This window comes from Panthera onca, chromosome B2 (assembly GCF_046562875.1).
Source record: "Panthera onca isolate mPanOnc1 chromosome B2, mPanOnc1 haplotype 2, whole genome shotgun sequence".
Taxonomy (NCBI): domain Eukaryota; kingdom Metazoa; phylum Chordata; class Mammalia; order Carnivora; family Felidae; genus Panthera; species Panthera onca.
The window spans coordinates 117,529,568-117,782,260 of NC_138343.1; the positions used below are offsets into that span (position 1 = coordinate 117,529,568).

Sequence of the window (252,693 nt, forward strand, 5' to 3'; positions counted from 1 at the left end):
TCATTCCAGCTCCTGCAGTAACAGAGGAGCTCCAAACGTACATGTTTTCAGTGATCGGCATAACCAGGTAGTTTAAAGCAAGACCCATTTCTTTTGTTGCTGTTGAGAGCAATTTCCAATGAAATCCTGAGTAGCTTCATGTTTTTTATATGTAACGAGAAAGAGAAACATGTTATAGTTTTCTCATGGAAAGACCAAGTCCCAGGGTTTCCTATAATCTGCTTGAAGGCACTGCTACTCAATTTGTGAAATCCTGCATGGAACACGGCCAGCTGCGGTCATGCCCTTGCTCTCTAGACTGAGTCCAGAGTTTAAGGTCTTATTCTGGTTTGGACTCCTGTGGTTCCTATGCATGGCTCCTGCCACCTAGACCAGGCTGCTTTCTCCTTAAATTATCCTATATTCTGTCCCCTCCTGTGCTCCAAAGCCTCTCACGAGGGGCCCCAAGTGCTTTCTCAATGGCTCCTACTCTTATTTCTAATGTTCCAGTACCTGAAAGAATTCCCAGTGATTTTCTCAACATAAGACCTTCAATAAAATAATACTCTGTTGTCATTCAATGAAAATTAACCAAAGAATTTTTTTTTTTTTAAATGAAGCTGTGAATACTACCTTTCTACCTCTCTAACAGCGCAGGGAAACTGAAACCCATGAGTATTCCTCCCCATCCCGAATTTTTACAAACTGATAAAACAGAAAATTGGGCAAGGAAGGACACATACTACATTCCCTGAAATGTTATTTGCAACCTTTGAAAAGCAAACTTATAATTTATCTGACCAGGTAACAGCCTCTACTATTTTCCAGACTAACTTAGCAGCAATTAGAAAATCTAGAACACATTCCCATACACCAAAAATAACTCTTCCTTGAAAATCTTAAGTTCTTTGGCAACACTGTGTCTCCGAAATCAGAAATCATTACTATTTTTTTTTAAGTTTATTTTGAGGGGGGTGGCAGGCAGAGAGAGAGAGAGAGAGAGAGAGACAAAATCCCAAGCAGGTTCTGTGCTGCCAGCGCAGAGCCTGACGTGGGGCTTGAACTCACAAACTGTGAGATCATAACCTGAGCCGAGATCAAGAGTTGGATCCTTAACCGAATGAGCCACCCAGGCGCTCCCAGAATTTGTAACTGTTAAAACACATTTTGGAAATTAATTATCTGACTTTAGAAACAGGATTTTTAGAGCAAATTCTTTTGAGATTTTTGCTGACTTTATAATTAGTGTGCTCACTGGAAGAGACGTCTGAGTTTATCAGAATTTACACAATGGTATTTGCCCTGGCAAATGAGTGAAAAAAGAACATAACAGAAAACATGCATTCAAAGTACTTTATTGATAATTAACACCAAACAGATTGGGAATTTAAAATATTCTTTCCACTGTTGTTTTTTTTAATGATTCAAACTCACATTCCCAAACTCAGATTATTAAGAGCAGAGGTTCCAAACTTTTATTTAGATAATAAAGCAGCCTTTTGAGAATTTGATGAAAGCCAGGAATTTATTCCCAAGAAACATGCATCTACTCACAATTTTGCATATATTTGGGGGGCAATTCAGCCCCTTGAAATCTGTCCAGGGGTCTGTGGTTAGGAAGCCTGCCGCCAGAGTGTTCAAGGATCTGTGCTGCCTCTTACCCCAGCAACCCTAGCTGCCTCCACATGGTAGACAATGAGTAGACCATAAGAGATCCTTGACATTGTGGGGCTCTCAGGAAGTAAGGTCTACATATCTTCAAAGCCAAAACCTTCTCAATAGACTTGTCAACCCTATGATAAAACAGAATTCTAGGAAAAGCCCTCAGGACACAGCTCAGATTGGCATGATCTTCCATAAATTTGCCAGTAGTGGATTACCTCATGGTACTCTTATTATTCACAATGACTGTCATGTTTTGAGGGCAGTATTGATCTAGGAGCTCTATGGGGCATTGTATACATTTTGATTTCATCTAACCATCAGAATATCCCTGCACTGAGACCTATTAGTACCTTCACTTCAGAGACACTTAAGTGCCTTCATTAAAGTCACAAGGTTGTTACTGAGTAGGGGATTCAAAGGTCTATCTGCAGGATTCTGAGGCCTTGGTGTTAGAAGCAAAGTATCATTTTATATAACCTGCTATAAATCTAATATGGCACCATAACTATATACAGGGTCGTTGTGTTTGACCCCGTGGCTAAGGGTCAGGAGTGTGGCACCTAGGATTTGCCAGCTGGCCTGTACTCTTCTGGAGCCAATGCCACACAATAGCCTAATCCCAGCAAGAACATGAACGGGTGCATGCAAGGATCCGTCCAAGTCCATTTTGACATCTGTAAAATTAACCAAGGAATATTCCCTGTTACTGTCTCAGCCGTAATGTTCACATGTCCTAGTCTCTCCTGCAAATGTGGAAGACAGGTGGAAACTTACCGGGACACCATACAATGAAGAACAATGCATTCTTCTCTAACAATACATGAAGAGAGAACTTTTTAAAAAAATTATGGGGCTTTAGGGGATTTTTTTTTTCGACTTTTAACAGAATGATATTATAAACCCTTACTTACCAACACCTGCCTTTAGCAATTATCTACTCATGGGCAATCTGGTTTCATCTAAACCACAACTCACTCTTCCTACCTATAAATGCTCAATTAGGTGTTCAGATATCAAATAATTGTGTTCAGAAATAAGTGGAAACACTTAATGAAGTCCGTGCGGGCAGTAGTTATGGCTACAGTCGGTTTCAGTGCCGGAGCCCTGGTGTTAGTTATTCCATGAACTGTGGTCTATGCAGTGAGTACAACATCTCTTAAAGGAAAATAGGAGCTACTCTTGATAGTGAAATACCAAACATCTATCGACTCTACACATCTAAAATATAACCTTATTTTCTATCCAGCTGTGGCCTCTGGAAAATGCACTGCTGTTTGCTTCATTCCACACCGGATTGCTATAAGACTTATGTAAAATGGTACCAATAAAAAAACCCCACACAACTAAAAAGAATACTTACTATTCTAAAATTATATTGCTTTGAAGATAAACAATTAGCACCTGGACGTTTCACCTCAGTGAACCTTGCTGACATGCTTTCTTATTCTATCATTCTAACATTCTTTCTATCTGGGGTTTTGAAAACTCAGTTTATGAACAAAATTATAATATCCTGAGAAGTATTTTCTAATATTAATGCAAAATATTAAGAACAACAGCCTTGCCGTTGCAACTACATGGCATTACTTATCAACACTGTTCCCAGCTACTTTTTGGGTTAAGCCCCACAGATGCTCTAGAAGTCTCTCTGGGACCCCAAACCCTGTCCTTCCAATCTCAGCTGAATAAAACTAAGCCTTGACTCAAACACTGCGTATCTTATTCACTGGAGCTGCCGTAGACACTTCCTATCTGTGCAATTATCACTGGAAGTATGGACAGATATGGTTCTCAGACTCTGGTAAATCCAACCTCTGCTTTGAATGTGAACATTATATATGCAAGCTTTCTGATGCGAAATATTTTCACAAAACCACATTTGGTTCCGTAATGTCTCGGAGGCTTGGCTTGCTGAGATCGGCTTCTCTAGAGAAGAGCTGTTTCTGTAATAATTCTGCAGAGGTGAGAAAGACCTTTCACAAGGTGAGAGGGAATTCAGTGGGAACAGATCCCAAAGAAGACGGTTATGCAAATTGTATTTAACACACTCGCTTCAAATGACTACAGAGAGAAATTCTACATAATATTTTAAAACAGAATGTACCCTGTTGGTCATTTGCTGTAGAATGTCTTCAGTGTTTAGAAGAAAACTCAGCATTTGATGTGTCTCGGCAAAAGTTTCACGATGAGCCACCCCGATTTAACACAGACACAGCCCCTTGGCAAAACCCATATCCCGCCTGAGACATTAAAGCCCACTGGACAGGAGGAAAAAACACGAGGAGTCCGATGGTACAGCTAAAATATTTTCTAAAAACAAGAAATACACAAAGAAAAGAAGCAAAATTATCCCTTGGAGAATCTGTAAAAGCTAGGGTGGATCGTGTAAGCAGGCAGGAGGGATCTGGCACTCTAAACAATGGATTTCCAAACTTTTGATGCTGCTTTATTCATTTCAAATCAGTGATGCTGGCGGCAGCAGCAGATTATAAAAGATCCGAGTGACAAAAGCGACATTTCATAACGTAGTAGACTTTTGACTGAAAACAACACTCCAGTTTATTTTTTAAACCCTTATAAAAAGAGAAGTGACTGGGGTGCCTGGGTGGCTCAGTCGGTTAAGCGTCCACCTTTGGCTCAGGTCATGATCTTGCAGTTTGTGAGTTCAAGCCCCACGTTGGGCTCTGTGCTGACAGCTCAGAGCCTGGAGCCTCTGAGCCTCTTCCCACTAATGCTCTCTCTCTCTCTCAAAAATAAATAAAAACATTTAAAAAAATTTTTTTGAAATGTTTTTTTTTTTTCCCCAAAGAGAAGTGACAAGTTCAGAGAATAAACAAACTTTATTTTATAACAGTATTACAGAAAGCAAAATACCATTTAATACAACTTGAAGCTGCTATAAATCTAATCTGGCATCATAACTATACATAGGGTCAAAAGCAAAGGAAAAAACGTTCAATACAGTTAATAGGTCCCTATCAGGTCTCTGGTGTGTGCTGGTAAATGGTCTAGCTTCCTCACAACCATCAAAAAACCACCACAGCCCCTGCTTCTCTCCCCGGTGTCCTCAACCTCGTGTGAATCATCCAACTGTCTGAAAGAGACATACCTGCTCCATAACAAAAGGTCAGTTTTACAAGTAGACAAGGAGGTTTAATACAAAGCAAGTGTTCTACACAAGTGTGTTCAAATAATGGAAAGTACTGAAATTTGGACATGTTAAGAAAGAAAGCACTAAGGTTTTAAGCTGCCTGCATATTTTAGCAGAAGGGAAGCCACCATTTTCTCTTCTTCCTCCCTCCTGTTTCTGGAATGCTGCCAAAGAGCACGTGTCTGAGAAGCATTGGCACTGTGGTGCGACAGGGTCTCTCAACACAGTGCGTGGTCAGTGAATTTGTTGGTAATTCTCCAGTCTGGACATTCTCTGACTTTTTACTTTTCCGGCCCAAAGTCAGAGGACTGGAAAGTCAACAGGGTTCAATATAAAAAATATCCCCAGTGAAATTCTCAAACATTAGAAAATTTTCAAGATGTAAGAAATGCTTCTAATCTGTATTAATATTTCTTCGTACAGTATATTGACTGCATCTGAAAATCTGTAAATATTTCCTGTGAGAATTCAATGGGAAGAATCTGGAAGATAGGAAAGCCGCTATTGAAATTAGTCACTGAGTTTCCTTTCTGCACAACAGCACCTGTTCAAGTGAACGGCACCTTACCAGCTTGGGCTGGCTTTGTTCACTATCATTTGATCAAAATGAGCGATTAAAAAGCAGGTAGTTGTACATAAAGCAAACGGGAAAACAAAAACAAAACTCCCTAATTAAGAGAAAAAAAAAAGAATATTTAGAAGTGGTTATAAAACAAAATAATGTATTAAAATGCGAGGGAACAGTATAGACCAGAGCTGTTAAGGTAAGGTTTGGTCGTTGGCATTTTAATTCTTCCGGCTCCTGGTCATGGTTACCAGTCGTAGTATAAATTCGCTGGAGTAGTGGTGTGGCATTAAGACTTGGAATGGTCAAAATTCTTCAGGTTCACAAAGTTGAATGTTGTTTAAAAAAATGCATTTCTAGGAGGAAAAAAAGGGACAAGGGTTAAATATTCCAAAGACAGAGACTTGAAAAAAAAAATTAACATTCCATCCAATTCCAAATTAAGTAACCAACAGTTACTACCTAATTCTACAATACACAGCATGTTTTCCAGAAGACCAGCACTAAGGACTTACTCCACCCTGAGGAGGCCTTACACTGTGTGGGGAACTGACTGTGCACCGAAAACAACAGGCAACTAATAACACACACAAAAAGACTTAGTTATAAAACAGGTAATTCATACATTAAAAATCCATAAAGGAGAAACCCATGTAGACTTCAAAGCTAGATTCAAGGAAGGAGGAAAAACAAAGTCCATTCTGACTTCTTTGGAATGAACAGAAACAGTGCTTCAGGTGGGAGAACAGAATGGGGAAAGAGGTCAGGAAATGAGATGGTGTTCAGGGGGGTATGCAGAGTAAGGGGGGCAGAAGGGGTCGCGAGAATGAATGAGGAACAGGAGAGTGAGAAAATGGACATTACTGGGGATAAGTAATAATAAAGTAAGTAACGGCAGGTCAGGTAAAAAATATTAGGTCTAGTTTTTAATACCCGGCTGACAAGTACAAAATTGATTTGACAAAAAAAAAAAAAAAAAAAGAATGAATTCAGGAAGCGCGTTCAGACGAACGAACAGCTCTCAGTGTGCTGTGATGATCCAGAGTAGAGAGCAAGAGGCAGAAGACAGGTCAGAGAGCCAGGTGGTGAGTGGCGGGTCCACTCAGGGCAGGACAAGCCCAGGAGAGGAGGCGGCTGGTTTTGAGGAAGGCTTGAGATGGCCTGATTTTGGTTCTGACAACCTCGCTGAAGCTTCAGTGTGAGGGACAGGCTACAGGTGGGGAGGAGAGAGACAGGAAGGCCAGGTATGCCTGCTGGCTGATGGGGATGTGAGTGCCACAGAAACCAAGTGCAGAGCGGACTGGGAGGTACCCCCGCTGGAGTACAATCAGAGGGTGGTGTCTGGGAAGAAAGTACCAGAGAGCACCATCAGGTTTGGAGTCTGGGACCTCAAAAGCAGAGGGAGAATGAAAGGCGTAAGGCGCAGGTGAGGTCTTAGGACCACGGATGTGGATTTGCAGGTTGGCACAAAGGGTAAGTAAAACTGGCAGGTGAACTAGTCTTTGCAAATATAAGGAAAAATGAGAGACGAGTCCCGGGGAAGCCCATAATCAAAGGGGCGGGGGGGGGGGGGGGGTAGAAGAGAGGACTAAAAAAGGAGTGGATAGGGAGATAGACAAAAAATAAGGATGGTGCATTAGCCCCAAGAGTGAAAAGCGTTTTGAGAAGGGAATTTTTCACTTTCTACTCCAGCTTGGTTGGAAGTTTTGGCAAAAGGTAGGTGATTACAGAGGACAGTGGAGAGTGGTAATTAAGGTCCTTTCCAAGAGATATGGCCTCAAAGTCAGTTAGAATGCACACCCCCTTGTCTTGGTAAAATTGTCTTGTTTTAATGGAAAAACTCCCCACTACTGAGATTTATCATATGTATTATTCTAGCCTCTTGATTACACAGGATAGATTAATCAAATTCACTGTCTCCCACCTGTTGTCTGCTTTTGGCTATTTCATTACTCATTAGGACTTTGCTCGATTCCAGGTTGGGCAGGGGAGGGGGGCACATCAATGGAGAAAACACAAAGTCATCCTTTTTTAGGTTAGTAATTATGAACACAAACTTGAGGGCTGGTGAGAGGGAATAGATAAAACTACCAATCAAATTGGAACTGGGAGTTATCTGTGACCTTCAGTCACACTATCTGCCCTTGATCTTTGCGAGCTGGTTGCTCTGTTCTTCTTGCTTAGTGAATATGCATTGCTTCTTGAAGCCAGCTGCCGCTCCGCCCAGCTCAGGTTATAGAAAGTGAACCTCTCATGTCACCAGTGACTGGAAACCTACAGAAAGAGTGAGGTTTAAGCTCCGATTCTCCATTTCCTCTACGTTCCATGTCATGTTACTCCACTGAATCTGTTTTCACCAAATATAAAAATTTCAATTTCGAAAAGAAAGCTAAAATTAAGCTTGTTTCAAAGTCATTAGCAGACAAGTAAACAGGAATCTAGGCGTATATAGGAATTGAATGAGAGATCTTGATTTCAAAGAGCTTCAATGTTTATTGAAATATATGTAGAGAAAAAGACATAGTTACTCATGTGAACTCAAATGTCATTTACTTTCATTTATTTGCAATCAAACCACTATAAAGTAAAACAAACCAATTTCCTCTTCTGGTAATAAGTATTACAAATGACAACCTCAACACACTCTTAGAATTCCAAACAGTTTTCAGAAGGATAGAAAATTACACTTATTGTAATTTTAATGTTAAATGCATTCTTTTCCCCATTCCTTAAGAAGCAGTAAATCAAATGGAACTCTGAGCTAATCAGATATTCAGTATTGCAGAACATCCCAGTTTCTCACTGTTCTGGGTGAATAGGGAGTGATTTATTGTATGAAGTTTATAATTGACACATCCACCTATCTTTTTCTGACTGCTTCCTGTACTTAAACATATATGGAAATAGATTCCCGCAAGTAGTAAACATCTAAGCTTTTGAACAAAGAAGGAGAAAAGGATGGAATCACCAACGCCACTGATACACAAGCATCAGACATTTAAATTTTTTTCTGTTCTGGCATGTATCTGTGAGAGAGGAAAAAAAACCTTAATAGCTGACTTTTTAACAGACTACATTTTCGCTCTAAATGATTTATTACCCATCCCAATCAAACTGAAAACTAGGCCCTGGTTCTTCATACAAGGGCTTCCTACAAGAACTCTTTTTTTTTTTTTTTTTTTTTTTTTTTAAAGCTTGAATTCTCTCTCTTTCACAATAGTCTGGATACCTTATTTTGTCAACAGATTGACAGGCATTAATCGCTGGCATTAATTATTATCTTTGCCCCTTTTGGCAATATCATAATGGTCACCTTGAGTTTGGATCGGATCAAAGCATTGAAGTATATGAATTATACATTATGTATTAGAGTTTTGGTCAAGTAAACAAAAACAGAAGCCCAAACCACTGTTTCCATGCTTTAGTTTCCCACCCCTAGACTATATACAACGTCAGTGAGCGTTACTGACTACTACAGTGCAGTTCCCCTAGCCTCTGTCCCCCTCTTTGGGCCAGAGTGGGAACAGGTCAAGGTGGCTGCCTCATCTAATCACAGATCTAACTCTATATCCAAATGCTTCAAGGATATGTACCAGTTGCCTATTCCACCTTAAGTCCTCACAGAGGGTTCCAAACAGTCAAATTTATCTTAATGTGCCTGACGAACAGTGGGAAATCAGCCAAATTCAAGCACAGGGGTTTTATCGCTGCATCTGAAAAGCACAACCTCAGAGTTTCCAGAGACAGGGGCTCTCACACAGGGGTTTCAAACATGAGCGTGCTCTATTCCAGAAACAGATTTGGTAAACTGCAAACGTGCGCTTGTCAAAGAGTATTTGACCCAAACCACTAGAAATACTGCCTGTAACTGGTAAAGCACTCAACTGAAGGGGACTCTCAATAAACATGCAAAAATGTGGTTTTTATCCAAAATAATTAAAATAATGCAAGAAACATTTAGCTTCGGATTAAGATTCAATTACAATAGAGCAGTAGTACAGCCAGAGATCTTGAAAACATGAGTAAAATATTTATGTAAGAGATAACCCAACTCTTTCCTAAATAAAAATGTGGTCCATGCACCCAGGTGTAACGTTCAGCTTTAAATACAATAGTTTATGGATTTCAGTTATTACTGATGCTAAACCATCTTCCTTGGTCTTTAATTTGAATATTTGATTTTAATTTTTAAACTGAATTTTCATTCTAAGAGGGGTCCTAGAGCCAAAAAAGTAGGAGAAGTTCTATTCGGTTAACCCAGGGAACAGCCAATGCTCACAATGTTTATAGCACCACTATGATGCAGACCGACCAGTTCTCCAAGTCTGCAGATCCTGAGGGAGAGACGTTTGGGGGGGGGGGGGGGGGGCGGGTAATGAAGTCAAAGCCATTTCATAATCACACTGAGCCATTAGTTGCCATTTCCGGGGAATGGACATTTTCACTGATAGTGACACAAGGGTGAGTGCCCCTGTTGGCATCATGACACACAGGTCAAAGCAGTGCCACCAAACTGTACCAAAGTCACTGTTTGTTACCACCGCGCACTCTCGGTGACATAGAAGCAAAGACGGTAAGGCGGCAGGCAGCTTCACTTAAGGATGTCCTTGATGAAACACAGAAAATAAAATTACTGTCTTACATCTCAACCGCCGAGTTCCTGTCTTTTTAACATTCTGTGGAATGAAATGGAAAATGGGCGTAGAACACTCCTGCGGCATACAGATGGACGGTGGATGTCTAGAGAAAACAAGTCCTGCTTGGATTGTGAATTGAAGAGGCTGCTTTTTCATAACCACCTTTTTTATTTGAGAATTACTGGACGACAAACCATGTTATTCAATTTGGCAGGCATTTTCTTGAAAATGAGGTGAGCCTGTCTGTCATTTCAAGGAAAACAATACTTGTGGCTGGTGATAAAATTCAAGCTTTGAGGTGAAACTGGGATTTTGGAAAACTAGTCCGGCCACCATGAGCTTGACAGCTTCCCAATATTTAAAGACTCTTATGAGATCAGTGGCCACCACTGTTTTTAGTGTCTCACTCATTGTGCCTCTTCCAGGATTTCATATCATTGGAACCACACACTACCTGTAGCCTTTCAGACACGCTTCTTTCACTATTTTTGAGCTATTTTAATAAATATTTTACATTTGTTCTGTTTAATTTGTAATGTGGTAAATTTCAATAATCTTGATTTTTACTAGGGTGAATTTTGGTAGATATACTTCACTTCGACAAAAGCTCTTTGGGTTCTTTGGTAATATTTAAGAGAGTAAAGTGTCTGAGGACCATTAACCTTAGAAATTGCTTGTGTAGCCTCTGCTGTCCCTAACCTATCACTGTTTCCTTCTCTCGTGGATATCTGTGTGCTTGCTGAATTTAGAAGGAAAAATTAAATCTACTGTTGTTGTTTGTGTTATTGTTGTTGTTTTTCCTTTTTGGTCAAATGGTCAACAGGTCAGCACCTGTTCAACAAATAGTTCAGGGAAATAACTTTGCTTCACCTGCTTTGCCTGAACATACTAATGCTGCTATGGTGCCCCTCACCTCAAGAGGCTCTCCAGTGGCCCCCGGGAGACTCTGGTCTCACCTTCAGGTCTTGGACCTGGTTGCCTTCCACCCCCATCTCTGTCTCTTCTGAGTGCCAACTATATTGCGCTCGATAACGTACACGCTAACACAACTTCACTTCAAAGACAAAAGTTCAGAGTTTGCTAAAATCACATCGATTTACTTAAGTATTTTTGCTTTCAAGAGTCAATTTTGAGATGCTTTCTCCAAATTTCCATTTGTTAAAAACAAAACAAAACAAAAACCCACGCCTGACTTTCGCGCACAACTCATTCCCGTTCCAGAGGGAGGTGTCAGGAAGAGCACCTTCTTTCCTTCCACACTGTAAATGGCCAAAGCTCTCTTTAGGCTTTGAGCCAATTACACTCCCTTACCTTTGAGGACAGTAAGGGAGTGATATTAGGGATGCCAGCAGGCCAGTTCATGGAGTTTTCTTTAAAGCTAACAGTAAATTTTTTTAATATTTATTTTTGAGACGGAGGGAGGGAGGGAGGGAGGGAGGAAGCGTGAGCAGGAGAGGTAGCAGAGAGAGAGGGAGAGAGACAGAATCCCAAGCAGGCTCTGCACTGTCAGCACAGAGCCTGACATGGGTCTCTAACTCCCAAACCATGAGATCATGACCTGACTTGAGAGCAAGAGTCAGATGCTTAAAACAACTGAGCCACCCAGGCGCCCCTAAAACCCACAGTAATTTTTCTATTGGAATCTTTATACTTGACACATTCAAGTCCCTATTAAAGAATTACTACCACACAGCAATTTCAGAACATCCTGTCAAATGAAAACATCAATTTTACCTCATTTTTAAACACCGTTATTTTATAAAATATGGATTTACTTATTCACTTAGCTTTGTATCATAGCTGCAACCTCAAAGACCTTTTGCACAAAATTTTTCTAAAATGAATCATGTTTCAAGTACATTGGTGGGAGTCTGTTATTTGAAAGATTCCCGTCATGAAGCCTTCTGCAAAGCAGCATGTAGTGTGGATTCAGACTGACCGTGGGTCAGTCGAGCTCTGTCACTCACCATCTGTGTGACTTAGGTGAGAGACTTAACCTCTCTAGGCCTCCGTGTGTCCTCGTCGACACCTAAAATAGCCGTAAGAACTAGTTCTCAAACTAGTTGGCAAAGTTCTCAGACAAAGCGGGGCACAGAGCAGGCAACCAATGAATGTTAGCCAGTATTATTTTTACAGATTTTCATAGAGGAGACTTCAAATTTTGTTGGGTTTGCTTCCACCTTAAGTTCTGTTCTACTCTTGAAGACAGACACTGAAGACCGTGTCGGTTTCCCTGTTAATAATTGCTCGAACCGATGTAATGGTTCCCTTATAGGACGCTTCACCTAATCTAGCATGCTTTCAGTCAACCCCACACTCTCCTGAGGGATTTGACCTTCCTGAAGAACAGTGCCGAACATGCCCTTCCCCTACTCACGTACCCTGTGCAGATGACCTACACAGCAAAGTCTAATCTGAGGTACTGACACGCAAGGTCAGGACCTTCCATCTGCAATTTGCCGTTGACAAGTCTTTCCAGGTCTGCGGAGACCTCAACGCACGCCCACGTGTAGGATTTGCTCTTCCTGATACCATCCCATTGCTTCTCCACACGCTCTTTCCTCTCTGCTCGCCTCCATCTGTTCGAATCCTCCCCAGCACTCTGCACAGAGTGGCTTCCCTGTTGCCTTTTCAGGGAGGTCTTCTCAGAAATGCCCATCAGAAACTCTCTCTCCTCCGGTCAACTTTCACAGCCCTTTATGAAGGCTACTCTTAAAACACTATTTTTTACTCTCTATATTATTAGCATTCGCGTTCCTATGCTTTTACCTCCTTGTCACAACAACTATCATAGTGCTTCGAACGTGGTCCTCTCACAATGGTACCTACTGATGAATCCACGAGTGAATGTAACAGGGACAGATCTGCAAGGCAAGCCTGAAGAGCAGGGGTTCGGGAGGGGGGGAAAACTGGTTTCCTTCTTCTGTTCTCTTTTGTTAAATAACTGCACCTATAATATCTTGGGAGGACTCTGCCTTCTTTAAGAACCTGGCTTTCCTAAATCTTTGAAGCTCTGACAAAGATTTAAGAGTAGTTAGTATTTGGCCCAAAAGCTGGAATAAGATCTTCTGGTTCACTCTGCTAAGTTTAAATCTTGTGGGAACTTGATGTGAAAGCATTTTACAAAATCTTAAAGCTTCGTTTAAATTACAAGTGGACTAGAGAAAGGATATACTCAGTATCCGGTATTCTAGCTAGGCCTGTATCAATATTAGGTTCATTAAGACAAGGAGATGAGAAAACATTTCTCTGTGGCATCAAATAAAAGTTGCACTTAAAAAAATAGTATCAAAACCCCTTATATCTTTTAGGGAAAAAAAAAACTTTGAAAGCATATACGAACAGAACTTACTTACTATTTATTTTGCATTTTCTTTAAACAGGAAGGTTAGTGGGAATCAAAAGAATTCATCTCTAGACCCAACTCTCTAGCTTACTATTAGTTTACATTTTCCCCCCACATCTTCAGAATCCAGTATGTTATTTTGTACTGACAGTACATCAAGTGGGAAGTATTTTTCATATTTTAAGTAGCCACATGTGAGTACTGGCTATCGTACTGGACAAATCGAGATTCCCACTTGCTCTAAGGCTAACGGAACTATTTTCATCCATAAGCGTTACATCAACATAGGGCCAATAAGTCACTGAATGTAATTCTCATGGGGTCAGGAGTATCTAAAACACGCACGCACGCACTCACACTCATCGGTTACCATAGCAAAATTCTCTCCTAATGCCACCCACAAATTTACATTTTTAAAAAACAGTATCTGGGATGACTAACATGGGAGAAGTTATTCAGACAGATGAAACTATACTTAGCTCTACACATGGACGGCATTTAGGATTCCTGAGTAGAAATGACCTTTGCAAATTACTTTATTCTCTAGGATTCTAGTTCCTCATTTAAAAAGGAGGGGGGGTTGAGAGAAGATGATCTATAAGCAGTTTAAGATTGAATATTCTTTTAATTTTCATACTCTTCAATAAGCCCTTGTCTCGGGTATAATAAAAGCACAATGTCAGGCCCACCTCCTCAGAGGCCGGCGGCTGAACACATCAGTAGCGAGACTGGGTACCAAGGGCCTCAGCATGAAGAGCCGCTGGGGACCCAGAGCTCTCCCCTCATCTGAGGGGGGCAGCGCCTCCTCAGCCTTTGCCGCCATGACAGGCAGCAGAGTTTCTCATGTTTCTGAAGTTGTTCAAAGCCTTCCCATTTTAAGCACCATTAATCCAAGTTCTAAAAAAATACTGTTTGGGCCAAAAAACAAAACAAAACTTTGGGTATCACCTTCATGACTCTAATTTGCCAATTTTGCCTCAGCCTCCCCACCCCTTTGGGGCTATTTTTAATTCTCAATAATGAAAAACTGGAAAAAATATGCAGTATTTGTGACTAAGAGGTTAATAGCCTTAATAAATCTGTAAGAGATAATAAACACCTGAACAGAAAAAGGGGAAAAAACTGGCAACTCAAAGAAATGAAAATTGTGAGGTGTATGTGTATTTTAGCTTCACTAGCAATTAAAAAAAAAAGAAAAGAAATACATAATTAAAAAAAGGAGGGGGGGGCAAATGCTCTTTCCTCACCAGATTGGCAAAGATTTCTTAAATGCTTTACAATCTTTAATGTCACAAAGGTGTAGGAAAACAGATTGCTCATAAATTTAAGTGGGAGTCTAACTTGATAGAACCTTTCAGGACAGGCAGGCAATATGCCCAAAAGAAACCACTGTGGGGCGCCTGGGTGGCTCAGTCAGTTAAGCGTCTGACTTCAGATCAGGTCATGATCTAGTGGTTTGTGAATTCGAGCCCCGCGTTGAGCTCTGTGCTGACAGTTCAGAGCCTGGAGTCTGCTTTGGATTCTGTGTCTCCCTCTCTCTCTCTGCTCCTCCCCTGCTGATGCTCTGTTTCTCTCTCCCTCAATGTAAAACATTTTAAAAAATTAAAAAAAAAAAAAAGAAACGAAACCCTGGGTGGCACACCAACTCTAAGCAGAATTCTAAAAACATTTGCACTTAGAAAACAATGAAGTTCATGCCCCCAAAATGTACACACAAGTGTCATCTTTGCAGCTGTGTTTAACTGTGAAAACAGAGGAATAACCTAAATGCCCATCAACAGGTGTCACATAAACCCCTCACGCATCCATTCAGTGGCTATTGAAAAACGATGAGATAATGGCAAGGAAGGTTATCTGCAATGTACCGTTAAGTGGAGGGGGGACAAACAGGCTATATAACAGAGTCAACAGTAGGAGCCTACACAAATAGAGGTGGGAATGTGTGACTGTGTATACGTGTTCACACAGACACACTGTGAAAGGGAATTATCGACCTCCAGGAGCGGGGGAATTATGGGTCACTTGCATTTTCTGCTATCCCTCCTTTTTTAAAAACTTATAATTGCCTCTATTATTACCGGGAAAAAAAAAAACCAATAAAGATCATTTCATCTTCAAAAACAATAGTGAATAGTAATTCCGTCCAAGGGCAAACCCTGGGAAATTAGTGGCTACCAGGCGCTAACGAATGCACAACAGCAGTGGTGTCCAGTGCCTCTTCCGTTGGGCAGTTCAAGTCTATTGGAGCTGACTCCTTGATAGCACCTGCCGGCTTTAAATGTTAAAACGCAACATTCCACAGCACTGCAAAGTGAAAACTGGCCGTGCCTGAAAGCCACGAAGTCCAAAATGGCTTTCGAAGTCTCTGTACAAATCTTCATGTTAGGTTTGATTAATCTACACTGAAAACTAATGCTAATTTTAGATATGAGACTAGCACAAATGAGGCAAAGGGAATAAAATGAGAATGCAACACAGTTGATATGCTGGAAGAACTCCTGGCTCCTGAACTGGAAACAGTCATCTGGAAGTCAATGGGTTTGTGCTTCCCCTTTTAAAAACAGAGTGATGCCCATCAGGGCCCACATGTAATTAGCTAGAACTCAGTTTGGCTACCAGTTCAGCCAATGTGGCTCTTCTCTCCTGTCAAGTCAGTTAGATAATGAATGCTGATTTCCTGTTTGGCTTTCGAGTTCATTTTGAAATCCTGAATATCACCCTGACTCTGAAAGGTTAGCTTGGACGCAACATGATCTTATTTAGAAATCAGTATTCATGGATGCCCAACAGCACAGGAAGCAACAGCACTAACTTAGAGTTATTTAATGTGGGAGGGAGATTGGGACTCAAGGTCTACCTCAAAGGAAGGATGGATTTACCGGGTTTGGGGTAATCCAAGCGCTAGTTCTGGTGGCTCTGTGAAACCCGGTACAGTGCTCTCCATCTTCTTGGACAACAAGTGCACAGAAAAGCCAAAGGCCCGATCACTGTGTTGTCAGCTTCTTGAAAGCACTCTCCATGCAAAATCCCTATGTCCTCAACCTGTTACAGGGCTCCATTTCACTACCGGACTGAGGCAGCTGTGACAAATCCCCAGGCTGATTTCATACCAACGAGTGCAGAGGACATGTCCACTTAATTTCTTTGCCATATTTAATACTTACTCTCTCCTTCTTGGAGTTCTCTTCTGCAGCTTTCATGACACCCTTTTGTCCTCGTTGTCTTCCTACTTTCCCCTCTCCTCCTGTTACATCCCCTCTGACCCGGCTCAGGTCACTCAAACCAAAGGCTTCCTCACTAGAGCACACATTCACATGACCTTCAGGCCTCCCCCTCCTGCTCAAAGCCTGTTGTGATTTCTCTCAAAGCTCCTGGCAACTTCCTGGACCTCTCCACGTGCACGTAGACCTCTCACGTGCAGCTCAAACTCAACCTGTCTGGGGTAGAATATTCCAACTTTTATTTTATTCCTAAGATCAAGAAGGGTTCAAAGCTGACTCTAAAGGCTACAAAAAGTTCTTACAATGTGCCTTGGAAGCAAACTCTTTTGTATATTCTATTACCATCCTCAGTTCACACGTGGCAGAACAGATACACAGAAAAGTGAAAGAGCCCACACAGGTCACACACCTAGGAGATAGATTTGAACCCAGAAGATCTGCTATGCTATATTTCCTCTTAACAAGCAGACCACCCGGTAAATTTCCAAATAACCCTGCTGTGGGCGTGTGTGTAAGACGGGGCCTTACAAATTCACTGCCAAACTCCCTCCAGAATGCCTAAGGCAGGTGCTCTCTCCTACAGTACCAAGAACAAAAAATACACCTTGCTTTAAGATAGCTAAGCCAAAGGGCGCCTGGGTGGCTCAGCTGGTTAAGTGACTGGCTTCGGCTCAGGTCACGTTTTTGCGGTTTGTGAGTTTGAGCCCCGAGTCGGGCTCTGTGCTGGCAGCTCAGAGCCTGGAGCCTGCTTCAGATTCTGTGTCTCCTCCTCTCTCTTCCCCTCCCCTGCTCACACTCTGTGTTTTCTGTGTCTCAATAATAAATAAATGTTAAAAAAAAAATTAAAAAAAAAGACAGCTAGCCAAGAAGACTGGCCATACTGCACATGACATATGGAAATAACAAACGTATCCCATGAATAAATGAAATTACAGGTACCACCATCAACTCATTGGCTCAAGCCAGAAACGTGGGATTCTCCCCTGCTCAATCTTCCCAACTCACTAACCTCCATATCCCCGTGCAGTCACCAAGTCAGAAGCCTCTATCTCCTTACCATCTCTCAAATACATGAGGCACACCTTCTTCTCTGGATAAAGCTTAGCCTCTTTAGTGTGGCTCATAAGACCCTCTATGTTTGGGCCTCCTCCTCTCTGCACCCCCTCACCTTCCATCACTCTCCTTCCTACACGTGTCCTGCAACCCAGCTGTGCCTGATGGTGTATCCTTTGTAGAGGGTCAGGTTCACAGTACCAGATCTTGCCTGGAATGGCCTCTTCCGTGCCTTTCTTCATCCAGCTATTCCGACTTTCTTGGAGGCTCAGGTGAGAAGCCCCATCCTCATGCACCGATTTTTGTTCCCGCCAAACTCAGCTCAGAACATATCTTCAAACTAGAGACCCTCTTTTGCTATAATGATTTATTGTGAATGCGGAACTTGTTTGATTTCAAAGTCCATGGTACACATTCGGGGATACCCAAAGGGCGTTCCATAGATCTGGTGTAACAAACAAGAAAACAAGCGAGTAAAATGAATGAATGGACGAGAGGCTGCTCCTCCATCATTTCCTCCTCTGGCTGCTCACTGCTTTCAGAAGAGAAAGAGGCATTGTCTGCTTTTTATCCTACATGACAGATTATTCCAGGAGCCACAGGGACTTGTTTGAAGTCTGGGCTGAGAGAGGTCATGGTGCCAGCTGAGGCAAAGTCACGAGCTCCCCCTCCTGGGGCTCATTCTTTTGAGGCCACACAGACCAAACCATCCAGTGGGACTCTTCCTCCTCATCAGGACAGTCAGGGAGCACCAGTCTAGTGGTGACAAGGCCATTAACATTTTGTGTCCATTTGAGGGCTTGGAAACATGCATTTAGGATAAAATGGCAGGAGGGAGTCGTCCTTAACACAACATAAAAATAAAAAGTTACAGAGAAGTAATGAAGTCCCCCATGCGTTGCGCGTTTCCCTTCTTCCTGGACCGTGCTCACTCCTCTCTGCCTCACAGCCGCCCAACCTGCAGCCGAGTGCCGGCCTCGGGAGGTTCAGCCCTCTGCGGGTTCCTCTTTCACCATCTTCTGTTTGCTCCCCTCTCCCCTACTTTCAATGCTTGATCAAAAGCTCAGAGCTACTCTAAAGGAAGAGGTCGGGTCAGATCAGGAGGAGAGCTGCTCGCGTCTGAGAAAGGGAGATGGGGCAGATATATCATCAGTAGTTATTTCTTCTTTTCTGGTCCTGCTCTTTGCCTCTGCCCACCTGGCTGCCTCTGTGGGATCCTGGCAGGGCAGGTGGAGAGCAGCTGAAGGGGTTCAGACACACTCCTCCTCTCAGCCTCAACAGGCACCAGGCAAGGGACAGTGTTCAAGAACAAACTGCAGCCAGCGGGGGGGTGGGGATGCTTAGATGGCTGCAGACACAGGTAACTCCGATTTGTCCTTCAGATTTCACTCAAACTCGGTTTCTCAAGTAAAAGGTTAAATTTACAGTATTTGGCTCTCTCCTACTGCATTACTTCCTTAGAGCAGTGAGCACATCTGCAATTACATTTTGTTGGCTCATATTTGCACCTCCCTTCCTAGAGCGGATCCTTCCCGAGGAAGGGGACCATGTTTGTTTTGTTTACCAATTTGACAATTTGAATCCTCAGTGCCTAAGCTCTACCCTAGAACACTTTGGTACTCATTAAGGATTTTTTTGAATGGATGGATGAATCTTTCCAAATTTACCTAGTTTGCTCACCTTACACGTGAATTTACATTTTAACCTCCTAAATCTGTTTCACAAGGCTGCTTATAAAAGAGGTCCTCTGAGAGTCAAACTTCAAAGGCTGTGTGTGTGTGTGTGTGTACGCGCGTGTGCATGTGTGGACACGCACCCACTGAAAAAAAGGAGTAAAAGGTGCTAGGAATAACTGATATGACCAATTCACATTAAAACTTGTAAGACAAATATTGAAAAGTCAATTGTATCTTCCTAAACCAGCAACAGCTAGAGAAGATTCATAAGACCTCTTTTGGGTAAGAAAGTTACACAAGTTGGTTGGAAGACATCAAAGAACACCTATAAATGGAGAGAGATATTTTACGTTTGTGGGAAAGAAGATTTAATATCATAAAGATGTAATTCTCACCATACTGAGCTACAAAGTGGGTGCAGTTCCAATTAAAATACCATAGGACTATCTTAGAACTCAACAATCCGATTCTGAAATTTATATGGAACGCCAGGAGCCCAGAATAAAGACACTCGAAAAAACACAATTGGGAGACACATCCTACCAGATTTCAAGACTCATTTTAAAGCTATAATAATTGAGGCAGTATGGCATTGGAGCAGAGATAGACACAGGAAACAAGTACCAAGAAACATCCCCACGTATACAAGAAAACTGATACATGACCTGCAGATTAGAGAGGGAAAGGATGGGCTCTTCAATAAACAGGGCTGGAATGCTGGTACTTATAAAGGAAACAAACGATCACTGTTTCTTATCACACAGAAAAACCGATTTCTTATGGATTAAGGATTGATCTATGGAAGGCAACATTAACATGCTTTGATCAATAGTATCTTTAACACCTCAGGGTATGGAAAGAGCATAAGCCATAAAGAAAAGCATGGTAATTAAACTGTATTAACTCTATTAATAACTACATTCAATATACTAACTATATTGACCTCTACTTCAAATAAAAGACAAACCACAAATCCAAAGATACCTGCAACACATAAATCCGTAACAAAGGATTAGAATCCAGAATCCATCAAGATCAGTAAGAATGAGAAAGTTATAGGTCATTTCGTATTAGTTCAGTATAAACTAAAACATCAGAGGGGAGTTTGAGCAAGCATGGGAGCCATCACTTCTGTGTAAGACACCTGGCCTGACCATGAGGTGTATTCTGTGACTGGCATTCCTGTGAGGTATGTATCCATTAACCGATCAGTGTAAAAGCATTTTAAAAACAAAAAAGCAACTTGGTATATGTGCTATGCAAAAAACCTACCTTTTAAAATCCTAATACAAACGTAATTATGAACATTTACCCATTTCACTAAGAATTCTTTAGCACAACTTTTAGTGGCTATATTTTAGTCATCACACGGAAACAGCCTAAGATATAACCAATCCCTACTGTTGGCCATTTAGACTGTCCGTGTGACTGTGTGTGTTTGGGTATATATATATATATATACACACATATATATATGTGTGTGTGTATATATATATACATATATATACACATATATACACATACACACACATGCACATATATATACATATATATGATACTCTTGTAAGTAAATTTTTGTATACATCTCTGATTATTTAAGATAAATTCTTAACAATGGTTTAAATGGTAGGTACCTTTAATGTGGGTTTTGCCAAATTGTTCTCTAGGAAATATTACTAATTTATAAAGCTGCACAGGACTATTATTTTTCCTCTCTTAACCTCCCCAACACTAGTTAAAAACAAAATTTGCCAGATTTATAAGTGAAAACTTGTACACTAAATTTTTAATTTGTATTGATTTAAATAGTGAGGCTGAACATTTTTTATTGTTCACTTAGTTTCTACGTGGTTTACTTAACTCTTTGCCCATTTTTCTACTTACATGCTTAATTTTTTGATGAGACCCAAGAGTTCATAATATATTCAGGATATGGACTCCTTCTCTGCCAGGCATATTGAACTTTGTCATTTATCTTCTACTTTGGTTTAAGTTTTAAATTTTTTATATAGCCAAAGCAATCTTTTCCTTTTTGGTTCATTCTCTAATATATAATTTTTCATGTATATTTAAAGGAATTAACTCATCTCCCTTTTGTGCCCCCTACAATAAAAACGCCTCATCTAAATGAAGGCAATAGCACCTTCTTCAAAGGGTCATCGTAAATGTCAATTAAGACAACCTATACTGATATACCTTGGTTTGGTTTTTTTATATATACATATAAATTTTATTTTATTTTTTAATGTTTTTATTTATTTTTCAGAGAGAGAGAGACAAGAGAGACAGAGAGAGACAGTGGGTGGGGGAGACAGTGGGTGTGAGTGGGGGAGGGGCAGAGAGAGAGGGAGAGACAGAATCAGAAGCAGGCTCCAGGCTCTGAGCTGTCAGTACAGAGCCTGACGCAGGGCTTGAACTCATGAGCCGTGAGATCATTACCTGAGCTGAAATCGGACAACTAACTGCCTGAGCCACCCAAGTGCCCCTATACTGATATACTTTGCCAACAGTAAAGCAATATAGAAATGTCAATTATTAGCAGCCCTCAGTACATGACAGTTATTAACATTACATGTCCATTGGACAGCAGAGTTAATAACTATATGCAGGTAACGTGAGTAGATATATTTGGGATAATAAAATCTGAAAAAATCACATGGACCACAGGAGACAGACACCGTGAGGGAGTACATTTCATGTCCCTCGGCGGGTTGAGGAGCGCAAACGGTCAAGACAGAAGCCCCAGAGGATACAGACGCTTACCTTACTTACTCTTCCCCTTCCTCCAACTCCGTCTCTTTGTGCACCACCACTCTCGTGACCGACATGTCGGGGTGCTGCTCTCTGGCTTCCCTGATGGCCTGGGCCAGCGCCTGCCAGAGTCAGGAGAGAGCACTGTGAGCACAGCAACGGGCTGCTTCCCAGGTTGGGAAGACAGACGTACGCTGATGAACTGGGATTCCATGGCAAGCAAAGATGGCTTTATTGCTTTCTTTGAGGGAGCAGGGATTTTAAGTGGGCTCATAATTCTTTTTAGAGAATGCTTCTCACTTCCCCAAATTTCCCATTTCCCCCCAGTCTTTTCAAATGATACATGTACAAGAGACATGCAGACTCTGAAGCCCAGCCCCGTACTCGCCACGAGACTTGGAGAAAACAGATCTTCTCTGATCTTCATATTCTCACCTGTAACCTGAGACTAACGCTAAGGTCGTGAGGATCATTTTGAGGTTCACTGTGCAGATCGGAGGAATGATGTAACAGCCTGTCTATTCACCCATGGGTACTTGCTGTCACACAGCTCAAATGCCAAGACACAGGACCAGACCAAACCAGACCAGATCACAAGCTACCCTTGTGGTTTCTCACTAGCTGTTTGAGGTAAGATGTTTGTTGAGCTGTTATGTTGCAGGAAAAAGATCTATAAACTTCTAGGGCACAGAACAATAAAAACAGCAGCAACACTGATAACATACAATTGCAAAGTGAAAGGACAGAAACAGACTACTCTTCAGCAAGTACAGGTCTCTATTTTACAGTCGAAAACACTGAAGGCACAAAGGTCAACAGGTCGTGCTTGAGGCCATCCTGCGGCTGGGCCACAGGGCAGGAGCAAGACTGGGACGCCACTCCACTGGCTCCTAGGCTCTTCCCAGACCGCACGGTGAGAAAACGAAGTTTCTTTGTATTTTATCAGAAAGCAAGCTGCATACAAGTGTTGTGACAAAGTGGAAAGATCCTATTTTTCTGAGGGTAAGGTGTTTAAAGATGTCTTGGGGAGAAAGTAAAACACCATAAAACACCACTCAAAATCTAAGAAAGAATTCTGGAACAGAAAGGGAAGGCTTCAAGGATGGAAAGCACCATATCTCATATGGACACTCTGCCTTTGAAAGAAGCAGCCCAAGTTTTCCTGTTTCTCTGTCATCTGCTGAAGGGCACAACCGCATTTGTTGTTTGTGGTACAGTTTCTGTCAGCTGAAAGGTTACTGAACAAAACCCCAAGCCTCATTCCACACACACAGAAAGGTAAAGCTGCAAAAAAAGAAATTGTTTTTATGCCAAAAATTTTTACACAGAAGCTTGGAAGACAGTTGAGGGTGCTCGAATTTCCACTAGGGAATAAACTCTGGTGACCCACCTGTGTCAGGGCAAGAGAGAACTCAACCAGGGGACTCTCCGATTTGAGCAGCCCAAGTGTTTGTCAGGTTGTGGGAGTCTGAGGGCCGGAAGGCAAGACGGGTGGGGAGAAGGGCAGCGGCTTATCTCAGAGGAGGTCAAAAATGTTTCCGTGTCTCTATGGCTGCGATGGGAAAGGGGATGGGAAACGGGGAACAGCAGAGTGGCTCCGCATTTTTGTGTTCAGAGGGAAGTGAGAGATCAGAACAATCAAAACGGTCTACTCCATGTTGGTTTCTGGAATCCAATTTGGGAGAAGGACAGCTCTGATGGGAGCCAAACATAGCTACAGACAACCTGTCAGATACTTTTTAATTCATGTTCGTTACACAGGTCTGCCTACATTAAACTAGTACAAATGTGAAAGGGGAAATAGAAAATGATGCCCAAGGGAAGGGAGTACGTGTGAAACATGCTTCAATGAGCAGAAAAGTAGGGAAACCAAAAACTGCTTAATCGTCTTCAAGCACATTTGAAATCCGTTTACCATTAGTTCCGTTCAGTCTGTAGTACCAGTGTATGAAATTAAATACTGTAAAATGGTAATCTATTAAAGCAACAGTAAAGATTGTGAGGGAACTATCTCACATCATCCTGCAAACTAAGAAGTTATTTTATTGGAAAGAAACACACTCTGGTGGGTAACTGCAGTGTCCTATGTCCCTGGTACACAGCGGGGCATCGGGACACACACAGGTGCACCAGCCGCAAAGCAAGTGTCCTAAATGCATGCCTCTTTAATCTGCCAACACAAAAGAGATTCCTTTTTTTTCTATCTTGCTCAGAGGAAGGGTTTCTTTCCACTATTAAAATTCTTTTAATGTACAGAAAGGAACCGAAAAATGGGTCAATGATATTCAAGTCACTATGTGATCAGTTTCAGTTTTTGGCAGGGAAGTGATTTCACTCTAATTTTAAATACTTGCATGGTCTCATTACAGGCTAAAAGGGAGAGGGAGCTTCATCAGCTTCTGGTGACAAGCATACCAGAAGCCACAATTAAATGTACTCTAACAAGTTTATGCATCTTAGAATTAAAACATGAAAACGTTACAAAAAAGTATCTGTTCTCTTCATATGGGGTATCTGACCTTGGGTTTAAAATGGGCTGAAGCACGACATCACACCGACAAGGTCGTGTCCCTACTGTCACACGTAAAGCTGCAGGGTTTTTTCCTAATCTAAGAGTCAGGAATAGGTGTTATTTTGGTACTTCAATTTCAGACCATGTTTTTATTATTTGCTGTTCAGAAGCAGTATTATCTAGATTTGAGTTTTCAGGTCAAAGACCAAAGAATACACATGAAATAAAGCCTGAGAGTACCCTCGAAGGGAACACGTGACATCAGAAAGTCTGAAAGGGCACAAGGTCAGTGGAGAGACAGGGTAGGAGAGACTGCCCCAGTGAAGGGAAGAAATCCTTTGTCTGGGGAACTGGCAGCTTGGTTTCCACGGGGTCACTCATTTTCCCGTGGAGAACAGGCACAGGTATTGTCCTCTACTAGGAATCTCTATTACAAAGTCAAGGTTCAGGGGTCAGGACAACCCTTGAACCACTGATAGCTCTCGAGGAATGAAGAAACACATTAGGAAATATGTAAGTAAAATCATGTTTACAGGGTTTTAAAAAATGTGATTTTCTTTTTAGGCATGGAAGAAAATCTCTCTTTGGTCACATAGAGTGAGCTTTTTTTAAATGAGAAGTTTTGTCCTCTAAAATCCTCTTTCCTGAAGTTGATATTGTGCTCAAAGCTGGGTAACTATCATCTGTTCCTACTCCCCGGCCAAGACGGTCAACTAAACATTCCTTTTCCTGCGAGTTGTTATTAAGAAAACAGCTTGGTTTCCTTTAAAGTGGAGTTAAAATCACTGAGAAAATGACAAAACAAAAAGCTCCCGTCACTTGGGGGCCACAGCCCAACACTGAAGCCACCCTCAAAGTATCCCACAGTTCCACGCGTCACCTGGATTTTAAAGCCACGCATTCTGCTCAAGCTAACATTGGAAAGAAAGCACGATTCTTTTAAACATTTTTCTGAATCCGTGTAATCTTCCACTTCGGAAGAGACCTCAGATTTCCTTCCCCCACCCCTCGGTAATAGTAATAACTGGGGGAAACATCTAGTGGTAAAGAGTCCAACTTTCCTGAGGCTATAAGAAAAATACTGTATAAGTTCCTGAAAGTAGGCACAAGTCAAACTTGGTGGCTTTTCTTACTTAGCTTTGGAAAGCCAGTGTCACTGAACTGCCATTCATTCTTTAATCCATGATTTGACTTTAGGCCAGGCCCACATGAATACCTAATAGATGCCGGGAATCCTCTCCATTACTTTGACTCAAAAGTGCATGTAAAGCCAGTGTGAAATAAGCAGCAAAATCCATGTTCTATGCGGGTTCAGCATCAGGCAGGCTGAAAGGACAGGCTGTGTCTAGCGTGGGAAGCATCAGTGCCACGCTGAGGACGTAGATTCTTCCAGGAGGCACTGGGAGAAGGGGAATGACACAGGGACAGGATGTGACGGCACATGCCAAACTTAGAGACGTGGTCACTTTCAGAACCAGAACTTCAGGTCTTTACCTGGTCATGATCGATGTCCGCATCTCCTGTGATCACGATGCGTTTCTCAATTCTTGTTTCAGATATTCCACCTTTCACGGTCTAAAGGGGGGAGACAGCAATCATTAAAGCATGTTTATACATAATGGGGGGAAAGAGAACGGAGCACACTCAGACCTTCTGACCGTTAAGACAACGTGCACTGAGGGGAGAAGACTGATGTTCTGGAAACACCATTTTTAACCTCGATAGAGATTCCTATTGTTAAAGTGGTAGCATCTGTAAGTATTCCTCAACTGAAAGCAACTTTAAAACTAATTTATCAAGATTCAGGTGAGATTAAGATAAGACAGATCAGATGCCATGAAATCCAAACAGTTCTGTTGGGACATTCCATTACAATTTCCCTGAATTTCTTTACTCCCAAGTGGCCCACTTGTTAAAGGAGGAAAGAAGAAATAATTCTTTGGTTTATGTAGAGTTACAAGGAATCCTAACAATTTAGGTACTTGATTTAGGTTTGAGAATTGCTTGACGTTATAGTTTTGACTGCTTGATTCTCATCATACAAATCCATTTGGTAATTCTGTTCATTTGGTTTAGTGCAGTAATAAAAAAAAAAAAAAGACTTGGATTTGGTTTAAGATACAGAAGGTACAGGAGGATGATATAAAGATATTCACTCAATGTTGATTTGATTACAGATTCTGCATGTGGCTGTGTCTGCTAACAAAGTCTGTGTGAATGGACATGGGGCAGGGTCCTGTGTGAACTGCCACAGAGTGACTGGCTTGGAACAAGCTGGCACAGCCTGGGACACGATAGAGGCTGAAGAGATCACGTGGCTGTGACGCTGAACTATGAACAAATACCGCACGGTCCTGAGAAAGCACACATCCAACCTCTGCAACTCTGTTAAGTTATACGCTAAGTCACAAGTCATAGCACTTTAATGTAAGAACCAAGGTAATCAGTAGCCTTGATAACTGGATACTTTTTTTTTTTTTTAAGCTTATTTTGAGGGGGAGAGAGAGAAAATCCCAAGCAGGCTCCGCACTGTCAGCCCAGAGCCCAACATGGGGCTCAAACTCACAAACCGTGAGATCATCACCTGAGTCGGAATCAAGAGTCAGACGTTTAACCGACTGAGCCACCAAGGTGCCCCTGGATACACTTGAAAATGAGCATCAGTACCACCTTGCGTTTATGTGGCGTTTTTTAATTTACAAAGTTTCTGGTTGAAACACAGGGTGAGACCCGCATAAAAGATACATTTAAAAACCTTCAAGCACTAATGAAACATGAGAGGTAGGAGCAGAGGGAAACATGGGAAAATAACGCTGGAGCTAGAAATCAGAGGACGGCAGCACGCATCACAATCACCTGGAGGGCTCCTACAACCACCGCCAGGGTTCCTGCAGATCTGGAGTGGGGCCACGGGATTCACACAGGAATGACTGCTGCTGCTAGTCCGGAGCCAGACTTTAAGAATCATTGGTCATCTGGTGTTAGAGACGGAGAGAATGATCTGGAAAAATGCTCCCTAGCCATGGTAGGAGCATCTTAAATCAATGAGGGGAAGATTCGATTACTTGAACAACCTGCTGAACATTTTGAATGACGGGTCTTCATTCACTTGCTTCAGTCAGGAGGGTTGATTTGTACTTGTCAAACGTACGCCTCCACTTGGACCACATTCTCTCTCTGCTCCTGTAGCTGTCTCATGTATAGTTATTCAGGACATATTTTTACCTCCTTGTACTTTACAGAACTACATTTGTCAATGGAGCCCAATTTCTCAGATACTTTAAATCCAAGCATTTTTACTCCACTGGCACTGTCTGCGTATTATTGTGAAGTGTGTATGGGAACAAAGAAACAATTCAGAAAAGATCCTGTTTGCAATGTACCACCACGGGCTGCTTTACCTTGGTGATGTGTGTTGTCGTCGTTGTCGACACGGACTCAGATGTGATGGTCTGTGCCGTCAGTAACGTCCCCGAGTCACCACCAGCCCCGCCATCAATCTTTGGACAGTTAGGGGGAAAAATACAAAGTAATGCTTAATTTCCATTATGTCGTCAGAGAAGAGCTTCCCCCCTCGCCCATCGAATGTGCATCTTTTGAAATCTTCCAGATCAGCAGGAAATGTTATCTGCCACATTTTGTAGATTTACTGAGCAGGAGGCTGGCTGGCATTCAAACAGAGTAAACGCAAAGGCTAAACGCACGTGGAGAAGCAAAACCCTGGGAGGGAGAAAAAGGAAGAATCACATAGAAAATGGGGCTGAAAGCTACAAGGGAATCAGGAGAGAATTTGACTGAAGGCCTTTTGCAGAAGACAGAAAAAGAAACTAGAGAACCAGACAGAGAAGTTTCCACAGTGACCAGAAGTGCTGAGTTCATTGTTTTTTAAGCACAGGCGGTAAAAACAGATAAATGTTTTCTTATTTAAAAAGCAACAGAACCTGACTGGGATAGACTAAACTTACGTGATTTGGTTATTTGCTTATCTCTAGTAGATTGTTCTAAATGACATTGTTCCTGTAATCGTTTGTTATGAGCATATATAGGGGTATGTATATTTTAACACGTATGCATGCATGTTCTCTATTTATATCATATATAAATCCCATGCATATATCTAAATAGGTTTTAACTTGTTTCCTTTGATACTAAAAATGGTAGAAAGTTCTAGAGTTTACCAGGAAAAATATGAAACAAATGAATAGCCTATGAGTATATGTGATGACCACCATTCTGGTCTCCCTTCCTGACACTGACACAAGGAAATAACCAGAAAGCCCAGAGCCTTTCTAAGTTATGGGAAAATTTCTCTCACACTTGGGTCATGCACCTGTATTCACTAGGCCACTCACTATACTACAGACACACAAGTACATGCTCTCCTACCACACCCATTCATAAGAAACCTGTTTTTGCTTATATGGACCTATGCCCATATGTGGATAACAGATCTAAAAATAATTTTGAGGAATATTTAAACACACTCAAATTAAACCTTTCAAAAAATATTTTGAGAGAGGGCAATAATCTGCCCTCCTCCCCCATGGTACAATCTGACCAAAGGACACCGAATTTCTCAGTCGAGAACGTAGTTGTACAAATTTAGAAACAGTTCCATTCTGATATGATGAACACTTTCCCCTTTTTTGTTACCATTATGGTTAGACATCTTAATGCTTATTTCAAGTCTTTACAGAATCAATTTCTAAATCGCTACCTAAAATTAAAAACACAAATCTGGTAATTATTTGGACACAGAGCATCATATTTACAGAAGATCAACAACATGTCTTCAGAAAATAATCCCATGTGAAGGAGAAGCTCAGATGTGTATGTGGACTTGGCAAGCAGGAATGGGATGACTGGATCCATCTTCATGGAGGGGGGGGGGGGGAACCTAACTTCTACCAATCCACAAATTATATCAGATCCAATAAACTTTGTTAAGACTCCCAAAATGACTTATAATAATATGAACAAAACAGGTACTGCCTGTCCTAAAATAATCGTGTGGATGCTTCCCCCTGTAATTACTGGATCACCAACGTGACTACAGCTCTCGGTCTCAATCTAAGAAGCAATATAGCAAGTTAGGTAGTTGAAGCGCAGTTACGAGCCGGGGATACAGAAAGCTACATTGAAGTCAGAAACATGTAAACTGGAAGACAAATGAAAACAGAAACAAAGGAAAAAAGAAGTCAAAGAGTCCAAATCTAGAGTTTTTGTACCTGTGGAGACTCATATGTGATGGTTTTGGTCTCAGTTTGGACAATAGGGACTTCCTTGGTGGAGATTTCTGTCCTTTGTGAGGCATCAGAAATTGTTACCATCTCTGTTTTTACCACTGGTGGCTGAGGTGGAAAGGAAGGGAAAAGTAAATTCTAGAGGTAATGAAGTAAAAGTGTTTAATGGAGCCTTCAAAAATAATTGGAAAAAAATATCCAAGCACGCACTCATGCACAAGAGTATAGGTAAACAAAAGATACAAAAGAAAGACACTTTCCTTCAAACATCATAGTAGATGCATGCGTGTGTGTGTGTGTGTGTGTGTGTGTGTGTATTCTTCATATATATATATATATATATATATATATATATATATATATGAAGAATAAGCTAACATAATGGCTTCCTAAATTATGGTATACTTCAAGTTACCATGGTCCCAATTACATGTCAAATGTGGCATGGAATATATACTTTAGCTCTGGGGCAAGTTACCATAAAATGGAACAGAAAGCAAAATGGAATGAACTATGTGAAGTGACAGGTCTCAATTTTTACTGCGTTTTAAAGAACCACATGGTTTATGTGAAGGCTGTCTTTAATGGCCACATCAGCTAGGGAGATGAAGAGTTGCCCCTTCCCCCCAAAAGGACTCTTCTATCCTACTGACACAGATATTCCACTTTCGGAAAGAATATCTTCAGGTATGATTTTTTTCAATCACACTTGTCTAAAACTCGCGGTGCTTCTTTTGTGTTACATAAGTTAAGACATTATATCTGGAGTTACTCCGCCAACATGGCATTAAGGCTCTGAACAATTAAAACATTAAAGAACAGGGTCACGGCCTGTTAGCATTGTAGTCTGCAGAGCATGTATGTTTAATACAACACCAGACCATACTACTACCAAAATACTACAGTTCTTTTTCTGAGAGAAAATTCCCAGATGTAATTATTTAAAGAGGAACAACCGTATATTAAACGCAGAAAATAATAAGAGTGTTTGAAGGCTCCTGAAATGTCTTCTCTGAAGTGAAACAGGAGGTTGACAAGTAACGTAGTAAAAATCCAATTAATTATTTCAAGACAAAGTCACTTCACTATTTTCCAGCCCATCAAAGAAAGCAAATATGGATAATGCCTACATCGTGGGCATTTAATTTTAGAATCGAGAAAGTCTCACGGAAGCAAACCTTCCCTCAATGTAACTTCGACTCTCAATTCAGAGACACTGTACCTCATGACCAAGACTTAATCTACCAGGAGTGTGGAAAGTTCTCTTTCTTGAAGAGAAAATGTTAAAGACTCCTATCCAAGGTAGATAATCGACAAAACAGATGATCAACCTGCAAATCATCCAGAATGGAGGACAGGACAGAATGAGGAGAGGATCCTCCTCTCGAACAGTCTAGCCTCTGGCTGCCCACAAGGAAAGAAAATGCTCTTCACCGATCCACACAATCCCAGGAATCTAAAACCAGCAATCACAGCGGTATTCGAGAAATGTTTTTTCATCACTGCCGGATGCTGAACTAAGAGCACCATGGTAATCAGAACCAGTTGCCATCGCTAAAAATCTAAAGTTGAAGGGAGAACGAGCCAGAAGGTCAAACCCAATCATGACAACAGCCGCACACACACTCACACCGACTGTTTGTCAACGATACAGATACAATTTTCTCATTAAACCAACGAAAAAGGCATTTAGCACAAGGAAGCAGTGCAAGTAAAGACAAACAGTTGAAAACATCCAAAACATGCAAAGAAAAATTTAAATGTGCAACGAGAAGGGGGTTGGGGGGGGGGGGGGGAATGGTGTGGCTGTTGGAGGCAAGTTTTACTCTGTCAGGTGCGTCCAGGTGCAGTAAAGAAGCCAGAAACCACGAACCGAGCTGGCAGAGAATCAACAAAGCAGTGCTTTCCCCCGTCCTCCCAGGAGAGACAAAGCCCGGAATCTCGCTGGAAACAGCCCGAGGAGGATTGGGAGGGCAGGAGAAGGAGGAAGGCAGGTGGTCTCCACCTGAGAAACAGCTCTAGAGTTTAGCTCCCCGCTCGGGGTCTCCCATTTACCTCGGAACAACAAATAATTTGTGGCAACACATCAATGTCAACATGAGACACCTCTCCGTTAACTTTATGCTGCTCGTCCTCTGTTTCTTCGCTCATGTCTTGCTTAATAGCGCCTTCGTTTACACTCTTCTCTGCAGATAGCTTTGGGGCCACTACCTTCTCCCGGATCACTGTTTCTACTGCGCTTACACTGGCACCTGCTTGTCTGCCTGGGCTGGCTTCTGGCACTGCTTCCTCCCTCTCTACTACCTTGGCTGCTCGGCCGGCTTCTTCCTCCACCTCTTCGTCATACTCCTCCTGCTCTTCCCTTATGGTGCCCTGGGTCACACGGTGGTGGGGCCGGTACTCGCCCACGTCTTCCTCCTCCTCGCTCTCGCTGCCGCTGCTGCTCTCAGAAGACAGGGAGGTGGAGTCTTTCTGCGTCAGAGGCTCCACCTTACGGGTCTCCCCAGGACCACTCCCAGGTGATAGCTCTTTACCGTTCATTTCTTCTGTGATTACTCTTTCGTCTTTCCCAACCTCTGCCTGCTGCTTCTCCTCCACTACATTCAGAGTCTCATGTGAACTCTGTACGGGGAAAAAAAAAACGGATGAGGGGAAACAAAAATATATGAATAAATAAGCACGACGGAAACCAAAGTTAGCTGATGGTAGGTTCATGGCATGGAGAGAAACAAAAGATGATTATGATGGCTGACTGAAAGGGAAGCGGGGAGAACGTGAGGGGAGTCGGAAACATCGGGCAATGGTGTTAACATGGAAAAGGGGAGAACCTTAGCAGCATCACTGGCTCCAGTGCAAGGCCCTTCTGACTCGGGAGCACGTTTCTGCGGAACAAAAAGCAACCGAGGACACAAATCAATAAAGTTTTACACCGCAACACCCACCAAAACAAACATCTGACACCGCGAGGACAGAACAGCGAGAATCGACAGCTACAAAAACCTTTGCTCAAGGTCACGTGAAGGACAATCCACACAAATGCAAAAAGCTTACGAAAGGAAACGAAAGCACAAAATTGCCAGCGTCCTCCCAAAGAAATAAAATGCTTTTTATTATGGTTATACCTGTAAGCTCTACTTATTTAGTTGAAAAGGTAGAGAGGAAAACGGAATTGTACCAAAGCCCACTGATTACTTTAAAGTGGAAATTGTGAAACTTCTAAAACCTGTTCAATAAACAGTTTTGACTTTAATCTGACTATGAAGCCTGGCCTGAAACCCTGATTCCTAAATGAATATAGCACTAATGAGACGGCACCTTTATTTTTTGCTGGCTCCTTTAAAAATCAGCTATAATGGGCAAAATTATAGTGGGTCTCACATAGCTATTAACATAAAAATGTTGTCGTTTCAGAAATGGTTATTAACCTCCCCAACTACATTATAGATTAGCAAAAGGGATATTTTAACATTAGGGTGGATGTCAATGATGGCTCCAAGTGTTTTCTTAGAATTCAACTTCTCCAACTAGCATCTTTGGAAACCAAAATGAACCAAGTTTATTATCGGAGATATTTATTCCTGTCCCCTGCAGACATCTACTTCTTGGGAGTAAATTTACTCTAATTAAGTAGTACAGTACCTAAATGTTTAATAAGTGCCTGTTGACCAAATACATTAGTGATATGAAGGTCTATAATCACCAGTGTAGAAACTCTTACAAAGGAGTTTTCAAAGCTTACAATTTTTCTTAAACTTATTTTAAAATGGGGGGGGGGGGGGCGCGGTGACAGCTACTCTGCATGGGCAAAAATGAAGCCTGGCTAGGCTTTTTAACATTCAGGTGACATGACAGCCTGTGATCTAACTTAAAAGTAATTCTGCTAGAGACAGTAGCCCTGCTTATTTAGATGGTATCTCCATGCTGAATGGAGCAGGGCAGTGCGCCTCTGAACCATCGGGGCAGACGTGAACCCCGTTCCAAAGCTACCAAGGTACTACTTGGATTGGAGCCGTTTCCTAGAACAGACAGCAGCATCCCAAATTTATCTGCACCAGGGATGTGGACAACAACCATGAGCAAAAGGCCCTAAAAAGGCACACTTCTGACAGCACCTATCAGGATATACTCACTCTCTCTGATCCGTGCTGTTATTCTTAGATGCATAGTAAGGAAATGTTTTCACTGCCCCAAATTAGTGCCATGTAAAAATTATGTTACTGACAGATAAAAAAAAAAGATATCCTCCCAGCTTTATGGAAAACCCAGAGGTTTCAGATATTAAACTGGAACTCTCTGAAACTCTTTTGATAAATAACATTTAACTGTAACTATAAACTTCTTTATCAGTAAAGATATCCAGTGATCAGAACATTTCTAAAGCAGACATTCCATTATTGTGATGCCAGGTCAGTAAATTATTTATTATTTAACCCCAGACAGCCAGATGAGTTCTGCCCAAGTTCAGGGAATCTCTTAGGGTCATTCCAAAAAATGAAAATAATTATTTCACTGAGAATGGCAAACGTTTCATATTTGTGGACATAAGCAGAATGGTAAAAAATAATCAGCCATCAGAAGATGCCTGAAAGACATTTAGGCTTTAAAAACTTTTCTGCGGAACATACTTAGCTTCTACTAGATTGAGGGTTGCCTTTCACAAAACAACTCAGACTCTGTTCCTTAGTGGTTTTAAAGGATTCTCTGAATTTAGGCAGATTTTGGGGGTGGGCAGGGAACCAAAAGCCACAGGAGAAACATCCAATCTGTACAGTTTTCCCACATGTCCAAATTCAGTCATTATTTCTTGAATGTTTCTCCCAGGAAGAGTTAATTTTACCAATGAAAGCACCGGAGAGAGGGGTTCCTAAATATTCAAAAAATAAAAATCACTTTTCATATGTGGCTTTCAAAAACAGGGGAAACAAAGTAAAATGCACCTCTGGCAACCGTGAGAAGGGCGAGGAGGAAAGCTTTTCAGAAGGCGCATTAGAGCTCACAACAGTGCCCTCTGCTGTCCAAGTGGTGGCTGAGGTGAAGGTGGCTTTCATGCTACCAGAAAAGCCCTTTTCACTAAACAAAATTGACATTATCTCCTCTTCTAGGCTCTAGAGAGGTCAGAAAAGGAAGAGCAAAGAATTAACAATAAGTCAGAACAGACAGCAGTGACCTATTGAAAGAAAGGAAAGGTTACACAAGAAAGAATCACAGAACAGCACAAACTAAAAGAAAGGCGAGGGTTCTGCGAGATTCGAGCAGGCATATATTGGCGTTTTGCCTAAATGCCAGCTTTCCACTCTGAGATTCTGATAGCTCTAACCTACGGGAAACAGCTCAAATGCCTTGGTTTATCACTGAAGCTTTATTTACAAACTGAGCACAACCGATCTACCCACACACCGAACACTTTCACATATTCCTGAAGTAGCTACTCGGCGTCAGCCTCTTTCTGTACAGAACGGTCTCCTCGGTGGCCCCTACTCTTGCAACACGAATTCCTGTGTAAGAGCTTGAATGACCCCCACCCTCCTGCCTCCCTGGGCCCTGCTAATTTTGTCATCTCTCTGAGGTCCACTTGACATTCCATCTTGTGCACGGCCTTCCCTGCCCATGCTAGCTCCCCCAGGGTGACGTACCATAGGAATGGTCTGTACAACGTGTGCTCTGACAGCAACCCATGGAAATCCCTACACACGCTAAATATGCCATGGAATGAAGAAACAGTGCTTTGCTTTGTTCAGCAAGAACCAGGTAAAGAAAAAAATTCTCAACAGGAAGACAGACTCAGAGGCGGAAATTCAAGGGAGTGACGTGAAAATCACCTGTCCCTGAAAAACCACAAAGGCACATTTAATGTTCACACTGTGGTCCTTAAACAGGAGTCCCTAACCTGTGTGAGGGCACAACAGGAAAGCCTGGGACTGTCCCGGGTACCTGTAATGCCAACAGTAAAGAGTCACCATAAAGCGAACGTCAAAATTGTGTAAGAATGCTTCCTCAAAAACTTGAGTGCTCCGAGAGCTTAAAGATGAATGAATGAATGAATGAATGGCATTTCTGAGATGCCACTTGAAACAGTACACTAAGAAGGGTGAGGAGTAGGGACAATGACATGAAGTGGGTGTGGTGCAGAAGCACTTGCAATATTCAGGAGAGAAAAAACATCTTCTAGGTTAATTCAGCTTAATTACAATCTCCGTAATTACACCATCCCTCTGGGTCGGGTGGGTAGAGAGTGTCCTTCCCAGTAAGAGAGCACTGGGGAGTTCAAATAAGTGCCATGCATTTAATTATTCAATAAAATATCTTCATAAGTACCTTAAAACTACAGTCTATGGAATCTCTACTGGACTCATGAGAATTTTTTATACAAGCATATAATTCTTACAGATGAGGATATATAATCGTTATTTACTAAATGCAAATGTATTACATTAAGTGACTCATGAGAATTTTTTATACAAGCATATAATTCTTACAGATGAGGATATATAATCGTTATTTACTAAATGCAAATGTATTACATTAACTGATTTGGTTTCCAGCTTTCTCCCAAAATCATATTCAAATTGAAGTCATTTTGAAAACTTGCTGTATTTATTTTTAGACAAGAACTGTTTTTATTTTCATCTCTAAAATCCATATTCTAGAAATTTAGAAAATTTGGTCAAATTAAGGCTCTTCTGCATAACTTTTTATTTGACACTCATTAAGGATTACAATTTAAAGACAATCAAGAAACCCTACAAAATCAGTAGCAAAATGAAGATGTGGCAAAGACAAATTGAAAAGATATTCTGTTAAAAGTCCAAACACTCCAGTACACTTGACTGCTCACACACTTTCAACTAATGGTAGTGAAATGTTATTGGTGGGGGATGGGGGTTACAATGTAAGTGGCCAATAAATGTTGGGTGAATGGATGAATGGGTGGATGGATGACTGCAGTTACAACCATCCACATACATGTCAAATAAGAATATATTTTCCTGCACGTGCTAGAGAGGAAAAAAAAAAAAAAACACACTTCAAGTATAAATAAACCATTTGGGAGTGGAAGAGGGTCAATTCCAGATTGAAATTTCACGTAAGATCATTTTAATGTAAGTTCTACAACAATTAGTGAATGATTTCTATTGCACGTGGTTTCTATTGTACAATACTAAAACCATGACAGCCAGGAAAACAGTAATTTTAAACATCTTCACCCAAATCCCAATGTTTCCTACTGCCAAAAGTACAAAGGACATCATTTTAAGTTGATCAGATGGTGCCATCTGACTCGCTTCTGGAGGATAAATTTTCAAAACTATGTAGTATTTCAAAGCATATGATATTAAAGTCATTTTTACATGAAGAGTCTGACAGGCTTTGGATTTCAGGTTAACCTTTCAAGTATATAAATATGCCACTTGGTTTAGCTTTATGACATTATCTTTCTCATTTGCAGTGCTCTGGAAATATTTCATCTCAGCTACACCTTCAATGCCTTTAGGGCAAGACTTCATTTTCCATTTATTTTGCCTCCTCCCACTGTATGTCCTGATGAATGCTACGGTCTACTGATTAACAAAATCAGACTTTGTGGAACAGGAACACATTTTCCTTTTCGCTGATTTCTGCTCTCACTCACACCCACCTATGACCCCATTCCTCATCCAGCACCAGAGAGATCTCTGTCCCGCAAGTGGGACTAGGTTATTGCCCAGCCCAAAGCTCTCCAGTGACCTCCCATCACTCCTACTCGAATTCCAAATTGGCAGCGTGGTCCTTAAGATCCAGAGTGACCTTCTGACCTCTGACTTTTCCTAAGCCCTTGGCCTTTGGCCTTTCAGTTCCTTAAACTAGCTCCTGTCTGGGGGCTATTGCGTTTGTTCTTCTTTACACATGAAAAGAATCTTCACATGTCTGTCCCCTTCTCATCGTTAAGGTCTCAACTCAAATGCCATCTCTTCCTGAGCACAAGAGCAAAGCAGCCTTCCCGATCACCTTCTAACACGACACTGTATTTCATCTTCTTAACACTCATTTCTTAGTACTCTCGAGTTTCTAATTCCTAATTAACAGATCTCCTATCTCCCCCACTGGACTCTAAGCACTACATTCCCAGCAAGGAGCAAGATGGCCAGCCAGCTAAGCAAAATTAGTAGAAACAGAAGATTAAGAATGTAAAAGCAATGGAAAGCTAACTTCCTTAAGTAGTATCAGATATTTCATATATGTAGGGAGCGCAGAGATCAGAGGGGCTGCACCAAAGACACCAAATCTTTTCTCCCGTTAAAAAGCTTAAAAATGAAAATCCACAAGGCTTCCAAGGGTCGTTAGTAAAACAGTAACCTACCTCACACGTAATGTGTTAGTTTAACACCACCTCAGCGTGCACAAGTGTTGTACTAACGGTGCATTTTCACACGAGATCATGGTTTCCCAACTGTCAGCCACATACATCAAAATCAGGGGTCATCTACCACCCAAACTGGTTGATATGTCTGCCTTTTAAGTTGTGGAATGTCCAAATAAAGTACTCCTGCAGGGCGCTGTTTCTCACTAGCGATCCCCTCTTTCTATGCACGGAAATGAAATTTTTTGAATGCTTGAAAATTTTTTTTCAAAAACATTTTCGGTTGATACATAAGAAAAAAGGAGTATCCCATGGCCGTGGACAGAAGTACGAGGAAAAGGGGAAAAAGCAAGCGGAGATCCAAGGATGCAAGGTGAACACCTTGTCTGCCTCCTGGACTTTTTCTTCAACTGTCCGTGTTGCCGCTCTCTGATGCTTCTCCTTCACGGATAAAATATCCTTGAAAAGATGGTCTCCTTTGCTCTATTGTTTTAAACAATAGACATAATCAACAGATAAGACAAGTACATTACATCTATAGCAACACAGACATAAAACAACCGTATGGCTCAGCAGGACGGACAAACCAGATGAAGCGGCACATAAAGGGGGACAAAACCTTAGCACGTCATCCGACACGATTTTTCCAGAAAACACAACACTCTAGAGCTGACTGCTGACACATGGGCACTAATAGCTCCAGGAAATCTGAAAATAACAATTTAAGTTGTTGTATATACAACTTGATAAGCCTCTGGTGTTTTCAATCTTAATGTTGCCCTAAGTTGTTTTTTGTTTTTGTTTTCAGTTCAGCAATGGTTTCTGCTTCTGCTCTTGTAGAACTAGTTTCCTGTCATGGTCACAAACTTGGAAATTTAAAGCAACTAATAGCTTTGCCTTCTTAAGAAAAAGTGAATAAAAATAGCATGAGACTAATGCAAATGCATACACATTGGGTAAAATTCAAGCCAGACTAGATAGATGATGAATTAAGGAGAAGAGAGGGCTGTAAGGAAAGGGGGAAAGATGAAATTGTCAGCTAACACCTTTATACGACTTTTTAAAATAGCATATTTAAAATAGTATAATCAGAATTTCCTCAAACATGATAAATGAGTCCATGAAAGTTTTTCGTTGGTAACAGATTTTGGAGCATTAGAAAATAAGAGATGTAGATAAAAATGAATGGAGAAATAAATTGAGACTATATTGTAAAGGCAATACTTATATTGGTGGTGGGGAGACATAAACCATGGAAAGAAAAAGAATGAGTGTGGAGAGACGTTACGGTTGAAAATCCTTTTAAAATACTAGTCTACATTTCATTACTAAGAAGCTTCAGTACTAAATCGTATTAACATTTTGCAAACTTTCAACAGAGCTCATCAGCTTTCAGAGCTAAGTTTAACACTTTGCCCTCACAGTAAATACCTTGTAACATTCTAAATATGATCTATATTCCTGCACCCCTTTAATGATTAATTATTGTTTAGTAAACTCTTATTTCAGTCGTTCATAACAAAAAACCTTAATGCAACATAGTAATGCCAGTTTCTAAGTCACCAATATGACATGTCATTACTACTAATTTACTTGAGTAAAAATAGTGAAAGTACTTTGCAACTTTCAAAAAAATTTTAAAAATCATACAATGTACTAAGAACAAAGTCAATAAGTATTACATTGTTAATATTTAGTATTTAAAAAGTTGTTAGCAATTACATTAAAAAAAAAAAAAAAAAGAACATTTTCTAACTTCCTGAGAATCAACATAGTATATTAGCAACCTGAGTTTTAATGAAGAGCTGGAATGAGACATATAGCCAACAAAGAGCTAGTGACATACCCCTTGTGTCTGTAGGGACAGAGGTGTGATACGTCGTTTTTCCCATTCATTAGGGCGCGGCTCAGGTGTGGATTCCATAAAATTGCGCTTGAGTTCACTAATGCTAGCCTGATGTCTCAGTATGTCCTCCTGGGCCTTATCGAGGTCCTAGCAATATGTAACGTAATAAAGGGCAGAAATCCAAAAGGAAAAAAAAAAAGAAGAAAAAGAAAAAGAAAAAGAAAAAGAAAAAGAAAAAGAAAAACCCAGCAGGACAAAAATAAAAAAAACCAAAAAATAAGACAGAGCAAACTTATGATTAAAAAAACATAGTAAAGCAAGAAAAATGCCAAGTCTCAAAAGCCATATTATCACCTATGAATATAAGGAGTTCATCAAAATTGGAAAATAAAGCCAATGTGTAATTTTTTTATGGTTCACATTTTAAAAGGTTCTAATTTCTTCTCTGTTTAGAATTTTTAAAGAAATAATTATTAACATTATCAGAAGGACGTCATAGAACTACTGGTACTCAAAAATGGCTAATGACCTTCTTCCTAAAAATTGGACTTAAAACGCAGCCTATGACTTTGTTCCTGCAAATTTACCTGTCTCATGAAGGCTATCACTACAGCTGCATTCTGTGAACATAGTAAATCAAGTAAAAAATAGAGAAAGGTACTCAGAAGCACATTTGGCTTGATGGGAAAGCCAGACCAAGATCATCAAAAAAAAAAAAAAAAAAAAAAAGAGAGAGAGAGAGAGAAAGAGAAAACCAAGGGTTGACTTTTTTCAGGAAATCCTAGCAATGGCTTTTAACAGTTAAGGAATAAAAATAATGGCTTCCAAAGGCTGCTTCTGTTCAGCCTCTCTATAAGAGTGAGCCTCCCATACGGTTTCATGTGCTTGCCAAGCACAATTGTGAGGCCCAGTCACCCCACATACCAAATGGTCCTTATTCAGAAAGAGTTACAAGAAAAACTGCCAGGTCAATTTGCACTGGAGCAGGCCCTGACAAATGGTATTGGTGGGAAGTTTTAGGTTGGCCCCGATAAACTGTATTTGTGGGAACAAAAGGTAACTAGCGTCCAGGAAACAGTGTTAAGTGAATTTTAAATGTTCTCTTACATTTCAAAATCACAGGGCCGCCCATGGATTATAGCTTTCATCGCACTCCCAGAGGAACAGGTCATGCATCTGATAACATTAGATAGTCCACATTCATGCACAAGCATCACAGCTCATCTACGAGCTTCTGTAGCCATTTGCAAAAACTCACGATCATCTAAAACTCTTTGCATGGCATGGGAAAATGACTGTGGCTTGAGATCAGGCACATTTCTTGCATTTGTTCAAAGCAATGTTACATATTACAGTTCAGAGCATTTTAGTAAGTTAGGCAAAACACATTTCCAATAGTTATCAAAGCTGCCAGAAGCAACCAGATTAGTCAGATTACTGAGAATTGCAGTTCTCCAAATGAATACGTCGCCATTTTACTACCATAAAATAAGGGGGAAAACAGAAACACGTTCTCGTGTGACACGGGGAATATATTTTACATATCTAATTGGTTGCCTGGGTTTTCTTTTTTTTGCCCCCCCCCCTTTCTTTCCCACTCTCTTTTTAATCAAAACAATCCATTAACATATTTTCCAAATGTAATACTTTAAGTGGACCACATTCCTAATTGCATGGATTTTAGCAACTCCCCCACTCCCCCAAATTGCGAATACAGATTTAAAGCCATTTAATGCCAGATCAACACATATCTGTTCTGGTGAATATATATTAAGGACGGGGTGTTACTTGGGATTCTATACCCCGGAGGTAACCCATTAGGGAGAGAACAGATTTACCTGCAGAACTTCAGTAAGAGTAATAGATAAAAAATTTTACTCATTTGATTACACAGAACTTTTTTTTCCCAGTTGTCACTTTGAGAACTTCTCGTAGATATACTCATACCTAAGCCACTTTAAAGGAACAAAATCGGACTGGTAACATGCACTCCCGAGTTGAAGTGTCCCCCATGCATTCCATGCACCGTGCTTAAAGAAAGTTGCCAGCCAGCCTGTGCGTGACCTCCCGTCCACAGCAGCCTGGCAGCCATTAGGACAGAGTTGTTTTCTTAAATTATACAAACCTCCAACATTAAATTGCTATGTCTGACATAAATATTATCCCCTTCTACTCTCAAGGAATTCTTCTGTGAAATTAAATCACACACAGGGGGAAAAGGCAAATAAACATAAGTGTATCAGTCGACAAGCACCAAAAATGACCCAGAGTTGGCTAGTCCAAGACATTAACATAAAAGTGGAATAAAAAATCTTAAGAACCTAAAGTCACAACAAGCAAAACCCACAGATCATCCCCGAAGTGCATCACACACCCGCCCCCCCACCCCACACACACACACACCATAAGAATGGTGCACAGCAGCCACTAGGTATTTAATTCAGGGGGAATAAATATCCACCTCCTCCAGCTGTGTCTTCTCTTCTTTCCTCTTCACCTGAAAGTCATACAGCAAATGGCCAGAAAGAAGGGGGTGGGGGTAGTCGTAGCAACTCTACATTGGTGCACAGAAGCTGTATTGGAACTGAAATGGTGAACCGATTACCAACCTTTACTGTTTGGCCCTCAGAAGATGCAGAACATTAAGCCACTTTGGTCTTTCTTCACCTACATTGTTGCACAAATGGTGGAACTAGGCCTTTTTGCAAAGATGGAATGGAAAATGGAAGCTTCACTCCTTCTCAGTCCCTAGATTATGTGCTCCTTTTGAATGTTTTTACTCAGAAATGAAAATATGAGAGTGTAAAAATGGCATAATTCCATCTGTCCTCATTGGAAAGGTCTAGAGCAACGAGTGATGAGGGCAAAGTATAATGATGTAAAAATTTCGTTTTCACTTTGTATCGGGGACAAATATTCACCCTGTTATTGAGTTCTTTAACATAGATTTCTTTCCTTGGGAAGAAAACTGGCTTATTTTGCTACTTGCATGCTAAAATTGTACTTAAAAATACTCCTATTTTATAGCCACTTTTCTTTCATAAAATTCTTTAAATAAGAATACTTTTTAATGTTGGACACTTCTCAGTCTCTAGTGACCCAAGAAAAGGAAAAAAAAAAACCAAAAACCTGTAAATCTAAACTAACTCATGGAGATAAAAAGTACAGCATATGGAATCTAACTCATGGAGATAAATTATGCACAGCATAGGGAATATCATCGATAATACTCAAGTAATGTCATATGGTGACAGATGGGGACTAAGTAACATACAGAACCGTCAAATCATTGTTATACACCTGAAACTAATGGAACACTGTATGTCAATACATAAATTAATGTATTAAATAAATAAAATTTTAAAAATTTAAATAAATAAATAAATAAAAACAGAAATGACTACCGACTTCAAGGAAAGGCATAGCAAGAAACAAAAATAATGATTCGGAGACCGAAAGACAGCAGTTTAACCCTTACATGTTAATTACAGCAGGATCATATATATTCCTTCTCTTCCTAACTGGAATGATAGTGTCAAATCTGAGAGTTCAAAATGCTTTTTTTTTTTCTTTTCTTCAAACCATTCAAGTATTTTTGAGGTAAGCAGGGAGTCCAGAGGATCTTTTTATCCGAAGGGAAATAGACAGAGCTACCCAACAACCTATTAAGGATCATCTTCCAATTCCTTCGTCAATATTTAATTCTCTACAATGCCAATCTGTGGCATTCTTCAGGTAACCTTTAAGAATAGTGGTTTCTCCCACTATGCCTAATCATAGCATTACCTTTACAGTCTTCTTCAAGTGTGCCCTAAATTTTTGTGGTCTACTCTGTGGACAGTACCCACAGGACATGAGACACTAAGTCTTCAGACCACATTTAGCAAAACAAAAACATACCGCACACGTTAGTACTAACCTAGTAGTGCAGTGGTAGCCCTATAAAGGGATAAAAATCCTCAAACCAGACACCTAATTTTAAATAAAAGGACGCTAAGAAGCCCAACCTTAAGGCTAATCGTCTGAATTTTCAAAGAGCTGTGTTTCATTCTTCATATGTATTTCTTCAAAAGAAACTAGTATCTTCCTTACAAATACTTGACAGTTGACCCTTTCATAGAACTACATGATTTAGTGTTAAAACAATGACCACGACAACAAAAACTAACCGAAATTCATCTGGTTCCCAAACGGTACAATAATAGGGAGACAGGGAATTTCTGAGATTAGGCCTATAAATGTCAGGAGTAAAAGGTTACAGATACATCCTCATAAATGCAAGAAGAACGAGCTTGGCTTTCTAAAGAGAAATAACAATGCTAAGGAGTTGTACTAAAACACATCAGTGACAGTTATGTCCACTGTGTCCTAAGTTCTACATCAAAACAGCTTCCACCCTAAAGGAACAGCACTGATATCTGCAAAACAAACAGACCCCATTATGGATTGTTAAGGGGAACACAGGTTTCCTTCTTTTTTACATTTAAAACATTTTTTACAAAGACCGAGCATGGTCTAGATATTTACAAAATCATCCTATCATAACTTTGCTCTCAACTTAGAACGTGTGGACCTGGTCTATGGAAATCAGTGGAGGGCACGTGCTTATTTACATGTATTTCTCATGCACTAAAACACTGTATGTGAAAATGTGTGGCTCATACTACTTTGAGGGTAATCGGTGGTGAAATTTATGCACATGTTTACACTCTACATTATGAAGACATAAAATGAGGTGTAGTTTTGTTGGCCCCACAAACTCAAGCTTATGTAGGAGTGCCAGCAACTGCTTCCTCTTCCTCTGTTTTGTCATTCACGTCACAGTCATAAGAAACATTAAAGGAAGTGGCTTTAGCCTCCAGATAGCAGAGGGACAGAGCCAGAGGAAGGGAAAAGGTGAGAGAAAAAGGCACTGACTGAGAAGCAGAGAGAAGTAGTCCAAAGATAAGGATGAGGGAAGGAAGGAATGAAGGGGAGGTAATAGGAATGTAGTGCTGGACATCAGTGGGGAGGAAGGAGACCCAGACTTTGGGGAGGCTGGGGAAAGCAAGATAACCGTCTTCATCGAGAAGGGAGGGGAAGCTAGGCGGAAAGCACTTGCAGAACCTGAAGGAAAAGTACCCAAATTCAGAATCTCTGTGGTCAGCCTCTTTTAGAGGCTTCTCACGGGTGGGAGGACAGTCAGGCTGAGGGGGGGCTGCAACAGGAGCCAAGACAGAATCGAGGGTGGGCACTTCACAGTCCCCCTGCTCTGACGGTTCATCTGTGGAAGGGAGCTCTAAGCTGTCGAGTGTGACCTCGTCGGCCTCCGCAAAGGGGTCTTCCTCCGAAATGTCTGAAAGCAAGTCCATTTCGGGGACTGGCAACAGGTTTGGGGAAAGAGATGAAACACAGCAAATGAGTGGTGAAGGTGGGCATATGGAAACAGGCTATTCTCAGGAGCAAACCCATGATGGAATTGAGAAATGAACACAATGGATATGTTCAAAGGAGAAACAGAGGCAAGAGAGAAAAAGAAGAAATGGGTAGTTAGTGAAAACTTGTACTCTGAATTAGGGATTGTTATCAACACAGCAGAGCTAGAACATGAATTACACGATCCACTTTTAAGAGAAAAACTGGACTACTTTTATCACATAAAATTTATAGGTATAGACCGATTTCATTATTATTCTCTGACTGGTTGCAAAGAGATCCAATGAAACTCAAATAACATTCTTACTTTTAAATCTGGTTGCATTTAAATCAATGCTTCAAAGCACTGGCAAAAAGACCAGCGCACCTCGTCATTTGTTGAACATAAGCAGAATTTCCTTTGGAATTTAAAGTAACTTTTTAAAAATAACTATGTGCATCAAATTAAGTAGGCAAAAGGGTACTGAGACTCTGAATCCCTGAGCTCTTTGGTTTCAGATGTAAGCAGTCACTCTCCTGGGTGCCTCATTAGCATAATCCTAAAAGATTCCGACAACTTCACATTAGTTGAAGGATATTTTGTTGGTCAGAACTTGTTATTTTTAACTTAATGACTTTCAACCAAATAATTTTTTTGGTATGACAGTCACAAGTACTTTAACACAGGTATTCGGGGGACATGATGGCACGGTGCACCTTGGGGGCATTAGGGCTCACATGGTCCCCGAACCCTGCTCTATGTAGACAGGTGGTCAGCGCAGGAATTCCTGAGCCACTGGCAGCTACTAGTAGGTTCTTTTTACATTTATGTTGCAGGTCATTAACATTTTCAAAAGTTAAAATTTAGAAAGCATTATAAAATCGATAGCAGAATTTCCTTTTCGTGTTCACTTCCAATGTTCTCTATAAAAAAGTTGCTTTGTGTAGACACAGAAAAGAGATCTGATGAACTCAAAGCCTCTTCAAATCAACCTCTAAGAGACTTCACGTGCCCAAGGGAAGAAGGGATCATAAAATAGTGACAAATTTGAAAACACAACACAGGCTACTTCTCCACTCCCTACGGAGTGTGCCCCAACACACCACTTTCTCATTCACTATTCACCAGTCACCCTTTGCTTAAGAATTTCTTCATCATCAGCTAGAGATGAATGAAAAATAACATTTTTCATAAAGACCTTCTTTGTTCATTTCAAAAAAAAAATTCAACTCAGCATAATTAAAATACCCAACACAGGTTACGCTTTCAAATTTACAAACAAATATACATTTCAGATCACCACAGCTTTTATAATTTAGGGATTTAACTAAATAGGATGATTGTGAAGACAGTCACAAATACTAGGCCACTAAATTACTTGCTTGCACCAATATAAATTACATTGAGATATTTTGCTTTGAACAACAATCAGAAAAACGCTAGAGAGACTGTTCAGACCATCAGGAGCCTACATGTGCCTGAAAATGGGGAACTTTTATCAGCAGAGAACATACATAGACTAATTTTAAACGATACCTGAGTTCTGAAACAACAAATGTAACAGCCTCTAGTCTAAGTACACATTTAAAATCACATGTTCTACTAATTTACCATACCTTTCCTTCAACGAATTGCACATGTGGGACTTTAGTCGGGCTCCTGAGGTCCCTTCTGCCATCCCCATCCTGTACCATGGCGGTGCTGACAGCTCCGGGGCCATATGCTGAAACCTCCCCAGCAGGGCCAGGAAAATCCTTCATAAGACTTTCATCAACAACACCAACTGGAGCTAGTGAAGAAAGACCATTTGGAATACTTTAGGACACTGAAATGCTCAAAGTTTATGGAATTGCCCCCTCTTACACAGATGAACAGGCAGCATGTAGACATTAACAGGAACAGGAACATTGCTTGAGCTCTGAAAATTCCAACATATCAAATTCATTTTTAAATTTTTACCAAATTCTAAACATATTCTGAATTTTTACCCATGAAACTACACCAGGCTCTCCAATCAGACTTTGGAAGGCTTGAGTCTGATCATGGAATTGGCCAGTAGGAGGAGCTCTAAGACCAGGTGAGACAGAGTTGGGCACTGTGTCAAAATCCCAAAGTGAGGAATATTTTAATTCTCTAAGGCCTCTTTGATCTTTCCTAAACTTATTTCTAAATCTATTTATTGCAACAAACAATTATCTAGAGATTGAAATGATTTGCTTCAAATTATGTTTTCAGAATTCTTCCATAAAGGAAGCGTTAATTTGTGTATCATTCAAAATTATGACAAGACAGCAAAAGTCCATTTTACAAATTAACTTCTGTGCTTATTTTTAATAGTTTTCATTTTTCTAACCTCCCTCCTGAATGCCTCAATTTGACCTACAATAAATCCAATCCGACCCCCTGCCTCAGCAAACCTGGCCCTCGTGTGCTTTTCCTTCATTCCTCCTGCACATGAGCAGGGACATGTATTGTGCTGCAATTTCTGCCATATGGCAGGTCAACCCAAGACGGCATCACATTTCAACAAATGCAAGTGAGTAGGAGCGACAAAGCCTCTACCCATCTGTAGCTTTTTCCCCAACCCCCACCCACTGAGGTTATTTCACCTGTATGAAAAGTGCTTGACTGACATGGTGAGGTTTGCATTGGTTCTACGCCCCAGAAAAGGGCAGTAAACATGAGGCCTTTAGGCTGCAAGCTCTTGGAGGGCAATGGGTGTGATCCACCATATTGAACTGGGGAGGCATCAAGCACCTGTAATCTGTGTATCACAAGAAATGTCTTGGCCCACACCCTTCATGTGCCCTGTCCAAACCTTGCACCTTCCCTAGCCTTGCCTTTTTCACCAGATACCACACTTATACTTGTACCCAGTTACCCAAGCCACAAACCTTGAAGTCTCTGCCTTTATCCCTTACGACCATCAAGTCCAGCTGAATTTAAATGTGGCCAGTTCTCCCTCTTCCTATTTTACTAACCAGGTCACTTTTAAGACTTTGACAGCCCTTAAGGACTCACACTTTTGAAAGCCCACACCAAATCTTACATTAAGTATAATTATTTTCTTTTTTTTTAACTTTTCAAAAGACTTCAGTAATTTTCCCTCAGAAAATACAGGCTATGAGTAGCTCTTTTAACTTATGATTTCTAAGCACCCAATACACACACTCAGAAATTATTGCAAAATGGGAAACTGACCTAGAAATGGTTTTAGATGTAATGACATGGAAATTTTAATGAATATGAAAGTTACATAATGAAACTGGAAAAATATTTTGCATGCTTTTAAAGACATTAATTTCAGGGTGCCTGGGTGGCTCAGTTGGTTAAGCATCCGACTCATGATTTCAACTCAGGTCATGATCTCATGGTTCATGGGATGAGCCCTGTGCCAGGCTCCTTGCTAACAGCACGGAGCCTGCTTGGGATTCTCTCTCTCTCCTGCTCTCTCTGCCCTTCCTGTGCTCGCATACGGTCTCTCTCAAAATAAATTAAAACATTAAAAAAATAAAAATTTATTAATTTCACTATGCAGGGGGGTGGGTTGTTTGTGTTGTTTTTTGCATTTTGAAGCAAAATAACTTTTTAGGTCTCAAACACTTGTAGAATCCTGAGGAGCCTGTAGGCCCCAGGCACTGAGCTTATGGTGCCAAATGGCTAAATGGCCTACTCTCACCCAAGACAAGATCACTAGTGCTCTCACCTGGAGTATTCCTAACCAGTCTGCCTCTTCCTCTCTTGTCCTATCAATCATTCTCGACATTGCACTAAGTGATTTTTTTTAAAGAGGTAACATCATGTGGTGGGGGGCAGGGGTAGGGAGTAACACGGCGCACTTACATGCCTGCAGAACTGCACACACATGTATGTAATGCACACACACACCCTTCAGTAGCACTAGAATCAAAACCATATTCTTCTCCATGGCCTGTGAGGCCTTGCATGAACTGTTTGCAGCCTCTCTCTCCCCTCATTTACTAAAGCTCTAACTAGCCTTCCTTCTGTTCCTGGACTGTATTAAGCTCTCCCTAATCTTATAACCTTCAGCCCTGATGCTCCTGCTACCTGGAATGCTTTACTGCTCTACTCCTGGCTAGCTCCCCCTCATCCTTCACGTCTCAACCCAAATGGGTCTTCGCCAGATGGGCCTTCTTCTCCCATGACCCAATCCAAGGTAGTGTCCTGCTTATTGTATTCCCCATTTTCAGGAAGTCGTTGTCTCCCTCACTCTCACATGCATCTTGGTTGTTCTCTTAAATGACTGACTTGCCTCCTTTTTGGCTTGATTTTCCAATCTCGGAATCACACTGTTCTAAAAAAGTTTTAGAGTTTTATTTTAATGCTTGACCTTAGACATCATGTTGATTTTTAGCTTGTATGTAATCACTGGACGATTTATTTCAATCTGTCAAAACTTCAAGTGAGAAATATTTATGTACCTAAACTAGTCTAGCCTGACTTAAAAACTAAGTAGGAAAAAGAAAATACAACGCAGGTCAACAACAGCAGATAAAAGGTGTACTGACGGGGAGTGGTGGCAAAAAAGAAAGCTCAGTACCAGGTTACGGCCTAGCTTTGCTTTGGGAGGGAAAAGGGGAGACCAAAAGCCCTAACCAAATAGTTCACTGGCTCGTCATGTATTGGCATGAAAAGCCTTCTATTTTTCACAATAACACAATAATCCTTTTGATCACTTGCCCATCTGATGAATGACAGTGTCCAAAACACAAAAGGAAAAATAATGGATCACTGTGCATGTTTGCTGCTCTTACTTGTACAAATCATTGTTTTCAGATACAGACCTACTATAACCCTCTGCACTAACTGCTCACACAAGATGGTGGGCTTCCTTGAGCATAGTTTATAGATCTCACAACAGTGGTTCACTGCTCTTTCTTAACTCTAAAATTTGCAATATAAGAGTTATAAAGTCTCACAGTTTAAAACAAAGGCTGAAACAGACAGTATTCCAGAAAGGGGAATGACTTCTCTCAGGGCATTAACCAACACTGATTATAGGTTATTCAGCACTTATACAAATTCTCTGTGGCAAGGGGCAAGGCTTGTGAAATAGTTCCACGAGCAGGCACATTTGTCACATTTACTTGAAAAAAAGCGTTCAGTTGTTGACGAGCTAAAAGATACACGGACAGCTATCACACATCAAAATCTCAATAAATTTAAATCACTACATTTGGAAATACGGATAGTTATTTGAACCACAGTTTATGACCCCCTTGCCTATTTGTAGTCTTGAAACTGTATGGGAGATTCTCCAGAATCAAGATTGAATAACTACATAGACAAATGCCCACCAACAAATCCTTGGAAGTATCTCTGTATGTCTGCCTGGATCTGTTCTCCAAGTTTATTCTGGGAAAAGTAGATCAAGGCCAAGGGGTGTCAATCCATTTAGGAGAGAGCATTTTTAGAACCAGACCTATAAATTCTGAGAATGGATGGCTGCCAGAGAGAAGTGGGTCAGGGGATGGGGAAAAAAGGGTGGAGGGGAGTGGGAGACACAGACAGGATTCCGGTTATAGAATAAGTCATGGTGATAAAAGGTACAGAATACAAAATACAGTCAATGATACTGTGATAGCTTTCTATAGTGACAGATAGTAGCTACATTCGTGGGGAATCACTATACTGTATATCTGAAATGTATATCTGAAATTGATGTGACATTGTTAGATCAACTAGATTAAAAAAAAACAGCAAGTATACATATGAAAAAGCATTTTTATCTATTAGCAGATCTGTTTCAGCTACTTAAAATAAAAGTTGCTCTAGTTCATATGTCAGAAAAATGTAATAAGAAAGGTTTTCTATGATCAACAGCAGTAAAACACATTTCTTTTTAATGTTTATTTATTTTTGAGAGAGACAGAGAGAGAGAGAGAGAAAGAGAGAGAGAGAGAGAGAGAGAGAGAAAGAGAGAGTGGCGTAGGGGTAGAGAGAGAGGGAGACACAGAATCTGAAGCAGGCTCCAGGCTCCGAGCTGTCAACACAGGGCCTGATGTGGGGCTCGAACTCACAAACCGCCAGATCATGACCTGAGCCGAAGTTGGACTCTTAACCGACTGAACCACCCAGGCGCCCCAGTAATAAAACAAAATTTTAAATTTACTATTACTATTTTTACATAGGTTTTGAGATTAATCAACCAAAAAATGTTGGAAAACTACTTTCTGGGAGAAAGTCACCACATCAATTGGTTTCTTCTAGGCAAAAAGTAAAATGAAGTTCTTTATAAAACATTCATCCTAACATAAAAGGGGCACCTGGGTGGCTCAGTCAGTTGAGCGTCCATCTCTTGATTTCAGCTTGGGTCTTGATCTCACAGTTCGTGGGTTCAAGCCCTGCATCGGGCTCCATGCTGGCAGCACGAGGCCTGCTTGGGACTCTCTCTGTCTCTTTCAGCTCTTTTATAGAAAACCGACTATTTACCCAAAATTAGGTTAATAGAATACATATATGAAGGGAAGGAATGTCAATTTATTTCCATACATAAAATATATAAAACTGCAAACGTGTAGCTAATAAGAATTCTAACAAAAAATATACAAATTTATACATAACCTCCCCCCACTTCGCTGAAAGAACTAACGATTATACTGTATTTCCTTTCTTTTTTGTTAAAACACTACATTTAAATTAATCCTTGGAAGTGGTAGTTGCTTTCTCATATGCTAAGAAGTTTGGTAAGCTTTAGTAAGAGTTTTTAACTCATAAAATCAGAATATTTTAAAGTTCCTTTAAATAAGGTTCCTATGTTAGCATACCAAACCCTTTCAAATTCCACTTTTGCCATTAATTAACAAGTTCAAGAAATTAAGACACATAAAACACATCATAATTAAGTCAGATCAGTAACCATGTATTTGTCCAACATCTTACCCATGATGATTCTTAATATTTGTGTGCACTGACAGTACAAAGAAAATTAGGTTCAGAATGACAGCTTGAAAACACTATAAAACTCTTCTTGTGAATATAAGAAATATTATTTTATTTACTCAGAGAAAATAGCTATCCTTCCAGGACATTTCTGAGGACCTCATTAACTAGATCAACACTTTCTGATCCCACTGGATCAGAGAAAGATTAACGGAATACAAACTATCACAAATGTGTTTACCTCCATCTAGACTCCTGGAGACCCGTTTGCTAGAGGTACGCTCAAAGTGTGGCGCTGGCCTGTCAATGAGGGTGCTTGCCTGGCGGGTCTGGGCTTGGGTGCGGCCGCTGTAGCGGAATTTGGACCCCAGGGTCAGGAACTTGGCCTTTGGTGGCTGCTCTGGAGACACAAGCCTGTAGGGGGAAACAAAAGAAACAAAAAGGAGACTTTATGAATTTTCTTTTTTAAAAAGATGACAGAAGTTTACATTTTATCTCATTTTACTAAGATTCCTCAAACTACACAACAAAAAGCTGCCTAAACTTTCTAATGAAAAAGAACGTCATTTATAAACCCTCTTACATACAGAGCTTTAGGACAGTGATTAAGATGACTAAATCCACATTCGTGTATTCATGAATAATGTATTTTCCTCAACCTGAGCAAAAGAGCAGCTGTTCTCAGTGTATATCAAAGGATATTTATTTGTATTAGCTTAAATCATTTATATAAACACATATGTCTGAATTCTTGCTCCGAGCTATAAGTGCCAAGAGGCGATCCATTACCATTAGTAATTCTCAATATTTATGTCTATTTCCCATGGGAAAGAACATCCAACTCAGGAATCCATTCCATCAAGTGATGCTTTCCCATGAAGAACATCACACACAGTAGATCTGTAGAAATGACTTATATCCTTTCTTACCAGCACAATTTCATTGTTTAAACCCTGGATTTGTAACAAATGAAGTCAAATTTTCTTGATGTCAAATACTCCCAGACTTATGCAAAAGTACGTTTTTAGTAAATAAGTCAGTCTTGTCTGGCAGACAACTGGAATGGTCTCACTTTCATGGTCTAATCAAGAGTTGGCAAAACGTCTTAAAAAAATAATCTTAGCACTCTTATACCATTTATTAAATGAGAAGACTTTAGTTGATAATTCCAGAATATGAGCTCCATAAAATTTTTCCTTTCATTCTCCAAAGAGTGATTTCTTAAATTTTTAAGATTTTTAAATACTTAAAAATACATTTCAAGTATTTTTAGAACTTCTACGCAAAAAAAAAAAAATTTTTTTAAGACATCATCTTCTGCTTAAAAGCAACAAAGAGAGATTCAAGCAAGGTAAAGCTACTTGTAATAACACAAGAGGCGATTCTCCATCAACACAGGATTCTCACTGACATTAACCCAGAAAAACTATATCTCAGAATTAAATTGAGAAGAGAAGAGCCAGGACACTCTGGCTGTCATGGTGTTAATCTATTCACATAAGGTAGCAAATGAGTTTCTTAAAAACTTCCACCTTCGGCCAATAGATTTTCAAAGGAGACACCAATGCTGCTGCTAAGAATACACTCTGATGAGGGCCAGTGCCTCAACCTGTACTTTGGGAAAAGTTGTATATTCGTAAATTAGAATTCTGAAATACTAGAAATATAGACCAGAATTCTTATTTGTGCTCTCTATTCTTTTTCTCTAACAGCTGAGGAATTAAATATCTCAGCCTCCTGATCATGAATCATAGAAGCAGGTGAGAAATGTGGTCACTTGCGATGCGCTATCTCCCGATGAGCTATGACAGGGTTTCCCTACCTAGCAATCCAGTTAAATAGGGATCGAAGAACACTCTGTAAGAAAGCAATGATCTATAGAAAAAAAGGGTCACTAGCAAGCTCATCACCACAGTAAGAAATATTCATCCTTGAAAAAAACAAGATGGCTAAATCACCTCTTTATCATTTATTCATGAAGTACACTCTATAGTTAACGGAAGAGCAACCAGAGGAAAAAAGCAGTATTTCTAAAGAATACTTCAAAGGGGAAATATGCATTGGTGACCCAAAAGAAACTACCCACCTCACCCCAATTTTTAAACTAAAGACAACAAGTATTGGCAAGGATGTGGAGAAACTGGGACCTTTGCACACTGTTGGTGGAAATGCAAAATGGGGCAGAAGTTATGAAATGTGAGATGGAAGTTCCTCAAAATTCTAAAAATAGAATTACCACATGACCCAACTAATCCTGCTTCTGGGTATTTATCAAAAATAACCTCAAGTCAAGATTTTGAAGAGAAATTAGTAGTATTCCCATGTTCATTTCAGCACTATTCACAATAGCAAAGATGTGGTAAAAACCTAAATATCCACTGGCAGGTGAATGGGTAAGGAAAATGTGATATCTACATAGAGGGGAATGCTATTCAGCCTTACAAAAGAAAAAAAAAAAAAAAAAGGAAATTCTGCACACAATACACAACAACATGGATGGGCCTTGAGGACGTTATACACAAGTGAAAAGGCCAGATACAGAAAGACAAGGACTGCATGATTCCACTTCCACCAGGTACCCAGAACAGCCAAATTCATAGATTCAGACTGGACTGGTGGCTACTGGGGGCTGCAAGGAGAGCGAAATGGGGAGTTACCAGTCACTGGGCATGAAGTTTCAGTGAAGATGAAAAAGCTCTAGAGATCTGCACAGCACTGTGCCCACAGTCAATAATCCATCGTAGACGTGAAGGTGAAAAGGATAGATCTCATGTGAAGGTATCTTACCCAATGAAGTAGATTTAAAAAAAAAAAAGACAGGAGATAAAGAGAAGAGTGAGGCTGGAGGCACCTGGCACCCATCTGTAGGCTCACCTCAGTGAATGGCATCTCTCAACCAAAGGCCACATCTTCCTAGAATGAGGAGCCTCACACAGGGATTTACTGGGATCTCCCATTTCCAGTTCCAGTCACTGCTCCCCACCCCCAGCAGAGGTGACACCCCTTTAGGCCCAGTGGTGCTTATCAAACACTGTTAAACCCTTCTAAAATTAAAAAAAAAAAAAATTGAAACTAGAAACAGGATACCTGCTTGTGTGAATTATGAAAAATCGTACAGGACACATAAAGAGATTTTTTTTTTTTTTTATAAAGAGATCTTTTTAAAGATTTCATTTTCCTCTCCTATAAAATTAACTGAACTCACAAAGAAAGAATATCAAGAGACTTCAGTCTTCAGAAAACAATTTTAAAGAAAATTAAGAAAACTTCCATCAGTGTTTTCTGACTTTCTGTGTATTAGTTTATTTTATATAACTTCACACAGGATCTGTGCTAGGTCCCATATAGAGTAGATGCTCAATAAATACAGACCAGATCACGAGACAGAATCCCACTGTCACCATTTCCTAAAGGGCACCTGAATTTAAGTAGCCAGAAAATCCAAAGACATGCTGTCTATCCATTTTTCAGAATTCTCTTTCTTAGTATTACACAGTCACAGCATTTAAGAATAGCTTTTGAATTCTCTTATGCCAGGATATTGGAGGAGGGAAGTTGGGCTATAAGTTCTAGAACTTCTGACACACTGAGAGAACTACTGATTAATATTTCAGTCTTAGTTTCATAAACATAAAACAATCCCACTGCTACAAAAAATGCTTTGTAAAATGACATTGTTTTATTTTTTCCCCAGTTACGAAAGTGGGCTCTCATTTATATACACTAGGGGCGGCGGGGGGGTGGGGGGTTGCTGGGTGGCTCAGTCAGTTAAACATCTAACTTTGGCTCAGGTCATAATTTTGCGGTTCGTCAGTTCGAGCCCCTTGTCAGTGTGCTGACAGCTCGGAGCCTAGAGCTGCTTTGGATTCTGTGTCTCCCTCTCTCTCTCTCTCTGCCCCTCCCCCCCCCCCCCCCCCGTCTGTCTCTCTGTCTCTCTCTGTCTCTCTCTCTCTCTCGCTTTCTCTCAAAAATAAACATTAATTTTTTTTATATAGACTGGGATATGTTACCAGCTAAATATCTAAGTCCAGGTGAGGAGAATTCTATACAACCGTATTTCTTTCTTTGGTCTAATTTGTTTTTCTTTAAGGTAATAATAGATGATTGGTTCCCATTTAAATGCATATCAGAATAATTATCCACTTAACGCATTTTGTAAAAAAATACTTAAAGGAATAATTCAAGATATACAAGGCAAACATTTTAAAAACAGATATGTGTACCAATGTAAAATCAGAAAAGTCATTAACTAAAGTATTATTTTATTTATTTCAACTTGAGATAAAACACTTCCCTGCCCAAGTGGCACCGGTGACCAAATACACAAAGTATTAGCTTACAGATTAATTTTCTGATAACAAAGAAATCCTTAAGTAATGAAGCTGCAATTAAATAGAAACAAATATCAAGACAAAAATGGACTGAACATAGACATATATTAGCTTTTTCTAAAAGAACATTTTTGGTGACTTAAGTCAACGGCAATGCAAATAAATTTTCTACGGAAACGTAGGCCAAGCAAAATATTTCAAGATCGCTTAACAATTATTTCCTTTTGATATTACTTTTATTTACTACCTCAGACCCCACCTTCATAAAAATAACATCAAAAGGGAAGGGAAAACAAGATACAAACAGAGAGGGCGGCATACCATAAGAGACTCTTAAATACAAAGAACAGACTGTGGGTTACGGGAGGGGCGGTGGGTGGGGGGATGGGCTAAATGGGTGACAGGGACCAAGGAGGGCACTTGTTGGGATGAGCACTGGGCGTCATATGTTAACTAACTTGAATTTAAATAAATCACTATAAGACATCATTTCACTTTTGGGAATTTAAAAGCCATAAGCAAGGAACTAATTATCCTATAGCTTTAAAGGTCCTGAGCAAGACGACCTAATGACACATCACAAAAGAAATTAACTTTCACATACTTTACTGCTCAAGAAGCATGGTAACAATTTTATAAAAAATCCTCCCATTACAAGTCAGGTATTATTGGTTTTTTCACCCATGAAAAATAAAGGAAATTTTAAGACAAATCCACACACATCACTTACTGCAGTCAATCATACCGTTAATAACAAAGCTCTCTATGAAGCGGCTGATGACACTAATTCACTTGGAATTAGTCTGGATCTACAATCCCAAGTTTAAATGAGAGTTTAATGCCAAGCTGCAAGAACCTCGTGTTAATCCTGTTTACACGCCGCCGCCGCCACCACCACCACCACAAAGCACTGAGGGGAAAAAAAAAAACCAAAAAAACAAAACAAAAAAAAGAAGGAAACATGGGGCGCCTGGGTGGCGCAGTTGGTTAAGCGTCCGACTTCAGCCAGGTCACGATCTCGCGGTCCGTGAATTCGAGCCCCTCGTCGGGCTCTGGGCTGATGGCTCGGAGCCTGGAGCCTGTTTCCGATTCTGTGTCTCCCTCTCTCTCTGCCCCTCCCCCGTTCATGCTCTGTCTCTCTCTGTCCCAAAAATAAATAAAAAAACGTTGGAAAAAAAAAAAATTAAAAAAAAAAAAAAAAAAAAGAAGGAAACATGTCCACTGTAAACACAACCAGGAAGTACAGCAGAGTGGGAACACTTATGGGCACTGAGAGCCACAGGGCTTGGCTCGGACTTCCATCTCCACCCGTGACTGTCTACAGGGACACAGTCATGTTTCTTAACTTCTGTTTCTCAGCTTTTCTGAGTGTAAAGTGAAGATTACAACAATGTGCATATTAAAAGAATTAATCTATGTAAAGCACTTAGAACAGAGACAGGCTCTATCAAACACTCAAGGAGGAATAGCGACTTTTTATCATGTTCTTGTGCTACTAACATTAGTCTGGCTGAGTGGCTATCAATCAATAGAAAGATCTGGTTTTTTTAATGGCTTCAATCTGAAGCCAGTTTAGTTTTCTAAAGAAATCATTGGCATCTTTTGTGATAAACTTAAACAGAACAAAATCCAGATTTGATTCGAGGCACTCTATAGGCAAATTATGATTTGCCCTGTTTTAGATACATTGCTTCCTATCATGTGTAAGCAAAGTTACATAAGTTTAAAGATATAAAAATGCTTTTGTCAACCATTATCTCCAAAGTGTGCAGGTGCAAACTGGTCTACTTTTAAACCAGAGTCGTGGTATGTTAGCAAAAATGGAGGGAGGGACCTGAGGCGTCGCACGGCTAACAGACACCTCAGAAACGCCTGCTGCAAGGATACCAGAGAGGGGGGAGCCTGGATGGCTCAAGTGGGTTAAGTGTCTGACTTTGAACCATGATCTCACAGTTCATGAGTTCCAGCCCCATGTTGGGCTCTCCACTGTCAGCCCAGAATCTGCTTCGGATCCTCTGTCCCCCTCCCTCTCGGCCCCTCCCTTGGGCACTCGTTCTCTCAAAAATAAACAAACATTTAACAAAATTAAAAATAAGTAAAAAAGAAGAATACCAGAGGAAGGACCAGCATAGAGGTGACCAGTGTGGGCTCTAGAATCACAGAGCCAGGTCCCCAGCTCTGTGCAGGTGCTTGGCCCCATGCTCCTTACTGGGCACCCAGCTCTGAGCCACTTTCTCCCTGGGGGTGAGGAATAAATGACACGGTACAATGTAAAGCAAGTGGTTCTGTGTCTGACAACAATATTTGCTCAATGAACGCAGCACGTGTCGTTTCTGAGACAATTACTGTTTCCATTATCATTACCTGACAGGGAAGCCTGCTATGTGTCCTGCCTTGACTGTGTCATTTAGCTCATTAATATCATCTACTAGTTTTATCTGAGGCAGACTCCGGTTGTCTGGAGTAGAAATGTGCCATGGCTACCAGGAGGAACTTATAAGCTTTTCAAAGATTTATGTGACCAGTGTAACTGTGTCAGATGGATTCAAGTATATTTTAGGAGTTACATTTCTCTAAAACGAGTCTGTTTGACAACATATCTGTTGTCAAGACTGCTCTATTTAACCGGAAAGAGTCACTTGTACCACCTAATAATTCACCTTAAAAACAGTACACTGTGGTACCAAACCAAGAATAAGGATGATAATGATGGGGATGATGATGATAAACGTTATTACATACCGGAAGTAGTTCTACATGTGTTCCATGTGTGTTTTCTCACGGGCTTTTCAAAGCAACCCTATAAGGTAGGGACTATTATTACCAGCACACAGATGATGAAAGGGAGACTCAGAAAGGTGGTAACTTACCCACAGTCACACACCCAGTATGTGGTAGCAAAGCAAGAGCCCAAAGCAAAAACTGTAAAGATGAAGGGTCTAGACACGTAGCTCTATAGACTGCAGGAACAGGACGGAGGAAATGGGGGAAAAATGATCAACAAAGTGCTCCTTGCTAAGAAGAGTAACATAGAGGGGTGCCTGGGTGACTCAGTCAGTTAAGTGTCAGACTTTGGCTCAGGTCATGATCTCAAGGTTCGTGAGTTTGAGCCCCGTGTCAGGCTCTCTGCTGTCAGTGCAGAGCCTTCATCAGATCCTCTGTTCGCCCCTCTCTGTCCCTTCCCTGCTTATGCACTCTCAAAAATAAACATTAAAAAAAAAAAGAAGAAGAAGAAGAAGAAGAATGTAGAAATACGCCCTTGAAGAAGTACAAAGGAGATGGGACCCAAGCTAAAGACAGTTAGGGGGTCTAAGGAGATCTGGTTTTCTCACTTGTCCGTTTGTATTGGTTTTTAAAGGAACACGATGTGGACACGTTTGCCGGCCAAAGAGGAAGTCAAAGGCATTTGTACCTTTGACATACATAACATACAAAGCACGATCCTATGTGAGGAATCAAATGAAGGATCAAGACTTCCATAGGGAATGACTATTTTTTCCCTTGAGACAGAACAGGAAGGGAAGAATGAACAAGAAGAAGAGGGGAATGCTACCTAATCTGGGGCTGAAGAGTTTTGAAAAACGGTACAGGAAACCGAGAATGCTCATGACTACAGCTTCTACAATCAGTGCCCCACCCAGCAGAGGGCATCTGAGCAGAGAGGCCGGGGTTCCCAGGGGCTCCAGAAGACCAGGAATATTTTAACAGGAAAGGAGGTAAAAGCACTGCCTGGTAGCTCTGAGGGTCCGGCTGACACAAGAAAGAATCTATCTGTAAAGGCACTAATCTGGAGTTGCGCAATTTTCCCTTACAAAAAGCGAGTGCGTCCACCGGGACGGCTGTGCTGTTTAAGGCAGAGCTCTACAGCACTGGTATAGAAGTGGGGAGGTCGAGACACAGAGACCAGCAGGCTGATGGGCACAAAAGGCAAGTGGTTAGAACCTCCCAACAAAGTAGCAAAGGGACAGACCCCAGGGTTTTGGCTGGCTGGGGAAAGAAATTAAACAGGAGAGAGCTGGTAAGAACAACTAAATGAAGCCAATGGTGAACGATGCTGGCAAGAGAATGGCAGTTGGGTTTGAAGAATGCGCTTCTAGAAGGGAAGGCATTTGTAGTCAGAAAGTGGAGTCCGGGACCACTGTAGAAGCAGACCAGCTGTGAGTGATAACGAGGCACGGCCAAGGAGATCTGGCACCGAGCAGAAGCAAAGAATCATAAAATAGGGTGTTGCCTCATCTGCCCCTGTATCCACAACCACCACTTAATACGTACAGGGTACCAATAGCTGTTCTCATTAAGTCTAAGCTGTATCATTAAAATTACCTGTAGAAAGTATGATGTTCCACGCACACTTTCCATAGCCTTTTTGCTGCCCGATGGTTTGGCAGTTTGAATCCGATGGTGCTCTCAAATTGTTCGAGCTAGAATAAATCAATAAGGTAAATCAGTAAGATAAAGGAGTTGGTTAGAAGCTACTGAAATCATGAATTCAGATGTTTCCGTGAGGGGTAACTCTTCTTGAAGAAAGGAGATACTAGTATGTATATCCAGTATGATTATACAAAATGGATTCTTCATAGAACTCAATACTAGTTTCTGTGAAAACCAAGTACAACTGCTGACTTTAACCAATGTCCACAACTCACCCTACCACCTTATCAGTTGATTCAACAACAACAAAACGGGCCCCCACTATGTAGCAGGCACTTACAACTTTCTCTTTTCTGTTAAAGGTGTGGCTCTTACCTTTTTAGCAACATGGATATACATGCAGGTTGATTATTAAGAACTCTGACCTTTTTTGCCATGAAAAAATAAGGAATAGTGCATTTTATTAAAATTCACTGGGGAAAAAATGAAGTCAGCTGACAGCCATAAAGAAGAACACTGACCGAAGCTGTTTAGATATGCCCAGGCCTACGTGACACTGCTTACCTCTGCTGGCCTAACTTTAATGTAGAAGTTACTGCGCTTATAGGAAATTTTCAAGATTTTCGGCCAAGCAAAACGATTGATTCTCAGTCTGTCTTTGTAAATGAGAAGCCCGTTAGCGCACACACCCAGCTTGATGTCCACGCCTTCCGAGTCCTGCCAAGTAGAAGCCATTTGACCGTGGTTAGAGCTGTCCAAGTTTCATGGGTCAGGAAGCTCATCATCTCCCCCCCCCCCCACCCCCTTAAACCATGACCCGGAACGCCAATGTAACAGGTTGGTATTTAAATATCAGTGACAGTACGTGAGTTAATAGAAACATTAGGGCATGCAACACATCTTCAATCTCTTATCTCCTAGGATCAAAATTCGATTTGTCAAAGAGTTATAGCCACCTGACTACAGGACACAATATTCTCCAAAAGGCATAATTTCTGTGTTCCCAAGCTTGCCTGCAAGAGCTGCTGGGGAAAAAGGGAAAGAGAGCTCAATTTAGACATCCTGAAGAGACAGGGTTTTCCTGGAGGCTATCCCAATCCTTGGGGACACCCTGTCAGCCCACCTTAAGGTGCATTCAGACATTTTACTTTAGGCAAATTTATTTCAGATGGGCTATGCTAACTAATGGCTGTTAAAATTACGCCTCTATTTGGCAAAACACCAATCCCTCACAGAAAATTTCTCTTTGAATCTCTGAATTCTTCCGAGTAATTTTTCAATAACTCAGAGTGCTGACATCCAGTCCCCGTTATAGCATTCCCATGGCTGGCATTTCAATGGACTGCAAACTAGTCTTGAATTTACGCAAACTGTTTTCCCTCCCCAGCATTTTAACTTGGAATAGATGACAATTTACAATAATCACAAGCCTAAAGGATTTTTAAAAACCAAATAAATTTACAGACAAAAGTGACATAGTGTCTCCTCACATTTCAAGTAATATTGAGGACCCAATACTCAAAATACACAGATCACTGACTTTCAAGGAAGAACTGGACCGCATTCACGACATATAAAATTGAAAACATTATTCAGAGACATTCATATTTTCAGAAATCACTTATGATATGGAACAAATTCTCACCAAGCCTGCTGAAACAAACACCATATTTAATCTAAGTCTCAATTCAATGAGAATGCAACATTTCGACTACCTTGTTACTGAATCATCTAGAACAAGTCGTATTACTTTTTTAAAAATAGAAGTATAGTACTAAGTCACTGATGCCAATTGCTTTCTCTGCTGCCACACTTGAATAACTCATATGTACAGGTAAAATGACATTAGACAATCCCAGCAGGTTTAAAAAATTTAATCTATAGGGTGCTTTATTCACCCAAATCTGGCAGCCCCAATTCTCTCTAGGAACAGAGAAAAAAAGCTGGGATGAATCCGGCACAGGTGCCCAAGCAACTTGGCACCAGACAGAAATGTTGTTTTCCAGAAACATCACTGGCCATGGCTACAGGAGCAAGCCGGAAGGCTGCCCAAGACAGTATGTTCTCACCACAAGTAAGGAGGCAACGCAGACTTGAAACACTGAACAAAGTCATCTCTAGTCTGAAGCAATCTTTAGGCAGGACACTGGAGCTATTTTATCGGATTTAAGAATAAACACAATCTGGAACCAAGTAAATCGGTTCATTTTCAGTTGTTGCACACATTGCTTCAGAATTCTCAGTATCTGTGTGAATACAAATTACAGATGAAGACTAACAAGTGAAAGAGAAAAAGCATGCCTTGGTCCTCCATATTTGACTTCTGCCATTCAGCAACTAAGTCAGAAAAATAAACTAATAAAAAAGGAGCATCTTCTGTCCCTTATTCACTCCCCCTGAGGAAGCTGCCACATATGGGTGGCAATAGGGATCCCATGCCCTCGGACTTCTAAATGGGTTCAGTCTTGAAAAGTTCTTGCAGAAGATGAGAGAAGAGAAGAGAAGAGAAGAGAAGAGAAGAGAAGAGAAGAGAAGAGAAGAGGGAAGGGAGTTCAGCGAGGTGTCCCTGTGACAACTGTGGCTCCCTTGAAGACAGTGTTCTCCACACACAGATCTCTCCTTCTGGGTTCTGGCAACTACTCTCTGCCCTCACCCCTTCAGACCCAGAGGAGTTGGGAGAGCGGCTGGTAAGAGCTCAGAGCTATCACACTAATCTTGGGGTTCCCCTGTACCTGCGAGTCAAGAGTACGTCCATTCAATGCTCTTCAACTCGTCCTAATAGCAGTGTGCCATGAAAAGCTCTTAGTAAAAAAATTTTAAAGACATACTTAAATATGATCAAGACAATCAAAGATGAAACTTTGATGAAAAGTTCTTTTAAATTGCTACAGACTTTCTTTGCAACAACCGACAAACATCTTCCTTATCAAATATCATCGGAGTGTATCAGATGACAAACAGGATGAAGAGATGTTACTCTGAATTTTTTTCAAAAAGCAATCTGCTTCTAATCACACACCAAGAACAGGAACTACGCTTAAACAGACCCACAACTTTTTTACTTTTCTAAGGTACAATTTTGAAAACGAGAACTGTGAAACCTTGTAGTACTGCCATCTAAGAATTGGTTTCTAACTAGCAATCAACATGTAGATTTACATGTGGCCAGAGTAACAGGGTTTAGAAGAGCAGAGACCTGAGGTCTCTTTGGTCCCAAACCCATTCTTCTCCTGCCTCCCCGGTTTGGATTTCTTGGCCGAGCCAGCCTGTCTCCATCACAGAGAAACAAGCTGAAAAACACGCAAGTGGTAGGAAGTCCCATTTCACCTCCTAGAATTTACCAGAAGAAATGAGGCAGATATGGGAATGCTTAACAACACATGGCTTAGGCAAATCATTCTCTGCACTCTGTTTTATGCAGTTGTAAATAAAAACAGTCAAGTCTTAAATCTTAAAAAAGCACATGGAAGTACCTGTAAGAATTAAAAGTGTATAGCACCCAGCAGTTAAAAATGATGTCAGAGACTATATACTGACGTGGAAAAATCTTTTATCAGAGCAAGCAACAAAACAAACAACAAAAAATTCCTCACAAACTGATACCTATAGTGGGATCCTACTGAAAAAAATGCACGAGTTCTAGTGATCAGAGATTTTTTTTTTAAAGAAAACAAGAAAATGTATCAAAAAAGCAACAGTGCCTATTTCCAAATAAAGAGAGTTCAGTGGTTTTTGTTTTTTCCTTCTGTTTGCTTCTATTTTCTATGATGTATATGTACGTCTTTTGTAACCAGGAAAAACAGTCGAATAAAGGAAGCCACGGAGGAAAAAAAGAGAGCGGTGCAAACATGAAGCACTATGCAAGTACGAAGCAGGAATGATTCACCCGAGGCCCAGGGAGGGAAGAGATCTTTGGCTGGAGGGGCTTTCCAAGAGATTTCTCTAATCATAAAATCTGAGGTTCCTAGGCCCCATCCATCTAGGGAACCGTTGGTTCCCTCCGCATGTGGACCTTGGACACACTTTTCAAAACCACACCCATCTTTCACCTTACCTCTTACTCTCCTCCTTGACTCTCCTCACTGTGTGATCACCCGAAGTAGTGTCAGGAAGCACATGATGTTTATTAGTGGCATCTTCCCAACCCAAACCCTCTCTCCTATCACCTAGTCCATCATTCTGCCCTCTTCCCACCTCTCCAATTAGGCTGCGGGGGTTGCATCCCCTGGGGCCTGGGCCAGTCTCTTTTGTCTTGCAAGTGGTACAAAACAGGCCAGCAGAGAGGAGCCCGACCCTCAGGCTCCTTCATTAGCCAGAGGGTTTCGAAGGTTCAAAAGCGGTCCCATCCACACTGCATTGGCCCTTTCTTTGGATCTGCAATCCACTCCCAAGACAGGGATGGGAGAAGGGGTGGGGAGAGGTATCACCTGGCACAGCAAAAGGTGGGGATGCAGAAGAAACCAGGACAGGGGGGAAAGATGCCTGACGGGTGAGTCTCAAGGTGAGTCCATATGAAAGGGTGTTAATTGAAAAGATTGAGAAAGAAGGGGGCAGAGGAGAGAATGAATGCTCCTTTCCATAAGCACAAACCCCACAGTTAGTCACTAAAGAAATATTATAGAGACCCTTGGGTGAGGGTGAATAGCCTTTTCCTAAAAGTGAGCTAGGCCACTCTGAAACTGGAGCCCTTTCAAAACCGTCAACAGACTGGAAAGATGCCACTTCCCATTACACTGACAGTACCTTGGCATGATGTAGGTCAACGCCATACATGGAGAGCCTCTTTGCATTTTCTAAGAACTGAGAATCAGCTTGTGCTGGAGATAAGCCCCTGAGGATCAAAAGAAACAATATTATTTTATTGGCAGCTGCAAAGCGAACGTGGCCCAGATAGGAAAGGAGTGTATGAGCTCGGAGGGTTTAGGGTAGAGCAGTTAACCCCCCACAATTTACAGATAAGCAGGGAACAGGTAAGAAGGCTCAACTCTCAACCTCTAGAAGTTTCCTCATAGGATCCTCTACTCTAAATCTCTACCCTTCCTTTCTATCTCAGAGAATTGTTTTCGATGGTTTTCCCAGTACAACATAAATTCCATGAGAATAAAAAAGTGGTTTCATCTTTCCAAAAATGGCAAATTCTTACTTCCCACTCCTTAATTTTATTTCGGCAGGATTGATCACAACACAGATCAGAAATACCTGTATTTGACTTTACACCTATGGTAGATAATGCAGCTCACACCCGGTCCATAACTAAAATTATTTCCATTCCTGTCTCTATTCACAAGTCAACAAATTTTAGGCTCTAAGAGAGCAGGACCGTGTCCCGTTCATCTTCATAATCCCCAAAGAATTTCAGCACCTGATATTTCAAATTCAAATTATACAATAAATACCTATGGAGAAGAACCGGAATAAAGTGAAAGTGAATATAAGAAATACCGCATTTTTTTTTTTCTTTTTTACAAAAAAGTTAATGAACGTGGCCTGTTTAAAAACCTCTAATCTTTCAAAGTTCCCTTCCAAACATTTTTGTCAAACTCTTATAAAATCTCAATTTTGCAATATGGGGCAAATTGTAATTTTGTAGCGAGTTTGTCAACTTGGGCTAAAAGCACATTTATTTTCATGAAGATATAAAAGTTCTCAAAGTGTAATATGGTACTTAATACGGTACTGAGTAAATCAGTAAAGTTTAGCTACTAAAAGCAAAGCTCATCTTGTGGACAGAGAAACCACCTATATATTTCATGTCCATCACTACCTACACTTCTGATTCAAACCCAGAAGCCTAGCCCTCTAGCTTTATCGGATAAAAAACAAAAGGCAGGCGGCGCCTGGGTGGCTCAGTTGGTTGAGAGTCCAATTCTTGAGTTTGGCTCAGGTCATGACGCCAGGGTTGCGGAATTGAGCCCCGCATTGAGCTCTACACTGAGCATGGAGCCTGCTTAAGATTTTCTCTCTCTCCCCTCCTCTGCCCCTCTTCCCTGCTCTAAAATAAAATTTTTAAAAAAAGGGGAGGAGGTGGGCAGAAGAAATACGTATTAAGTGCCCAAACAAGTATGGGAATATGTCTGTTTTATGTGCCCAGGTTTGGAGGGAGGAAGAGGGAGATGTCACAGGGAGAAGTAACTTTTATCCAATAAATGAAAACATTCAGGATCATGAGCACTGTTGTTCACGTTATAGTTGTGAACACAACGAAAGGCGATCTCAAGGCTACAGGTTGTCTCGTTTAATACTAGGTGAGGCTCCAAAAGGAAACACTAGATAATCCCGTAAACAGTGCTCGGATGTCTGGCAAGTGTCAGAAGAGAAGCTGCTTCAATCCCCCGTGGCTATTCTCTCCCCAGCAAGCAAGTCACCAGACCTGTGGGTTTTATGCAGCTCTGCCACCTTCTCTTCCAGCTCCTTCGTCTGTGTGGGGGCAAACTGGAAGTCACTGAGGTCACTGCTGCCATGTTCTTCTGGATCATAGTCCCCAAGTTCAGCCTGCAGCGTGTAGGATCCCAGGAGGGCATGAGTCACAAATGAGCAGGGCAGGCGGCCGGAGGCAATGTCCTGCCGGAGCTGAAGGCACAAGAAGTATCTGAGGGGCAAGGGGGAGAGGAGGGCCGGGAAGAAATCCGTTAGGATGCAGCACCAATGATCTTTGAGTTCCAGTATTCCTCTGAAAACAGACGAGAAGGCAATGCCTTATGTCCACAGCAAAAATCGTCTTCTCTAATAAGAAGTCCACCTTGCTTCTTGGGCTCCTAACCCATGGGAATTCTGAACTGCTATTCTGGTCACAGTGTATTTATCATCATCATCATCATCATCATTAAGAGCTTTGTGACTGAACATAAAAATTGTAATCACTTAGACTGTCTCCATGGATTTAAAACTGGCATCGAAATTTACATGCCCCTCAAAAGTTGCAAAGACTAATGAAAACTTAAAAACAGCTGCAGTTCTTAAGCATTTGCAAGAAGAGCTAAGGTCACCCACCCTTTATTCTTTCTAGCCTTTTTATACCAATTTCTTCTATTCCTCAGATGCCTTGAACAACTGTAAGTCTTTAAAGCCCTTACACTTGCCCATTTACTCCATCTACAGAGACAGTTCAATTTATAACAGAAAAAGCATGAGCTTCTGGGCCAGGCACAGCTGACTCTGTGCAACCTTGAGCTAGTGAATTTGCTCGTCTAAGGCTAATTCCCTACTTGTCAAATGAGAATTCTTCCGCCCTTTGAAGGAGAGGATACGAATTAGATAACATAATCAAAACATACCGCATGTTACCTAGGAGTCAGTAACTAATAGACATCATCATCATCATCATCATCATAATTATGTTATTAACTTATTAGAATAGTTCTTATTCAATGTTTCAAGTGGTTTTACTACAGTTACTTATAAAAGTTTCCGTTTCCACTAGATGACATGCGGAACCATGTTATTTACATCTATGAGGATCTGGGGGCGGGGGGCACTACCAGCTCCTTTGCTGACATTTGAAAACCTGATTTCTACTCGTGACTTTAACTACTTGCTAATAAGATTACCATCAATCCCTGCAAACTAAACAGCCCCTCACTCTTGAAGACCTTTTCGACACTGCCATTCCCATTAGCAGCTGGCCACTTTGTCTCTTTGCCAAGCGTGGGGCACAGTTAGCTAAGAACTTGCCACGTAGCAAGTGCTCCAAAATCTTCTGGCAGAAGGAAAGTCATCTCTCTGGCACTATGGTCTGAGGATTTTTATGCACCGCAGGAGCTCTCTAAGGAGGATTATGTTCCTTTGGTCCCTGGAACACCACAAGCAGAACTGCATTACTTTAGAAAAGTCCATTTTAAACTAGGATTCCAGGGTATCCTCTGATTCTCTAAGTCTGACTGAGAACCGTGCCAGTTCTCCACATTTCGTGACACTTTGAAGACCTAAACACCCAGATTTTCCACCTACTACTAAGATCTTGTTGTTCCATTTGAGACTATGGTCTCGACTTTTCACATTGGTCCTGTCCTGTTTTCAAAGAGAAGTCGAAAGCCCAAAACCTTCCAACAAAAACTCCAACAGGTTCCTGAATTTCCCAGCTCCCTCTTCTTCACATAGCAGGAGCCAGCATTCTCAAACACTATCCTGAACACTGCAATACTTCTGCAAAAACCACTATTGCACTCCTCAAAAGCTACCTCATCTTAAGTTTTCACTCAAGTCATAGTGAAGATTTCACTCATGATACTTAGGCCACCAGTCCAAGCAGGTGGCTGGTGTCAGGCTGCCTGCCGAGGCTTTTAGTGTTTAGGTCACCAAACTATCTCCTTTCTCTCACCACACACGGCGAGACTATTCAAGCCCCATTTAAAGGAAAAACCAAAGCACTTACCGATGCCATAAGTCGCAATTACCAGAGGATTATCATCTCCCAAACAAATTACTCCAAGAAGTGTGTGTAGAGAGAGGGTGCTAGGGCACAAGCCCCAACTGCAATGTTCGAAGGCGTTCCTGTGGTGAGGCTGTGTATCCAGAGCAACCAACCTATCCGGTTTTATGCTCCAAAGCAGCTCGAGGTGCAGTTACAAAAGCTTATCTTTACTATTTACTAGCTGAAGTTAATTCAACCACAGCTTACTTAGTATCAGAAGACCGCCATTTAGCAACAAGTAGCAAAGGCGGGGGGGGGGGGGGGGGGGGGGGGTTGTTGGTTAGGGGCAGTGGGGAAGGCTTGTTATTTATTCCATCTTGGAAAGAAATCTCCACGTGGGTATCATGCACTCTTAAGCACCAACACAACCTGATGTCTGCCAAAACTGGCCTAGCAGAAAGCATCAAGGGCACAGGAACCACAGGAATGAATCAAAAGCAGTCTTTCAGCAAGACCTCTGGTGTTCAAAAAGTATATTCTGAACACAGTTCTCCTTGGCCATGTAACGTATGCACTTATTCTTACCAAAGCTAATAAGTCCTATCACTGGTAACCCAGCTGAATAGGGCTAATACACCAAGGCACTTGTGGACTCAAATGCTCCTTGGTTACTATTCAAACACTCAGGCACTCTCAGAATCAGTAAATGCTCCCTTGCTCCTCAACTGAATCTCTTATTTGCAACTTAAGTATATGTTTGTATGGCCCAGACAATCTCAAAGGAGATGGAAATGAAACAGCTATTGGCTAAGAAAGCCTACCTTATTAGTTTTTTTTTTTTTCTACTTTGAAATACGAGGCCCCCGGAAATATAGTTCAATTGGCTTTTTAAATAATTTCATTTTTCTACCCTATATCACCTTTGTGATAGGAGACTAGTACACAGGGACACAAGGGTTATACAACAAAAAACCATTTTAGTATTAATCTGAAATATTAAATATCAATGATTTTTGTAAGTGTAACGTAAGAAACAAAGTTGCCAGCAATATAAGTTTTTTAATATTCTATTACTCAACTATAAATGGAGAATTTAAAGAAAAAAAAAATTTTGAAACTAGAAACATTTCCAACCATTTTGGAGTATGCTCATTTCCAAGGAACTTTCTAGAATTCAACTTATGAAAAAATATTTTGGCTTTAATCCTGAAATTACCATTATTCTCCCAGGGCACAGAGATAAATGAAAGCTCTAAGTAAAAATTTGTTTTAAAATGTAAGTATAAAGTACCTGGTGATATCTTCAGTCAACTGAGAAGGATCAGGAGGATAAAACTTCACATTAAAGGTGAACAGCCAAGGAGGATCTGTAATTATTAAATGTGGGTATTTACCCAACCAGCAGAATGACCACTTATTTTGATAAAAATTAAAGGTTAATGTTCAAACAGTACATACTACTTCCACTATAATGTCAGTTTGGAGAGTTTCATTGTTTGATTTTAAGAAAACTATTTACAAAAACAAAACAAAATATAAAAATTATACAAATAACCCACTATGAAAGAAAAACAGATTCCCTTTTTTTAAATAAACACTTACTAAAATACTTTCAATGTTTTGTATGGTGATATATTATGCAAAAATTTCAATATAACCTATATGTAATCATTCTGAAATAAGATTTGTTTTAACCACAGACTCTCCAGATGCCAAATGTCTCCTACTGTTTAAAGAGAAAAAAAAAAAAAGTATTTTAGGATTTACACATTGTTGACAGAAGGGAGATAATGATCAATTGATCACTATAGCTATTCAAGAAAATGATTAATGGTCTCTTAATCCCATAACGAAATCTCAAAGAAGGGAGTAGTAAAACATCACAATACTTTATTTTTATTTATTTTTTTTTAAGTTTATTTATTTATTTTCAGAGAGAGAGAGTAAGGGAGGGACAGAGAGAGAGGGAAAGAGAGAATCCCAAGCAGAGCCTGATGTGGGGCTTGAACCCACAAACCATGAGATCATGAGCCAAAACCAAGAGTTGGACACTCAACCGACTGAGCCACTTAGGTGCCCACACAATACTTTTTAATAGTGTTTATTTATTTATTTTGAGGGGGGAGGGGCAGAGAGAAAGAGAGAAGCAGAGAGGGAGAGAGAATCCCAAGCAGGCCCTCACTATCAGCACAGAGCCTGATGCGGAGCTCGAATTCACCCGTAAGATCATGACCTAAGCTGAAATCAAGAGTCGGATAGACGCTCATCCGACTGAGCCACACAGGCACCCCAAACATCACAATACTTTAAGACAATAAAATTATTCCCAGGGTTTACAGAGTAGGTGTAAGTATACTCCTATAGAACATATGCTTGGGCTGCACTGTGCCACAGAAGTGAATATAACAACCATCAGAAATGACTTATTAAAAGTTAAAACATTGCTATCTCTGCACTAATGTTTAACTAATGTTTGATATGTCCTACTTTGGATAGCTTTAAAGAAAAGAAAGAAAAAAGCACACAACTCTGGGCAGAAGGCAAGTATTATTTTCCCTAAATGGATCCAAATAAATCCACTGGCCAGAATTCAGGGTTATGCTCAAAGTTCCTAGTATTTCTAAATAGAAACAAAGTATGTTCATGGTATTTCATTCCATCCACATTTGAAGGCCTCATGGTTGCTTTATTTCAGGGACTTGAAGAAAATTTTACTGAATCCCATTCTCTTTTCCAACATGTCCTTTTGTTCTCTTCTCACCATAAGTACACTAACTTCTCTCTCAGAAGTCAACCCGTATGTGTGGAATGGCTGCTAAGAACACACGTGCACCTGTACTGGATTTAGGTTCAGTGCCTCACCATTCCACTTCCAAAGCCAATCCTGAATTTCAGTTCTGTGTCACACATTTAAAATATCATAGGGGCGCCTGGGTGGCTCAGTGGGTTGAGCATCCGACTTCAGCTCAGGTCATGATCTCGCAGTTCGTGGGTTCAAGCACCGCATCAGGCTCGCTGCTGTCAGTGTGGAACCCACTTAAGATCCTCCGTCCCCCATCTCTCTGCCTCTCCCCTTCTTGTACACACACTTGCTCTATCTCTCCCCCCCAAAAAAAAAACATTTTAAAACACCTTTGAATAAATAAAAACAAAACAAAACAAAAACAAAGTAAAATAACATAAATGGGATATAGGACTTTCCTGAAGAGTGAGACTTCCCTGTCCTATATATAGTGCCATGCTGGGCGGGAATATGGACTTCTTCAGGGGGCTGCTAACCCATAATTAAGCTAAGTCACCATAGGGTTATCACTTCCTAATGGATCCTTATTTTTTGTTTTCTGGGTATTAATTAACAAGAGCACGTGCTTGCCTGGATAGGACTACAGGGATGAGTTTCTAATAGAACATTTATATTTTAGCCCTAGTAATGCTATACTTTTAGGGGCACCTGGGTGACCCAGTCAGTTGAGAATCCAACTCTTGATTTCAGCTCAGGTCATGATCCCACACTTGTGGGATCAAGCCCCAAGTAGGGCTCCATGCTAAGCATCGCATCTGCTTAAGATTCTCTCTCTCTTCCTCTCTCCCTCCCCTGCTCAGGCTCACTTACTCTCTCAAAAATAAATAAGTTAAAAAAAAATGCTAAACTTGGGGTGCCTGGATGGCTCAGGTGGTTAAGTGTCTGACTCCTGATCTCAGCTCAGGTCCCGATGTCAGGGTCGTGAGTTCAAGCCCCATGTTGGGCTCTGCATGGGTGTGAAGCCTACTTAAATAAAACCAGAAAATTTAAAAAAAAATATATATATATATATTTTTATTTTTATTTATTTTATATATATATTTATATATATATTATATATATATTTTATATTTATATATTTATATTATATTTATATATATATATGGATCATGTATATAGCAATCACATGCAGGTCTCATATATATAGTCTGATCTGTGTACATCTGAAGAAAATTTCAAGGCAAACTTTAAACAGGAACCAACAGGCTGTTGGTTTTCAAAAGCAACTGAAAAAAAGATTAATGTTTACCTTTGCTAATTGCCCATTAACTGAAAAGTAACAATAAAAGCCTGGCATTGGCTGGGTGAAGATAAAACATGCAGTTCTTTCGTCCACTTTAACACAAGCAGAAAGGAAGAGGTCAAGGCAAAAGCTAAGACTTCATGTTTCCAGCCTACTTGCACCATCAGGACAGGACAGGATTCCATTTAGAAACTAGCTCCAAATCATCTGAGAAAGCCAGATCCTACTTGTTACTGTTATCCCTCTTGCCAAACCACAAGGGCAAAAGTCCTGAATAACTCTAAAAAAAACTTCACAAACCATCAAAACACAAGACCATGATTCATAATCAGCAGGAGTCTTGCCTTCCAAAAATCAGCAACCTCCATGGCTCTGAAACGAGTGGCATACGAACATAATCAAACAAAAGCCAAAACAAAACCATAGGAAGCAACTCAATGGAACATCAATCAGGTTTCAGCGGTTATCCTATTCTATGGTTTGGGTCACTTGGAAGCTCTGGTTTCAGATAAAGTGGAAGAACCAGGCATCCGTACCTTTCCGAATTCATGCACTCTACAGTTGTGTAGGACAACCATACAAAAGACAAGGGAAAAGTGCCAAGGCTCTCTGATACACCGTGGAAGCAACTGTAAACATAACATTTCTGTGTCTAATCACTCCTTTTTTTTTTTCTTCCCTTTTCCATTATGAAGCAAGTATAAATAGATGCAACACCCAGATAATAAATGCAAGGGGAAAGAGGAGGGCTGCTGGAAAGCCAGGGACAATAGTCAAGAGACAGAGTGACCAACCATTCCAGGTTACTTGGGACTGTTTGAGTTTTAGCACTGTAAGTCTGACATCCTAAGAGACCCCTGTCCAGGGCAAATCAGGAAGGTCATTCTCTTCAAAAATACTTTTTTTTTTTTCCCCCTGAAGGAAAAGATGAGTTTTCAAGGAGAAGAAATGGGCAAAATAAGGTAGACGCTCAAAATTTCAAACAGGAGCAGAGAAGGGAAGAAAGGATAGGAGAACTACTTAAAAGATTAATGATTTCAGGGAAAAAGAAAACTAATGTGGAGTGCCTAAAATGAGAGAAGATAGATGGTAAGGAACAGAAGGGAAACACACAGATTTGTTCTGGTGTGTTGATGCCAGGAAGAATAAGTAGGGGGAGGAAAGCAAACAGCCTACCCTGGGTAGGCCGGCGCTCAGGGAAACGCTTTCTCCCACGACAGCTCTGGGGGCCCCCCGTCCAGAAGGGCTGCTGAGAATCCTGTTCTCCTGTCTGAAAATTCCAGCTGTTCGTGGCTCTCTACCTTTTCTGCCTTGGTCATCCACCCGCCCGGAAGTCAATTAAGGATCCAAATCCTCCAGAGACTTTTCTGTGGTGATGATACCTCCTGGCACAGACATCTGAAAGCCAGGCACAGGCAAGACCAGGGCCTGTGGAGGGAGCTGGAGCTGGTGAGGGGGAGACCCCGAAAGTCACTTTGGGAGTCTGCCATGACAGCAAACAGGCAACGGAAGAAAGAGCCAAGCCGCACTGACTAGAAACCCAGACTCAAAGAGCACACGGCACGGCCCTGAGTGGCAGAACGACGTTGGAGAGAAGGCAGGGACCGCAGAGGATGGAAGAGATGACTCTCTGTGCTTTTCCGCCCCGAGTCTGCACTCCAGTACATCTATGAACAGTGAGCGTGTCTACGCCTCTGGGGCCAGAGACAAGCCTGTTAATTAAACTAATTACACACTTCCAAAACAAAGCAAACGAAGCAATGGTAACTGGTCGCCTGGAGTAAAATTTACATAACAGTGAAAGTTACAGACAAGCAGTGTCTACACTGGTAGACGGCCACCGTGAGGGAATATTTAGGACCAGAAGGTTAGGACCTCTAGACCAGAAGAGTCCCGAAGCCACGCACAAAATAAAGTCACGAGGCAAGAAAAATATTGTTTCCTCAACTTTGTATATGATATACATGCAAAATACAGCTGATCATTCCATCATTATTTTAGTAGTCCAGTCTACATTCCTCTGAATTTGATTAAAGACAGAAATAGATATAAAGATGAACTCAGAAGTATGATTATTTAAATACTCACTTCGTAGCTGTCTCTTTATTTCTTTTGCAGGATCTAGCCAGTTCTACAGGGGGAGGGAAAAAAAAAAAAAAAAAGGTTAATTAAGCCATAAAACATACTCCAGTCCAAAACGGAACAGTTTACAGTTCACATACTTGAGTGTAAACATAAATTCCTATTCAAAGCAGCTTTCACCCATTAGCATTCCACGGGGCTAAATATTGATTTGTTTTTGAATGTGTGTGTTATAAATAAAACATTAAAACACTTTTGAGGTGGGTCTCTTGGGCCTCATTTTCTTGGATCTGAAATCAAATATCTATCCAAATGATTAGATACAATATATCTACACAGTCTTTGTTCCATAGAACTCCAGCAAATAGCCCCTGTGGACAATGAAATGAGAGCCTCTGTCAAGAACGTAATTGGCTCTTAAAAGTGTATACATCAAACACAGTTATCTCAACTCCTAAAGCCAACTTCTCCTCAAACTTTCTTTTCCCCCATACCGTACAATGCTACCGAGAATACCATCAGATTGGAACTGATCGTTTCCTTCCTGCTCTTCATATAACATCCTTTTTAAACTTCATGCCAAGTTGCAAGTCAAATCATGAGGAACTCCCTTTCACTTCCCCCCTTTCTACCCTTTGAGAAAGTTAACAAAAAGATTCTAGGAAACTACTATAATATCTTAAAGCAAAAATCACCAAATTTGAACTACTAAGTTCAAACCACCTGAGGACATTAAACATTTGTCTTTTCCAGTTATCAGCAAAGATCCATCCAAAAAAAACTTTTATGTAATTTTTGTCTCTATTTTTTTAAACTTCTCCCACCTTATCCTTAAGTCATACCTCTCAATTAAAGTTTACCCTACTTGGGGGTGCCTGGGTGGCTCAGTAGGTTAAGTGTCTGACTTCGGCTCAGGTCATGATCTCGTGGTCTGTGGGTTCGAACCCTGTGTCGGGCTCTGTGCCGACAGGTGAGCCCGGAGCCTGCTTCAGATTCTGTGTCCCCTCTCTCTCTGCCCCTCCCTTGCTCATGTTCTGTCTCTCTCTCTCTCTCTCTCTCAAAAATAAACAAACACTAAAAAAAAAAAAAAAAAAAAAAAAAGTCTACCCTACTTCATCTTCACTAACGCAGGAGAACAAATTTTTTGAGATTTTTTTTTTTTTTCTGATTGAAACAGTTGAGCCTTGAACAATGTGGAGGTTAAGGGTGCTGACCCCCATACAGTCAAAAATCCACATATAAATTTTAACTCCCCCAAAACTTAACTACTATAAGATTACTATTGACCAGAAGCCTTACCAATAACATAAAGTCATTTAATGCATATTTCGTATACTATATACAGTATTCTTAAAAAGAATAGAAATTCTTTAATTCTTAAAAAGAAAAGAAAATGTTAAAATCATGAGAAAATACACAACTGTACTGTATTTATTGAAAGAAAACTGCGTGTAAGTGGATCCGCACAGTTCAAACCCACGTTATTTAAGGGTCAATTATAATTGGCTTTACAAGAAATAAGTTTCATTCATTCCAAAAGTATCCAAAGTAATGTACTGTAATATCTGTGCTGAAACAGAATTTTCTTCAGATATATAAAGCAAACAATGAAGATGTTTGTTGTTAGGTAGAAAATAAGAGCCTTCTGTCTTAACAATATATTGAACTGGTCAACAGAACATTAACTTAACACTATTTAAAAGTAGTAACAGGATGCTTTGAAAACAAAGCTGCATGGACCCCTGTGGCTTTTACTACACGACTCACGGCTTGCACTCAGCAGCAAGGATCTAAGGTGGGCATGTCCTACACTAACACTGGCTATATTCAAACGTCTCAATAAAGAGCTACCAGAGCTTGGTTGGGTTTCCTATTACTGGTGTCCCAGCTGCATGGCCCATTGATGTGAAGGGCCAGCAGGCGCTCCAATGGTACCTCCAGTGCTATGTCGGGGAGCAGCTCTAATTCTCCCCTTAGAAAAAAGCCTGGCATTCAGCTTCCTTGCCCGGCAGCTGCTGTCCCCACAACAGCTGGCTCACAAATGGCCGGCTATGATGAGTGCACAAGAATGAGAAAAACACATCTTTCAGTCTCTAGCCCAGACAGGGGGAAGCCAGGGAAGAGGCGAAGGAGGGTCACATGTGTTAGGGCATTTCATCTATAAACAGAGAAAGAAGAGAGTAGAAGGGAAACTACTTAACTGGTCTTAAACGACCAGACAGACCCTTCCAGAGCTCCGGTTTCATTACGTGACAGTTGTTACAGATGCCTGCTGGAGAAGGCGGAGGAGAATGGCAGGAGCGACATCATCTTCTGTGACCCCAAGGAATAACGCCATGTCCCAGTCATTCCGCATACTCCATTCTTGCCTGCAGTTATCAATTTCTTGTACAAGTTACCCGACAGGTTTCTGCACAGCATGGAGAGAGTCAAAGAGCCCTACAGACTCAGGAGAATGAGGGACCAGTTTCTGTGCACCAGCCAGCCAAATTCAGACTGACTGCCATTCTCAGGCCACTTTCCACAGTACTGCCAGCCAGAATATTAGAAGACTGAAGTGGCTTCTCCCCTTTATTACAGACCCCTATCCAAATACAAAGCGGGCTAAGTTTACCTGATGTGATCAAAGACCAGCAGCAGAAGTGACTCCTGCCATCCGCCTACTGGTTTTCCCTCTGCTAACCACGCTCACTGCCACACTGTGAGTTCCACTCGCAAGGAGGAGGTGGTCCTCCCCTCCATAGCACAACTTTGCAAGGTCAGTGAGGGACCACATTACTTGTATCCTCCATAGTGCTTAGCAGGTGCAGGCAACCAGCAAGTACTAAATCAGTATCTGTTGACAGATATCTGCCCACTGCCATGCACTGGTCATCTTAAAAGACCACAAGTTACAGTATTCTTATCAGATTTGCTTTTATTTGAATGGTTATGATCCTGAATGGGATATAATTTTATTGCCTAGAGTAATAAATTCATAAGTTAAAAAAAATGACAATATGACTTTTAAAAGAAATACAAGTCTATTATCTGCGTTATCAATTACAAAAAAATAAATATATAACTCATAAACAGATAACAAATAAAAATACACTTCTCAGTTTTGACACTTGAGGAGTGCCAGATGGATCAAGAAACAAACACAAAAGGAGGGAAAAAGACACCAGAGAATGACGTAAATGCATGCGAGAATGTGTGTATGCACACACGCACTCATGTGCACGCACACAAACACACACACACACACACACACACACACACACACACACACACGATAGATTATGGTGCATAATTTCCAATTGTTTTTAAAGATTTGGCTGCCACATATATAGGCTTTGGAACTGGAGCTACATGGAGTCAAATTCTGGCTTTCACCAAGTCTATGACCTTGGGCTCATTCTTCACTTTCTTAAGCCTCTGATTCCTCAATTCTAAGATGAGGATCAAAACAGGTCCCTCATAGGGTAGTTCTTTTCAACTCTTCAACCGCCTCCTGAAGAGGAAGTACTTATGCAAAGTACTTTACCCAATGCCTTCAACACATGGGCTTTTTTATAATCATAAACTGGCCTATCACCTCTGGGTATATATCTCTTCTTCACATAATTTTATATTTCCAAAGGTGGGGTGTTATATATAGTAAAGAAGTTACTATTTATATGAATGTTACTACCCAGAAAAAGTTAACAAATCAGACACACTGTATTCATGGGCCAGATGAAATAAAAATCGGACCCCTCTTTCCTTAAAGAAAATTGTCTAATATTTGCCCTTTCTACAAAGCTACCCTACTACAGTGAAGAATCTTCCTGGAAACAAAGGCAACACATACCCCTTCTCATGAAAATAATTACCAGTATGACTAACACATACATTGAAGCGTTTGGACTAAAGTATTATCTAGCTAAGCTTTACTAAGTTTTGCCTGGTAAGAATCCATCTGGCAAATTTGTTAACACAGATTTACCCACTAGCCTCCTGAAACATTCTCCAGGAAAGGGGCCTGAGAATCTCTATTTTAAGTGACAGCTCCAGGCAATTCATAATCAGGCAAGATCAGGATTTTTCTCAGTGTTTAGAAAACTTTAAGGTACACATAACAAATGCAAAACTAAAAAGACCTAAAATCCACACTGGATTTCAATAAAATGTATCTTGGCTTATTAAAAATAAAAGTACTTTGCCAGCTACACTTATGGGCAGGGACATTCATTCATTCAATTTGGTATCCCTTCTCCTCACCTTCCCCTTTTTACCTCCACTCTGTACCAAAAGTATGAACCCAATATAGATATTTATTTTCTGAATATCATGTAAACCAAGGAATAAATAAAAATTACAAGGAATCCTATCACAGGCTTCCAACAGAAGTAAACTAAAATTAAAATGGGGTCCTAGAATATTATCAACTCATCTCAGAACACAAAACTGGAAGACTATGACTCAGTTGGGGGAAAAAAGTAACATCTTTACTTTCACTAACCTCTAACTGAAATCTAGCATTACCATCAATTATGAATGTGGGAGAAAAAGTCCTGGTTAATATCAGCACTACCTTTACCTCTGTCATTTGTAGCAATCAAAAATACTTCCATATTCCACTATAGTTAGATATTGGTGACCATCCCAAATTTAATATTTTCAGAATATTGTTTATTTCTTGACTTCTTCTATAGGCCTCTGCATTTTATTATATAGTTAAATCACTATTCTGAGAAGCAGCCCGCAGAATTCATTAGACAGCCAAAGGAATTAATGGCACAAAAAAGGTTAAGGACAAAAACCTGCATTAAAGATTATAGAAATTTAACTAAGTAGCAAAGCAAATATCTGCACACATTGTTCTTTTAATGCTGATTTATTTACTTTGAGAGAGAGCACGAGCAGGGGAGGGGCAGAGAAAGAGGGAGAAAAAGAATCCCAAGCAGGCTCCATGCTGCCAGTGCAGAGCCCGATGTAGAACTCAAACTCTCAAACCACAAGATCATCACCTGAGCCAAAACCAAGAGTCAGACGCTTTATCAACTGAGCCACCTAGCCGCCCCCAAGTGAAAAGTCTTTTCTAGATATTTTCAATACCTGTTACCAGAAAAAGGGTTAAATAAAGATGAGTTTCAATTCTCCTCTAACAACAAAAACATCTAGGAAAATATAAAACCCTGATTAAGAATTATTATATTTAGATTCATAGGATGCTGGTGTTAAGAAAATCCTCAGAGACTATATGGTCCAAAAGTCCTTGTATAACAGGAATGGCTTAACTCCTGCCTAAGTGACTATGGTTGTTGGCACACTTCTCAAATGTGAGCCACTGGCTTTTGCTACATTCCAAACTTCTACCGTCCTGTCACCTCAAAAGGATATTTGATCTCCGAGATCAGCGCTTCTCAAGCCTTAAAAGGTTTTCCTGAATCACCTGAAGATCTAGTCAAACTGCAGACTACAATTCGGTAAGTTCTATAGTATGGACCCGGAATTTTCCTTTTTAACAATCTTCCAGGTAGTGCCAGTGCTGGGGGCACCCTTGGAGTAGTATAGCCCTAGATTTCTTTCAATGTCTCTTCCTAAAAGTCAGATGCACAGAGACATTTTTCAAGTCCGTCAACTGGCTTAACAGGTAGATGCCCAGCCCTCACTGGCTAAATATTCTATTTTTATTTCTATTTTATAAATATTCTACGGCCTCCTGTAGAAAGCCCTAGCAGATGGCAGCTTCCATGTGCCTACATGTAAGTATTTCTTTCTCTACCCCATCACACTAAACAGCTGTATCAAATAATGCCAAGACCTACAGTCGTCATTCCACCAAGGTGCTAACCGCTTTCGCCCGACAAAGAGGAACAGCCAGGCCCATCAACCAGCAACAGCCCACAAGCAGTCCAAGGGTGTGGTTGTCTGGGCCGCAGGCCACTGAGCACCACAGACCTAGATAATGACCCAGGATACTGTCACAAAATCTGTCTCCGAGTCCCTTTCCCCCCCAAAAGCCATCCAACTCGCCTAATACCCTTTCAGGCTGGATGCAAAGATCACAGAAGTTTTTTTCCAAATGCTTAGCTGTGCCCTCCTCACTTTCGGTGGTTGTCAACTTGGCCAGGTGAGAGAAGTTAAATTCATCCGACCCTGCATTACCAAATGTTAAAAGCATAAGCTTACCTAAGATCTGCATTTTTCTCTTAGGAATTTATAGTGCTGAAGCAGGTCCCCTTTATTATACCTCGGCCTAAATGAGGTCTAATAGAACACTGCCCTAATGCTGGCATTAGCAGGAAAGTTCCAGGCTTTCTACATTAGAGCAAAATGTTCACTACACACCTGGGAGAACGTGATTCAACTCTTGTCTGTGGTACGAGAATGTACAACTGGATTGAATATAGAATTTTATTAAAGAATAGTTTATATATGACAAACAGCGTATTTGAGTTTTTAGTTCTGTTTTCCGGAGGGAAATGGACAGGCTATCAGACAGACACTTTAATCAATTTTCATAAAGTTAGCTGTGGATATCAACTACACTTCTAACAAGCTCCTCTTTCAATATGGCTTGAAGCAAAATAACAATCCCTGGGCTAGATGCCAAACTCTATTAACATCAAAAATTCAAGACAATGTTTTTCCCTTTAAAGAGAGTCCAAAACCCTTAATGATGGTTCCAGTTAGACATGAATACAAGAACTATATGGACTTGAAATTCCATACATAAACGAGTAACATGTTGCTTGATTCCACAAATTTTTAATGGCATTTTCCATAGTAAAGTTTACATAAAACTTCAAGAGACATTAAAAAGTTCTAACAGTAATAATGATAGATTTTCATACTTAGAGTAAATTGAAAAGCTTCCAACTCAAGATCTCAACCATGAGAAAGTACTACACTAAAATCAAAGGAGAGTTTAGATTTTTTTCTCCATGGAAAATTTTTATACAAATAACCATAGCTTTACCTCACCTTCAGTTTATAATATGTTGAAATAAGTGATTGAAACTTCTATAAATAGAGATAATATTCAGCATGAAAAAGCCAGCAGCTTAAATTCCTGTATGCTATAGTATCCTATTGTTGAAACTACGTGGGTTTCAAACACAATAGGACTGATTAAGCCAAGCTGATACAATGGTAATAACATCCTTCGGAAAAAATTAGGACACCATTCAAGTCTATATTAGAAAAATAAGAGTCCTTTTGCCTAGATGTCTTGAGGACTGGGTTTTGTCTACGTGAGAATGAATAAAAAATATAAAAGTCATGAAAGCAAATCAGATTATACATGAATAATTAAGTATACTGCCAATTACATGTAAGCATTAAATTTCCTGAGGTTAGAAATTTCAGAAAGCACAGCCAGTTGTTTATTCTTCTTATGTTCTTTGGTTAAAGCCTAGATAGAAGTGTGTGCCTAATCATTATATGGGCATTTTCATCCCCACTTCATAAGAGAAACTGCAAAAGAAAATAAGGAATTAAGAGATATAGAACCCCTCCAAACTTAACCTTATACTAATATTCTCTGCCTCAATGACCTGAGACTCTCCTCAACTCCAGCCATACCTTCTCATCCTGAACACTAGGTCTTCTCATCACACAGTGTCCTCCACCCTCACTAGATTTCATCATCCCATTCTCAGATACAACCCTTTCCTCTCCTGCTAAGTTTTCTACCCATTAATTCTCACAGTACCTAATCTTCAGCTTCCTTGGACTTTCATCCTTTGGCCCCCAGCCATCTTCTCCCAACCTACTAGCCCATTTCAGCTTCGGTTATGTTCCTTCCTGGGTCTCTGGTGAATAAGCAGCTGGATTACCATCTCAGCAGCATCTCCAGTTTTCTAGATCTTCTGTCCATCTTACCATCACCATTGTGAACACACCCAACTGGGAACCGCTATGATACTCCAGTTCTCCACTATTAGACCCAGGGTGCAGATGGCAATTAGAGAAAAACACCAATGTATTCTGTTGCCATCACAATTGTATGATCTCCAATCTCGGCTGAACTGTCAACAGCAATCCACATACTTGTCCTTAGTAGTCTGCCTCTCTGGGTCCCCAGTGCTACCCCCTAGTCACTCTTAGCAGACAATTTCACCCTCTATTTCTCAGAGCTTTGAGGCTGCACTTCACTTAACTAAGATTTACTTACAGATACACCACTCCTGGTCTTCCTTCTTGCAGACTCAGGGGATGAGGCTGCCCTCTTTATTCAAAGCTTATCCTCTTTCTCTTCTCCACTTCAGGAGTTTCCATCATCATTCCTTTTCCTCTCGCTCCAACCGCACCCTCTCCTTGGACATTCCCACAGCCAAGGTCGAAGTTCTTTCCATCCAAGCAAATCAGTCAACCCCCAAAATCCTTAGTAAACACTCTGTGCTGTCATACATAATAGCCACCAGTCATAAGAGGCTACTTAAATTTAAATTTGTACAACTGAATAAAATTCCACTTCACTTCTTCTGTCACACCAGCCATATTTCAAGGGATCAATAGCCATCTGTGGCTAGTAGCTGCCATATTAGATAGAGCAGGTCTAGAACATCTCATCGTCATGAAAAGTTCTATTGGACTGTGCTGGTCTATATCCTGTTGTATCATTCTCCCACCTGTCCTCTTCAAAGCCAGCCTTCCTTAAACACTAGTTTATGCTCACTCTCACATTCCTTACTGTTAACTTTCCTCAGCCCTCACCCACTCCCTGATCCCTAATCATCATCTAGCCAACAACCTACATGCACTTCCAACTTAGAAAAATGAAAATGAGATTTCCTCTCTGCTCCCAACCCCAAACTGCTGCTCCTCCTCCAAAGTCCCCATGTAAGAGTCTCCAACCAGCTCCCCAAGCCCCAAATGTGGAACTTAACCCCAACCCCTCCCCCCATTGCCTTTATGCCACAGAGATGAGGAGTCACAAAGTCCTACAGACATTACCTACTCAGTACCTCTGCCCTTCGTCTTCACTCCTAATGTCATTGCCCTAGTTTCCACCATCCCTGGACTAGATGACGGACCTTCTTCTGCCTCCGGTCTCAGTCACCTATGATCTCCGTTCACAACACGAACAGGTTATTCTTTCTGAAATGCAAATCTGACCGTGTCACTTTCTTCATAAAAACCCTTCACATCAGAATATCTAGATTCCTTAGCACAAGATACAAGGCTTTCCAAAAAATGTTCTTTGCCTAGCTTTCCCATGATCGCCAACACTCTCCACAAAGCCACCCCAAATTAACCCATGATGTAAGTTAAAACACTGCTTGCTGAGAAAACACAGCTTCAAGACAAGTACCCAACTTTTCTTAAGCAAGTTCCATACCAGGCATGGGAGCCCAACACAGAGCTCAAACTTACCACCCTGAGATCAAGACCTAAGCGGAGATAAAGAGTTGGACACTTAACCGACTGAGCCACCCAGGCGCCCTCCCAACAACTCCTTGTAACTTGCCAATCGCTCACAGGTCCCTCCTATACAGAGACTCTGAAACTGCCTCATCCCCAGCCCTGTCAAGCAACTTGAAATTGCTCCCACACACCACCCTCATTCATGCTGGAGAGATTACTTTTCTTCTGTGCAGGATGTCCCTTACCTGTCCACATTCGGAGTATTTGTCACAATTCTCATTTTCTATAATAGAATGTTAATATTAAAGGGCTAATATCATTTCCAAAGTTTATAGATTTGCCCTTACACAACAATTTAAAATTTTCATATCACAGGCCCTTGTCGGGTAATAAAAGTGCCCTCTATCTAGTTACTGATAAATGCCCAGCTGGTATTTAGGACAGGGTATGTTAAGTTGTGTCATGGAACTGAGATTACTAGAAGTGTATCTACTTGGGTAATATTAGCCTGACTGCTATGGTCAGAAGGTTTGTGTCCCCCTAAAATTCCTATGTTGAAATCCTAGTGTCCAATGTGATGGTACTAAGAGGTGGGGCCTCTGGGGGTAATTGGGTCATGAGAGTGGAACCCTCATATTGGGATTAGCACCCTTACAAAAGAGGCTCCAGAGAAGTCCCTCATCCTTTCCACCATGTAAGGACACATCAAGAAGGCATGGTTTGTGAACCAGGGAAGCAGATCCTTACCAGATACTAAATCTGCTGAGGCCCTGATCTTGAACTTCCAACCCTCCAGAAATGTGAAAAATTCCTGTTTTGATAAGCCACCCAGTCTCTGACAGTTTGTGATAGCAGCCCAAATGGACTAAGACACTGACCAAAAAGTTAATCTATTTTCTGTCCCAAAATACGTGAGGGACAGGACGTATCCCATCTACTTAACACAGCACAAGACATCCTGCAATATCCCATTTATAAACAGTGATAGCACCATTTTTAATCGGGGAAGAGGGAGCCTAAATGGGGGGGGGGGGGAGGGGCACATGTGGGTACATGTGTGTAGTGAACAGTACGTAAGACTGGACAGGAGAAAAATGAAATTCTTAGTTGGAAATTCATCTCCCAGGTGATTCTGCCAAGAAGGGAAAAGTTCCTTTAAGGAAGCACTGCCAAGGAATCTCACAGAATCACTGTCAGTAAGTCGGGTCACCCTTAAATTTATTGACACCATTATAGAAACATCAGCTGGAGAATTCACACTGGGAACGTAGTCCATAGTATCCTTCAACAACCCATATATGAAGTCTTGCAGGATGTCTTTTAGAATTGCGTAAGATGAAAAATCCCTCCAAGGCAAGACGATATTCTTCCATTTTTCCAGTCATGATAGCTATAAAATAGCATACCCATTTTTATGCCTTGACAGAAAATTAAAAATTATTGCATTTTCTATTTTTTTTCCTTCCTAGTTTACCCAGTTCTGAACCATACTGTTACTATTCATTGGCTAGGTGACCTTGGGTGAATTATTTAACTTCTCTATGCCTCATCTTTCTGTGTTTACAAAGTGTGGTTCGTAATACCAACCTTTCGGGGTTCTGAAAACTACAGGAGACAACACTTGTAAAGTGCTAGAACACAGCCTGGTGCATTGTGAGAATCCCAGAATGATTAGCTATTAATAGTCACCTCTATTTTATTCGGAACGTGTTTTATGATAAAAGCCACCTTGGATTCTTTTACAAATGAAGTTATAAATAAGTCTGCTTAACTACGAGCCTCAATATAAATATGATATTTCCATCCAGAAATAAAACTGCCCCACTGCACACTTTATTATTGAGATGGATTCCACCTGGAATGCCTGCTCCACACTAGCAGCCATTCTTCAAGGCATATATTAACAGCTTTTAGAAGAACAAGTAAGTTATCTGACCTAAAGTCAACATGATACTCGTGATACGCCCTGCCATCCCACGATGGGCCCTCCCCAACTCACTACATGGCACTTCCATCCATCCAAGAATCCAGACCCTCTTATTAGTGTTGGGTCATCCCTCACACCCAGTCAGCTGATGGATTCTACCTCTTTCCTCAATCGGTCTTCAATCATTTACTTGTCTTTCTCGACCACAATTTCACCTGAGGCCACTTCCTGCTTGGGGTGAGCAGTGCCGCTCATGTCCCTCTCCTCCCTGTCCCTCTCACGTCCCAAGCCCACCCACTTTGTGTCTCTCCTTAAACAGCATTCTCTCTCCTAGCTGTCTCAGCGTCAATATGCTCTCCTATAGAGCAGTAATCAAATGTTAGTAACTGTGTAACTCAGTTTTTCACAGTCTCCTCAACTGAAACGTAAGTGGGGACATCGTGACGGCAGGGTCTTTGTCTTAACTGTTTACTGCTAGATTCGCAGGAGTACCACTGCTTTGCACACAGGTAATTTTTTTTTAACCTAAAGTTTACCATCTTAACCATTTATTAGTATACAGTTGAGCAATGCTATACAACAGATTCTGAAATGCTTTCATTTTATAAAACTGAAACTCTATTCCCATTGAATGATCACTCCCCATTTTCCCCGTGCCCCAGTCCCTGGCAACACCATTCTACTTTTTGTTTCCATGAACTTGATCATGGATACTTCATTTAAGTGGAATCATAGTGCTTGTCCTTTTGTGACCGGTTTATTTCACTTAATATAATGTCCTCTAGCTTCATCCTTGTGACAGGATTTCCTTCCTTAAGGCTCAATAATATTCCATTCACCACATTTTGTATGGACAACGTTTTGTTTATCCAATTCATTGACTGATGGACACTGGATTGCTTCCACCTCTTGGCTATTGTGAATAATGTCACAATGAACGTGTGTGTGCAAATATCTCTTCAAGATGCTGTTTTGGATATACACCCAGAAGTGGGATTGCTAGATCATATAATTTCTAACATTTTGAGTAACCTCTGTACTATTTTCCATTATAGCTGCACCATTTTACATTCCCACCACCAGTGCTCAAGGATTCCAATTTCTTCATATCCTCACTAACTCTTCTTTTGTTTTCTTGCTGGTGGCCACGCTAATGGGCGTGAGATGGCACAAAGGCACTATTTAATAGATATTTGTTAATGTCTAGATAGACGGAGGCCTCAAAGATAAAAAGGTATGGTCTCTGCCCTCAAGAAGTTCCTAGAGTAACAGGAAGATGGACATAAATAAGGTTTGTGCTGAATGTCTAGATAACAGATGGAAGAAACATCAACTCCCCTTGAGTTGGGAGCTGGAGGGATGGTGGTAGTAAATGGTCAAGGAAACTCTCATAGGGCAGGATACTTAAATGTTAAGTAGGCACTCAGATACAAAAAAGAATGGGAAGGGCATTCCAAAGGTAAAGAATAATATGTTCAAGCAGATATAGTATGGACCAATAAGGCTCCTGTTAGGAGAGAAATCTGGTGTGGACTGAATCCAGACCGTATGTGAGAGGTTACTGGAAAATGAAACGGAAGTGGAGCCTTGTAAGCCATACTAAGAGGATTAGATTGTATCCAGTAAATGGTGTTACACCAGGGAGAGCCAAGATCCAATGTGCACTTCAGAGAACTCAATCTAGCAGCAGTGTGAAGGAAGCATCACCATAGGGGCCTGGGGCCAGGCAGTTAATCCACATAGGAGGCTAACAAAATGGTCAAAGCAAGAGAGGACAGGGACCTAAACCAAAGCAAAACTGGATAGAGAGAACCAAGAGAAGGATGTTAGTGGGTAGAAAAGACAGAGCGTTTTGACTGATAAGCAATGGAAGGAGGTGGAAGGAATCTCTACCTAACTCTTCAGGAAACAGATGAAGTTTAAGGGGCAGATGGCCAGCTTGCTTGGAGACAATGGACTGCAGTGCAGTGTCCAGCAGGCAGCTAAATAGGAGTCGAAGATTCAGGTCAGAGATATGGATTAGACACATATATTGGAAGTTGTAAAAATAAAAACTAGTGAATCCTAGCTAAATACCACTCTTTCTTATGTAAATCTAGTGTTGCAGACATACCAGATGTCTTTATGTAGCATATCCTGTTTCTACTAACAGAACGTGTTTTCCTGCATATTTTACAACATGCTAAATGGTTTCCCTTTTTCCACACGGCTTAAATGCTTTTATGAATCTCCCCATATGTAGTCTCAGAAAAAGTGGATAACGATAGCCAATTCCCATCACTTTCTCTTTCATAGCTTTGCGGACCAGCAGAAGGCCCATGGTTGGAAACATTATCAAGACCACTTTTAATTTCAAGTCTAAAAAGAGCAACTAGTTTATTTAGTTGAATATCTAATTTGTTATTACTTCTGAAAAAAGTATTCTAAACAGAATTCTAGTAAGAATACTCACATACTATTCTGTAGGCAGGCATCCAATTTAATAGTCTTTGGCTTAAATGTGGAATTAAACCAATTAGGTATCAAGACTTTAAAAACTAAGCCAATTGAGAAACTTTAATTTATAGATAATTATCACCCTTAGTACCCTGTATTTCATTACCAGGACATATAAACAATGACAGCATGTGGGCAAATAACTTCACAGCCTATGTTCATCTACTATGTTGTGTTCTATTGACTGTGACGTAAAATGTCAGATGCTGGAAAGCACCTCCTTTGACTGTGACCAAATGCTCCGGGCATCCTCAGACAGAATGATCACAGTGAGTCTGTCCACAGGCACAATCTAACAGACTTGAGAGGGCTTCGCTCTAGGGCGCCAGAGGACCAAACCTTTACTCTTCACTCCTACACTCAGTATCTTCTTTACCATTAGTCAAAGTGAAGTAGAGAAGGAACAGTCCTTTCTTGACAATGAGGAAAGTGCTAGAGACTGAATGTTTGTCCTCCCCTCCCCCATTCATACCTTGAAACCTAATCCCCAATGTGACAGTATTTGGAGGTGGGGTCTTTAGGAGGTGATGAGATCATGAAGGTGCAACCCTCATGGATGAGAGTAGCATCCTTATAAAAGAGGCTCAGAGAGCTGCCTGTCCCTTCTGCCATGTGAGGTTACAGAAGGCACTACCTTTATGAACCAAGAAGTGGGCCATCACCAGACATAGAACCTGCTGGTATCTTGATCGTGGACTGCCCAGCCTTCCGGTGTTGTTTCTCAACCACTCACTCTATGGTACTTTGTTAGAAATGCCTAAATTGACTAAGACAGAAGGCTGCAGGTTAATTCTGGTTAATTGCCAGAATGAATTAATATCTCTCTAACTTACATATGAAACTGAAAAGTCCTGATGGTCCCCGGAATTGGCATTGAGCATTTAGAGGATTCTGATGCTCCTGCTTAGTGTCTTGGGAAACTCTTGGAGCACAGCAATCTCAACACACTTGATGTCAGGCAGATTTGCACTGGGTCCTGGCAGCTCATATCTACCCAATCTGTGTCCAGATGGGCACCACCTCCTTTTTTGCCCTCAGTAACCCAAAACAGGGCAAGGAACACATTCACTCCACATGGCCACCACAGTCTGTACAGCAAGGCAAACGCTCTCTCCCCAGCCTCCAGGTAAGTACATTCCTTCTAAGATGCTTCCTTCCCTGTTTTAGGCATGCTTAACTCCCAGCATACAGGTGAATTCAAGAGCTAAAAATTCAACATAAAACATTTTAAAACAGTTCTTTTAGTCTCTAATAATTAACACAGGATGAGATATCCCATTCTGTCTGCTTATAGTATTAGTGGAAAAGCATGTACACTCACACAGTGGCAAAAAGTTATAGGTGATTCTCTCTATACAAGGTTTTAGTATTTAGCAAATTTCTACAATATAAAATATGTCAAAATAAATTATTTTAAAGCTAAAATCTTATACCACTTGAGGAAAAAAATACAGTATTTTCCTAAGAAGAAACAAACAAACTTGAAATCATTTCACTTACTTTCTGTTCAGGGCTTTCCTGAAATAAAAGTCCAAAATAGTCCTTTTCCAAGAGATTGAGATGTTCGCACACTTTGTCAAATAACACTTGTCCCTTCGCACATTTCTGAGGGAAAAGAAATGACATCTTTACTTTTCAAGCACTAAAGATTCCATGAGTACTACAAATAAAGGACTTCATATCAGATAATATTATTTAGCATAATATATTTGTTTTCTAATCTCTTATAATACAAGAGTGATTAATAACCTTTTCACTTTAGAATCCTTCCTCCTCCCTACACAAGGCATACATTCTAAAATGAAGGAGTGATCAAATGCTTTACTTGCTACTCTATGAAAATATAAAACAGAATCAAAAAGTAAGATGCTAGGAGTTCACTTATTTTTATAATAGTACAAAAACAGAGACACCTGGGTGGCTTAGTCGATTAAGCATCCAACTTGGGCTCAGGTCATGATCTCGCAGTTTATGTGTTTGAGCCCTGTGTCAGGCTCTCTGTCAACTCAGAGCCTGAAGCCTGTTTTGGATTCTGTGTCTCCCTCTCGCTCTCCCTCTGCCCCTCTCCCACTTGTGCTCTCTCTCTAAAATAAGTAAACTTAAAAAATAAAGTAGTACAAAAACACGTCCAAACTGCCTCCCTCAAAATTCCTCACGGTGGCTTATATTATATTTGTGAAATATACTCCCCCAGGAAAATCATTTAGCCCTATTCTTCAGTGGATCCTAACATGATTTATCCCATCAGTACTTAGGCTTTTTTGTTCCACAATTTGCAGAAGAGGAAAAAAAAAATTATTTTTCAATTCAAGCTATGCTTTTTCTCAAGAATGACAGCACATTCTTCAGAACAATATTTTAAGATACAAGGGAATGGAACTAGGGGAATAAAATCAGTGGTCTCTAAGGATGGATTTTGTCTTAAGCAGTTTGATGTATTTTGTTTAAGAAGCTGCTAACCAGAGATGTAAAAGCCTTGGACAGGCACAGAAGAAAAACTCATAGTCTAATCAATGGCAAAACAAAGTGGTGACTCATTTCCAATGAAAACGCAGACCCCTGGGAACACTCAAACTGCGAGGTCAGGTCACACACACCCCTCCATCCCCTGCATAGACAGAAGCTGGCCCCTGGACTACAAGTGAAAACTGAACACGCCCTCAGACTTTTTCATTCTCAAGATGAATGCCCTAATGCCATCAAAATAGATACTTATTAGTTAATCCACTATGTGGAAACTGAGGTCTCCCACGCATTTATCTTTAAAAATGGAATAAGAGGGGCACCCAGATGGCTCAGTTTGTTAAGCGTCCAACTCTTGATTTTGGCTTAGGTCATGACCTCACAGTTCATCAGATCAAGCCCCACACTGGGCTCTGTGATCGCAGCAGAGCTTGGGATTCTCTCTCTCCCTCTCTCCCCAAATAAATAAACATTTAAAAACAGAACAAAAATGGAATAAAAGACATTTTAACTTCAAATGAGTACAACTCTGATAAGGAGTTTCAAAAGACAGTCTTCAGAAACTCAATGCAAGGGCCTGTTTTTCTCTCCTCTAACCTTTCCTCCTTCTCTTTGTGGGAGCAGAGGTGGAAAACTCATGCCTGAGAGACATGCAAAGGAGGATCTGGAACTTTCATTATTAAATGTTTTATAGTAATGTTTCTTTTAAAAAGAGGGGAGCAGAGCTAAGGTGGCAGAGATATAAGGGGACAAGGATTTTCCTTGTCCCTCAAACACAGCCGTAATCGGGTCAGATCACTTGGGACATCCAGGAAGTCAATCTGCGGAGTGGCAGAACAATCTCCACAGGTGGGGTGAGACCGCTTGGTGGGACAGAGGTGCATGTATGTGAAAACTGGGGGAGATAAATTGGCACAGGTATGGAGGGTAGGGAACTCCTTCTGTGGAGAGACTAAAGAGAAAGAGAAAGAGAAAGAGAGAGGGGCTGTGAAATTGCAGTATCCAGTTAGCACAAGAGGCAAACCTCTCCAGACCACAGACTGGGGGACGAGAAATACGGTGAGTGCCAGTTTCTGTTTTGCAAACAGCCTTAGGAGCTGAAACTCGGAGCTTTCTAAAGTGCACAACTTTCTCCAGACTGAAGCCAGAGCCCTGTGCACGCACCTGGGGGCAGAAGGAGCCAACCCTGGGGCGCAGTAGGATCTCAGGGGCACCCTGAAAGAGAACAGTCCCTTTCCTCAAGCACCGTGGGAAGAAGGTTTATTGCCTCCCCCAGGGACAAAAGACTTTTGCAGGCCTAAGCCAAAGGCCTTTATCAGCAGGGCAGAGTGGCGCTACCCCAGAGCAGGCTCTGTGAGGTGCAGGGCCCTTGAAGACACTGGGTTTTGAATCCCAGCTGAGTGCGTGGGAGAGAGCGGAATAGGGCAAGTCGACCTATTCTGTGAGGGCTGCCTGAACAGCGTGGTTTGAGACACCTGGTCTGGGGAGCAGAGATTGGGGGGGGTCGTCATTTTTCTCCCCATCACCAAAGGTGGGGCTTCAGGGAGCATCACGGCAGTCCCCCCATGGATGTGAGACCCGCTTATACCAAACCTGCCCTTCCGTGCCTGGTAACTGCACATCTACCCAAGTAAGATTGACACTGACCGAACCAGACCGCCTCTCCTCCAGACCAGCACAGCCACGGCCCCAGGGACCAATAGCTGTGGTTTTTTTAAATTTTTCTTTGTCTTTTTGTTTCTACCCTCCTCTTTTTCTCTTTTGGAACCAGGCTCATAATTTTGGATTTGTTTTTGGTGAATTACATATACTAATAATAAATATACATACGTGTGTGTGTGCATGCATGTGCGTGCGTGTACATTTGTTCAATCAGGCATTTTTTATTCTTTTTACACCTTTTCTATCCTTTATTTTCCTTTCTCTTTCTCTGGATTTAGCATTATAATTTTTTTGATTCTCTGTTTGGTCTTCTTCCCCCTCCAACCCCCCCCCCTTTCATTTTTCTCTTTTTATGGGATCAGGATTCCCCTTACCTTTTTCTTTTTCCAGGGTTTCTTCAATGAACAAATCAAAGCACACCTGGTTGAAAGTCCAAACACTCCACCACTACAGGCAAGCAGTTTTCCAGAGGACTGACCAGTGGGACTGAGCAGCCAAAACGCAACAACAGGGTGCACACAACATACACCAAAAACACTTCCTGAAGTGCCAGGCCCTGAACGGTATATGACGCCTTTTTAATGTAATAGTGCTCGCAGGTGCGGGACACAGAACAAGCTATTAAGACACGCAAAAGACAGAAACTTAGCCAAACTGACAAAATAGAAGAACACAATACAAAAATCGAGAATTCTGAAAGCAGTTAGGGACAAACAGGCCTTAACCCACAAGGGTAGACACATAAGGGTTGTAGCAGACCTGTCCACTGACACTTGGCAGGCCAGAAGGGAGTGGCAGGAAACATTCAATGTGCTGAATAGGAACAATCTGCAGCCAAGACTCCTTTATCCAGCAAGGCGGTCATTCAGAATAGGAGAGATAAAGGCTTTCCCAGACAAACAAAAACTAAGGAGTTCATGACCACTAAACCAGCCCTTCAAGAGATCCTAAGGGAGACTCTGTGAGTGGAAAGCAGTAAAAAAATAAAAATAAAATAAAATGAATACACAGAATTATACTAAATAGCAGAGGAAAGAAGGTGAAAGCAACACAGATTATTTCAACACAGCAAGCACTGTACCTTCATTGTATCACTACAGATTCAGGAAAGTACTAAGGACATTTAAAATACGTATGTGTGTCTATGTCTGTATATTCAAAGTACATACTAACAGAGTATACTAAGGAAGTGTATTGAACTCTGGATTCCAAATGCCAAAGTTTTACATTCATTTCCATTACTAACAAATTATGTGACCAGGGACAAGATACTTCACTTCTATTTGCCTTACTTGGCACATCTGTGAAACAAGGGAATAAAATCCACCACAGACTAGAGTACCAAAAATTGTAATACAGAGAGCTTAGAACAGTATATGTGGCACATAGTGCTTCATCAGTATTGGCTCCTATTGTTATAAGCTGGAGAGTTTTGTAACATGAAAAGTGATTAATTTCACTTACATGGGATTTTGGCTTAAGCTTTTAAAATGAAAGCTTCTCAATTTCATTATTTGATCTACATGCAATTATTAACCTATATAATTAAAACTTTGAGTTTGGAGGCATTCTAGAGTAACTTTATGAGGAGAAGGGAAGGCAAAGCAGACAGCTGGCTTTCTTAAATGTGCAGTAAAATCATGGTCCAGGAGGAGATACGGTTGCAAATAACAGCAATGAATATTTTAAAGGTAATAAATAAGATAGAATTCACTTTCTCTGACGTGAACTTCAACAACATTGTTCACTTCAGAATCTGTAGTGAGTAGAAAATGGCCCATCATCATAGGTGGTCATAAGATACTTCTTGAATCAACTGGAAAAACATTATGGTGTACTAAATGTAACATACTTATTTTAATGAGGTGATATTTAACCTACTCAGGCTCCCAGTGACTGACCATAGCCACAATTTCAGCACCCACTTTGAAATTAGGAACTTTCCTTATCAGAGATAACAAAGCAAGCAAACTACTATAGCTCCTGCCACATCTATCTACTTGAACATCATCCTCTGTGCATTTCTAATAAAGGACTCACAAAAGACATTTTATTTACTATAAAGCAGAAATTATCTTCTTATTTAGAAAGATGCCAAAAAACTCAAAAAGCGCTAATATAAGTTGTCCTTTAACCAGATAGAATTTCCCAAACTTACCATTTCTACAAAACATCTGGCTATATGTGACAACTACTTTCAAATGAGCAAACTACTAAAACCGTTAGACATCATGAAGAAATGTAACAGAAACAAAAGGAGATTCATACTATTTGATAGTATGAATGCTATTGATATTGACAAATGCTATTTGAAAGCAGGGCCAAAAGAATATTTAAGACAACTAATGTCTATGAACACATACCTCTGTTCAAAGAGGAAACCTATTCCAACACTGGCTTAAAGTGCATTTTTATTAATAAATCATACTTTCTCACTGGTTTCCATTCAAAAATAGAAACGTGCTCTCATGGACAGAATTCCCCCAGAAGATTAAGAGTAAAAACATCCACAAAGCTCACCACCACAATTTGGCATCAGTGGGCTGGGCAGCATGGGGCGGGGAATGAAGGGCATCCACACAGGGGCTGGAGTCAGCCCTAGTCCCTCCCTCATCAACACCTTGTAGGCACTTTACTATTACTAGACAAGTGAGACAATAGGCAAACCAGATAGTCTCCTTAACTGTAAAAGTAAGTCACAGGTATCCCACAGTTCACTGTGCGGGTCAAGTTAACCCAATGAGACAGTACACATCAAAGTGCCAAACCAAGTGCCTTCCTCCATCAGCTGAATCCTGTCACAAACTGTTCTTTCACTGGCCCACATCTAACAAACATCAGAGTATCTTCTAGATGCTCAGATTGCTTCTCCGCTATGCTCTCCTTCCCTTCTCTAGGAAACAGATTTTAAATGCTTGATTAGATCTTAACTGCATACACGTATTACTTAAGCTTCCATTCAGCATCTCCACCCTTAACGAACTCAACATCTGGCTGGAAAAGCAAGAATGTAAAAATACCGTACGACACGTACTAAAAGATGCATATGCAAAGTGCTATGGAAACACCAAGAACAGATGAGTAACAGGGTCTGAGAAATACCACAGCTTTACCAAGACTGTAGCATCTGAAATGAATCTTAAAGGAAATGATTTCTTTCAAGGCAGAGAAACAGCATATTCGGAAGAACTTAATTTCCCCTTTGGATGTTTATAGAGTCTGATGCGGCCAGTTTCTATTCAAGTGACACTGGAGACTATAGGAAGATGAAAAAAGTAACCCATCCATAAGAGACAAGCCATGCAGTTTGCCTGCCAGTTATACAGTCCCACTCGCACACGACTGCAAGAGCTTGCCAGGCTAAAAGGCTCAACATATTCTGATCCAGCATCTAATACGTATTAGTTCCTATGTTAAGACATCATGAAAACAATGATAAATAAGACATAGATGGTCTTGGGAACTTTACAGTCAAATGACAGAAAAAAATAAAAAAAGAAATTCCCCAAGGGAAAACCAAGTCCTGTGAATCTATGCCTTTAGAGATAACTAGCTCCCTGGTCCAGAGGACATAGCCGATGGCCCTGGAGATAGCTTCATCCAACAAACAGCTCTACTCAAAGACAATGTCTTACTTTGGGCATAAAGGTTAACCAAATACAATCGCATCTTCCCTCGGGAGTTTAAATACAAGATGCACACGCACGCATGTACACGGTTCTCCAGCAGAGTGGTATCAACACTGAGGTGAAGAGAGTGAGAAGGCAATCAGCAGAAGCCAAGGGTATCAGGAGGTAGACCTCTAGTTGCCAAGCATGTTCCATTGGTCTCACTAGTCCCATGAGATGTCCCATGTATCTACCCACATCCCCCAGAAGGGGAGTGAGAATAGGATAAGGAAAATTCTGCTTAATGTACATAACTACTAGGCATGCAGCTTCCTATTTGCATGTAAGATACCCTGGGAAGTTCTATGGTGAAAAAAACCTGTTTCCCATCATTCAACCTGATGTTCCCCAAAATTATTTGGCTAAATAAAGCACGGTCAAATTTTAATACAACACTTACTAACTTACTCCATATCAGAATTACTGTTCTCCAGACCATTTATCTCAAGAAATGCAGGGAAAAAAAGATTACCATGATCTGGCCCTCAAGCAGATTTTGGAGAATGGCATTAAAATTTTTTATTACTATTAGTATGATTTATTAAACTTAAAAAAAAAAAAAAAAACCAGTTCACCCATTACCTGGTTGATTCAAAAATGCCAAAAAAAGAGAATTTGGTTTAAACTGGTTCAGAATTGGATGCATCTAGCTGTCTGGCTGAAGTGAATGATTATTCCCAGAGATTTAAAAAAAAAAAAAAAAATCCCAACAAATATATTCAAAAAATCAAAACACATACAAAGAAACCAATCACTATTATTATTAGATGCAATATCAGAATCAGATCTTCATATACTGTAGATAATGGAATTATCAGGTACAGAACACAAAATAAGTATGTTTTACATGTTTAAAGAAATATTATAAAATATAAACTATCAAAAAGCAGATTCTGAAAAGAACCAAACAGAATATCTAGAAATAAAACCTGTAACAATAGATTATAACCCAAATGGGCAGATTTTGGCACGGTTAAAGAGAAAACCAGTGAACCTCAAGATGAATCTGAAAAACGTAACCAGAATGCAACAAAGAAAGATGGAAAATATGAAAGAATTTCAGACATGGAAGACAGAATGAGGAGGTCTACATGTATTTCATCAGAATTCTAACTGAAGGGGCATGAAGGGGCAACTGGCTGGCTCACAGTGGAGCACGTAGCCCTTGATCTCAGGGTTGTGAGTTCAAGCCACATGTTGGGTACAGAGATTACTTAAAAATAAAATCTTTAAAAAAAAAATTCTAATTGAAACCAATACAGAGAATAAGAGGCAACAGACATCTTGCCTATGTAAAAGATGTAATAGTTGATTAATGCTAAAACTCTCAAATTAAGAAAACTCCACGGATCTCGAGTCACATAAAATGAAATCCATTACTCTATAATCACATTATTCCATCATTTTATTATTCTGATTCATTAACATTCAAAAGGTTTTGACATTCTTTTTTAAAAATAATAAATATAGTAAAGCCACCAAGACAAGAGGGAAAGAAACAGGAGCTAAGGAATAAGGATTGATTGTAAGAAAACTAACAGAAAACCCAGAGAAGTTACTCTTAAGAAACCTACAACGGATCCGCTTGTGGAAGCTAATTCAAAAAGGCAAACAAAAGACACGCTTCTTCTCCCATTAAGAAACTATATCAGTTAAGAAACTATATCGGTTAAGCGCTCGACACTTGATTTCAGCTGAGGTCACAATGTAAGGGTCCTGAGATTGAGCCCTCTGTCAGGCTATGTGCTGAATGTTGAACCTGCTTAAGATTCTCTCTCTCCCTCTGCCTCTGCCCCTACCCGGCTCGCCCCCTCATTCTCTCCCCAAAATAAAACAAAATTAAATAAAAATCAAATATAACCACTTACTGTATAATAGTGATAATTAAATGAGGTGTATTTAAAATGCTTAATAAAATATTTGGCACTTTACGTGGATTCATTCAAAGGCAGCTGAAATCACAGGACCTTTCTGAGCTGCCCTAAAACTAATTGATTTTAAATATGATTAAAGAGCTTTCACACTTATTTCATCCAGTCTCATTTCACAAATGAGAAAACTAAGGTTGCAGAGTTTAACCTATTTAACTTTTCAGTCTGATTTCCTGAATTTCTTTTGAAGAACACAATTCCTACTTGTGATATCCATAAACATTAGCACTCAGTATCATCCAGGAAGGCAACTTCCTCCTATTATCATTGTTTTGACTTTTTTATAAACAATTTGAATTCTATTTCATGAAAGGACTACAAATATACATTTGTTAACCAAGCAGAAAACACAGATATTTTGTTTTACTATGTGCACTTAAAATACCAGTACAAGTACCTGTCATAGCACTTTGGGGGTATTGCCCCAGATAACGAGGACCGTGGACTTGCCAAGACATACTCTCAAATTTCTTTCCTTTTTTTTTTTTTCATTAATGTTTTTGAGACAGAGAGAGAGCATGAGCAGGGGAGGGGCAGAGAGAGAGAGAGGGAGACACAGCATCCGAAGCAGGCTCCAGGCTCTGAGCTGTCAGCACAGAGCCCGATGCAGGGTTCGAACTCACAGACTGTGAGATCATGACCTGAGCTGAAGTCGGACGCTTAACCGACTGAGCCACCCAGGTGCCCCTCAAATTTCTTTCTTAACCTGATTTATCTCCAACTGTTGAAACACTACCTCTAGAAAAATCTCCAAATTCTCTTTTCCCATAAAATCTAATCTCCCGATAGTTACCTTTCTCCTTCAAGCACTTTGTTACACATCTACGGTACTTATTCTTATATTCTACTCCTTTTGATATTACTTTTGGAGACTGAATTCTTTAAGCAAAAGTATGTCTTACTTTAACATCTTCTAGGGCAGCATTTCATTGAGTAACTAGCTCACTAGTAGGTCAAAATATATCCATTGGATGGAATGGCTTCGTGCCATGATGCCAGCCAAAAAGTTGGCCGAGCTGAGTCTAGAATTCAAGCCTCTGGCTAGCAGTCTTATGCAATCTCCTGTATCTAGCTCATGGACTACCACCCATAGATATTCAAGGAGCTAAACCAAACACACACTGCCAACTACATTCTGGGAGAAGAACAGCCACAGACCTACATTTCATTTTCACAATTCTACATTGTACTTAAACTCTTCATTAGTAATTAGAGCATTTCCAAATACTTCTTGGGAACCGGAGAAATGACAAAAGCAGAAGTCAATCTGCCTCTCTTTCTCTTAAGAGCAGGCCATGCCCCACCTTTATGCAGGAGGAGGCAGGGGGAGTTTTATAGACCCTTTACATTACTTCACAAAGACATCAGTTTCACCGTTACTTCCTCTTGCTAAGCGAAAGCATGCCTTTGCTTTGTATCCCTTCTACCACTAGAATCTTTACAGACTACGAACTGTGTCGATTGCTACTCTATTAGCACCGAGTTAATTAAACCACTAAAACCATAAAACTTGCCAACCACACTCCAAAAAAATCTTACTTTCTATATTAAATGCCAACAAGCTTTACAATCTCTTTTTCCCTGTCTGCCTCTCCCTAACCCCACTTACAGCACAGACCAGAAATAGAAAATCACTGGGCTGAAAAATTAAACAAAAAAAAAGTCCTTTGGTCTGCCTTCCAGGTATCAGATTTTTTTTTCTCCATTATTTAAAAGACTACATAATATATTAGAGAGCTCCAAAAGGTGGGGGGGGGAGGGGGGGGGGCGGGAAAGACATTTTAGATGGGTTTAAAATATGTTAGTCAAGGACTGAATTAAAAAAAAAAAAAGAAAAAGAAAAAGAAAAGAAAGGCAATCTACAGCAGACCCAGCTGAAGAAAGACAGACTGGAATCTGAGAAGCTGAGCAAAGTCCCCCGTGCCTGTCTGTTATTTGTGGCATTCACTATTGAGGCCAAAACATGACATTTCTGGAGGCCTCTCAACTTAGAGGAATTTGTGCAACTGCTTACCCGGCAGATTGCAGCGGATGCCAACACCACTGGCGTTTTATAAAGCACCATCACGGTCTCCGTGTAGGCCCCTCCACACTGTAGTTATTGTGTGCCGAGGACAGAGTGCTGGGAAGTGCACAATGCAATGCATACATTACACCCCTCGAACCATGTATTTTGCACTAGCTCTAAACTACACTATGCAAATATAAAAGGCCAAGGAAAGAAAGGTATGCAAAGAGCAAACACAACAACAGATACATTGTCAGGCCATGGAGGAAATCAAAGAAAACCATACAGAAGAGTAAAGAGAGAGTCTCATATAGTCTGAGGCCATCATTTACCAGATCGTTCTTTTCCTACCCATCTGGGTGAGCTGTCAATACACCTCTGTCCCAAAGTTCACTGAAACCCCAACAAAAAGGGGTGCCTGGGTGGCTCAGTCGGTTAAGCATCCAACTTCAGCTCAGGTCATGATCTGGCAGTTTGTGAGTTCGAGCCCCACGTTGGGCTCTGTGCTGACAGCTCAGAGCCCGGAGCCTGCTTCCCATTCTCTGTCCCCTCTCTCTCTCTCTGCCCCTCCCCCCTCATGCTGTCTCTCTCAAAAATAAAAACATAAAAAAAATTTAAAAAACAAAAAGGAAGACACTATATCCAATTATTGTGTGTGTGTTGAAAATTTAATTCCAGAAATAAATGAGCCATTTATAATAAAGATTTTTAAGTTTCCCTGATTAATAAGAATTAAATTTGAAAACATTTTTCCAACTACTCAAAAAGACATGCATATTATAGAAAAAATATATATACATCTATAAAGTGAGTACAAATACGCACATACATGTATAGATACACACATGTGTATCTTTCTTACTCTGAGTAGTTGAAAAGTTTGAATAACTTTTTCATTAGTGATCAGGAAAACTGTGTATATGTACATCCACAAAGAAATAAACATACATTATCAGGATTATGTAGCGTGTAGATTTTTTAATTTTTTTTTTTTAACGTTTATTTATTTTTGAGACAGAGAGAGACAGAGCATGAATGGGGGAGGGTCAGAGAGAGAGGAAGACACAGAATCTGAAACAGGCTCCAGGCTCTGAGCTGTCAGCACAGAGCCCGACGTGGGGCTTGAACTCACGGACCGTGAGATCATGACCTGAGCCGAAGTAGGACGCTTAACCGACCAAGCCACCCAGGCGCCCCGCGTGTAGGTTTCTTATAAATCACCATAAGTAGAAGAAATTTTTCTTATATAGTATTCAAGACCAGGCTACAAAAGGGAAGGGGGTGGGGGGGAACCTCACAGGTCAGGTCATTATAAGATTTCTATTTCTTTTCCATTACACAGGATTCACGGGGTTAGGATTGATTGTGGAGCAATTCTGCATGTTGTGGACATGAACAACATAAAATAATGTAGTTTTAGGTGTTAGAAATAAAAATGCTACTAAAACAAAAACACACACGAGACCAGAACAGACTGCACAATACCTCCCGGTAACTAAATCCTGCAATAATTTTAAAGGAAACCCTAGCAAAGCTGGAAGCATAGAGGCTCACCTTTAATGCAAATCATACGCACCCCTTAATGAACTCCTCAAGGACAGAGGAATGTGCCTTTCATACACACCAAAAGACCATGTTTCACGAACACAATGCTTCTAGGTCCATACAAGTCTAAATGCAGTATTTGGATAGAATGTTTCTCTAACCCAGTGTGCCGACTCTTGAAATGTTTCGGAATTCTTTTTCTTTTTTTAAAGTTTATTTATTTTTGAGACAGAGAGAGACAGAGCATGAACGGGGGAGGGGCAGAGAGAGAGGGAGACACAGAATGGGAAGCAGGCTCCAGGCTCTGAGCCATCAGCCCAGAGCCCGACGCGGGGCTCGAACTCACGGACCGCAAGATCGTGACCTGAGCTGAAGTCGGACGCTTAACCGACTGAGCCACCCAGGTGCCCCCAAAATGTTTTGGAATTCTTAACTGGGCACACAATTCATCTCATAAGCAACCAGGTAAGTTTAGATTACAAATGACACAGAAAAGTAGGTTTCATTTCTATGCTCTGTGGACCACAGCAAAAACAACAAAATCCTGCTACTAATATTATAAACTAACCAACACAGCACACTGTCAACAACCAACCTGAGTCTATGGACATGGCCCTTCTTCCTCCCAAAGCATTTAAATAAATGCTTAATTTTCAGTCTTAAAAGATAACACACGGCGGGGGGGGGGGGGGGGGGGGGGCGGGCGGGGGGCGGGGAGCGCCCTGGGTGGCTCAGTCGGTTGAGCATCCGACTTCAGCTCAGGTCATGATCTCACAGCTCATGAGTTCGAGCCCCACACGGGGCTCGCTGTCAGCATGGAGCCTGCTTGGGATGCTCTGTCCCCCTTCTCTCTGTCCCTCTCCTGCTCATGTTTATTCTCTCTCTCTCAAAAATGAATAAACATAAAAAAAGGTAACACATTAAATTTTTAATCCTTCATCCACAATCACATTCTATATTTCTAGGGTGGTTGTAATTTAAATTTCCGGCAACCCAGACGCTTTCATCAGCTTTCAGGACACAAGAATCAGGTCACTGACCAGAGGGCACACCCTCGAGGACTTCTATCTCCACAGTGCAGAGCAGCCCTGCACTGTTGAAAGGGGCTGTTCCAGAGACCAGTTCCCACTCCTCTCACCAGCATGCTGGCTCCAGGGTAATCCCAAAGCGAGCCCTCAACTGGGGATGCAGAAAACCTCACAAAAGCCCCAGAGCGACGGAGCTTGAAGCTTATTAAACAGACCCGATTTGTTGATGAAATGTAAATATTTGCACAGAAATTTTATACAAGGGATTGTACTTAATTTTTGGCTTTGTCTTTAACTAAATGATGATAAACACCCCTGTCAGTTCTAATACATGTCATAAAAAGTGGTCCCTTAAACATCTTCCTTTCCTAATGAAAGTTGAACAAAACAGTATTGTAGCGTATCAGGAAAGAATCATCTAAATCTTCATTTGTTCTAAGTGAACAGCTGCTAACTGGCCTGCAATTTCTCATATGCAAAATCCAACTACATTTCTATTCTTAGAGTTCTCGTTGATTTTGGTGGTAAAGGAACTCATCTGATTTTTTTTTTTTTTTTTTTTTTTTTTTAATCCAACTGGCTGTGGACAAGGTCTCTCTCCCGACTCTCCAGTAAGAAGATAAATCCTTGGACATTAGGGATTGGTTTATTCAAAACTGCAAAATAAAGTGTATTGTTTTTAAATCATGTGGTGTTTTCTTACTTGTAAGAGTACTAACTAAAATCTAGAGTCTAAGCAAGTTCTTTGTATTACGAAGCCACTGTGCACATATAAGTGGTGTCGGTTTCCATTATGGGCCTTCCAAGTCACTAAGTTACTGATAAAATATAAAAAACATTGTCAGGAATTTATCCAAGGCATGGGATATTAGTGTTTTCATCCAAAATCCAAGAAAAAAAAAAAAAAAAGGATCCTGAGGAAAAAATAATCAGGCTTTTTAAAAGATAACAATTGCAGTTAATCAAGTCCTTGCTACAACGTGGAGTGCTGCTCAAAGCAAATCCCGACCAGACAATCAGAGCCAGAGTGAGGAAACAGCTGTCAAGTAGATACAGACACTTAGACCTCCTGCAGTCTCCATGGAGGGTCTCTAGTCCACTCATTTTCCTACCACTAGAGGAAAATACCTCGCCAGCCATATTAATAAATCAACAAGGGGCTCATTTATGAATTCACCCAGTATCTGGGGAGCAGGGGTTCCGCAGAAGGTGCCTGGCAGAAGGGATGTTACAGCCTCTCAGAGCAGTTCTTCACTCTTGTGCCTGGCATCAAACCCAGGATCTTCAGAGGTGACACCCGCGGGCACCTGTACTTTTTAAATTTTTCTATTAGGTTTTATTTCTTACAACAGTTCCAGGTTCACAGAAATTGAGAAGGCACAGAGATTTCCCATATACCCTCTAGCCTCACAAATGCATAGCCTCCCCCACAGTCAGCATCTCCCCCGGGTACATTCGTTACAACTGATGAACTTACACTGACACAGTCATAGTTACCCGAGTCCATAGTTAACATCAGGGCTCATCCTTGGTGTCGTGCATTCTATCAGTTTGGACCAATGTATAATGACACACGTCTACCATTGTAGAGTAATTCCACTGCCCTAAAAATCCTCTGTGCTCCTGTATCTTTAAAAATCACAACCAAGGATTCTGACCATGAGGCAACGCAAAGGTCAGGGAACAGACCCCCTCTCCCAGAGTTAAGACTATCTGCCCTCACACCAAAGTCCATTAGCTTTCTGTCTGGCCAGGCACCATGCAATGCTGTACATTCACCTTTCTTCCCTTTCAAAGGCTGAGACACAAAAGCCAGGACCCAAAGGAAAATACATTAATTCTTCAAGATTTCACTAAAAAAATCCTTTAAAAAACAACTGGTTCGCAGAGCCTGGTAACATAAAATTTATCTGACAATCTTTAATAACAACTATCTTTGAAACTACATTTGAAATAAAATGATCAACAAATGGAAAAACACAAGACACACACTTGACCACAGATCTTAGGTAGATGTGATCATAAACTGGGCCCAATGAAACTATTCTCACCTGTACTGGCCAGGAGTGTTTAAAATTTCTTTCTTTTTTTTTTTTTTTTTTTTAAACAGTGGACCAAAGTAGAAGTTGTAATGCAGAATCATCTTAAATATTTACTTTATTACAGCTGTAAAACAGAGGGAAACGGGATCTGATGCAAAAAGAGAGGCCTCGAGTTTTCTTTTTTAGCAACAATAATTTTCTTATACCTCACCACCTGAATTTCTGATTCTTGAACTCAATGACAAGCAACTTTTGGACAATCTGAGAAAAAAAAATACATTTCATTTTGAGATAGCACAGTTTTTAAACACTGATCTGAGGCAACAGTGTTTCCATTCAGCTTGACATTTTTTCCCCAAGTAAAAGTTTTTTCATTCCTGGTGGGTGACTAACAAACTTAAGTAAAACCAAAAGGAAAATGACAACAAGGTCTTTGTTCACCATAAAGGCGGGGTGGGGGGGGGGGGGTAGGGGGAGTTGGGCGGTGCTGGGTGAATCTTCAAGACTTTAGACTTTAAAGATACATAAATTAACTCAACTACATAAGGAGAAAAACTGTGAGGTATCAGAGAGAGAAACATGGGGATTCAGAAGCAAGGAAGTTAGAAAGTGTTTGGGTAAGTGCGGCTCTGATGCCTCCCCAAAAGGCTACCTTACCACCAATGTGTCTACCTGATCCAAGGACGCCATAAATCCAGCTTTCTAGACTGACACAAACTGCCTTAATGTTTTCTCGTGCCTTGGCTTCACTAGTGAAATTTTACCACTTAGGATTCTTTAGAGACAAGAGGTTTCTTTTAAAATGCAAATAATCTCTTAGAAGGCAGTACAGGTAATCAATCATTCACACACTGAAGTCATTCACTCAAATCACGGACGCTCTCATTACTTAGCTGAGAAATCTGCTACATTTGAGGAATTAGGAATTTAGATTCTAGAAGAAGAAAAAGTAGGCAGGAAGCATGTAACATGTTTTTGTATCATACTGTAAAAGAATAATATCATCATGGAGGTAGGAACAAGGAAATCTAAGGGAGAAAAGTACCAAAAAAATAGGAAAATAATCTGAGAAAAAGAAAAGATTTTAAGTTTTGGCCTGAGTTAAAGTGAGGTAGAAATTCTTTCACAATCAACCTGGCAATCTAATCACCTGTGCACTGTCTCAACAGGAAAACATACGTTCTAAATAACTCATTTGCTGTTGTATGGCAATGTATAACCTGTTCATACACTGGAAGCTTCCTTTATAAAGCCTCTTCTGCACTAGGTATTTTGAATACCCAGATGGCCAACTCCAAGCCGTCCTGTATTATTTCTTCCCTAAAATGCAAAGTGACATGTGACATCTACTTGAAATTCAGAATCTTTTCCAACAGAAACAATATTTTTACCTGGCAAATAAGTTTCAGGTCAATCATTCTCGTTCCCAACTTTAACTCCCACCCAAGCCTATGAGGTGAACAATATACCAATGATAAGTACTGAAGCCCACGGTACAGTTTCTAACAGAATTTGGAGACAGTATAACATTTACTGGAAAACCTAAGTAAAATCAATACACCTGAGGATGAATGTTCTGACTGCAGAAGACCTAGGAATGCAGGTCTAAAACACTAAGGAAATACAGAAAGAGAGAGAGAGAGAGAGAGAGAGAGAGAGAGAGAGAGAGAGAGAGAGTGTGTGTGTGTGTGTGTGTGTGTGTGTGTGTGTGTGTGTCTAATCCCAGTCTATAGCCCCAAATGGGCTTTTTGGAGGGGGAACAGTGGGAATAACAAAAAGTGAGAATTTATCGGTGTCACTTGGAAGGAGGCACCTGGCCTAAAAGCACAATTATTCTGGATCTTGGCAGATATATTCACCCTCCACAGTGGGTTGAAGACACCAGTTACTCTGTTGATGTAATACCTCTTGCTCTGAATTTCATGTTCACAAAGATACCTTATGATTATCACCTGGCATCATTCAAGGACTTCCTAACTATGAAGAAAGGAATTAGTTGACCAATTAACATATACATTTCATTCTTCCTGGTAGTTATCTCTCCCTATAAATCATTCCCTAGCATTCTAATGACTGTTCATAGGACTGATCAGCAAGGGCCAGTTTTCTTCTCCCTGACTGACTTGGGCACGGTGAATAAAGAATATATGTGTGCCGGGATGTCTGGGTGGCTCAGTCAGTCAGGTGGCCAACTTCGGCTCAGGTCATAATCTCACGGTCTGTGAGTTTGAGTCCCGCATCACGCTCTGGGCTGACAGCTCTTCAGATTCTGTGTCTCCCCCTCCCCAGTTTGCACTGTCTCTCTCAAAAATAAATAAATGTTAAAGAAAAATTAAAAAAAAAAAAAAAAAAAAAAAAGAATTAATGTGTGCCTAAAGCAGATAACCAGACTCTGCACAATGATCTCCCAAGTCCTATCCTACTGAACCTCCCCATCCCCTCACCCCCCATACACACACCAAACCCTGGGCATCCTACTGGTCTCCACCAGCACTGTGATCTTACTCTGCAAACTTCAAGTATTATCATTATCTCTACAAAGTTATGAAACACTGAGCAAGAGAGTGGGGTAGGGGGAAAACAGTAATGGAGTTTCTTTTCACCTATGTTGTGAGATACACCCAGATTTCAAAACATTACAAAGTTGAGCTGAAGTGCACTTTAAATGTGAGAAGTACGGTACCAATGTAGAGTTTTGTCTATTAACAGCCACCCTCCCTCCATCAATTTCTGTGGGGATAAATGAGATAATATTCTATAAATTAAAAAGCTTTATAAAAACGAGGCACCTGAGCGGTTCAGTAGGTTGAGTGTCCAACTCTTGATTTCAGCTCAGGTCATGATCCCAGGGTCATAGGATCGAGCCCCACGTCAGGAGCCTGCACTGAGCATGGAGCCTACTTGAGATTCTCTCTCTCCTTCTCCCTCCGCACCTCCCCTGCTCACTCTCACTCAAAAACAAAACAAAACAAACTTTATGGAAATGTTAACTCTGGACACTTGTCCTAATCACTACATCCAGAACAGATCCTTACTACTGGAAAGGAGTCTCAAACCCAGCCTGAACACGGGAACACAGCCTTTGCCCTCTGCTCCGACAAGCGAGTCATAAGAGATGGGACTATTCCTCCAGAGTATCACCAAGGCTTGGTCGAGAAATGTGCAGTGGACAAAATCACACACTTTATACAAAGAGATAATGACCCATATCAAAGGAATAAGAAATGAATTAAACCTATTAATTATCAAAACCAACATAACATATTTTAAGTAAATAGCGTCTCCATCTTTTCATTTCCTTTGACCTACCTCCACTCTGCCAAGAAAAGCCTGGGTCAAACCTAGCAACGCTGGCTTGCTCCTAACAAAGGTTTCCATGTTATCATGCTATCCTTGACCAAGGAGGAAGGAGGCATGCAAATCTTTTTTTCGTAACCCCTTATTTTCTGCTTGGATATTCCTATTTAACCGTTTTTAAATAGAAAATGTAATGGGCCAGGTATTGCTGAGTTTTCCTAAACAGACACTTAAATCCAGGAGCCCCTTTCTCCCAATGAAGAGCTGACAATTCCAGCCCATGAGAACGTGGTACTTCCGTGGTCTCTAACCCATAAACGGTACTTCATCAATGACATTCATATCCTACTCTTGTTTCATATGTGAAGTTTATCCTGGAAAGTAAAATTTATAAGCAGTTGTAGAGGAAAAATAAAATAGTTTTCTTTTTATCTTCCCAGCAAGAGCAGGAACCAAATCGATATTTGAGGACAAGAATTATTTCTGAACACACAAGCTATATTTAAATGAATACAGTTTTGAAACCAAATTTGTAAAAGACTATGCAAATATGACTTTCTTAAACTTCCTATTTTTCTCAAAAATTACATACCATCACTAAGGGAACTCAGCAACCCAGTCATTAAAATAATTCCTAAGAGGGGTGCCTGGGTGACTCCATCAGTTAAGTGTCTGGCTCTTGATTTTGGTTCAGGTCATGATCTCGCAGTTGGTGGAATCAAGCCCCACGTGGGGGTCTGTGCTGATGGTGCGGAGCCTGCTTGGGATTCTCTCCCTCTCTCTCTCTCTCTCTGCCTCTCCCCTGCTTGAGAGTGCACACATCCATCTACTCTCTCAAAACAAATTTTTTTTAAAAAGTTTAAAAAAGTAAATAATACCTAAGAAATGAAAATATAACTTCCTTTTGTCTAACGTTTTCTATTACTCACTGTGAAGAGTGGAACCTGGCATAAATGGATGAAAAAAGTATAATCTCTTTAAAAGTGACTAAAACGGTTAGAGAGGCTGGTATCAGACTTCTAGCCAGATGAGCGAACCAAATCTTTTTTAAAGTATCTTCTTTTGAATATTGCTAAGTACCATTTCCATTAAGACTGATTTCGAAAACCAGAAGCATCAACTTCTGCAGGCTAGCACATTCTCTGCAAAGTATTTGCTTAGAATGAATTTTGACATTTGATTCATACAGGCTTTCTGTGCTACAGAACAGCTTAGCATTCTCACTTGATTCACTTTAAACTGCTGTTACCAGAAGTATGAAAAGAGATCAATAAATATAACATCCTAAGGCCCAGATTAATTTTCCTCTCTACATAAATGACCAGGGGATGAACAAAAATCAGACTCGGACGGGTTAAAATGGCATACTCCACACAGGACACACAGGTATGAGATGCAGTTAACAGGCAGAATGAAGCTTTTGTCTGAAGGTGCTATAAGAGTTAAAAAAAAAAAAAAAAAAGTTAAAAGTAATATTCCTCATAACTTTTCTATCAGAGCCCATGTGTGACTGTTGCAGAACATAACAAAACAAAGTATGAAAACAGCAATCTGACAGATCCTATATCAATGCCTGCATCATCCAGCCACCTTGAAGAAATTTTTTTCTGGGTTAATCCAGTGCTTTCTGTACATCAGATTTTATTATGTTCTATTGCATTCAATCCCTTTTAAGATCCATATGCTAGCATACTATATTACAGTACTTTAAATATTCACGAGGGGAGCCTGGGTGGCTCGGTCGGGTAAGCGACCAGCTTCGGCTCAGGTCATGATCTCGTGGTCTGTGGGCTGGAGCCCCGCGTCGGGCTCTGTGCTGACAGCTCAGAGCCTGGAGCCTGTTTCAGATTCTGTATCTCCTCCTCTCTCTGAACCTCCCCCATTCATGCTCTCTCTCAGTCTCAAAAATAAACGTTAAAAAATTTTTTTAATCTAAAAAATACTAATGATAAATTCTGTTTTTACTGGGCCACAGAATATGAATCCTGCTGTGGGAGGGACAGGATGAAATGAGTGGCCCCAACATTTGTGAAATGAACATACACAGGGAAGGAAGGATTCTCAAACTCAGGTCCCCTTCAGGCTCCTGCACACATCACCAATCTTGTGGAGAAGGGGAACAGGGAGATAGGATCAGGGAGGAGAATATTTAGCAAAATTTCTACAGTAGAGAAATAAAACTATCGGTTACATTATCTTTAATTTCTTCAGAAGGGAGAGCGGCGACTAAAAAATAAAACAGTAACAAGAACAAGAGGTTTTCTGAATTGTGTGTTTAACAAGAGACATTTTATGGAGTTTTTTATTGGCTGAGAGAAATAAGATTATGTCTCTTCATCTGATGAATTCTGTCAAGGAGCTAAAATTTTTTAATGCCTACATATATTCTGGTGCATGAGAAAAATGCAGCTGAACCGATTTTCAAGTACAAACCTTACTCTGACGATGAGCTTCGTGCCATTTCTAACCTTCCTCAACCTTCAAATAATTTTCACTCAAAACAGAAAAATATTCAAGGACCCAGTGCCTGTTCTGCCACCACCCTCCAGGCTAGAGTGAAAACTTATTAAATGGTATGAAGCAGTCGATTATCAAGGAGTGAGCTTGCCTGGCAGCATGTGTGAGAAAGGGCCAGGAAGAGATGGATGCTGCCCTCAAAATTATGTCAAGATGCTTACTCACAGTGACAAGTTACATTTAAGTGTCACATTTAATGCTTTCAAAATACCACTGATGCAAGGGCGAGCCCCAGATTTTGAAACCAAAAATGAGGATCACAAAAAGGATAAAGCATGTGGTAGCACTCTTGACCGCCTAGAAATGAAAACCATATCCTTTTTTAATGTGCTCAGGAGGAGCGCTATTGAAAAGAGGCAGGGAATAAGGTATTAATTATATTCTCTTCCAGCCCAGCCTACACTCAGCCACCAAGCAACCGCCCATTTAAGTGAAAGAAGTCTTATGCCCTGGGAATCCACTTTCCCCTACAGGGCCCTGAGCTCCTAAAGGGCCAGGACCACATCATACCCATGTCTAGGGGCTCCTGCCTAGCAGTTTGACTGCCTTTTGTAGGAATTTCATTGTTTTCATTCAGTTAAGCTCTTGAAGCGCTTCTACAAGAACTTAGCCTGCTGTTTCTAAGTATTTAAAAAGCAGGGTGGGGAAAAAAAAGTTTAAAAAAAAAGTTACAGAGAGGGAAGGAGGCAAACCATAAGAGACTCTTAAATACTGAGAATAAACTGAGGGCTGATGGGGTGGGGGTCGGGGGGGAAGTGGGTGATGGGCATTGAGGAGAGCACCTGTTGGGATGAGTACTGGGTGTTGTACGGAAACCAATTTGACAATAAATTTCATATTAAAATAGACAGATAGATAGATAGCAGGGCGGTGGTAGACAGAAGTAGCAATAAGGGGTGGGGAAATACACATATTTACGTATACATGCAAATCTTTCTTTTTTAATTGGAGAGGGTGGAGAGAATTAGGAACAGAAATAAGCAAATGCAATCATTTAGCTTAGATAAGGACGAAAATTTTATACATACACAAGAAAGTAGAGAAAAATAAACCAACAATTACTTTCTATGAGTAGGGCACAAAGTCCTGTGTTAAGGCCCTATGGGGAGAAAGAAAGTCCCTTTTCTCAAGGAACCAACACCTTTTTCCAGGTGAAGAAACAATAGGAGAAAAGTCAAACAACAATACAAGAGTTTAGCACTTTTTCAACACAATACAAGTAATTCTTTCAGAAGGCCGAGGGCATGATTAATTGCCAAATTAATGGTGCAAACAAGTTCAGAGGAAGAAAGAAAACATTCTAAAAGCTGAATGTGAGCTGGACGTTAAACAATGGGGAGGAATTGTGTGGCTAGGGAAGAAATCAAAATGCAGAGATGGTCTGATAAGAAACTTGAAGGAAGAGAAGATAATTTAGGATGTGCCTAAATGGAAGAACAATTAGGCTGGCAGAGGAAAAACTTCAAAAATCCAGTAGATAGCGATCAAAAGACAGTCTGAGGTCATTCCTTAAGAGAGTCCTGAACGCCCGGCTAACAAGTGACTTGAAAAGGCCATGTTCTGCCCTGCTCCTGTGAATCCCTGCTGTCTTCAAGTTGAACCAAACTAACCACTCACACTCTTCCCACTTAGTAGATACAAGTTACTGAACAGAATTATCAACTTAATTAACTCCTTTTTTAAACTAAAGGTATAACTGGACAGACAGAGACCTTCACCTGGACCCATGTTGTTAGGATTTTATGTTGTACATAGTATGTGCCAATTAAATAGTTCCCAGCTCCTGGGGCGCCGGGGTGGCTCAGTCGGTTAAGCGTCTGACTTCAGCTCATCAGGTCACAATCTCACAGCTTGTAGGTTTGAGCCCCCACGTTGGGTTCTGTGCTGACAGCTCAGACCCTGGAGCCTGCTTTGGATTCTGTGTCTCCCTCTCTCTGCCCTTCCCTCACTCACACTCTGTCTCTCTCTCTCAAATATAAACATTAAAAAAAAAAAAAAATTAAAAATAAATTAAAAATAAACAGTTCTGAGTTCCTAATCCATATTTAAATCTAACACTTTAATGGGAGCGTATGTAAGGCCACAACTTCTAGATCCTCCAGAGACATGCAGATGGTTAAAACTATTTAATGGGGCACCCTGGGTAACTCAGTGGGTTGAGAATCCAGCTTGTGATTTTGGCTCAGGTCATGCATGATCTCATGGTTCTTGGGATCAAGCCCCACATTGGGCTCCACGCTGACCACATGAAGTCTGCTTGGGATTCTCTCCCCCTCCACCCTGCCTATATGCCCTCCTCCCCCCAAAAATAAACGTTTTTGTTGTTGTTGTTGTTGTTTTTAAACTAATAAACCTAGTGAAGGGTCAGTGCTAGAGGTCTGAAAGAACCACCTTGAAGAGTGAAAGCAGAACAAGCAGTCAAGTAAATAAATAACACTCAAAAGCAATGATAATCAAATTGGATTTCTGAGACCAGTACTCTACAAAAGACAAGACGACCTTGACACATTCTACTTTCCGATAAATACTTCTATCATCAGAACATTGACGAAAAGAGCCTACATTCTGATCGCCTTATTCATAGCACTAAGGAAAAAATGGTACTGGCATTTGTGTGTGGGCAGAAACAATGCCCTCGATTCTCAGACTAAATCAACACGTGGGAACAACTTTCAGATGCCAGAGGAAAATGTGAGCAACTCTAACCCAGAATGCACATTCACTCTTGCTCCCAAAGTCTTGCAGGGACTCTCACATTTATTTTCAGACTTAAAAAAATATGTACAGACTTATCAGCTGTAGTAAAACTAGCTCAATCAGAGAAACAGAGGAAGCAAGTATTTTCATTCTTACTTTGCTATCTGAGAACAGAAGAAAAAAGAGGAAGTGACTGCCCCAAGACATCCAGAGTCAAAAGAAAAGGAAACATAGGTCTCTTGACTTTATATCCACAACTTCAACTAAGCCTTACTGTATTTTTTTCTTAGAGGAGAGCGCCCCGGTGTTTTCACACATGGAGTATAAATGACGAATGGCAATTGTCACATGAGTCATATAGCTGATTCTCTGCAACAATCATGCACAGTCCAGGAGACTCCCTAAAATTCTTCCCATTCAAATTCTGGTACCAAAGGAGCTTGTCACATACCATTAAATATCCCAATAAGATAAAAACAGACGTACCGAAGAATAGAAATTATAGTGTTTTATTAAAAAATATAATCCTCCAAGTTTTCAAAAAAATACTTGAGATCCTTTATTACCAATTGATAGTAAAATTTTATAATGATTACTATAAAATGAAAGTGTAATTTTCACTAAATACAATGAAAAAATACCTCACACAAAGATTTGGAACAAATGCACACAGACAGACTAGGCCTTGGGTCAAAATTAATGCATGATTTAGCAATAAGCCTATTGTTACATAAGCCAAAAATAACATTAATTAAAGTCAAGCCACTTCTATATTATTTTTTTTTTCAGTTAACTACAATCATTCTCTAAAACTTCCCTCTTATCCAATATTTATGCTCACAAATATTATGTGTGAGGCATTTTTATCCGCTTATTAACAGTATATATTCACTTTCCCCAAAAGAATGCGGACTCCAAAGACAATAATTAGTTTTTGCAAACGGTGTTGCCTTGGCTCCCTGAGCATCTATTCATTTAATTCCTGAGGTTCAAGAAAGAATGGTCCCGGATGGCACACAGGAGGAAAAAATGTGGAAACAAGAGGCCATAAAATGAACAGAACAAGGAATACAGGGACAGAGATGGACATATGGAGATCTTTCTATCTATTTTAAGGAAGTAATCTGAGGAACAGTTCATGTTAGGACACCAAACAAACAATATCTCCAAGAATTATCTTTAAGAAAAATTATTCAGGTAATACAGTAACATTTGTATGAAATGGCTTAAAAAGGGTGCTTTTTTTGACTAAAGGTACCGACAGGCACAAACGGGAAACCTTTCCCAGTGCTCTAATCACACTGATGAAATCATTTCTATAAAAACCACTGATGTGCCTCTTTAAAACTGTAGTGAATAAAAAGTTCCCCCTAAACTATTGCAGCCACACAGCTACCTACTATGTTCTGAAATCTAAATAGCATTCTTGCTAGGTCCTATATCCCAATGACTTTACAACCTCTGCCAGCTCATTTTGCTCTACAGATCAGTTTTAATCTTCTCATCCTGGCATGTGAACGCCTTCTAGAACATCATCTTACCCTGTAAGGTCTCTATAAGCTAGGTCATTCCAACTTCTCCAGAGCCCTGAAAAGGTCATGCTTCCTTCTACTGTTGCTGGTGCCCTAAAGCGAAGACATTCAGGCTCTCTTCAGTGGGAATGCTATCATCTAAAGTTCAAGTTGAAAATTAGACACATGGACATACAAAACAAAAACAAGGGGCATGTAAAAAGTCATGACAGACATCATCTTTAATGACAGTCAACAGATGGAAACAAATCTAATCTCCCAAACTAAATAAAGTGAAAGTATTTATTTCCCACATTGTATTTATCTTCCTTGAGTGCTTGCAAGTACGTGAATAGCTATGGTTTCCCACAACACACTTCCCCAAGTAGTCCTTAGACACCGATTTCCGGTACAGAGCTACACAACTCCAGATAAGCAGCATCAGCACATCACCCAATCTGTCTAAGGTCAATGCTGGAACGGGAAACATGAGAGCACTCAAATCATGTGACGGTTGTCCTCTGGGCTCTGCTCCCAAAGAGGAAATAACAGCAGGTCTGATGAGTATCAGACCCATACTAATGACACTAGGCAAGCAACCAGAGAACCGAAATGGGAAGAACAACTGAATAAAAGAGAGTTAGCCAAGATAGGTAATACAACCTATAACATTTACGTGGTTATAAGAACTATTACGAAAATGGTGAATTATGGCCTGTGGTCAAATAGAAGTCACTGCCTAGACAGAATTCTAGTGATCTGCTGGTACATTAAAACCTGCTATGGGATCACATCACAATAGCCTCCTCTGATTTCATTCTGCTTTGTACCTGAAAGGAGAAAACAGTTTGTTCAACACATATATGCTACACATTTCAAATTTATCTATTGTCCTCAAAAGTTCATTTTTAATGATATATGAAGTAATCATTTATTAACTGAAAAGCCAATCTATCTGTACATTAATATAGTCATAAAAATAAAAGACTCCTATGCTTTTGCAACCAATTGAAGTCAAAGTGAATTAAACTTTGGTAATCGCAAACTTTGCTGCATTTAACTTTGCATTCTTTCTCAACTCTGCTTCAAGCAACAGGACTTCATTCCCCGTGAGTAGCAAAGTCCCAGAAGAGGGAATAGCCATACAGATAAGAATGTTATTTTGTACCATTCCAAAATGAGATCTGACAACAAATGAGTGCTAAACAGATGGGAATAAAGGGGGCAGGCACAGTGATTAATACTAGACTTCATTACGTGTGTCTATAAAACACTTAAATATCATTCCTAAAAGAGCATCAAGAAACAAAGAAAAATACCAGACAACCCAAAATTAGATGACAGGATATGACCACACAGATCATACAAAACAGCTAGCATAAACTCACCAGTTAAAAGACAGAATTCGCAAATGGGATTAAAAAACACCTCCTCAAAAAACAAAACAAAAAACAAAACACAATGTCTAAAAACAAAGAAATGAGAAAAGATAGTCCAGGCAAATCCTAACCAAAATAAAGCCAGTACAGCAATATTAATGTCAAAATAAATTTTAAGGTACTGTATGATGGTAAAAAGGGGGACAAAATTCCAAGAATATATAATTTTGCACATGCTGCCATATAATAATCTAGCCTCAAATTTTATAAAGCATAAACTTACAGAAATATGAAGAGAAATTATCAAATCAACAATTACAGGGAGAGATCTCAACACACCCCTCATATTAGTTGATAAACGAAGCAGTTAAACAATTAACAGAGACATAAACAATATGAGCCACATAACTAATAAAACTGATCCAAAGGACAGATCTGAACACCTGTGCCAACAAGGAGACAATACACTTTTCCAAACTCAAAAAGAACTATTATGAAAACTGACTATAGATTAGCTTGCAAAATAAGTCTTAACAAATGTAACAGATCCCACAAGACATGCACACATATATTCACAACACACACATGCTCTGGAAATTCAAAAACACACTTAAAAAAGTTTCAGTGGTCAAAAATGACCCATTTAAAAGGACACCAAAATATTAAGAACTGAACGGCAATGAAAAGCCCTATACTCAAAACTTGTGGACTCAACAAGAAATACTTGAAGGGAAATCTAGAGCCACGAAAGCATATATTTATTTGATACTCAACTCAAGAAATCAGAAGAAAAACAGGGTAATCACAAAAGAAAAACTAAAGAGCAAAAGGGAAAAAATGTTACAAAAAAAGTAACATAGAAACAACAAAACCAAGTTGTTTCTTTGAAAAAAAATTAAAATGGTTAGCTCTATAGGAAGAATGAGGTGGGGAGAAAAGGCAAGTAACTGTAGAAACGAAAACGGAATGAAAATCAAGTGCACACGACGAGAATACTATGACAAACGTCATGCCAATAGATTTGTCAAATTAGATTACATGGAGAGTTGCCTCCGAAAGTATGAATTACTACAACTAACTCAAGAAAAAACAGAAACAAGCTGTTAGTATAAGGAAACTGAATCAGTGATTCAAAAAACAAAACAAAAGAACAAAAAAACAAACCCATTCTCCAACCCTACTCTTTTCACCAGGCCAAGACAGTTTTAAAGGCAAGTTTTACCAGATCTCCCAAGAACAGATAACGCCTAATTTATCTAAACTTTTCCAGAGAATATTAAAAGGGAAGCAACTTTATGAGGCTGGTATGTAACCTGGTTAATAAAATTTCACAAAGCTGATAAAAGGAAATAAAATATATGCAAAAACCCTAGATTAAAAAATATGAAATGAATGTCAAATCATCACGAACAAGTAGAGACAATGTGGAAAAATTCAATTCAGGGCTTACTAGCTGGAATTTATTTTTAATTCTTTTTAACATTTATTTATTTTTGAGACAGAGAGAGACAGGGCATGAACGGGGGAGGGTCAGAGAAGAGAGGGAGACACAGAATCCGAAACAGGCTCCAGGCTCTGAGCTGTCAGCACAGAGCCCGACGCAGGGCTCAAACTCACAGACCGCAAGATCATGATCTGAGCCGAAGTTGGACACTTAACCAACTGAGCCACCCAGGCACCCCCTGGCTAGAATTTAAATTGGCACAACTGCTTTGGAGATCACTTTGGCAGGATCTGGGAAAACAGAGGAAGCAAACTGCAATCAACCAACAGAGCAATTCCACTATGGTCTACCCTGAAGAAACTCTCGCACAAGGAAACAAGGCAAGGTGTAGGATTGTGATCACTGAAGCAAAGGCTGTTATACTACGTAAAGAAATTGAGCCTCAGCACAGGAATGGATAGACTGGTTTAGTCATCCAAAGAAAACTACACAGCAGCTGAAAGTGAACAAAGTAGATTTACACGTGGTAAAATGAGATGTACTGAGCAAGAGAGATGTGAACGAGACTTCAGCAAGGTTTTGGTTCTTAAAAAAAATCTGAAACGCATGGCATAATAGGAACATCTGAGTAAAATTTTTATGGGGAATATACAGCTGTCAATTCTTTTCTAGATTTTGGTAGATTTTTTACATACATGGTGACTTTAAAAGATAGAGAACAGAAATAGATTTAAACCATAGAGCACATTGGTTAACCCTGACGTTTGGTCATATAAAGAGCTTCAGAGATAGCAAGGACCTTCTGAATTACCTAAGCAATCTTATATTCCATAGATGAAGCCAGCTTCCGGACCTCAGTCTGGCCCAGAGAGCTTCAATAAATGGTTCAAAGTCACATAACAAGTTATCAAGTTGGTTCTCAAATTTTAGACTCCCTAAATTCTAGCACACATGGGAGAAACAAGGAGCCTGGGGTCAAACGTAAATGAGTCAAGTTCACAGCATCATTGTATTATCTTTTTTACTGTACCCACCCTACCTGAGACACAGTTTGTCTCCCTCTAACCCTCCCAGCTCTCTCTCAAAGCTGTAAGGATTTTTAATTCTCTTTTGCCACTCCTGTTCTTGAAATAAATGAAATATCTAAACAATTATAACTAAAATGAGTAAAACAGATGAAGTAAAATAAAGGACCATGAATCATTCATCTTTGCACCCCCCGTACCTCGTATTCTAATACAGGTTTAAATATATAATAAGATACTGTTCAACTAGATAGGTCTATTTCACCAAGCTGAATCCTTCCATTATAGTTAAAGTGTAACTTCTATTTTTAGTAAGAATGTGAAGAATTAGGAAAAATTTTAATTTTAATAAGTGAGAAGACCAAAGCAAAGACTATTCTATAGAGACCATATTTTAAATGAACAAAATGGGTCCCACTTACTGCTTTGTCCACGTGTAACAAATCAAACAGGGTAGTTTGGTGGTCAGGTTCACAATGTCCAGAGTCAAACTGCCAGGTCTGGAATTCTGGCTCACCCACTAATTAGCATGAAACTTTGAGCAAGTTACTTAAACTCTCCAAGCCTTCCATTCCCCACTGTAACAATGGGAACACCCATAATAATACCTACCTCATATAGATTCTTACAAGTGTTATGTGAAATAGCCCACTCGAAGCTTTTGACACAGTTGTTCAGTACATATCAGCTATTCGCACATGTTCTTGTAAATAAAGTAACTTAGCTATGAAAAGTAACAAGCTCTAACGGAATTATAAGGTACTAGATGCTTTAAAAAAATTATATTGGTGGAGCACCTGGGTGGATCAGTAGGTTAAGCATCCTACTTCGGCTCAGGTCATGATCTCACAGTTTGTGAGTTCGAGGCCCTTGTCAGGCTCTGTGCTGACAGCTCTGAGCCTGGAGCCTGCTTCGAATTCTGTTTCCCTCTCTCTGCCTCTGCCCCATTCATACTCTGTCTCTATCTCTCTCTCTAAAATAAACATGAAAAAAATTTTTTTGTTTTAATTATATTGGTTTTGGTCACATCCATGCTAATAAATTATATGCTTTACAAATCATGAGTGTTTTTTAATTAAATGAAACTGAATAAATGAGCTCAATCTTAAGTCGTTAGACTCAGGATAAAAAAAACTTAGGGGCAAAGTTCTGAAATTAACAGGACTCTGAAATACCAACCTAGCTGGTTTCTCAAGTGAAACTCTTACAGAAAAAGGTAATATTCAAACTATTTAATACCCATCCTAAACAAACACCAGCCAATGCATATGACTAGTACAAACTAGCAGAACATTGGCCCTGATTCCGCACCCTCCCCACCCCACCCCACCCTGCACTTAGGGTCAGGAAATATTGTTTGTCATGGAAATGACCCTCTCCTGTTCTTGTTTTTTAAAGCACAACTGACAAACTAGCTTATAGGGACACAAAAATATATACACTGTGCCAGCCCACAAGTGAGGGCAACCTGTGCCTTCTGTGTTCACCCTACACATCAAGACAGCTATCCAACCAGCACCCCATCTCACCTCCAGGTCACAGCTGTACTCGGTGCCATCTAGGAGGGTCACTTTACACTGTACAGTTTTGGCCTTCTTGGTGGCTTTCTGAGAAGCCTTCTCTGACTTTAGCTCATTGGTCTGCACTTCCTTGGTCTCCCTTTTTGCTTCTTCTGATTTGTCTTCCTGTATTTCTTTAGCCTTCTCTTCTCTCTCCTTACTTACTTCATCAGCAGGCTGTTGACAAAAAAATTTAAGTTCATACTAAAGTTAACCAATTTGCAGAAGACAAAGTATTAGAAGGAAAATCTTCAGTAGGAATTGTGATTGTTATAAACACTGTCAACCTACAATGTTAAAAGACTTCAAAATTTTGCTAGAAAAGATATTCCCCATATCTCCCTCCCCCTTCCTCCATTTTCTCATTTTGCCAGTTTGGTAACTTCAGCATTAAATGAGTAGAAGAAACTACATCCTGGCAACTAAAACTTAAAATACCATCTCAAATAATAAAATTATAATAGCGTAGTATGGCAAAGCCTAGGTTCATCAGGCAACCAAAATGTTCACACATACAAATCTATTTCTTCCTACTTACTGAACACTCCCACACATCAAATCAAAGAGGTAAAAAATCCACACTATTTAAAAAGGACAGGTGGAGGCGCCCGGGTGGCTCAGTCGGTTAAGCGTCCTACTTCAGCTCAGGTCATGATCTCACAGTTCGTGAGTTCGAGCCCCATGTCGGGCTCTGTGCTGACAGCTCAGGGCCTGGAGCCTGCTTCGGATTCTATGTCTCCCTCTCTCTCTGTTCCTCCCCTGCTCGCACTCTGTCTCTCAAAAATAAAGACCAAAAAAAAAAAATTTTTTTTTAAAGGAGAGGTCGTTGGATTCTAAGTATCTGTTTAACCTAAACAGTAAGAGACATGGATTTTTTTTTTTTATAGTTTGCATATAGAGTCAACTTTTTTGCCTTATTATTTGGGCAAGTTTTAAAAAAGAAGTAAAAAGAAGGCTGTAGCAGACCACTCCAAGACCCATATTCCAGATACAATAAGCCCAAGTAGTATCTGCATAGAAAAAAATCTTGAAATGACTCAAAAGAAATCCTTTTTGTCATGTGGCTAGAACATCAAGCTTTAGGCGCGCCTGGGTGGCTCAGTCAGTTAAATGTCCAACTTTAGCTCGGGTCATGATCTCCCAGTTTGTGAGTTTGCCCCACACTGGGCTCTGCACTGACAGTGTGGAGCCTGCTTGGGATTCTCTCCTCCCACCCCCCTCGAAAATAAACGTATTTGGGAAAAAAAAAAGAACATGAACCTTTAATTCCCAAACACTTCTCAAACATACCTGTGCCGCAGGACCGCTCACTGGTTTCTCTTCCTTGACATCAACTTTAATCTCCTGTTGTTTCCTCTGAGCGGTTTCTTCGGCATCACCCTTGGCCTGCCTCTCTCCTTCAGGAAGAGATTCTTTATCTAAAATCTCCTCGGCAACAGCTTGGGTAGGCTCTTTTTTATCTCCTCCATCTTTGGCCACTACTAAGGTATAGGACTTTTGTTTCTTAAGCCATGGGGGTATGAATCGAGAAATTCCCCTGCTCTCCGATGGATCCTTCTCTCTCTTCTGGCGGTGTGGACTACTTTGGCTTTCAGCTGTAGGAGATGACTGGGAACCTTTTTCCTCCTCTGGATCGGAGGACTGATTCTGCTGATTTTCTGCTACTTCTTTCGTTTTCTCCTTGGTTGTATCTGTGTCTGCTCCTAATTGTTCAGGTTCTTTCTTCACTTCAGAAGTGGAGCCTACTTCAGTGGTCATGGTTACAGCTTATGCTGTAAACAAAACAAAACCACAAAATGTTATTTTACAAACTCTCTCAGTTTTAGTTTGGAGGGAAGGAACACAGTACAGAAGAGTAGGAAGGGAAATGGCAAAGAGATGATAGAGAGAAAATGTGTAGGGAAAGACAGTTCATAAGCACAAGAGAAAAATGGAGATTGCTACTCTTAGAATTCTCTATCAGAATCAAAGAACCAAAGGTAGCATCACAATGGAATTAACTGATTCTGTACTGATAGAACTTAAAATCATGAAGAGCTTAGGTGATTACTTTTATTAAGTTTCATCTAGCCATAAAAAACTTACCCCAAAAAACCCCGCCATTTTTTAAGGAAAATTTCTTTTCTCTATACTTTGTATGCCTTATTCTATCACACAATGTTACTGATACTGTTAGTAAGTATGGAGACAAATTTCACTGCAATTTCACACAGTGAAACCAAAATGATGGGTATTATAAAGATGAATTTTAAATGTGGAGTGCTTAATAGTGAGAAAATTAGATCTGGAAAAAAAAAAAAAAACTGTATCTTTTTTGTCCCAAAATTAAACCCCATAATTCACCAGCATTATTTCAGTGCAGAAGTTAGTTTTCTGAGAAAGGTACTCAAACTATGATCAAAAAGTCTAACCCTCTGTCCCACCCAAACGCAAACAGTCTTCCTTATAGATGCAATTACAAGTATCTAGGGGCCCTTAATCTGAACCAAATGAAGACATTATAGAGGTGGGGAGGGGAAATGCATCTAACAATTGACCCTATCACAACTAATGAAAACAAAATTGAAATGAAGTGTGAAAGTAACTACTTGTCTCAATTTCACATGAGCAAAGAGGGATTTTTTAAAATAAAGCTCCCCCGCTGACATATTAAAAACAAACAAACAAACAAAAACAGGCAGAGAGCAGAGATAGCACACTCTCTCCTTTGTTGCCAATGTTCAAAGGCCTGGGAACCCTGGCCAGTAGGAAATTTTCCAGCTATCTTCAAAAGTAGTACAAACCTTGACTAGTTCAAAAAAATAAAACACACCTTGCTCTTTTTTAAGCTTTAGTGAGATATAATTCACATACCACAAAATTTACCCATTTAAATTGCTTAGTTAATGGTTTTGAATACATTCACAAGATTGTGCAACCATCACCACTATCTAATTCTAGAATATTTTCATCATCCTGAAAAGGAACTTTCTACCCATTAACATTTTGTCTCCGTTGTCCCCTCCCCCCGCCCCCAGCCCCTGGCAATTACTTTCAATCCATTTGGATTTGCCTATTCTAGACATTTCAAATAGATGGAATTACACAGTGTGGCATTTTCACTGGACATAATGCTTTCAAGGTTCACCATACTGTAGCATGTATCAGTATTACACTTGTTTATTAAACTATTCTTCACCCTCTTTTGCCAATCATATATCTGATAAGAGTCTAGTATCCAAAATATATCAAGAACCCTTACAATTCAACAGAATGAATGAATGAATGAATAAAAGAATGAATGAATGAATGAATGAATGAATGAATGCAAAGAATTTTAAGTAGACATTTCTCCAAAGAAAACATACAAATGGCCAGTAAGCACTTGAAATGCTGCTCAACATCATCAGTCATTAGGGAAATGAAACCCAAACCACCATCAGATACCACTTCATATGCACTAAAAGATGGCTCTTATCAAAAAGACAGAGAGTAACAAGTACTAGTGAGAATGTGGAAAATTTTAAATTCTCAACCCTGGTGGCAAAGAAAGTAAAATGGTGCATTCACTTTGGAAAACCGTTTGTCAGTTTCTCAAAAGTTAAAGTTACCACAGGACCTAGCGATTCCATTCCTACGTGTATATATATACCCAAGAGAAATGAAAACAGATGTCCACAGGAAAACTTGTAAACGAATCTTCAGAACAGCCTTATCCGTAATAGTCAGAAAACAGAAACTCAAATTTCTACCAACTGATGAATGGATAAACAAGATGGGTGTGTCTGTACAATATTAACTCCTAAAAAGGAATGAAGTGCTAATGTATCCTGCCACACACAAACCTTGAAAACATTATTCTAAGTGAAAAAAATACAAAAGGCTACATGGTATATGATCTGCTTCTACGAAATTTCCAGAATACGCAAACCCACAAAGAAGAAGTAGATTAGTGGTTGTAAAGGGCTGGAAGATAGAATAGAGAGCAACTGCTAATGAGTACAGGGTTTCCTTTGGGGGTAATGAAAATGTTCTGGAATTAGACAGTGGTGATGGTTGTACAGCCTTGTGAATACACACAAAACCATTGCATTGTAAGCTTTAAAAGGGTGATATCTCAGGGCGCCAAGGTAGCTCAGTTGGTTGAGCATCTGGCTCTTGATTTTGGTTCAGGTCATGATCCCAGGGTTGTGGGATCCAGCCCCACGTCGGGCTCCATGCTGTATGTGAAGCCTGCTTAAGATATTCATTCTCTCTCTCTCTCTCTCTCTCTCTCTCTCTCTGCCCCTCTCCAACTCGTGTGTGCCCTAAAATAAATAAAATGAAAAAATAATATAGTTTTTGAAAGGGTGATATCTCAATAAAAAATAAAAAAGTTTTTAAAAATGGTATTCCCTTCTAATATCCAAGCATGAAAGCATTCAGTCAGCCTGACTATATTTAATGGGCCCCTACAATGTGCCAAGTACTGGGCACATGAATAAAGACTGCCTTCAAGAAGCTGAAGGAGGGGAGAAGGTGGTGTACAGATGAAGTGAAAAGCACACTGCTTAAAAAACACAAGACAGATACTTAACCCAGATTAGGAGAAGAGGGTCACTAGGTAAGCCCTTCTACCAAAGTTGACATTTGAGTTTCTTTAAAATGATGAGCCCTCATTCAGGCAAGGGAGTCAGGATAGGCAGCATGTGCCAGGAACACGGAAGTGTGGAACCAGGAGAATATTCCTCCTACAGGAAACCACAAGTACTGAACGGTAATACACTGTACAAGTTAAGTGGAAGCTTGTTATAGAGATAGGAGATGAGGAGGAAGGCGAATTAGCAGGGACAAAGTAGGAGCAGTAAGCAGGAGCCAGGACATAAAAGGTTTTGTGTATCCTGGTAAGAAAGGTCTTGAGGTTAATTTAAAGGCAGTCAGAAGTCATATAAGCGCTTTCCACAGAGGAGTAATGTAATCATACCCACATTTCAAATAGCCCAACCTGGCTTGTAAAGTACAGGATGAAAGATTGAAATAGACATCCAGAAGGCTGTTCAATAACCCACACACAAGACGATGATGGTCTGCACTAAGGTAGGAGCAGTGAGGCAAAGGACAAGAAATGAATCTAATGGTAAAGAGAGATAGACGACATGATGTGTCCACAATGAATAGAACAAGTCAAAGAGAGGAAAGGGTTGAGGAAAAGTCTCAGGTCATGGAAACTGGGGTGATGGTAGAACCACCCACTGAAACAGGGAGCACAAAGGAAAAGAGGGTCTGACGGAGACAAACTCTGTTTTGAATGCATCACAACTGACAAGTTTGTCTAGCTGAACACCTGCCATACAGGTCTTGAACGGAGACTGGATATGCACAAGAGATATGGATTTGGGAGTTGTCATCGTATGGGTGATAGTTAAAAGCACAAATGATACATACAGCCATCACCTAGAGAAAAAGTGTAGTTTTGCATTTAGACGGTCCTGAAAAGAACTTTATCACTGCTCAACATTGCAGAGTCAGGCAGAAGGCAGGAGGTGAGAGAACTATATAATAAGACTAGGAGATGAGTGGAAATAAATGGAGGGCAATGCTACAAAGGAAGAATAGTTAAGTAACCATAACATTTTAATTTATAATTCTATCCACGTTTGAAAATTTGCACATACTAGTTCACTACCTCTATGCTGTATAAAAGCATAAAGTGTAGGTGTGTTAGTAGAATGTTTAACTACTATCTGCATTGGTCTCAGATCACCAAACTTAAACATCGTATTCTGTCAAACTGAAGTAAACATCACAGATAAGACAGGCTGTAGCCAACATGGATGTATTGTAGAAAAATTATACCAATATTCCTGAAAATCAAAAACTGGTGATATTGAGCAAAACTAAACTATATGTTTTATGGAATTTTTGTACAGAAATCTTAGCTCAACGTAAACCAAAATGTACAAAATATTAAGGCATTGCCTTTATTTAGGAAGACATGAGCCAAGATCTGTTAAGTCATTCTAAAGCTAATATGATTACTGAACTTTCTCCTCCAAAGATCTGAATTGAACGTTCAGGTAAATAGAATGCAGTTACTATTCATAAACCTAAGTGGGCTTCCCACCCCCCTCAATTTATTTAAACTAAACAAACAAATTTCACCCATTTCTCTCATTCCCGCATCTGGCAACCACTGGTTGTTCTCTTTATCTATGAGCTTGGTTTCGTTGTTGTTGTTATTTAAATTGCACATGCAAGAGAGATCTTAAGGTGTCTTTCTTTCTGTAACATTTAATTTAGCATAATCCATCCATGCTATTGCAAACAGCAAGATTCCATTCTTGTTTACTGATGAATAATACGTGTGTGTGTGTGTGTGTGTGTGTGTGTGTGTGTGTGTGTGAGAGAGAGAGAGAGAGAGAGAGAGAGAGAGAGAGAGAGAGAGAGACAATTCTTTATCCATTCATCCATAAATGGAAATTTAGGCTGTTGTTTCTATATGCTGACTACAATAAATAATACTACAGTGAACATGGTGTGTATACATCTTTTTGAGTTAGTGAGTTTTCATTTCCTTTGATAAATACCAAGAAACTGCTGGATCATATGGTAGTTAATTTTTTAATTTTCTGAGGAAACTCGATACAGTTTTTCTCTAGTGGCTGTACCACTATTAGGTATTTAAAATTCAGAATCATGTCTCCCAGTAAGACTCTTACATAGCACAGAAAGTCTTTTTTCCTTCTTTAAACTACCATTTTCCATGTACCACTTAAATGGAGAATATTATTTATATTAATCATGCAATGACCCAAGTTGATTTTTAGTATATACTCTCTAATTACGTTTTGAGAGTTGAACCAATGCCCTGGTAAAAATTAAAATAAAAACGTCCCACCCTTGTCCAAGCTAATCAAGATAATTGGTAGCTCTGTAATTACTTTTGCTATGACAAATAACCTGGAGACCAATTAAGTAAAGTTGATTTTTGGTCAAAATATTTTAGAAGCAATGAGATATAAAACTCAAGTTTCCACTATTATGTTGGAAACATTAATATTTTTATTTTAATCATAAGACCTGTCACTTACTGTGTCAGACATCATGCACACAAATTTCTGCTCTTTAAAACATCCTACAGGGAAGGTATTATCCCTGTAGGATAAAGTAATAAAGAGTAAAAGTTATGTGACTTATCCAAGGCCACTGAATGGAGGACCACACAGCTGTGCATACCTGTTTTCACCTGCATTTCATAATGTAATCACAACTCCACCTTTGAATTCTTTGAATGATTGGATCAACCAGGGTCTTTGGTGCAGTCCTCAAAGGAAATTCATACCAGTTTGTGGAAATGACTACAGAATATGAATCTATTCTGCGATTTACTATAATTCGCTCTGGCCTTCCCCCAGTAAAAAGTTTACAGATGAGTTCCCATCACATAGAAGATCATACTTGAAGGTTATTTTTGGCCATGTAATCACAATTGAGCTGATGAATGGAAATTAAAGACAAGGTGCTAACACAGAGACAGAGCACAGATAAACCATACCATTAAGCCTTATACAGTGGTCTTCCTCAACCACTACTGGATTCACGCTTTTAAGTTTTAAGAATCTCAGAGCTGTTCAGTGTTGCCCCTCCAAATGCAAGTTACAAGATCTTAAAACACAAACAAACAAAAAAACAGAGAACTGGCTAATTCTATAAAATCGTATTTTGTAAATACTCAAAAATAAGGGTGGATATAATTATGTGTAAATAAGTACCTTCTTAAAATAGTTTCAGAGATAAACAAAAGCTCAAACCTAAACACTACCTTCTTTGTTGATAAAATGGCTTCTTGAACAAATTACCACCATCAAGAAAACATGATTATAGCACATCCATTCACCATAATTATCATGCCTGTGACTCTCAAGAGTTTCAAATGTGGATAAGCCTTTAAACTCCATCACCCACTAAAATGTAAACTTCTGCAGTAGAATGCAAGCCTTCGCACTAAAATGAAAGCCCCATAAGGGCTAGGCTCTTTCTACGTTACCCGCATCTAGACTGGCACAGAGAGGCACCTGATACATATTTACCGAATGAGTGCTGTGAAATCATCCAGTCTAATATCCTCATTCCCTCTTATCAACAAGGAAACTGAGGCTCAGAAAGACCAGAGATTTGCCTGAGATCACAAAGCTAGACGGGAGAAGCCAAACCCAGAACTACGGTTTCCCAAACTCTAGCAATGCTCATTCCACTACCTTTCATAAATATAATTACAAATACCGAAAATCCATTATTTTTATTTAGCTATATAAATTATATTAAATTAAATTTAAAAAAATAAAATTATTAAATTAAATCCATTCAGTTATATAACATACTAAGTAAAGACCTTTCTGCTTATCAGCAACCAAAAAGAATATTGCTGGGAATGGCCAGCCCATTAGACAAGCATGTGGTTTTGACACAATTACCATGTTGGCATACTCCATCTGGGTTGACAAAAGTGTTCACTATTGTAACAGCTCCATGAGAAAAAGCATGCATCACTTAACACGCAACCAAGCAGAAAACCATCAACAGAGGATCAGCACTGGTTAGGTACAAAGCTGTGTTATGCAAAACCACCTTTTTTTTTGTTTTGTATTTTTTTTTTTTTAACTTTTAAAAAGGGCGGTCAATTCCCAGGAGCTGTCTCTATCACCAGCCTAAACAACCTACCATACGATGCAGAACATCGTGCTACAGAAGACACTGGTCCCTAAGCAGAGTACTACAACCAACAAAGCAAAGCAGATACACAACTCTAGACACTCCTATGAAGAACTTCAAGTAAGGGGTTCAAGCTAACTATTGGGTATAGAGGTTTCCTTAAAACCTCACGAAAACCAGTGCCACTCTAAGAGCCCTCACTGTTAACAAAATCCCTGTACAGAGAATGGGGTAGGTGCTGCCAGCTGAGTGGCCCTCCCCCTCTGCAGAGATGAGAGCAATCAGCAGTCTTTGATTTCTACCAACAAAGTTCAATCCATTACTTAAGGACACTCCAGATTTAACAAAATGGAAAAGGATGCATTTCTAAACTTCAAAATGGTGGCAAGGGAATCAAGAAGGGCTTTCCTGTGAACTTTGAGAAAGAAAACAAATTGTGCAACAAATAACTATTAAACTTCTATAATATCGGCCATGTGTGCACCGTTTCAATTTTGTCACTTTCCAGGTCTGACAAAACTGGTTTTCATCCGTGGCAGTGACTGGGCAGAGGATATGCAGAACAATTTTCTGGCTTATGTTCATGTCCCTACACAGCTTATAGCCCAAGAAGAAGTCTTTTAATACCCAACTACCTTCCCTAAAAGCACAAAATGTGAGAAAAAGACAAAACAGCAACCTCAATATAGAAATGACTCAGCGGCCACCTAACCAGTTAGGAAATAATGAAAGCAGTGCTTCTTAAATCTGTACAGCAAGTAAAAGGAGGCGAAGAGGGAAAAGGAGGAAGACGAAAGGGAGGAAAAACGAAAAGTATCTGGAGAGGGAAAGGAATGACAAAAACAGGACGACTTAGAGCAGACTTCATGTAATTCCTCTCTTGTAGGTTGATTTTTCTTAAGTGTCAGGTGTATAGACTACTAACCCCATATTCAAATAAGTGTCACCACATTCCAAAGGGATGATTTGTTAGTTTAAATTATCTATATGGGGAGGATAAATGAGTTATTTTTTTAAACAATCCAATGCTACCCACCCTAGTTACCTTAATAACACACTCTTTGGCTTCTTTTTTGTTCTTTTTGTTTTGTTTTTAAGGGATAAGGATCTATAAGAGAGACTGAACTATTTCTGCAAAGACATAAGCTAGCATCTGGCTTAAATTAAAGCCACATACACAAAAGATATGAACTGTGGCCCTCGGCTAGTTCAAGCCTAGGCAGGATCAGATTACATTCAGAGCATGTATTTCCTCCACCCTTTCTCCTTTTTAAACAGAACCCAAATTTTCTTCAGCTTTTGTCTCTCTTACACATGCATGCCAGCGGGGGCTGGCTCCAGGCCAGGCCAAAAGGCAATGATCTACTGGTCCAAGGCAATCACGGTAGTCCCCCTCCCCCTGTCGAGAAGACTTGCGGAAAGTCTATTGGTGGGAAGATTCCTTCCACTAAAAGGAGCCAAAAGGGAAAGGCCCCTCTTCTGTCTCGAAGCCCTGGATACCTGACTCTAGAAGTGCTGTTGCCATCTTGAGTATCCAAGAAGGGAGAAAGCCTGAGGACAAAGTGACACATACTAGAGCTGGCATGCTGCACATGGCCAGGTCCTAGGGTTGTGCTTCCTGGTATGTGAAAGAACACACTCCCTACTATGAGAACAATGGGGTTTCAGCTACTCGCAGCCACTATTAGCCTCTGCATATTCCGGAGCAAGCATCAGAAAATAAGCCCTAAGAAACTGGGAACACATACACAACTGTATCGGATAATTACTACTCCCCTCTGGGTTCTATGGCCCTCATAGCCTAAGAGCCATGGCTGTCGAATGTTCGTTTTTCCTGATGCTCAAATTTTTTAAACCCAGTATCTGGGTTAATATCTGAGTAAGATAAAGGATTAATCTTTATTTTAAAAACTCTAAGAATGAAACAAACAAATCTTAAGAGTTCATCAAAGTGTAAGATTCTCTTTCGTCATATTGGAGGGGGGTACATGAAAATCAAAACAATTTTCAACAATGTTCAGTTCGAGTAGCACCTAAGGTAAGAGCTAACGATCTCATTTGTTAAAAGCCAAGTCCCTGCTGCTCTCAAGAATTACGTCCAGATGATAAGCACTGGGTGAGGTATGGAACTGGTGAATCACTACATTGTACACCTGAAACTAAGACAACGCTGTATGCTAACTACACTGGAATAAAAATTTTTAAAACACAATTACATCAATAAAGATCTGTGCCAGGCGGAGTCTTCTCCACAAGCAACTAGGGTCATCCCAAAAATAGATTCCCTTTCCTAGAGTGAGCGTTCGATAAGCAGATACTATACGTAGCCATTAAGGATCCCAATATTGGCCACCATTCTCATCATCAAAATGCACATAAACATCATCATATTGGGCACTCCAAAAGCACGCACTAATCGAAATGATAGAGACATCCAGAACCCTACTGGCTCATCATGAAGCAATTACGAGTGGTATGGTCAGGCATATTGATCAACTGCATCAAATTCCTGCTCTCAGACAAGGCCCCAGTTTTTTGTTTTTTGTTTTTTAATATGAAATTTATTGTCAAATTGGTTTCCATACAACACCCAGTGCTCATCCCAAAAGGTGCCCTCCTCAAGGCCCCAGTTTTTTAACAGTCGGATGGAGCTACATCCTTTCTGTGTGAAGCTATCTAATCTTTGGATAAAATAACAGAGTGGTTTGGAAATCAAGTCTGAGAGCTAAAAAGACCAGGATTAGAATTCCAGCTCTGTCTCCTACTAGTGGTGTACCCAGGGATATTATTTAGCCTTCAGTTTCCTCATAAGCAAAACAGGGATAGAATACATTCTCACTGGGATGCCCTAAGGATGTAATTAGATGCTATACATAAAGTGCCTGGCACACAGTAAATTCATAATAAATGGTGGGCCACTGTCATCAAATAGGGATTCTGGCCAAAAAAAAAAAAACAAAAAACAAAAAACGGGGGGGGGGGGGGGGGGGCGGAGGGCACTATGCCCCTTCAAAAAACAAAAAACGGGGGGGGGGGGAGGGCACTATGCCCCTTCGTTCACTAAAAATAATAGTAAGAACAGAAATAATAGTGACAATATCAGCTATTTATTGAGCATGGTTCTAGAGACTCTGAGTGTAGCAATTCCCTTAATCCTCACAACGCTTTGAAGTAGGAACTAAGATCATTCCCATGTTACAGATGAAGAAGGAAAGACAAGATAAAGGACTTGCACGAAGCCATACACCCAATACACGGAGGAGCCGCGATTCAGACCCAGGCTGTCCAGCTCCAGAGACCTCCTACAATACCGCCACCAATCCCAAACAGCTTCACTGTTACACAACCAACACTAGCATAATGGCCAACAATTCACTATCTGTTGAAAAAGCCGGGGCACCTGGGCGGCTTAGTAGGTTGAGCATCTGACTTCAGCCCAGGTCATGATCTCACGGTTTGTGAGTTCGGGCCCCACAGTTCGCCGCTGTCAGCGTAGAGCCTGCTTCAGATCCTCTGTCCCTCTCTCTCGGCCCCTCCCCTGCTCGTGCCCTCTCAAAACTAAATACAACGTAAAAAAAGAAAAAGCAAAAAGCAAACTATTACTACCAACTTGGAGGCTTACAGTCCTAAGCAGTATGTTCTAACTGAGCCCCTTATAAATTTCACCTATTTTCAGAATGTGGGTTGCAGATTTTAGGCCCTTCTCTCAAAGCAAATGTTTCTTCAGCCTTTTCACAGCACAGGTAACCAGACACCAGCAGTAGAGGTGAACAGAATCCTGTTCTCGGCCTAGTGAAGGACTGAGGTAGCAAGACTAGCGTCAATATAGGGGTGCGTGGGTGACTCTGTTGGTTAGGCATCAGACTTCAGCTCAGGTCATGATCTCACAGCTTGTGGGTTCGAGCCCTGCATCGGGCTCTGGGCTGACAGCTCGGAGCCTCGAGCTTGCTTAAGATTCTGTGCCTCCCTCTCTCTCTGCCCCCTCCACCACTCGTGCTCTCTTTCTCTCAAAAATAAACATTAAAAAAAATGTTAAGGAAAAAAAAGATTAGCGTTAATATACATTCAAACCACGTGTCACTAATTCAGAGATTTTGCTCATTCAGATCAGAAATTACTACTAGTCTGAAGACCTGACAAGGTTTTCTGTGACGATACCATTGTCCTCTCTTTAGGAGGTCACACATGGTCCCACATGGGAACTCTTGGTTTAACACTCCTGAAATACAAAAAGGCACCGTGCTTTTTAAAGAAAACTTAATTCTCATTCTTAATTGGTTTGCTAGAGATATATTTGCTGTCTGGAAAAATTTAAGTCACTTGAATAAAAAATCCAAATAAAATCTTCCTGGTTATAAATTTCTTCAACATATAAAACGAATTTGTTTCAAATTTTTGAATTAGCCCGGCTCACCATCAACCAGCTAGGGGGAAAAGGTGGTTTTCTCTCTATATATATGTACAAACACTGGTGCATATGCAGGTAGGCCCAAAAAAATTATTCCCATTCTCTCCCGGAAGGGTACAAACAGGGAACTTGGAAACAGAGTTCTCTGAAATTTGAAAACACTTTTAAAGGGGAATAAAACAGAATGGGAAGATTCGTATTCAACTTCTAAGCTGGACATACATAAACATCCCTGATCTCTGTGAGCAGCTTCCTCCACGTTTATAGGGAAAAGCAGGAACAAAGTTGGCCTGACACGCACAAGGTCATGTTTCCTGTCTACACCTCTCCCCTGGCCACTTCTGCACCTATGCTCACATGAAGAGCAAAACTTTTGTACAGATGATGAATAATAACATGTTCCTAGTGCGGCGTGATGCATCTGGTAGCTTCTCAATAAATGTCTTTTGTGATGCTCCTAAGTATTCAGGAAATACTTATTTGTACCACCATCATAGGACATTCTCTAGAAAAGAAAAATACACTAATGTGCAGTTTCCTCCAATGACATCATGACCAGGCTCAAAACAGAGCAAAGCCAACAATCTCTCTTCATCATACCAGACAGCAGGGAGCAGGCTTTTTCTGAGCTCATCCTACAACTACCATCAGAATAGGATCCTTACCCAGCCCCATCAGAAAACCCACCTGATCAAGTGGAACTCCACAAGTCTAATACTATTTGTGTGACTCAAACTCTAAATTCTTTAGCTTAAAAATAACAGTGGTTCAGGAGGCTTTTCCCAAATAAGCTAACGACAAATCCATCAAGGTTAACTGCACAGGATAAATGCACAGGCTGCAGACGCTGCATTTTAATAGGTCGTAAGACAAAGTCTTGTCAAAATCAATCAACTCGCCACGCTATGACAAGGCCACCAGGCTGGAGCCTACACTGATCTCACACTTTCAAATCCTCTTCTCCATAAGCTTTGGAACACTGCAGTCAACAGGCATAAATATCTGAACCTTGTCAAAAAGCAGAATGTACATTTACAACTTTGATCGTTAGCTCTTCCGCCATTTTAAATATTTACAGTACTACCAGTTATGCCAACGCATAGTATATATTCTTAATTAACATAGGAGACTGAACTGCATGATTTTTCTAGCTTAGGTAAGCAAGCCTAACTAAACGTTGACACCAGTCCTCTGGCCAGTCAGCAGAAGGTGCTGTAGACTGTTAGCTGTGGACCCTCCACGCCTGGCGTGATAAAAGCAACTTTCCCCAGGCAGGAAAAGTTGTAACTACAATGGAATTAGAGACATGCCATTTGGAATGCCTAAAACCGTCCCCCCCGCCACACACACACACACACACACACACACACACACACACACACACAAGTATTTCTACTCTGAGCATTAGTTTAGTTCAAAACTACTTTACTTATTAGTAAGAGCTTCAAACAACTACTTTTTAGGTGAGGCTGGCTAGAACAGGTTTTTGCTTCAACAAAATTTCTTTGTTTCTTTGGAGGTAGGATTCTCAAAATTCAACATGTGTAATCGTGAGTGGAGTACAGGATCCCACGGGAGAATATGCCAGGCATTCAATTTTCAGGGGTCCAACAAAAAATTCAAGCAAACTAAATGTCAGCGTTTAAAATTTCCCTTTCCAAGTCTGCAATCGAGCTAAGATGTTAAACCGTACACAGGTCACCAATGTATCCTAGAACATGCACAGGAACGCTGCACGGAGACGGGGCGCCTACGACTGGCTGGCTGTCGAGATCACCAGCATCATCTCTACAGTTATTTGTTCCCACGCCCAAGTTGCCAATAATTTTAAGAGACAATTCTTTGTTGGGCCCAAAAATAGAAAACTTAAACTTCACAAGTACACATGTGCCCTCCTCCCCCAAATGTACTGGCTAATTCTTTCAGCAGAAGAGCATTCCATATGGTGCCAACAATAAAGGAACTTGCAGAGATCATCTGGCAATCACTGTGGTGGTTTTGTTTTGTTAGAAAGTAACACTCAAACTAGGTTCTTTTTAAGGGTGGGAATTAGATCAAGAAAAAGCAGGAAGACCATTTTTTCTAAGTCTGGATGTCAGAATCTGGGCAACAATAGTGAGTTGTCACTATTCTTCAATGTGACAACAGATTACATATTCAGTAAAAAAAAAAAAAAAAAAAAAAGAGGTTAATACCTATCCTTATTTAACCAACATTTATTTACTTCGGGTGTGACAACATCAAAACAACATACAATTCTTAACCACTGTTAATGGCCACTAATCTGTAGAGGCTAAAAAACGTGAATTCAACTCTGTGCCAGTCACAGTACAACTCCTTTTTAATCAAACAAATTAGCATGAAAATGAAGCATTCTATAAATTAAAATCGGTCATCCTTCAACATGTTTCAAAAGTAACTGTAGACTATTAACCTTACATGGTTCTCATTGTGCTTTAGGAATAATTAACTTTCATATAGTATATTGTACCACTGAATAAATCGCCTGTGAAGAGCAGGACAAGTATGTAAAATAAACCAACTAGCTTCGTTATTCTCATAGGTCAAACTTGAAAAAGCACTTACGTTGACATAAGTCAACATCTGCCTAGAAAAATGCAAACAAGTGAGCCAAAACTAAACTCTGGCCACCAAAAAAAATATATTTTTCATAAAACTTGGATCAAATATAACTGAACATGTTCCCTTGCCAAAGAGCATACATACCCAGGTTCCATGTACTCTGTACATTAGTATTCTCCAAATTTTCAGTCCCCTGGATATGGACAGTCTCAAAAGCAAACTTTCTTCAAAAGCAAAAACAAACAAGCATAGACCACCAAACCCAACTGCTCCAACAGAAACTTCCTCAAAATCTCCCCCTTAAAATACATACACAGCTTTTTAAAAAGTTCATCGAGCCCGTTGTCTGCTGTTCACTGTCATTAGGAGACTGGAAAGCTGATGGAAATCCAGCTTCCAAAAGCTTAATGAGCAAGACTGGCCCCACCCAGGCTGGACCCTGCTGGAGAAGGGGCATGCTCAGTAGAAAAGCCCAGCTTGGTTCCAAGTTACTTCATTCCTCGGCTACAAAATCCACACGGGTCAAAGAAAAAGTCATCTTCCTGCTGCCTGTTCTACCCACTAAATGAAGAACACTTTTCATAAAGAATAGTGTTAATAATGACTAATTTTAGGATTACAGTTTTTGTAATTCTCTTGCTGAAAGATTTTTCTTGTTTTTGTATCATTTTCGCTTTGCTTTGGGTTTGCACCCACAAACTTTTTTCCCTTCCCCCCAACTTTGTTTTTAGTTCTGTCATTTTAATCCACCCTACAAATAGACACCAAAAGCATATGTATACAGCATATAATCTAATCATCTCTCCCTATAAACTGTATCAGTTTCAGATATAAAAAAGCCACATACAAAGTCCAGTTTTCATTACATAAAAACATCTATTTTGATTCATCTGTAAAAGAATTTGCTTATTCACAAAAGAATTTGCTTATTCATTCATTCTATATTTAAAAATAGAGGTTTGTTTTAATTTAGATTTATAGTGCCATCACATAATTACAAAGCTGATAAATCCCTGTTTTGTTATTGTCAATACTCAGGCATGATGGATACAAAAGGTATGCCTATATCCATAGGTCATACTGAATACAAATACACAAGGGAAACAAAGTACATTTAAAAACGTTAATGCATTTTCCTTTAGTGACAAGATTCAAGTCAGAGATCAGAGAAAAGACTAATTTTCCTTAATTGTACATAACCAGCCCTCCGTCCTTTGCATTTCCAGAATTTAAATTTGTGTGTAGGGGTGCCTTGGTGGCTCAACTGGTTAAGCGTCTGACTTCAGCTCAGGTCATGATCTCAGTTGGTGAGTTCGAGCCCCGCATCAGGCTCTCAGCCCAGAGAGAGCCTCCCTCTCTCTCTGTCCCTCCCCCACCGCTCTCTCAAAAATAAACAAACATCAAAAAAAAATTTTTTTAATAAAGAAATAAATTTGGGTGTGTATGTGTGTTCCCATGTAGATATTTACATGAGCAAATCAGGACCAAGAATGACTCTGGATCCAAACATGATTCTCCACAACCTCACCCCGCTGCTACATCGCTCTTTATCAAGCAGTTCTTAGGTCAATGAGTATTACATGCTCACTTCACCTACAGAGTCTTGAAAAAAGTCTTTTTAAATTCTAAAGAAAACACTTTAGAGATTTAGGCAATAAGATGTCACCTGTACCCACTAACAGAAAAAGGTAAAATTTGCTTTATGGTAACAGTGAAAATGTGTTCCAGTGACAGCTCTGAAGACATTGATCTCTGTCAAAATGAACAAACACAAAACTAAAACAAACAAAACAATCATTCCATATAATGGAAGTAAACTTCAGTATCTACCACAAGGTTTTCAGTGGTTCACAAAAGGGCAATGTGGTGAACTTTTTAAGAGTCAATCTTATTCAATTAAAAGCATCATCTTTTATTACTTTCTTCCTTCATTTTTAAAATATTAAATGTATTTTTTAATACATACTGCAGCACAATGACAGCTTTACTTCAATATGCTTGAAAAAAAGTATTGGCTCCAAACCTTTTCCTGAAATGTATTACTCCACAGAACCCGTAAGCATCAGAACTCCTAACACGTAGCACTGGATCCAGTGAAGTTGCCAATGGTAGAGGAGGTCTACAACCCATCCAGGCATCTCTGATCACCCCTGTGCCTCCTACCCTCTTAACTCTCCTACTGCTATACACTGCATTGTGTCCCCCCCTCCCCAATTCATATGCTGAAGCACTAATTCCCAATGTGATGATATTTGGAGAGGAGACCTTAGGGAGATAATTAGATTTCAATGAGGTCTTAAGGGTGGGGCCATCATGATGGAATTAGTGCCTTGATAAGAAGAGATACACCAGAGTCCGCTCATTCTCTCCTGCTCTCCTGCTCTCTTGCTTCACTACACGGCAGCCATCTACAAGCCAAGAAGGAGCCCTCACCAGAAACAGACCATGCTGGCACCCCGATCTCGGACTTCCAGCCTCCAGAACTGTGAGAAAATAAACGTGCTGAAGCCACTCAACAGTACCATGTTATGGCAGCCCAAGCTGATGAAGGCACCTACATTCTTAAATATGAAGCCCAATGTCATTGCTCAAGCTCCTCTGCGGTCTCCAATATACAAGATCCTGCTTCAGAAGACATCTGGATTTCATGCTCTAATCAAAGGTTAAGAGAATTAAGACAGAAAAGGGAGTTTTGTGGCACTATAATTTCGAAGCAGAACAAATGACTCATATGGTAGATAAAAAGAGAACCCAGAAAATATAAATGAGTTTCCAAACTCATACACTCAACAAGGGGTAGAGTCAGAATTTACACCAGTCTTCAAAGCCAATGCTGGTGGCGCTGGCAGTCTAGTGACGAGCAGAGCTGCTTTCCAAAGCCAATGTACTCTTCCGCCAATTCGAACACCTGTGTTTTCAAGATGAGTAAACTGAACCCAAAGTGAAATAACTTCTACAAGGTTATTCATTGGGTTACTGGAAGAAGTACACAAACCAAAGCCAGGGTCATTTAAAGCATCCATTCCCAGTAAGATTTTAAACACATTAAAGTACACAAAGTACATCCACAAATGTCCTCCCATAAAAAAACTGTTAATATGCTCCCTCTCTCTCTGCCCCTACCCCACTCACGTCTCTATCTCTTCCTGTCAAAAGTAAATTAAAAAAAAAAAAAAATTTTTTTTTTTTTTTAAACTGTTAATACGAATTTAGATCTAAACTCTGTCTTGGGAAAATCATAGTCATGTGCTGACACTGTCTCATTATTCCATTAAAAGGGGAAATTAGGGGCACCTGGCTGACTCAGTAGGGGGAGCATGTGGCTCTTGATCATGAGGTCATGAGTTTGAGTCCCACTTTGGGTGTAGATACTACTTAAATAAAACTTTATTAAAGGGGGAGGGGGGTTAGAAGCTGATCCTCCAAATACTTTTTTAAGAATACTATTTTTTAAGAATACTATTTTTTTAAGAATGCTATTTTTTAAGAATACTATTTTTTTAAGAATACAATTTTTTTAACAATACTTTTTTTTTTTTTTTTAAAGTATTCAAGGGAGTTGGTTGGGGTTAGATTGGGGGACATTTTTCCTATGTTTATATTTGTGAGTTTATATATAAATAAAATGTTATGCTAAACTCAGTATCATAATTTCTTGACTTTTAAAACTGTCCTACCTCCTGCTTTATGGAAACAAAAAACGTAACTGAACAGAATGTAGAGGACCCAATAATCTAACAGGTCATTCATAGCTCACAAACTCTGTGCAGAAAATAAAGTTATCTGTGTTGTAGAAAGACAATGAGGAAGACCATTTCTTTCAATCTTTCCACCTTTATTCATCTAGCCTCTGCTCGAAAAGCAATTAATCTGTCACACCAGGAAAAAAAAAAAAAAGGAAACAATTTTCTAGCATAGGCTTAAAATAACCTAAAAAGTACTAGCCAAAACTCACTGTTTTTGAATCTACTGATTTTTACAGAGAATCCATTCTTCCTACCTACCAATCAGCATGCAAAGGATATACTCCCTGAACAAAATGGAGAAAAGTTGTATCACTTTTTCAATCTGAATGGGTTCCCTAGTCTATAAATTTTTCTAACAGCCTACATTTTATCATCGCTATCTGTTGTCAGCAAAAAAGAAAAAAAGAGGAAAAAACCACTGCATTCGTTCCATGGATTCTATGCACAAGTTCTCTTTCGACCACATACCACCACAGTTTATCTTCTCTCAGACTCTACATCCAGAATGCTCTGCACAACTGCAAATGAGTCATCTGCAAAGTTTCATCCCTACCACATTTTTAAAAACGTAACATTAGAAAGTACTATAGATTTATGAGACTCTGGGGAAAAAATTTGCTGTATGGTCCCAGGTTTGTTTTTGTTTTTTGTTTTTTTTTTGGGATTCTGTTTTTGTTTTTTTTTAAAGAAAGGGTTTGTAGAGAAGACAGGAAGAGGTACAGGAGAAAATGGAAACAAAGAGGTGGTAAATGGGAATCCATCATCAAGTTAATGTTTTGAAACCATCTAAAAAGTGTTAAGATAAAAGGATTTGTTAAGAGTTTTAACTCAAAAGTCAAACGCATCACTATTAGAATTACACATTCAGGCAAATACAGTAATCCAGCATTCACCTTAAAGTATCATTTTCAGGGGTGGCTCAGTAGGTTAAGCGTCTGGTTCTGAATTTCAGCTCAGGTCTCGGTCTCATGGTTCATGGGATCAAGCCCTGCATTGGGCTCTGCACTGACAGCACAGACCTACTTGGGATTCTCTCTCTCTCTCTCTCTCTCTCTCTCTCTCTCTCTGTGCTCCTCCTTTGCTCCCACATGTGCTTTCTCTCTCTCAAAATAAACAAACTTTTAAAAAAATGTATCATTTTCATCCTATTGTGTCTAAGAAACATTTGCTGAGTTCCGCCTTTGCACCAGACATTAAACCCTTAGGACTCAAAGATCCTTCCCCATTCCAGCCCTCAGAGAATTCACCAGTCTAGCAGGAAAGACAGATACATAAACAATTACAACATGTGTGATAAAGGCTACAACAGAGGGACAGGAAAGGCACAGCAAAGTGCACAACTCCCTGGAGGAGGTCAAGGAAGGCCTCATAGACTGAAGACGTTTTGGTTCATTTGGAGCTCATTTTAAGTGAGTCAATGCTACTGTTAATAATATGGCGGTGACACCCACCTTGACTTAGGGGTTAAAGAAAACAAAAGCACCTGTCACAAAGCCCATAACATAAAAAGCAGAAACAAAGACTTTGCCAGTACCTGTGAAACGTCCTACATACATGGCTGAACGAAATGGGGTTTTTATAGAGTAAAGAATTTGGAGCCATAAAGGATGTCTGGCCCTTGTCTCTCACATCTGGGGTACCTAAAGCCCAGAAGCTAGAGGATTTGCCTGGGTTGTGCAGGGAGTCCGCAGCAGAACCCAGGCAGGATGTCAGATTCTGTCTAATAAATAATCCCATGGCCCTTCCCTGTTGCAAGCCTCCCTGCCTGGATGAGAAGAAAAGAGCAGAGACACAGTTACAGAAAACACACAGCACAGAGGCCCTTTCTGGCTCTCCAACGGCCAAAGGACCAAAGAGCCCAGAGACTAAGCATGCAGTAGACATCAGTGCTCCCCAGCTCTGCCCCCACTCTCTGCACCCAGGAAAAACCCTACACGCTCCCACTCCCCAAAAAAGTAGGTCTTGAGAAACAAAGAGGTCACTGCCAAGAAAGTATCTATTGATACTTCTCAATCTGAAAGAACGTTAAATTCATATTCAGAGAGTCTGCATGTTGCCATGGCATGTTACCACTTAGCTGGTGACTGAATCAGTCAAGGCACCAGCCGACCACCCACCTACGTAACAGGACCACTGTAAGAATCGTCTGAGAGTCGCCACACAGCTACTACTAAAAGAACGTGAGTTCCTATTGGACACAGTATCCCGATGGTCAAAAAATTCATCTAGGCTTTCTCCTAAAAATGGCTGAATGTATCCTTACGTTTACTTTTAAAAATCAAACACTGAACATAGAGTAAACTCTTACCAATTCCATTTACCTATTTTTTCCCCCTCAACTTGGGGAAGGAAAAATGTTTCTTCACCTTAATCCACCCTCTGTAACTTCCCTTCTTTCTCTTCTCTCCTTTCCTTTAAAATGGCACCACAATTTCCAAGAGGGGCCACTAGAAACCGCATAAATAGCAAACAGGTCAACACAAGCCTCTTAAGACAAATCGCGCTGGACAAAGTTGAACGCTGCTCCTGGCCGGGCAAGGCAGGGAAAGGTTAAGATGCGTGTGATAAGCAGTCATAGCTATACAGCACGCCCTGGGGAGGGACAAACCCAGAGCCAGCCTCTCCTCACTTCACCTGTTACTCCTCCCTCTGCCCGACACAGGCCATGTGCACGCCTTGGGCACTTGTCTGGGCACCCTGTGTGCCTCCCAAACCACACAACTTTGTTAGCTCAGGTCACTTGAAACTGCAGCTCTGTGTTGTCACTTCACTTTAACAACTCAACTCTCCGACCTTGAATTGTGAAAGAAAACCCGAAGCACAGGTGCCAACGTGCCCTCGGTCCACAGCCCCAACCCACCCAAAACAGAATAGCCAACATCAAGCCAGAGTACTCACCATCACCTCTGCCTAGGAGATCTTGATTTCAGCTCTGTACTTTTGGGTCTTGCTAAGACCCATTCATTCAGTGAGGAACTGCTCTTTGTTTTACTGATAGCTGTTGAGGTTACAAACCTGTGTAAAACCTGGCTCCAGCAGTGCCAGGAGGGTATTTAAATAACTAACTCTACTGCACAGAGAGGAAGAGCTAAAATACAGGCAGAGACAATTCAACAGTAACGGACTTGATGAGGAAAGAATGTTTCCCGGGGTGAAGTTTGAGCTGACCTTGAAGGATAAGAAGGTGCTTCCAGGGCGGAGTGAAAGCGGGTAGGAGCACACTCCTCACCGTGGGAACAGCAAGTGAAGGGCATAGAATCAGGAAAGATAAAAGCGTGGTAGAGAACGGTAAGTACCTCGTCTGCCTGGAACACAGGGTAGGAGTGCACGAGATGGATGAGGGAGGAGGCAGCCAAGTAATAAGTGATGGGTATGCTAAAGTTTCGACGTTTTAACTCTACCCTGCGGGCGATGGAAAATACTGGGCAGTCATGTGACAACAAGTGACACAAAGGAAACTGGTTAAGATGATGCTCCAGTGATCCAAGAAACAGCATCTCAACTAAGGCAGGGGCAACAAAGGCAAATGAAGAGACGGAGTCAATAAATATTTAGTAGGTAAAATTGACAGGATTTGATAATGAATTATATTGTGGGAGTAACAGCAAATTTCCCAGGTTCCTGGCAGTCAAAGGTCAGACAGGCAGCACCATGAATGTAGTGAGGAGTTTCCAAGAAACGTAGGAAACAGGAATGAAAGAAGCACAAGCTTCCAGGTTGAATGCACGTGGACTATAGGACCTGTGTACAGCCAGGTGGAAAGTCAGGATGGTCAGACACAGGTGTCTGAACAACAAAGTCGGGGTTTCCATGCTAAGACTTGGAACTCATTGGCCCATCAGTGTTATTTGAAGCTATGCAATAGATGAAACCCCAGCAAAACAGAGTAAGAAAAATGCTCATCATTATGGGGCACTTGGGTGGCTCAGTTGGTTAAGTGTCTGACTTCAGCTCAGGTGACGATCTCACAGTTTGTGGGCTCGAGCCCCATGTCAGGATCTGTACTGACAGCTGAGAGCCTGGAGCCTGCTTCGGATTCTGTGTCTTCCTCTCTCTCTCTGCACCTCCCGTGCGTGTGCTCTCTTTCTCTCAAAAATAAATAAAACATTTAAAAAAGAAAGAAAGAAGGAAAGAAAGGAAGAAAGAAAAATGCTCAAGATAAATCACCAGGCAGACAGAAAGGAAGCTATAAAGGAGGCTGGAAGGATCAGCCTAAGAGAAAGACCACAAACCATGAACATATTGCCAAAAGAGAAGAGTCAGGCTAGGAGGAGTGGAGAACAGGGCCAAGGGCACATTGCTTCAGGCACTGCTGAAGTTTTTAAATTGTTGTGAAAAGGCTGCTGGTAACCTCTAAGAACAAGTTAGTGGACAGTGGACGAAAAAGCCAAGTGGCTTAAAAAAAAAAAAAAATACTGGAGAAAGGAGGGTTAGAGGTGAGTGTAGATTAATGTCCAGTTTAGCGATAGAAAAAAGGCGAGAGAATCAGGAACGAATAACTACAAGAAGTACTAGGTTGCAGGAAAACATCTGTGCACAGCAGATGTTTTGGTGGTTTTGTTTGGTGCAGGCTTTTGGTGGGAGAGAGAGAGTAGGGAGAGGCTTGAGACACAAAGGAGAAAAAGGAAAATGGATGGCAGGTAGTTCAGAAGAAGTAAAAAAAAAAAAAACAAAACAAAATAGTATCAAACCCACAAAAGAAGGGGTGCCTAGCTGGCTCAGTCAGTACAGCAAGTGACTCTCAGTCTTGGGGTCCTGAGTTCAATTCCCAGGTTAGGGGTAGAGATTACTTTAAAAAGTACACACACACACACACACACACACACACACCCCTTCATCTTGAACAGCAGGAAGGACATCCCCAAGGGAAGGTAACTGGAAATACACATGGGCTGGCAGAGGAAGTGGCCTGAGAAAACTAGTGATATAGGAGTATCTCTAAAGCCCTGTTCTCCACCCCAAATAACTTAGAGAACTCTGGAACATTTAAAGGAGAGAAAAAAAAAAAAAAAAAACTGAAGAGAAAAGGAAAACTTGGGGAGAAAATATGGTCAGTCCCCTAGAGTATATTCAATGATAATTCTCTTAGCATTCATGTCAACAAAGGATTCAAAACAGGTTAAACTGAACTATTCTCAACATGAAAAGTTATTGGTCTTTTAAAAACTTTGTTTGGGATTCCCTGAATCTTCTAACACATTAACTTGACTTGTAAATCAAAATCTATTAAATTACCTAGAAGAAATATAGTCAAATGGCTGCCATCTTCATTCCAGTATAGCAGTAGAAAAGAAGTTTAAAAAAATAACTGACTAAAATCACAAGGTTTGGAAAGGGCCATTTTAATTGTAGTGTGTGCCAAGGATTTGGCCATTCGTATTTTACGAGATACAATAACTATAACTGTAATTCTTATTTTCAAACTGTGAAGCCTGTGTCTCAATAAAATGCCAGCCTAAAAGACAAGACAATAAAGACCACGGTCACCACCAGAACCCCATAAGAATATGTGAAAGGTTATAAAACAAAACTCCTTTTATAGAGTTGAATCCTTTCCAGGGTGGGCCTTTAAGACATTCTGACAGTGCACACAAATACTATCTCTGGAAGAAAACCAAAAAGGCACAGCTGCAAGACATCTTCCACTGAAGTTGTAACCGACTCAATGGCAGTCCTTCCTTTGAGCAAGAGAGTCTATAAAAGCCAGAAGGAGAGCTATTTTCCCCCACAAACTGCTTAGTGCCACTACTTTCTCCTGACCCAAATTGTAGCTTTATTAAAAACTTAAAACGGACAGCATGGACAGTATAACTTCATAACAGATTTGTAAAAGAAAATGTAAATAAGACTTGAAAACAGTAACTACCAAGTGGTTTTCATGAAGAAAAATCCCCAAATGAACCAAAACTAGCCTAAGAATACATGGAGATACATATTTTTTTTAATTATGATCCATCACCATTACAAATAGGAAATTTGGATGTGCCTTAAGCAGGATTTTTTTTTTCCCCCCAAGCCTCTAAGAAGTAAGCGACCAAATAGTAGTATTCTCGAAACTGATGTATTCGGGACTTATAATATCCGGATATTTATGACAGCTAAGAAAGAAAAAAAAGTCAAATGTGGTCAATTAGGAATAAAATAAGAACAACAATTCAGGTAAGCCGATCAATGCTGTCATGCTTTCGCTGCTGTAGTTTTGACTATGTTCCTATAGCAACACCAACAAATACTCTTCTACAAATACTTCTGCAGCCAAGATAAAAACCAATAACCATCTCTCTAAATTCATTTCTATTATGGCTTCCAACAAAAAACATCAACCTTCCTAAACTTCATTCCAGAAACTTCAAAACCTAAGGCATTAATATATCAGTTGCAGTTAACCACAACTGTCACCAGGAAGTTAACGACAAAGAAGGTTTAATTCTGTTACTTCTTTGACAATAACTCATTTTGAACAACAAAAAGCGACAAGAGCGCAAAAGAAAGTAATTACTAACAAATGACTTACTTGGAAAATTATTTAAATTCTAGAGAAATAGAACACTGAAAACTTTGTGCCAAAATGTAAAGCAAAGAATTCAATATTCCGAAGCCAGGAGATAAGCAAATTTCTCGGCATAAGTTTCAGAGATGCTTTCAAAATCTCTTTTGTTAGTGCTATTGTTTTGGAGTAAACAAAATATTTTACTAATAGCAATAGGCCTGCCTATTTTGTGAGCAAGCACTCTGCAGAATGCTTTATAAAATCCTTATTTAAGTCTCAAAACAACTCGGCACAGCAGATGTTATCACATTCATTTTGTATGTGAATAAAGTGAGGCTCAGAGAAATGAAGTAACCTCCCTTAATAAGCATGGAATGTAAAATAGGAGAGCAGTTAACTGTTAGTCCCGGAGTCAGACAACCAGAATTTGAATCCTGACTCAAGCCCCTGACTATGTATAAGACAGATACCGGAGACTTAAATCCAATTCTATTTTATTTGAAATACCTCCTTGACATTACACCATGATGCTTATGCAACCTCCCAGTTATACTTAACCAGATGCCAAACTCAGCCTTTTATATAAAGCCTCACCTACACATTCCTCACACTCGCATGTGAACTTTATACATTAGGACTTTACTCAATTGCTTCTACTGTAATACAAAAATTTCTCAAAAATATTTTTTAGAGATACATAAGGAAAACTGCAAAACATAACAAAGTTCTGGATCTATTTCCCAAACACATGTATAATACATCAACAGATACTTGCCTGTCATATAATAACTAGATATACCACATCATGCCTGTCTTCAAAGCACAGAGAGCCATATGGGGAGACCAGAGCCGTGCAAATAAAAAGGCATCTCTATAAACTTGTGAATTAACTGTAAATACATTAAAAAAAAAAAAAAGTGTGTGTCCATAGGTACACATAAACACATACATCAGATTTCCTAGAACAGTTCTGATTTCAAATATTCTATCCCACTGAATAGATTTGGGACTAAAAGGCAACTGCAGGCTAGAGTGGTAAATACAAGAAACTTGCACAAAACTTTGCAAGAAACGTTGTTGGTGGGAAAGAGGGACAGGACATTCAAGACAGGTGGAGACAGTCCTCAGGGTAGAGCAGCAAGATGCACAAGACATTCTAGGAGATCTGAGGGGAGCAGAAAGTGGTGAGTGGGGCAGTGTGTTGACCCTTATCACTGGATCAGTCATACAAAGGTAAACCAGAGGCGAGGCTGACAAGATTGTTGAGGGCTTTAAACTCTATGGAAAGGACTCTAAGCTAAAGAAGATAGGTTAGTGCTCCTAAAGTTTGTTGGGGTTGTGTATATGGGGGTTTTTGGTTTTGTTTTTTTTGTAACAATTTTACTGAGGTACCACACAAGTCACCCACTTTAAGTGTACAATTCAGGGATTCTTAGTAGAGTCATTGTGCAACCATCACCACAATCTTAGAACATTTTCATCAACCCAAAAAGAAACTCCAAACATTCTAATTCATTCTACAAGGCCTGATACCAAAGCCAAATAAAGACATCACCAAAAAAAAAAAAAAAAAAAAGGAAACTACAGACCAATATTCCCAATGAATATAGAAGCAAAAGTCTTCCACAAAATACTGGTAAACTAAATCCAGCAAGATATTAAAAGGATCTTACACCATGACCAAGTGGAATTTATTCCAGGAATACAAGGGTGATTCAACACACAAAAATCAATAATCATATTAATAAAAAGAAGAAAAATATACAAGATCATTTCAATAGACAGAAAAAGCATTTAACAAAATCTAACATCCTTTCACAATAAAACATTCAATAAACTAGGAATGAAAGAGAACCTCCTCAATGTGATAAAGGGCATCTACAAAAACACACCTCATACTTAACAGTGAAAGACCAAAAGTTTTCCCCACAAAGATCAGGAATAAGACAGGATGTCCACTCTCACCACCTCTATTCAACATTGTTCTTAAAGTTAAAACCAGTGCAATTAGGCAAGAAAAATAAATAAAAAGCATCCAAATAGGACAGTAAAAAGTAAATGATCTCTATTTGCAAACGGTAGGATTATATATATATAAAATCCTAAAGAATCCCCCCAAAAAAGCTAATAAAGGAGTTCAGCAAAATTGCAGGACATAAGATCAATATACATACTCGGTTGTATTTATATACATAAACAATCCAAAAAATAGTAATTCTACTTAGCATCAAAAAGAATACAAAGGAGTAGATTTAACCAAGGAAGTATGCAATTTGTATACTGAAAACTACAAAAACATCTTTCCTAAAAAATCAAAGAAAACGTAAATAGATCCATGTTCACACATTCAAAGACTTAATATTGTTAAGATGACAATAACCCCCCAAATTCATTGACAAAGTCAATGCAATCCCCATTATAATCACAAATGCCTTTTTTTTGCAGAAATGGACAGAATAATCCTCAAATTCATATGAAATTGCAAGGGACCACAGATAACTGAACCACTCATGACACAGAAGAACAAAGTGGGAGCATTCACCCTTCCTGACCTCAAAATTTATTACAAAGCTAGACTAATCAAAGCATAGTGATACTGGCATAAGAACTGACATACCAATCAGTACAGACTTGAGAGTCCAGAAATAAACCCATATATCTATCGCCAACTGATTTCAACAAGAGTGCCAAATCCATACAATGGGGAAAGAATAGTCTTTTCAACAAATGGTACTGGGACAACTGGATATCCACATACAAAAGAATGACTCTGAACCCCTACCTCACACCACATAAAACAACTCAAAATGGACCAAAGACTAAAAATATATGAGCCAAAAGTATAAAACTCTTTGAAGACAAGGAATGTGCATCTTCATGACTTATGGATTTCACAACACATTCTTAATTAGAACACCTAAAACACAATCAGTAATGACAACAACAAAGGAATTAGACTTCACCAAAATTAAAAACGTTTGTGAGTCAAAGGGCACAATCAAGCAAATAAAACAAAACAAAACAAAACAAAATCCACAGAATGAAAGTGCTTATAAACCACACACCCAATAAGGGTATGCAGAATATACATAAGGCATTCTTACAACTCAACAAAATGACAAAGAACCCAATTTTAAAAGGGGCAAAGGACTTAAGTAAATATTTCTCCAAAAAAGAGGTAAAAATGGCCAATCATCACAGGAAAAGATGCTCAACACAATTAGTCATTAGAAAATGGAAATAAGACCACCTAGTGATAGTTCTTCAAATACACTAAGGTGACTAGTGAAAAAAAATGAAGGAAACAAGTGCTGGCATGGAATTGGAGAGATCAGAAACCTCACACATTGCTGCTACAAGGAACATAAAATGGAGAAGCAGGTCAGAAGGTGATGTTGGGAGTGGCGGGGATGAGGAGTAACTGCTTAAAGGAAACAGGGTTTTGGGGCACCTGGGTGGCTCAGTTGGTTGAGCCTCTGTCTTTGGCTCAGGTCATGATCTCACAGTTCATGGGTTCAAGCGCTGCATCAGGCTCTGAGCTGTCAGCTATCTGTGCTGACAGCTCAGAGCCTGGAGCCTGCTTTGGATTCTGTGTGTGTGTGTGTGTGTGTGTGTGTGTGTGTGTGTGTGTGTGTCTGCCCCTCCCTTCTCATGCTCTGTCTCTTAAAAATAAACACTGAAAAAAAAATTTTTTTTTTTAATAAAAAAAGTATTTAAAAAAAGGAGACAGGGTTTCTTTTGGGGAGATGAAAATGTTCTGGGATAATGAGGACAGGTGCACAACATTTTGAATATAATAAAAACCAATGAATTGTATACTTTAAAATGGTGACTTTTAAGTGAATATTACATTTAAAAAAAAAAAAAAAAGGACAAAACAGGTACTCTTTAACTATCATTCCCTAAAACTCTCAGCCCTAGACAACCACCAATCTCTGTCTGTATAGATTTCACTATTTACATACACAGAAGCATGCCACATGGCCTTGCATGTCCGGCTTTTTACTTGGCATATTATTTTCAAGGTTCGTTCATGTTATAGCATACATCAGTAAGTCCTTCCTCAGTATGCCCAAGTAATATTACATCTTATGGCTATACCACATTTTGTTTATCTACTCATCAACTGATGGGCATTTGTGTTGTTTCTACTTTTGGGCTACTATAAATAATGCTGTGAATATCCGCCTACAACTTTTTGTGTAGGTAGAGGTTTTCATTTCTCCTGGGCACATACTTAGGACTAGAATATGTCAGACAAATGCAAGCTCTAGGTTAAGGTTTTCAGGAACTGCCGAACTGCTTTCCAAAGTGGCTGCACTAGTTGACATTCCCACCAGCAGCATGCACGGGTTCCAATCCCCTGAACGTGTGACTCTTCATATGACGGCAACCACGAACTGTTGCTCAAAAAAGAGACTGGAGGACCCTGAATTGGAAAGGACAGACAGTAGAAGCAGAGATAGTCCAAATGGAAGGCTACATAAAAAGGCTCCCAGGGATGGGAGAAATAGAGGAAATGTTAGACAAATGGTACAGAGTTTGTAAAGAGAAAGTTCTGAGGACCTAACGTAGAGCATAATGACCACAGTTAATAATACAGTATTGTAGGTGCACCAGGGTGGCTCAGTCGGTAAGTGTCCAACTCTTGGTTTCGGCTCAGGTCATGATCTTGAGGTTCATGAGTTCAAGCCCCACATGAGGCTCTGCACTGACCATGTGGAGACTGCTTGGGATTCTCTCTCTCCTTCTTTCTCAGCCCCTCCCCCACATGCACACACTTGCTCTCTCCCTCCCTCCGGCTCTCTCTAAAAAATAAGTAAACTTAATGGAAAGAACCAAAATGTCCAACGACTGATGAATGGATAAACAAGATGTGGGGTGTATATATATATATATGTATATATATATACGTATATATATATATACGTATATATATATACATATATATATATATATATATACACACACATATATATATACACACACACACACACAACGGAATATTACTCAGCAATCAAAAAGAATGAAATCTTGCCATCTGCAACAACGTGGATGGAATGTTAAGCGAACTTAAAGACAAATATCATATGACTTCATTTATATGTGGAATTTAAGATACAAAACAGATGAACATAAGGGAAGGAAAGCAAAAATAATATAAAAACAGGAGGGTGGCAAAACACAAGAGACTCTTAAATACAGAGAGCTGAGGGTTGCTGGAGGGGTTTTGGGTAGGGGAAAGGGCTAAAAGGACAAGGGGCATTAAGGAGGACACTTGTTGGATGAGCACTGGGTGTTTTATGCAGGGGATGAATCACTGGATTTTACTCTTGAAATTACTGAACTAAATGCTAACTTGGATGTTTAAATAAATAAACTTAATACTGTATTATATACTTGAAATTTGCTGACAGTAGATCTTAAGCATTCTCTCCACCATGCCCCCCCCCCCCACAAAAAAGGTAACTATGTGAGGTGACATATGTTTAACCTTGATCATGGGAATCATCACACAATGTATCTGTGTATCAAATCATGTTGTACATTTTTTTAAATTTTTTTAAATGTTTATTTTTGACAGAGAGACAGAGAGCCAGAGCATGAGCAGGGGAGGGGTAGAGACAGAGAGGGAGACACAGAATATGAAACAGCCTCCAGGCTCTGAGCTGTCAGCAAAGAGCCCGACGCAGGGCTCGAACTCAGGAACAGTAAGATCATGACCTGAGCTGAAGGTGGACGCTCAACCAACTGAGCCACCCAGGCACCCCATGTTGTACATTTTAAATGTATTACAATTTTGTCAATTATATCTCAATAAAGCTGGGGAGGGGGGGAATAGGCTCACATGCAAGCAGCAATAGTAAAGACAAATATCAAACTAATATTAAATTCCAGAGAAGAGACTCCATAGAAGTTGATGTTTAAATAGCAGATAAAGAAGAAAGAGAACTAAAAAATAATACCAAAATTTCAAGCCCGGAAGATTAAGAAAGGCTAGGGATACCACAGATGGAGGCAGTCTGGCTGGGGTGTCAGAACCCAAGCAGGCTCTCTGCTCTTCCCCATTAACAGCCACATCTGATTGCAGTGACAGCCGAGTCCCCAAAACACAATGGTAAAGGCTGGCGTAAACAGATTTGGCCGTACTGGGTACCTGGTCACCAGAGCTGCTTTTAACTCTAGTGAAGTGGATAGTCACCATCAATGACCCCTTCATTGACCTCAACTACATGGTCTACACGTTTCAGTATGATTCCACCCAGCGCAAATTCAATGGCACAGTCAAGGCTGAGAATAGGAAACTTGTTATCAACGGAAAGCCCATCTCCATCTTCCAAGAGTGAGATCCCACCAACATCATATGGGGTGATGCTGGTGCTAAGTATGTTGTGGGGTGTACTGGGGTCTTCACCACCATGGAGAAGGCTGAGGCTTGTGTGAAGGGTGGGGCCAAAAAAGTCAACATTTCTGCCCCTTCTGCTGATGCCCCCATTTTTCTGATGGGCGTGAACCACAAGAATTATGACAACTCCCTCAAGATTTGTTGCCTCCTGCAACATCAATTGCTTGGCCCTTCTGACCAAGGTCATTCATGACAACTCTGGCATTGTGGAGGGACTCAAGACCACAGTCCATGCTATCACTGCCACCCAGAAGACTGTGGCTGGCTCCTCTAGGAAGCCATGATGGTGGAGAGGCTGTCCAGAACATCATTCCTGCTTCTACTGGCACCTACTCTGTAGGCTAGGTCATCCCTGACCTAAATGCTAATCTCACCGGCATGGCCTTCCGTGTCACTACCCCCAACGCATCAGTTGTGGATCTGACCTGCTGCCTGGAGAAAGCTGCCAAATGGGATGACATCAAGAAGGTAGTGAAGCAGGCATCGGAGGGCTCTCAAAGGAATCCTGGGCTCCACTGAGGACCGGGCTGTCTCCTGCAACTCTAACAGTGATACCCACTCTTCCACCTTTGGTGCTGGGGCTGGAAATGCCCTTAGTGACTACCTTGTCAAACTCATTTCATGATACAGCAATGGATTTGGCTACAGCGACAAGGTGGTAGGCCTCATGGCCCACATGGCTTCCAAGGAATAAGAACCCCTTGGCCCACCAGCCCCAGAGAGAGCAAGAGAAAAAGAGACCCTCAGCTTCTGGGGCGTCCTTGCCCCAACTCATCCTCAAACACACGGAGAATTCCTGACTTGTACACAGTTTCCATCCCAGACCCCCCTGAATAAGGGGAGGGGTTTGGAGAGGACTACCTTGTCATGCACGATCAATAAAGTATACTGTACCCCTGGGGAGCGGGGGGGGAGACTAGGAAAGAGTGCAAGATTTTGGATCTTTTAGACACACAGAGTTTGACATGATGATGTGACACTGAATTTCTTGGGAGAGGATTACAGAAATCAAGAAAAGGGATGATAATTAGAGAATCACCCCAGAATTAAGAGAAAATTAATTACCATATTCCAGCACATTTTGCTATTATTAACCTTTTACCTCATTTCCAACTAACGGACTATTCTTGAGAGTTTGGGTAACATAATGATAAATAAAAAGCACCTTGAAAGCCAGGATTTTCTCAAAAAAAATTTTTTTAAAGGACTATTTGACTGGCAGGGCATCCAAAGGGGCTAGAACTAGATAAAAGTCTGCCTAACAAGAACAGAGTTCAAGGTACTATAAAAACTAAACATGGTAGGTGGAATCTATCCACTTAGGCAGGACAGAGTCACCTACACATATTTAATGAGAAAATATTCAGAAGGAAGTCTCAGTATCAGGTTAATGCTGCACCGGAACACTGGCTAACTAGCTCTACAAGGTAAGGGAAGTGTTAAGAACGAAGGACAGGAAGGCCAATATCAGATCATTCGGTAACCACCAGTTCATTCAGCAAATAAGTACTGAGACCCATTAAGTGCCAGAGAATTGTGAACACAGATGTGAAAACTGCCTTTGCGAAGCTTATAACTTGATGGTGGAGAAAGGCAAATAAACAGTCAACTGGTGAGAGGGGGGGTTATTCAGCAGGTACATTTAACAGGAAGGAGGAGGCCCAGTAGAAGAATCATAAAGAATGGCTACGCAAGGGAAGTTATATCTACATTGAGACCAAGGAGTAGAATATAACTGGCAACATGTACAGAAGTCTAGAGATGAGAGAAACCAGACAGATGAGCAGGGAAACCCAATTAGTATGTTAAAATCTAGAACAGCAAGTGCCTTATAAGGTAAAAGCTATATTAAAAACTTTGGGCTTCTTTTGAAAAGCAAAGAGGTATTATGAAATGAATTTATGCACAAAACTAAAAACTACTAGTCAGACTACAATACAAACAACAGATTAAATAAAAACTAAAAAAAACAGGAAAACCAGATTACATTTATCCAGAAAAGACATGGTAGGTGTATTAATGTTTAAAAATATATATATATTAACAAATCGGTAGTCTGTTCCCTCTCTTCCAAAGAGAATTCTACCACTGTAATCTCAATTTTGAAAGCAATTTGATTTATTATAGAATAGACTGAGATACTAAGAAAAGAATTGATACATCAAGAACACAGGAGAGACTCAAGCTAAAACTCAGAGAGTTGGTGTTTATTGTTTGGGAAGAGACTGGTTTAAGGAAGAGTCTGAGGGCTGCTGTCTACTGTGATGAGAAAGAATCAGAAAAATTCATGAACTGATAAAGAGAATTAAGTTTTGCTGTTCTATGAAACCACTTATTTTTCAAAAGAGCAAAGTAAAAACAAATGGTGTGTCCATTTTTTGTCAGTGCTGACACTTGTGCTTCTTTGACTAACAAAGTTAAAAATGGACCATGAGAGAGCTGAACTTTATGCAGGTTACAGTGTCTGAATATGGAAGGTGTCAGTGAAATGAAGTGGATAAATTCAGGAAATATTCAATTAGGACAATGGTGAGAATCTGATGACACATAAGAGCAAAAGGAGAGAGAAAAAGAGCAGTTGATGAGAGCAAAGGCAGTCAGTGAAATAGTTAAAGGAGGAGTAAAAAGGTTTGGAGACAAGTTAATGAGTTCAATTTAAATTGGGTAACAAAAAAAGAAAAAAGAGATATAGAATAGAACAAGCTATTAGATGAGATGGAATCAGAAAAATAATTCAGAGTAAGATAAGAAAAAGAAAGAACAGATAGGACAAACAAAACAAAAAGCAATATGGTACCTCAAAACACCAGTAATCAGATTAAATGCAACTAGTCTAAATGCATCAATTAGATTATCAGAGTGAAAAAGACCCAACTCTATGCTGTATAAGAAATCTTTATTTTTTAAAAGTTTATTTTTCAGAGAGAGTGAGAGAGTACGCACAAGCAGGGTAAGGGCAGAGAGAGAGAGAATCCCAAGTGCCGGAGATACAGAGCCCATACGGGGCCTGAACCCATAAACCGTGAGATCATGACCTGAGCTGAAATCAAGAGCCAATGCTTAAGGGACTGAACCACCCAGGCACCCCTAAGAACTAACTTTAAATGTTAGGACTAGGAACAAGAGAAATATAATGAAGAAGCAAATTGTAATGTACAAAGCAAAGAGGTGGCCCTAAACCACAGAAATGAGGAGCTTTGTTTAGTACAAGAAGGGGGCAGGGGGAAGGGTCTAGAAAAAAAAAAAAAAATTCCTAATATTACAAGTAAGTGTGGTCCAGATACTAAGTTTAGGGTGTACAAGTAAGTGTCCTGAAGGTCTTTACAACCTGATTATACAAATTTTAATCATTAAAATGTATAATCTTTCTTCAAAGTCCACAACTTGGAAACACTGGCAGCTCTGAGCCTAAAATGTGTCAGCTTTATGGTTGTAACACTTTCCTACCACTTATATCCTCTTCCCTCTTCTGCCAGGTAATACACAAAACATGATGACAGTCACGGGGTGGGGGTGGCTACACCTTAGGAAATGTGTGTACTGCATCAAGTATGCATTTATAGGCCCTTAACAATTAACAAAGCCGGAGCGCCTGGGTGGCTCAGTCAGTTAAGCATCCGACTTAGACTCAGGTCATGATCTCACGGTTCATGGGTTCGAGCCCTGCATCGGGCTCTGGCCTGATGGCTCAGAGCCTGGAGCCTGCTTCTGATTCTGTGTCTCCCTCTCTCTCTGCTCCTCCCCTGTTCACGCTGTCTCTTTCTGTCTCTCAAAAATAAATAAATGTAAAAAAAAAAAAAAAAAATTAAAAAAAAAAAAACAATAAAGGCTTCCTCACCTCTTCCCCATTGCATTCCTATTTAATAAATTTAAGCTAAAATACTTTCAAATGTCTAATTTGTATCTCTTAAGATAGAAAGCTGAGTATCCATGTTGCTTCCCTTCATAAATCTAACACTGTGTTTGTTCCTTGATTCTTTAATGCCTACATTCTTTAAAATAGCAATGCAAAATGTTATTTGAATTTTACCAAATACATACTTGGACCACTTTTTAAACTTTGAAATAAAAGTCTCAAACACTGTAAGAAGTTGTGCTAATTACAAGAAAGGTGGGAACAATATGATGAAGATCCAACATGCTTAGCATGTTATCTTTGTTTTATTCCTCTTTAGCAAAAGATGGTTTTTGAGAAAGAAAAGCGTAAAAAGTATTTTTTTTTTCGAGCTTTTACTTTGAGAAGACTGAAAAGTTCACTTCCATGGTTGTAATTTGTTTCTCTTGGATCTAAACATACACCCACCCACTGGCTTCAGAAAACTGCTTGGACAGAAACCTGAGACAGTGATACTTCCTGGAATTTCAATTGAAAAAAAAAAGAAATTAAGAAAGAAAAAGTATCCTTTCCATGAAGGGATAACCAGTAGCAAATAATGCAAATGTTCTTTTAAATTAATACCCATTGGTAAAAATCCATTCTTACACAAAAGATATATGCATTCATTCAACAGTTCTACAACTATTAAGAAGGTGATTTATAGAATGATTCCCCCTCTCACACACTTGATACACAGTAAGATTCCATTGAACATTAAGCAAAATGTAGGAAAAATTTATTTACCCACAGTTTTGCAGAACATTCTTAGTCCCCAAAATGCCTCCCCACTTCTCTTTGCTATTGACTGGCTGCCTCTCCATGTGAACAATCAGATTCTTAGGAACAAAGACTGCAATCTTACACCCATATCCCTAGAGCCTCACACAGTATTCGGCATATAGTAAGGTAGTCCAAGATCATAGATCTGATAAACGGGTACTTGGATCATATTCACTAGGTAGTATGCAGCTACAAACAAATCCCAGTAACCACAGAAACAGACTCAGTTCAGGAATCACTCCAGATCCTTTCCTCTCTCTTCATCCAAACTCACGTGGTTGTCCTTTCTCTGTATGTATTTCTAAGGCTGAAATGACCAGTTTTGAATTCTTAGTATCGGTTGGTCTTACTGTGAGCTTATCAACAGCTCAGGCTTACTCATCTTTGAATCTCCAGCTTAAAACACAGTAAGAGTGGACCCAAATTTGTCTCATAATTGCAGTACAAATTCCAAAGAAAACTCCTTCCTTAAATCATATTCCCAAACTTCAGATTTTGTAGTAAACACAATGTACTTCATTGGTAACAAGATTTACTATTGCAATTAAGTTAAATATTTGATCCTAGTCACCTTTATAAATAAATAGTAGCTAAAGAGGAAAATTCATAGCACCAAATTTTACTGCACAGAAATACAAAATGAGGCCTCCTTGGGCAGCCTCCTTTAACAGACAGTAACAGTCACTAGAACAGATATACAGGGTAAATATATGTTCTCCATAAAATCTGACATGTAATATTTCTAATTTTTTCTTTAATGTTTATTTACTTTTGAGACAGGGAGAGACAGAGCATGAACATGGGAGGGTCAAAGAGAGAGGGAGACACAGAATCTGAAACAGGCTGCAGGCTCTGAGCTGTCAGCACAGAGCCCGACACGGGGCTTGAACTCACAGACCGCGAGATCATGACCTGAGCCGAAGTCAGACGCTTAACCGACTGAGCCACCCAGGCGCCCCTGACATGTAATATTTCTAAAACACAGATATCTGTAATTATGTCTCTTCTTTCAAAAACAAAAAAACAGTAATTTTTTTTAAAGGCTTCCAGTGGTTCGGCAGGGAGAATGAATACCAAACTCTTCAGTAGGAGCTCCTAAGTTTAGCACTTGCTGGCTCCAATCCAGATCTTCAACGTATCTTCTGCTTCCCATCTCCTAATCTCTGGCCCTACCAGCCCCCTCAACACAAAATGAATCTTCACGCTTCCGTGTCCTCATTAATGCTGACTCTTCTCTGTCTAGACTGTCTACTTCCCGTGTCTATACTTAAAAGCTTGGGTTGGATTTTTTTTTCTTCCAGGTATAAGGTTAAAAATAAGCAGTTTGCGAACAAAACCAACAATAGCTCTTTTACTGATTTCTAAGTCACAGGATATGCAGAATAAAACATGAGGCTAGGGGGAGCCCAATCAAGTTATGTGGTAGTTTACTGGGTGCACACGTGCAAACACACACATGCACACGCGAGCGTGCTCACCAATCACAAGGCCGTGAAAGAGAAGCCTGGTAGATGGCAAACCAACCCATGAGGCAGCCACTAGCATTCTGATAGTACCCACTGACAGAGTAACCAGGATGCCAAGAGCAGTAAAGTCAGACTAAGATGGGTCAAGAGTAATGCAGTCCCTCCCCTGAGACAGCCGTAACATATACGTGGTGGGTGATGGCAATCCTCCCAATGGGCAGAACCAGGGGCGGGAAGATCCAATCAGGACTCACACTTCAAGGACAAGCTAGGTGTAATCACTACTGTTACTAATCTAATCATCTACCGTATGATCCACACAACTGATGACCTACAGAATGTGATTTACAGCTGCTCAATGGAACAGGGCAGAGGGAGGTCTCAGGGAAGCCTGACCAACAGGGCTGACCACTGACATACAGGATGAACGGAAATGGGACCGGCGGAATGAATATCACTGGTTGTCAACAGTACACTCTGCCCTTGGTGAGGGAAGGACCTTCGTGATTGGACCTATAAAAGCTACACTGAACAGATACATGCACATTTACATATTGTGCTTAGACGCACAGAAAAGTATGTGTATATACATACATATCAGACAAAAGGGTTGAAACAGAGTACTCCTGACAACTCAGCTGCCATACTCCACTTCCCCCCCACCCCCCCACCCCCCCCCACCCCCATCACCATCTCCCTGACCTTTTCCTCCCACCAGAGTCAACCCCAGACTAAGGATGTTAACTAGTTCCATTCACACCATTTAGATTCAGCCATCATTTGCTGATCTTATCCTCATTCTCAATCCTTTCACATCTTCTCTCATTATCACCCCCTATAGTTCCAAGTCAGTAAATGTGAGCCAACAAAACAGCACAGTTATAACAAGAAAATTTGTTTTTGTTGTATTATCTATATAGTCAAAATAAATATTCTTCTCATTGAACCCCAGAGTAATAAGAACAGGGGAGGAGGATAGTTTTTCTCTTCTGGACAAGAGCTGGTCCCAGGTATCTAACAATCAATCCCCTGGGGAGGGTTTTCCTTCTACTTTTACCTCTAACCCTATAGGAATATCCATATTAAGAAAGTTCAGCTCTGGGGCGCCTGGGTGGCGCAGTCGGTTAAGCGTCCGACTTCAGCCAGGTCACGATCTCACGGTCCATGAGTTCGAGCCCCGCGTCAGGCTCTGGGCTGATGGCTCAGAGCCTGGAGCCTGTTTCTGATTCTGTGTCTCCCTCTCTCTCTGCCCCTCCCCCGTTCATGCTATGTCTCTCTCTGTCCCAAAAATAAATAAAAAACGTTGAAAAAAAAAATTTAAAAAAAAAAAAAAGAAAGTTCAGCTCTGACATGGAGTTTATTGTAACAGGGTCTGTCCTGTACCCGTTGTATATTTATCTTAAATACACATGCACACACACACACACGCACACACACACACACACACACGTAATGGCATGACAAGGCTTGGTATCATTATAAAACAAGGCCACTGATGGCTAGACATATACAAACACTGTAATCCCTGTGCACTTCTGCCCCAGATGACAGGAGTCAGGCTGCAGCAGAATCAGCTCTTGTTGGGAATCAGTGAGCCAGCTGTCCAGGAGGGGCCAGGGCTTATGTGATCAGATCTTCACTTGTTTCAAAGACTTCTTAACAGTTCTAATAAAGACTTGTTAGGCTTCTATGACCCTGGAGAACAACCAAAATGATCAGCCTGTCCCTTTCAGACACACATATCTTTAAGCAATAAATGTACACACTTCCTACTAATTGAGAACTTCCAACTGAGTCTATATAAATGAATGAATGCCCTATGGATTATTATTTCCCAAATTAAGTACTACCAGCTTAAGAATTTACAGAAACACATTCTCCATATTTTGCCAAGGGAAAATAAGCAGCTTTAAAAGGATAAGGTTGTTGTTTAAACCCATGTGTACATATTTGCAGATAAAAGACAGGACATGCTCAGCCCAAATGATAATCCTAAATGTGGACAATGACACTTTTTTGCTTTATTTCTATTTTTTTATATTATCATGTTTTATTCACTGCATATGTGTTACTATGATTAACAACAACAACAAAAAAAAGATTTAAGGGGCGTCTGGGTGGCTCAGTCAGTTAAGCATCTGACTTCGGCTCAGGTCATGATCTCACAGTTCGTGAGTTCAAGCCCCACGTCGGGCTCTGTGCTGACAGCTCGGAGCCTGGAGCCTGCTTTGGATTCTGTGTCTCCCTCTCTCTCTGCCCCTCCCCCGCTCATGCACTCTCTCTGTCTAGCAAAAATAAAAAAAATAAAATGTTAAAAAAAAAAAAAGATTTATATAGATTCAAGTCCATTAAAACAAACACTGTGAAGTTTTCTCTCTTTATTTCTGGACTCCTGCTTTAGCAGTTTTCAAGACAGTGCAAAACAGGATGAATAAGTCCCTGCAAAATTATAATAAACTGGTACCATGCCATGTGGTATAGATTAACCTAAAACAGAGGTACATTCATACTATCCCTCTCTGAGCTTGGCACTGGTATACAAGAAATTACTAGACTCTAAGAGGCACACGCTTTCAGACACGGTTACATCAGAGGCCTTTTTTTTTTTTTTAAGTCAGATTTTAACTGGATTTAAAAGAATGAGAGGAATTTCCTGGATTTTATCAAGCCAGTTTCCCAACAGATTTTCACCCACACTTCTTAATACAAGGATTAAAGCCACTTAGCAAATTAGAGCTCATTCTTGCCACTCAAAATGCTATTAAGAACATATAAATTAAGAGATCTTTGAAAATCAATACACATCAACAAAAGGCTTAGAGCTCCTGCTCAGAATTCGTTGTTGTAACAGTTTCCTATAAAGTCGGTTGAAAAGCATCAAACATACGAGGGCCTAAGCGCAGGCGGGATCTACTTTCAGACCACACAGCACTAGGGAGAGATGGGGAACACAGATCTACACTCGATGGAGAAAGAGCCTTTCTTGTTTTGTTATCATAGGACAAGTATCACTGTCAAGTCTTCACCACAACTTCATTAAAATACCAAGCCATATATACGCACAATTTAACACAGCACAAGGAGGACAGGGACAGATTTTTCAGAACTGCAAAATGGCATCTGCAGAATGTCTCCAAGGAACGACAAAGGCACTTCTTTGGCCCTGACAAAGAGAACAATGTTTCCACTTGGACACTACAAGACTATTGCATTTCAGAGTGGGGGGTGGGGGAGGGGGGGGAAGAGGCAATAAAAATTAACACAAAACAGAACTGAAGGAGCAGAAGGACAGCCTGTAGGGAAGAATTAAAAAAGTATTGAGGATACAAGTTTCACTCATTACAGTGCACAAAAGTAAGAGTCCTTATGGTTTTAAAAACTGGGGAATTTCAAACATTAACTTTGAAAAGAAAACTTACAACTAAAAAAACTCAGGGGGCGCCTGGGTGGCTCAGCCAGTTAAGCATCCGACTTCAGCTCAGGTCATGATCTCAGTTTGTGAGTTCAAGCCCTGCATTGGGCTCTGTGTGGACAGCTCAGAGCCTGGAGCCTGCTTCAGATTCTGTGTCTTCCTCTATCTCTGCCCCTCCCCCACTCACCCTCTGTCTCTCAAAAATAAGCGTTAAAAAAATTTTTTTAATAAAAAAATAAAAAAACTCAGAACATAAAACTACTTATCTCACCAAATCAACCAAGTTTTTTAGGTTCATAAACACTGTGCTTCTATAATTCACCTTGCTTAAAAGGCAGCTTATAAACAAGCTACACATATTTAATTTCTCATGACCACTCTGAGAAATATAGTATCAACACCTCCATTTTACAGATAGGAAAGGGGCTATCAGGCAGATCTAATCTCAATTCCAAGTCCCTAATTTATTAGAGCTAGGACTTTTGAGTTTCTTTCCAAGACACTTTTACCTTGATTCTCAGGACTATCAACATCAAAGAACAGTCACAAAGATTAAAAACAAACTACTGTCCAAAATGGGAGAATATATTTCCTAAATATATATATATTTCCTAAGATATATACTACAATGGAACTAGAAAATAAATTAAGGGTGGGGAAATGAGGATATACCTACTTTTAATCAACCAAATAACATTTTCTAAACACTGTTAAGAGACAGGTTTAAGAAACACCTTCAGGGGAAACACACACACACACACACACACACACACACACACACACACACAGACTCATCTGATGAGTGCCAAGGGTCAGGATTAATTATAAAAAGTGAGTATGTGAACACACTGGATGAAGAAAGATCATAATCAGGGCCTTATGCTGTTCCTCTTTCACTTGAAGTGTATGTACTTTATCTGCAGTAGATAGTACCCTAGACAACTTGATGCTTTTGTATCGTGGAAAAAACAGTTAAAATTATGAACAGCACACTCTGATTAAAATAAGTAGAACCGTACATATTTTACCAACAGGTACATTTTTCACATAACTATTTCTTCCCCATAAATTGTTAGCCCTACTTTGAACCTCTACACAACCTCAGTAACTGCAGAAAGAAAACCCAAATTCTTCCACACGAAATGCAGAGTCCCTAGACTCTGGCTGGACCCTCCTTTCCAGCCTTTCTGCTGAGTTCTGCCCATGAAGAAGGGTATTGTTAAGAGAAACGCCACTCCAATTTGCAGGCTCACTCCGTCAGCCCCTTCTCAAGGGTCAACGGCATGCCTATCATCTCCCCTATCATGGGGGCAAGTCCAGCTACCATGCTAGGACCTGGCCAAAGACCTCCCTACCACTCCCAGCTCAATGTCACCTGATCCCTCCCCCTTTTCTCTCAGCCCTTTCCACAGTCTGGGCCCTATGCCCACCTTTCACCTACTAAATACATGTTACTCCTCTCTGTACCCTCCACAGCAAAAAACACACCCCTTTGCACAAACTTATGCTTAGTGCATTTTGGATAGAAAGAAATGAGGTTGGAAGAAAATACCTTTAAGAAACTTAAGCACCGATTTTTTTTCTCCAAACAGTTCTAGGCATCATGAACTTATTTTTCTATTATCCAACATAATCACCTTAACGATTCAATAAAGTAAGCCTAATATTAAATAGCACTCTACTGGTATATTATTTTGGCACATTTATAATGAGAAACCTCATGCCATCTTTTAAGATTCATATTGGCAAAGTGTAAGGAACGTAGGATTTACTATCTTCAGTCTGCATGATTGGTTCTCATGGATTTAAGACTGACCTAAAGGCTATTATCTTCAAAAAGGTATTAAATTCTACGAAAAACAAAAAAAAATGGTTCCAAAGTAACTCCTTTGACAACATATTTTCGGCTATACAGTCCTCCTGAACAGTATCATTTTAGATAGGGGAAGGACCCAAAAGAATTTAGCCAATCCTTTATATCACAGACACTAGAGAATCTAAGAAATTTTAAACCGAGCAACTTGACTGAGGAACCTTCTTAGAATATCCTGGGCAAAGGCAGAAATCTAACCTCCTGGCAAAGGAGATCTGCCAGGCGTTTCTCATTTGCATTAACCTGTTAAATCAACCAGGTGATGAGCTCATGTTTCTGAATGAATTTGCCGCTCAGCATTTTCTCAAAAGCTTTATTTTTCCCCAAACACTTTCCTCTTGGTATCTTCTCCCACCACTCTTCACACTGCTGAGCTCCCACTTCCCTACAGGTGTAAAAATTGTACGCAACTGTAATTAAAACACAACAGCCACAGGCGTTACTATAATCTCTCCTTCAGGCGTTACTATAATCTCTCCTTCAGGCGTTACTATAATCTCTCCTTCAGGCGTGGCGTTCATCTGATGTAAGGATGGAGGGCCTTCCTTCCCCCGTTCCAGTCTGCCGTGATCCAGGAATCACGGCAGAATGCAGGGACAAGCAATGGCGGGGAGAGTGGAGGGGCACCTGTCCAGGAAAGCAGCAGCTGTGGCTGTCAGAACGGAGGCAGACGACCAGGAATTCACTATTTTATTCTTCTGGAACACATACATATAATCGTGTAACGGTTATACAGAACTTTTAGAATATGGCTATATAAATACAATGTAAGCCTGTCTTCCAGGAAACCTGGCCAACCCAAATACCGCACGCCCAAATCTGGACCCTATCTGCGCTGGCTCCTCACTGGTCTTCACTCTCTACTTACTTCTGCTGCATGACGGCACCGTCGGAGATAGAAGTCCCAGATATTCGTTCCGTTCTAGGAGAATGGCACTGAAATAACAAATACCACTACCCTCTTGCGGTCAAAACAGAGCATCCAAAAGAAAAACACCAACTCACATTTACTGGTAATGTTTTCACTGGGTAATCACAGAGCTCTCCAGAACTCACACCTGCAGCCCAGGTCTGCAATCAGCACCACCACCTTGCTCATTGGCACCGCACGATCCAAGGACACCTGGATTAGGATAAACGCCTTAAGTAGCAGTGCTGACACAATTCAGTTCCTAATGCTTATGTCACAGGGGGCCCAGCCCGGGTCAGAAAATAATACGACCGATACGAGAACCCAACAGTAAACAGAAGTATCTTTAGGAAGCAGAAGTCCTTTTCCAATCATAAAATTCCCAAGTTATTTTATTCCTTTTGCAGAGCCAAACAGAAACAGGTGGAAAATAATTCCAAAAGGCCTCAGGGGTATGCAGATCCATTATTTTTTCAATGTGACAAAAAAAAAAAAAAAAAAAAAAAGACTCCAAGAGAAAGATCACACTCTAGCAACACATGAAACTTTCTGCACAAGTGCATTGCCTCCAAGCAGCTCTTTCAGGGAAAGGTGCAGACATGTGTGTGCACACACATCACACAATGGATACTTGCTCCGTAAAGCGGTGTGGCTGTTTTCCTGTGCAGTTCCTGGAATTGGTCTCCTTTTGTATCAAATCTGTGTCCTGACACTTTTCTACGGTGAACAAGTCAACAAGGAGACGGGGAGGGCTCCAAAGCCTATTCTAAGGCAAACAGCTTACTGAGACAGGAAAAAGGCAAGCGGTGGATCAAAAAAGAGATTCTTTATATTAAACTAGCTTTTTGGCACAACACTAGAGAATAAATTAAGTACAGTATTATAAGAAACACCGAGGACCATCGGGAGAAAAAAGATTTTTCTTTAGTTCTGCGTCTTCCTACTTTAGCCACCCAGGCTGTTCCCATCCTATTTCTCCAGCACCCAAGCTGTCATCTCTAGTCTAGTTCCCCACCCACCCCAATCATTTGGAAAACTTCTGGAAAAGCACTAAAAGTATAATCAACTTCGCCAAATGACATTCACATTCTGTCCCCACCCTAATACTTGGCTATCTATCCTTATTTCGCGATCTCTTTCCACTCTTTCTGTCATCCTGCCCCCACATACAAATATATCCTAGTAACTGTTATTTCCTTTCTTCCCCACTCCCTATTCCTGAGATTTTCTACACTAAATTTCTTCATCCCCTTCAGTCTGCCTTCAATTCTTCCCTCCAGATGCAGAGAGCCAAGATGTACAAAACCATTAAGTCTTCAAGACGCAGACAGAATTTAATATGCTAGGGACTTTTGGTGGAGGAATTTTTCCAAGGAAAACAGAAACGAAGGATTCTCCCTCACCTATTTTTCAGACCTCCCTCCTATCTCACTAAAGTCCCTGCAGCTGTTTTACAGTTTGCTCTAGACTGACTAAGGTCAAGCAGAGGTGAGGGCGAGTCTGAGACTGGGTGCACCAGGACATCATCTGAAGCCCTAACTGCCTCAGAAAGGCCACGGAACTACCTGTTGACCCAAACCGACGGGCAAATCATGCTAGACTTGTTTCCTTCTGCAGAGATATTCCTGAGCACAACAGCTCACAGAGGTGGAAAAACAAAGCCACGTGCCCTGATTTGCCCCAAGTGTGCTCAGCACCTTTTTAACAAGTCAGAGTAACAACAGCGAACCAGGAGCTGCTGTGCTAGAACCAGGAAGACAAAGTGAGGGGACAGAGAAAGGCAGGAAGGAAAGGGATGCTAGGACAACCTCCCCATCCCTGAGAAGCTGATAAACTAGACACTAACACACACAACCCCCCGGGAAGTTATCATTCATCAAATACTCAAATGTCAAGAAAACACTAGAAAAAAATGCCAGAAGACTGCATGAGCAACTGCCAAAGGAATGATACGGCCTAAGAATTCCTATAGGGATTCGGGGGGGGGAAGGCAAATATATTCCAGAGTGGAAGAAATTTGGCATAGGAGAAGATAATTAATAGTTGGGCAAAACCGCTAAAATGTTTTCAGAGATTTATTGGTTTTAACACAGCGGAAAAGAAAAACTTCCAATATACTGATGCTTATTCTATCTAAATGTAAAACATACATTTTTAACTTCCACTCCTTTCAGGTTCACATCAAATGGGCCTAAAATAGCAGCAATTCAGCCACATCATAATGGTTTTCAAACCACTCCAAATTACTTGGGGCAAATTAACTGTGTGTCTGGGCAGTTTCAAGGTTTCAGGGTTTTCATACTCAAGGTTCTAGTGAAATGGATTTAACTCTCTAGGGCAACGATCTCTAATTTATCCTAGAGGCTAATACTTCACAAATTCTCGCCAGTAAAGTGAAATAGGCAGAGTATAGGAAGTAAACTGGAACAGGCAGTGGTTAACCAGTTCCAACGCCGGTTCTGAAAGTAACAATTTCAAGCAAGTCATTTAATGTCACTTTACTAAATTTCCTCATCTATAAAGACCTGAGGATAGATTAATTCTCTCTTAAAGTGCCTTACGGTTCTGAAATCCCACATTTAAAAAAATTACTTTGACAGGGCAAACAGCACACAAAATAAAGTTGAATGAAAGTGGTTTTGATATATATCAAAACCAAATATATAGTATGAGCCCTGCTTTGTGAAATGCATACAAGTACATTTACTGAAGCATTCATTCTATAAGCTATGAATGTAGGGTACAAGAATAAAAACCACATACTATTAATAAGTGATTGTGTCTCAAAGGGAGAATAAAGCTTTTATTATTTATGGTTCTCCATATTCCAAATTTTATTCAACATGCAAGTTTACCATTAAAAAGATTCAATCCCTTGAATCCAGGCTTGACATTTGGAATCCAAGCACTTTGGCCTCTATGAAATATGCTGAAGATCAGAGTTCTCTTAGCAACACTATAGTCCAGTCTTCAACAAGGAGGGGGAAGAGAGGGGTGGAAACCCTCAACTTTGTTCTTCCACAGCTACTTTTCTCATCTAGTCTGAAGCCCCTCCTCTGTCCCCACCCTTCCCCAGAAAAATCTCTTGGGAGTGATTGAACGCAAGTAACCTAAAACTGGAATTTCTGGGACGGTGTGCTTTTCAAAAAGCACTGGTTTTCCATCTACCTCTACACACCCATACACATACACACACACACACACACACACACACACAGAATTGAATTTCATACTTATTTTTTGCAAAAAAAACACCTCACAGTAGTACTTAAGTGTTCTTTTTAAAAAGGGTGCAGGGGGCACAAGGCAGGGGCAGGCTATGTAGGAAAAAAGAATGATGTGGCACCCAAGGAGGTGACGTCATTACCAGCCATGGCTCTGAATAGTCTCTGGAAAACAAGCTGTAGCTAGAATCCCTTAGCCCACCTAACACTGTTTAACAAAAACACAGTCCTTCCCTAGGCCCAGAAAACCTTACTCACACATGACTGCTCTTCTTTAGAAACCCTAAACTCAACTATTCAGCTTTAAATGTTTTGTAGAACACAGCATCAAATATGTTAGGACCATTTTTAGAAAGCTAAACTTTAGCTTCTCTAAATTTTATTTAATATCTGGCAGGCCTGAGAAGAACTAATTCTGCACTCTGTCTATAGGCAGGATACAGGGACTCCCAACTCATGGCAGGAGCCAGTCATTGGCTTGGAAAAAAGAACCCTACATACACCCCAACTCCAAATGGAGGGAAGACTTGGTTGCGAAAGGGGTGGGCACAGTGGGGAATGAGAGATGTCAAAAGTGAAATTGAGGGGTGCTTGAGGGGCTCAGTAGGTTAAGTGTCCAACTCTTGATTTCATGGTTCGTGGGTCTGAGCCCCGTGTCAGGTTCTGTGCTGGCAATGCAGAGCCTGCTTGGGATGCTCTCTCGAGCTCTCAAAATAAGTAATTTTTTTTAAAGTGAAAGTGAGGGGCACTTGGCTGGCTCAGTCAGTGGAGCATGTGACTCCTGATCTCAGGGTTGTGAGTTCAAACCCCACACTGTGTGTACTTTTTTTTAAAGTAAAATTAAAAAAAAAAAAAAAAAAAAAAAGGAAAATTGAGAGGTGAGCCTCAATAAAAAATACAATGCCATTCTTATACACTAACAATGAAGCAACAGAAAGACAAATGAAGAAACTGATCCCATTCACAATTGCACCAAGTAGCATAAAATACCTAGGAATAAATCTAACCAAAGATGTAAAAGATCTGTATGCTGAAAACTATCGAAAGCTTATGCAGGTAATTGAAGAAGATATAAAGAAATGGAAAGACATTCCCTGCTCATGGATTGGAAGAATAAATATTGTCAAAATGTCCATACTACCCAAAGCTATCTACACATTCAATGCAATCCCAATCAAAATTGCACCAGCATTCTTCTCGAAACTAGAACAAGCAATCCTAAAATTCATATGGAACCACAAAAGGCCCCGAATAGCCAAAGTAATTTTGAAGAAGAAGACCAAAGCAGGAGGCATCACAATCCCAGACTTTAGCCTCTACTACAAAGCTGTCATCATCAAGACAGCATGGTATTGGCATAAAAACAGACACATAGACCAATGGAATAGAATAGAAACCCCAGAACTAGACCCACAAACGTATGGCCAACTCATCTTTGACAAAGCAGGAAAGAACATCCAATGGAAAAAAGACAGTCTCTTTAACAAATGGTGCTGGGAGAACTGGACAGCAACATGCAGAAGGTTGAAACTAGACCACTTTCTCACACCATTCACAAAAATAAACTCAAAATGGATAAAGGACCTGAATGTGAGACAGGAAACCATCAAAACCTTAGAGGAGAAAGCAGGAAAAGACCTCTCTGACCTCAGCCGTAGCAATCTCTTACTCGGCACATCCCCAAAGGCAAGGGAATTAAAAGCAAAAGTGAATTACTGGGACCTTATGAAGATAAAAAGCTTCTGCACAGCAAAGGAAACAACCAACAAAACTAAAAGGCAACCAACGGAATGGGAAAAGATATTTGCAAATGACACATCGGACAAAGGGCTAGTATCCAAAATCTATAAAGAGCTCATCAAACTCCACACCCGAAAAACAAATAACCCAGTGAAGAAATGGGCAGAAAACATGAATAGACACTTCTCGAAAGAAGACATCCGGATGGCCAACAGGCACATGAAAAGATGTTCAACGTCGCTCCTTATCAGGGAAATACAAATCAAAACCACACTCAGATACCACCTCACGCCAGTCAGAGTGGCCAAAATGAAGAAATCAGGAGACTATAGATGCTGGAGAGGATGTGGAGAAACAGGAACCCTCTTGCACTGTTGGTGGGAATGCAAATTGGTGCAGCCGCTCTGGAAAGCAGTGTGGAGGTTCCTCAGAAAATTAAAAATAGACCTACCCTATGACCCAGCAATAGCACTGCTAGGAATTTATCCAAGGGATACAGGAGTACTGATGCATAGGGGCACCTGTACCCCAATGTTTATAGCGGCACTCTCAACAATAGCCAAATTATGGAAAGAGCCTAAATGTCCATCAACTGATGAATGGATAAAGAAATTGTGGTTTATATACACAATGGAATACTACGTGGCAATGAGAAAAAATGAAATATGGCCTTTTGTAGCAACATGGATGGAACTGGAGAGTGTGATGCTAAGTGAAATAAGCCATACAGAGAAAGACAGATACCATATGGTTTCACTCTTATGTGGATCCTGAGAAACATAACAGAAACCCATGGGGGGGGGGGAAGGAAAAAAAAAAAAAAAAAAAGAGGTTAGAGTGGGAGAGAGCCAAAGCATTAGAGACTGTTAAAAACTGAGAACAAACTGAGGGTTGATGGGGGGTGGGAGGGAGGGCAGGGTGGGTGATGGGTATTGAGGAGGGCACCTTTTGGGATGAGCACTGGGTGTTGTATGGAAACCAATTTGACAGTAAATTTCATATATTAAAAAATAAAAAAATAAAAAATAAAAAAAAAAAATACAATGCCAGACTACTCCTACAGATAAACATAAAATAATTCAGGTAGAATGACAGTTTCTAACATAAACACTAAGTTAATGTTAGCTATTATTGTCTTGCCCCACAGCAACAGTCATTAAGGAAATACTAACTCCCCAAGCCTACTTATGAAGGTCCAATTAATCTATAATGCACCTGAAAGTACTTGAAAAATTAACGGCAAGTTTTAACAATGCTAAGGGAAACACACAACAAGGAATTGCAACTGCAACACATTTGCTCTTCAGGAGGAATAAGTCGGCCCCTTCCATTCACAGTAGAAAGCAGCCAGTGAAGAATCCCTATACGGCCACTCCTCCAGCAAGGGGCCAACCCAGAGACGGGGTACCTGACAAGAGGCTGGGGTAAGAACTCTGGGAGACAGCGCATGAAGTGCTACAGGAACTGGGCCTTGGCCCAATCTCCCGACTCCCCAGTCCACGAGGGCCCGGGCACCTTTCCATCCCTGTTGAAGAGCCCCAGAAAGTAGTCTCCTGCTCCCCACTGCCAACGCCTGACCAACGTCCAGTATGAAGGCGTGCTAGACACTATGCCTCCCAGGGTCAGTCCAGAAAGCAACACAAGGCCTTGCAACTTATTACCATGATTTTACTACTCAGAACAATGGGGAGGTGGCCAAGGGAAGTCTAAATATGCTTGCCTGTTTTCACTTACAATCGAAAGGCAAAGCCAAAAATCACACTCAAATGCTAATGCTAGTATTTTTGCATTTGTAAAAAAAAAAAAAAAAAAAAAAAAAAAAATCAAGACAGCAGGAGGAAGGTTCCAGAACTTCTACCTTGCAATTCCTAAGTGTGTCTACTTGATTTTTTAGAGTTGTTACCCTCGCAACCCTCTAAAAATTTTCAATTTTCTATTGATGATTATGTGTTTTATGATTGATCCATCACTGTCAAAGTTGCTGAAACCTCTCTCCATGTGACCTCAAAGCACATCAAAAGTCTTACAAGACTCAGTTCTTACAGATCTTAGCAATAACCCAGACTCTGGTATTTCCCTAATCTAGTTCTCAGTCTGACAGTGAAGGGGCAGAGACCCAGTGTTGAACCAGAAGCTCACCCAAGATCTGAGCCATACTTTTCTCCACCAGCCCACAATGTTTAAGGTCTTTTCTAGGGAAGAGGGGAGCTGAATCCCAAACCTTCCCATGTATAATGCATTTCAAATTGAAGTCATTTTTATTACCATACTCTTACTGCTTGTTATAATGCGCAAAGCAGTGTGTGAGTGTGTGTGTGTGTGTGTGTGTGTGTGTGTGTGTTTCATTCCTACTTAAAAAGCAAATCTCAATGACCCTGCCCTCCTCACCATCTCAGCTACCCATTCCCACGGTCATACCCCAAGCACTGGCTTTCAATTTTGTCCAAATGTGACCCAGAGTAAAATATTTCCTTCCCAGCCCAGTTTGCAAATACAATGTAAACACACCCAGTTTTAATGGAAACAAAGTTCTCAAATGACTATGCATGATCCATTCTGATCCAGACCTAAACTCAGGCCAATTGTGCTAAATCCAGACCCAACCCCTGGGTTCAGGGAGCCCTCTCTCTCTACCAGTGGATTTCCTCAACCACAAAAAAGGGCACCTCTTTCCTCCCACTCCCCCCTCTTCCAAATGGGAAGCTTTGTGCAGGGGCAGTATCATGGCCCTTGAAGCTGATCTGAGACACGATTATTACTAATTGGAAACTTTTCCCAAAAAGGGAAAACTCTTTAATTCACGTAAAAATTATGCACAGGTTAGGGGCGCCTGGGTGGTTAAGTCGGTTAAGCATCCAACTTCGGCTCAGGTCATGATCTCACAGTTCCTGGGTTCGAGCTCCGCATCGGGCTCTGTGCTGACAGCTAGGAGCCTGGAGCCTGCTTCGGATTCTTTGTTTCCCCCTCTGTCTGCCCCTGGCCTGCTCATGCTCTGTCTCTGTCTCTCAATAATAAATAAACATTAAAAAGAAAAAACTTTAAAAAAAAATTCCACACAGGTTAGATAAGACCCTGAGTCTCATGTTTATTCTTTTTCATATTCTAAATACCAGTCATAGCCTTCTAAAATGATTTCTTGAAAACTCCTGCCCTAGAAGCAGAATCCTATCATTATCTCGAATTCCTGCATCTTGACCTCTGATTATCTTCCATCTTTCTAGCTCAATCCTTCTTCTACCCCAACTCCAACAATTCTTTGACCTGAGCAGCCTGCCCCTGTCACTACCCAAGTCTTCATTACCCTCCTTCAACAGCTTGGCTCCCATGGGCCACCATTATACCCTTGACCCCCAGCTGCTCTCTCCACCATGTTCCCATGTTCCATATAACTCTGGCCTTACTTACTTGCACCGGTGCAGCAAAAGAAAAATAGCTTTGAGAACTTTTCTCAAATTCCCAGCCACATACTTTAACTGGACTCAGATATCTCCAGAGATCTTATGACAGTCCCCTCATCATTCTACACTCCCACGCTCCTGAACACAGATTTCACACCTGTGCAAAAAGCAAAAACAAAACAAAACTGCAGACTAAAACTATAGGACATTGGAAATTGGATTTTCCTATGGCTGCATCCATAATCCAACTACAGCTGTCTTCCAGTAAGGAAAACCTGGTACTGTTTAACAATCTCAAAGATATAAATAAAAGTTACTAGATTAAAAAACAAAAAAAAACACCTTTCCAGTATAAGGCTGACTTCTAGTATATTTAAGAGCACTGAACCATTAAAAGAAAAAGTGTGTTTATTCTCAAAGTGTTTTTATTTTCTTTTCTTTTACAAAAATGTTTGCTAATATTCTCTTTAATTCTCTTACCAAAGTAGTCCATGTGCCGTCCCGCCTCTCTAATCACTGACAGGCATAACAGTTTATTGTCCAAATATAATTTGCTCAGCCATGCAAACACCTGTGCAATGAAGCATGTTCAATTTGCAAGGGACAAGTCCAATGGCATGATCACAGTGATAAGCACTGATGCCCTGCTAGTGGGCCTTCTGCTGAAAGAAAGCTTTTCCCATAATTATCTCTATTTTGGATCAAAATGTCTAATAAACGCTTTCATGTAATTCAACAGAAAAAACAAAATATACACATTATAGAATTGCTATTTACTCTACCTCAGGCCACTAATGATGATACTAATGCAGTTTAAAAAAAAAAAAAAAAAAAGAGTAAAATGAGGCCCTTGAATAGAAGTAAAGCTAAGGAAGCAGATCTTCCCGAGGAGGCAATAAAAGGTCAAGCCCAGAATTTCATGTGTGAGATAGGAGTGTTGCCACGGGGAGATCACTGCAGGACTGCCCGGGTCATTTCCATCACTTTATTTATTTATTTATTTTTTAATTTTTTTTAACGTTTATTTATTTTTGAGACAGGGGGAGACAGAGCATGGACTGGGGAGGGTCAGAGAGAGGGAGACACAGAATCCGAAGCAGGCTCCAGGCTCTGAGCTGTCAGCACAGAGCCTGACGCGGGGCTAGAACTCACGGAACTGTGAGATCATGACCTGAGCCGAAGTCGGACACTTAGCTGACCGAGCCACCCAGGCGCCCCTATTTCCATCACTTTAAAGCACAGTTCTTCCTAGAGGGAGGGGAACACACGTGACACAGTTGAGAAATCTAGACTGAAATCACATCGCCGCAAATAGGCAGGTTATATTCCAGAACGTGCAGAGCAAGAAGATAACTGAGCTCGAAGGAACCTCAGGTAAAAGACGCAGACACCACGTGGACCTGCAGAGCATGACGTGGGGCTTGATCTCACAAGCCAGGAGATATGACCTGAGCTGAAGTCAAGAGTTGGACCCTCACCCTACTAAGCCACCCAGGCACCCCTCTCATTTAGTTTGACTCCGAAGGTGTTGAGGGCACCTACGTGGCTCAACTGGTTGGGTGTCCAACCCTTGATTTCAGCTCAGGTCTTGATGTCAGGGTCATGATCTTGAGTGCTGCGTTGGGACTCCATGCTGAGCGTGGGGTCTACTTAAAAAAAAAAAAAAAAAAAAAAAATTGCTAACGTGTTTGCTTCTCCTCCTCCTCCACCATTCAGTCATTCAACACTTAGGGAAAGAGCAACAACTATGTACCCCTGCACTGTGCTAGGACGTCATAACCTAGAAAGGGGCGTAGGGAGGAAGACAACGATAACAAATTCACTCTAAGAGATACCTACATAAAGCAATCTGAAAAAAATAAATAAAGAGCAGAGAATGGAGTGAGGTAGAACTGGAGTCATCTCTGAAGGATCAAGGGGGGCAAAGAGAGTTAGAGAATCCCAAGCACTTGCGACAGTATCAGGAGATCACCACAAGTTGCTCCTTTCAACTTTCAGCATTTACCACTCACAAGGGCATATTCTGGTCCTCAAGATAATTGTAAGAGGCACTCTAGGACCTTCATCACAGATCACAGTCAAAACTTTGGTGGGTATCCCTTTTAGGCTTTTGTTTCTCTCAGCCGCAAACCAAGGCAGTTCACGTATCATTGGTAACAGGCAGTAAATTAATCGTGACTAAGATAAGTGAAGATAATATTGTAAAGGTGTGATCGCAAAAAAAAAAGGCATGATCTCTTCTAGGTCAGGATAGGGACGAAGAGGGGTAGGAAGCAGCTGAAAAGCACTCCAGCGTAAGGTCAACTTTGTTATTTGGCTTAGAGCTGGGTGAGCAGACAGATGGAGGTCGTCTTCCTCCACCTCTAGAATAGAAAATGAAAACTTGCCCATTTACCATCAAGTTGTTTTGCTATGAAAAAAAATCTCACAAAGACAAAAACGGTTTCTAATTAATTAGATTTGGTCTGTGCCCACTGTTAGCTACATCAAGGTTTTCAACCTTCTGCAGGATGGACACTTAGGCCAGGTAATTTTTTTTTTTAATGTTTATTTATTTTTGAGAGAGCGAGAGAGAGCCAGAGCACAAGTGGGGGAGGGACTCAGAGAGAGGGAGACACAGAATCCGAAGCAGGCTCCAGGCTCCGAGCTGTCAGCGCAGAGCCCGACACGGGGCTGGAACCCACCAACCGCGAGATGACCTGAGCCGAAGTTGGACACTTAACCGACTGAGCCACACAAGCGCCCCACCAGGTAATTCTTTGTTGTAAGGAGCTATCCTGTGTATAGCAAGATGTTTAGCAGCAAGCCTAGTCTCAACACAATAGATGTCAGCAGCACACCCCCAAGTCAAGGCCATCACAAAGGTCTCCAGACATTGCTAAATGTCCCTCCGAGGACAAAAATCACCTACCCACCCCCACCCCAGTTGTAAACAACTACACTAGATTCTGAGCCGAATCAGGCTATTTGTTAAATATACAATAAAGAAGAAAGTGATACTGACAAAGAGGGCAAAATATCAGGAAAAAGGGTAGGTCTTAACCAGCTGTTGTCTGTATCTCAATAAAAAGCTAGTAGAGGGGCACCTGGGTGGCTCAGTCGGTTAATAGTCCAACTTTTGATTTCGTCTCAGATCATGATCCCAGGGTCACAGGATTGAGCCCCATCTCGGCTCTGCACTTAAGATTCTCTTTTTCTCCTGCTGCTCCTCTCTCGCACTTGCTCTCTATCTCTAAAATAATTCTTTTTAAGTTAAGAAAATTAAAAACTAAATAGAAAAAAAAGTTAAAAGCTAATAGATATCCCCAACAGAAGAGAAAGATCAAAACTCAGGCCAAAAATGTTCCAAGTCTGAAACATTTAAGCAACAATTAGTACAGGTGTGATGGAAGCTTCGCTTGAAAAAAAAAAGATAGTGAAAATATTAAAGCGAATCACACAAGTCTATCTTCATTCCACATATCCAAGCCCACTCTATGGTGTGGGGGGCGGGGAGGGATTTTAACAGACTTTAATTCTACAAAATGAGTATCTCAAATAGTACCAATTTTGAAATAATTAGGAACACAGACCAGACTCCAGATCTGACAGGCTCCAACCACTTTCTAGCTACGACACCCTAAGCTGTTTCTCTCATCCAGAGAGCTAAACGGCTTAACCAGTTTAAAGATATTAGCGTAGTGCCCGATAAGCTGTAAGTACTACCAGTGTGGCAATTACCAGTAGTTTCATATACATATTTTATGAGCATATGTGTCACACTGCCCAAGTGAACTAAGAACACACACTTCTAAAAAAAAGTCAACTAAAAAAAAACCCCAAAACAAAAACACATTCCTGTAAAACTACACACACTACATGCCAAGATTTACCAGCACTTTTTGAAGGCAGGAGAAAAATGGATCACCATTCTAGCCCATGGTTAACAAAAAACATGCAAAGGTTGCCCCCCTTTTTTTAAGTACCACATTATGCACCACATGTGCTAACTCCGAGTATATTTCCCCAAGTTTTTATCCAAATTCACCAAAAAAAGCAGCTTAAAGCACCCGAGTTTTGAGATTTACTATATAAATTTTCTACAAAGCCTAGCAATCAAGTAGGAAAGAAGAGCATTTTCTCACATGTACCCGGAGTCACTCTGAAGTTGCTGTTTTTGCCTCACAGAAGTTGTTTTCTAGCCACAAGCTACTACAAATTGTTCAGACCTTTTGGCAGCAACACAGGAAACTGCCCTTTTCACCCGTTCTCCCACAAAAATGTAGTCAATTTCGAGGCAGGCCCATCTCTCAAGGCTACTTGCTTTATGAGGCCAAATGCACACCATTTCCCGTTTAGCCAAACCAAAGGGCCCCGAATAGTTTGCATTTTTGTGAAGAAAACTGAACGCGAGTCACCAAAGACCTGCGGGCAAAGCTCTTGACGAAATGAGCTCATAAACCATACTCCACCACACTTGACACCGGCATCTGAAATTTATAGGGCGTTTGGCATCTCAGCTGTTGCTGTTTCATCCAAATCGTCGAGGATGCAATAGGTAACACGTGAAGCCATTTCCTGCGCTTAATTGCCCTTGGCTTCCCACTATTCTCAACTTGCCATGTTTCAAAGAAGAAGCAGGCTAAAAAAGGTACATCTGCCTTTTGATTTAAAATAAAATAATAACCTCAAATCTTCCCTCTGAATCTGGGATTTTTCCACCATCTTAAGGATCACATAAAGGTATGTAAGCAAGCCACACAGATGAAGTGGAAGCTCCTCTCAGCTTTTTATTAAGGCATACAAATCAATGTATAGTTTTCTCCTGCAAATATGGAAGCGGAGGTAAGGGCAGGAGGTGGGAAATGACTCAACAGCTGTCACATTTAGCTTGTAAAAGTAAAGCAGCAATTGTCTTCTGAATGCAAAATTAAAGAAGAATCTTTGAAAGCCAGGATTCCTTTTATCCCATTTGGCCTAAAATTTCACAGACAGGACATTTATTAAAACAACAACAACAACAACAAATAATGGCAAGAAGCATCTGTAGTTACTCACAAAATAAAGCTGGATACCACCCTGCTCTGGGAGAGTCAAATGCCAAAATTCAGTCTAATGAGCTAAACTCATAATTCACAGACTGAAAAAGAAAATCAGCCCAGGATTTTCCAGGGAACATTTACTGCCTCCAAAACTGATTGTAACCTCAAACAAGTTCCAATATGACACAAAGGCCACCTCTCCAAAAAGGTACAATATCAGAAACTATCCCAAAAAACCACAGAGACAAAAATGATAAGCAAAGGAAACTGGATTCAATTATACACACCCACTACTTTGATTTAATAAAAGATAATCAAAAGAATATCTTTCAGAGTCCAACATTAACATTAATTTAAAAAATGTTCAAGTTCAGGGGTGCCTGGGTGGCTCAGTTGGTTAAGTGTCCAACTCTGGCTCAGGTCATGATCTCACAGTTCATGAGTTCAAGCCCCGTGTCCAGTTCTGTGCTGACAGCTCAGAGCCTGGAGCCTGTTTCAGGTTCTGTGTCTCCCTCTCCCTCTGCCCCTCCCCTGCTCGGCTCACGCTCTCGCTCGCACACTCTCTCTCGCAAAAATAAACATTAAAAGAATTAAAAAAAAAAAATACGTTCAAATTCAGAACTGCTTTTCAAAGATACACTGGATTCTTCTAGCAAAATAAATCCTATAGATTATACAGAGGAAAAAACCTGGAAGGCAAACCAAGGAATACAAATTAAAAATTCAAAGGAAATTTCTTACATGTCTAGTAGGTAAGAGACCTGGCTTGCCTGTATCTAAGTACAAAAAGGCACATCTTGTTATGTTAGGTAATCTTCCCAATTTAAATAGATTAACTGCACACGGAGTGAGTGCTAATTGCAAACATGCTTTCGTTCGCTCCTTGCTTGCATTAACTTATACCAAACCATCTTTCATCTCCATAAGCAAAACAGGATATCAAAGAGATTTCACATGATTGTTTATCAGCTTATCAGCATCTTCAAAGTACACATAATTGTTGGTATTTATGAGAAAGTATCTTTGGAAGGAGCAGGAAGAAACAGCCTCCTTGTATAAGATTTACCGTGTGGGTATGAGTAGTGTTGTGTGCTGCGTAACACCAGCATGAAACAGCCTGGAAGACAGGCACCAGAGGAACCAAAAAAAGCCTCTCCTGAGTTAACTGTCCACATCTTCACACGACTTACTTTCGAGTAAGTAAACAGCAACAAAAGAACAGCTGCCCCAAGGTTATCCAGAGGTCTGGCATGAGAAGTCAAAGCACTCAAGTTCAAACACATGAGTTTTCTGGCCCATGTTAGAAAAAAAAAAAAAAAAAAAAAAAAATCAGCCTGGGAAAATTTCCTTCAGATTTGAGCTAAATAGGCAACTAAGGAATCTCTTTACTACTGTTACATTCTGAAATTTCTCACACATTAGAAAACCCACCTTAAAATAGAATCAGACTTTTCCAAATGGCAAAAGAAATGGGAAATGTACAATCAGGCACTGATTTCTGTCAGTTCTCATCTCACCCTCAGTCAAGCAGTATTTATTGTGCAGTTATTATATTAAAAAAAAAAAAGCACTCAGCTGACAGAGTTAGAAAGAGCACACAAGACAGAGATGTATTTATTATCAAATAGGTTATGTTTGCATCTGTATTTACACACAATAAATGTGTTAAGAGTGTTTTGTTTGTCAGTTTTTGGTTTCGAAGCATCTCTGTGTGGTTTACTTTAAAGAGGGCCCTTCATGTGTCTAAACGAAAACCTTGACACATTTGGCTTCAATAAAGCCAGTAGTTTCTTGAAGATGGCTTCCAGCTATGAATCATCCATATCCGTGCGCTGGAAAGGGTGAAAAGGACAGTTTTCTGAGTTGCTGCCAATGGGCTGAACAATTCGCAGTAGCTTGTGCTGGAGAACAACTTCTCTAAGAAGAAAACTGTCAACTTCCAAGCTGTCTTAGCATAGTTATGTGAAATAATGTGATTCTTCTGTACTTTTATTTTCTGTTACATCTTTTCCAGTAAGATCCTTCTCCTTCCCTGGAATTTCAGAATCAGGCCTTTAAATAATCTTGCTAGTGAAAAGAATGTTTGAAAATAATGTTTATTAAGAGTTTAACGGAAAACCAATTTCAGCACACATCTAACTTTGGAGTATTAAAATCCTTCATAGTCTTCTCTATCCACAATATGGTACTAGTTTTGTTCAGATCGTCACTTCTGGAAAGTTCTTCATACACCCACACCCACAACCCAGCACCATCACCATCACCACCATCAGACTGCTTGTTCACTCTGGAGAATACCAAAATGAACAAGACAAGGTCACAGACCTTAATAAACCAATCTAGTAATGGACAGAAAGAGAAAAGGCAGAATTATGAGGCAGAGGTGGGGTGGTGATCAGAAAATGTTTGTTGTAAATTCATTGGATGAATCTTGTGCATAATAAGGTTTAAGAACTGCATTCACTCCCCTCCACCCCCATCCCTGCAAATCAAAAAAGGCAATAAATAACTAAGTCATCTACTCAAAAAACAAACAAAAAAGACTCACCATTGGATCACTCACATTACCACTACAACTGTACTGTGTATCACTGTATAAATCAAATATACCTATACATTAAAATGTTGGGAAAAAACCATAAAACTACTATTAAAAGAACTAGAAATCAGAAAGTCCAATTACTGCCACTTAATTTAAATAAGAATAAAACTGCATGTCGATTACCTCAGAAAGTAATTAGAATAATTAAATGAAAATATGCATGAGTAGGTGCTTTAAAAACTTAATATTATACCACTGCTCAAGGAAGAGCTCTGGTTTTAACGTTTATTCTTAAGAGACAGAGAGAGACAGGGAGAGACAGAGCATGAGTAGGGGAGGAGCAGAGAGAGAGGGAGACACAGCATCTGAAGCAGGCTCCAGGCTCTGAGCTGTCAGCTCACGGTCCAATGCAGGGCTTGAACGCACAAATCATGAGATCATGACCTGAGCCAAAGCCAGGTGCTTAATCAACTGAGCTACCCAGGCGCCCCTCGTTTTAATATCCCCAGTAAATAAGACTCTGTCAGGAATAAAACGGGCAATGAACTAACATTGGCTGGATTTTAAAAATCAATTTTTACGCTCCCGGAAAACTCACTCATGAGTAGAAATGTTTGCCAAGGTGCACATGTCCCTCAGTGGCTATAGGTGATGACATTGTTTTGCATAGCTACAATATTGCTTTCATATTTTATATAAATATTATCCCTACACTCATAGTCTTCTGCATTTTTAGTTCAAGATAAAGTTTTTTCAAATTTATCTAGGCTCATATACATAGCTCTATATAGTTCATATATGTATGTTTTTAACTCCTATGCAGTACTCCATCATAAAATAAACTTTCTTTTTCCCAATTGAAGAATAGAGTGTTTCCACTATTTTGCTATTAAAATATCTCAACGACCACAGCTTCCACGTCTCCCTAGAAAGGTACAGGAGTCTCTAGAGTACACACATATTTGGTGGAATGCTGGCTAGTGAGGGATGGTCGATTTTACCTGATATTGCCAAAAGGTTATCCAAGATAACTGCACCAATTTATATTCTCACCAAAAGTGAATAAAAACAACTTCTCTACATCTTCCTCAACACTTGATACTTTTAGATTCATATTCTGATGGTTATGGATCACATTTCCTAACTATTAATGAGATTCATATGCTTAATGGCCATTTGTGTTTCCAGCTCTGTGAACTGCCTACAATTATCCTCAATTTTTCTATTAGGTTGTCTTTCTTATTGATTTATAGGAGTTGTTCATATAACCTAGATTTTAATTCTTGTAGGATACAGGCTATTGCCAGTAATCCTACCTGAAAACCCACCTACAATGGCTAGAATAGACCAAAGTAATTTTTCCCACGTAAGTATGGAAGTAGGTGACCTGTAACTGATGTAGCTAGTCAAGAATATCATGACGGAACTTCCTGCCCTGCCATCTTGAGCATGTAGCTTCAACTTATTGGTTGCAACAAAGCTACTGCAGCTCTAAACATGATACCCACATCCAGGCAGGGGGCAAAACAGGAAAAATAAAGACCAGACCCCATATTCAGAGAGCAAAGCTCTTCCGGAAATTCTTAGCTTACCTCTCATTGCCCGCCACTGATGACCTCTGAAGGACATCAAAGGAGACAGCCATTTATTTAAATGGACACAAAATTAAGGTTGTGTTAGTAAAGAAAGGAAGGCAACTAACAATGTCTTACAAACATGTATTACGTATTCCACCAATCTGAGCCTTGTCTTTCCAAAGTAATATATTTTCTTGGATGGAAGTTTATTTTAATAGAGTCAAAATTTCTCAATCTTTTTCTTTATAATTTGCATTTTCTGTGTTCCCTATTCCCCAACAATGCTCATATTTTCACCTAAAAATGTTAAAGACTGGCTTTATGCCTTTAACTGTATAATGCATCAATAATGAATGTTTGTGTATGGTATGAAGCAGAAAATGAAATTTCACTCCCCCCCGCCCCATATGGACAATCAATAGATGTACAGACCTTGCTTCTTTAATATAGTTCACCTTTCCCTACTGATTTAGACCACCACTTCTTTTTTTTTTTTTTTTTTTTAATTTTTTTTTTTTTTCAACGTTTTTTATTTATTTTTGGGACAGAGAGAGACAGAGCATGAACGGGGGAGGGGCAGAGAGAGAGGGAGACACAGAATCAGAAACAGGCTCCAGGCTCCGAGCCATCAGCCCAGAGCCGCGAGATCGTGACCTGGCTGAAGTCGGACGCTTAACCGACTGCGCCACCCAGGCGCCCTAGACCACCACTTCTATAATCTAACAAGTTTTCTTATTTTGGTTTATATCAAGTTTCTGTGCTTATATTGGTTTATATCAGGATCACTGGCTTAATTATCTATCCTTGCCACAGCAGTTTTAATAACTTTGATATGTGTGGTAGGGCAAGTCTTCCCAACTTGTTCTTCTTCAAATTATTTTCGCTATTCTTGAACACATGTTCATTTGCATATGAATTTTAGATAAAATCTATTAAAGGAATCGGAAATGGTGTATGATTCCGGCATTCATTTTTTTTTAAGTTTATTTATTTATGTTGAGAGAGAGTGAGCACGTGCAAGCAGGGGAGGGGCAGAGAGAAAGAGAAAGAGAGAGAGAGAGAGAGAGAGACAGAGACAGAGAGAGACAGAATACCAAGCAGGCCCCGCACTGTCAGTACGTAGCTGGATGCGGCTCAAACTCACTGACTGTGAGATCATGACCTAAGCTGAAATCAAGAGCCAGATACCCAACTGACTGAGCCACCCAGGAGCCCCTATTTCAGCATTCTCAAAATGCTACTGGGTCCTACTATATATTTATGAGCAACATTAGCCTGTAACTTTCTTTTCTTTTTTTCCCCACTATTCTGATCAGTATTTATTATCACGATTATGTTGGCCTTCAACTTTTTTTTTTAAATGTTCACTTATTTTTGAGGACAGGGGAGGGAAGACAGAGAGGGAGAGAGAATCTGAAGCAGGCTCCACACAGTCAAAACAGATCCCAATGTGGGGTTCAAACCCACGAACCATGAGATCATGACCAGAGCTGAAGTCGGACGCTCAACCAATTGAGCCACCCAGGCACCCGGCCTTCAACTTTTAAAAAGAATGCTTTAATACTACATTCTGGAAAAGTAAGAAAATTTTTGTTACGTGGTGGTATGAAAATACTTTCCTATAGTTGAGGCCCAGTAACTCATATTTTAAAATCTTTTTTATGATTATTAACTTCAAAGATTTTCTATGTCTTCTGGAGGAAAACATTTATATTTTCCTGGGAACGTTTCTATTTTATTGGTTAATTTCTAAATTATTACAGAGGTATATCTTTACAATGTCTTCTAGTCTAAGAGTATAAAAGTTTTCTCTCATTCTTTTTTCAGTAGCTAAAATAGCTAAAGGTTTTTCTGTACCGAGTGACTTCCCTATCCTTCCTCCCCACAACACACCATTAGCTCTTAGATTTCATTTATATTTTTTTCTCTTCCAATTTTTGTTCACGTCATTGACTCTCTCTTCCTTATTTACTGGGGCTTATTCTTGGTTCTCTTTCTATTGTCTTAAATATAATGTTCATTTCCTTTTTTTTTTTTATTTAATATGACAGTAATTTAAAACTATGAATGTCAGGTATGAATGTCAGCCAGCACCTGGCTGGCTCAGTCGGTACAGCATGATCTTGAGTCGTGAGTTTGAGCCCCACACGTTGAGGGTAGAGTTCACTTTTAAAAAATAAATAAAATAAAGTTATGAATGTCTGATTACAGCTCCTGCAGCCTCTCTCAAGTTTTGCTATGTAGTGTTCTCCTTGCTACTATGTTCTAAAATAATCTATAATTCCAGCTTCTATATTCTCCTTGACCCAAAGTGGTTTCCTCTTCCTTTCTATTACTTACCCACATTCCAAGATGCTACCAACACTGGAGTTAACCATAATTGAATGAAATGACAGTAAAAAGACCAGTGAATTGGTTTTTTATGCTGTATGTTTGGTGAGAGATGCCAATCAGCAATTCAGGCTCTAAGTCAGATAGCCCATCACTGATGTTTACAGTCGAAGTTCCTCAGTTTACTGATGGGATTTCCCACAACCCTCAGCTCTTCACTCACTGTGCTGCTCATGCTCTGGGAACCGTTCTGAAGCTCACTCTTGTTCCCTTTCTCATCACTTCACGTGGTTTATAGTGAGTGTTGGAATCCTGCCACAGCAACTCACCCAGAAGAGTACCATTTCAGCAAGGATCATCTCAAGATTAGAGGACTTCTATGTAATATGCTAGTGGTTCTATCTGTTAGAAACTATGGCAAACGGGGTGCCTGGGTGGCTCAGTCGGTTAAACATCCAACTTCGGCTCGGGTCATGATCTCACAGTCCATGAGTTCGCGCCCCACATCGGGCTCTGTGCTCACAGCTCGGAGCCTGGAGCCTGCTTCAAATTCTGTGTCTCCCTCTCTCTCTGCCGCTCCCCTGCTCACGCTCTCACTCTCTCAAAAATATACAAACATTAAAAAAAAAAAAAAAAGAAAGAAAGAAAGAAAGAAACTATAGCAAACAAGAATTACTGAAAAATATTTTAAAACCCTACATAGACTCGAAGAACCGCATTCCAATGCCCCCTTGAGCAAAACCCTGACCAAAAACACCAAATTTTTCTGATACAAAACAGAAAAATTAATTAGAAAAGTAAGGAAGGTATACACCCAACTACATGGCAACATTGTTTTCTAAAAAAGAAAAAACAAGCCAAACCTCAGGAAACAGGGAATCCTCTCTAAAAAGAAAAAGGAAAAGTAATGGTAACAAAAATAGTAAGATCATCAGCTAATACTTCCTAAACACTTCCCATGCACGAGGCATTCTTCTAACAGTTCTTGCTGATACTAATTTAATCCTCACAAAAACACTATGAAATAGGCATTATTCTTGTTCTCATTTCATGGATGATGAAAGTAAGGCACACAACTGCTAAGTGACAAATCCCGGCATTGTGGCTCCAGGAGTGATCCTCATCACTACACGATGCACCACCTAAATGCTCCATGCTTTTTACTGTCTCCTATAGATAATTCTCCATCTGCTTTATATTCAAATCTCCATGGTCTCTCATCAAAGGGAACAATCTCTTAATTGCTTTATTTATCTTCATAAATTGCTAACATGCTTGCGTTCAAAGCCTGGCTCAACCACTTAGCTGCCGCGCAAGTGATTTAATCTCCTTTCCTCAGTTTCCTCATCTTCAAAATAAAAATCACTGATAGCACCAATCTCGTAACTGAGTGTGTGCTTTAAATAAATTGAAACGTTCTAGTTATATTACAGTACCTGTACAGGTGAGCAATCTGTGTTAGCTGCCATTATAAGAACAGTGTCATCACTGTTATCAGCCCTTGTTCCTAGGGGGTATTTTCTTCCAGTTATAAATAATATAATATAGAAGCCTTTTAAAAATCTGTTAAAAATTGGATCTTGTAAAACCAACCTCTTGTGGATATCACAGATATTAAGTAATCAAATATGGCTATGGATAAAATTCTTGTGACATCATATCAGATTTGATTCTAGAACATGATTCCCATGAAAACAGGAATTACTGTCTGTTTTGTAAGTCATTCTATTCCCATTACCTACAAACGTTTGGCAAGGACACATATTTGCTGAAATTTATAAATGAGTTGAAAAGGGATTAATCTCAAACAAGTTAGAAGGAAATGAAAATGTTACATCCTAGAAAACTATGCTATAGATAAAAATTTTTATACAAAAAGTTTCCTAAAATGAAAGAATGACAAAAGCAATCCTTCCACATTAATAAATGATATACTGCTATTTTAATACCTATATGTAATTACCTGAAAGATTTTATAATTTTACCTACTACTGCCCTAAATGTTTACACAATCACAATGACCCAAAAATCATTTGAAGGATGTAAACAAATTTACTATGTATTTCTTTTCCTGTTGTCTTTCATTTTCCCTCTAAAATTAGTTCCACCTAATCTCTAGTGAGCCCAAGTTTTCAGTGGTTACAAACTTCCCTTTCCTGAAAAGAACTCTATGTCTACAGGAGTATTTAACTTCCTTTTCATATCAAATAAATAAACCTTTATAAAAACAAATATTGGAGAAAGCTGCCAGTTTGTAAGTGGCAGTCAGCCATTATTATTTAACTCATTCAGGATCTATTTATTGAACTCTCCCTATGACTCAGGCATTGGGCTAAACTGAGGAAAAAGGAGGAAGGTAGGACGTGGCCCTCATTCTCGAAGCACTCCCAGTCACCGTTAGAGATGCAAACACATAATTACAAAGCAATCCGAGAGGTCTACAACATAGGCAGAATCACTGAGGAAGGGGAGACACCCTGAGGAAGGGGGGAGAGCAGTGCCAGGAAACTTCACTAGGATGCCCACTTTTCCAATTCAGTTTGGAAGGTCGGTAGAAGTTTGACAGGTGAGGACAAGGAAAAACAGGCACAGGGAATAACAGATACAGGAGCCCAAGCCACAGAACAATATGGCGTCATGAGGAAAATGAGTAATCTGTAATTTGGTATCATTGGAGTGTAGGGTTTATGGTTGAGATTACTGGGAAATGAGAAAGCAGAGCAGCAGGAAGGAGGGGTGTGCATTAACAAAGGTCTCACAGCCAGGCCAAGGAAGAGGCTAAGGCACTACTAAACGTCCCCTGCTCACGAGGTTCCCATTTCTATCATAGAATGACATGTGACAGATGGTAATAAGTAGCACCCCGAGTCAAAGCACTCATGGCAACTATGAGAGCTACTCACTAGCACAGGACAATTTCTCTCTGAACAATCAAGATCCCCAATGAGAATGAGCAGTCTCTAAGGGCAGGGACCACCGTGTCTTATTTATACCCCTAAAGGCTCCAGCTACCATTCTTTTATTAGCAGATGTCAAGTGCCTAGTAAGCACTAGAAATTACACTGAGCACTGGATACTCATGGCTCTATATACTGTCTCATCCCAACCAATCTCAGGGCCTCTCTGAGGAAGTGGTATACCTGAGGAAAAGCAAAGAGCCAGTCTGTAGGATTTTCAGTTCCCATCCTCTACTTATATTCTCGGCTGATGTTTTAACAATAACAAACCTCTTCCTTAACACACCTCTATTTGGATTCAAAGCCATCCTTCTTCTGATCCCTAGTCCACTTCCCCTCTACTCCTCCTTCTCTCTGGGTATCATTCCAAAACAGTCCAGCCCATTTCCATCCCCACTGGAGGCCTCATTCTATCTACTCTGCTTACTTCGAATTTTTGTTTTTGTTTTTTAAGCCATATGCTTTTTTTTTTTTTTTAAGTTTATTTTATTTTGAGAGAGACAGAGAGAATGTGAGTGGGGAGGGAGGGAGCAGACAGGGAGAAGGAGAGAAAAAATCCCAAGCAGGCTCTGTGCTGTCAGGGCAGAGCCCAAAGTGGGGCTCAATTTCTCTCAAAATCAAGAGTCAATGCTTAACCAACTGAGCCACCCAGGCGCCGCAAGCCATATGCTTTTTTATTGCTTTTCTATAAATTATCTAATTGAGAGGCAATGCCACTGTAGTAGTTAGGAGTGTAAGCTCAGTCCTAACTCCGCCTTTGGTAAGTATGCTATCTTGGGTGCCACTCTCAGCCTACTTCCTCTCCTATATGCTAGGGATAGGGGTATCTAATTCCTAATTTGTTTTGAAGATTAAATGAGATCGTGCATACAAAAGTATTTAGGGTAATACCACAATGTTAGCTATTCTATTATTAATCATTAAACCAACATCCTAAGTAACTTAAAGCATGAATTATTTCACTTTTTTAAACAGACTTGTTCAAGACCAGCCAGCCATTAATCTTAATACAGACTGTCCAAATGTACATTTCTGCCCTTAATCAATCACCAAAGTCACAGTATCAAATCCCTGGCCTGTATTTATCTCCACTTGGATCAATCATCTCCCCACAACACCAACTTTCCCTTGGGCTTTTGCTTCCAAGTTGCCTCTAACTCCTTCTTCTCCTTCACCCACATTTGTCCTAACTAGAATCTATCACCTGTTCTTTGCAAAGGTTGGTAGATTCATTCCTTTGTCTTTATTTCCACAGTAGTCCCTTAAGGTATAGAAATACTATACAAGCAGAGTGCCTGGGTGGCTCCGTCGGTTAAGCATCCGACTCTTGATTTCGCCTCAGGTCATGATCTCACGGTTTGTGAGTTCAAGCCCCGCATCAGGCTCCACACTGACAGTGGGATTCTCTCTGTCTCTCTGCCCCTCCCTTGCTCATGCTCTCTCTCTCTCTCTCTCAAAATAAATAAATAAAATTAAAAAAAAAAAAAAAGAAAGAAAGAAATACTGTACAAGCAGCAAAGCAAGCTGAAAACCAGAAAGTCACTGTGAGTAGAAGCCAAACCCCTGAGCTGCCCTCCTGGTTTTCCTCCCTGCTAGCAATCTCGGTCTATTTCAAACTCTATGCCGTTCATAAGGGCAAAAGGAAACCTAAATATAAGATTATCCTCTAATAACATCAAAAAATCATTACAAAGTGCATCAAAGCAATGCTGTGCAAAATCACCTAAAAGATACCAAATGGCCCTGGGTCACTAAGACTTGAGGCATGAGGACTGAAATTAGTAAAATGACTTAAGAAAAGTTTGTCAATTTTGAGAGCGGCCAGCAATGAGGAGACATTCAGAGGGAGAGAGTATGTGGTCAGGCTGACCCACATACTAGTCCCTTCAAGAAGAGCCTTGTTGTGAGGACGCATGAGGGCAGGGACTGGGTCCATTTTGTTGATGCTGTATGAACACACAAAGCACCAAGCCCAGCTACAGGCACATAACCGATTCATAACATAGCAGAGAGTTACCCACCAACCTTCTCTAAAGCATTATAACCAACCTTCGAGTTCTGAACCCACCCTCACAACTCACTTCCTGACAATGAGCCAGGTGGCCAACAAGCAAGACGAGACAGGATGATGTGAATATTCCTCTTGCCCACTATATTTCCCACTGTAGGTTAATAAATTGCACTCTACCCATTTGGACTCGCCCATGTCTTTTAAAGGTTCATTATTCATTTGTCTATGAGAGTTGGGTTTGATTTTTGGTTTTCTTGCTTGGTGGGGGAGAAGGAAGGGCAATATTTGGCTCCCCCAAGCCCCATTAGTCGCAGGATACTGACGTGACAAATCGAATCTGTGTCTGTAAGGCAGACAGGTTCAAACTCTGGGCTCAAGTGAATCAAACAACATAAATGTCATACTGTGAGGAAGCCAAAGTGTGTCACTAACTTGTCTCTCCTGGGGTACAATGCCAATTGAGGCCTCTCTCCCACATCATCCTGCACATCTCTGCCAAATCCTATCCACCTTTTAAAATGTTATTTTCATTTTGCCATCACTTACCAGCTACAATGGCTCCCTTGTCATCTCTTTCAAATCGGATTTCAACTCCTCCAGTTTGTCGGGAAGGCCCTCTGCCTGGTCCTCTAAGCCAGTCTGCAGTCAAGTCTTGGCACTGATGGCCCTATCCCCTTCATTTAGCTGTCCCCACCCCCTTTTCCAATCTAATTCATCAATTCTTCCAAACTTCGTCCCTTACTATAAACTCTTCCAGGTACCTCAATAATACACATCACTGGTCTTAAAATTACTCTGTCATTGTTTTACCTACTTAGCTCATTGTCTAACATTATAAAAGCTCAAATACAAGAATTCTTACCACTTTTCTATCCCTCATTCCAAGTACATACTGGGTATGGGGCTAAACAAAGTACAGGAAAAATACATGTTTTCCCAATAAACGGAAAGCACCCGATGAAAACCAAATAGTAAAAAGTTCAACTTCTAGTCTGTAAACAGCGTTGGGTTTGAAATTCTCTTCTTTCTGCAAGGCAGCACCATTAGATGTAACTGATTCCTTTAATCTGAAGTGTACTTAATCAAAACAGCAAGGCCTATAATCTAGACTCCCATCCAAGTAGGTATTTTAATACAGCAAAAGCTGACAATAAAGCAAATACGCTTCCTTTCCACAGGGAAGAGTGTTTCCAGGCCCCAACATAACTGCTACAACTCCCCCTGGGACATAGCAGATTGAGTCACGGCAGGCTGTAGCCTAGCAAGTCAAACAATTATTACCCATTACCTCACAAACCTGCAGAGACGCAAGTGTTTGCCAAAAAGATACAGGGCCAGTGGTGAACACAGCCAATGATTAATAGTGGCTCCATGAGCCAAACGTCACAGCAACGGGACTGGCATCGCTCCGAGAGTTCATAATGACATTACGTCAGAAAAAATGAAATGCTTATGTGATTTAAGTTCTCGTCCCAATGTTTATCGCAAGATAACACTTCCCTAAAGGAGAGCAGCTTGTTCATCTTTTTTAAATAAATGGATAAGCTCTGGAGACCTTTCATCCTTATTCAATTTTCATACCATATAGTGATCAACCCTTTCTGCATTGCACCAGGAAAACATGTAAAAAAAAAAAAAAAAAAAAACTGTGATGACTTTTCATTACAATAGTTTACAAAGCTGTGTGCATGTAATTTCCTGGGTAAATATGTGTTTAAAGCCAGCACTGCCTTAAGATGGTTCCCCAACTGGGATACCTTCAGTTTATTAAGCCCCTGCCCCCCATTTGACAAAAATGTACTGAGTTCCTATGCTAGGAATTAGAGATTTAATGATGAACATGAGTTCGATTTCCCCCACAAAATTAAAAAAGAATTCTTGGGGTGCCTGAGTGGCTCAGTTGGTTAAGCAACTGTTAATTTCGGTTCAGGTCATGATCTCACAGTTTGTGGGACCGAGGCCCATGTCAGGGTCTGTGCTGACAGCATGCAGCCTGCTTGGGATTCTTTTTCTCTCTCTCTCTCTCTCTCTCTCTCTCTCTCACTCCCCCCCCCTTTTCCGCCCCTCCCCTGCTCACATGCACACGTATTCTCTCTCTCTCAAAAATAAATAAATAAGCTTTAAAAAATTCTCTAGAAAGTATCTATTCATGTTTCCAAGAGTCTTGCAATATTCAAAGGTCAATTCAAATTTCTGCTGATATCCAATTTTAAATAGTTCATCCCAAACTGCCAGGACTTGAAATATTTCCAAGGAAAGCAAAGTGAAAATTCTGTACCATAACTTCTATCATAAGTGCCTAAGCAAAATTCAAACATCAACCATGTAGCATGCTGATTTGCTTACTACAAAAATAATTTCAAAAGATCTGACCAAAAAATGGTAACAGATAACAGAAAACCAGTTTGCCAATATGTTTTTATAAATTAGATATTGGAGTTTAAAAGTTAACACAATTCAGGAAGATTTGTCCTTCATTACTGCTTTGAACAAAGAGATGATAGCAAATCACAACTACTAATTACCAACTACTCTAGAACATTGGAATTACCGACACCTTCAAAGAATTAATATCTGTTTTACTATTTCCACAGAGGGGAAAAATAATTTTTTGGCCCCTTGGAAAAGTATAAGCCAAAGGAGTCCTCTGCCACATGGCCAAAGTGGTTTTCTGCTCTGTGTACAAAACTAATTTCCCCTTCGGAGACTACCTAGTCTTGTGCTACTTGTCAATAACGGACTGGGTCATCCCTCAGTACGACGATTTTGCTCTCCGGAAAATACAGCAATGAAATAAAAATATCCCATTATCTGATGCTCAGTACATACTAGCCTATACAAAAAGTTGACTCTAACGGATTTATTATTTTAAAAGGGAAAAGGTTAACTATAAACATATGATGAAACTGTTAAATTTGATACGGTACTTTGAACACTAAGACGCTACGCTAAAGTACATGTCTCTCACTGATATAGCCCTCAGACAACAGTTTTTATGTCTCCATAATCAGAAGAAAAGGTTATGTAGTACCTAAATCATACACTAGATAATCTAAATCATGCACCAAATTATACCAGTTTCGTGGAACATTATCCAGAGTACATTACCTACTACGGGTATACAAAAAATTACACATATATTTTTCTCTTCATTATTACTCCCCAAACATACTTAATCAAGTGACTGAAATCTTATAAATAATTATTTGAAGCAATGTTTCTCACCCCCAAATAATCTGAATTTGTCATATCTTTATTCCTTGTGTTCCCAATTCTCCACATGTCCTATGAAAGTCTTGCTGCATTTGTGAGTGGCCAAACTACTCTGGGTACCCCCATAAAGAATACTCAACTCAGCTGGAGTGCTACAAAGTGAAAAAGGAGCTACTCTTCAGGTAGCATGATTCTCTCTCATGTTTTGATCAGTTGTTTTTATCTAAGAACAAACATTCCATCCTTTCCTTCCCATCAGTATAACTCATTAGTGATAACACTGGAGAAAGAATACCAAAGGGAAAAAGAAAATCTTCAACATTCCATATTTACATGCATATCCTCCTCCCTAATATCTGTCTCTCCTTTCCAAAATTCTGGTACGGAAATACAAGACAATCTCCTTATGACTCATTTTCCCCTTTGGGGGGCTATACTTGGGAAAAGCATCAAGTGAATGTAAGGGCTTCTCTATTTGCTTAGGACTGAAAAGCTTAACAGTTGAGTGTTATGGTGCAAAACTCTGAATGTATCACCCCACCCCTCTCCCCTCTTGAGCAGTTATGAAAAGGCATTGTTAGTCAATTCCACTAGTCAAATTCTGAAGAATGATCTGGGCAAATAGCACATTAATCATTGTTCTTTAAAAAGCTAAATCCACATTCTACAGTTTTATCCTATGAAAATAAATGTTTAAGAACATGCAGAAAGGATGAGGGCTATCACAGCTCTATTTTTAAATTGCCAAGTTGATTCCAGAAATTAACGGTGCATTTCCCTCCATGGAATCCTGATTCACATGTCAAAGAATGGCTTAGATTTTACACATTTACTTTGGAAACTCTGAGATGCCTGTCAAATTACAAAGCAACTGCATAAACATTCCAGGGACATTTAACTGCTACCAAACTGCTAGAAGTTGATCTTTACTAGGCCCACAGCTGTTGGTGTCATACTCACTACCTAACGTCTGACCCAAGATTTGATCGTTCTGAGCCCTTCATCCAACAAGGAAATCCTCAGGGGAGGATTTGTTTTGTTTTGTTTTTTCCATGCAGCACCCCCAACCCGATGAGGATAACAGGTGGACTGCGGCCATACACAAACATGCGTATGCTCGCTCTCTCTCTCTCTCTCTCTCTCTCTCTCTCTCTCTCTCTCACACACACACACACACACACACACACACACACACACCCCTATTCAAAGCCACCATTTGAAGTTCTTCAACTACTTAACAAAAGGCTCAGGGGCCTACTATGGAGAGTAAGGATTACACTATCAGCTGCTCCAGACCAGAGGCTGACAGAAGGGATGTCCTGAAGGGCAAAGCCAACAAGAGGCAAAGATGGACTGCAAGCGCTGAACGACTCCAGAGCCTGATCCCTTCCGCTGGGCAGGGCTCACTGGCCCTCCCTGTGGTGTGAACCTCCTGTTCTCACCATTGTCTTTCCAAGTCTTGGCTTTAAAGCATTTATAAGCAACTATTATAGCAGGTGCTCCATAAATTGCCAAAACTACATCAACAGACTTCTTTTTTTTTAAGTTTATTTATTTATTTTGAGAGAAAGAGAGAGAGCTAGAGCACGAGCTGGGGAGGGGCAGAGAGAGGGAGAGAGAATCCCAAGCAGGCTCTGCACTGTCAGCACGGAGCCTGACATGGGGCTTGAATTTCCAAATCATGAGATCATGACCTGAGTTGAAATCAAGTCAGACACTTAACTGACTGAGCCACCCAGGCACCCAGCATCAAAAGATTTCTACTAAAAGTATGTCCCCATTGCCTAATAGCCAGAACTTACTTGTACTACATCTGTTGTATCTTCTAAAGGCAGAAAGTTACTGAGAAGTCATTTTTATGTAAGCTTTCCTTTGTATGGTAGTAAGATCAAAGTTAAATATGCCATCTCCCTTGTATATTTTAGATCCTCAGATAGCCCCTCTTTAAAATGCACTGCATTTAAATAGATAATTTCTCAACCACTTATCTCAGCATTAAATAATTTCCTTAATCTGAGTCACTTATATAATGCCTCCACCAGATTCATCCTTTAAAAATGTACTTGTAGTCAAATATAATTACATGTATATGGCAACAGCTGCTAAGAAATTAAATGACACCCTTCACCTGGAGATGCCAAAGGCTCTAACTAAGTCAAAAGTTTATAAAGAATGGTAGAGAATATTATAATGTAGTACAATGCTAAATACCTAGTAGGCACCTCCAAAAAAAAGGCAAAACGATTGGATTGTTGGTTTAAATCTTAACTTAAAGAGATTTACCCAGGGGTGCCTGATTGGCTCAGTCGGTGGAGAGTGCAGCTCTTGGTCTCAGGTTTGTGAGTTCAAGCCCCACGTTAGGTGTAGAGATTAAAAATAAAGTATTAAAAAAAAGAGAGAGAGAGATTTACCAAAATGTGCATTTGGACTAATGGGTAGAAAAGTAAGCAAACAGGTAAGAAAGAGAAAACATACCATGATTAAACAAACAGGCATGAGAAAGTAAGCTATCTAAGTAACAGCAATGGACAAAAACAAAAAATACCATAGAAAAGACTGACTAGGGAACCAAAATTGCTCTGAAATAGTCAAACATGCATGTAGTAAATTCAACAGGTTTGTGCCAATAAGCAGGTTGAGAGAATAGAAGCTAATTTCTAAGCATTAGAATCATCTGACTTTATTAACTGCAAATTTTACTAATGACAAATTAAATCCAATTCTTGGCCAATGTTACACTTCAAAACTTCCTGATTTCCTCATCCAATTCTTCCATTATATTAATTGACCCCAAAAAAAGAAAATAATTTATAAACATATTCACTGAAAATTCAGTACAATTATAAACATTTATAACCAAAACAATAAATAAAGAATTCAATCCATGAGTGACTCATTACATTCTCTAAAATGAACCACAAAAATTATGCGTGTCTTCTCCAAGATTCTGACTATGATGCTCTACTATGTCTCCTCAGTGTCTCTCCAGTTGAAGGCAGCATTTAATGAAGTATACAAGTGAAATTCAGAATAAAAGTTCTATTTAAATATTCACATTGGCAGAAGATCCATTTCCCTCTTTAAATGCCGTGAAATGATTTCATGAGGAAGAAAAAGGCATCACCACACACGACAAAGAACACTTACTTACTTCAAAGGGATGTGTAAGGGAAAAGAGGAAACAGGCCTGTTTCGACAATACAGCAAATCTCGAAATGGCTGCAACTCTGAGAAAGATGTCCCTAAAACCACATTTGCAGAGAAAACCACTCAAAGAAATGCTTACCAGATAAACCCTTGACCAAGTACATGTATTAAATAGTTTTCTGTGCATTATCATATTAAAAATGATAGAAAAGGTAACAGCCTTAGGACAGCACAACGATGCCTTGGTTTAAAAGGGTTTAGCAGAGCCCTTTAAAAAGCTGTGGAACAGTACAAGGGACTCAGCCTTCCTTCATTTACTTTCATCCATAAAATACAGTGTCATGTATCTCCTACCTCCTTTCGGGTCCTGAGAAAGTGAGGGGAATAAAAGAAAGAACAATTTTGGTCCCTCTGAAGGAAGTTTTTTATAGAAACCTTTTATTTTTCTCACGATTCAAAAACTGGCTTGCACAGGTCACAGTATCTCAGTGGGCCAAAGTAAAAAAATAAATGGCACTATCCACTCTACAGGGTATTTTCAGCTTCATACTTTAATCTCAAGAACCAATGGAGCAGGACAACCTCACCTCAGAATATTACAGGCTGGGCCAATTTGCCAGATTAGAACTTTAAAATCTAAATTGTATTTACTACACCACTTACTGTCCCAAATCACAGAGAACTTATATTTGCAAGAACTATATGAAAGATGTTTTCTTAGCCACCAGCCCTGCCAAAATAATATGTGTGTGTGTGTGTGCGTGTGTGTGTGTGTGTATACACATATATATACATACATATATATACATACATATATATGTATCTGTATATATATATATATATATATATATATATATATACACACATGCCAATGTTGAGGTAAGGATACTTACCTCATAATGGTACCTCCTCATTCACACTACCTTTAAAACTCAAGGACTAGGGGCGCCTGGGTGGCTCAGTCGGCTAAGCGTCCGACTTCAGCTCAGGTCACGATCTCGCAGTTCGTGGGTTCGAGCCCCATGGCAGGCTCTGTGCTGACAGCTCAGAGCCTGGAGCCTGTTTCAGATTCTGTGTCTCCCTCTCTCTCTGACCCTCCCCCGTTCATTCTCTATCTCTCTCTGTCTCAAAAATAAATAAACGTTAAAAATAAATAAATAAATAAAAATAAAAATCAAGGACTAACAACTCAACAACAAAAAAACAAACAACCTAAATAAAAAAAAAAAAAAGAAAAAGAAAAAAAGAAAAAAGCAGGGGGTTGGGAGAAAGGCCTTGAATAGACACTTCTCCAAAGAAGATATACAAATAGCCAATCAGTACATGAAAAGATGCTCAACATTAGGGAAACGCAAATCAAAACCATCTTCATACCCTTTAGGATGGCTATTATAATTTTTGAAGGGAAAATAAGTGTAGACAAAGATTTGGTGCAATTAGAACCCTCTGAATTGCTTGTGGGAATGTAAAATGGTATAGCCACTTTAGAAGACAGTTTGATGGATCCTCAAAAATTTAAGAATCACCATACGACCCTGAAATTCCTCTCCTAGGTATATACCCAAAAGAACTCAAAGGAGGAACGAAATACTCACTCATACACCAATATTCATAGGAGTATTACTCTCAATAGCCAAGAGGAAGAAACATAAATGTCCATCAATAGATGAGTGGATAAACAAAATGTGGTATAACATACAATGGAATATTATTCAGTCTTAAAAAGGAATGAAATTGTCACATTATAACATAGAGGAACCTTGAAAACATGATGCTTCATGAAATGAGCCAGACACAAAAGGACAAATAGTATACGATTCTCCTTACATGAAATTCCTAGAATAGGCAAATTCAGAGACAAAGTAAAAAAAATAAAGGTTACACCGGGTTGGAGAAAAGGACAAAGGAGGAACTACTGTTTCGTGAGTATGGAGTCTATGCTTGGAATGATGAAAAAGATCTGGAAATATGTAGTAGTATTAGCTGTATATTGTGAATATACTTCACTAAACTGTACACCACAAAATGGTTAAAAGGGTAAGTTTTATGTACTGTTTAATATATTTTACGTATATTTCACCACAACAATAAAACTCAAGGGCTAAATCTATAGTCACCAACAATTGAAGGCATGAGCTCAGAAAGAACTGTTAGAACATCCCCTAGTGAATACAGTGAACCATAAAGTCAGCATGCCAGCTTGTAATACAGATCAGGTTTAATACTGTTGTCGACTGACAACAGAGACCTGTTCTCCCAAGCAAATGAGAATAATACCTGTGGTTTCAGATCTACCAGAAACAAGCCATGAATATGATATCTTGATGACCAACATACTTGCGGGGTGGAGGGAAAGGATATAATCCAACTCATGAGAAGTCAGAAATGAAGTTCAGAGTTACCTTTCCAAGACCCTGCAATCGGTTAATGATAAAACAATGACTAGAGCAACCCAGGTCTCTTTCTCTTAAGCCAGCACTTTCCTATATTCTGTTTAGTCTGACCATGTTACTTACCCTCCCTCTCAAGATATAGATACCATTCATTTTTAGAAAGCTTATTCAGGAGAGCCTGGGTGGCTCAGCTGGTTAAGCGTCTGACCCTTGATTTCGGCTCAGGTCATGATCTCACAGTTCACGAGTTCGAGCCCCGAGCCAGGCTCTGTGCTAATGGCGTGGAGGCTGCTTGGGATTGTCTCTGCCACTCCTGCACTTTCTCTGTCTCTGTCTCTCTCTCTTGAAACTAAATAAACTTAAAAAAAGAGTCTCATGAAAGAAGATTCCCTCTACCACTCGCACTCCTTCTCTTAAAAAAGAAAAAAAAAAAAAAAGCTTATTCAAATATCCTGGAAGCTGTATTTCAAAGATCACCCTATAACTCTGAAACCTACCTCCCTCAGGAGGAGTTCTCATACTCCTGATCACTAAAGAATTAATAAGCTGGCACAATATCCCCTGGAGGTGATTTCAAGAGAACAAAGAAGACGAACTTCAAATCCTAGAAAAATGGAAAACCAATATGCCTAAACAGCTTAAGGGTTTCACTTTGCTAACAGGTAGGAGGGACAAAAGAGTCTTCACATCGAAATGACTGACTACAAAAGGACAATCATTCGTGTCACCCATGTCTGTAATCAAATGTACCTGCACAGCTTAAGCAGCTCACCAGTTCGGAAGCTCTCAGTTACGGAGACAAAATCCAAGACTGTATTTGAGAAAAGACTCCAAGAGCTTTCTTGGTTAAAAACACCAATCCTATATGAGAAGTTATCTGCTAATACTCTAGGATAAGAGAGATTCAGGAGTACTTAAAGAAGGCAACACAACAATGAACAAAGCCAGAAACAACCATGGGCAACTGAAATGCTATTGCAAACTCTCACAGGTAAATAAATGCATAGTATCTCATTACAACCATTAAACAAGGAAAGTCCTAGAACTCTCCTGCCCACAATATTCCACAGAAACTTCAATCAAACATATACATGTGTCCCCTTCCAAGATCTAGTACCTAAAAACTTGAGAAAACCTTCCACGTCCCCACTGAACACCAATGCCTTGACCTTCAAATTGTGGTCACCAAGTTATGATTCTTCCAAGAGCAGTCACCAAATATTTACTGAGTTCTTCTGTGTTAGAGGCGATAGGGGATACAAAGACATTAGTGACCTATTCGTTGTTATCAAGAGACTTATAATCCAGGGGAAAATAAAAGATGTTCACATAAAAAAAAACTGAAAACAGTGTAGATGAGTTTGGCTCTGAACTTAGATCAAACTGCGTTCAAACCTAAGCCTGATCTTTTAAGAGTTTACCTCTCTACACCTCAGTTACCTTATGGATCATGTGAATAACACTATCCTGTAATACGACTGTGAGATAAAAATGAAACAAGCAACGTGCTTATTATTAACACAGTGACCAGTGCAAAGTAAGCACCCAAAATTCAGCAATATCCTTGTTAATTATTACAACAGAAACACAAAAGCTGCCATGATACAATAAACAGCACCAACGTTCTTTTGGAGGCCAGAACAGACTTTCTTACCGAGTCTGAGGGAAATGCTTGAATTCGAGTTGCATCTTCAAAGAGATGTGAAAAGTGAACAGAGACCTGACTTACAAACTGGGTCCGAAGCTAGCTATCTTGTTTTGTGGCTTGGGCAGTGCAAGAATATCTAACATTTCAGGAACCCGGTTTCTTCATCTATAACTTGGAAAGGTGGTTTCAAATGGCTGCTAAAATCTTCTGGAGCCAACATTCTGTGATGTGGTGTAGGAAACCAGTTAAGCAAAAGGAAAGAAGGAAGGAATTCTAGATACGGTTTATGAAAATACAGAAAAAAATAGAGCTGTACAAAATACAGGGAAGAATCCTCTTGCTAGAGCATAGGATCCAATGTGGCGGGGGGGGGGGGGGTTGTCAAGGGAAAAAGACTGCTCATTTTGACTCCCCTTATAGCAGAAGGGGGCTGCTAGAGGTTACTGAACAGGCATAATAAAAGAGCATCTTACCAACAGAAGGATGTGATAATAGCATAGAGGGCAGAATCAAACTGAGGTATGAAGATTAAGGGGGTGACAAACAATCAGGAGACTGAATGGATGTAATTCAATGATTCTGGGGTAATGAATGGGAAATGAGTGGGAACTAGCCTTGGAGAAGAATTACAAATCCCTAACTTTTTGCCCCAAGTCTTTAGATTAATTTGAAGCATTGGTTTTAGAAAAACAAGACAAAACCCTTAAGGTTTCCAGGTTCCCTTACAGAATCAAACTTCTATTTCTTCCAATCCTACAATTCTATGATTCTAAGATTCTGATACAAATGATCCGGATTGGGGACGAGGCTTTTTTTTCCCAAAGGTCTCTGGATAATTTTCACATACAACCAGGGTTGAGAATCACTGTGTCAAGGAAGGGAAAGAAGACATGGGGCAGTTAGCCCTTCTTAATAGGACATCTCTGAGTAGGCCAAAAATGATGAGGACAGGATTACTGGGTTCAACTGGGAGGAGCTGACTTATCCTCAGACTGGAAGGAGGCCACCTTTCCCACTGAGGGGCAGGAAAGAGGTAAGAATGAGTTAGTCAGTGTTGGGTAGAAAACCAGTTGTCAGATGATCATCCAGCTTCTCCATATCAAGAATCAGTTTCAGGGGCACCTGGGTGGCTCAGTTGGTTGAGCATCTGACTTCAGCTCAGGTCATGATCTCACAGGTCGTGAGTTCGAGCCCAGTGTTGGGCTCTGTGCTGAAAGCTCAGAGCCTAGAGCCTGCTTCAGATTCTGTGTCACCCTCTCTCTCTGCCTCTCCCCTGCTCATTCTCTCTCTCTCTCCCTCCCTCTCTCTCTCTCTCTCTAAAATAAATAAACATTAAAAAAAAAGAATTGGTTTCAAATTCTGATTATAAGTCAACTCACATTGCTATGAGTACTTTAGAAATTTCTGTACAGGGACACATGGGTGGCTCAGTCAGTTAAGCATTCAACTTGATTTCAGTTCAGGTCACGATCTCACGATTCATGAGATTGAGCCCTGCATCAGTCTGTGTTGACAGTGCACAGCCTACTTGGGATTCTCTCTCTCCTCGCTCTCTGCCCTTCCCCCACTCTCTAGCTCTCAAAAAATAAATAAACATTTAAAAGAACTGACTTTTAAGCATACAAATGGTTATCATTTTTTTAAATACCAGGCTCAACTATTAACATCTTTGAAGAAAGTTAATTATGAAAATTATCTTTATACTTTCAAAAGCTGGGGCATTGGGTGGCTCAATCAGTTGAGCATCCAGCTCTTAATTTTGGCTCAGGTCATGATCTTACAGTCATGAGACTGAGCCCACCATCAGGCTCCACACTGGGTGTGAAGCCTGCTTAAGATTCTCTTTCCCTCCCTCTGTCCCTCTCCCCAACTCACTGTCTCCAAAAAATAAAAAATAAAAATTTGGACTCCTCTAAGGATCTTATTCATGAAAAAAAATCTTTAATAATTTCCAGCAGACATTTCAGAGAAGAGCAGTGGCTTTATCAAGCATCATTATTTCTTAAATATTTCTTGTATAAAAACAAAACATAACATAAATATACAACAAAGATACACAGAAACAAAATATCAATAAAAATATATGATAGTCTATAGCTACAGGTTAGATATGTTCAGGAATAAAAGGTGTGTGGAGGGCAGATCTCCATTTTATTTTTTTAATTTTTTTAATGCTTATTTTATTTTTGAGAGAGAGAGAGAGAGAGAGAACACAGCGAGGGAGGGACAGAGAGACAGGGAGACACAGAATGTAAAGCAGGCTCCAGGCTCCCAGCTGTCAGTTCAGAGCCCGAGGCAGGGCTTGAACTCATGAACCATGAGATCATAACCTAAGCCAAAGTCAGACGCTTTAACCAACTGAGCCACCCAGGCACCCCCAGATCTTCATTTTAATACTTTCCTATTATTACCAATTTACCTGACCTCAATTTGTTTTTACTTAAGCAATTTTACTATATATATTCCCTATACGATGCCTCAAATCCTTTGTTTCAGTGATGTAGAAAATAACTACCTCTCTAAATACATACACTGGTATATCTCACACAAGAGACACCAAGCCTTTATGGTGTTATATGGACAGTCCCAGAACAGATTTCAATTGCACTAATTCACAATTCATTAATATCATGAATGAGAAAGAAATAAATCAAATTCTTCCAGTTGCTGTCACCATCTGGAAAATTTACAGAATGAACCCTATTTACTACATATTATGATATTCCTAGTTTCTGCAGTTAAGGCAACTTCACATATTTTTTAAAGTGTTGGCTTTTGTAAAAAAAAAAAAAAAATTAACGGTCTTCTTATAGATACAAAAACGATCTTATTTTACAAACCAATCATGCCTAAGGCTGAAAAGAAATACTTCTAACTAAAACACAGTATAATCTTTTATTTTCTCCAAAACTTAACTCACTGTTGAATAAATATAGAATTCCATAGTACTTCTTTCTATTCTGAAAGAAGAAATGGTTTTTCAAGACACAGTATTTTGCTTTTATCAGTATAGTACGCAGCTGCATTATTTGTACTTATGCCCAACATTCAGTAAATGCTCAAAGTATTAAAAATAACCGGCAATTCATATTTAATACTTAACAAGAGGTACATAGTGACTACTGAGGGCATACTGATAAAACTGAGCCACCATTATTCTGGAAAAGGAAATTTACAAAACTGAAAAGAATTATTGCTTATGGGATGACCATTCTCCACATTAAACTCTGTAATGGGAAAAGACAAGTCAATTTAGAAAACTCACGTGTTTTTTAAAATGTCAGTAACTTCCCAGAGGTTTGGAAACATGACGTAAGTATTAGGATGTACAAAACAGATCTCCACAAATTCAGTTTTACATTCAAATTCTTGCTGAAACTTCATCTGTTTACCCAAATCAGAGGAAATAAAGGTGCCTGCAGGAAACAGGCAGCAGCTTACTGATCCAGCATCACAAAGCTGACCCCCCTGTGGAATGTTCAGTCACATTATGTTGGAATAAAAGGCAAAGGTTAGGATGCAAACCCCTTCTCGCTTCCTGAGGCTGGACCCTATAACTGTGAAATACGCTGAACCCCTTGCTTTTCCAAATTCACAGTACTTTTAATCCATGGCCCAGGAAGCAGATGATCAGAATAAGAAGAAAGTAATAAAGATGTTGTGCAACACAAAATCTGACAACATTCAGTCTTGAAATATTTTGTTCCAGGGCGCCTGGCTGGCTCGGTCAGAAGAGCATATACAACTCTCGATCTCAGGGTCCTGGGTTTGAGCCCAATGTTGGGTGTAGAGATTACTCAAACAAATAAACTTAAAAAAAATGGGAAATACTTTGTTCCAATAAAAACCAAATACTAAAACAACTGTATAAATGGTAAAAGATCACAGAACATAAAATGGGAAAAGGCCTTAGAGATCACCTAACTTCATGCTGCTTTCCTGTATGTTGATGAATTAGGACTTTGGTATCAAGGTCTTACTCCACTCTATGGCACTTTTCTATAACACAGATGCTTTTTTTGTGTGCTATGACTAATAAAGATTTGACCAAATTCTCCAAAAGAAATGTTATTGCCTTGGGGCGCCTGGGTGGGTGGCTCAGTCAGTTGAGCGTCCGACTTCGGCTCAGGTCATGATTTCACAGTTTGTGGGTTCAAACCCCACGTCGGGCTCTGTGCTGACTGCTCAGAGCCTGGAGCCTGCTTCTGATTCTATGTCTCCCTCTCTCTCTGCCCCTCCCCCACTCATGCTCTGTCTCTCTCTGTCTCAGAAATAAACATTAAAAATTTTTTTAAAAGAAATGTTATTGCCTTTAAATAAACATATTCCTTGTTTGCAGAGTCTGACAGGATCATGTCAAATGGACTCATGAGCCAACTCAAAGGGGCTCCCATTGGCCAAGGCTGGGACAATTTGAACATTAAAACAATAACTGAATTGAGTGTGCTCGATTGAAATACAAGGAATATATAAAAATCCACAAGCCAACAATGACACTCAAAAAAAAAGAAAGTCAGGCAAACAACAAACATGAGATAAGTATTATACTAATGGCTATTCTGAAATATGGTAAAAGGAGAAATTCAGTTGTTTATCCTGCACTTCAAATAAAAATTGTATTTCACAGTAATCAAATAGCCCACATTGAAGAAGGAAAGTCATTTTGCACAGAAAATTGCAAGCCTATGAAGTTGAAGTAATGATAAAACTTAAAAGTCTCATTTTAGGATACAGAGTTTTAGTTTTGCAAAATGAAGAGTTGTGGAGATTAGCTGAACAGCAATTGTCACTGCACACTTAAAAATGGTTAAGATGGGGGCGCCTGGGTGGCTCAGTCGGTTGAGTGTCCGACTGTGGCTCAGGTCATGATCTCACAGTTCATGGGTTTGAGCCCTGCCTCGGGCTCTGTGCTGACAGCTCAGAGCCTGGAGCCTGCTTCTGATTCTGTGTCTCCCTCTCTCTCTCTGCCCCTCCCTCGCTTGCACTCGGTCTCTCTCAAAAATAAACATTAAAAAAAAATTTTTTTTTAATGGTTAAGATGATAAATTTTAGTTATGTGTATTTGATCACAATTTTTTCAAATCCCATTTTATCATCATTTTGCCATCCCTAATGAGAGAATTGATCCAGAGGAGAGTCACCAATAGATTCTGACATTAGTATGAAAGGCTAGAAAGGAAGTTGATGTTTCTATGGTGCCAAAGTCTCACATCTCCTGGATTATATGCTATACTCAAATGGAAAAATATAATTTTATAATGAGGAGGTCAGTCATCATCTTTTTTTTTTATGGTTTTTTTTTTTTTTTTTTTGAGACAGGAAAGAGAAAGAGCGAGCACATGCACCCACATGAATAGGGAAGGGGCATTGAGGGAGGGAAAGAGAGAATCCCAGGCAGGTTCCACACTGTCAGCCCAGAGCCTGACTTGGGATTTGATCTCACAAACCATGAGATCATGACCTGAGCCTAAATCAAGAGTCGACATTTAACCAACGGAGCCACTCAGGTGCCCCAAGATCAGTCTTCATCTTAATCAATCTCAGCTACAATAGAAAGAAAGCATTATATGGCTCCTGATAAGATGTAATATGAAACATACAACTTGGCTATTAAATACTCTTACCAAAAATGTTTATTCTTAATTAACCAAGCACATAGCTCTAAATTTTACTTTATATTAAATAAAGAGTATGGAAGACTAATTTGAATACCACACATGGAGACAATCAGACAAACCCGGAAAAAAGAAAGAGTCTACTAGGTATTAGGCCTCTGCTTGTATCTCTCCCACAGGTCACTGTCATGAAAAGGCAAGGGATGGGAAGAGGGCTATTTTAGGTTACAAAAGACTTAAAGTGACAGAGCCAATAACCAAATGCAGTATATGCTCCCTGATAGGATCCTGGTTCAATAAATAAGCTATACAGGATGTCACAGGGATGACTGAAGAGATTTTAATACAGACTAGATATTAGATATATTAGAAAACTGCTGCCAACTGACAGTTATATAATAACAGTGTTCTGGTTAGATGGGAAAATGGCCAAATTTTTTTACAAATACAGAATAAAGAAATTGGAGTGAAATGTCATGAGTTCCATAATTTATTTTACATTACTTCAGAGAAAAAAATACATGGTAAAAAGTTAATGTAATGAAAAAAGTAGGCAATGATCATCAACAGCTGCTAAAAACCCGCTACGCAAAAGCTTGTTGGGAAATTTACAATGGATGGATCAAGCTGACTGGCAATACCTAAACCCACGGATCAAACTTAATCCCAAGAAGACAGCCAACCATTCACTATGTCTCTTGAAGAAATGCAGTAAGAAATCAACAGAAACTAGCATGAAGGATTCTCCAAACCACCACCACCATCAGAATTAACCTTGAGGAGTGCCTGGGTAGTTCAGAAAGTTAAGCATTCAACTTCAGCTCAGGTCATGATCTCATGGTTCATGGGTTTGAGCCCTACATCAGGCTCTCTGCTGTCAGCACAGAGCCCGCTTTGGATCCCCCATCCCCCCCACCCCCGCCTCTCTCTCTGCCCCTTCCCTCCTGGTGCTATCTCAAAATAAGTAACTTAACTAAAAAAAAATAATAATAATCAACCTTGAATCTGATTAAGCCTCAGATCTACCTACCAATGTAAGAGGATATTCAAAAAGAGAAACATATTAATTAACCATCACCAAAGGGATGCAATCAACAAATGTGGGAAATTCTAAAGAAACAACACAGTTTTTTCAATAAGGAAACTTAAAGAAAAGGAGGGGAAAGAAAAGAAAAGAAAAGAAAAGAAAAGAAAAGAAAAGAAAAGAAAAAAGAAAAGAAAAGAAATGAAACTACATATTAAGATATTTAAGAGACATACCAACCAAATGAAATGTGACCTCATTTGGTCCTGACTTGAACAAACCAACCACAAAAACATTTATAAAACAAATGGGAACAACACTCACTGAATATTTGCTATTAAGGAGATATGAAATTGTGAGATGCAACATTGGATGTGTGGTATTGTTTTTTCTAAATGCTTACCCACTACAGATATATAAAAAAGTATTTACAGGTGAAGTGATACAATATCTGGGACTTGCTTCAAAACAATCCAGCAAGGTACAGGGTAGGGGGACAGGCTGTTTGGTGGCACAAAAGAGGACACAAAATTAACCATGTATTAGTAATTAGCTATAAGATGGGTACATGGAGATTCACTATCCTACTTTATGTCTGTATACACTTCGATTAAAAATTAAAAAAAAAAAAAAAAAGAAGGGAATGAAGCATCTTCACCTAATTACAGAACCTTTTTCACCTACCACCTCAAATAATAAATACCAACCAAAGTAAAGTAAAATAACACCGACAAGAGAAAGTCTGTAAGGCCTCCGCCACAAGCCTCACAACGTGAGAAGATTCTGGTGAACAGCAGTGTGAACCCAAACCCAACTTTTACAAAGTGCACTGAACATGAAGGGGAAAAACTGGGTTGGGGGTCATGGGTGTTCCTTACACTGGGTTCCCTATTTGTACATCCTAAGTTCCCATGATAAAAAGTGATGACCACAGAACACATTTACTTGATTTTCCACATATATCGGTCGCTTTCTGACTTGCTGTCTTCCCACTTTTATCCTTTTACCCACAACCGCCAAGGGAGGGGGCAGGGGAGAGGAGTCACCAACAATACTTGCTTACTGGGTGGGAAATTTAACTAGCAAAACTGAAATGTTTCCATATTGCGCTAGAAAAATCAAGACTGGTTTTACTGTAAAATGTCTCACTCCAACTGAAAACCTGGTTTGTGGTCTGTGGAAATTACGAAGGCATCTGCTTTTTCCCTTTCTTTTTTGGAAAGGAAGCTGGACTAAAGACTCTTGTGTAATTTGTATTTGGATGTGGTGTTTGCAGAGGATTATGATCTTCCCAAATTTCTAAGTGGTTCCATCTGTTTTTATGGGAAATTTGGCTTAGAACGACTTTAGAAAATGAAGACCCAAGTAAGGAATCCAATCGCCTTTACAATTAGTCCTCGTATATTAACTGAGTGGTTAAGAAGTAACAGAACCAATGAAACATTCATTGGGAAAAAAAGTGTTTTTTAATTGAACGTGGAACTGATAAAAAGCCTCTGTACATAACTCTCAATTTACAAAACAGGAACAGGTTAAAACTATGCCATGGCTGGGGACTGGGGGGAGAACCTGGGTAGCTGGATCAGGTAAGTGTCTAAGTGTCAGACTCTTGATTTCAGCTCAGGTCGTGATCTCACGGTTCGCGTGAGTTGGAGCCTGAACATGGGGCTCTGTGCTCTCAGCACAGCTGAGGGGATCCTCTCTCTCCCTGCCCCTCCCACACATGCATGTACGTGCATGTGTCCTTTCTCTCAAAAAAAAAACAAAAAACAAAAAAAAAACTATGCCACAGGGATAAAATCAGCAAAATAAAAAATAGGAATGATATAGGACAATCCAACTTCTTAAAAAATAAATAAACTACAAGTAAATATAAAACAGAAAAGGAGACAGAACCTATAAAGAGAATCACTAATCACAATGTGCGCACCTAATTTAGATACTGATTCAAACAAAAAACTGAAAGAAAACAAAAACTGGAAATCTGAATACAGTGAATATTTGATGATATTAAAAGTTAACTTAATTTGTTTAGGTGTGATAATGGTATCGTGACGTTTTTCAAGAGTCTTAGCTTTTAGAAATACATACCGAAATACATACAGGGGCACCTGGGTGGCTCAGTTGGTTTAAGCATCTGACTCTTGATTTCAGCTCAGGTTATGATCTCATGGTTGGTGGGTTCAAGCCCCATGTGGGGCTCTGCGCATGCAGAGCCTGCTTGGGATTCTCTCTCTCTCTCTTTGCCCCTTTCCCATGCTCTCAAAATAAATAAATAAATTTTAAAAAAAGAAATATATGCAGATGGAACAAGATGCCTAGGATGTGCTTCAAAATGATACAGTTGCAGGTAAAGTAAACAGAGATATGGATAAAAGCAAGGTTAGCCATGAGTTGATCACTGTTAAAGCTGGGAGATGGGGAAGTACTGGGTGGGAAGGGTCATCATGATACTATTCAATTTTTTTTCTTTGAGAGAGAGAGAGACTCTCAAGCAAGCTCAGCATGGAACCCGACATGGGGCTTGATCCCATGACCCTGGGATCATGACCTGAGCCTAAATCAAGAGTCAGACGCGCAATTGACTGAGCCACCCAGGTGCCCCTTGATTTACTTTTGTACATATTTAAAACTTTCCAAATAAAGCTTTTTCATTAAAAGAAAGGAAATGACAAAGTTAGCTTATGAATTTTTTAACTTTTTAAAACACTGTAACATCTAAAAAAAGAACAGTGATACATTTTCTACCTAAAGTAGAATATTAACAAATAAATTTAGAATTAGTATTTTTCCATCTTGAAATTGTCTAAAAATTTCAGCAAGTCACAAAATGAGAATCATAAAATCTCAGACCTGGAGGACACCATGATGGCCCCAAAGTCCAAGTTCTCAGCCCGTGAATCTTCCTCCCCGCTCCCAGCAGGCAGTTACCAGCCTCTGGCAGAGGTCCTTCAAACCTTGAGAAAGTCACTTCCTTCCAAGACAGCCCACTCCATCCTCTGCCTACTCCAACTGTCAAAAAGTTCCTCTCATACCAAAAAGGAGATTTCCCTTCTCCAGATCTCAGTTCTACCCGTGGAAAAAGGGTTTTTCAAACACATTCATGAGCTGTGAAATCAAGCTGGTAAATTGTTGACTGCCATTTTTATTATTGTTGTTGTTATTATCACGCAGAAAAGAAAATCTCAGAGTGAACTGCACGTAGTAAAGCTCAAGATTTAATTTATGAAGCTTGTTTCTGTTCTTTATGTACACACACATCTAAAAAACACACATAGACTTCCATACTGATAAAAGAGCCAAGATATCCAATCTGTGTCTTATGGTACCTTTTGTCAAGGAAAAAAAAAAAAAAGTTAGAAAGAAAGCCAGTGCTCAAACCATAGCTCTCAAAACACCTCAACAAGTTGCCCACCCCAGCAAGCCCTAGCCCTTCGGTTATCTCCAACAGCTAGTGCCTCATGTTGCTATAGTTTCTCCTAACCTCAACATCCCAGGCAGCCTTCCAGGCACAAGGCTTCAGTTTGTCTAATCTTCCACTGGTTTTTATCGAACAAATATATACTTAGTCCATACTACACAGCCCTTACAATGCAGTACCTAAAAATTAACAATATATTCCAAGTCAAAACAGAATAATCAATTACAGCCCACATTCCGCCTTAAATATTTCACATATTCATTTAAAAACATCCTTTGAGATACAGGTAGAGACATCCGCTAAGTGGAAAAGACTAAGCCTAGAAAGAGTTGAGTCAACAGATTATGATGGCAGAAGAAGTCTTGGGTGACATAAAATTAGAGAGGAGAGTCAAAGGACAGAACCCCAGGATACAGGGAAAAGCTGAAGGGACAGTCAGAGAAGTCTTCAAAGAACAGAAGAAGTAGAACAAAGCACTGCAACATGTCAGGAGAGAATTTCAAAGACAATGCTGGGTCAAGAGTATCAGAAGTAACACAGGGGAAGAAAGCATTCAATAGATCTGACAACAGGGTCATCTACTACCTGGAAAAGAGCAATTTCAGAGGAGTGGTAAGACTCCATGTCAACGAGCCTCGCACTGAGGAATACAAACGCATCTACTACTTTTTAATAAAGCTTCATTCACACTGAAAAGAAGGCCAAGACTGCGCTGTTTTAGAACTCTTTCAAGGAGCTTATGATTAAGCAGACTTAACTTTATTTCCAAAAACTTTCATGTTATTTATTTCAACCAGTTTTGTAACTAACAAGACAATCTGCATACAGCTCATTAGGTTTCCCTGCAAATGCCCATGGAATCTGTAAATCTGATTGGGAGTCCTTGTCTGTCATCATAAAAACCACTTGCAAAAAATACTTTAGATAGGAGATGACCAAGGCTAAAATTTCAGTGACAATCACCACCACAGACTTCCCACCACAAAACAGTTTCCTCCCAAAATTGCTACAAAGATACCATGAAAGCTTTATCAAATGTTTTGCCAAAATCGTATGTCTATGTTTTTCCTCTTAGAAAGGGCACTTTATTATAATTTTTAATTTTTTTTAATGTTTATTTATTTTTGAGAGAGAGAGAGAGACAGAGGACAAGCGGAGGAGGGGCAGAGAAAGAAAACGAGACACTCAATTTGAAGCAGCCTGTAGGCTCTGAGCTGTCAGCACAGAGCCCAACACGGGGCTTGAACTCACAGTGAGATCATGATAGGAGCCAAAGTTGGACGCCCAAGGGACTGAGCCACCCAGGCACCCCTAAGGGCCCTTTAAATTACCTTCTCCATCGAGACAAATGAATGAGCCACAGACAACACTTCACTGGATCAGGACTTAATTCAGGGCACCTGAACCATTAAAGAAACAAACATAAGAAGCAGTGTCATTTCCCCAATGTCACACTTAGGAATTGGTGAACTGGGACTTGGCACCACAATTTTCTTTATCCCCTCTGCTCCTTTCAGGAAAAAAGGAAGAAAAAAAAAAAAAAGTATCAGTTACCTGGTTTGTTAAAATTCCAGTCACTAAAGACCCAAGACAAACTCCCACAAAAGTTTATTCTTTTCAGGACAGATCAATGATGGCCGAAGTTCCACTCCACCTGACACTTCCAAGGTACTCAAGTGAAGACAAGAATTTTGATCATTCCGTGGTACTGTGAACTACCGACTTCAGCAACTCCTCTATGACTTGTCAACATTCCAGTTGGACTCAAATTTCCATTTAAAAAAACAGCGGGGGACAAGTAAGACAGACCTCAGTAGTTACCGTCTTACTTTCTGTATGCTTCCACTTTTCCCCCCTTTCTCCTTTATAACTAAAGCCAGCAAAGGAACAAGTGTCATTCTCATTAACTGCTTTCCAGTTTCTGAATGAAATCTACCCCTTGTGATCAAATTAAAATTAGACACTAATGCACTAGTGGAGTACTGGCTGTGGGTCTCCTCCCTGGGGAGGAGAATGCAAGTAGGACTAGGGTATCAAGAAGGAATTGAGGGATGATACAGGACAGCAGTTACGACTGTAGGGTCTGGAACCAGACCACCTGGGTTCAACTCCCCGCTCTGCCATTAATTAGCTGAATGAACCCGAGCAAGTTATTTAACTTTGTGATGACTCGGTTTTTTTACAGGTAAACCTAGAAAAACAGTACCTACCAGACTGGGTTACTGTGGGGATTCACTGAAAAAATTAAGCAAAAGTGCTCACAGAACAGTATCTGATACACATTAAGTATTCAAGAAATGTTACCTATTATTATCAATATTTTTGAATTCAATATGTAATGTCTTTACAAAGAAAATAATTAAACTACATTTCAATAAGTACATATTAAACTAATTCAATACGTAATGACTTTACAAGGAAAATACACTAAGCTGTATTTTAATTAAAAGTAAAAATTAGGGGTGCCTGGGTGGCTCAGTCGGTTAAGCGTACAACTTTGGCTCAGGTCATGATCTCACGGTCCATGAGTTCAAGCCCCACGTCGGGCTCTGTGCTGACAGCTCGGAGCCTGGGGCCTGCTTCGAATTCTGTGTCTCGCTCTCTCTCTCTCTGCCCCTCCCCTGCTCATGCTCTGTCTCTCTCTGTCTCAAAAATAAATAACAACATTAAAAAAAAAAAAGTAAAAAGTAAAACATAAAATAAACTACCTCTCCCGTAGAAATCCTGCCTTTATTAGTTAGGAAAAGCACTTGAACTATTAAGTGATTATCAACTTCAGCTATAATGCCAACCTTTTGATTTATAAACAGGATTCATAAACTAATGTATGACCCATGTTTGAGGCATTTTCCTCTCTACACTGCCAGACAGACCATACACATGGCAGGTTGATCTGATTTTACAATAACTGTAGTCCCATTAAAATTCACTCAGCTGAAAAAAGCAATGTTTCGCTTGGTCTACTTCCAACATATTGCCAACTAAACTATGCTAAGCGAAAGAATGAAAGAAAGAGAGAGGGAGCATGGGAGGTAGGAAAGGAGAAAAAAGAAAAATCTACAATCATTGAAGTCTGGTATAAACATAGGAGCCCTGGAAAAAAATGTGCAGAACAGCAACATTACCTTGAGAATATATTAGTGTGTGAAGATCAGCTCTGATTTGGTTTAGAAATTGTTAGGGTTTTTTTTTAGCACTCGCTAAAGCATTTCCCATGTCCACAATGCTACATTCACATGAAACTGCTTTCATTGATCGAAACAATATTCAGATATTTATTCCAAAAACATGACAACTATACACGTGGCAAATGAACTAATTTCTATAATCCTACAAATGCAGCAATGAACATGAACTTTACTCTGGAACTAGAAAGCGCATGCCAAAAAGAAGGGGCAGGAGGAAATATCTTACCTATATACAAATGAAACTATACGATGTCTAGAATTTGCTTTGAAATAATCCTGGGGGGGGGGGGAGGGTAGTATCAGGAGCGGAAGGGAAATATAGACGAAACATGACTGGCTGCGTCCCGGTAACCGTCAAAGCTGGGTGAGGGTACCTGGGGTTCAGTACACTACTATTCTCTCTACCTGTGAATATGTTAAACTTCCCATAATAAAAAGTTTAAAAAGGACACTTCTCTGTAACTGACAATGGTACATTCCTTCTGCCAAAAACCACCTGAACAGATAATCAGATACAGTAAAAACATGAAAAACAGTAAAACCATGAAAAACAAATCTAACAACAAAAAAGGTCCTTAAGAAAAGAGCCACATCATCCTTCACTGCTATCATGTGTGCCATACAGAGCAAGTAACACATAGATCACGGATCTACAGAATGCTCGAATCTCTGCCCTCGAGTCTTTCCATTAAAGCTCGCAGCACTAGGGATGAAAGCGAACGGGCTGCAATTAGGAGAAAAGCTGGAGCCACATCTGCACTACACATGCTGCCCACATCTACAGCTCTTCACTGCAGAGCCACAAAAGCTAAGAGTATCTTCAACATACCTTTATGTGTCTGTTTGCGGGGGGGGGGGGGGGGGGGGGGGAGTAGGACAAATGTATTCATATTCCCATATGTGTGTAATGTAAAACAGACAATCTTGGCATTAAGGAAATTAAGACATAGGCTTTACCGATGTTGATTTTAGTGGCTAAGATCCAAAAACGGTTCTAGTTACAAGCTCATGGATAAACTCTTGATTCCTTTGTCAGTGGACAGACTCAACTCTTTTCATGACATTTTAACCTTTCCCACACACAATTTTTTTTATTTATGTAATTAAGAAAAACAAGAGGTTTCCTTTTTCTCCTTAAGAGAAGTGGATTTTTTTTTTTTTTTTTCAAGGAAGGTGTTCATTCAGCAGCTTTTCTACCTGAGTCCAAAAGCAATTCAACAGAGCACACTGGGGAAAAGTGAAGGATTATCAGAGTGAACGTGGGCTCCAAAAACAAAGGGTGAATATGCACCACTGGCTAGCAGATGACCCTGCCACATTTGCTTTTCAAATACTAAAGGAAGGCATTTGGCACCATTTTACAATAATCCCATAGGACTTCTACTTCCCTGTTTTTTCAACAGTATCTCAAAATGTTGACACATTTATTGAACTATTTTTGGAAGATCTAGCTCTGTCTACCTTCAGGGCTCAAGATACAAATAGATGTGAGCTACAGGACAGACCTCTAGCTACAAAACTTGGCAGGCTTCCTGAGTTCTCCAAGAAAAATTCAATTGGCAACTCCATTAGCTGCAGAAGAGCACAGAGCAGAGGGAACAACTCTGGACACAAGGAGGCTTTGGCTGTGCCTCTATTATGAAACTGGATGACTCTGGGTAAGATTAACCTCTTCCTGACTCACTTTTCTTATCTGTAGAACATATGGTATGAAATTATTTTAAGAATCAAATGAGAAAATGTTCTAATGATTTACTCGGAAAAGAGAAAAAAAAAACTTTACAAATTAAAACAGAATTAAAAAAAGAAAAGAAAACCCTTAGAAGTCTATGCCACAATCACCACATACAGTTTTATGCTGTTATCTATTAGGAGAAAGGAAAAATGTACCAATGACCTTGATGAAGAAAACCATATTTTGAACACATTCAATGTTTCTCAAACTTCACTCTCATGACAACTTCAGAGTTTTTGCCAAATCCAAACTGTATTATTTACTGAATACTCAATCCTTAAACCAAGTTGCTTAAAAAATACCTACTTTAGCCTTATACTATGTTAATATCAATGAAATCATAGGTTTGAGGCACTTGTCTATTTTTCTGATGTATGCTGACATATATATTTAACCATTAAAAGAAAAAGATTCATCTGTATACCACTTTAACTCATTTTAACGTACCACCACACCTTGGGGAAACGCTATCTTGATCTACTGCCCACAACACCTTCTATGTTAATGAACAAAGTAGTGTATTTGAATGTATAAGTCTGTAAAACCCACTGAACAATTTAACCTGCCCTAACCACATGCACATATGAGTCTCCGGGTCTTCCAGAACTTCCTCAGACCTCCCAGCCACTACCTCATTCAGAACCTCCATTTTTGTTGCCCCAAACTCCATACACAAAAATCCCTACGTGAGTGTAGTAATAAAAGTTCTCACCCTAAAAGTGCCCTAGTAATAAAAGTTCTCACCCTGAAAGTATTTAACAGAATCCACGAGTTCAAAGTTCCTCTATATCACAGAATCAATATTCAAAGAATATTTAAGTCTTTGGATGTGAACCACGTATCAGTCTAAAGATAAACTAAGTTACTCAGAAAACACTAAAATAACATTGCCATTTTTGATACGTATTCACCAAATTTGTTTTTATTGTATATTTTAAAATCTAATTCAAGTTTACACTGTCAGATTTGAAAGCATTTGTACTGAACTAATTCTTGAAATACCACAGGGAAAAAAATAATACACCACCTGAAGTCTCCCTAGGAAGCACTTGCTTGTACAAAGACCTATCAGTCATCCATTCCCATCCATGGTAGACCTTGGCCCAATCTCTCTTTCTCTTTATACACACACACACACACACACACACACACACACACACACACACATTCATACATACATACATAACTAAAACTGAAGATCAATTCAGCATCCGGCATGAAAAAAGGACAATTTTATTATGGCTGCAGTCCACAGTAATCTTGGGAATTTTATTTTTATCAATTTAAAACCCTAAGTCAGTGGATTGAACATGAGTTAATTTCTGCTCCCTCCCAAAAACACACTAAAATGACAGTAAGGAAATTTTTTAAAAAGGGGGGAGGGGGACAAAAAAAGGGAGGGGACAGGCTAGCAGATGAGATATATCAACAGAATTTTAGAAGATGGAAAACAGATGTACAAAGTAACTGACTTAGCAAAGAGAGGAAGCCAAACCTGAATCCCTGGCCTGGTGGGGGCTTGCAAGAAGCAATCCGAGTGCTGGAAGAGGCCCCGGGATCCTCAGTAAGCGGAGGTTCCAGATACCACTGAGGGCTGAGGTGAGAGAAAGAGCCGAAAACAGGAGACCAGCTAGAAGCACATGGGACACTGAAACACCTCCTTCTCTCTCCTGTTCTCTCCAAACTTTTGCAGCCAAAAGACAGGAGAAGAGGTTCACTCTCTAGAGCAGCTGAAGGAAGAAAGTGTCCAGGTTTAGGGAATCCAGACATAGAGGGCAGATGTGAGAGGTACACAGAAAACAAAGAGGCCCAATTATTGTCAATACATATTCACAAAATGCGAAATAGACAAAAACATTTGTCTACTTGCAGTTTACACTCAGATGATAATAATACTAATACTGTAGAAGAGAGAAAAGGAAAAGATTTAAGGGATGCTGGGGCAGGTGTGGGAGTGGGGCTTTAGTTTCAAATAAATGATCATGGGAAGCAAAGATCTGAAGGAGTTATGGGAGTAAGCCATGTAAGTATCTGAGGGAAAGCATTCCAGACAGAGGGAAAGCAAGTAGAAAGGGCCACCAAGTAGGATAAGATTGGAGATACTACAAATATTTAAAAAAGGACATTGCCAAAAAGAAAATTCAGTGACCAAGGAGCAGCTTAGAAAATAGGAAAACAAAAAAATTCAGTAGAGAAGTTAGAAGAAAACACTGAAGAAAGCCAAAAAGTCAACAAAAATACAAAGAGAAAGTATAAGACTAAATAAATAAATAAATAAATAAATAAATAAAATTGGAGCGTCAATCTAGAAAATTCAACATCCAAAAATAAAATAAGTTTCAGAAAGATCGGAGAACATAGAGGGAGAAATTACCATGGAGGAATATTTCTAAAGGACAAGAGTTTCCAACCCGAAAGTACAATGAGTAAAAAAACCTCCCACACCCAAGGCACACCATTATGAAATTTCAAAACACCAAGTTCAAAAAGAAAATCCTAAAAACTTCTGAGGAGAACAAATCAGCCACATGCATAGAAACGGGAATTAGAATTGTACTGCTCCTTCTCGATAGCACTGGGATGCCAGAACACAACAGAATAATGCCTTCAAAATTCAAAGGTTAAGTAATCACTCACTTAGAATTCTATACCCAGCCAAACTATAAAAGCATTCAACTTAAGAATACAAAAAGGCATTTCAGGTAGAGCATGCAACTCTTGATCTCAGGGTCATGAGTTCAAGCTCCATTTTTAGGTGGGGAGCCTACTTTAAAAAAAAAAAAAAAAAAGGCATTTTATGAATGGAAAAAAGCTACTTCAAGACATGCAAGGTTTCAAATAATTCACCTTCCACGTGCACTTTCTTGGAAACTACTGGAGGATAGAGTCACGTAAAGTAAGACTTAAGAAAGAGACATGGAGCCCAGTAACCTGGGAGCACAGGAAGAGAGGCAAAGGTACATCCCAGAATACAGCTGTACAGTAGCTCCAGAAATAAACCAGTCTTGCAGGATGGAAGTTTCCTAATCTCAAAAATAAGAACAGAACTAAATCAGCAGTTTTTGAACTTCTGTTTCCCAAAAACCTTTCAAAAACTGCTCCCAAAAGCTTTGTGCAGTGGCAGCATAATAGCCAATGAGATTTATCCAAGGAGTGATTACTGCTAATTGAAAAACTGGGGTGCCTGGGTGGCTCAGTCGGTTAAGCATCCAACTTTGGCTCAGTTCATGATCTCGTGGTTCATGGGTTCAAACCCCACATCAGGCTCTGTGTCAGTTCAGAGCCTGGAGCCTGCTTCAATTCTGTGTCTCCCCCTGACTCGTGCTCTGTCTCTCTCTCAAAAAAATGAATAAACATTAAAAGAAGGAAAAATTTTAAAAAACGAAAAACTGCTCCCAAAAATCTCTCTCTCTCTGACATTCAAGACACACACACACACACACACACACACACATATACTCAGGCAATTCATAAACCACTGGGCAGTACCTTCCCCACTAAACCCACTCCACATCAACTAAATAATTTCCACGCTCCTCTCTGGTCCTCTAGGTGAATGAATCTAAGGTATAAAAGAACCTAAGAATTATGTGGCACAGTGTAAATTACATTTTAATTTAATGTCTTCAAGATACGGTGATGTGTATCTATACTGGTAGAATACACAGGAAACTCAAAAATATGATTAAACTCAGCAGTGCTGTTATCACGGTGTTAGGTCCAGCTCAACAGGAAGTCTAGAAACCTGAATTCAGTGCTTAGAAAAGATGATTAGGGAGCTGGTAATCAGACCTATATGAAAACTTTCCAAAATCACAGTTATCTTGGAATAAGGCATTTGGAAGGTAATGTAAGTCCTTATGTATTTGAAAATTCTTTTCAAAGAGGTTGATAATGAGGCCATAAAAAGAGGAAAGCAAGACCAAACTGACTTTTCAGTTACAGCATGAAAGCCTTAGTTTAGATACAATGAACTTCCATACCTGATATGGACAATAAGATCCTACAGATGAACAGACAAATCCCTTTGAGCAATTTCCATGCCCTCCCATTCTTAACCTAGAAAGAACAAAAACCATCCCCGTGACACTGAAATTAGTTACATGTGCAAAACATTAACTTGGCTACCTAAAATCTTACTAATGCTATTTCTCAGAGCAAATAAAAAGATAATTCTTATTCCCCAAGATGCTCCTGGGTAGCTCAGTCAGTTAAGCAACCAGCATCAGCTCAGGTCATGATCTCGCACTCCGTGAGTGTGAGCCCAGCATTGGGCTCTGTACTAACAGCTCAGAGCCTGGAGCCTGCTTCAGATTCTGTGTCTCCCCCTCTCTCTGCCCCTCCCCCACTCACACTCTGTGTGTGTGTCTCTCTCTCTTTCTCAAAAATGAATAAACATTAAAAAAATTTTTTTTTTTTAGAACCATCCGACTTCAGCTCAGGTCATGATCTCACAGTCTGTGAGTTCAAGCCCCGCACCGGGCTCTGTGCTGATAACTGAGCCTGGAGTCTGCTTCAGATTCTGTGTCTCCCTCTCTCTCTGCCCCTCCCCTGCTCGCACTGTCTCTCTCAAAAATAAACATTAAAAAAAAAATTTTTTTTTAATTCTTATTCCTTAAACATATCCCGTATTACTATAAAAATCATTGGGGGGGGCCATCTATATACATTTAGACCTTTATGGCTCTATGTGCTGAAATGAAAAAACACTAATACATAGAGCAGTATCTGTGAAATGAAAACGATTTCTGTTTTAAAAGTAACTGAGAATATGAAATTAGCCCAATTTCAATCTTTAGGGAAAAAATCCAGAAGCAGTATGTCATAAACTATTGTGCTTATACTAACAGGTAAGAGACATCACTTTAAAAATAAGAAAATTGAGAAAAGCACCAAAATTCTCATTAAAATAAATACTATCCCAAACACTGGGTATTTAGAGAAACTTTATATTAATTATCTACCCTTCTAGACATGAAAAACACATCTAAGAAACCCGCACAGGTCTCATTCCAAACACAGATCAAGGGGAAACAATACCCACTAGCAAGAAAAGCAAATCCCCTATATGAAATATTGCCTACATGGCATTTCTACATGAACTAGTACCGAGCTCCATGTCAACTCCAACTTTCAAAGAATCCTCACTAAAATCACCTCCAAAATATTAAAGGTTCAATGAACAGATTTTCAAATGTATTAAGTACAATGTTACAGACACTTCACATAACAAATATATATACACATATATATAAATATATTCCCTCTCTCATATAAAATAAACATACATACACACTTTACAGAAAAACTTTAAAAAGCACTGGTTCTCACTTTCTAGCTATTAGAGAGGATTCTTTTGTTTCCCTGTTGGCTTACCTATAACTTCTACACAACTCTAGCGTTTATACTTGGAGGCCATTCCCCTACAACTAATGACAGCAGCCATGACTCCATTTGAGATTTTAGTCTGGGGCACTGCCCAGTCAGACGAATGATAAGATATCTTATGAATACTGAGTTGCTGGTTTGTGCCAAAACATGGCATTCCCAAGGGATGCTCTGTCTGGAATCTGTGGGGGATTCATATACAAATCTTCTATTAACTCAGGCCTTCCAAAGAGTCTGGAAATGTTTGTGTGTTGGGGGAAAAGGACAAGGTCTGAAAGTGGATTTGCTGACTCCTAAAGGTCCAGCCCTGAAATTCCAAGATTCTATAAAAGGGCAGTAAATTAGGGTTTGGCTAGTATTTGCTAGACTACTGATGCCAGCATAAACATTTACTTACAGCTTTTAAATCTGTAAGGGTACCCAGTGGTTAGGTAGAGTAATTCTGAATCTGAAAAAACAAACAAGGCCACTGGAAATGTTTCTAAATAAAGGTGGGGCGGGGGATGTAGGTACATTTCCTTTGTTTTCTCCAGTAAAAATACAGATTTTAGAAATGCAAATTTGACTCTCAGCAATATCGATCCCTATAAATTACTATATTGCCTTATAAAAGTATTAGCAAGGCATGCTCTTCTAAAAAGTCCACACAGAGCTTTCAAAAACACTACTTCAGTTCAAAACAACAAAGAAAAAGGCCCATACCTTCCTGTGGAAACAGAAACAAAGTCAAATCTTTAAAAATATTTAGCATTCTACTATATAAAATATAAACCTCACGTTCTTAAATAAAATGGCAAAGATAAAAACGCTTGTAGTTCTCTAGCCACAGTAATATGAGAGTAGTGATTCAGAGCAAAACCTGATGTTAAACATAACTACACAATATTACTAATTACAGAGTAATTCTACCAATAAATATTTTGGTTGAGGACTGCTTTGTCATCTTGGCAAGTATTTTTAGTTGAAAGCAAAGGGTTGGGTAGTACACATGGACATGCTTATGATTTTTAAAAATCTATTTTTAAAATCTGGTGACTGGATAGGTCTTCTAAACTCGATTCTTTCGAACTGGTAATTTGGAAAGGGTAAACCACAGGAACGTTACGTTAAGAAGCAAAGGACCCGGCAAGCTCACCAACTCAGATCAGCACAAAGCTAAACTGGAAACCAGCGGGCGCTCACAAATCCAATGACAGGCGCGGAGTCACTAACACCTGTATAGACACTAACTGTAGTAAAAGCTACCTCTCCAGATACAGTGAGAGCCAATGTGAATTTCCTTGTCTTACATTCGCACGGTTACTTTTTGGTGGGCCTCTCTTCTGATGCATCCCCTAAATCGGCAAATTTGCTTCTTTCTACTTGGAATGGAATTTCTGATTTTAGTGTACACACCCAGCTGTATACATACCCAATTTTATAACACATACCCGGTTAACGATATTCCACAGCAGTTTAAATTTTTTCGCCCAAGTTAATAATAATTTCACTGAAATTCTAACTTTGTTGAATTATCACATTTAATCCTTTTAAGCAATCCCCGTCCCATTTAGATACCAATTTTGAAGCTGGGGCTCAACTCACCCACCTGTTTTCTCTGGTAGGTCTTTGCACACAGTGCTCCCGCTATTTGGGACTAGAGGTAAAAGATTAAGAACTGTTATGACTAGGTCTTTCTTAAAGAAGGGTGTTTTAGAAGCAAAGAAGTTGTCTCCTCCCATTACTCCAAATGAGCAGCCTCTTGTTCTCAGCGGTCCTTGTGCACACAAGACCACTACTGACTTCGGTGGGAATTCTGCCCAAGAAGTGAGGAAGGCAGGATAGGATTAAATAAGCCCTAAATCCACACCATTGTGCCAAGTCATTACCACTTGTACAGTTCTCCAATAACCTCCAGGGAGTAGATTATCTGAGGTTTGGTAGTGGTTCTCAAATTGAATTATAGGACTGATCAGTTGAGCCCTGCCAGGTGACACAGCTTCGCTCTTTAAAATTTCTGTCCGCCCGATTCACGTAGTCGGTGGCCCTTATCACAATCCAAGATTGCGTTGCAGTGCAGCCCCATCAGCCGCTGCAACGGCAACCCAGTGATTTCTCACAGCAACGAGGCTGCAAACAGAATCCGAACAGGATTAAGTGCTATTCGTTTCCCAGTAAAACCTATCCAAAGCCTGAGAATCCTACATCCCAGCTCCCGCGCGCCAAGAAATTGACTCGGTTTCCCTCAAGTGCTAAACCCAAGGTGAAACGTGACAGAACGCCGGCTAAAATGCTAATTCTCACATTATATACAGTTAGGGAATAGAGAAATAATGCACTCCGGGAAGAGAAGGGAAAAAAGGGGGGAGGGGGGCATAAAGAGGGAACTGAAGAATATGGAAGAATATAGGGAAAACTGTAAGAATTATTAAAAAAAAAAAAAAAAAAAAAGCTTAAATAACAGTACCAAGAATAAGACTCCTGGCCCAACGACGCCCCAGAGACACCATTTCGGAGGCAAGAAGTTCAAGAAACTGAGGGAAAGATGTGATTCAAAAAAACACATCCACCGCTCCTCTAGGGTTCCACCTTCTCACCCTCTTAAAAACAGGAGCAGCGGTTGTGGTGACGGGGAATTCAATTTAAGGTATCCTAGGGTCCCACAAGAGACCCCCCCCTAAAAATAATAAGACTGTAGGCGAGAGCTCTTCTAATCTCTCCCAAAAACCCTGACCTCAGGGGAGGTGAGCGATCCTGAGAAGTGTAAAGACCGATGTCTCCCACTCCCCACCTCCACAGACAAGCCAGCTGCCTCGTTCGGTTCGGTTCTTCCCGTCTTTCCCCCGGCAGCTCACCTAAAACTGCTCCCAGCCCTGTGTCCCCAGCCCCGGCGGAGGCAAACAAGCCATCCGTGCAGAGACCGCCTGCGTGTGGGAATTGTAAGGACCAGAGCGCAAGCGTGCGCCCCTCTCCGCAGCGGCCCCGGCCGCCGGCTTCCTCGGGGACCGCAACGGGGGCGCGCGCGGGCGGACGCCCGGCCGGACGGCGCGGCGCGTGGGGCTGGCGCGCCCCCCTCGCCCAGCAACCTGCGGAGCCCACGCGCGCTGCCTGTCCGGGAAGGCGCGGCGCCCTCGCCCGCGCTTCCTCACCCCAAATCATCCCCCTGAAGGACGCCGCCGCCCCCTCCCCGGAGCCCCCGTGCTGTGCTCCACGCTGGGATCGGCTCCCTCTCCGCGGCCCGCGCCCGGGATGGAGCCGGATTCCTTCTCCAGCCTCTCAGCGGGGCCCTGGACGCGCGACCCTGAGCCACGGCACCTCGGCGGGACCGGCGCAGTCCTCACCATGCCCCCACCTCTCCCGGCTCCGACCAGACGTGGCCCCGGCTCCCGGGAAGGGAGTTACGGGGGACCAAAGCGGAGCGGGGAAGCGGGAATCCGGCCTGGAGCAACAGGACCCGGACCTCGAGGCGGGAATGGGGTCCGGTAGAGAAGAGGAGGAGAGGAAAGACGTAGCCGCAGAAAATCCCAAAGCCGGTCGCCCTCCCCCACGGTGGGACCGTCCCGCCACCGCTTCCTGCCAGGGATCAGCTTCCCAGCTGCAGCCAGAGGAAAAATCCGAGCCGCCCCTGCAGCTCCGCAGAGACCAGCCTCTCGGCCCGGGTTCCCCCGGCCCGGGCCCGCCATTCTGCAGCCCCGCAAGCCTCCTTACCCGGACACTGCACCTCCAGGGCTCCCTCGCTGCGGGAACTGGTCCCGCTCCAGTCCCTGCCGCCGGGCCGCCGCAACCGCCTCCTCCCTCCGCTCGGTTTCAAATTGAAATTCCCTGGCTGGGGCCGTCAGAGGACTCGGAGCGCCAGCCCCGCCCCCTCGCGGCGGAAGCCCCTCCTGCGCCCCCGCCGGACGCGCCCCCGGCGCGGAAACCCCCGCGGGCCTCGCCACGCCCCCGCCCCCAGGCCACACCCCCGGGGCGGCCCTTCCCGCGGGATTCGCCGCGCGCGGTGGCCCGGGTACCAGGGCTGGAAAGACGCGTCTCGCCAGCAGAGCTGCCCTGGTTAATGACGGCTATTGCCAGTGCGCCAGGCTTTCACCCGCCCTTAAGTCCTTCTTATCAAGTTTTAAAAGTTATTTCTCCAAAGTGCGTTCATTGACTAACCCTTTGTTGAACATCTATTCGGAAGCAGACACAAGGGTAGGCCCTAGAGCCTAGAGACACGGAAATAAGGAAAAGGGGGGCCCCCTCGGTCTAGACTGGAAGAAATGCTTTCGCAGCAAGAGCATTGGAAAGGAACCATTTATTCTTCCTGTGGGAGAGGCTGGGGGGATTGGGGAAACCCCACAGAGGAGGGACTTGTAAGATGAACCCAAAGTCTGAGTAAGATTTCTCCAGGCAGAGGCTGGGAGCCTGGATTGCAGAGCAGGACAAGGCTGAAGAGGCTGGAGACCTAGGTTGAGGCCAGTTGTGGAAAGACACACACACACACACACACACACACACACACACGATACCTCTCAGTTCTTTTCTTTTATATAATTACACCACTTTCTGTCAGCTTCTACATATTTCATCTTTTCTTGACGTTGGCATATCAAAAAAGGATGTCCTCCAGCATCTGCCACACATGCGCTTCTTGTTCTTTGCTTCCTCCCTCTTCTATTGAGGGCTTTAGTGACTCTCCCTCGGCCAAAGTCTTTTCTAAACATAACCTTAGCAATGTCGAATGAAACTTCAGTTACAATACCTCCGTGTGCATGGTGCTTTTTAGTTAACAAAGCCCGTTCACATATTTTGTCGTTTGATCCTCACAATAACTTTATAAAAAGGATAGGGCAAGTATTATTTCCAATACATGAAAGAGAAAATTGAGTCAGGAAGACAAACTATTTGCTCAGGTCCTGCTAGTAAGCAATAAACATAATAATAGCTAACATCTATTGTGTGCTTTATATACAAGGCATTGTTCTAAGTCCCTTATGTATGTGAAATTACTGAATCCTCTATATGCTAAGTACTCAAGTTAACTTAATAAGTCACACTAATACGAGAAGGAAACCTGATTAGCAGCTCTGATTAAAAGACCCAGGAATTTTATGAGACAATACTATTAGGAACTTGGAGGCAGATTTACAACAAAACTAACAAAACCTAAGCTTCAGGATCCCTCATTTCTACATACCTTTAAACTAACTGTATGTTTGTAAAATTTTTTTATTAAAGAGAGTCACTAAAATTACATAAGCATTTGTAAAGTTTGTAAAAAGCTCTAGAGCCCATAAAACCTTGATCTAGACCTGATGAAACCCTCTAAAATGCTAACGCAAAATAATAACATAAATAAAGTCATGGCAGATAAAATATAATGCCCTTGTCAGAGGAAATGATATCCCTACGTTCTCTGTTGAAGCATGTGAATCACTTCAGTAAGCTACCTTTTAAGTGGGATATTGAGAAGCTAAATTATATCCATAGATGGGTAGCCTTGATAATGTGGGAGCCTCCAAGATTTAGGCTAAAGAGATGATCAAAGGTCATGGGAAGGTTGTTATCAAATATCTAAAGGCGATCGTGTGGAAGAATTAGACATTGTGTCGTGGATACAGCCTTACAACATTTCAATGGAATGGAGCAGATTCTGTGATGACCTGGAAGGAACTGAAGGCAGAAAAATCAAATTCCAGGAGCTATAAGGAAGTGAAGAAAACAGATGGAACCTGGTACAATACAGATGTCAACAAACAACAGGTGGTATTCCAGGCAAGCAGGGAGGTCTTAATGGGAAGAGAAGAGGAGTTTGGACAGACAAGCAGGCTGAAGTCCTGAACAGGTGATATTCAGAGATGTAGGCCGGCTGGAACATTGGCAGCACACAGCAGGACCATCAGGCTGTGGTTCAAGCCAGAATATTAATCCCCAGGAAAACAGACTGAGAAAAGCAAGGCCGGGTGTTCCCATTAGACAGACTAGAGTAACAGGCAAGGGACTGACGCGGAACAGGAACAGGAATCTAGGTTCCAGACCTGAGAATCACCACGTCCAAATTTAGCACACAGCCTCAGTCTTAGGCATCGTCCGTAAGCACGGCCATTCTCGCAATATAACTAGAAATTTACCCAGGACCTCCTTAAGCCCTTCCTTACCAACTCATTCACGGAGGCATGCCCCTAAGAAAACTTGATCCCACAGTCCTGGTGATTCATTCTTTTATCTTTGTGCCGCTGGGTGCCAAGCCCAACCAGGTGGAAGTACTGGACTGGCTCTGAGCTGAGAACCTGCCCTTCCTTTCCATGGTCCACAGGCAGGAAGACCTGACGATGTGCTCTCCTGTTCTGTCTGATGGAGGCAATCTCAGAAATGCATGTATTCCCAGTTGCACTGCCATAAGCAATAAGGCCACCACAAAAATGTCAGTAGGAGTCACTGTATCACCTGGCCAGTCTTTGGAGCTGTTTCAGTTTTCCTGTGGCTGCCTAACCCCCCAAATGAACGACAACCATTTTGTTGCTGTGATTCTCCCGGCACTGAAGCAGGGCTTGACAAGATGGTCCGCCTCTGCTCTGTGTGGTGTCAACTGGGAGGCTCCACTGTGGATGAAGGATCCAGGATGGCTTCACTCACGCGTCTGGCAGTTGGTGCTGCCTGTCATCTGAGGAGCATAATTTCTCCTCCACATAAATCCTCTTTTTATAGCTCTCTCTGTCCAAGTGGCCTCTCAGCAGGATAGGCTGGACTTCTTTACGTGGCACCTGGCTTCTGAGAAGATAAAAACAAAAGCTATAAGGCCTTTAAGGCCTAGGCCCAGAAATCACACAGTGTCATTTATGCCCCATTCTGTTGGTCAGAGTAAGTCAAAGAGCCAGCCCCAATTCAAAGAGAGGTATCATAGGCTTCACCACTTGATATGAGTGGAAGATACGCTTAAGGTTGGGAAGAAGTGTTAACAGCCATCTTGGTAAACATTTCACCACACAGGCCATGTTTTTCTAGTTTGGTATTACAGTCTGCCTTCCAGCAACCCTTCTCTTTTCCATCTACAGTAAAATTTTCCACAGGTTTTTCCTCAAAAGCATCACAAATCCTCTTTTTTATCTAAGCCACACTGACTGATGATAATCTCCTTTTGAAAGACTGCTCCCAACAATTGCTAATAACAAGTATAATATTCTCAAGCCTGCCAAACTGAGGTATTCTCTTAAATGTAATTGGAGTTGTGCCACAGACACCCCTGCTTCGTTCGACTCAATGACAGAGAAAGAGGCCTGGACGTGCTGATTCCCTTAAGCTGGAGCACGGTCTCCACACTTGCTCTCCTTGGGATCTCATGGTCAGTTGCTCCCTAGAACTGAAAGCAGAAATAGAACAGTCCCAAGGGAAAAAAAAAATCCCTCCAAAAGCTACATTTGGAAAGAGTGAAACAAAGATGTATTATTTCAGTTTAACCATCTGAGTGTCATTATGTACCAGGCCTCATGCCATGCCTCTGGACATACAAAAAAAAAAAAACGAGTGGTATAACAATCTCCACTATGGTGAAATTCAGTCTGGTAGATAATAAAGCTGGTAAAGCAATCAGGAATTCTGATTCCTATCTGAGCCCTCAAGTTGTTCTCACTACCTAACAGACAATATTTAGTCTCTGCCGGGTGACTCTCTGTCATTTTACTGAAAGTATGCATGAGGAGCACCTGGGTGGTTCAGTCAGTTAAGTGTCTGATTTTGGCTCAGGTCATGATATTGCGGTTCATGGGTCTGAGCCCCGCATTGGGCTCTGTGCTGACAGCTCAGAGCCTGGAGCCTGCTTGAGATTCTGTGTGTGTCTCTCTCCCTGCCCCTCTCTTGCTCATGTGCTCTCTCTCTCTCCCTCTGTCTGTCAAAAATAAACGATAATTTTTTTTAAAGGTACACATGAAATATAAGGATAAAACAATTTTTTTTTTTTTATGACAACGTATCAGCATCATCGACACCCATTTTATAACGGTTCAATTCAGGCAGTAGTAACACAGAGCAAGTGTATGAAAGCTTTTATTTCACTTTGATTTTCAGCAGCAAATGAAGGTTATAGAACCTTCCATATGTGCCTGATATTCAGTGGGAAACGGCAGAGAGGCCAGAAGTAAAAGCTCCAGGCTCATTCACAGACGTAAGTGTAGATATTTATGGAAAGGAGGAGTCAGTGGGAAGAAACTTATGAACATGGATCTCGATTTTGTAGGGAACAGGAAGATGTCCTACTATGGAAAATGTCTGAGACAGATGCCAAAATTCAGTGCAAATGGATTGGCATGTGATTCATGCCACAGCCCTGTGGTCAACAGACATGTAATCGCTGAGCTTTTTCCCTGAGAGTGACTGGAGGGAAGACTTGGTCAAATGAAAGGGAGTTACTTTACTTCCAGTACCCACTTACTTAGATATGGAGATTGGGGAGAAAAAAACGACCTTGGAAGCATCATTGGACTTTGCTAGACAGGCAGAGGTAACACACAATCCCATAGAAAACTTCTGATGTGGCACAAGAGTGAGGGACCAATACTTTGGGCACACTGTGAGGAATCCTGCCTATACAGCATGATTTGTAAGTGGTCTGCACAGGTAGTCGTAAAAATCCACCAACAGCTACACCGGCTGTTGAAGAAACTGTTGAATAAAAGCATCAGGAGAAAAATTTTCGAAGAGCAGTCCTCTGGATTACATGGGCTTTGCCTGGGATATTTACATAACCCAGATCTGATTGGCTAGTTTACAAAATAGCCCCTGGAAATAGTGGAGACAGTGGGATTGGAAATGGAATGTTACCGTTTCTAAGCAAATAAATTCCTCCACTTGGAAAATGGACCATCCTAGGGGTCCTTAGTTTATTCAAAACAGATGTATGGTAAAAGATTGGTATTAGCAAGATACTGTCCCTCAGTTTGGTTTTGTGTGGTTCCCTGAGGCACATAAATGTATTCTACTTATTAGAAAACGCTTAGAAGGATAGGGATTCTAAGGTTATGTGTATGGCTTCTTATTCCTATTGCTTCCAATGACCCTACCCTCTCTGGAGGACTACCCTCGTGGAGAGTGCAGTCACTGAGAAGAAATGCACACCTACAGGGCACATGGGTGGCTCAGTGGGTTAAGTGTCCACCTCTCAGCTTTGGCTCAGGTCATGATCTCAAGGTTCGTGGGACCCAGCCCAGTGTCCGGCTCCGAACTTATGGCATGAAGCCTGCTTGGAATTCTCTCTCTCCATCTCTCTTTCTGCGCCCCCCCCCCCAACTCTCTCTCTCTCAAAATTAATAAATAAATTTAAAAAAAATAGGAAATACACACCCAGAAAATGATAACAATGGACCGCTGGACTATATGCTTTATGATGGCAGGGACTTTGTTTTGTGTACCATTATATTTTAGTTCCGAGAACAGTGGCTCATATAGGCCTTCTTCAGTAAATCGTTGAAGGAATAAAAGCATGAACCTAATTGAAAATGTATGAGGTAACCTCTTCCCACATTTTGACAGATCTAGTGTTTAGGGAGAAATTCTCAAGGCATATACTTTAAAATGATGGATACAATATTTTTTGAAATATTTCTTAAATACATGACTAAGCCTGATAGAAAAGGGGAAGTAATTGTAAGAGGCCAGAACCTATGAGAAAAAGATTATGCATCACCCAGAAATCCTGTATGTTAAAATGAATTCACTGACAAGGTGGGACTTTGAGTTGTTTCCCTTGGGGGGGGGGGGGTCAGTATATGTTCTTTGTATGGTAAAACAGATATTTGCTGATCAGAAGGACAGATTATGGCAGAGGCAAGGCTACATGGTCACCAAACTATATTTTCTTTTCCTCTGGGAGCACAAAACTATCCACATTTTCTAGCCTCCTTTGTGGCTATGTGACTGGGTTCCAGCCAATGGAATGTGGGTAGAGTTGATATAAACTGTCTCCAGCATGGCCCCTATTAAAATATCTCCTACACGATCCTTCACTCTCTCTCTTCCTTTGTTTGCAAGATGCTGAGGACCCAGAGGAAAACTCCAAGTTCCTGGGGGATGATAGATCCCCCAGAATGTAAAAAGCCTGGGTCCCTCAATGACTGTGAGGAGCAAATGTTTCCCCTGCCTCATTTATATCCATACTGGACTGTTAGCAAGAAATAAGTAAGAAATAAGCCTTTAGGGGCACCTGAGTGACCCAGTCAGTTAAGCGGCCAACTTCGGCTCAGGTCAATTCCCAGAGGAAATGAGCAGGGGAGGGGCAGAGAAAGAGGGAGAGCTATTTCTACATAACAAATGACCCCTGCTCATTGTAGCTCTCCCTCTTTCTCTGCCCCTCGCCTACTCATGTTCTCTTTCTCTCTCTCAAAATAAATAAATAAATTTAAATAAATAAATGCAAGCAGTTTTAGTGTGTGTGCTCATATCCCGTTATCTTAATAAACCCACTTTTTAATTTGTTTTTCTGTGGATTTTTTTTTTTTTTTTTTTGGATATTCTATGTGCACTATGGTTGTTTTAAAATCTTCCCTGTAAACTCTTGGATACAGCTCTCTTTGGAAGAGCCTAATTTCCCTCCGTTGAGTGTGGACTGTACTTGGTAACTTGCTTTTAACAACATAGAATATGGGAGAAATGACAGAGTGTGACATCCAAGGCAAGGTTAGAAGAGGCATTGTGGTTTCTACCTCGTTCTCTTTTAGATCATTTGTTCTGTGAAGCAAGCTGCCGTATCATGAACACCATGAAGCAGATCTATGGAAAGATCCACGTGAGAAGGACTGGGTGAGGCTTCCTGCCAGCGGCCAGCATGGAACGGAAGGCTTCTGCCAACAATCGTGTGCAGGAACAACCTTGGAAGCAAATGTCCTTAGACTCCCAGTCAAGTCTTTGGATGAACTGCAACCCTACCTGATGTTGTGAAATATCGTACACCAAGATCAACCAGCTAAGCCACTCCCGAAACTCTTGGCCCACAGAAGCTGTGAGACAATAAACTTTTTTGCATTAAGCTGCTAATTTCGGGGTCATTTGTTATGTAGAAATAGATAACTAGAATATACACAACTATGCTTTATTTGCTAATAATAATAGTTTTATTTCTCTCTTCTCAATCTTTTTATTATTTTATTCCTTGACTTACTATACTAGGTAGGATCACAAGGCTATGAATAAAAGTGCTGATAGTGTGTCTCCATCTCTCATTCCTGGTTTCAGAGAGATTTCACGTATTTATCATTGTTTGATGGTTACGACAGGCTATTTTTGTAAACATCCTTCATCAAGGTAACAATATTCCTTTCTATTCCTATATTGTGAAGAGTTTACGTTTTTTTTAATCAAGAGTAGGTATTGAATTTAATTGATATAATAATATATTATTTATTTCCTTTATCTGGTTGTGAGGCAAATTATATTAATGGATTTTAAAATGTTAAACCAGCTTTACACTCTTATAATAAATTCAACTTGATTGTGATATGTTGTCTTCTATATACTGCTATATTCAATTTTCTAATATTGTATTTAGTTTTTTTGCATTTTAATTAATTTTAATTAATTTAATTAAAATTTAATTAATTTTAATAGTAATTGGACTATACTTTTTAATAATACTTTTTAATAGTATCCTTATCAGGTTTTGATATCAAGGTTATGTTGGCCTTATAAAACAAGCTAGAAAGTTTATACTCATGTTCTACTTTCTGAAAGAGTTTGTGTAAGGTTGGAGTTACTTTTCCTGAGTTTATAAATAATTCATTAATAAAGCCATCTGGGCTTATAGTTTTCTTTGTGGAAAGGTTTAATTATGGGTTTATATTTTTATTAAAGTCTCAGTAAGTTGCATTCTTTTCAAGGAATTCTTTAATCATTTCTGAATTTTCAAATTTGTAGACATTAATTGATCATAATGTTCTTATTCTCTTTTTCACATCAAAAGTATCTCCAGTGATGTCCCTGACTTCATTCTTGACCTAGGTCCATGTGCCTTTTCTCTTCTCTTTTTTCTTGATCCATCTCCCCAGGGACTTGTCAATTTTATTAGTTATTTTAAAGAAAATCCTTTAAGGTTATTGATTTTTCTCCATTACACAAGAGATTTCTATCGAATTAGTATCTGCTCTTATCTTTATTACTTTTTTTAAAAGAATTTTTTTAACATTTATTCATTTTTGAGAGACAGAGAGAGAGAGACACCCAGCACGAGGCAGGGAGGGGCAAACAGAGAGGAAGACACAGAATCTGAAGCAGGCGCCAGGCTCTGAGCTGTCAGCACAGAGCCCGACGCGGGGTTTGAATTCACAGACCACAAGATTATGACCTGAGCTGAAGTCAGACACCTAACCGACTGAGCCACTCAGGTATCCCTTTGTTACCTCTTTCATTAGCTGTTGTTCTTCTAAAATTTTGAAAAAGACACATAGATAATCAATTTTCAATACTTCTTTTCTAACGTATACTTTTGTCACTACAAAATTCTCTCAGAACATTCCAGACATGTTGATGTTATATTTTTGCTTTCACATATTTAAAAATATTTTAGCTTTTAAATATTTCAAAATATTTTTAATTCAAAATCTAGGTGCGTTTTACAGTATTTGATATCAAGATTTATTGTAAAGCTACAGGCTGTGTGATATTGCTAGAAGGATACACAAATAGGCCACTGGAACACAACAGAATGTCCCAGCACAAACCCACACATCTTACATGGTCACTTGACTTTTGAGAAAGATACCTCTGCAGAGAAATGAAGAAAAGATGTCCTGTCATTAAATAATATGAAGTCCATTGGATGACTGAACAGGAAGAGGAATGAATCTTGACCCACACTTCCCTCTATATGTAAAAAAACCAGTTACAGCCAGATGATAGACCTGTGTAAATGGTAAAACAATAAAGCTTCTTTCTGTGAGATAGTATAAAAGAATGCCTTCTCGATGTTGGAGGAGGTGACAATACCTTAGAATTAACACATGCATACACACACACACACACACACACACAACACTACCCATAAAGAAGCAGATTAATCAATTGTACTTTGTTAATATTAGAAATGCTTGCTCAGCAGGAGACACCATAGAGAAAGTGAAAGGCAACCTAAATGTAGAAGTAAATGTTTGGAATTTATTTTTCTGACGAAAAGTCAATGAAAAATGGGCAAAAGACATGGAAATTTGTATTCTAAATTTATATTCCAAAGAATATATTCATATTCAAATATGTGTACATAAATGCACCAGAAAATGTATGCAAATGTGCATGGCAACATTTTTTTTTTTTTTGTAACAGCCCAAATAACAGAATATCCACAAACAATAGGATTATGGCATATTCATATAATCAGTTATAGTACAACAATAAAAATAAGCAATTATAGCTATAAACAAACATGGATTTACCTCAACAACGTAATGCTGAACGAAAAAAGCCAGAGAAAAGAATGTATACTGTGCAATTCTATTTATATGAAGTTCAAAAACAGGCAATAAATCTATGGTGATAGCAATCAAGGATGATGGTTAATTTTGCCTGGGGGGTAATGACTGAGAGAAGGTTCTGGGGTGCTGGCAATGATCTATCTCCTGATACGGGAAGTGATTACACAGGTGTGTTAACTTTGCTAAAATCCATTGAGTGGATTTGTGCACTTTTCTGAATGAATGTTTTACTTTAATAAAAAAAAGTTTAATTAAAAAACAAAACGAAACAGGGCTGCCTGGGTGGCTCAGTCGGTTTAGCTTCCTACTTCAGCTCAGGTCATGATCTCGTGGTCTAGGAGTTTGAGCCCCTCATCCGCTCTGTGATGACAGCTCAGAGTCTGGAACCTGCCTCTCTCTCTCTCTCTGCTCTTCTCTCCCTCGCTCGCTGCCCCTCCCCCCACTCAGACTCTATCTCTCTGTGTCGCTCAAAGATGAATAAATCTTTAAAAAAATGTTTAAAAAGATTTAAAAAACAAAACAAAACAAAAGCAAATGAGAAAAAATATAGATCTTTTGATCTCTAAGTGGTGGTGTCTCTCTGCTTTTATCTTATGCCTTCATAGCAGAAAGAAATAACTCCTCACACTGTGAATATATTTAAAATTGTCTTCAAAGTATTAAAGCCAGTTTTAAAATAGCATAGATTCTACCCTTAACATTTAGCTTAACAGGATTGATTTGTCTTCTTAACTCCAGCCTGTTAATTACTGCTAAGTAACAGCTTTTATTTTTATTTCTGAAAAAAATTTTAAAGAGAGTAAAATGAAATATGCTTTTGTCCCTCTAAATTATAGATACTTTGTTTTCTTATTTGAATAAGTATACTTAATATTTCTTGAGAGCAGTTTTGCTTTGTATTCAGGAAGATCAATTACTGACTTTAAAATAAATATGTGGTGGAAATATATTTCTCTTTGTATAAGCTCGACTCCCAAGGTCTCTATTCTTTATTTTTAAACAACAAATCAACATGAATTGGATATGATTATTCTTGTGAGTAATGAAGAAATTAGGAGAGTGGTATAATTATGTTTGCATGCATGTGCGCATCTGACAACATACACCATTCATCACATATATATACTAAAGTGAGAAGCATTTTTTAAAAAATTATAGAATATGGGATGCATAGCTTCTGGGAGAATTCACCTAGGTAAAGGAGGGCTTGCCCTACTATATCCTCCTTGTTATCCGTCAAAAAACCAAAGCCAAAGCAAAACCAAGAAAGGACAGAAGACAAATCAAGACAAAAAACAAAACAAAAACAAAAACAAAAAAACACAATAAGCTAAATAAACAGGTTCCCCCCCACCCCCCAGTTTGGTAGCATGAGCCTTTTGTTAGATCACAGAACAATTTTAGTAAAGGGAATTGCAGGAGGAAAGGAAAGGATGATAAACAAGACCCAGGAAACAATGTAATACAAGGAACAGAAAACCACTTCTACCTGAGTATTAACCAATTGTCTGGAACATAATGGGCTTCATTCTCAGCAGGTGGAATTTTCTGCTACAATTATACTTACATATTTAGTAATATATTGCCTGCTTTAAAATTCTTTAAGCTATATTCTAAAAGCCAGTTTACTATAAGAGGATTGAAGTCTTAGTTCTCAACCATTCTTACTGGCTTAGTGCTGTCTTCCAAGTCCCTCTGAAAAAGAGATGTGTGTTTTTGTACCTCCACCAATTCAGATGAAAAGGGTGACGATGGTCAAAAGAGAGAACACAAGCTGGACACTAGAGCTCCATCCAAAAGTGTGGTAGGAGGGCGAGTTCAGCTCATGCACTAAATGACAATGGCAACAAGTGACTCTCTGCTGTTATGATGCCACATTTAAATTTCAGGTTGTCCTTTTTATTCTATTTTCTGCAGCTATAAGATACGGTCTATCTTTAAGACAAAAAAAAAATCAGGGGGTTCCGGAAGATGGAGGCGTAGGAGGACGCGGGGCTCACAGCGCGTCCTGCCGATCACTTAGATTCCACCTACACCTGCCTAAAGAACCCAGAAAACCGCCAGAGGATTAGCAGAACGGAGTCTCCGGAGTCAAGCGCAGACGAGAGGCCCACGGAAGAGGGTAGGAAGGGCGGCGAGGCGGTGCGCGCTCCACGGACTGGCGGGAGGGAGCCGGGGCGGAGGGGCGGCTCGCCGGCCAAGCAGAGCCCCCGAGTCTGGCTGGCAAAAGCGGAGGGGCCGGACAGACTGTGTTCCGACAGCAAGCGCGACTTAGCGTCTGGGAGGTCATAAGTTAACAGCTCTGCTCGGAAAGCGGGAAGGCTGGAGGACAAAGGGAGGGAGAGCTGCTGAGCCCCCGGACGGCAGAGCTCAGCTTGGCGGGGAACAAAGGCGCCAGCGCCATCTCCCCCGCCCATCCCCCAGCCAAAATCCCAAAGGGAACCAGTTCCTGCCAGGGAACTTGCTCGCTCCGCGCAAACACCCAACTCTGTGCTTCTGCGGAGCCAAACCTCCGGCAGCGGATCTGACTCCCTCCCGCTGCCACAGGGCTCCTCCTGAAGTGGATCACCTAAGGAGAAGCGAGCTAAGCCTGCCCCTCCTGCCCCCGTGCACCTTGCCTACCCACCCCAGCTAATACGCCAGATCCCCAGCAACACAAGCCTGGCAGTGTGCAAGTAGCCCAGACGGGACACGCCACCCCACAGTGAATCCCGCCCCTAGGAGAGGGGAAGAGAAGGCACACACCAGTCTGACTGTGGGCCCAGCGGTGGGCTGGGGGCAGACATCGGGTCGGACTGCGGCCCCGCCCACTAACTCCAGTTATACACCACAGCACAGGGGAAGTGCCCTGCAGGTCCTCACCACGCCAGGGACTCTCCAAAATGACCAAACGGAAGAATTCCCCTCAGAAGAATCTCCAGGAAATAACAACAGCTAATGAACTGATCAAAAAGGATTTAAATAATATAACAGAAAGTGAATTTAGAATAATAGTCATAAAATTAATCGCTGGGCTTGAAAACAGTATACAGGACAGCAGAGAATCTCTTGCCACAAAGATCGAGGGACTAAGGAGTTGAAAAACGCTTTAAACGAATTGCAAAACAAAATGGAATCCACGATGGCTCGGCTTGAAGAGGCAGAGGAGAGAATAGGTGAACTAGAAGATAAAGTTATGGAGAAAGAGGAAGCTGAAAGAAAGAGAGATAAAAAAATCCAGGAGTATGAGGGGAAAATTAGAGAACTAAGTGATACACTAAAAAAAAATAATATACGCATAATTGGTATCCCAGAGGAGGAAGAGAGAGGGAAGGGTGCTGAAGGGGTACTTGAACAAATTATAGCTGAGAACTTCCCTGAACTGGGGAAGGAAAAAGGCATTGAAATCCAAGAGGCACAGAGAACTCCCTTCAGACGTAACTTGAATCGATCTTCTGCACGACATATCATAGTGAAACTGGCAAAATACAAGGATAAAGAGAAAATTCTGAAAGCAGCAAGGGATAAACGTGCCCTCACATATAAAGGGAGACCTATAAGACTCGTGACTGATCTCTCCTTTGAAACTTGGCAGGCCAGAAAGGCTTGGCACGATATCTTCAGTGTGCTAAACAGAAAAAATATGCAGCCGAGAATCCTTTATCCAGCAAGTCTGTCATTTAGAATAGAAGGAGAGATAAAGGTCTTCCCAAACAAACAAAAACTGAAGGAATTTGTCACCACGAAACCAGCCCTACAAGAGATCCTAAGGGGGATCCTGTGAGACAAAGTACCAGAGACATCACTACAAGCATAAAACATACAGACATCACAATGACTCTAAACCCGTATCTTTCTATAATAACACTGAATGTAAATGGATTAAATGCGCCAACTAAAAGACATAGGGTATCAGAATGGATAAAAAAACAAGACCCATCTATTTGCTGTCTACAAGAGACTCATTTTAGATCTGAGGACACCTTTAGATTGAGAGTGAGGGGATGGAGAACTATTTATCATGCTCCTGGAAGCCAAAAGAAAGCTGGAGTAGCCATACTTATATCAGACAAACTAGACTTTAAATTAAAGGCTGTAACAAGAGATGAAGAAGGGCATTATATAATAATCACAGGGTCTATCCACCAGGAAGAGCTAACTATTATAAATGTCTATGCGCCAAATACCCGAGCCCCCAGATATATAAAACAATTACTCATAAACATAAGCAACCTTATTGATAAGAATGTGGTCATTGCAGGGGACTTTAACACCCCACTTACAGAAATGGATAGATCATCTAGACACACAGTCAATAAAGAAACAAGGGCCCTGAATGATACATTGGATCAGATGGGCTTGACAGATATATTTAGAACTCTGCATCCCAAAGCAACAGAATATACTTTCTTCTCTAGTGCACATGGAACATTCTCCAAGATAGATCATATACTGGGTCACAAAACAGCCCTTCATAAGTTTACAAGAATTGAAATTATACCATGCATACTTTCAGACCACAATGCTATGAAGCTTGAAATCAACCACAGGAAAAAGTCTGGAAAACCTCCAAAAGCATGGAGGTTAAAGAACACCCTACTAACGAATGAGTGGGTCAACCAGGCAATTAGAGAAGAAATTAAAACATATATGGAAACAAACGAAAATGAAAATACAACAATCCAAACGCTTTGGGATGCAGCGAAGGCAGTCCTGAGAGGAAAATACATTGCAATCCAGGCCTATCTCAAGAAACAAGAAAAATCCCAAATACAAAATCTAACAGCACACCTAAAGGAAATCGAAGCAGAACAGCAAAGGCAGCCTAAACCCAGCAGAAGAAGAGAAATAATAAAGATCAGAGCAGAAATAAACAATATAGAATCTAAAAAAACTGTAGAGCAGATCAACGAAACCAAGAGTTGGTTTTTTGAAAAAATAAACAAAATTGACAAACCTCTAGCCAGGCTTCTCAAAAAGAAAAGGGAGATGACCCAAATAGATAAAATCATGAATGAAAATGGAATGATTACAACCAATCCCTCAGAGATACAAACAATTATCAGGGAATACTATGAAAAATTATATGCCAGCAAATTGGACAACCTGGAAGAAATGGACAAATTTCTAAACACCCACACTCTTCCAAAACTCAATCAGGAGGAAATAGAAAGCTTGAACAGACCCATAACCAGCAAAGAAATTGAATCGGTTATCAAAAATCTCCCAACAAATAAGAGTCCAGGACCAGATGGCTTCCCAGGGGAGTTCTACCAGACGTTTAAAGCAGAGATAATACCTATCCTTCTCAAGCTATTCCAAGAAATAGAAAGGGAAGGAAAACTTCCAGACTCATTCTATGAAGCCAGTATTACTTTGATTCCTAAACCAGACAGAGACCCAGTAAAAAAAGAGAACTACAGGCCAATATCCCTGATGAATATGGATGCAAAAATTCTTAATAAGATACTAGCAAATCGAATTCAACAGCATATAAAAAGAATTATTCACCATGATCAAGTGGGATTCATTCCTGGGATGCAGGGCTGGTTCAACATTCGCAAATCGATCAACGTGATACATCACATTAACAAAAAAAAAGAGAAGACCCATATGATCCTGTCAATCGATGCAGAAAAGGCCTTTGACAAAATCCAGCACCCTTTCTTAATAAAAACCCTTGAGAAAGTCGGGATAGAAGGAACATACTTAAACATCATAAAGGCCATTTATGAAAAGCCCACAGCTAACATCATCCTCAACGGGGAAAAACTGAGAGCTTTTTCCCTGAGATCAGGAACACGACAGGGATGCCCACTGTCACCGCTGCTGTTTAATATAGTGCTGGAAGTTCTAGCATCAGCAATCAGACAACAAAAGGAAATCAAAGGCATCCAAATTGGCAAAGATGAAGTCAAGCTTTCGCTTTTTGCAGATGACATGATATTATACATGGAAAATCCGATAGACTCCACCAAAAGTCTGCTAGAACTGATACATGAATTCAGCAAAGTTGCAGGATACAAAATCAATGTGCAGAAATCAGTTGCATTCTTATACACTAACAATGAAGCAACAGAAAGACAAATGAAGAAACTGATCCCATTCACAATTGCACCAAGAAGCATGAAATACCTAGGAATAAATCTAACCAAAGATGTAAAAGATCTGTATGCTGAAAACTATCGAAAGCTTATGCAGGTAATTGAAGAAGATATAAAGAAATGGAAAGACATTCCCTGCTCATGGATTGGAAGAATAAATATTGTCAAAATGTCAATACTACCCAAAGCTATCTACACATTCAATGCAATCCCTATCAAAATTGCACCAGCATTCTTCTCGAAACTAGAACAAGCAATCCTAAAATTCATATGGAACCACAAAAGGCCCCGAATAGCCAAAGTAATTTTGAAGAAGAAGACCAAAGCAGGAGGCATCACAATCCCAGACTTTAGCCTCTACTACAAAGCTGTCATCATCAAGACAGCATGGTATTGGCATAAAAACAGACACATAGACCAATGGAATAGAATAGAAACCCCAGAACTAGACCCACAAACGTATGGCCAACTCATCTTTGACAAAGCAGGAAAGAACATCCAATGGAAAAAAGACAGTCTCTTTAACAAATGGTGCTGGGAGAACTGGACAGCAACATGCAGAAGGTTGAAACTAGACCACTTTCTCACACCATTCACAAAAATAAACTCAAAATGGATAAAGGACCTGAATGTGAGACAGGAAACCATCAAAACCTTAGAGGAGAAAGCAGGAAAAGACCTCTCTGACCTCAGCCGTAGCAATCTCTTACTCGGCACATCCCCAAAGGCAAGGGAATTAAAAGCAAAAGTGAATTACTGGGACCTTATGAAGATAAAAAGCTTCTGCACAGCAAAGGAAACAACCAACAAAACTAAAAGGCAACCAACGGAATGGGAAAAGATATTTGCAAATGACACATCGGACAAAGGGCTAGTATCCAAAATCTATAAAGAGCTCATCAAACTCCACACCCGAAAAACAAATAACCCAGTGAAGAAATGGGCAGAAAACATGAATAGACACTTCTCGAAAGAAGACATCCGGATGGCCAACAGGCACATGAAAAGATGTTCAACGTCGCTCCTTATCAGGGAAATACAAATCAAAACCACACTCAGATACCACCTCACGCCAGTCAGAGTGGCCAAAATGAAGAAATCAGGAGACTATAGATGCTGGAGAGGATGTGGAGAAACAGGAACCCTCTTGCACTGTTGGTGGGAATGCAAATTGGTGCAGCCGCTCTGGAAAGCAGTGTGGAGGTTCCTCAGAAAATTAAAAATAGACCTACCCTATGACCCAGCAATAGCACTGCTAGGAATTTATCCAAGGGATACAGGAGTACTGATGCATAGGGGCACCTGTACCCCAATGTTTATAGCGGCACTCTCAACAATAGCCAAATTATGGAAAGAGCCTAAATGTCCATCAACTGATGAATGGATAAAGAAATTGTGGTTTATATACACAATGGAATACTACGTGGCAATGAGAAAAAATGAAATATGGCCTTTTGTAGCAACATGGATGGAACTGGAGAGTGTGATGCTAAGTGAAATAAGCCATACAGAGAAAGACAGATACCATATGGTTTCACTCTTATGTGGATCCTGAGAAACATAACAGAAACCCATGGGGGAGGGGAAGGAAAAAAAAAAAAAAAAAAAAGAGGTTAGAGTGGGAGAGAGCCAAAGCATTAGAGACTGTTAAAAACTGAGAACAAACTGAGGGTTGATGGGGGGTGGGAGGGAGGGCAGGGTGGGTGATGGGTATTGAGGAGGGCACCTTTTGGGATGAGCACTGGGTGTTGTATGGAAACCAATTTGACAATAAATTTGATATTAAAAAAATTAAAAAAAAAAAAAAAAGACAAAAAAAAATCAAATTAAAAAAAATTTCCCTCTCACTTTCAGTCATAAGTCTTGTTTTTGGTATATTTTTCACTTTTATTTTTAAATCAAATCCCTCTCTCCAAGCTTCAGACTCCTTAGGATTTGGAGTGTAACCATTGTATCTGACCACCTCATTGATATTTCTCCATCCTTTTCCCAATCAGTTCCTCACCTTTCACTAACTCTTTACTATTCACGTCTCCAATCTGTTAATCTAGCCTTTTTACCTCCCGCCGGCATAGATTGTCATTCATTTTGACGTTATCTCAAGGCCAATTAAATGGTCTAACTCCCTTACCAGTAGTCTGTGACTTGACCAGGCACTGCACTTGACCCTATGTACTAGAGAAAGTATCCTTTGATGGCAATAAGAATTTTCAGTATATCGAGTTTGCTGGAGAATTGATAAACATTTAAAGGAAGAGATAGGAACATGGGAAATCAGTTTGTCATGATTTCGGTTTCATTTCCTTTATAATCCTACAGAAAAGTCTATAATCCTGTCTTTATTATGAGACTATAACCATGTAAACTGCTTTGAAGTTATGACTTCAAAAAGGTTTTCAACATCATGGAGTCTAACAGGGCAGAGAAGACTTACTTTATTATAAGTCTTATTTAATCAGCAAAGGACTTTGACAATTTACAAAGTTTCTAAACAAAATTATCTAAACATCTGGAAGCTATTAAAGAGCTGAGGAAGTTATGCCACAGTTACATTTAGGAAGGTATTTTTATTATAAATTCCTTATAAAGTAAGTCTGTGAAAAACAAAGCTAAATGACCATTACCACTTTACTCAGATTTCTCATATGAATTAAGCCTAGACATCCAAAAATATTAGGATTGAAATACAAGTTTACTCTTTGGGAGAACAATGACTTAGTACTCACCCTGCAATAGATATATAAATGTTGGCTTTAATTTTTTTTTAATTTTTTTAATGTTTATTTATTTTTGAGACAGAGAGAGACAGAGCATGAACGGGGGAGGGTCAGAGAGAGGGAGACACAGAATCCGAAACAGGCTCCAGGCTCTGAGCTGTCAGCACAGAGCCTGACGCGGGGCTCGAACTCACGGACCGCGAGATCATGACCTGAGCCGAAGTCGGCCACTTAACCAACGGAGCCACCCAGGCGCCCCAAATGTTGGCTTTAATAGTAATGCCAAATGCCATTTATATACATTTTGGTGCATATGAGCCATATTAAAACACGACAGCTTTAGAGGTCAGCAGATTTAGCTTTAAATTCCAGCTCATCGCTTCCTAGTTGCATGAACTCAGGCAAGGTTTATCAACTCAGAACCATTATGTTCTCCTCTGTCTGGCATAGAGATACCCTCACAACACAAGATGATTAAGTGACCTAAAGCTGGAAGTGTCTAACACAGCACCTAGCATTGAGTATATGCTCTTTAAAGCTTTTCTCCTTCTTTCCCTTTCCTTCCATTTTGCGTCCTCCTTCCTTTCACTGTTGGTGTCAGTATGTGACATTGGCTTTTCACTTCATGATCTAAGGGGGTGGTGCATAAAGGTTGGGCTTTTTTTTTTTTAATTCCCGTATTCTTTATATTTTTCCATTGTTACCAACTGCTTCAAACACTGGAAATCCTTAAGAGGATTCTGTGTTTATTTTAGGGACAGAAGTGTAGGGGAAAAGCTTTAAGAGAGTATTTTGTTTGGCAGTAGGTCATGGATTAAGGAAAAAACGCCGTTATCTACTGAACCCTATTCTGAGCCATACAATACCTTAGATTTATTATATCGGCTCATTTTTAGCCTCATACTCCTCAGGCCTGTCTGACTCTAACGCTCATGGTCTTTTTGTTCAAAAATGCCCCCATTTGCTTTTACACGTGCACCTAAGGGACAAGTGATTTTGTACAGTGTCAGCAGGAAAATGACTGTTGAGTTTTAAACCACTGACTTACAAATGGATGCAGGAGGCCAGGACAGGTCTGAGGAGGGGGCTATTTAAAAACAAAAACTGAAAGGGGAAAACCCAAGGCATATAAATAAATCAAGAGCAGTGTTGCCTGAGCAACTGTTCGCTGATTGCCTGAACTGTGGAAAGGAGACGAAAATAATAGCTGAGAATCAGAGCAAGGCCTGAGGCCAGGATGTACCAAATTCAACGCAAACTGAATCAGCTTAGGCTGAGCTGTAAATGGAGGGTGTACTGAAAGGAGGTGGAAAATATATCAAAGAACAGGGTGTGGGATGGACGATGCCAGGTGACTCATGATTTAAACCCCCAGAATACAGTGGAGCCCCTCCAAATTGGGGAGAGCTCTGTAAAGACCATCAATCAGGCTGGACAAGTTGGACTTTATAAAAGACAACACTCTCCTACTTAAAGTCCGCTCCGGGCCAAATCTGTGTTCTTTAAGGAGTGTTCCTGCCCCTGTAAGCCATGCTTATCAGCCGGCTTTATCATACATTCGTTTTATGAATGATGATAGGAAACAGAAGGTATCGATTTCACAACTCAGTACATGTAGCTGTTCTTCTCTTGCGTGTATCTGTACAATGACTCCTGCTACTTAAAAAAAAAATAAAATTTTTTTAGGGTAAGTAGCCAAGTTAAACTATTGTCCTTGTGTTTATCTAGAAAGTATGTCACTAAATAATGATGATTAACATTATGGATTCTGATCAGATAGATCTGGTTTAAGCCTTGGTTCTTCCCCCGTTACAAACTGTGTGACTTTAAGCAAATCACCTAACCTCTCTAAACTTGTTTTTTCCACCTGTAAATACAGGCATTTTTGATAGCTGTATCAATTGGAGATTGACAAACTGAGATGTCAGTATCATCCAGAACACTTCAGTCAGACCAAATCATCTAAGCTCTTCACTTTTTCACTTACAACTTATTAGATCCATAGGTATTGGCTTATTGACTGTACCTTCACAATATTTCCAGACATATTTTCTTTCAGCACCTTTGCTGCTCTTGTCTTGGTCTAAACTACCATCGTCAATCTCTTGGGTTATGGCAATAGCCTCCTAGCTCCTTTCAGTGCTTCTACTCTTGCCTGTGCTCCCCGCATACTTTTCTCAATGTCGTATCTAGTACTCGCCTTTTGAAGTAAAAGTCAGATTTTGTCAATTATCAGCTTAACACCTGCCCTCCCCATAGTTTGCAATGTTACTTAGAGAAAAACGAGTCCTTAGAATGCTCTGTAAGGACGCACAGGATTTGACCCAGCCTGCTCTTCCCTGTCCTCATCCCCTGAGGCTCTCCCATTTTTTTATTCCACTCCAGCTCTTTCTGGAACACACATGCACAACTACCTCACATAGATAATTTGCATCTGCTGAGCTCTCTGCCTGGCATGTTTTTCTTTCCAAGGGTCGCAAGCTTGGCTCTTTCTCCTCCTTCAGATCTTTATTCAGAGGTTACCTCCTCAGAGGGTATTTCTTTCATTACTCTACCTAATATTGCACATCTTTCGCTCCCTCCCTCTCTCTTTTCCTCCCTCTCATCCTCCCCTCCCTCCTTCCCTCCCCTCCTCTCTTCCCTCCCAGGCTTCCTCATTCTTTCCCGTCTTCCCCTCCCTCCCTCTCTCTTCCTTCCTCCGTCCTCCACTTTACTTTTTTTTTCTTGGCTCTATCATCATCTACCATCCTGAATGTTTTAGTTATTTATCCTTATTTTTTTAACTAACCCCACTAGAATATGAGTTCCACAAAAGCTGTGATTCTTAACTGTTTTATACCTAGCCTGTAAAACAGTGCTTGGCAAATAGCAATTGCTCAATAAATAAATATGTCAGTACATATTGAACCAATAAGTGAATGATTAGGAAACCATGATGTGGCTCAACGATGTATCTATACATATACCTATTGGACATACTTCCTTGGATGGCATTGCTTTTAAGTGGAAACTCATTCTGATGTTCAATTCTGGCTAATGAGAAAACACCTCCCCAAAATGTAGCCCCAGCTACTGGAGTGAAGATTCTCCAAGGTCCAAAGAAAGCAGGGAAGGAAAAGGAAGATTCTAGAAATTTTTAGTCATGTTAGAAGATACGGAGGAAATGCTGTTGCCAACCCTCCCTCTTACACACACAAGCAGAGCTGCTATCGGTTGGCAAGGGCCATAAACTGGGGGAAGAAGAGACCCCTTGTTTGGACCAACCAAGCATTTTGGGATCAGGAAACAAAGAACAAAAAAGAGAATATCACTCACAAAGCCTCTCAACTCTGGAGCAAACTATGGATGTGGGAGAGAAATGTGGAAGGAAATCTCATCACAGGAGGGCACCAGGACTCCAAAACATTCTGTAAAAGTCTTTATAAATTTGAATGTTTTAGACTATTTTTGCATCTTCTCTTTATTCATTCATTCAACTCTAAAATTTTTACATAGCATAAATCTTATCTGCATGGAGAGTCTGGTGAACAGCTTGGAGAAGCTCTTCCCAGTGTCCCAGCCATTTACAGACGCTCCACAGGCTTTTACTGCTCATCTGTAACTAAAGAGTTGTTTGCAAAGAAAATGTTGAAATCATGAGTTACTTTTTTTCTCGCTACATTCATTATAACTTCTAAGAATATGTTACCGTGGAAGATTTCACATGAGAGAGAGGCAGAAAAGTGAGAGAGATGAAGGCATGAGAAAGATTAATCAGGTTAATAGCAAGCAAAGAAAGAGGCATTATCCAAATTTAAAAGGAATAAAATCTTGGGTAAGTTGACAGGAAGGAATAAGGGAGCTGGTGACAGTTCATCTACAAATCTTTTGGCCTAGAATTATCTTACTACATGCACTTCTTACAGCTACTAGAAGAACTAATTATGTGATTTTCTTCAGTCTGAACAAATCCTTTTTTTATACTGCTCTTTATGGAAGACTATAGCATGAGTCAGAAATACCAAGAGCATGATAAGCTCCATCCTTTTGTGGCACCTGCTCCAACATTATGTTAATCATTGGTGGGTAATATTTAAAGCTGAGAATTACACACTTCCTACCGTTGTATCTAAAAATCTATAGTTGTAATACCAGATGCTGTTGATGAGATCATTATTTGTATTTTCAGACACTAAGTTTGACTTCAAAGTTTTCAGAAAAATAAATTCCAAACAGAGAAAGCATTACTTTTCCTTTAAAAGACTTGAGCATACTTACTGATATTAAAAAACAAACAAAAAAAAAACGAAAGCAAGGACATCATTTTATAGTGACTTCAGGCTGCTGATACATTCTAGAAACCTTTGTTAAATGGAATTTCCTTTCACTGTCGCCAATTTATCTTTTTTTTCTTAATGTTTATTTATTTCTGAGACAGAGAGAGACAGAGCATGAGTGGGAGAGGGGCTGAGAGAGAGGGAGACACAGAATCCGAAGCAGGCTCCAGGCTCTGAGCTGTCAGCACAGAGCCCGATGAGGGGCTTGAACTCACAGACCGTGAGATCATGACCTGAGCCGAAGTCGGAAGCTCAACCAACTGAGCCACCCAGGCGCCCTTCCAATTTATCTTTTTATTATTAGTGGTGTGATATGTTTTACAACTACCAGGCAGCTTAAATCTTCATTCAGAAGTATCACACCTACAAAGAGGAGGTTTTGTTTTGTTTTATGGTAGTAAAATATACATACAATTTGCCATTTTAAGTGCACAATTCAGCGGCATTAAGTACATTCACAATGTTGTCTAACCATCACCACTTTCATATCTAAAACTTTTCTATCACCCCTAACAGAAACTCTGTACCCCCTGACCATCAGTTCCCGGTAACTTCTAACCTATTTTCTGTCTCTAAGAATTTGCCTATTCTAGATATTTCATATAAATGGAATGGTAAATTATTTGTCTTTTTTGTGTTTGATTTATTTCACTCAGCATAATATCTTCAAGGTTCATCATGTCATAGCGTGTCAGAAATTCATTGTTTCTTAAAGCTGAATAATACTCCATTGTTCATATATACCACAGTTTGTTCATCCATTAGTCTGGTGACGGACATTTGGGCTGTTTTCACCTTCTGACTATTGTGAAAAATGCTCTTATGCACATTGGTATACAATGTTTTGTTTTTTATAATGATGTTTAGTTCCTCCTGATTCAAAGAACTTTTTAAATCAACTGTTTGGCCTCTTGGTAAAATATAGCCCCACATTAAACCTCTAAAGATTACTTAGCAAGTCAGGGGGCACCTGGGTAGCTCAGTCAGTTGAGCATCCGACTTCGGCTCGGGTCATGATCTCACTGTTTGTGAATTTGAGCCCCGCATCGGGCTCTGTGCTGACAGCTCAGAGCCTGGAGCCTGCCTTGGATTCTGTCTCCCTGTCTCTCTGCCCCTCTCCTGCTCACGCACTCGCTCATGCTCTCTCTCTCAAAAATAAATTAAAAAAAAATTTAAAGATTATTTAGCAAGTCATTTAAAAAAGTCTCTGCTTATCAAAAGACAAAACTCACAGCAGATCGTGGGCAATTTTGCACTGGTCCACGTTGGGCAGTAGCCTTCACCTCGGAGGCTGCATATTAGAAACAAAAGGACACCTAAGCTTTAATCCCTGCACCAGAACAACCAAATTAGAATCTGGAGGTGGACGAAGGCTTTGGTATTTTTCACCCTCCTCTCTGCACCCACCTACCCAGGTGATTCTGTTATGCAGCCAGGGCTGAGAACCTCTGATCTAGGGCAAATCTGGGATCAATCACCCGCGTTGCCACTGGAGCCCTCAGAAAACACAGAGAAAGTCTTATTTTTTAGCCCAGGTCCTCTACAATTAGCAACAATAGTGTCACTCGTGTCCTACTGCTGTCAATACAGGGATTCAGTTGGCCAATTATGGCTACCAACACCAGGCTTGGATCAGAACACTACAAAATGAGTGGTGGCCTCTGAAGCCAGGATAATTGGACTAGTAAAAATAATTCAGTGATTTTTTTTTTTAAGGGAGAGGTAAATGTTTTACCCTGTGTCATGGCCTGAATGTTTGTGTCCTCCCCAAATCCATAGAGTGAAGCCCTAACCCCTGGTGTGATGGTATCTGGGAGGTAATTAGGGTTAGATGAGGTCATGTGGGCAGAGCTTGGTCCAATGGTATTAGTAGCCCTTATAAAAGAGGTACCAAAGAGCTTGCTCTCCCTCTCTGCATAGGCGCTGAGGAAAGGCCATGTGAGGGCATAGCAAGGAGGTTGCTATCTGCAAGCAGGAAGAGAGCTCTCACCAGGAACCACCCCTACCAGTCTTTGGCCTGGAACTTCCAGCCTCCAGAACTGTGAGAAAATACATTTCTGTTGTTTAAACCACCCAGTCAGGTATTTCATTATCTCAGCCAAACCGACTAAGACACTGTTGGTACCCTACTCACCCTCAACGTTGAGCCTGAGTAACAAGAAAGGAGAGGAAGCCAAAAAAAGATGCTATCTTACGAGGGCTTTCTAAGGAGCCTTAGAAGTAGCCATTAAGGAAAGGAAGTGTGGAGCACTTGACCCACTGGCTCCTTCCCACACCACCCACGAGGCATTAATTCCCTCACACTTCCACTCTGCACTTCCTTGAATGCCAGGTAGGTTCCCGCAGACATCCCACCCTATGCTATCAGGGAAGCGTCATGGTTACAAATGGGAGTTAAACAATGCAACCGAGGCAAGGTGCTGTCGCCTGATGACTGTGTGACACTATTTGCTGCAACAATAGAGTAAAAAATGGGCAAAAGGATGTGAGGCAGGGAACAAGACATGGGCAGTGCAGGGAATTTCTGGATACTCTAGTGAAACCAGTGAGTTCCAGCACTCACTCCAAGGTGCAGTCGCAGCCTTCACTTGAAGACCCTCCCTCAATTCCAAACTGGAATTTGAGAGCTGGAGTTTGATTTTATTAGGAGAGCTGATTGGTCCTCTCACGATACACCATTGATCTACTTTTCTAGCATAGTCTCCACGAGTGACACATAGCTTTGGAAATACAGGTGTGATGATTCATTTTATGTGTCAACTTGACTGGATCATGAGGTACCCAGATATTTGATTAAATTCCATTTTGACCTGTGTCTGTGAGGGTGTTTCCAGATAAGATTCACATTTGAATTGGTAGATTGAGTAAAACAGATTGTCCTCCTCATAGGGATCCCAATTCCAACCTGAGGGGTGGGGAGCATTCCCATACCAGCTGGGTAGCTTTTGCAATTCGACTCAGTTCTTATACTACATACCCTGAGATCACATCAGACCCCATAGGTTAAGGGTTCAATCCTACAAGACTGCTCCCCACTCTTACTTCAACCACCAATCGCAAGCCCAGGTTGTTACCCCTGCTTCTGATTAATCCACTATAGATCGGAGGGCCCTATAACCTCCTCTTCAGGTTTGATTAATTTTCTAGAGCAGCTCAGAGAAGTCAGAAGAACATTTTATGTACTGGTGGCCAATTTGTTATAAGGGATATTACAGGATACATCTTGCTGACCAGATGAAGAGATGCATAGGACAGGTATGTGGGAAGGCACGTGGACCTTCTGTGCCCTCTCCAGAAGCACCACGATCCTGGCATCTCCAACCTGATGTTCACCAACCGGGAAAGCTCTCTGAACCCTCTCCTTTTGGGTTTTTATGGATATTTCATTACATAGGTGTGGTTGACTAAATCATTTGCTGTTGATGATTGAACTCAATTTGCAGTCTCTCTCCTCTCCCTGGAGGTCAGGGGGTGGGACTGAAAAATTCCAACCCACTGGGGTGCCTGGGTGGCCGACTAGAGCTCAGGTCATGATGTTGCGGTCCGTGGGTTCGAGCCCTGTGTCGGGCTCTGTGCTGACAGCTTGGAGCTTGGAGCCTGGAGCCTGTTTCGGATTCTGTGTCTCCCTCTCTCTCAGCCCCTCCCGTGATCACGCTCTGTCTCTCCGTCTCTCAGAAATAAATAAATGTTAAAAAAAAAATTTTTTTTTTTAAAAAGAAAAATTCCAACCCAGTAATCACATGATTGGTTCTCCTGACAACCAGCACTCCCCACCCCCATCTTTAGGGGATTTCTATAAGTCACCTCACAAACTCAGTTGTAGTTGAAAAGGGCTTGTTATGAATACAAGACATCCATTTGTCTTGGATGGCTCTTAAGTGACTTCAGGAACTGAAGATAAGAGACCAAACATTTTAACAAAAGATCCTCCCATTTCTCTTATTACTCAGAAAATTCCAAGGGTTTTGGGAGCTCTGTACCAGAAACAAGGGCAAATATGCAAATATGTATACATACAAATATACATACATGCATTTAAAATCCAGGGGCACCTGGGTGGCTCAGTCACTGAAGCATTTGACTCTTGATTTCGGCTCAGGCCATGATCTCACCATTGTGGGATACAGCCCAGAGTTGGGCTCTGCACTGACTTCAAGGAGCTTGCTTGGGATTCTCTCTTTCCCTCTGTCTCTGCCCCTCCCATGTTCTCTCTCTCTCTCTCAAAATAAATAAACTTTAAAACTAAATGAATAAGTAAATACATAATTAAATGAACAGAATCCAAAATGTGTTTATTGGGATAGTTTCCCACTCATCTTGATTCAGGGTGCTTTCAGTGCTGCTTCAGGTTTGGGCACGGCTAAGACGGTGGTGATTTTAACCTGTCCTGGGTATTTCACATCCATGAAGTAGGAACCAGGCACTTCCTGTGTTTCCTCTTCTCTTCTGGAGAGGGATGAAGGAGATCTTTTGTAAGAGGTATGTTCTTGTGGGAAAATCGTCACTGTTGGAAAATGTATTTATTATAAATCACAATATCACACCTCCCCCAATATAGGTGGCCATCATACAGTCCCATTAAGGGTCTGAATAAAATTTAAAAGGTGAAGGAAAGGAGAATTTGCTTTCCCTGCCTGGCTGTTTGAGCTGGGACATTGGTCTTCTGCTCCATGACTGGGACTTCCCCCACTGCATTCCTGATTCTTAGGTCTTCAGACTGAGACTGGAACTACCTCACTGTCTCTCCTGGGTTCCAGCCTGCTCACTGACAGTCATGGGACTTCTCAGCCTCCATAATCACACGATCCAGTTCCTTATTAAAAAATTGCACATATATGGGGTGCTTGGGTGGCTCAGTTGGTTGAGTGTCCGACTTCAGCTTGGGTCATGATCTCACAGCTCGTGAGTTTGAGCCCCACCTTCAGGCTCTGTGTTGACAGCTCAGAGCCTGGAGCCTGTTTGGATTCTGTGTCTCCCTCTC

The 252,693-nt window shown here is 40.4% G+C and overlaps 1 protein-coding gene and 2 pseudogenes across 23 annotated transcripts; 2 read left to right on the plus strand and 1 right to left on the minus strand.

Moving 5' to 3' along the window:
* Positions 1 to 4,465: 4,465 nt before the first annotated feature.
* EPB41L2 (erythrocyte membrane protein band 4.1 like 2) lies at positions 4,466 to 225,009 on the minus strand. Of its 23 annotated transcripts, XM_078447318.2 has the most exons (23): positions 224,878 to 225,006; positions 165,713 to 165,830; positions 122,287 to 122,768; positions 120,967 to 121,173; positions 90,721 to 90,825; positions 75,468 to 75,510; positions 70,625 to 70,700; positions 67,354 to 67,572; positions 65,727 to 65,814; positions 61,548 to 61,700; positions 60,936 to 61,033; positions 52,523 to 52,695; positions 46,995 to 47,167; positions 42,109 to 42,171; positions 39,984 to 40,130; positions 34,737 to 34,904; positions 32,628 to 32,681; positions 31,855 to 32,421; positions 29,785 to 29,907; positions 27,958 to 28,056; positions 26,051 to 26,131; positions 22,057 to 22,166; positions 4,466 to 5,716 (listed from the first exon to the last, which is right to left on the minus strand). In XM_078447318.2, the coding sequence occupies exons 3-22, from the start codon at positions 122,752 to 122,754 to the stop codon at positions 22,062 to 22,064; spliced, it is 3,210 nt and encodes a 1,069-aa protein (XP_078303444.1). In that variant the 5' UTR covers positions 122,755 to 122,768; positions 165,713 to 165,830; positions 224,878 to 225,006; the 3' UTR covers positions 4,466 to 5,716; positions 22,057 to 22,061. The 23 variants fall into 23 exon arrangements, with proteins under 23 accessions (XP_078303444.1, XP_060472635.1, XP_060472620.1 ...); XM_060616652.3 differs by lacking the exon at positions 165,713 to 165,830 and having other exon boundaries at positions 32,104 to 32,421; positions 224,878 to 225,007; XM_060616637.3 differs by lacking the exon at positions 165,713 to 165,830 and having other exon boundaries at positions 224,878 to 225,004.
* Positions 152,943 to 153,929, plus strand: LOC132667634 (glyceraldehyde-3-phosphate dehydrogenase pseudogene; annotated as a pseudogene).
* On the plus strand, positions 173,283 to 173,403 carry LOC132668168 (U4 spliceosomal RNA; annotated as a pseudogene).
* Positions 225,010 to 252,693: the final 27,684 nt, after the last annotated feature.

Bases quoted from the DNA above. Each gene is read 5' to 3' on its own strand.
- EPB41L2 (XM_078447318.2), bottom strand. From the start codon at position 122,754: ATGACCACTGAAGTAGGCTCCACTTCTGAAGTGAAGAAAGAACCTGAA. The intron at 121,174-122,286 runs GTATGTTTGAGA...TTTTGTCAACAG, and splicing joins TGAGCGGTCCTGCGGCACAG to CCTGCTGATGAAGTAAGTAA. The intron at 90,826-120,966 runs GTGAGATGGGGT...CTTTTCCCTCAG, and splicing joins AGTACAGCTGTGACCTGGAG to AAATGTGCGAAGGGACAAGT.